The 284,685-nt window shown below is 45.5% G+C and overlaps 10 protein-coding genes across 34 annotated transcripts in view; 4 read left to right on the forward strand and 6 right to left on the reverse strand.

Annotated features, from left to right (window-relative positions):
* The window catches only part of MIB2 (MIB E3 ubiquitin protein ligase 2), a 43,173-nt gene extending 40,510 nt beyond the window's left edge, over positions 1 to 2,663 (forward strand). For both annotated transcript variants that reach the window (XM_020782323.3, XM_020782324.3), the window contains exons 17-19: positions 104 to 288; positions 770 to 835; positions 1,453 to 2,663. In XM_020782323.3, the coding sequence (XP_020637982.3) occupies positions 104 to 288; positions 770 to 835; positions 1,453 to 1,694 (493 nt within the window). In that variant the 3' untranslated portion in view covers positions 1,695 to 2,663. The remainder of the gene's footprint in view (positions 1 to 103; positions 289 to 769; positions 836 to 1,452) is intronic.
* A 6,617-nt stretch (positions 2,664 to 9,280) lies between these two features.
* MMP23B (matrix metallopeptidase 23B) lies at positions 9,281 to 25,702 on the forward strand. Its single transcript, XM_072977624.2, has 8 exons — positions 9,281 to 9,797; positions 14,543 to 14,688; positions 14,827 to 14,966; positions 17,755 to 17,922; positions 21,595 to 21,759; positions 23,384 to 23,494; positions 24,146 to 24,272; positions 24,837 to 25,702. Exons 1-8 carry the CDS (start codon positions 9,618 to 9,620, stop codon positions 25,009 to 25,011), a joined length of 1,212 nt encoding a protein of 403 aa, XP_072833725.2. The 5' UTR covers positions 9,281 to 9,617; the 3' UTR covers positions 25,012 to 25,702.
* Positions 25,703 to 29,432: 3,730 nt separating this feature from the next.
* LOC110073304 (cyclin-dependent kinase 11B) lies at positions 29,433 to 48,983 on the reverse strand. Of its 2 annotated transcripts, none has more exons than XM_020782327.3 (20): positions 48,883 to 48,983; positions 46,116 to 46,243; positions 45,250 to 45,365; positions 44,675 to 44,799; positions 43,499 to 43,637; positions 43,135 to 43,271; positions 42,332 to 42,448; positions 41,485 to 41,580; positions 39,920 to 40,081; positions 39,164 to 39,229; positions 38,162 to 38,331; positions 37,474 to 37,564; positions 36,963 to 37,084; positions 36,093 to 36,198; positions 35,865 to 35,986; positions 35,021 to 35,128; positions 33,872 to 33,988; positions 32,979 to 33,127; positions 31,515 to 31,704; positions 29,433 to 29,940 (listed from the first exon to the last, which is right to left on the reverse strand). In XM_020782327.3, the coding sequence occupies exons 2-20, from the start codon at positions 46,224 to 46,226 to the stop codon at positions 29,848 to 29,850; spliced, it is 2,337 nt and encodes a 778-aa protein (XP_020637986.2). In that variant the 5' UTR covers positions 46,227 to 46,243; positions 48,883 to 48,983; the 3' UTR covers positions 29,433 to 29,847. The 2 variants fall into 2 exon arrangements, with proteins under 2 accessions (XP_020637986.2, XP_020637985.2); XM_020782326.3 differs by having other exon boundaries at positions 38,162 to 38,337.
* Positions 48,984 to 49,642: 659 nt separating this feature from the next.
* On the reverse strand, positions 49,643 to 63,842 carry SLC35E2B (solute carrier family 35 member E2B). The gene is made up of 9 exons (XM_020782329.3): positions 63,690 to 63,842; positions 59,000 to 59,473; positions 58,215 to 58,350; positions 57,169 to 57,296; positions 56,632 to 56,752; positions 55,921 to 55,974; positions 55,279 to 55,351; positions 54,840 to 54,985; positions 49,643 to 53,264 (listed from the first exon to the last, which is right to left on the reverse strand). Exons 2-9 carry the CDS (start codon positions 59,352 to 59,354, stop codon positions 53,012 to 53,014), a joined length of 1,266 nt encoding a protein of 421 aa, XP_020637988.3. The 5' UTR covers positions 59,355 to 59,473; positions 63,690 to 63,842; the 3' UTR covers positions 49,643 to 53,011.
* A 1,218-nt stretch (positions 63,843 to 65,060) lies between these two features.
* Positions 65,061 to 75,830, forward strand: LOC110073308 (uncharacterized). The gene is made up of 9 exons (XM_020782343.3): positions 65,061 to 65,143; positions 66,480 to 66,600; positions 67,562 to 67,715; positions 71,124 to 71,269; positions 72,456 to 72,632; positions 73,153 to 73,269; positions 73,654 to 73,740; positions 74,092 to 74,239; positions 74,633 to 75,830. The coding sequence occupies exons 1-9, from the start codon at positions 65,124 to 65,126 to the stop codon at positions 74,662 to 74,664; spliced, it is 1,002 nt and encodes a 333-aa protein (XP_020638002.2). The 5' UTR covers positions 65,061 to 65,123; the 3' UTR covers positions 74,665 to 75,830.
* Positions 75,831 to 77,559: 1,729 nt separating this feature from the next.
* Positions 77,560 to 121,658, reverse strand: NADK (NAD kinase). Of its 9 annotated transcripts, none has more exons than XM_078379430.1 (12): positions 121,640 to 121,658; positions 111,599 to 111,797; positions 100,558 to 100,641; positions 91,353 to 91,482; positions 89,007 to 89,115; positions 88,484 to 88,569; positions 87,612 to 87,714; positions 86,142 to 86,302; positions 85,404 to 85,503; positions 84,935 to 85,092; positions 83,481 to 83,563; positions 77,560 to 82,842 (listed from the first exon to the last, which is right to left on the reverse strand). In XM_078379430.1, the coding sequence occupies exons 2-12, from the start codon at positions 111,778 to 111,780 to the stop codon at positions 82,692 to 82,694; spliced, it is 1,347 nt and encodes a 448-aa protein (XP_078235556.1). In that variant the 5' UTR covers positions 111,781 to 111,797; positions 121,640 to 121,658; the 3' UTR covers positions 77,560 to 82,691. The 9 variants fall into 9 exon arrangements, with proteins under 9 accessions (XP_078235556.1, XP_072833727.1, XP_072833728.1 ...); XM_072977626.2 differs by lacking the exon at positions 121,640 to 121,658 and adding an exon at positions 121,263 to 121,593; XM_072977627.2 differs by lacking the exon at positions 121,640 to 121,658 and adding an exon at positions 121,322 to 121,592 and having other exon boundaries at positions 111,599 to 111,793.
* Positions 121,659 to 138,720: 17,062 nt separating this feature from the next.
* On the reverse strand, positions 138,721 to 198,903 carry GNB1 (G protein subunit beta 1). Of its 8 annotated transcripts, none has more exons than XM_072977633.2 (11): positions 198,759 to 198,903; positions 162,301 to 162,408; positions 156,081 to 156,119; positions 152,444 to 152,550; positions 149,628 to 149,691; positions 148,726 to 148,888; positions 146,391 to 146,457; positions 144,805 to 145,006; positions 144,369 to 144,585; positions 141,604 to 141,721; positions 138,721 to 140,510 (listed from the first exon to the last, which is right to left on the reverse strand). In XM_072977633.2, the coding sequence occupies exons 2-10, from the start codon at positions 162,355 to 162,357 to the stop codon at positions 141,615 to 141,617; spliced, it is 1,023 nt and encodes a 340-aa protein (XP_072833734.1). In that variant the 5' UTR covers positions 162,358 to 162,408; positions 198,759 to 198,903; the 3' UTR covers positions 138,721 to 140,510; positions 141,604 to 141,614. The 8 variants fall into 8 exon arrangements, with proteins under 8 accessions (XP_072833734.1, XP_072833736.1, XP_072833735.1 ...); XM_072977635.2 differs by having other exon boundaries at positions 138,721 to 140,645; XM_072977634.2 differs by having other exon boundaries at positions 138,721 to 140,650.
* A 20,582-nt stretch (positions 198,904 to 219,485) lies between these two features.
* On the forward strand, positions 219,486 to 226,014 carry CALML6 (calmodulin like 6). The gene is made up of 5 exons (XM_072977637.2): positions 219,486 to 219,911; positions 221,586 to 221,760; positions 222,633 to 222,777; positions 224,363 to 224,463; positions 225,471 to 226,014. The coding sequence occupies exons 1-5, from the start codon at positions 219,633 to 219,635 to the stop codon at positions 225,515 to 225,517; spliced, it is 747 nt and encodes a 248-aa protein (XP_072833738.2). The 5' UTR covers positions 219,486 to 219,632; the 3' UTR covers positions 225,518 to 226,014.
* Positions 226,015 to 226,566: 552 nt separating this feature from the next.
* On the reverse strand, positions 226,567 to 239,106 carry TMEM52 (transmembrane protein 52). Its single transcript, XM_072977638.2, has 5 exons — positions 238,812 to 239,106; positions 232,718 to 232,761; positions 231,511 to 231,555; positions 228,955 to 229,124; positions 226,567 to 227,772 (listed from the first exon to the last, which is right to left on the reverse strand). Exons 1-5 carry the CDS (start codon positions 238,875 to 238,877, stop codon positions 227,444 to 227,446), a joined length of 654 nt encoding a protein of 217 aa, XP_072833739.2. The 5' UTR covers positions 238,878 to 239,106; the 3' UTR covers positions 226,567 to 227,443.
* Positions 239,107 to 252,411: 13,305 nt separating this feature from the next.
* CFAP74 (cilia and flagella associated protein 74) overlaps positions 252,412 to 284,685 on the reverse strand; it is a 62,523-nt gene continuing 30,249 nt past the window's right edge. For 7 of the 8 annotated variants that reach the window (XM_072977642.2, XM_072977643.2, XM_072977644.2 and 4 more), the window contains 23 exons: positions 284,635 to 284,685; positions 283,730 to 283,851; positions 282,162 to 282,284; positions 281,074 to 281,195; positions 278,195 to 278,323; positions 275,535 to 275,622; positions 273,772 to 273,945; positions 272,934 to 273,067; positions 271,471 to 271,747; positions 270,791 to 270,925; positions 270,014 to 270,150; positions 268,750 to 268,884; positions 266,806 to 266,915; positions 266,155 to 266,210; positions 265,581 to 265,700; positions 264,570 to 264,725; positions 263,544 to 263,670; positions 257,154 to 257,308; positions 255,887 to 256,022; positions 255,464 to 255,591; positions 254,577 to 254,711; positions 254,025 to 254,119; positions 252,412 to 252,692 (listed from right to left, as the gene is read on the reverse strand). The exon at positions 284,635 to 284,685 is cut by the window's right edge and continues 124 nt beyond it. In XM_072977642.2, coding sequence (XP_072833743.2) covers positions 252,677 to 252,692; positions 254,025 to 254,119; positions 254,577 to 254,711; positions 255,464 to 255,591; positions 255,887 to 256,022; positions 257,154 to 257,308; positions 263,544 to 263,670; positions 264,570 to 264,725; positions 265,581 to 265,700; positions 266,155 to 266,210; positions 266,806 to 266,915; positions 268,750 to 268,884; positions 270,014 to 270,150; positions 270,791 to 270,925; positions 271,471 to 271,747; positions 272,934 to 273,067; positions 273,772 to 273,945; positions 275,535 to 275,622; positions 278,195 to 278,323; positions 281,074 to 281,195; positions 282,162 to 282,284; positions 283,730 to 283,851; positions 284,635 to 284,685 — 2,861 coding nt within the window. In that variant the 3' untranslated portion in view covers positions 252,412 to 252,676. The remainder of the gene's footprint in view (positions 252,693 to 254,024; positions 254,120 to 254,576; positions 254,712 to 255,463; positions 255,592 to 255,886; positions 256,023 to 257,153; positions 257,309 to 263,543; positions 263,671 to 264,569; positions 264,726 to 265,580; positions 265,701 to 266,154; positions 266,211 to 266,805; positions 266,916 to 268,749; positions 268,885 to 270,013; positions 270,151 to 270,790; positions 270,926 to 271,470; positions 271,748 to 272,933; positions 273,068 to 273,771; positions 273,946 to 275,534; positions 275,623 to 278,194; positions 278,324 to 281,073; positions 281,196 to 282,161; positions 282,285 to 283,729; positions 283,852 to 284,634) is intronic. The other variant, XM_078379436.1, reaches the window with a different exon arrangement.

Genomic DNA, 284,685 nt, shown 5'->3' on the forward strand with positions numbered 1-284,685 from the left:
CCTTCCTTCCTTCCTTCCTTCCTTCCTTCCTTCCTTCCTTCCTTCCTTCCTTCCTTCTTCCTTCCTTCCTTCCTCATTCTCTCTCTTCTTCCGGTTGCAACAGAGATAATCAGGATTCGGTGGAGAGCACCACCCTGCTGTGCAGCCTCGGCCGGGTTCACACGACCCCGAACACCATGACGAATCTGAGCGTGGCCAAGCCAGCAGCTCCCTCGGAGTGCCTGGTGTGTTCAGAGCTGGCCCTGCTGGTCCATTTCTTTCCCTGCCAGCACAGCATCGTGTGTGAAGGTACGGCGGAGAGCTCTCCTCTCTTTTGACCCTAAAAGTCACCGTTTCCCCTTCCTGTTCGGATTTCTCGCCTGGGGCGCCGTTAATGGAAATGGTCAGGGAATCTTCGAATGGGGTTCATTTTTTTTTCCACCACTCCGGTGCCCAAAATCCACCCCTTGGGATGTCTGGGAGTTGTGATCCAAATTTAACTTTCCCGGGAAGCAACTCGGAAGCTGCCTTTGTGCGTTTTGTGTGAAATGGGATCACGGACAAAGCCCAGTGGTGCTTCCTGAAATGCCAGCAGCACCTCATAGGGTCTCCCAATTTATTCTATATTCAGCGTGATTCCCAGTGGGGGAATCGAACTCCCAACCTTTGGCTCCAGAGCCAGAGACCTAAACCCCTGAGCTAAATGCAGTAGCCTGAAAGAGAGGGTCGTAATAAGCCTACCGGTGTCCGTCTCAACCGTTTTAATCTCTTCGTCCCCCTTTGCCTGCAGAATGTTCGAGGAGAATGAAACGATGCATCAAGTGTCAAGTGATGATCACCAAGAAGCTGAAACAAGGTACGCTTGGTTTTACCTCGCGCTCCGAGTAGGCGCCCCGATTGTCGCCTGGAACTGAGAGAGGTAGAAGGCCCCGCGTTCAGTTCCTGGGGAAGATGGAGTCCATCGCCAAGGAAGGGTTTTCAGCTTGGACTATCCTGCCAGGCAGGCCACAATCAGCCTGTCCTTTCATTGGCCAACACAGCTAGAAAATTGAACGAGAGAACCCGGGAAGAGGCGGGGACGGTGAGGGAGAAGGGGAAGAGCCTCCCACATGGGCTCCCTTCTTAGTAAGAGAGAAGGACGTGCTGCGTTGTTCTGCTGGGCTCAATATGTCATAGAATTACAAGGAAGATGAGTCAGGATGAACGTCCCGGAAAGAACAAAGAGATGGGCTCTCCTTTATGTTCAGGTGTAGGTTCTAGCACAATGAGTCCCCACCTTGGGTCCTCCAGATGTTCTTGGACTACAAGTCCCAGATGCCTTCAGCACCAGCCAGGCCGGCCAGGATTTCTGGGAGTTGTCGTCTAAGAACATCTGGGGAATCAAGGTGGGGAGTCCCTGATCTAAGACGCTTCCAAGATCCTTGATTACCCCCCCCCCCAGGCCAACCGCATCTCGGCTTTCCCTTCCCGCAGATAGCACGGAGGTGGAGTCCAGTCCCGGTTCCGAAACCACCGACCACCAGAAGCTGATGGAAGACCTCCAGAGCCGCTACCGCCAGATGGAGGAGCGCATCACCTGCCCCATCTGTATCGACAACCAAATCAAACTGATCTTCCAGTGTGGACACGGCTCGTGCCAGGAGTGCGGCGGCTCCCTGTCCGTCTGCCCCATTTGCCGACAGACGATCCGCGAAAGGATAGAGATCTTTGTTTGAGAACGGCGCTCCAGACCTCTCCCCCCCCCCAACGCTAGTCAATGCCCTCCGGAGAAACTCGGCCCGGCGAGTCGTTTTCGCCGAGAATCTCGAACGGGCTTTGTTCGAGGATCTCGAGCAGCTTTGTTCGAGGATCTCGAGCAGCGTTGTGCGCTTGCCCAGAGTCCAGCCTTTGATGGAGGAGGAACACGTTTCGTGGCAGCCGATCCCAAGCGGCCGCTGCTTTCCTTTTCCTTTCCTTCCCTTCTTTTTTTTCTTAAAGTAGACCAAAACACAGATGTAACAGGTTTCTAGGTTTGGGGCAATACTTCTCATGGCCTTACCCAGCTTCGAAAGGGGAGGAAGACACCCATTTCTGAGAGCCCATTGCGTTCCTCGGGGTGGGGGGTCGGTGGGTGGGGAGGGAAAAACAATATCCTTGCACTTTAAAAAAAAGTGGTGGGAGAGAAAGGCATAAAATCTGGCCTTGCTCTTTCTAGCAAAGGGAGTCAGCCCAAAGAGCAGAGGAAACATACAATCCAATTTTTGGGGTTGTTTGGGGCAGGTTCCCCCCCCCCTTTGTTCTTTTCTCTGATGCCACATTCGGCCACAGATATGATCAGAGAAGACAGACGGGGGCGTGTGTGTGAGAATGAAGAAGGGAGACCCGTGCCTTCTTCGAGACGAAATAGTGAATATTTACGGACTGTATCCAGACTGGCAACGGAAGCATCCCCTTAGGTGGCGATGGCTCTTCTCTCTTCTCTCTTCTCCAGTAATTTCAATGTTTACTCTGCAAAATGGCGAAGAGCCTTTGGGTTTCCTCTCTTTTCCCTCCCACCCCCCACCCACCCCAACCGAGGTGTCTTGTTTTAAAAAGAACCGAGAGACCACAATCGAAATGAGAACCGTCAGGGGAGGAGAGGAGCCCAGGAAACTCCCCTCGGTCGTCGGCTGGCAGCCTTGAATAAAGTTTCTTTACACACCACACGCAAACTGTGGCTCCGTTCCGACGTTAACCTTTTGAGGCGTGGTGGAATGAGTGTCAAAAAATGTGTTTTTTTCTTCTCCTGGATCCGATGTAATGCGCCGTCCCGTAAGACGGGGTGGGGAACGGCCCCTCTTGGGGGGAGGGAATCTCTGCCGTCTTACTCCCCAATTTGACCCTCTGATTTATCCCAACTTGGCCGTTCGCTGTTTTTGTGACTTTTGGTGGCTCTTTTCGGCCCATTCCAGAAGCCTCAAAGGCTGCTCCTAAATCTTGGCTACCGGCAGTAGGAGCTTGCAGCTAAAATGCATTGGTAATATTGAATTTGCAGGATTTGGCACAGCATCCAGCTTTGCATAGAATTGAAAGCTACCATTCTGAGGGCCAAATGTTTACAGTAGGGGTAGGCGAGTGGAATTGGGTTCACAGCTACCAATATTTTTCTGGGTGTGAGGACATGTGTATCCAGAGAGATGGGGAAGGATATTTATACTGCCTTGAATTGGTGCATTGGAACTAATTAACAAGGTGCTGGTTGCAGGCCATGTCGTACATCAAGTTACTTGACTGGCACATGAGCAGGCATTCAACCAGCAACTCTTCTGTAAGGTGCAACTTACGGTACTTCCAGGATACATGAACTGTTATTTACTCTGGAGTCAAATCCAATCGAATTCAGCATAGCGCTATAGCGAGGTGCAAATTTACGCTGATATAGCGCTACACTGCTCCTCCTTCCCTTGCAAAGTTCATATGGATGCTGTTGTGTAAGCGTCAAACCATTATCTCTCCTTGCCATTTCCCCTCCTCTTCTTTAATCATCATAAACTTTCTCCCTCCCTGCTTCCTTCATCTCCTCTATCAAGCTAAATGGCAAAGATGTGCGGTCACACCTCACAGCTTTTGGGAAGACCTTGAACAACTAGGTTGCCTTTCTCAACCCAGCTGTGAAGGGCAAGTGAAGACAGGGTGAGCAGGCTGTGAAGAGGGGAGGCGTCTCTCTGATTTTTATAGAACAGAAAAGCCTGAGGGGTGATCAAGCGAGTCTGGCCGTCTCATTAGAAGAGCATCAGAACTCATTCTCCGGATGACAGCAGTTCTGAATCTGGAGGAAGTCTATGCCAAGGTGAGAGCGATGTAGCGCTGAAGTGCTGCATCACTGCATCGCTGCTAATTGGAGGCAGAGAAGGGCTGGTGGAGGGAAAACCCTGCCTGCTCTGTTCTTACAACTTTCCAAGCAGGCAATATTTTCGGGACGCTTGTCCCCTCTCTGGTTTTTCAGGCCTATAACTGTAGTCATTAGTTAAGGAAACAGACAAGAAAAAAAAAGTGGTTTGTTTGAAAATTTGGTGCTGGAGGAGAGCTTTGCAGATGCGACGGACAGCCAGAAAGAAACTAGATCAGATTGGAAAAGTTCCATTTTTAGAGGAGTTTTAGTCCGGAAAAATGCAACCTTTGAAGTTTGGGTGTTTAGATTTCAAGAAGATTGCCTTGCTGGGAAAAGAGAAGAAAGTCCAACTCTATGGATGTGTGTTTGAACATCAGAGGCCCTTCAGTAAGAGGGCCTCCTCCTGACTTTCCTTTGAAGGAAAGGAGAGGGAAAAGTTGATCTCATCTTGTCCATCTCTGCCCTTGTGTTTGGCGCCCCCTCCAGGAAAGTTCAAACAGTGGAAGCTCAGATTGAGCTTTTTCAGTGTCATTTCATCCTTTCCCAGAAGGAGGCGCTGCTTTTGTGAAAAACAGATTTTCAACTAACAAGGAACCCCGTCTCCGGAAAACTACCTAATCTTGTCTGAGTTGGAAGTTAAGTTAGGATTGGACCTGGTTAGGAATCAAATGGAACGCCCCGAAGCTGTGGTACCCAACCTTGGATGGTCTTGGACTACAACTCCCAAACGCCTTCAGCACCAGCCAGGATTTCTGGGAGTTGTAGTCCCAGAACATCTGGGAACCTAAGGTTGAGGACCTGAAGGAATAACCAGGGATTTCCAGGTAGCGCTAAGAAAGAATCATGACCCAGACCGCGAAGAGCTGCTGGCTAGATAGGAGAAATGGTTGTAGAAGACACTTATTTACATTCCTTGGAGATTTCACTCCAGTGGTTTGCTGACAGATGGTTTTAATCTGTATTTTATCTCCCTGCCCCCTGCCCGTTCTCTCTCAGCTCCCTTCCTTTTTTAATTCGGGGCCATCATTTCTGCCCTACTTAGCAATCTTTGTTTTTCCGGCATCTTTTAGGCTTCGCAGATGTTGGAAAGAGGAGACACTTGTTGGCCGGCAAGACGTTTGAAAAATGCTCCGGATCGTCTTGTCCAGCCAGATAAAAAAGTTTTCGTGTTTTTTTAAAAAAACATGGATACAGTTCATTTACATTCAGTGGATAACAGGGGGCGGTGGAGCTCCAGATTTGGGAAGGGGAGGAATACAAGTCTCAGCAGCAAAGGCCAGTGGAGCTCATGTAGGTGGATTATGGGATTTGTAGTCTAAAAGATAGGAAAGTTAGCAAATGGCTTTTGGAGCCGCAGTCGGTCACCCCTGGTTTATAGGGACGTTTCTTACTAAAATGTTGGCCAAGGGAGCTTCCTTAGTTCACCTCAGCATGCAAAACCAAACCAAAACAATGAAATTGAAGGTCTTCTAGTGCTTGTAAGTCTGAGATATTAATTTCAGGATAAGCTTTTGTGGCCCTATTAACTCTCACTCAAATTGTACTGGACTGTCGATTTTTGCTCTCCCCCAGGTCGTTAAGGATTCAACCTTCAAATTCGTGGTTTCCAACCCTGGGTCTCCAGATGTTCTTGGACTGCAACTCCCAGAAATCCTGGCTGGTACAGTGAGCGGCAAAGGCTTCTGGGAATTTTAGTCCAGAAACATTTGGGGACCCAAGGTTGGGGAACCACTGCTCTAAATCATTGCTTCTTTTTAAAAAAAGGCCTTTTCTCGCCCAAAATAAACCAAACCCAATCACTGAGATGCCTCTCAGAGATATGATCTACAATTTGGAATTCCCCCCCAGGGGTTCTAAATTGCTGCATGGATATAATAGGCTTGTCTCTGTTCTAACCACTGTACTCATTTTTTCTTTTCTTTTTTTCTCCTCTGCTGCAGTTCTCGATCGAGGCTTGGCTAGGCAGTCACTAAAGGCAGTTAGGAACACTTCTTGCCTCCAGAATTTAAAACTGAGCTGGTTTCAAGGATCCTTGAGGATGGGCCAAGTCAAACAGCTAGATGTGAGAACGAAAAGGGAAGGCAGGAGAGAGAGAGAACCACCTTTCTCATTAGAAAGAGGGAAGGCAAGAACTAATAATGGCTTGTTTTACAGCTTATATAATGCCATTTATCATGGCTCAGTGTCAAAGCATGAAAACCTGGCAGGTCTTTTTTAAAAACACACACACACACAAGAAGGATGGAGAAAGTTAACACACAAGTCAGTTAAGGACAAAACCATCTGTCCACTCTAGAGAGAAGATACTGTAACTTCTATGGAATCCGAGCCTTTTTGCATGCTGCACTAAAAATATCCACTTTAATTTAAACAAACAAGATTCTAGTCCTTATTATGGTTGGAAAGATAAGGCTCATGAACAGAAACAGTGCATCCTGCCTTGTCTGAGGACCTCACAATTCTGTTTATGCAGACACATGCATTCTTTTCCCCAATCCCAGGAAGAGAGAGAGAGAGAGAGAGAGAAAGAAAGAAAGAAAGAAAGAAAGAAAAAGAAAAGAGGATCATATTCTTGAGTTCGTGTAGAATTCAAACCCAGTGCCAGGTGTACACTTAAAAGGATTGAAACATGTCCAGAGTTTGGACACAATCCTTTTTTGTGGGGGGGTATAACTTCCAGAATCTTCTGTGGCTAGCTGGGGGCTTTGTGGCTTTGTAGTCTTAACAAATGGAAAGGAATAATTCTCAAGTTCTGGATGGTGGTATTCTGATTTGATATTGTTCCAGGGAGAAAAATGTTCTTGTGCAGTTAACAGCACACAATTGTTACACATGCCAACTCACATGTCACACAATAAATTACACAGTGTTTACTCCCCTGTACCGGTGGCTTAGATTGTTGCAGAGTTCTGAATTTCTGATACAATTTCCTGCTCTATGCAGTACGTAGAAGTACAGAGATTCACAGAATAACTATGGTCCACCCTTTTCTCATGAACTGGCACTTAAGATCCTAATAACTCACTCTTGAGACATTGGTAGGAGAAATAATGTTTTATTACTTACAGTTGCAAACAGATCAACAGCAAACAAACCACAGATGCGACAGACAAAACAGAAGGAAAGAGCTCACAGCAGAGAGGCGGGGCTCTCTTTGAATTCCGAGGCAGGAAAGGAATGATTGGCTAGTGTTGGATAGACTGACGAGCACCCCAAACCAGAAAAATCCCTCCCAGTAAAAAAAAAAAACCCTACAGACAGCATGCAAGGTTGCAAACAAGACTTCAACCTCGATGTGAGAAGCAGTGTAGTGTAATGGGTAGATTATTGGGTGAGGAGTTTGGGAGGACGCCTTCTTGGCCATGGAAATGGTCAGCAGGCCTTCCTTCTCTTTCTGGTCAGTGTCACGGAGAAGGTGAAATGTACCTCTTGGGAAGCTCAGAGGGCCAGAATTGGCCCCCCAGGAATGGGGGCTGAGCCATGTGACCCAATGTTACACACCCCGGTTCTCAGCAAGTTTATTTTCCTCAGGTTTCCCCATGGAAAATGCTATATTATCCCAAACACTGAGGTAAAATACATCCTTCTACTCAACTGTCTCCTCTTGGGACGTAGAAGAGACAAGCCACCATCTTGTCCCTCACCTCAGGCGGCAAAATTTCTTGAGCAGCCCCAGTATTGTCAAATAGCATCCACCCGTCTTTCCCTCCTCTGCCATTTTATTGCTAAAAAGACACCCCCTTCTGCAGAAAAAGGGACCCCTCCTTCCTCTTCAGATTTATTTTTTCTACTCCTCCAACCACCGAGTCGGCTGCTATAACGACAGAGGTTTTCTTTGGCTCTATCATCTCCAGAGCAAATAGCTTGCTTCTCTTAAAGGGAAAAATATTTCTCTCTTTTTTTTTAAAGGTGCCTCGCAGCTGCAAAAATTAGGAGCCGTTTCGGTCCGCTCGTCCACTGCCAGGCCTTGAAACACGAGGGAAACAAGTCGCAGGCTTTCCAAGAAAACTGGGGAAGCTCTCCAGATAGAAGAGAACGGATCCGCCCTCTGCTTGGGGGAAAGCTGACCCGATCCAACCCTGGAAAAAATGAAATTTTTCTTCACTGCAGGAGAAAAGCTGAGGGCTTTCTTGGCTCCCCTAAAATGGCCAAGCCATGCCCCCAGACTTTGTGCCATTTGAGGCAAAAATGCCACACCAGGGCAAGATATAATTTCATATTGCAAAGCCACCTCGTGTAGTCCAAAAATATATACAGTATTTTCCAGGTATAAGACGCCCCCACTTTTCTAATGCAAAATTAAGACATCTAAGCGGGGCTTAGCAAGTGTAGAGGGAAAGCGATCAAAGCCCTGCAGGATCGCTTTGATCCCTGCTTTCCCCTCCACTTGTTTTTGTTCTCGCCTCAGCTTTCTTCTGTGTATAAGACGACAGTCAATTTTTAGTCTAAAGATTTTAGACAAAAGTATAGTCTTATACACAGAAAAATACGGTATATAACTTCTCTAAGCACTGAGCATGTGATGTTTTCCAAAATGCATAGAATCCAAGAGTGGCAGAGCATTGGAGACCTGATGCGGGGGGAAAAATGCAAGGATATGTTGGGTATGTTGCTTTCTTTACTGCACACATACTTAGCAACCAACGGAACTGATCAACAGCAAACAAACAACTGGCAAGCACAGATGGAAGAGAGGGAAAGAGCACTCAGCAGAGAGGCGGGACTCCCTTTGAAATCAAAGGTTGGAAGGAATGATTGGTTCTAAGCTATAAAGTCAGACATGGCTTGATCCCAAGCTATCTCAAGAACCGTGTCCCCCTTTAGAAGCCTACTTGGGTGTTCAGATCATCAGGAGAGGCCTTTCTCTCAGTCCCACCCCCTTCAAAGGTGCATCTGATGGAGTCACTGGGGAGGGGCCTTCTCTGTGGCTGCTCCCAGACTCTGGAACTCCCTGCCACTGGAGGCCAGCCTGGCCCCCTCTTGGCTCTCCTTCCCCAAGCTGGCCAAGACCTTTCTCTTCAGGGAAGCCCCCCCCCCTTTTAGCAGGTGGGATTTTTAACTGGCTCCCTGTACCTTCCTGCTTTGAATGGGTCTTGGTGTTGCTTCTGCTTTCTGGAGGGTGCATGTGTGTGATCCTTTTCAGTCGGTGTATTCTTCCTGCTTCGGCCTTTAAATACTGTACAGTATTGTCTTTTCCTAGTGTGAGCTGTTTAAAAAAAGTTTTAAATAAATAAATAAATACATAATGATAAACCATTCCCAGAATCCACAGCCGGACCTGCGATTTCCCCTTTTAAGAAAGAAAGAAAGAAAGAAAGAAAGAAAGAAAAGTTTGGAAATCTTAAAACTTCTGGAGTGGATTCCCTCCCACCCCTCCTGGCTTCTTGGAGGTTGGGTAGATTGTGCATTTTGTTACATAAATTCCCAGCCTCCTTTATCCAGCTGCTGAAGCACAGCTGGCTAAGCGATCGCCCTTCCTGGAGCACAGCTGTTTCACAGCGCATGGGTGCATTTCCCCCCCCTCCTCTGGTCTTTCCCTCAGTAATATGATACAGCTTGGCAGGACCTAATGCATTTAAAAGAAGAAGAAAAAAAGAAATGTTGGAGTTGTCAAGCAGACTTTTAATGTAAAGTCTTCTCTCTCTCTCTTTTTATTTTTTTAAACTAAGGAAAGAAAGGGGAAAAAATTTTTTTTTGATTTTCCAGCGAAGTTTGCTGCTGCTTCAAACTCCGCAGCCCAGTATTTAGATGGATTTATAACTCTCGCGTAGTTGTCTTGTTTTAATTAATGTCTGCCATGGAGCATGTGAAAAAGCTATCCGAAGGGACGTCTCCTTTTCCTCTGCCTTCGGGCAGACCGATAAATCCTAAATATCAAGGCGTTCTGAGTTTCGTCTGCCTTTTCCCCCTCCTGGTTCTCTTTGCTGCTTTTGGAAATCTCCTGGCGACAGAAGCACAGAAAATCCAGGTAAGAAGCCGTCCCGATTTTCCGACCAACCACCCTATAAATGTTAGGGTTTGTTGCTGCTCTTCCTTAGGTCTCACTCCCCCCCCCACAAGGCTCGAGAGGGTATTAATGGGTTGCCCCTGTGAGGTTGTATCCCCCTAACAGCCCTGCAGAGCAGGCTGGCACAAGAATCAGGGTCTCCCGCCCAACTGGGATTTGACAATATGTCTGTTCAGTTATGCTGTTCTTTTTTTCCCTCTGTGTGTGTTTGTGTCTTTATTGGGCTGTGTTTTCAGGCCAGACTCTTACATTGCACAAATACGGAGTCACAGAAAAGCAACATAAAAGTATTGCCATCGTTTTTAAGTCTTAGACTTAAGAGGAAGACTAATGATCACTGCCTTGGCAGCTAATTTTGCCCCTCTTTGCCAGCTTCAGCCTTGTCACAACAACCCTTCAGAGTAGGAAAGACATCCACCAACGGGCTGCAGGGCATGGCAGACTTTTAAATTTCCTCACTCTTAGATCTGGGCTCCAGTCACTGCACTCAGCTGGCTCCCCAGTGCTAGCGTCCTGCTTTCTAAATTGGGGAAAAATGCTGAAGAAGTCAACCTTTTGCTTCACTATGAATGTTTGTGGTCATTCCTGACCTCACCCCTTCTTCCACCACAGCTATCTGTTTGTCTTTTTAACCCACCCGGCCTGGAGCATGGTAGCTGGGGATCCAAATAGGTTTGGGAGGCTAGCATAGAGCAGAATTCGAACTCCTATCTTACAAAGGCTCTCGTGGCTTTCTCAACATGGGAGAAGGATAGTTCTCTTTTCTTTTTGTGCACATCGTTGTAAGAAGAGATGATAATGTGGAGAAGGAGTCAAAGGAAAATGTCATGAAGACATTTAACCAGCCTGTTCAAGGAAAAACATGATCTTTTGTCAACTTCTGGAAGGTCTCTGATTCATTGTCTTTGCATTAGGTGGTCCAGATTCCATCAACACAGCTTTTAAATGTCTAGTTTCCAAGGATTTAAAGAGGGACCCCTGAAGGTCATCTATGCCAAACCCCCCAGAGGATGCAGAAACACACCTAAAAAGTTTTCATCACGTTCTCTACAGATAGATTTCAAATTCAGGGTTAGGTAACCCCCTTTCCTGGACAACTAAAATATCATTTAAAGGGCAAACTTTGAGGTGTTTCACAATAATTCCTCAGGCCTGGGCGTTACCAAACTTGGAGCGATTGGGTGAAGAAAGGAACAAGTCCAGGAAAAGGGAAATCTGGCTGGATTTGTCTAAGGCAAAAATGTCCCAAGATATTTTCTCTGCTCACTCTTATTATTCTGAGGTGTTTCTGGTCGGTGACAAAATGACAAAATCCTCAAAACAAAACAAAATTTAAAAAATATTGTGGCTTTTTGTGTTTGCAGAGACTCTCTGAGGCTGGGACTCAAAACCGATTTCTAGGCTCGGCATTCTTTCAATTCCATGGAGATGATTGATGTCATATTCTAGTTTTTTTAAAAAACATTAAGAAGCACTTGGAAGTAATTAGTTACTGTTGGGTAGCAAGCAATCTAGCTGGTAACTGCAAAGTTATTTCCTAGGCTATTTATAGATGCTATCTATATATAACAAGCCACACCGTTATTTCAAGAGCACTTTTTAAGGGCATCTTAAGGTCTTTTTAAGAGGCCTATGACAGTATTTTTTAAGGATTTTTGTCCCATTTCCTTATCCTCCAAAGGAGCAAAGGAAGTATTCTTAAGTTTTGTCCTTTGTCTTTTTATATTTCCAGCATGCAATATCAGAAGCAGCCACTAGAGGGAACCAGAGATTGTCTCTATCTATTTTTATGGTATTTAGGTGTAGGCTATTATGTGTGGATAACCAGCAACACAAGAAATAATTTGTCCGGCAGGATCGAACCCTCGGGCGACCCTATCGGGAAGTAATTAAGAACTCCATGAGTTCCTTTTATAGGGGGAACCTTCCCAGCTTGGAAAAATAAATCCATCCCTTTCCAAGGGATGCTAGCCAATTCCATGTTCATTCGTTGAAGCCAAATCAATTTGGCCCACCTTAAAGGTGGGTTTGTTCAGTGTGTATTTTCGTGGCCCGCAGCCCATTTTTTCAGATGCCAAGCGGGCTGCGATCCAGGGACGCCAAAGCCGAAGGGAAACCCAAACACCAAGCCTACAAGCTTGAAGTCTGCCCATCCGTCAACAGGCGTCATGCTTCCTTCGCTCCAGATTTGGGAATGAGATCAAACTTTTGACCTACTTATGCACTGGCAAGGGAAGAGACAGAGAGAGAGATGGCTCTTGCATCCTTATATAAGCTTCACGTCCAACCTGAGCTGTACAACAGCGACGTTTAGATATTTTATTCCACACGCACCCCTTATTCATCACATGATTAACTGACGGGAAGTTGAAGAGTGTTTCCTGGGGTCCTGAGGACTAGCAGCATGAGCGTCATAGAGTTAACATCCTTTCGATTTGCAGCTTTGCACCCCGACAAGTCAGCAGAGCTCACGGTGAGAGCCACAGACAATGGGTGGTTATTAAGAGAGCATCTTTCCCCCAGATCTTGGAGAAGAGCTGGCTGGAAAGCTCAGTGGTTTAGGTATTTGGCTGCAGAGTTTGGGAGTTTGATTCCCACTGTAGTAGTAGAGCCAGCCTGGGTAGCCTTGGGCCAGCTGCACAGTCCCCAGGGCGCCCCCTGGAGAAAGGGAAGGGGAAACCACTTCTGAGTCTTCTCTGCCTGGAAAACCCTGAAATCTCTGTAACTAAGAATGGACTTGATGGCCAGGTGATTATTATTTAAAGCTGAATTGTCGATCTGTCAAAACAAAATCCCTGGCGTGCATAAATCAGAATTTTGTAGGGGAATTTTAAAAATCCAGAACCCTTATTCCTATTTTTGCAGAAAGCTGGAAAATTTGGGGGAAACACTGAATACCTCTCCCCCCCAAAAAAAGAAAAGAGAGAGAAAGGAAAAGAAAATAACTTTTTATTTTTTTGGAATTCTAATATTTTAGGATTTTAATTTGGGGCAACATTTTGTCGGCCATTAGGAGTGCGGTTTGTTTTTTTATATGAAAGATTGTTTCTGACGAGAGAGAAAAAAGCCGTAAAAACGGCAGCAAATCTAAGCATTTCTAAGTAGCAAACTGTTCCTTTTTTGGGGGGGGGAATTCATCAGAGCTGAGTCTTATACCTGCTGCCCCTCAGAGGCCCTGAAGCTGAGGAGACCTGTCGGGCTCAGCGGGTGGGCGTCAAGCTGGAGCCTTTAATTAGCCAGCTTAGAGTCAAGTCTTTCCGAGGAAGACTCAAGAAGGCCAGGAGTTGGATGGGGTTCAAGCGGCTGCTGCGATGCGTCAGGCAGAGATGCATCAAATTAAGCCTGTTTAGACTGGAGAACAGCAGAAGGCAGCTAGCAAAAAAACACAAAGGGTCAGGCTAGCCATCAAGACTAACTGAGTTCTGGGCTTCTGTGCTAAGAGCATCTCATTTGTTATTGTGAGTCATCAAGTCACCACTGATTCGTGACGACCCTGTGAATCAACACACACCAGAATGTCCTGTTCTCATTCCTCCCGCTCGGCTCTTGCAAATGAGAGCCTGTGGCTTCCTTTCGGAGTCACTCCATCTGGTATTGGGGTCCTCCTCTTTTCCTGCTGCTTTCAATCTTTCCCAGCATTCTGGTCTGTTTTTTTTTTTTTTTTTTTTTTTGCCTCCAGACTTGATTTGATTTGGGACCTACTAATTTGTCTTTCTGGCAGTCCAGGGTAGCTGCAAAGCTCTCTCCTGCAGGACCACATTTTAAATGAAACCCATTTCAAATGCATCAATCTTCCCATGAAGGACAGGAAAATTCCACGCCTCTAGAGCATCGTACAGAATCGTGTCCCCCTTGGCAACTTTCAGATCTGTTTGCCATGTTTGTTAACAGGCAGAATTTCCATTTTTTTAGACTAAGGGTGGAGAACTTCACCCAAGGACCGGATTCTGGTTCGCAGACAAGTTCTCGAGGCTCTTGCTCCAGCAGTGTCGTCTTTTTTTAAAGCCTTCATCGAATTCATGGACCGAACGGGCGCTGAGTGGGTGAAAAAAATGGTGACTGTGAAATGGAACCTCCAGCTTCAGGAGCAGTCTATCTCTGTGAACCACACGCCAGAGATGGAAATGGACATGGCAGCCTTTTAAGCTAGCTTCCCAGAGGCCCGCCTAATTGCCTTTGGAAAAATTCTGCTCAATCAGGAATACACTTGGAGGGAAAAGGTGGCTGTTGGGGGAAAGGGAAGACACTCCGTAAAATGACTTTTCCGGGGGAGGGGGCTGCTACTAATTAATAGGAAAATAAATCCTGTCTTTCAAACACAGATGCCTCATGGTCTATCGTGAAAAAGACAGAAAATGGAAAAGAAACCTAGAAAAAAGCTTTCTTTCAAAACTTTAAAAAAACCCAAAACCGACCCACAACACTACAGATCCATCATTCCCCCCCACAGCCATCCTGATTAGGCGATTTTGGGGATTAGAGTCTTTAAAAAGGAATTTGATTCTTGGATTCATCGTTCTGAAAATCTGAGAGGAATCCAGTTCCTTGTATTTCCTTGGAGAAATCAGGCTGGCTGAGAAGCTTAAGGGTGATACCTCGAAAATACACACGTTGGCAAGCTCTAAATATTGGTGGGAGGGTGATCCTTTCTGCTTTTTCCTCCCAAATAAGACTTGGGACTCAATGTTTTTCTTTTTTTTTTTAAGGATGATGCTGCTCCGCCTGGTTCTCCTCCAGGCCCTTCCGTGGCCCTCCACCATCTCCCGCTTCCAGCTCGCCCCCATATTCGGAAGAAACGCTACACCTTAACGCCGGGGCACCTGAGGTGGGACCACTTCAATCTCACCTACAAGTAAGTTCATTAATTTTTAAAAAAGTTTTCCAGGTTCTACCTCTCACTCCGGGAGATTTCATACAATTTAATTTCCCGTTCCTGCGAATCTTCCCACCGTCGTTTCTTTATTCTCTTGTGATCCCGATTCCCCTGCAGGATTCTGTCCTTCCCTCGAAACCTGATCAACGAAAGCCAGACGAGGAAGGGGCTGGCCACGGCTTTCCGCATGTGGAGCGACGTTTCCCCGTTCAGCTTCCGGGAAGTGTCTCCATCCAAGCCCAGTGACCTCAAAATCGGTAGGGTGCCTTCTTTCCCCCTGCTTTGGACGTTTCAGGGTTTTTGTGTTTGTTCAGGAATCCCCCCCTCTCTTCTGAAGGCTTTACCCATAAAACTCCCAGTCCTTTCCGGTATCTGTAATCCATTTTATTTCAGAAATAATGCCTTCTGTCATACAGGATGAAGACAGAAGGAGTGGTTAACTTCAATGGGAACTGCAAGGCGTTAGGGGCATGGTAGTTTCCTGAGAAGCAGGGAGACTACCAGGCTGATAATACCTTGCATCTCCCAGAGACCTTAGCTCCACCTAGCCAATTCCTCTATCACCATCATGCTTAAGAGAAGCCATTATTTCTCCGCTGAAAGGGATTACAGGCCCCTGAACAGACTTGGGGAGTTATTTTTTACTCAAGCCCCACAGATTTCTGGCGGCAGGGGGGAATCCCTGCAGATGTCTGAGGTCCATTGTTCAAAAAAATATCAAAAAAGCCCATGCCCGGTACCTGCCAAGCCACACAAACAAGAAAGAGAGTGGAGCACCGCCTCCTTGACTCACAAGCCTCCTGGTTGCACACACAAAAAAGGCCCTGCTAAAAGGATACAAAGCCTAGAAGGTCAACTCCCTCTGCCTGCCCTGCCTCGGTGACATCACACCAAGCTCCGCCTCCCCATCTCAAGCTTTAGGTGCTGGAATCCCAGGGAAGAGGGTGTTGCTGGCTTCGAAACCCAATTTGTCAGCATTGTTGTTGTTGTTGTTGTTGTTGTTGTTGTTGTTGTTGTTGTTGTTGTTGTTGTTGTTGTTGTTGTTGTTGTTGTTGTTTTGCAAAGTCACCCTCTTGTCAAGTCTGCCCTTTCAGAAAGCTGCACTTTACTGGTTGAACACATTTAACCCAGAAAATTTTGCCCGGTTTCTGTTCTAATTTTTATCTTGCCCATTCAACCCCAGACTAAACGTCTAACAGCCTTCGTTAATTTTTTTAAAAAAATAACATTTTTTTCCAATCCCCATCTCCTTCCTCCTCCTCCTTTCCCTTGCCTGCTTTAAAAATTAAAATAAAATCAGTACTTCATCGGTTACATTTCTCCCCGGAGACAAGAAGACGGCCTTTCTCTGCAGTACGAGCGAAAATGGTTCGGAGGGCAGAGATTCTGAACATCTGGAAGAACAGAACGGCTCCTTGAGTCATTGTGGGTTTATTTGCAAGTTCTCCAGATCTTTACCGCTCCAAGTTTTTGTAGATCCTTTTTTTTCCTTCCTGCTTGTCCCAAGATTGAAAACAGGCCACGAGAGAGGGCTTTAAAGTCTGGAGTTCAGGAAGACTTTTGCCCGAGAGGATGCACAGAGTCAAAAACCCGGGACATCGTAGCCTCTGAGGGTCTCCAGAATCGGAATCTGCCACACCTGCTTTTTGAGATCACAGTTCCTACACCAGCCTCGCTCCCCAGTGGCCTTGCTAGTGAGGGGGGATGATGGAAAGTGTAGTCCCCACAGCAACCTTGACATGCACTCGGTTTGCTAGCAGGGTCTGACCACAGCTGGCTTCGTAGCCAACGCACAGGGCAAAAGAGGACACTTAATTTGTGTGAAATTGCACGTGCTAACTTGCCATTTTTCCATCCAGGTGTTCTGTGGGGGCCGCTCCCTCGCTAAGGGACGCTCTCAATTCCCACCCCTTTACAATTCTAGGGGTTGCCTCTTCGGTGCCAGAGGTGGAGAACCAGCTGCACTGAGGTGTTGTTGGACTACAGTGCCCATCAGCCTGTATAGCAACACGGTTTAGCAACAGTGAGGGATGTGGGAGTTGTAGTCTGCTATACGCAGTATAAATTGTGTGCGCGCACAATGGGCCATCAACCTAATTAGCAGTGACCTTAATAGGACTTTGATGGTAAGTGAGATATTTAAGGAGTGGGTTTACTCCCGCCACCCCTCAGTGAGATTCCATAGCAAAACAGGGATTCGAATCCATATCTTCTGAGGCCTAATCCATCACCTTTTTCCTTCCTTCCTTCCTTCCTTCCTTCCTTCCTTGCTTCCTTCCTTCCTTCCTTCCTTCCTTCCTTCCTTCCTTCCTTCCTTCCTTCCCCCCATTCTCTCTTTTCCTTCCTTCCTTCCTTCCTTCCTTCCTTCCTTCCTTCCTTCCTTCCTTCCTTCCTTCCTTCCTTCCTTCCTTCCTTCCTTCCTTCCTTGCTTCCTTCCTTCCTTCCTTCCTTCCTTCCTTCCTTCCTTCCTTCCTTCCTTCCTTCCCCCCATTCTCTCTTTTCCTTCCTTGCTTGCTTGCTTGCTTGCTTCCTTCCTTCCTTCCTTCCTTCCTTCCCCCCATTCTCTCTTTTCCTTGCTTCCTTGCTTCCTTGCTTCCTTGCTTCCTTGCTTCCTTGCTTCCTTCCTTCCTTCCTTCCTTCCTTCCTTCCTTCCTTCCTTCCTTCCTTCCTTCCCCCCATTCTCTCTTTTCCTTCCTTCCTTCCTTCCTTCCTTCTTCCACTCTCTTTTCCTTCCTTCCTTCCTTCCTTCCTTCCTTCCTTCCTTCCTTCCTTCCTTCCTTCCTTCCTTCCTTCCTTCCTTCCTTCCTTCCTTCCTTCCTTCCTTCCTTCTTCCACTCTCTTTTCCTTCCTTCCTTCCTTCCTTCCTTCCTTCCTTCCTTCCTTCCTTCCTTCCTTCCTTCCTTCCTTCCCCCATTCTCTCTTTTCCTTCCTTCCTTCCTTCCTTCCTTCCTTCCTTCCTTCCTTCCTTCCTTCCTTCCTTCCTTCCTTCCTTCCTTCCTTCCTTCCTTCCTTCCTTCCTTCCTTCCTTCCTTCCTTCTCTCCCAGGTTTCTATTCCATCAATCACACCGACTGCCTGGAGTCCCAAATCCATCACTGCTTTGATGGCACGACCGGAGAACTGGCTCACGCCTTTTTCCCACAGACCGGCGAGATCCATTTTGATGACCACGAATACTGGATCGTCGGGGACACCCGGTTCAGCTGGAAAAAGGGTGAGTGAGGTGGATCTGTAGACGTCTGAGGCCCACCTCGTGATAAATAAGTTTTCGGCACAGCTGATGATGTCCTTTTTTCTCACCATTTTTTCAACCAGAAGGTCTTAAGAAGAAGAAAAACAAAGCAGAATATGACGTTGAAGTGGAATCCAACTTTCATGGCTCATTGTTTTTTAAATGCAAGTTCCTAGTCCTCATGGGTGCGAAAGCTATCCTTGAAGTCAATGCACAACTGTAAGACATATCAAATTCAGTGTAAGATAGAGTATTTTGAGTGACTGAGGGAAAATTCTAGAGTCTTCACTCCTGCCCCTAACTAGCAGAAAAAATATGCAATTTAACTCATGTAGGCAAATCACCCAATGTGTTATGGATGCAGAAATTGATCCCAGGTTTCCTTTATTAAAAGTCAAGTTTCTAGCCCTCATGGACACCCAAACAGGCACGAAAATGTATAGGCAATCGCAGTTCTTGCATCAAGTATTGAATAGTCGAGGAAGGCGATTCAGTGTCTTGGCTAAGAGGTACAATTATACAAATGTAATCTATATCAATAACGTATTTGTCTTCTTTTTTTGGTGCAGAATTCTTATACATTGATTATCAGATCTGTCTATAAATTACTTTTCAGTCTCCCAGAATCCCAGAAAGCAATGTATGCTAAAATAATAACAGACAAACCAGAAACCAAACATCCTTGGACAACAAATTAAATCAGATTTTAAATAGCAGTGGCTTTTATTTCGACACAGAGTTTAAAGATTGCTTTAGACCAGAGGTTCCCAGCCTGAGGTCCTCCAGATGTTCTTGGACTGCAACTCCCAGAAGCCTTAACCTCCAGATGTTCTGGCCAGGACTTCTGGGAGTTGTAGTCTGAGAACATCTGGGGACCCCAAGTTTGGGAACCACTGCTTGAGATGAGTAGTCACAACCTGGCCTGGGATCTCCCCCCTCCCAAGACCACCGAATCTTGCTGATTTTCTCTAGGATTGAATTCAATTACGTGCAGCCACAGTGGGGGGATTCGAACTCCCAACCTCCAGCTCACAGCTGGAGGAAATTTGATCTTTACATTTGACATTACCTTATTTCTAGGAAGAATATTACTCAAACAGAGGACTGCCTACTGTAAAACTGCGGTGCTACTTCAGCGAGCCATGAGCCTGCTCCGTCCCTCCCTTTCTTTTTCTCCTTTTCATAGTCCCCCCCCCCCAAAAAAACCTTGTTTTCCTATTTGTTTCACTCCCTCACCAGTTTTTCTGCCGACGTGGCTGCTTTGTGGGAAACCAAGGATGCCTCCCTGATGAAGGACGGGGCGCTTCTTATTAAAAGGTCTGGTCGGCCGCGGGCCTGAAGCGCTCAGCAAACGGCCCTGGATCGCCAGGAAAGGCCTCGCAAAGCAGATCTGGAAGGGTGGATAGAGTCGTACTAACTCCTAAAATTATTTCTACATGCTATTTTAACTGTTGAGGTTCCCACTTCCAGGGGATTCTATGGTGCCAGCTGGCAGGGCCAAGGGTGAACGGAAACAGGAATCCTTTCCCATTTTCTCTTCTGTTTCTGCCACTTGTTCTTCATGTTTTTCTTCCTGCCTTCTTCTACAACCCACCTCTGTGACCCTCTTTCTTTCTGCGACACTTTCTCTTCCTTCCTTCCTTCCTTCCTTCCTTCCTTCCTTCCTTCCTTCCTTCCTTCCTTCCTTCCTTCCTTCCTTCCTTCCTTCCTTCCTTCCTTCCTTCCTTCCTTATCCATCCATCCATCCATCCATCCATCCATCCATCCATCCATCCATCCATCCATCCATCCATCCATCCTTCCTTCCTTCCTTCCTTCCTTCCTTCCTTCCTTCCTTCCTTCCTTCCTTCCTTCCTTTCTTCCTTCCTTCCTTCCTTCCTTCCTTCCTTCCTTATCCATCCATCCATCCATCCATCCATCCATCCATCCATCCATCCATCCATCCATCCATCCATCCTTCCTTCCTTCCTTCCTTCCTTCCTTCCTTCCTTCCTTCCTTCCTTCCTTCCTTCCTTCCTTCCTTCCTTCCTTCCTTCCTTCCTTCCTTCCTTATCCATCCATCCATCCATCCATCCATCCATCCATCCATCCTGTTGTTCACCCTCTCTATATATTCCATATGCCCCGTGTTTTCTTGAATTGTTGAGCTGAGTTGTGTTTTCTTGATCCTAAAATCCCACTGTTACCAAACCTCAAAAGAATGTAGGAAAAAAAATCTTCTGGATCTGAAATCCTTCCACTGACCAACTCTATTATTCTGACGTACAGGGCCTTTACTCAGTCGCAGAGAGAGAGAGTGTCCCTATCACCTTTTAGCTGATTCTTTCATACCAGCGGACGAGTCACCGGCTCTCTGGTGTGTCTCTGTAGGTGTCACCCTTCTGGCTCTGCATTGTGCGGTCAAGGGATCTTGTTAAAATTCAAACTTTGGTCATGAACAGACAAGTGATTGCACATAACATTAAGTAGATGTGTCCTATAAACCCATGCAAAAATAGAGAGAGTTTGAGACCTGTCAAATCTTGCAGAGAGACAGCAGGGAGACTCCCTTTTTTGCAACTGGCGACTGGAGTTCCGCAGGAACCTTTCTATCTTTTAATTTGGTTTCGTTCGGATTTAACACAAAGCAGCAAACCCCAAAATATCTGAAGGGTCACCTTTGCCATCCCATGGAACAATCTTCCAATCTTGGAAGCAAGAGTGAGAAGTTGGAACTCCAGAAATGAAATGATGATGTGTCCCCTCTCCCCCAGATAGACGTTCTCCATAAAACTCAGAGTGGAGAAGCCACTGATCAGGAACGGTCTTAGCTGTCAGTTGCTCAAGAATCTTTCCAGCTCAACACTGTGAGGATTGTGTTGTGGAATGTGAACGGCTCCTGGTTTGAATCTCTGAACATCCATCGGGCCTTGATCGCTGGAATGTTCTGGGCGTCTGGGGTCAGGCAGATTTTTCCGAGACCGACCTCCCATTCCCTTATTTAGGAAAAGAGATGAAGCCACAAAATTGTTTGTGTGTGTGTGTGTTGCATTAGGATTTAGGAGGGAAAAACCACAAATTTCACAACACTTCCATAGCCGAGGGGAGGGGGGGAAGGAATATTTTCCAGGGTGGAAAAAAAATCAGCTGATCGAAAGGTCTCACATATCACAGAATCCTTATAGGATCGCAGAATAATGGAGATGGAATTGGCCTCTATGGCCGTCACACGTCAACGGCTGCATGTCTTAAGTGCCATCTCTTTTATGCTTCAAAAAGAGATGACGCTATGGTTCCCGAGAGGCTACATGATCAACACCCAGTACTCTGGGGTTTGCAGTATCACCAACATCAGATAAGAGCTTAGGCAGTCTCTGAGTCAGAGTCAGTATAGATCTGAATACCAATTACAGAGAGACAATAGGAGGAAAAGAATGATCTGTTTGTTAACATTTCTACTCCACTTATAAAAAGAAAGGATTCCCAGAGCAGCTGTGAAAGGTCAGAAAGGAGACACCGCTCCTGCCTGGCAGATTATAATCTAGAAACCACAGCACTAGAGGAAAGGGGGAGGAGGAGGGAGGAGGAAAACACACATGATATGGCTGTTCCTTTGGCAAACGAAAGAAAACCAGAGGGGGTCCCTGAAACTGACATGCTTCCCTCTTTCTCCAGGCGTTTGGCTGACAGATCTGGTCCACGTCGCGGCCCACGAAATCGGCCACGCCCTGGGCCTCATGCACTCCCTCGATCCCAACGCCCTCATGCACCTCAACGCTACATTGACGGGGAAGAACACCATTTCGCAGGACGAGATGTGGGGCATCTACAGACTTTACGGTGAGCGAAAGCATGACAGGAGGCACTCATAAGAGATGGGGGGTTTGCAGCCGTTGTGATTTCAACAGCCCCGATGTCTCCCTCTAGTGGGAAGGAGGAGTAGAACACACCCTTTCCGTATGTCTTGAATTCAGGGCAGGGATAACCCCAGCCGCCTGTACAATGGTGCCTCGCTAGACAGTTACCCCGCATAGCGATTCGCAAAACAGTGATTCCTATGGGGGAATTTCGCTGGACAATGTTTGGTCCCTGCTTTGCAAGCCGATTTTTGCTAGACGACGATTTTGACAGCTCCCTCCGCGCTTGCAAAACAGGTGTTTTCGGGACCTAAGCTTCGAGACGGCGATTTAAACAGCTGATTGGCAGTTCGCATAACAGCTTTCCTATGGCCAGTCTTCGCTAGACAACGACAATTCTTCCCCTTTGGAATACATCAAGCAGGTTTCAATGCATTCCAATGGGGAAATGCTTTTCGCTAGACAATAATTTCGCTAAACAGCGATTTCAGTGGAATGGATTATCATCGTCTAGCGAGGCACCACTGTATTAGCTTAGCTACCTCCATGCACAAAGCCCTCTCCGTTAATTCCCCTGCTTTCTGGAAAGCAATATTATCAGTGCGGGCAAAGAAAACGTCTTATATAAGGTCCTCTGTTCAGGCAATTTTGTGTTTTGAACCTTCCCTGGATTTTTCTGATCTCTGCCTCTAAACAACAAAATAACCCAGGCAGGGAAAATTATAGGTTTTCAACCCATCACTAACATCCAGTGAAAGGGTGTATTTACAGCTCAGTGGTGAGTCAAGGAAAGAGAGGGAGAAGTGGTCATAAAGCCTGTTGGGGTGGGGGCTGGCAGAGAAATCAAATCTCCTTTTCTTTGGGAAGCCAGTAGGAACATTTGTCCCAATCTACTTACTGGTTTCTGCTGCGAAACCGGTAATCTATACCCTGCCAGGAAGAGGCCCAGAAACCATCAGTGGAGCTATGCATGGAAAATGCAGGGAAGAAGTAGCTTGATTTCCTTCCCTCTGGGAGTAGAGTATATATCTCTCTCTCTTCAAGTAAAGCTTATTTCACTTTGCACAGGTTGGAAAGCACCAAAGCTTTAATAATCGTTGTGTGCTGTCGAGTCCATTCTGACTTACGGCGATCCTTTCCAGGGATTTCCAGCTAGAGAAGACTCAGAAGTGGTTTCCCCTTCCCTTCTTCTGGGGAGGGATCCCTGGGACTGCTGTGCAGCTGGCCCAAGGCCACCCAGGCTGGCTTTACTCCTAGGAGGCACACAGTGGGGGAATCAAACTGCCCACCAGAGATACAATACAAAATAAATAAGGTATTGGCAGCTGGCTGGATCGCTTAGTGGCTTTGGTATCTGGCTGCAGAGATCGAAGTTGGGAGTAGAGATGGTACACACCACTGGTTCGGTGGTTTGTGATGGCTTGGTTACTGTTCGACACTTCCTAGCCCCACCTCCTCTGTTGGGTGCCCGGCTTCCCTTCCCTGCCTCCTCCAGCCACTGCCTCTGAGTGTGCGCCCAACAGAAAGTGCCGAACACCACTTCGAACAGTAACCGAACCAGCACAAACCATCTTTTTTTCTTTTAAACCCATCTCCTTTCATCTCAGGCTGCAAAGACAGAGTCTTTATCTGTCCCTCCTGGTCTCGAAAAGGATACTGCAAGACACGGAGAAAGTTCATGAAAAAACATTGTCCGTACAGCTGTGACTTCTGCTTAGGTAATAAATATGCCTTCTTTTAAATTTGTGTGCGCGTGTGTGCATGCGTGTAACTCAGTGGTTCCCAACCAAATCAGGGTGCCCAGATGTTTTTGGATGGCAACTCCCGGAAATCCTGGCCAGCACATTTAGGGGTGAAGGCTTCTGGGAGTTGTAGTCCAAGAACATCTGGAGATCTGGGGTTGGAAACCACTGGTGTTGTGGATAGAGTGAAGTGGTGTATAGAGCTAAGACTGTGGTTCCCAACCTTGGGTGTCCAGATGTTCTTGGGCCACAACTCCCAGAAGCCTTTGCCACCAGCTGTGCTGGCCAGGATTTCTCGGATTTATAGTCCAGGGACTTAAAGTTGGAATATCACTGGTGTACAATCCAGTTTTCAGGGTATTTGGGATTGGGTGCTTTGTCATGGATCGCCTATGTCCCAAGGCGTCCCAAGAGCTTAGCATGTCTAGAACGAGAGGCTGATATTTTGTGATCAAAGGGGCCGAAATGACCTCAGGCCCGTTTTCACTTTTCTTGACCTCCAAAGACCGTATAATGTAAAACAAAAGTGGATCTCGTTCCTAATCGTGGATAGCATTCTAGATTAATTTTTGGATCATGTCTTGGTTTTTGGGTTCTTGTTTTAAATCTGAAACCTTCAATTGACAGAATTCCCCTTCCCGGCGGTCGCACCCACCCCACCTCCCCCGAGGATGAAGACCAAGGTGGTCCCACATGGCAGAAACGTGACGTTCCGCTGTGGCCAGAAGATTATTCATAAAAAAGGCAAAGTTTAGTAAGTATCCTCTTCAGGGCAGTGGAACGGTTTCATCTTTTTGATCTTTTACTCATATTTTTCTTTCCCTTTCTGCGTGGGAAATCCAACACATACGTTGTCAGTTTCATCCTGTCTTATTTAGTGCTATAGAGAGCATTTGTATAGATGTTTATTCAGATTTAAGTCAGATTGAATCTAGTGAGTCCAGATATGCAGGGGTAGTATTTTCCCTTTTTTAAAAATTAGAAATATAGATTTTCATGATGTGTTCACCAGAACTGGCCACTAGAGAGAGCCAGAGATCATGCTATGTATTCTTGTTGATGCAGAATACATAACAGGATCTCTGTCTCCCTCTAGTGGCCTGCTCTAGTAATACATGGTAAAAATACATATTTCTGGATCCCCCCCCCTTTTACCATGCTATGTATACTGTTCACTATTATCCACAGTTTTCAGCATCCACAGAGGGGGTTAGAACCAATTTTCTGCAGATTTGGGGGTGTTCCTACTGTATTCATTCTGAGATACTGGACCTATTGATTTCTCCACTGCCCTGTTGTCTCTCCCCCCCCCCCGCAGTTGGTATAAAGAGAAGGAGCTCCTAGAGTACTCCTACCCCGGATATCTCTCGCTAAACGATGACCACATGAGCATTATCGCCAATGCCATTAACGAAGGGACTTACACTTGCATGGTGAAGAAGAAATCCAAGATCTTGACCACGTATTCCTGGAGGATTAAGCTCAAGCATTGACTGGGAACCTTTAGAAGGACTGGGATAGTTCGTTTGGCTTTAGTCCATGTTGGACTCCTTCCTCCCCCCCCCCCCGGCATTTGTATATTTACTTTCAGCAGTGCATTTCGAACTGACTCCCTTCTAAACCCCACCCGTCTGCTCTCAACTCTTTGCCGGTGTGCGAGGATGCTGGAATTTCCTCCACTGGTCTGAAAGGAGCGGACTTGAAAGTAAGTTAGATGGTCTGTGTGCTGTGTTTCTTGGAGTCTTCATGGATCTGATGCTACGTAACTCCATGGTTTCGGTCTCTGGTTGTGGAGCCAGAGGTTGGGAATTCGAATCCCCCCACCCCCGGGACTGTGCAGCTGGCCCAAGGCCACCCAGGCTGGCTCTACTCACAGACAGCAGCACCTCAAATGAAGGCTTAAAAGATCATCCAAAATCGGGTCTCACTTTTTTCTGATGTCCCTTTTGGTATTCATCTTCTGCAATAATCCTGCGATGACTATTCTTGTTTTCAATGCCTTATACGTGCTGTGGCGGTTATTTATCAGTCCATTCCGCCATCTTAAAAGCTCCCACCTCCCTTCGCCTTCTCGTCAGCAGCTTCTGGAAAGCTACAGGACACGTGATCCTCTAGGAACTATTGTTTTTAAATCCATAAATTACTGCTGTACTAAGTTGAATAAAGTGCTTCCTCACCCCTCTGTCCCCAGCGTCACTCTGGATTCGAACCCGTGACTTAGGGCCACGGTACGACACAGGCTAGAAAGCCTCCTAAAGGAAACCAGCTGGCCAGAATCGTGAGGTTCTCATGAGGCTGAAAGAGAACAGCCACATGACGGTTCTGTGTTTTTAACATCCTTCCAAGCCTACAATCATCTCCACCCTCTTGGTTTTTAAAGAATCTGGCTTCTGCATCAAATCGTGGCTGGAGGGAGGGGGAATACAGGAGCAGGGTGGATCACCCTATAACCCCCCCCCCAAAATTCAAGGGTTTGTTCCTTGATGTCCAAAAATGTCCTCCTGCCCCAGACACAGAAACCTGAGAGACAGAGGAGAGAAAGCGCTACCTTTCCCGAGGTACCCATCTGGTCTCAAAAGCCAAGTCTATGCAGGATTGGCAGCCAAAACCAACACAGGGAGATGCAGCACTATATTTGGGAGGTGCTGCGGTACAGCAAGAAAGGGGCAAAGTGTGTCCCTCCAGATGTGGTTAGATTACAACTCCCATCATCCATAAGCAGCACAAACCAGGCACGAGGACTTCTGGAAGTTACAGACCACCCGCCGAGGCTTCAGGAGAGGAGTGGGTAGGGAACGCATGTCCCTCTAGATCAGTGGTTTCCAATCTTGGGTGTGTCCCCCCCCAAGGTTCTTGGACTACAACTCCCAGAAGCCTTCACCACTAGTTGCGCCAGGCAGGATTTCTGGAATTGGTCATATGAGACCCTCGAGGGGCCCAAGGTTGGCAAACTATTGCTCCAGATGTTTTGATCGACACCTTCCACCAGTTGCGCCCCTGCTGGAAGGGGTTCTGGGAGTGACTCAGCCAAAACATCTGGCGTGGCCAGGTGTTGCTTTTCTGTAACATGGGGGGGCAGGACAGATGAATGTTGGAATCCCCCCCCCCAACTCCGAATTTTAAACAGATTCTCCCAAGAATAAAAACCAGCAGAACAAAGATAATTTATCATGGCAAGGAAAGGAGGACATTCCAGAGGCCAGCGATTGCCATACCTAACCCAATATTATCTGTACTTAGGGGCTTGGCTAGATGGATTAATAGCCCAATCGTCTAGAACAGAAAGTTCCTCCTTTCCTGAAAGGGCCACCCTCTCAAGCTTCGTATCCCTGCCTTTATTAATCCTTCTAGAAGCAAGCATTTTGTATTAAACAAAAGTTGGTTTACAGCATTAGGCTTATTGTAGACATTTATATATTTTTTTAAAAAAGGATATTGTAAACCACGCTCTCTTAGATTGCTCAACCTTACCTTAACATCTTAGTTTTGTTTGTTTTTTAAGCAAGGATACGAGATGAATAACCTCCGGCTGCTTGCAATTCAGTCTTTCCTTCCAGCTCTGATTTAGCGTGTGGTGTGCCTCTTCCCCCCCCCCTTCTAAACAAATTTCAACACAACTCACAGCTGGAAGCATTTGTCCTTTGGGGGCTAGCAGCCACTAAAGCTACTCCTCACAAATACAGCAGTAAAAATAAAAACCCAACGATCCTGATGCATAACAATTTAAGGCCAACGTTTTGCGAAAAAAAAGTTTTAATTTATTATTGTACACAACACAACCCACAGCGAGACAATCCTCTCTAAGTTTTATAACCCGAGTACCATGAAATGTTTAACATTCAAACCGGAGAGGGCGGCTCTGGGTCTGGATACATTTAATACAAGTATAAAATATCTTCCTTATATGTTTTTTTTAAAAAGGGTATATACAAATCACAGTGTATCGCTTCCAACATTCACAGCTGTACAAAGCAACAGAGAAGACACACACTTTCCTCCTGCTGGTTTCTTTGTAGCAAAAATATTTTGGACACAGCTCGGAAACACAAAAGTTAGAAACAGACTTTGGGAGGAAGGGGTGAGAGGGATTCCTGCTCATCTATTGTGATATTGTGATACAACACAACCCCCAGCATATTTTAACTTAAAGCACTTACTACTACTGATGATGACGTTTTCAATGTTTCTAGATTACAAATACCGTTAAGTCTCCATTCTGGGAGTTTTACCTATCTTGACGGCCCTTTATCGGAGTGTGGCTCGCCTGCAAGAAAGGCCTAATTAAGAAGCCTTTGAGGCCGAGCTTCCTGTTCCTGCCCCACTGCTAGCTGGGAGCTTCTTTTTTTCTGAGCTGGAAGCTGGAAAGAGAAAAGCTAAACTAAGCCCCCCAGACTTCTGACTTTAGGTCCTTCTCCCGGATGCATCACGGTCCGGCGTTTTTAAAGTGCTATAGGATAGGTCGAATGGCCAAGATTGAACAATGATAGCACTCGATGTCCAAATATATATATATATAAACCTCTTATCTGGGGAAGCATTTCAACTTTTTGGAAGGGAAGGGGAAAACGAGAAAAGCACTTTAAAAAGTGTTGCCACAGGCTATCTGGACGTCCTGAGAATGGACGCCGCCACCAGGATGGTGGGCCAAGGACGTCCATTTCCTCAAACCCGCCACTTACAGGAAGACAGCCGAAGGGAAGGTAGCGAATGGCAGGCAGAAGCACAGGTAGGTACAGCTTGGTTCACAGTCGGTGGAAAAAACTTGGGGTTCCTGAGTATGAAGGAGATGGATGTGAATCTCGAGAAACAACAGAAAAGTCTTCCGCTGAACTCAGCCGAGTCTACCAAAGGCAACCTAAGGCACGTAACATCTCAAATGCCAAGCACAGAGCAGGTTGGAGAAGGGGTGGGGGAAAGGAGAAGATTTATGGACCTTTGTTGCATTGGCGGTTCGTATCACAAAACGATCTGGAAAAGTAACTCGGGACTACAGCGTTCGGAATGCCTCCGTCAACAAAACCAGGGCGGAGGAACCTTCATGAAACCTGAATCTTTCTCACGAGTACGAAATAAAGCCATCGTCAAAAGGGGGGGGGATGAAAAAAAATCAGCACATTTCAGCGTAAAGTTCTTAGGGACAGTAACTCAGGCTTTGGAGAAGCATTTCCAAGGTTAGAGAGTGAAAACATGTAGGGGTGTCCCCCCCCCCAGCGCGACTCCTCAGTACAAAATCCCACGGAACAACAATATCAAGGAAAAGAGTGTTGGTTTCTCTGGGAATCCCAGAGAATGGATCTCAACCTTCCGCCCTGCCGGGCTCTGGACCCCCATCTTTAGGAATTTCCAGCCACCGCAGCTGCTCCCCCCCCAAAAAATGTCAGGGATTCCAGGACTATAATTCTAAATATCCAGAGCGTCAACGGTTCAAAGCCACAGCATGAAATGCTTCAGAAAAGGTTAATGCGACAGCTCCCCAGAACGATCAAACTATGCTGCGCTGCCGCTTTTGTGTATTCTGTTATATCCTGGAGTTACAGGATCATTTTCCCCATTTTTGGACTGGAAAAATCCGTCTGTCATTCCACAATGGATCACTGAATTCTACTCATTTTTTAAGGACTTTTTGATACGCCACCCAGTGTCCTATAACTTTACTTTGCACGGAATATCACTTTGTTCAGAAACATAAGCTGACTGAATATTTCTACGACGGCGAAACCTTTCAGCTTCAAAAACTGAGACTCCGGGGAAACAATCACAGGTGTGTGTGTGTGGGGGGGTGTTGTTTAAAAAGGTTAACGATGGAAATGGAGAAAAGGGAAGCCGAAAACCACCTCTTTTCTAGATGCACCCGTTGCTTTCTGTATCAAAGTTAACGGAGAGGAGACAGTCGCTTTGAACACCGGACGAACAATTAGAAAAGGATTTGTGTTTTATTCTACAAATGTACAAAGACATCCTCGCCCCCACCCCTTGATCAGAAGAACGTTTAAATACAAAAACAGGCGGGTGGGGGGGATGTAGGAACAGGAGGAAGAAAAATGAAACCAGTTCCAAAAGAGTCCTTCAAGTGTGCTGGGGTTTTGCTTTGGGCAGAAGGGGTTCGTGGCGTTTTTGAGATCATTTCTAGTCTTTGAAATGGAAAACGCACCAGCTCCTCCCAAGAGCATATCCCTCCACTTCCAGGCAATGTCCTTCGGGGGGTGGTGGAAGAAGGAGCAAAGTGTTCCTTGGGCAAAACAATGCAGGTGCCCACCGAGAAAGCAAGCCTTCCTCCCCGCTTTGCTGTCTTGCCTCTTCCCTGTCTTTTTTTCCCCCCGATGCGGCTGTCAAAATTTGAGGCTGAATCCGGGCCCTGCAGCCGACGCTCCTTGGTTGGTAGTGGTGAGGTGGAAACCCGTGTCTTTCAAATCGTCGTCGCCCTAAAAGGACCAATTAAGACAGAAAAAAAAGGAGACATGAAAATGTGGGCAACACCGCCATTGCTGGATTCTGGGATGCTAAGAGAAACAGATGGGGCTGGGGGACCATCGAAATCAGCTTTCTTCGCTCAACCGAGTGCCCGGCCTTTTAGCGCTGGGTTGTCTCTGCATTTTCACTTTACTGCCGATTTTAACTTTGTTTGACACGCTGTGCCGTTCTATTCCCCCTCGGCTGTCTTTGTCTGTTCCTGCCGCGTGATGAGCGCGGCGGCTTTTTATTTCACGTTGTTTATCTTAACAGGCTCCACGCATCACCCACAGAACCCCAGTCAGCGGGTGGCTGAAGAGCAGAACAGATAAAGAAAGGATCAATCTTCTTTGATCTGTCACCCCCTCCGGGTAAGACGATGTCGGGACTGTTTTTTTGCAACAGGCTGCGTACGTGGACGGTGCTTGAAACGGTCAAAACAGGGAGGCAGAACATCCAGGTTCAGAAGCTACAAGATGTCACTGAATATCAACTGCTTGCTACCAAAGAAGCCAGTATCTGTTGCCTCTTATCGGGATCCCTGTGGAAAAGGGGGGCGAGAGCCTGGAAGTGCAATCCCATAAGGCTCTTCTCCTAAACAGAGGCTTTCTCATTCTTAAAACCTTTTATACAAAGCTAGCGCCCCACCTGCTGGCAGCTGGGGCACATGATCAGGGATCGGATTCTGAGATTTCTCCCGTAATTCTCCATAATTCTCTGCTTGACCCACGGAATACTTTCTAGAAACCTAAACGTGGCTCGCCTGGGAAACTGGGCCTCAGCTGGAAGGCTTTGAGGCCTAGCTAGGCCTAGCTTCCTGCTGAAAGCTCCCCAGCTAGCACCAGAGCAGGAAGCTTGGAGCAAGCTAGGCCTAGCTAGGCCTCAAAGCCTTCCAGGCGAGGCCTTTCCTCCCGTGCGAGCCACATTCGGGGGTCTTATCAGGTAGAACTCCCAGCTCAGAATTTTTATGACTTCCCTTCACTGGGGTCCTTCCAAAACGTCTCTGGAGCCAGCGGTGGCAATCATGGCCCGTATGTATCCGCTGACGGTTCGTGTAGCCTCCAGATGGCCCGTCACAATCCCCCAAATGGAAATAGAAAGCATAGTTGAAGAAAAGAAGTCCAGTGATTCTCAAACTCCAGCCACGGTGCCTTGTTTTGCCTTCCATTCAAAACAAAGATTTATCAAACTGGAATCAGATTCCTCGTCAAGTCTGGTTATATTTTGAGACACCTGGTGAAAACTAGCTTCTGGAGCTTCTCACCCTTTGTCACGGGAGAAAATTCAAGCACACTTTAAGGCTTTTTCCATCTTGTTCAGAGCCCACAAATAGCCCTTTACATCTACAGAGATTTTACTAGCTGTTGGAAGCTGTCTGCACACGTTACCCTTCTGGGTTTTCCCCTCCCAAAAAGGCAGACCAAAACCAATGAACAAGGTCCAGAAAGATGCTGTCTGTTTTAACAAAAGCAATCCTCCTGTTTACAGCAATTGTTTTGCTTGGGTTGTAAACCACTCATTTTTTCTGGCATAGAAAGACACTTACCAGCTGGCTGTATCCGAGTCCCCCTTCCGGCGGCCGTGGGCTCGTCCCCCGTTTCACTCTTTGCTGTTCGCTTTTGGCCGGCCACGTGGGAAACATGGATGGGTCGATGGGAAGGGGCGTCTCTCTGAAATACTCGTGTTTTAAGCCATCCTCAGCTGTGATCCTTCTGACTGGGTAGTAGGTCAGGAATCTGGAAATCAACAATGAAAATTAAAGAGCAGCTGATTATGAAAGGGGAGGGGAGGGAACATTTGAAGAATGTTTCAATCCACAACTGTCGGATTGACCCTGAATTATCTCCAGCCTCTCCCTCCCCCCCCCTTTTTTAAAATTGGGGCCCAGATCCAGAAACTGGAAACCATTCCTTTTGGAGAGGGGATTACAATGCCCAGAATCCTAGATTCCAGTGCCTCCTGCTAATGGCAGCTTCCACGCGTAAGTAAATGTATCCCAAGATCTGGCTTTCTGTGTTCAAAAAGGCTGATGTTTGAAGATGTGTTCATTGCAGTGGAAAAAAAGCAGCCGAGCAGCCCGGGGGAAGGAAACCCAGGCGAGCAGAAAGCCAGGCGCTGCCACCGAGGGCTCTGGAAAACGTTCACTTAGCGCAATTACATACGCCGCTTCACGCCCTGGCGGAACGAATCCTCCCGCATTGGCATCGGGAGCCGATGGGTTGTGACGGCCGTTTAAACAGGGGCAAACGTCTTCCTGAGCCTCAACAATAGTGGCACATGGGTTTCCGGGGCTCTCAAGAGCAGCCCAGCTGACTCCAGCAAAGACGACTTGCGAGTAGAGGGGCGGGGGAGGGGGAGGGCAAAGACTGCAGAGGAACATCCAGGGCGGGTGTGTCTTTGGGACTACAAACCATCCTCTGGGTCGTTATTCTAACAAAGGTGGTGGGGTTAGAAGTCAAACAAACTCTCGGTCTGTACCAAGGCCATTATAATTTGCGGCCAAAGAACCTTTATGTGAGTTAAGGGTCCACAGCAAGAGTTAAGATGGATTTTGCTTCTGCTGACCGTCAGGGACAGGTGGGGCCGTCAGAGAAGTGTTCCACCCCCCACACAACCCTAGCCCCCTATAGAGAGTCAGACCCTATGTTCAGCTGGCCGAGAAGCTCTGGAGATTTGGGGGGGGGGGAATGGAAGGGGACAAATTTTGGCTTGCGGATCCACCGGGCTCCCCCCAAATCTGAAAAAACAACAACAGAGAAACAAACACTAAAAGCAAAATTAGAAGGGCTTGGAAGTCTGATGGTAAAAATTGAGGCAGTTCTGCTCAAAAGGGTGAGGGGGAGGAGAGGGAGGAGCTGCTGGAGACCCAGAGGTTGGGAGTTCGATTCCCCCTCTGGGCCGCCTTGACGGGGGCCGGACTTCAAGATCCATCGGTTCCTTTCTAGTGCTGCAGTTCTAAGATTTTGTGTCCATTTGTATGGTTGAAGCTCCAACACACAACCCTACTCACTTGTTCATGAGATCAAATCCTTGGTCTGAGAGGAGGGCCCCAAACCGCTTACGAAGGTTGTTGTACGGATACTCCGTGAAAGTCATCTTCTTCACGGCCGGCAGCTCATTGTACCCTGGCCAGATTTTCTCACTAGGGGTTCCCAAGTCCTATTGGGGAGGACGGGGGGAAACAGAACTCTATAAGGATGTTGGCCTAAAATAATCCGTGCTCCCCTTCCCAAACCCATTGGTTAGTTATTACTGATCATCCGAGAGGAAGAACTGAGGGGAAAAAATCCATAGGTCCCTTCCAGCTCCACAGTTCTAAGATGATGACGATGGTGGTGGTGATGATGGTTAGAAGACTTCTCTTTGGTGACAAACTGGTATGACACTGATATTACTTGGAGGAGCAGACTGACCAACTGGGAAGCAGCGGCAAGAGGGGAAACTGACATTGCAATTGAATTGAATTTGAATTGAATTCAATTTTATTTTATTTATACCCCGCCTTTCTCCTAAAAAGGATGCAAGGCAGCTAAATTTCCACAATTTGCACAAAATGTGATTTATACCAAACTGTGCAAAACGTGTTTATCTTTTCGCTTTCGTGAAGCTAAGCAACACAGAGATGAGGGAAGTACAATGAGACAGGCTGATTGATTCAAATGACACAAACAACCCATCCGAGGCAACCTTTGCCAGTTCATGCACGAAGGCAACGGGGATGACCTTTTCTGATTTTGCAGAAAGGGGCAAGAACTGCTTTTGAAAAGGCACAGAAGTTCTCCTTTCATGACGCAAGGAAGGGATCAAGCCAGGATTCACATCCCGAGTTGTGAGTGGGATTTCCCAAACACCACGATCGCTCTATACACAACCACTGATGAGGGAGAACGGTGAAGGATTTACCTTGAATACTTTGTTAATTTGGTCTATTTCTGATTTCCCTGGGAAAAGAGGCTTCTGGGTTAGCAGCTCGCCGAATATGCAACCCACCGACCACATATCAATGGCTGTTGAATATTCCTAAAAGGAAAAACAAGAAAAGAACTGCTCGTTTTCTAGATTTATAGGCAGAAAATTGGTAACAGCCCTGGTTAGGCCTCCTCTGGAGTCCTGAGTCCAGTTCTAGACACCACACTTGAAAAAGGATGCTGACAGACTGGAACAAGTTCAAAGGAGGGCAACGAGGAGGATCAGGGGACTGGAGAGCCAAACCCTGGGAGGAAAGATGGAAAGAAATGGGCCTGTTTATCTATGAAAGAAGACCGAGAGAAGACAGGATAGCTCTTTTCAAAGACTTGAAAGATTGCCACCATACAGAGGAGGGGCAGGATCTGTTCCCGATCTTCCCAGAGTGCAGGACGGCAGATTTCAGATGAATATCAGGAAAAACACCTTAACTGTTAGAGCAGTATGACAACGGAACCCATGACCTCAGGAGGTGGTCAAGCGCTCCAACGCGGGAGGCATGGAAGAGAAAAATGGACCACCCTCCATCAGGTCTGTTTTGGTTTGGATTCTTGGACTGAGCAGGGCGTCGGTCTCGACGGCCTTATTAGCCCCCTTCCAATTCCAATATTCTATGATTCTCAGAATTATTCTGGGAGGTGCTGCAGTCTGGAAAAAGCAACTTTCCCAAGCTTTGAATATACGCACCACAGTTTTTATCTGCCCAACCAACAGCTCTGTGCGACAGGGTGGGCACATAGGTTGACACCCATATCGCGTGGCTGAGAAACAGGCTCAAGATCATCTTACGGCTGAATTTGAACCCAAGTCCCTCTCGTCTTAATCTGCCCTCCTCAGCCATGCACCATCCCCTTCCTCCTGCATCCGGACATGAGCAATTACACACCTACGCCAAGCAAAGTTTTAAAAATATTTGCAGAGGAGCTAGGGAAAGCAATCTGCATTGGTTTAGCAGCCGACGGAGAAGAGGCAGCCAAGCGTGTGGTGGAACATTCAGCTCCTCTTCGAAGCTGTTAAAGGAAGGAATAATGAAGAAGAATAGCCTTGTAAAAAACTCGTAAGCGAAAAAGACAATGAGTCACCTACCTTAGCTCCGAGCAACAGTTCGGGGGCTCTGTACCACAACGTCACAACCACAGGAGTGTAGGGCTTCAGAGGTGAGCCGTATTCCCGAGCCAGGCCAAAGTCTCCAACCTGAAAATGGAAGAACGTAAAGATCACTTACATCAGAACAAAGAGACCCGGCTGATCTGTATTTATTTTCCTACAGTAAATAAGACGATGCTACCGGCCTCTTGCTAGAGCATGGAGATTTTATTTCTGGGGAATAATACTCCCCGAATGCCCCCCTTCCTTCGAGCCCAGCTGCACTCACTGGGGGATGGTGGTGGTGGATACAGGGGTCGTATTACACAAAGGCAGAAACTTCAACGTAGAACATTAAGTGCTGGCGGTGTTCCCCTACAGGGCTGAATGCTTATCAAAAGGTGAAGTGGACAGAATCCTAGTGGTGCTCATGTAAAATTTGCTACGGCTAATCGCCGCTAAATGATGGGGTACCAGAATGCGCCTTGTTTATACAACGAGGCACAGGACCCGACACGCACCCGACATACATTCTGGCACCTTGTTATTTCAGCTGCGGCACCTTACGCAAACATCAAGAGCATTCTGGCCAATCTCTACAAACTGGCGATTCCCAGCCTTGGGTCCCCGGATGTCCTTGAACTACAACTCCCAGAAATCCTGGCCAGCACCGCCAGAGGTGAAGGCTCCTGGGAGTTGGAGTCCAAGAACACCCAGGGGGACCCCAGGTTGGGAACCCAAATTATAAAAACACCAAAGACATTCATTCAGACTGCCCGGAAATGCCTCATCCCCCCCCCCCCCGGGCCTTCCTGTGCATGAAGAAAACCAAAGGAGGCCTTACTTTTAAAATGCCAGCGTGACTCAACAACAGATTGGACGTTTTCAAGTCTCGGTGAAGGATCCAGTTGTCGTGAAGGTGCTTGACCCCCCGCAAGAGCTGAATCATCAAGGTTTTCACTTCACCTGAAAATCAATCAATCAATCAATGAAGACGATCATGCTTCCGGGCAGGGATTCCCCCTAGGCCCGGCAGCCCAAACGCGCTGGGAATTTTGTTGAGATGACGCACCTGGTAGGAAGGGCTGCTTCATGGTCTCCATCAGGCTCTTGAGGTCATGCTCTACATAATTCATTACAATGTAGATCTTGTCCATGTTGCTGCCAACGACGATCTCCTGGAAATTAAGACAAGACCGGGTTGTCAGTCTTAATATTACTCGGAAACTTACAATTCTCCGCTGTTCTGTCACGACAGATCAGGCCAACAGGGAAAGCTGCCTTGACTGCATCATCCAGGGACAACGTCTCAACAGTATTGGGGGGGGGAGATTATTTCTGCAACAGGCATGGCCACAGGTGACAACGCGCAGCCAAAAGTAATAGCCCCCCCGAAGCTTATTTATTTATTTATTTATTTTATTTATACCCCGCCTATCTGTTCAAAATGACCACTCTAGGCGGCTTAAAGGCTCTGAATGTCGATAATGAAGCCTGCTCTCCCCTCAAGCCGCACAGCGACTCTAACAGGGTTTTCAAGGTAAATGCATTATTTAAGGAGCGTTTTTACCAGTTCCACACCCCCAGTGAGCAGAGATTCGAACCCAGGGCTCTCCTGAGTCTTCATTATCCAGTACACCACACTGCGTCTCACCTAAGTTTTAGGAGAGGCTTTTTTGTTCTTTTTCAAGGGGGCGGGATAAAGCGTCATGTTCAGAAGTTGGAAATTCTCCCCGTGATGGGGAAGGGGGCATGGCCACTTGCGAGATTCCATAGGGCGGATTTGGCCCTATGGCCTAATGCTCCCCACCCTGCTATGAGGCAGCAAGCTATTGGCTCCAGACCTTCCAGATTGCCAAATAACTGTAACTCAGTGAAGGACACTTAGAGAAGATTGCAGAGTGAAACATGAAAGCAAGATCAAGATCACTGGTGGCCTCACCCTGACCGTGACGATGTTCGGATGCTGAGCTTTCAAGATGGTGTTGATCTCCCTTAGCGACGTAATGGGGAACCCTTCTTTCTCCTTCTCCATCTTCAGCCGCTTCAGTGCCACAATCTCATCTGGAACAACAATCGCCAGAGTTATCTCTGCCGTAGACATCCATGGAGGCCGGCCCCCCTCCATGACAATTAGGGTCGGGGGAGGATCGGTTTCCCTTGCACCTCGTTTTACAGATGAATGTCAGAATGAAAGAGACGTTTCCCTTACAGGAGACCAGACAAAACAGGAATGGGAAACATACGCCTTTTCCCCGCTTTGGCTTCTTCCAAGACAATCGTTCCCAATGCTAGGGTCCCCAGTGTGGTTAGAACTACAGGGCCCATCATCCACAGTCCACTACAATGTGCAGTCATACCCAAGACCCCGGAAAGATGTGACCAAGCTGGACAACCACAGAGTCGTCCGATCTTCGGCTGTAGCAGGGGGACATCCCTCAAGGAACACCCACCTGTCTTTTTGTCTTTGGCTCTGTAGACGACCCCGTACGTTCCCTCCTCGATCCGGTTCAGGCACTGAAATTCCTCCACGCTACGACAACCCTAGGGAAGAGGAGGAAGAGCACAGGCCCATGTAAACGTGAAAGCCTCGGAGTCGTGCGGAACAGCAAGGAGTTAAACAGGACCAGGAAGCCCCGGGATTCGATCTGGTGACGCTCTTTATTTCAACACACATATCGAGCGAAGTTTCTTGCTTTTGCAGAGACAAACTTAGGTCAAGTTACAGGACGCCGGCTATTGGCTAAATATCGGGGGGGGGGGGGGAATTCCTAACTATTAGAGAAGTAAGACAATGGATCCAGTTACTTTGGGAAGTGATGAGCTCTCCAACACTGGGGGTTATTCTAGAGAAAGCTAGACAACCGTTTGTCGGACATTAGGGTTCCTGAACTGAGCAGGGGGTCGGACTCAATGGCCTTACAGGCTCTTTCCTACCCTGTTATTCTATGATTTTCAGAATTATTCTGGGAGGTGCTGCAGTCTGGAAAAAGTAACTCTTCCTGAGCCTGATCACCTGAACCACGGAGCCGCTTGCCTTTTCAGAGAATAAAAGAGGATGCTGCTAGCCTGGTCCAGCCACTACCCTTAGGGAAAAATGTAGATGGTGCATCTTCCAAACTTAGGTGTGGTCAGTCTCACCTGAAGGGCTGGCAGATACTTCGGCAGTTCTTGCTTCAGCTCCACCGGTGACGACACAGGAGAGTCGGGAAGGTAATCGCCTTCCGTCATGGCGTTAGACTGCGGCGTCCCCTCTCCGGCTTCTTCTTCCTCTCCTTCGCTGCCTGCAGAATCCCGATCAAACCTTGACTCTGTAACTTTAAATGTTAGAATCAAATGGTGGAAGCTAGCAGATGTTACAGGATCCCCTCCAAAGTTTACAACCAGGGCATTAAAAAAAAAAAAGCCGCCGCGTCAAACTTATGCTGTGGACACACTGTTTTGACAACATGCTTATCAGTGAACTTCACCCCAAATGAATTTAATGCCAGCTAATCTGGATAACTGAGTACAGTGGGGTCTCGACTTACGAACTTAATCCATATTGGAAGGCAGTTCTCAGGTCGAAAAGTTCTTAAGTCGAATCTGCATTTCCCATAGGAATGCATTGAAAACCATTTAATCCGTATCTGCTCTTTTCGTCCATAGAAACTAATGGGAAGCTGCTATTCCACCTTCTGCCACTAGAGGGGGATATTTTTTCTTTTTTCCTTTTAACCTAAGATGACCTAGCTTTTTAAAAAAGGAAAAAAAAAGAGTTCGTAACTCGAATCTAAGTTCGTAAGTCGAGTCCATATATTCCTATGAGAGCGGTTCGTAAGTCGAAACGTTTGTATGTCGAGCCATTCATAAGTCGAGACCCCACTGTAGTTTAGGTCTCTGGCTGTAGAGCCAGAAGTTGGGAGTTGGATTCCCCCCACTGGGCCTCCCCTAAGTAGAGCCAGCCTTTGTAGCCTTGGGCAAGCTGTGTAGTCTCTCAGGAGGCACCCGGAAGAAAGGAATAGGAAACCACTCCTGACTATTCTCTACCTGGGAAACCGTGGGAAGGGTTGCCTTAAGCCAGAATTGACTTGATGGCACATAATTATTGTTATTAATCTAGTAGCCAGCCTCAGGAACCCGCTTCAGGGTTCATCATCTTACCAACTGGAATGTGGTCTCCATTCTCCCGTTCCTCCTCTTCACTCATTTCATCCTCGCTCACCTCCTCTGTGAAAGAAGTCACAACAATTGGGCATCTCAGAAAGCTGTTTTCAAAGCAAAACTAAAAGCCACTCCGTGCGGGACACAAAACGGAGTTCTAGACCGCACCACTTTGGGGGTGCAGGGAGTGATGGGGGCCTTTTTGATGGCTTCCACTGAAAGCGACCTCCCCACGGGTAGCAATCCCAAGAGAAGGCAGGCATGCTAGTTTTCTCAAAGCAGGAAGGTATTACGAGTTTATTTTTCTTACTTTGCCTGACGGTTTATGAAAAAAGTGGAGGTATCTGGAAATAAGCTAGAATCTTATGTATTTTTAGCCAGATTGGGCTCTGATGAACAAAACAGGACTTCTGAATTTTCAGTTAAGTTTTAAATTTTTTCAATGTTTTTAATCATTCAGCATATTCACATTATTATTATGGTTTAATTATTTTTAATGTTTAATTTATTTTGTTCTTATTTCTCCTTTTTTTTTAACACTGTGACAGCAGCCGCAAGCAGAGATAAGAAATTTTAATTACAACTTCCGGATATCACAATCACCTGGGGAGTCCGGCCCATGCAAGAAACTTTTCCCACCTCTGATCACGAGTAGAAGTAATCAAAACGAGTCTTAAGTTGTTGGTCATTTACAAGGATGGAGTGAGCGCCTAGGAGAAAAACAAGTGATGTTGGGAGTTATTTGGTCCTGCTTACCCGCTGACTGTTCAGACACTTCTTCGGAGTTGCTTCCTGTCTCTTCCTCCTCCTCCTCCTCTTCCTCCTCCTCCTCCTCTTCTGACTCTTCACTGCTAGATTCCTCCTCTTCTTCTTCCTCTTCTTCCTCCTCCTCCTCTTCTGAACCAGAAGCCGATTCCCCTTGAAAAGGCATGGGGGGGGGACGATGGCTAGGGGGCACGGCCAACAAGCCCCTGACCACTCAAGCAAGTTGGCTTGACCTTAGGGGGACACATCTATGGGTCACCCCTAACCTCACAGGGTCCCCACGGTCTCCAAGCAGTTGGCACCGCTTGGTGAGAGAGCGTGGAAGCCCTGAAATCAATACTCCAAACATGCCAGCGGATGGAGCACCCCGGGACCTGGCGCCTCGGCTGGGGGGAGTCTCTCGCCCACCCTTCTCATTCCACACGGGGGAGGGTGCAAGCAGGCAAAGCCCAAAGACCACCCAAGGGGGCACCCCTTGTTGTTATTTCTGATCCAAACAAGGAAGGGGAAGGGGGCAAGAAGGGCTGACTCCAGATCCTCCACGGACCACACAAGGAAACCTGTCCTATGAAAACATAATCGAATGTAAGAAAAGTCCTCCTGGATCAGACCAAAGCCTGATCCGGTCCCATATTCAGTTCGAGTTTTTGCAAACTCGCATACTGCCTTTAGTAGGTCTGGCTGGGAGGGACCTTTCTGGGATGGGTGGACTGTCCATCTGTCCAGCACCGACCAGTTTCTTCTTGTCTCTGATTTCAAAGAGAGGCTCGCGTCTCTGCTTTGATCCTTTCCCCCACCTTTGTTTAGTCTGTTAGTGGTCTGTTGCTCAAAACAGTCATGTTGGCTGTTTCAGTTCAATTGTAAGTAATGAAGTTTCTTATTCTTTTTCCTACTAGTGAGTTACTGAGACTGTAAGTGCCAGTTGATGAAAGAAAGGGGTGGACTATTCTGAGGAACTACTCTGCTCTGTGAATCCCTGCACTTCTGCTGTGCAGCTAGAGGCATGTACTCTGTTCATGCCCTACAGACAATAAAATACAGTGGTGCCTCGCTTAACGAGTGCCCCGTTTAACGAAGAATCCGCACAGCGATTTGTTTTTTGCGATCGCATTGCGATCTTTTTAATGGCAAAAAATCGCTTTGCAATGATCGGTAAGCTGTTTCGCTTACCGATTTTCGCATAGCGATGTTTTAAAAACAGCTGATCAGCGGTTCCAAAATGGCCACTGGGGAAAAAAATGGCTGCAAGCAGTGTTTTAGCGCCCATTCCTCGCATACTGGGCAGCGAAAATGGCGGCCGTATGGAGGATTTTCGCATAACGGTGAGTTTTAAGCCCATAAGAATGCATTAAACAGGGTTTAATGCATTCCTATGGGCTTTTTCTTTTCGCATAGTGAGAAATCTGGATAGCGACGATTTTTCCGGAACGGATTATCGTCGCTATGCAGGGCACCACTGTACAAGGAAAGCAGCAGGAAACCATCTCCAGATAATCAAATGTTGCTTTTCCTTCTAAGTGAACTGCAAATCATCCCAATGCCTTCAGGGAAGCTACCTGATGATGTTTCTGCCGAGCTGGTTTTTTTCTCACTGTCGCTGATGTCCTGGAGGTCGGAAAGCGGGTCTTTCTCCTCCGGCTTTTCGTCTTTCACTATTTAAAATAAAAAGGAAGGGAGAGGTGGCATAACTGTTCTCGAATGCACCGAGGAATCTGTGTTTAACATTCCTGTTGCTAAAGTATTGTTGACCACAACTGCTTTGTATGAGACTAAAGATTGTAAGATTAGATGTTACCAAAAGCAGGGTCAATAAATAAACATTCATACAGTGTTTTCCCCTGCCCCCACAACAAAAGAGTTAATTTAGGCCACAGTCCATTTCTGCAATATTTATACAATGCAAATAAATATCTCTAGATACGGCATAATTCTGCTCGAGGGGTGGTGGGATCAATTTCCGTGACATTTATCTAGCCATTCTGTGAACTCAATCAAACCCAAACTGACATTCCAGCCCAGTTGTGTTTACTCAATACGAATCAAATCAACATTCCAACCCAATCTCAATAGACTTAAGTATTTGCCTACATAATAAACGAAGTATTTGCCTACACAGGAGAAATTAAGCAGCTTTTCGGGGCTGCCTCCTCACAGAATTTGCCCAGGCAGCCTTGGCAAGCGGCCACGCCAGCTAAAAGATTCAGGGGAGCTGGTGTCCCAAAAAGTAAACTTTCCAAACTATGAGCAGTCAAGAGCTCATTCGGACTGTCTGTATAACATTCCCAGCCCCCAAGAGGTCAGGTTATCAGTTGAGATTCCCACCCTCTGGAATCTGTCAGACGATGACACGAAGAAACCCCCTCTCCCCAAGATCACAGCAGGAGAAAAGGCAAGTGTCCGTACCTGTCTTTCGGATTTCTCCTTGTTCCAGCTTTTCTCTCTGTTGCCGGATGGGGCTTCGGCTCCAAATGCGGACTTTCTCACTGTACTCCTCTCTCACCGTTCGGTGATGGGCAGAAACTGGCAAAACCAAGACAATTCTGCTCTGTCAATCGCGGCCTTCAACCTCCCTCTTTCGCCCCAAGAGAAGGAGCTTCGTGCCAATGTCATAGACTTATTGAGACAAGAATCCCCCCCCACTTCCATAAAAGGGACATCTTAGGGCAGAGGTTCCCAAACTGTGCGCGGAGTGCCCGGGAACCCATCTAGGGGCACCCTGGGGAAAAGGCTAGAACCTAGAGCAGGTAAGATGAGATGGGAGAACCTGAAAGAGGTAAGAGAAGCTGTTCGTATGTCAATCAGGAAGCGGAAGTGGAGGCCGTGTGCCGGCTTCTCCTTTCCCTGTCTCTGTGGTCCCCGGTGGAGGCGCTTGTGAGTTTTCCGCATCAGAACCTGGAAGGAGGTGGGCCCTCGGGGACATTCAGGGTGGGAAGAGGAGATGGGATGGCTAGTGTATGTGTGTGTGTGTTTCAAGATCTCGCCTCTTGGGGCAGAGAGACCCTTGAGGGCCAGTGGTCAGCAAATCAATGGAGCCACGAGTCCAAAAGGTTCACGAGCCACTGTTTTAGGGTACGAATAAGCTTAAAACAAAAAATAACAATTAAAAAAGAGGGTACTTGGTTCCGAATCCAGCTCTCCCCATAGAGGAAAGGCATTGCATGGGTTCTGCCCCAACCTCTTTACTTCTGCTCTCCTGAGCGACTTACTCTCTCGTCTGGCTTCCCGTTCTTTCCGCCTCTCCTCCGCTCGCCTCTCCCTTTCCTTGATCTCCCGTTGCTCCTTCTGCTGCTCTCTCATTTTCCGCTCTCTCTCCCGCTTCCGTTCAAGTTGCTCCAGCCGGTCCCTACAGAGGTTTTGCAGTTGCCAAGGTTAGTATGATTCTCAAGTATCTGTGGCCATTTTGCATTGTTCCACCTTTGGGGGGGAAATCTGCTTTCCTTCCCCCAGAAAAAGACTCGTGGAGAGTCTAAATTTATGGATTCCTCGGAGCCTGGAAGTAGGGCTCTGTATCAAATCTGGGGAGTAGCAGGGCTTTTTCAGCTGTTTTTGGGATGGGGGTGGTGGATTTACCTCTCTCTCCGGGAATGCTCCCGGGCCATCTCCCTCCGTTTCTGCCTCTCCCATTCACGGCGGGCCTTATCCTGCTCTTCTCTGTGCCTTTTCCTGCGTTCATGCTCACGCTCCTTCTCTTTTACCCGAGCGTGTTTCCCTGGGAGCGAAGAGACAAACAAAAAGTCAAGCGGTTACCACCCCCCAACCCCTGCTTGACCCTTTTGGAGACCTCTTTTGAAAAATGTTTAAAGGAAAGGAAGAAAGGAATTAAGACCCATCTACGTAGGATTCTATACCTGACACGCAGAGGCGAGCCTCCATAGACTGGGGGAGTGTATCTTGAAACACCGACCGGTGGGAGCAAATGAGAGAGAGATGGGATCAATTAGGAGCTCAGGAGTGCACAGAGACATCAGGGTGGGCAGGGTTGGAATCAGAACGGTCGGACTAAGGGAAGCAGGGGCCTGATCCAGTAGGGCAGCTTGGAAGAGAGCAGGCAACTCACTTTAGGAGGTAAAACAGCCAGCCTGATACAGAACTCCACTGAGCACCAAAACCTGCTGGCTTCTTTACGGATTCACAACCTTGGGTCCCCAGGTGTTCTTGGACTCAAAATCCCAGAAGCCTCCACCACTAACTGTGCTGGCCAGGATTTCTGGGAGCCGCGGTCCAAGAACGTCTGGGTGAACCCAAGGTAGGGAATCACAGAGTTAGTGGCATTCACCCCGAATCGGTATTCCTTCTTGAGAAGGGAAGAAGTTCCTTCTTGGGTCGTACCACAATTCACCTACTCTGGTGTTCCTGGCACGGATCCAGTACCCAGTATGTTAACCCTCTTCGTGCAAGAGACCCGTAGACTGAACAAGCATCTTACAACCTGATGGAACTCCTCAGGCAAGCTGGGAAAGATCCCAGTTGTTACAAGATTTTTTTTTGATGACTACAACGCCCAGAATCCCCTCAATGGTCACGCTGGGGGGGACGATGGGAAAAGACGTCCCAAAAGCAGAATACCCATTCTATGTGTTTGGCATAGAACGGGTGAGCCCGAAAAGAACGGGCCAGGAGGTAGAAGGCTCAGGAAACCAGCTCGTCCCATCTGTTTTAAAAACAAAACCCGCCAATTGCCACAGAGAGGACTAGCAGCTGCAAGAGGGAACCCGTAAGAGGGAAAGGAGGCAGAGCCCTGAGCACCTTCGGCCGAGTGGCTGCGGTGTCGCCTCTTCTCTTTCCTCTTCTCATCCTTTCTGTGGTGGGCCTTCTCCTTTCGGGACATCTGCTGGGGTGGTTTGATGGCCAAGGAGTCGTCTTCTTCTCCCCTAAAAAGCGAACAAAACGGTCACAAGGTGGAAATATCATGGCAAGGAAACGCTGTATTATTCCTCGAGGGTCCCACCAAAACAGACATAGAACCAAGTGAGAATCAAAAGTCAAGGCTTTTTCCCCTTTCCCTTAAAAAAGGCATTTGTAACTAGATGCTTTGCCCCCTTCTTCCTTCCGGGTCCTGTTTCTTTGTGTGTCGTGCCTTTTACAACTCTATGCTTGAAAGCACTCAGCATCAACCCACCTTACCACCAGATAAGGTCCTTTTTCAAGAGAAAGGTGGGGTAAAAATATTTCAGATAAATAAATAGATGACCATCTGTGTTCACATCCTGTTTTGCCATCATGGGCTAGCACTCTTAGGACGCCACGTCACAGAAACCACAGCAAAAATGATAATCCTTCTCCCCCCACACACACACACCCCTAGCGAGCCGCTTTCTTACCGATCTTCCATGGAATCTTCCCTCTGGTAAGGGGAATTCCTGATTGTGATCTCCATGCGGTGATCTCTCAACTCCCCCTCTTCAAGGGAATCTCGCTTGGAATCCCGATCATCAGACTAGGACAGGTGAAAGAAGAGGGGAAAAAAAACATTGGGTTGGTTTGGCTTCCTAGGAATCACACCTGCTACTTAAACAGAGGCAGTAATAAGAATACAGTGGGATTCCCTCCATCTGCAGGATCAGCATCCACTGATTTACTTATCTTTAAATAAAAACAAACAGAAATATGTACTTCTAGTAATTTCAAGGTGGATTTACCAGAATTGGCCACTAAAAGTAGCAAGAGACTATGCACTGTATAGCATTTGATAATTTTGCATTTTTTGGCCATTGGAGGACAGGGTTTAGAACCACCAATTCCCCCATGGATACTGCGGTCTTACCGTAGTACATTACGAGTTCTCCCACAACTCTTAGGGGTGAAGCAAAAGCAAACCACTGCCCTATTCTGAGGGGGAAAACGTGCTTGGAATTTCACTCATTCATTCACTGTGCAATGAAAGGTGGTAAATCTATTACTGGGTGACTCTTGTTATCAAAGGAAAATCAACTACCATGCTATGTGGTGGTTCATGGACTTTTCAGCATCATACTCCTTTTTTTTTTTTGATTTTCAAGAAAATCCTTTTTGGATTTCCCATTCCTTCTCCTGACCAACTGATCCATAAGCTCATGAAGACCTTTCTCAGAAAAAGGCTACGATGTGTTTCCACCTTGGTGAGAACGGTTCTCTGCCAGTGATCTGCGAAACTTAAGATACAAACATCGAGACACAAGATATTTTAACGGTCAAGAGGTACACCTACATTTTTGAGTCGCTTGTTGTCTGCCTTCTCTTCTTGCTCCTTGCGTCGCTTCTTCTCTTGAAGAATTTCATCTAACGTTTTCACCTTCCAAGATTCCTTTTCATCACCCATTTGCGTTTAAAAAGGCACTACGAGAAAAGCACAGTGGAAGGTGAGGGCAACGAGAAAAATATAACATCTGCCGAGAATGGTGTCAGTTTTATGTGGGCCATCAAAAAAAAAAAATGGAAACGGCTAAAAGATTTTGTACAGCTTGGTTCAAAGATCAATACAAATGAAGACGGCAGCCAAAAAAAATAAATAAATAATGACAAGCCTTTCAGAAAGAGCTGGCAATGATCCAAAACTTTAAGGGAGTGCCACTGGAGACCAAGTCTGGATTTGAAAACCAGACAGTGAACAAAGCTAAAAAGAAAGGGGGGAAATGATTTATTTAAAATGTGGTATTGCAGAAGAGTTTTCTGGATGTTATTTTAATGTAGCTATGAGCCATGAAGTCAATTCTGACTTATGATGGCTCATTTCAGGATTTTTCAGGTAGAGAAGACCTAGAAGTGGTTTCCCATCCCCTTCTTCTGGGAGGGCCCGGGGATTGTGCAGCTTCACCAAGGCTACCCAGGCCTGCTCTTCCCTCTGGAGACACAATGGGGAATTGCCCAAGACCACACAGGCTGGTTTTCCTGGGATGCACAGAGGGGAATTAAACTCTCAGCCTCCGGCGCTGCAGCCAGAGACTTAACTCACTGAGCTATCCAGCCAGCATGGACTCCACAGAACAACTGCAATTATCTCAAACAGCAATAAGCCAAGACTATTGTCCTTTGGCCATATTACGAGAAGACAGGACTCATTGGAAAAAGACAATAATGCTAGGAAAGGTTGAAGGCAACAGGGAAAGAGGAAGACCAAATATGGATGGACTGACTCCATAAAGGATACCCCAGCCTTGAGTCTACAAGGTGTGAACAATAGGACTCTCTGGAGGTCACTAATTCATAGGCTAGCTGTAAGGTGGATGCCCAGAACAACAGCAACAAGGAAACACAGCTACCAAGTCTGGCTTAGCTATTCTATTACAGGCCGCCTCAGTTATTCCCACTTTCAGGATATTCAGAAGTTTGTGGCGAGCCTTTTTCAAACGTGCTTGAAAACTGCAGTCTTCTAAAGCAACCAAGACTTTAACTGGTCAGCACCTTACAAAGTGTAAACTCCAACTATGTTGTGAATATGTGAGTTGCAAGTAACATGGCTATTTGCAATGAAGGCAGAAACGGAGCAACATCCCAGAAATAACCTAACATGTGGGAACAAAAACTGCTCATGTGCTTTCTAAGTACTTTTAAAGCTGTTTGCGATAGATACAGAATTGCAGAATTTCTGTCGTTCTGTCATTGATCTTACTTTATTCTTTCAAAACAAAACTATAAAAAAGTAACAGGTAACACAACAAGCAATGCAAGGAGCTACTTTTTAAAAAATATTGGGGGGAAAAGGGCAAACACAGTTCTTTGCTCTTTCAAGAACGTAACAATTAGCAAAACAACCACAGTGAGCTATGTAAAAAGAACAACCAACAATAATGTGTTCAGATTTTAAGAGGCTTTAACAGGTAAAAGAAACAGATCGGTTTTAAACCTTTAAAAGCTCCAAACTCCGACATGGTTTATTTATTGTTAGGGAAACTGTCTTAGAGGAAGTCCAATGGCTTGTAAACTCCATTACTGTTTATGACAGCAGTGGCTCTCTGAGGTCTTGGGCAGAAAGGTTGTTTAATCACCATCATCATCATCATCATCTTAGAACTGGAGAGCTTGAAAAGACCCTATGGATCATCCAGTCCAGCCCTTGTCAAAGAGGCCCAGTGGGGGAATCAAACTCCCACCTCTGGCTCCGCAACCAGAGACCTAAATTATGGAGCTAACTACGCAGCAGCTCCCACGCTTTCTTCTCTAATCTGATCATCTCCCACATCATTTAATTGGAAGTGGTGGCGATTGACTGCGGAAACTTTGTCATGAAAGTCCTTGACAGCTACGTTATGGCTCCTTCCCCGTTATCTCTTTAAGCCGGAGAGTGGGAGATGTAAGCATGAAACCAGCAGAGTCCCTTTCCCTCTTTGGTTCAGCTGTAAGTCACCTTGGGTCCTTCTCAGGAGAAAGGCAGGGTTTTCAATATTTATAATAAATACGTAGCTTCTGTCTTAGAACATAAAGCAACTCATATTATATTTCTACAGAGACAGAGAGAGAGAGAGAGGACAGCTCGGTGGTTTGGGCCTCCAGCTGCAGAGCCAGAGGTTAGGGGTTCGAATCCCACCCACCCCCAGGATGCCTCCTTGACAGGGGCTGGACTCGATGACCCCACAGGGTCCCTTCCACCTCTGCAGTTCTGTTGTTATTGTTTTTGTTGTTGTTATTTGCAAACAGATGAAGAAAGAACGAGCAGAGAGGGAAAAGCCTCATAATATATACAGAGAGAGGGAATGAAAGCAGACCAGCGATCCAGGCAGCCGCCAAAATACACGTCCCTGGACAGAAGTCATAACGAAGGGACCCCCCCCTTGACACGCCCGCCCTCCAAGGTAGGCCAGTCCCCGGGCAACCTGCCTCCCTCCACCGGAAGTCCCCCTTGACTCCCCCTCCCTCTGAGGCCTCCTAAGGTTCCACGTGCTGGGGAACAGCCGCGGAGTAACGGACCCGCTTTCCGTTACAACTCCTTTAATTCCCTCCTCCTCCTCCTCCTCCTCCTCCTCCCTCACAGCCCTCACCTTCCCGCTTCTCGCCACCGTCGCTTCCACCCCCTCTACGCGCCGGAGAGACACCGACCGGAAGCTCGACGCCCCGCCAACGCGCTACTTCCGACGCTTGGCAGTGACGTCATAGGCAAGGACGCTCGGTCCGCTCTGGGCACCGAGAGGGACGCCTTCGCCTTGGAACGGACGGGAATGGACAGCCCATAGACTTACGACAAATAGACTCGCACGTTCTGATTCACTTCCGGGCTCGTTCGGAATTTAAATTCAAATCGTTGTTTTTTTATATTGAGCCGCCATCACCATCATCATCATGTTAGGGTCAATGCTTTTATAGTTTTGATTGGCTGTGTCTGGTGTTTTTAATAATAATAATAATAATAATAATAATAATAATAATAATAATAATAATAATAATAATAATAATAATTTCTAAATATAAATTATTCAAAATTTAATACATTAATAACTGTAGCTTATAATTTATTTAAAATTTATATTATTTAGAAATATTATTTATAATGAATATTATTTATAAATATATGCATATTGATTCTGTGTTTATTTTAATTTGATGCTTGTTGGTTTTATCTTGCTGTAAACCACCCTAGAATAATGCATTACACTATTGGGTTGGTATACACATTTAAGAAATGGTTTTTTTATGTATTTCGTGATGAAATAGATACTACTGCAAAATCCTTATTGATTTACTTTCAGTAAGCTGCTTTCGGGGAATGTCTTTGTAAAACAGAAAGCAAATTTAACCAGGCACTCAGACTGCTAAAACTTATTTTTATTTTCATCTTAACAAAGCAGGCTCCTGGGGGAGGGAGAAGCAATGGACAAGCACAAGATTATACAACACTGTAGATTTCTTTCCTTTAAAATGAAAACACTGCCATCAGCAGGTCCCAAAGACAATCTGTTTGAATTTCACAGAAGGAAGGGGTGGGGGGAAGGTATATCCACAGGATCGGTCAGTTTGGGGGGTTTTAAGTGGATGTCAGAGTTGCTACAAAGCGGATTATGCTCCATAGCTGGTCTGACAAGACCGAAGAACACTCTCCATTAGCCTTCGCCATAGAGCTGAACTCCTCCCAGAGGTGTGCAACTACAACCCCCACCATCCCCATCCACCAGAACTGCTGGAGACCATGGGAGTTGTATTCCCACTCATCAGTGGATGGGTGCAAGTCTAGGAAAAGGCATTTTACGTTGAGATAAACACTGGAAGAACAAATATGCAGAGGATGATGTGCAATGCTATTTTCACCCCTGCTGATAATTCAGTAAATCTACATTTTTGGCCCCTGACATGAAAGCACCATAGCTACGTTTTTTTTTCCTTCAAGTTTCCACAGGAAGTGGAGGAATAAAAGATATGTTGTTATTTTGGGGTGGGGGCCAGTTTGAGGGAGGTTTTTACCTAGCAGGATTTGTTTCAGCAGGTAAGTACAAAGTGATTTCCTGTATTTTTTATTTTTAACAGAGAATTAAGTCTACAGGTTTTGTTCAAGTACAGGATGACAGCCCCGGACGTCCTGGATCAAAGACCACCACCAGCGACCAATGTCACAGCCATAAACTGGTTTCATAGCCATGTTGGTGTCGGGAAATTCCCCAGGGGGGAAAAAACACCCAACAATTTCGCAAATGGATTGAAAATGTTATTAACCGAGAGACCCAGACTCAAGGTTTATGGGATCCGTGTCATTCTTTCGGCTATGTCTGCCCTGCCGCCGGATATCCCAATCAAAAATCTTGTGTAAAAGGCTGGAAAAAGTGATGTTTTTTGGGAGTAGAACACCCGGAATTTTCCTGCCAGCAAATCCAACGGTCAAGCCCATGTGCTACTCTGAAGGAATGTATTTATTAAGGAAAATTTGTGAATGCTGGTGGAAAGCTGTCCTAGCGGAGCTGATTAAGAGACTTCTGGATGGATTTAAAAATACCACATTTCCCTTTGTACCCCATTATTGAGGCAGGAGATTCAAAAAAAATGCAGTAACACAAGTAGTCACACATCAAAGGTAGCGCCAAAGAGGCTTTCACATGTGTAGAACGGAATGCTCTTTTCAAGAGATGCAACGCATGTCGTGATACAAAGAACCAGTGGACAGCTCCGTGGTTTTGGCCTCTCATTGGGGAGCCAGAGGTTGGGAGTTCGATTCCCCTGTTTGCCTCCCTGGAGACGGGGCCGGAGTCGATGATCCATAGGGTCCCTTCCAGATCAGCCGTTCTAAGATCATCACTGTTATATTATTATTATATTGTCACAAAACGAAAGCAGCCGCCCTTCGCCGCTTTAAGACAATTCTTTCATTCCATAATTTGAGGTGATTTTTAAAAAAACTTTTGGGGATTATGGGTGCATGATTTGACAGTTAAAACTTCCTCTTACGCCGTAGAATGAAACACGGATGATTTTATATCCACGGAGGTGGGACCTGTATTAGAACATGGATGGGTCTAGATTCTGTTTCTGCCTTCCCCTCGACCAGCGGCTGCCAACCTTGGTTCTCCACAGGTTCTCGGTCTAAAACCCTCAGAAATCCTGGCCAGAACAACAAGTGGTGAAGGCTTCCTGGTATAACAATTAACTTCTTATGTTTCTATCAAGTTTTGCCAGTAGGAATGAGGCTGATGGGGCTTCATTTAAAAAGGCTATCTTCAGGACAAGCTGGTGGTTCACCAAGGTCCGGAGCATAAAAATATTCCATGTCTGGACATTGGCTCCCAGAAACTATTAGCCAAAATGTCTACTCATCAAGCTGGCTGGGGGATGTGTAGTCCAAACCACCATGTCCTCCTCCAAGGTCATCATCCTCTTAGGACTGTAAAGGATCCTCTGGATCATTGATTCCAGATCCTGTTCCAAGAGGCCCAGTGGGGAATCGAACTCCCAACCATGACTAAACCACCGAGTGATCAGCTAGGTCCCTACAGAGTAATCCAGAGCATGTTCTGAAGCAATCTTGCGTGCTCATCTTTTACCCTCAAGAGACTCTTGAGCAGGGATGGCAAAACGTACCCTGCCCCCAAACGGTTAGCCTGCCGCTTCCCTCAGCCGGCCGCCTTTTGCCTCCTCCTGCAATATCAAAACGTCTCCACCACAACTGAGAAGCGAGAAAGAGAGTCCATGTCCGTCTCTCCGGCTGCCCCCCGCCACCCCAGAAGACCGTCTCTGTGCCCGTATTCAACAGGGAACCGAAGCTTCCGAGGGTCCATGATTTATTGCCTGCCTTCACAGTATGGAAGCGAGAGCGGGAAAGGAAATCAGCTCGTCGACCCTTTGAAACTCTGGTGGGAAGTCCTGGCCCACCTTAACCCTAAAAAAAAAAAAACAGTTTATAGACACAGTCCTATTCCGAGAGGACCAGACATTTAAACTTGAGGTACCCAAACCGCTGGATTGCTTTGAAGGTGGTTGAGGTGGCCTCATCCATGGTTGAACACCATGAGGTGATCCACCTAGAAAAAAAAAAGATAGTGGTCTCCACTCCCAGTTATGGCATGTTGGTTTGGATCGAGGTCCGGGCTGGTCGGGGTGCAAATTGGACGCACCACACACTAGTGGTTAAGAGCTAAGAACGGTCCTTTTTATTTCCTCCTGCTGGTCTGGATTTTCAGGATACTTCTTGGTGTCACTGGAACTGTGGAGACACCCGTTCAAAACACGGGTCGTCTCCAACCGCGGCTTTCGATCTTCCGGAAGGGATCTGTTCTGCCTTCTCTTTCATAGCTAAAGGTGTCCAGTTGTTTCCCCCCTCAACAGACAAGGTTTTTTTTTTTTTTTTGGCCCACTCCGTGTAAGTCAACGATGAGGAAATCCAAGTTACGTGACACTGGCAGAAGCCGAGCCATTGTCCGGACCGCTGGCCGCGGTCGTTTTACCTCAGAAACACAGCCACCTCCCTTGCCAACCTTTCTTCCTACCCATTCCCTTCTTCAAAGAGGTCTTTGCTGGTGTTTGTCTCTTCCCCCCCCCCGCCCCCGGTCCACCAACCATCTTTTGCAAGTGTGAAACAGAGCCTGCAAAATGGAGGCCCGGCGGGGTTCTGGTCATCGTGGGGATGGACGTCCAGGTTAAGGGGGGGCGGAAAGGCCAAGCTTGTGGTGATGGAAAGACAAGTGTGTGGATTCATTCATAGGGCTTCAAGTCTTTGGGAAGGAGAGGCTCCGTGTCTTCGCTGATGCTCTGGGGGGCTTTCAGGGGGGAAGAGGCTGATGCCAGGCTCTGGAGGACCGCTTGCTGATGCTGCTTTGCCTTATTGTACAGCAACACCCCCACGATCACGAGCACGGTGCCGACGGCCGAGAGGCTGGTGATCTTATTGCCGAATACGATGATGCTGAGCCAGATGGACAGGGCGTGCTTCACGGTGCTGGCAACGCTGGGGAGGGGAGAAGGAGACGGGAGTGAGGGACGCCGGGTTAGCCCTCTCGGGCTTTTGCCAGGCCGAGACACCGATTCGTGCCCCCTGCTTGAGACCGCCATGCAAAGGGCAGCACCTTCGTTCCAAAAAACCCATGATAATCATCCTGATTCACGGCCACCCTTCCCAAAGTTTTCCAGGCAGAGAGTGGGTTGCTTACCGTTTCCTTCTTCTGAGACTGTGCAGTTTGCCCAAGGCTACATAGGCTGGCTTTAGAGTTTTCTCGAACTCCCAACCTCCACAGCCAGAGGACCTCAACATACTGAGCGATCCAGCCAGCTCCAAAATCCATACTGAGATAAAATTTTTAGCTAAAAATACCACTCAGCCAATTCCAAGTTACGATAACCCTCCCCTAGTTTTCTCGTACAGCCCGTCTGCCAGATCCTCCTTCTTGTGGAACTCTGGGAATCTCCGTGCAGCTTTGCCCAACGTGGCACAGCGGGTACATCGCCCGTCTGACCGACACACTCCATGGCACCAGCAGCTACCTGTGCTACGGGGAATCACGGCTGGGCCACAGGGGATCGGAAGCGCTGCCCCCCCCCCACGCCCTGCCTCCAGGGTTCCGTCTAAGAGATATTGTTTTTAAGACCAACTGAAAAGATTCAGAAAAGTATGCCAGTTCTAACGAAGCCAATTTCATTCCCTAAAGGCAAATTGTTAGAACATTACAAAGGAATGCAAGACAGAAGGATGCAGTTAAGTTCACCTAGCTGGCGACTGGGCAGACAGAATTCAGGATCAGAAGGACAGAACGCAAGCCAAAATTTGGAGACGGTAAATGGGTTAGGGTACCCGAGACCCTTTTCTGCAAATCATCTACTATTTTAAGAAGAGACACCCGGTTTACAGTTAATTAAGGCTGAGCAACTGTGGCTTTCCACGTTTTCTGTTCTAGAGCATAACTCCTGTAATGGTCCATCATCTCTGGTCCCACCAGTTAAGACTGATGGGATCTGTAAGCCAAAAAACAAACAAGAAACCCCTGGAGGACCACAGCCATCCAGTCATAGGTGCGCTTGGTGGGGACATGGGGGAAGAGGGCCTTCTCTGTGGCTGCTCCCGGACTTTGGAACTCCCTCCCACTGGAGGCCAGCCTGGCCCCATCTTTGCTGTCCTTCCCAAAGCAGGCAAGGACCTTTCTATTCAGGCAGGTTTTCCCTCCGTGACTGGCTGCCTGGCTAGGATTTTTAAACGGATGATTGTGCCTTGTTGCTTGGAATGTGTTTTGACTGTGGCTTTTGTTTACCATCTTTTAGTGTGTTATTGGTCTGATCCTTTTTATTCTTTGTATACTGTACTTCCTGTTTTTCAGCTCTTAAATATTATCTTTTACTGATGTAACCCACCTTGGGTCCTTCTTAAGGAGAAAAGTGGGGTAAAATTATTTTAAATACATATATAAATAGCATTATTACAGGCCCATGGGGAGGTGGGTCTCCCATGAAAAAATACAAAGCCAATGGGGGAAAGGTTTCAGAGGATACCAGCGAACCTCCCTTTCTGCAGGAGACCAAATGGAGTTTTCACCTGAATGTCACAGGGGAAATCTTTCCCATCAAGGCGTAAGCAGTCACGCTTTGGAGGTGGAACAGCGCCCCGTCAATCAGGAGCAGCACCACGACATCCTGATTGTACTGGAAGCTTCTCCCACTTTTCCCAATCACTGGCATGTCCTAAAAGGAGAAGAATAGGCAAATAAAAGGAAAAAAACTTAATACACTGCCGGTCAAAGTATGGGCGATTTAGGACAGGTGGGGCACACGCACCTCGAAGAGAGGGCAAGGCCCGGGGACGTTGACCCCACAGAAAGGGGGCCCCCATGCAGTTCCCCAAAGACCTCCCTTATACCGTCCGAGGCACAATGTCAAGCATTCGTTTCAGCCACAAATTTCGCACGCTGTGCCAAACCCTGCGCCCAAGAAACCGCCTGGCTTCTTTCACCGAGCGTGTCCAGGAGACGCCTCACCATGAAAAAGATCCAAGCTGGAATCAACATGATCACCGCCGCTGCGCTCGTGTAGAACTGAAGCTCGGGGGCGCTGTAGATGTGTCCGGAGCAGAAGGGGAAGAAATCCATTGAGAGAAATCAGCAACTTGCGTGGGCTTCAATAGATAATAGAATTGCTCGCCGCATAAAGCAGGAGACAAAAGAATTCAAGCTAGGGCTGGTGTTAAAGATCGGTCCCAATGAAGGAGATCCATTCAATCAATCGCTCAAGGATAAGTCAATATTTCTATAAATCACATTGGTTCAATGGCTATAATCCTGTTACTCAGTGTAGGAAGCCACAACTGGCGCTGTTGTTCCTGCCACGTCACCTCCGACTTATGGCAACCTCATGAATGAACGCTCTCCGAAGGGCCCTGTCACCCACCGCCCTGCTCAGCTTTTGCAAACTCAAATCTATGGCTTCCTTTAGGGAGTCAGCCCCTCTCGTGTTTGGTTTTCCTCTTTTCCTGCTGCCTTCCAGACACAAAAGACCGAACGCTCGGGAGTCAGCGATGTTGAGCTGGTCCCTGGTGGAACCGCCAGCCTTTCCCCCCCCCCACCCCCCCCAAAGTCCTTTTATCAAACCACAGGCGATCCTTTTTAGTTTTGACTACTTACGAGAAACGGTACTTGTCTCCACTGAGTAACTTCTTAGAGAACACATTCTGCAAACTGGAAAAAAATAAAATAAATCACATTTATTGGTGACGTGAAAGAAAGCAAGGTGGAAAGTCACAGTAAGGCTGTAGAAATGAATGGCAGTTTCCTAAATCTTGCATTCAAATAAACCTGTCAGTCTTAACAGAAGCCTGTTTTTCTAGCCTTGTTTCAGGGGTCTTGGCCAGAATCACAAGCCAGAGACCCAGTTTGGCTGTAACACTAAACAAACCAAGTTAGATGTTCTCTGTCTGTTACAGGAAGGAGCTCAGCATCACTCTGATGCAATATTTTCCACAAGGAAGTATTCATTGATGGCTGTTGTGGGTTTTTCAGGCTTTTTGGCTGTGTTGCGAAGGTTGTTCTTCCTAATGGTTTGCCCGTCTCTGTGGCCGGCCTCTTCAGAGGACAGGAGTCGGAACTCTTGTCTGTGCTCTGGTGCAGTTTGTTGAGTATTTATAGCTGTGGGATCAGCTTTTGTCCTTTTCAGGAGATGGGGTGATTGTGGTGACCAGACAGAGTTCTGACTCCTGTCCTCTGAAGTTCTGACTCCACAGCAACCATCAGATCTGGGCCATGAAAGCCGCTGAGAATACTTTGAAGTATTCATTCTCTCTCTCACACACACATGTGCTTGCATGCACTTCCTCCCACTGCTCCTGGAGTACCCACCAGTCCATGATGTTTGTAGACAAAGCGGCCGAGAAGCCAAATATGTTGAAACTCAGCTCCGTCGCCGTACACAAGGCGAGCCCTCCCATCACAGGGACGAGCGAGAGGTTCACCAACAGTCCTAGAGACGTCGGAGAGAGAAAGAAAAAGGCCCAGATTTCACACCAACGCCTTTACAAAACAGATCCAGGCAGGTCGAGGTCAAGGAATCACAAAGCCATTCCAGCCGTTTTGCTGAGATTCTGGTCATACACCAAAAGTTGTGTTGCTTCCCACACAGCCCAGTTTAGAGCTTCTCAAAGTGCCTCCTGGGTCTGTAACTTTCTGATCCACGGAACGTGGCCAATAGGTGATTTCTAGAGCCGTAGCTATTAAAAATCATGTTATTGATCTAATTATCCTTTGTGCCCCCCCCCCCGTGGACAAGCTCCTGCTTGTTGATGGAAGATGCTCCAGAAAGAGGAGTCGGAATGTATTTCTGGAGCAGCGCCACGCACCATAAACACATCCACCCGCGTCCCCTTCAGCGACACTTACCAGTGTATTCTCCGAGAATCATGCGGGACATAATGACGGTGAAGATGGGTGAGGAGCTTTTAACCGTCTCGGCAAACGAAACCGCAACGTTCTTTAAACTGACGAGGCCCAAAACCACCGTTGCAAACCTGAACGGAAAGGGAACGAAGGAATAAGCGAAGAATAAAAGAGTTGTGCCATAAATGAATGGATGGATGGATGGATGGATGGATGGATGGATGGATGGATGGATGGATGGATGGATGGATGGATGGATGGATGGATGGATGGATGGATGGATGGATAGATGGGAAGCATATAGTGCAAAATCTATTCATAAATCTATAAGGGGTTTGCAGTAAAACATCAAGGGTTTCCAAGTAACAGTGGTGAGAAAAGGAAGGAAGGAAGGAAGGAAGGAAGGAAGGAAGGAAGGAAGGAAGGAAGGAAGGAAGGAAGGAAGGAAGGAAGGAAGGAAGGAAGGAAGGAAGGAAGGAAGGAAGGTCCACCTATTAAAAAAAACCTTTAAAAACTTTTAAAAGGCAAAATACAGCTGAGCTATCTAGAGCGCTGCACCATTCTGCCTACCGGCCGCCGATCAGCTGATTGGCAGCAGAAAGGCAGCCACCACCCCATACAGCCACCCAATACCACAGCTTACCCCCCTTCCTTTCCCCCCATAATACCTACTCCACCCCATTCCCACTGACCCCCTCTTACCTTAATAGCTGCTGCCAGATCTCCATCAGGCCTTCGCAGCCATGACGTGTAAAAAGACTGGCTGCCCTTTGCAAAGATGGAGGCTGTGGCTTCTTTTAGTGTAGGGAAGCCGCAGCCGCCATCTTTGCAAAGGGCACCCAGTCTCCCTTTTTATACGCCATGGCTGCGAAGGCCTGATGGAGACCTGGCAGCAGCTATTAAGGTAAGGGGGTGTCGGTGGGAGTGATGTGGGAGCTAAATTTGTCCCCATCTCTAATCCTGATCCCATGGATACGTGGTTCCTAATGTAATTTTCTACAGGCTTAGAACGAGATCATCTTGGCTAAGAAAGGGTCCCGGTGCCTTACCTCATCAACCCGACAAACAGCATGATCATGATGAAGTTGGGGGGGTAGGAGACGCGAGGCTTGTGCTGGTAGAGGCAGCAGGGGACAAACATCTTGACGCAGCCGATGAAGGTGGTGGAGAGCATCTGAACGGCCCCTGGAAGATGAACGATAAAGGGAAAGCCCAATCCCAATGAGACGAGGATCTGTCACAGACTCTTATTCATCTTCTTCTCTTCCACCTTTCGGAAAACCCTCACACCTCCTAGAATGGTTCAGTCAGCAGATTTTTTTTTTTTAAAAAACAACTTCCCAGGCTCTCTGAACAGCTCGTCATCCTGTAGAGACATGCCCAGGACTTGAGATCTGCTTCAGAGAGGCCAGGTGTGTTTTGGCTCCAACCCAAGCCATTAGGTGGGAGCATAGCTGGCAGTGAAGGCTTCTGGGAATTGCAGTCCAAGAATCCCTGAGGGACCCAAAGTTGGGGAACCACTGCTCTAGCGCTGAAGCGCTAAAGCGCTGTGTATATGGATACGAATGAGGAACAAAAAATTTGTGAAGAGCGTTTGCCACATCAAACAGATTGAGAGAAGGGAGCCCCACCAACCGAAATCAACATTCAGAACGAATCACTAGCTATTCTCTGTTCTGGTGGTTGGTAAGCCAGTTTTCTGTCATTTTTGGCCCAAGGAAGGTGGCAAGTGTGGACATCTGCTCCCCCAATTCTACCAAGGGGGTCTAGGGTTCCCCCGGACTCCCCACCCCCTTGCCCATTACACCAACAGGCTCCGCTCAAGAAACATTACCCAGCATGCTCGGCTCCCCTTCCAGCAAGGAAAGGATGTATTTATTCAGGAAAAGCGTGCAAAAGCTGAAGAAGAACCACAACGTGAGGTAGGTGAGCGCGTGCGAGTTCCAGATGCCGAGGTCCGACTCGATGACTGTGGTCTCCGTGATGGTGATCTTCAACACCTTCTCCTCCGGCACGCTGTCGCTCCTCGCAATGACGAACTTTTCGCTCCGGGGGTGGAACAGCAATCCCAGGGGAAAGAAGGCTTTGCTCTTGGGCTTTTCCTCCGGGGGGAGAGGAGAGGCCGTGGGACTGGGGTCGGAAACAGCGGCAGCATCCTCCAGACTTTGGCTCCTTCCCAGGGCAGCCATCTTGAGGGAGAAGAACAGGGGGTGGCCTTGAGCTTGATGAGCATCGACCAGAACGTCTTAAAAGCTTCACTTGCTAACAAATAACTTCAGGAGCTCTCGTTGGTCCATAGTTCCATTCCCTGTATTTGCAAAGAACAAAACAAACAAACAAACAAAAACTTTACTGTTCGATTTTTCAATTTGGAAGGCTAGACTACCGTAATCCACACAACAGGGGGCTCCCTTTGAAGACTGTTCAAAAGGTTGCCAAATTTGGAATCTTGTAAAAGCTAGGAATTCAGAGCATGCAGCTTACATAATAAATTTGAACTGTGCCGGCTATCTATTTGCTTTGAGCTTAATGAAAATCCGAGGGTTGGCTTTTTTTAACCCTTTGAAAGCCCGAAACGATTAATTTAGGGTTGCTTGCAGCCATTCTCCCTGGATTTCAAGACCGACTGGGCTTTTTGGGGAGAACATCTCCCCATTTCTAAATTTATGTATTTCTTTAGGAGTCCCAGAGAGCCACATTAAAATGACTTCAATAAAGCCAGACCTGACCGCCCCCCCCAGCATGGTGTCATCTTCTGGATCTTATGCAAACAACATGTGATACTGAGTTCCTGCACGAAAATATAAGAGCAGCTGAGGTTTTGTACTTGTTGATCATCTTAGCGTAATCATATTAGAATGGCAGATCTGGAAGGGACCCTGTAGATCATCCAGTCCATCCCCTGGCAAGGAGGCCCAGGAGGGATTTGAACTCCCAACCTCTAGCTCCACATCCAGATGAAAATCACTGAGCTATCCAGCATCTGTCTTTTGATCAGAACGAGCCATTTCTGCCTGGATCTCTTGCCACATTTAAAAAAGGCATGAAGGCGTTAGGTAAAGGCCCCAAATACAGAAAAAGGGGCACCTTTCGACTTTCTTTGGCTGGCCATCATAAGATTCATCCTCGCTTTAGGTTCTATTCATTTATTTGCAATTATTCATTTACACTTTATTTGCTTCTTACAGGCACTGGCAACATGATCTTCTAATAAGCTTCCCAGGAGAGATTAAGGTTCTTTATAACATTTCCCATGATTGATTAAAGCTCCACAGAATCAACAATTCTCTAGTTTAAAGCAGCCTCAAACCATCACAAAATGCATCCATGCACATGGGGTTTTCTTTTTTTAAAAAAGCACAGCTCCAGCTTAAAAAGTTTGGGTATGGGGCGGGGGGAGGAACGACGGCCACCTCGGGTCACTATCCTCCTACCCATGAGCGGGAAGTCCTTCTTAGCAGAGATATACAGAACTGCACACTTATGGCTTTTGTTCCCTGTATTTTCTTAGCTGCTTTTCAGAAGGGACAAATATTTTGCTGCAAATACTGTAACAAAGGACTACGGAAGGAAGGTGGGGAAGATCTGGGACTTCCCAGTTTGAGACACATCCACAGCACCTGATCAGGATTCTTGTCTGGAAGCTCGGCACAAGAAAACCACAGGGGACCCATTCCTGCCTTCCTGATGAATCAATTACCGCCATGAAATATTTACCGTCCAAATCCCTGGCGACGGCATGGGGCCCGTGAAACAGAACAGGGAAAACCGGCTGCCTTAAGAAGCTTAAATCTGCGCTCCCTGGGCTATGAAATTGGTCTTTGAAAAGAGGATCCAGTCAGCCGATGCCACGTCTTCGTCTCTCTGCCAGAAGGCGCACACTTGTGTGTATGTGTGTGTGTGTGTGGGTATGTTGAAGGAAAACAATAACAAAAAGCAAGCCACCCACAACAGGGCAGAATCCATAGGAGATTTGCATCTGGAGTGGCCGTGTCCCTTCTTTTACGGAGGGCAGTCCTTGATCTAAAGAGCTGCCAGAATCCCACCAAAATAATATAATTGTGTGCCGTCACATCAATTCTGACTTTCCAAGGTTTTCCTCAGAAAATGGTTTCCCCCCTTCCCTTCCTCCAGGGGGCGCCCTGGGATTGTGCAGGTGGCCCAAGGCTACCCAGGCTGGCTTTCCTCCCAGGAAAAAAACAGTGGGGGAATCAAACTCCCAACCGTTGGCTTCACAGCTAGAGATCTCAACTACTGAACCTATATAGAGGGACATTTCTGGGCTCAGAGAGCAGGGCAGCAAAAGGAAGCTACGGAAATAAAGAGACTCAAGCGGAGCGCAATGAAACAAACCTATCTCAAGAGTTTTATCAAAATGGGGCCCGGGAAGCTGAAGTCCACAGGGCAGGAGAAGGGAGTGGTGGAAACGAAAGCGGCGAGCCTCGGGTGATTTCCTAGGCAACACACAATGAAATAAAGGAAGAGTCTAACTCTTATCCTTAAGCAAAAGTACGTAGGGTCCCAGCCCCGTCACGGTGGGTGCCCGAAATGTAAGACCGACTAGCCACTGTAGTAAAGATACACAACCAGATGGCCCTTTGATAGGGTCCATCAGGGGGAAAAATATGCAATTATAAATATTTGACAATATCTACCAGCATCTCTCATAAAATTAGGTAAAGCAGAGCAATCTGCAGCTAGCTGTGATGGAACTTCCACAGCCAGTGATAGTTTACCTTTGCCTATCAGATGCTAAGCCATCGCAATTGTCGTCCAAGACCATCATTGACCATAGCTTATCAATGATGATGATGATGACGACGGAATCCCTCATTCAACAAGATCAGCAGCCGAGATATCTGGGGATGATGGGAGCTGTAGTCTACACAAGCAACTTCTCTGAGCTTTGCACAGGCCCTTAGAATCAAGAGATTTCATCTGGAAACATTTCACTCCAAGCCAAAATGTATACAAAAGTAAAACAGTATCTATTGACAATAACCTATTATGGAGTTTGCAAGGTTAATTAGCAGCTGCATTATATTCCAGCATGCATCAACTACATTGTAGCCGGGGACATCTCACTTCCACATAGCATAAGCAGGCTTCTCTCTCTCTCTCTCTCTCTCTCTCTCTCTCTCTCTCCACACACACACACTCAAAAATAAACAGACACAAATCTTCCCCTCCAAAATGGCGACATTCAGAAATGAATGGGAATGAAGCATTGATCAAGAAATTTGATTCGGCTCACTTTGGCATCAATAGAGACGTTGGTTTCTTGCCCCCCACTATAAGGGTTAATTTACACAGCAAAGCTAAGGTTAAATGAAGCGTTACCCATTGTGGCTTGCAGTGTCTATGGTGTGTATTTTGCCTCTTTCTGACTTAACAAAGTTACGGCAGACTTTACACGGACATTTCGTTACCAGCTGACCGGCTGTACATATGATTTCACACACACCCCTCCGTATCTGTGGGCCTATGTGCCTACATGAAATTTAGTCCCTAAAATCGTAAACCCTAAATTCACCAGTCTTTAAGGTGCAGCAAAATCTTCTGATGTTTGTTTCGCAAAAGGGTGGGGACTCCTAATCAATCAAGATATTTCGTCCTGTCTATTACGGCCTCAATCAAGACCCTGGGGTTGTTTGAGGGTTTAACAAGGCAGGCAAATGATGGTGTTGCATCATGTAAATGTTACAGCCTGCATGTCTTATATTTCTTAAAAATCGGACTGCTAATCCCATTCAGAGTAGATCCAAGTGCTGGCTTGGGAATCAACACTTGTGTAAATCTCATTGATTCAGTGGGTCTCCCCAATGGGATTCAAGCCTGTGTATCACCCTGAATTTATTAAAACTCAAGTCTCTCTCTCCAGCTGCTTATAATTCTTATTCTTTACCACACTTCTATTAGCCTCAAGGAGCAGGGTTAAAAATAGGGGGATGATGGGCAACAGAGTTCACAGCTGGTTGGGTGAAAGGTTTTGAATCCACACTCCCCTAAACTGGAGCAGAGGACGAGAAAGCAGAGTTACAGCCCACACCATCTGGAAAGCATGGGGCTGGATAAATGTTCTGGATTCCAACTCCCATTAGCCCCAGGCAGGAGGGCTGAGGGTCAAGGACGATGGGGAAGGTTGCATTCCTGAACAGACCTAAAACCTAAACAAACACAGGGCTAACAAAAAAAAAAAATACAAACAAACGCCAGATCTAGATATGATAGGAATCGCTCCTAATTTCTCCCGCAACACAACGAAGTCAAATAATCCGAATTAAAAGCTGTCTTCCCCGCCCCCACAAGGAGACAAAGCGCTTTTTTTTTGTTTTTTTGTGCGCAATCGGGGCTGGAAAGAAGAGGAGCTTCTGCCGCTTCCCAAAGACATAAATACTTTCCAAGTACATTTCTAGCCACCCGCGGGGAATATTTTCTTTTTTTGCAATAGGAACTTTCCCTCCTCAAACGCCACGCCGGGCATGATGCAACGCAGGATCCGGACCCTTGGACGGCACACCCACCTGCCTCGCTCGCTCGCTTCTTCTCCCCTCCTGGCAGGTCTCATCCTGCTCTTCCGCAGCCATCATCCTTCTCTCCCCCCCCCTCCCCACACACACACACCGAACAAGGAGACCCGCCTGCCCGGCTCAGCTCCTCCTCTGCCCGGGCGGAGCGAAAGCAAGCCCCGGAAAAGAGTTGAAGGATCGGTCCCCCCCCCGCTTCCCTCCAGGGCTCTACTAGCCTCTGAACATGTGCCGAGGGCGCTGCCTTTTTTAAAAAAGCCTCCCACGGGCGTGATTTCCTTCTTCCGATTGTAAATGCAGTAAAAACAATAATAACAACACGAGTTTTGTTCCATTCGTCTGAACGCCATCGTGAAAGTAGGATCCACCGCCTGGAGCACCATCTGTGACTGGAAAGATGATGGGGGTAGTAACGTGATCATCCCACATCCTGGACACCAAAGGAGTTAGGGTCGTGTGTGTGTGTGTGTGTATGGGGGGGGGGGTAACTCAGCAGGATTTGCACCCAGGACACAAGGAGGGCCAGATCTTGGCCGAGGCAAACTTCGAAAGCTATCCTGTTCGCCCCGGATCATTGGCCAGTAACTCTGGAGGAGGTGCAACGGATCCGTCCCTCAGGTTTGGGTCTGTGGCAAAAGGACGCCACGGGTCCAAAGGGGTGTCATTTATGGGAGGAGGCACCCCGAGCAGCCAGGATTTCCATTAAGACCCAAACTCGAACTCGAGATCATAAAAGATCAATGTACTCAGAAATTGATAGGAGAATACATATTTTTTCATCTCTTTGAGAGACCTCATCTGGGACCTCCGGGTGGAAATGAGACAGAGCCATGCAAAAGCAGGCCACACGAAACGTGTTCGTCTTTCTTGACTCTGTTTGTGACAGAGACCAAAAAAAAAAAAAGATATATTTTTTTAAAAAAGAGGGGGAGTTTGGAATGATCTCAGGACGTTTGTGTGTCACTCTCTAATTTAATATCTCTATGGGTTTCCTCCTCTCTACGTGGAACGTGTTAGCAGGCGAAGCGGTTCCACCCTAGAGATATGAACTATAGAGAACATAGCGTCATTCGGACTTGATGACACTTATTTCCTTGGCTAACTTTGAAAATTTCTTTTTCAAAAGTACTTTACGTACGTCTTTATTATGCAGCCTCCAGCCCTCATCTCCCCCCCCAAAAAAGCCTTCAAGCTCTTTATTCGTTTACCCGACATTTCGTGATTCTAATATTTTCTATCTCTAGGGTTCTTCAGCGCCGAAGGGAAGCCCGTGGCTGAAATCTCCTCCCAAAATGGCGGCCTTCCCTGTCACCGGAAGTGGCGTCGCTCCGTCCTTTGCCCGCCGCGTCTATGGTGTCTCCCCCCCCCCCCCCCGCTTGCAGGCGCGGCTCCGGCTCTTAACCGCGACGCCATGTAATTGCCGCCGTCGCCATGGAGCCGCCCGACACCAGGTAGCCACGCGGGGGGGGGGGTCTTGTAGCCACTGCGGGGTGGGCTGGAGGCTGCTTGGCAGGGCTGGCAAGGGAGAGGGAAGTGGCCAAAGCCACGGACTCTCCCCCCCTTCGCCCGGATAAACAACGCCCTCCAGGCGTGACGTTGCTTGGCGCCGTTAACCACACACCGTGACGTCACCGCAGCCCACGACGTCACTTTCCAACAACTTAGAAGGCGCTTCTAATCAAAAGTATTTGAACAGAGGCTAGAGAGAAATGTGCATTTGCAAATAGACCTCTTTTTTTAAAAAAAAAAAAAGTGGATTTACTAGTAAATCTGAAGCCTCAAGAGGACTAGAAAATCTCAAGCCTCAAGAGGACTAGAAACTTGATTTTCGATTTAAATTGAGGGGTCGGGGAGTTCAGCATTCGTTTTCCTTATTGCCATGGTAGGGGAAGGGTTTTTTTAAATGGCGTGTTGCGCCTTGTTACTTTTAATGTTTTCGATGCTGATTTTGTTTACCACGGCATTGGTTTGGATACTTTTTAATATTTGTATCCTTGCTGCTTTTAGCTTTTAAGGGTTTTCTTCGTAATGAGGCACAGGCCACCTTGGGTCCTTTCTAAGGGGGAAAGGCGGGGTAAAAATAAAATAAAAAGGGAGTCCTCCCTGAGCCAAACTCTTTGTCTTCTTCTTCCTCGATAATAAGTTCAGGAAAGTGTAGCTGCATTAGGGAAGGGGATATATTTTTGTATCTCAGGAGGATGCCTGGATCGGGAAAAATCGTATTGCAACATCCTTCCTGGTCTGTATCGCTTTCGAGAAGGGACCGAGGAGACAGGAAGAAGCTGCTTCTGTTGACCAGAAGAGGTTCCAGTTCTTCTTTTAAACGGCCATTTAGGTTGTAACCCCCCAAAACCCGACACAATCATGTCAGATGGCACCCACAAAGCAGAACCAAGAGCCTCCATCCTTCTGTCTTGCCTATAAGAAGTCACAAGAGTGGTGTCACAGCTCTTATATAGCCTCCCCCCCTGGTCTGACTAATCCCGCCTCCTCTAGGCCCCGCCCCTTAAAGGGGAGACCCTTAAAGGGACAGATCACTAATGAGCAGTGCCACCCTCTTGTGAAACTGTGGTGATGATGGAGACACAAAGGATGCTGAAAAAGTCCTAAGGTAGGGCTGGCATACTCTCAGGATTTTTTGCACAGGAGATGCTGGCTTCAGAGAGCGGTCCTTTGGGCTGGGTGTCAACTTCTCTCCCAAGTTAGACCAGGAATGGCTGAACAGGGAGTTCTGATTTTTGCTGGCCGGGCTCAGCTCATCTGGGTGTCTTGGCTGTTTCTTCCCAGGGTTCTCCTTCCCTCACCGGCAGAAACTCCGGATCCCCCGTTATTGAATGAGGCTGTAAGCGCTCCACTGCCAAATCTAACGCCGAGACATCAAGAACTCATCCCGACTCCTTGCGGTCCTGTAAGTACCAGAGTTTCCAAAAGGTCTCTTAACACAAGCATGCGCAAAGGGGTGCGGGAACGCTTATGCCAGTGCGGGTGGACAGACAGGCACACGCTCCCTCACTGCTTCGCGCATGCACCAGAGGCTCAGTCGGTCCGCGGTGCCAAAAACGTTGGGGACCGCAGCATTAAACCACAGAGAGCGACATGGGTGGAGCTTTCTGAGTCCCATGGGAACTGCAAGGCATTCGGGAACTGGTAGTCTCTCCATTCGTTAGGCTGTGTGCCTCTTAGGAAGCTACTGGCCCCAAATGCTTTGCAGTTCCCAGGGAATTTAGAAAACACTACCCACATCCTTTTCCATGGTTTAATAATTGTCATGGTAGAAAGAGAGACTGGGTAAAGAGCAGGCATGTATTTGAAACCTCTCAGAATTTTTCTTTTTTTGCTCAAGTTATTTATTAATTTCATTTTATTTCCTTCCTTTCCATCCTGCTTCCCCCCCACCCCCAGTTGTTGGTAATAAGGTGGACTGGTATGCAGACATGGCCTAAACCAGCCATATAGAACATATGATCCTCAGATGATTGATTCCAAACCTTGGGCTCCAAGACATTCTTGGACTGCAGCTCCCAGAAGCCCTTGCCAGCCCAGCTAGTGGTCAAGGCTTCTGGGAGTTTTAGTCCAAGAAAATCTGGAGGACCCAAGGTTGAGAACTACTGCTCTAAGGTACTGTTAGTTCCCATAATCCCATTGGATTTATTGGGTGCTTAAATCTAGCAACATTTGGAAAGCCTTAGATTGCTCACCCCAGTATTTATTTATTTTATTTATTACATTTATAGTCCTCTCTCTCTGCTCGTTACCTCCTCTCAAACGTCCCGATGAATTAGGCGCTGTAGTCGCCGTCCACCCCTCTTTTCCTACTTACTGGCAAAGCTGCTCAGAAACCGTGTGCATGCGTGTGCTCCCAATTACAGATCAAACCATGGGCAGAACTATCCGCTCCGGTCAAGATCTACTTCTGCATCACCCTTATCTCCCTGTTGAGCATCATTGGGCTCACGGTAGAGAACCTCGTCCAGCAGAAAGACGAAGACTTCCCCGTTTCTCTCATTCAGCTAATTGGAGTCGGTAAGGAAGAACCAAGACAGGTGGGAAAGAAAAAAATAAAATAAAATTGATGGTTGGGCAAAAGGTGTTCCTGGAAGAAAACCACACCCCCGTTGACATTTGGGAAAAGCTGTTCTGTTTGCGCCCTCCGTCAGTCTTGCGAGGGGGAAACCCCTTGTTTAGACTTAACAAAAAATAACTTTCTTTTTTTTATGGAGGAGGAGTGACTTGGACGTATTCCTAGCGATGAGACAAATGAGCATTTTATGCATCTGCTCTCCCCACCCCCACCCCCACCTCTATTCTGGAGTTTTTCTGTTTCTCTTGATATCACAATGTCACTTTAGCAAAGGAATCCTCGCATGGTGCAACTCTGGGTGGTTGGGCAACACTCAGCCCTTCGTCTTTTCTAATGTCAACAACCCATCAACCTTTAAAAAAATGAAAATGAAAACAGTGAGTTATTTCGCTGCCTGCCTGTTATATTTCACAAACTGCTTGTGGGCGGCCTTGGTCTGTTCATATTTCACAAGGGCTGCCCTTTAAATTGTTTGACTGTTGGACTCTTGGGCGGAGAAGCCGATGAGGTCAAACCATCAAAGGCTATCTGGACTTGGCAGAGATTTTCGGAGGGGCGAGACCGATGAGCTACCCAGGGTCCTTTAATCAAAGTCCCAACTCACTGGCAGAGGCTCCCGCCTTGCAGGGAGAAGATCCTCAGCAGTTTAAAAGGACCAGGGAGGAGATGATGGGAAGTACTCCTTAAGGTTGTGCTCTTTGGGGGTTCTTTTGGCACGGAGGGGGCTCCAGCTCCAGAATTCTCCAGTTCGAAATTCTGGGGGTTTCGGCCTGCAAAGACACAACTACAGAACTGGCCTTTCACTCACCTGAAACCAGGCCTACCTCCCAGGTCACATGACCCACTCAGGCTTTCACTTCCTGTTAAACCCAGGCCATGAGGTCCTTCTATCCATGCCTCCTTTAGCGATCTTGTAAGATAGATAGCAGCCTGTGCCAGCTAGCAGAAATGTGACTGGACGAAAGAGGAGTGGTCCGTGATCCCAGTTATTAACGGTTTAAGATATTGGCCCCTCAGATCTGCATACAGAGGGCATCCGGCTAGCTTGAATGTTGTGTCCTCCATCTTAGACCATCCTGCTAGACAATATTTACCTGCACCGTTTTGGTCCATATAGCCTCCCTAAATCTCTTCAGGATGTGAGGGTAATTTGGCTGTGACATCTGCCACCTGTCCCAGATAGGAGTGTACCATTCTTCGGTCAAGGGTGGTGTTAATGTTTAAAAAGAAAGAAAGAAAAAAGCAATCTTTTGCACTGTTCCTGGGCATTCTAGTTCTTCTGGAGGTGCCCTCCGTGGTGCCTACTGAGTCGTGGGACTGTGATTCCCAGGTCTTTCTTAAAGCAACACGCCATACTTTGAGGGCATGTGTGGTGGAATAATAATTCTTCCCCCCCCAAAAAACCAAAATCGTGCCAGCAAAAAACTGAATTCTGCCACCATGGTTTAGTGACTGAGCAAACAAGCAGTGATGGGCTCTGAACGGTAACGGTGCATTATCCATATTTAGTGAAATACAAAATGTATATAAATCATATAAAGAGGAGTGTAAAAAAGCAACAGCAATAGCATCCTTCTGGTTTTGGATGCCAGGCCTCACAGAATGACAGTTGGGACATGCTTCAGACCTACCTGTCTTGAGGGCTAGAACCTTAGTCTTTTTTAAAAGGCAGCAAACACATAGCTTCATTCTGCTCTTACCATCCTGATCGTGGCAACAGATCGTACCAATGAAACAGAAAAACGTCAGCCTCTCCGGGGGAGAACAGATCGCTCTTAAAAGTCGTGCCTGTTCCAGATTGCATAATGTTTTAAATAACCATCTGTCACCTTTTAGCACGATTATTAACATGATTGGACAGGGCATAAATTTGGGAGCGATTTTGTTTGGGCTCCAGCCATAAAAGATAAACATTCCTTATTCTTATTGCTAAATAAAGATGCTGGGCTTTGCGGGGAGGGGGTGGGTGGGTAAGGAGCTCGGCTGCTTCCAGAAAACAGAAGATAAAGGGGTTGCTTTGAAGTGTAAAATCTAGATTGCTTGGACAGACAAGCAGGATGGAGTCCATAAGCGATATGGTGGCCGGGCCCAAAGATTGGTACAACGTCTGGCCTTCCCGCTTGTCAAGTCTCCGGGCATATTCTGGCAGCCATCAAAGGCAGGCTTGTCACCCAAAACAGCCTTGTGCTTCCATCTTCTTACTACCATCTAACCGAAGGGGAGTTGAACCATTGAGTGCCTCCAAAGTTTGGCCAGACAGTCATTCTCACCAGTGAGAAAGGTTTTAAAGAGAGCCCTTTACATGTTTCTCCACTTATTGCCAGTGGTGAGACGGAGCAAACATCGGCCTTTCAGCCTCAGTTCAACTTGTAAGAAGGAGAGATCCTTATTCGGTTGGGTCTTGCTCCTTGCAATGTTGACTTATGGATGTTCCCTCACTGAGTGACCAAAGCTGTATCATGGATCACTCTGGGAAAAGTTACTTCTTTGGCCTGTGGTTTTCAAAATCCCCCTTAACCAATCCGGCATATTTTCCAATTCAAAAAAAGCAACATAGTTTGCATAATTATGTTGTAAACCACCCAGAGAGCTTTAAGCGCTATGGGGCAGTAAATAAGCCGTGTGTTTTGCTTTTTTGCTTTGAATTTTCGGTGGCCACGCTCCTGTTACTTTGGAGTAGGCCCATTGAATCAGTAGGGATGTGGTGGTCTGCTCCACCGTAAGTTCCACTGAGTCCAATGGTCCTACTCTGTTCAAGGCGTACTTCAGCTTCAAAATAGAGTAGGCCCATTTGACTCAGTAGAACCGACCGATGAGTTGACTCACCACGGCCCCACTGATTCAATGGGCCTGCGCTAGTGTGATTTATTATAAAACGCCACAGGATCTTGGCCAGGGTGCTTTGGCTCTGTTGAAGTGATCCTGGCTCAGTGTGTCTTCAGAGGCTGGAAAAGTTCCTTTTTTAAAAAATCAGCTTCTAGAATCTCCCAGCCAGTGTGAGCACTGTCCCCCCCCCCCAAAAAAAACCCACAAAAAAACCACACACACACACCAGGGACCTTCCGCTGGCTACTTCCTCTCAGCCTTTTCTTCCTGCCCTTAAATCAAAGAAAACTCCCAACTTTCCAGACATGTCCTAAGGAGGAGGAATGAGGGATGCTCCTTCTAGCCGGTGCCCAGGAGATAAACGAACGCCATCCGTCTAAGCAAATTTCAAATATAATACGTAACAGGGGAATAAATATCTGGGCTGACGTCAGAAAGGTCCAGCTTCCCATGCAAAGCTGGCAGTTTTTCATGCTCTGTGCTGGTCAGAGAAGAGTAAAGGGTTTCTTTCTCCTACCCGGCAGTTTTCTGCATTTACTACGTGAGCCGAGGGATCCTCCAGGAGAACCGCCAGGAGCTCAGCGTCTTTATCCTCTCCATCGTGCTGGTCGTACTGCGCTCCGTCGTCAACTTCACTGTGCTCCCTGCCAGGCAGAAGCCGAAGTTGCTTGTGAGTCCGTGAGCAGACATCTCCAGAGACCCCCACCTTGGATCCGCTCCATAATAATACTTTAAAAAAAAAGAATTGTATGTCAATTCAAGTCAATTCTGATTGATGGTGACCCTTTTTAGGGTTTTCCAGGTAGAGAAAACTCAGAAGGGGTTTCCCATTCCGTTCCTCCAGGGGGAGCCCTGGGACTGTGCAGCTGGCCCAAGGCCACCCAGGCTGGCTTTTCTCCCTGGAGGAGAATCGAACTCCCAATCTCTGGCTCCACAGGCCAGAGGCCTAACCCACTGAGCTATCCATGCCATGATATATTATCCTGGCAACCATGGACATTATAGTCTCAGACAGGAGAGGCGTCTGAATATATATGTCAGTTATTGTGATTTTTGTTCAATACTGAAACATTAACAAAGCATGTGAGACCAGAGAGGCCCGTTTGTGTAAATGGGAATAATTTCCAGATGCACCTAGTGAGAATAAGCTGTTCATTTTTTCTTGGTAGTCCCTGAAAAAGGAAACTTTTCCCAGCGTTGGCCCAGTTCTCGAATACTTCCCAGAAAATGTCATATAAAAAAATAAACCTCTTATTCCTATGTAGCAAGAAAACTGTGCCTTTATGTGAGACTCTGCTCTGAAACAAAATGGCCTTACTTGTTTTAGCAAAAAAAAAGAGAAGAAATGCTAATGATCAGCTTCCCCCCCCCAAAAAAAAACACGAAGTGCCTAGCAGCCCTTCGAGTCACTTGGAGGAGCTGGTACTGGCCAATACGTCCTGCCTCCCCAAGGCCCCCAGAGCTTGGCCAACTCTGCCCTCACAAAATGCCAAATTTTGGTGAGGCCACCAAGGAGAGACCCTTCTTGTTGTCCTTCTCAGACCCGTGTGTCCCATAGCTAAGACCCAGAGAAGGATCTCTTTCCCAGATTTTAGGGTGCAGAGAGCACCGGTCTCAGAGGTGATCCCCACGCCCTTCCACTCACACCGCTAGATCCCGACCCTTTGAGTGAGTTTCACCCACGTCCTTCTGTCCCGCTGTTCTCCCCCAGTGGATATGCCACGCCTGCCCTTGACCCCATCCCTTTCTCACCCAGCGGATGGAGTGTGACGGAGACCGCTCCGATGGAGGCGAGGGTGGGCCGCGGGGAGGGACGGCCCCTCCTGACTTAACGGGCTCCGTTTTTCTCCCTCCAGGCCCGCTTTGTCCTGATCCTGATCGTCGGGGCCTTTGACGTGATCTGCGCCGTCATCCTGATGCAGAGCGACAGCATGATGGCCTTCCGGGTGGGCGGGGCGTTGGAGAGCCTCCAGGCCCAGTACTTCATGCTGAACCTCTGCTTCTCCATGCTGACCTTCGACCTCCAGGCTCAGGTAGGGCTCGGGACAGAACCACACCGCCCCCTCAGCTCCCCCCTCTTTGCTGAACACTGTTGGGCTCGCCTCGATCAACTAACGAGGAATGCTGGCGTTTGTAATGACCAGAGATTTACTGGCCTGCCTTTCTGCAGAGACTTGGCCAATATAGGAAGCTGGCACAATAGAAGCAGATCAAGTGGCTGAATCCCCAGCAAGGGGGAAGAGTCCAGAAAAATAACTCCCTGGCTTTGCTCTTGTGTCACAAACTCTCCCGTCCTTTGGCATGGGATCCTTTTGGCAACCTTTGGTTGCTTTTACGAGATGTGGGTCCAAAGAGATCATCTGTGCAATGAGTCTTTTCAAACATGTGATCCATGAACCATCCAGCTAAAGATGCAGGGAGCAGGATATAGCCTCTCCTTGCTTCCTTCTCTCCTCCCCTCCCCTCTTTTGTAGAGTAGATCTTTGCTCTAGATGGGTGGGGTATAAATCTAATAAAATAAAAATAAATAAGATATAAATTCTGCTTCGCCAGCTCTGCTTGTGTGTTCTGCTTCTTATCTCGACCCGGGAGATCTCCTTTCTGCACAGCGTCCTCTTGACCGTTGGGATTCTTTGGGCTGGCTTGAAAGTCACATGCGGCATCATTGCGGTGAGTGTTTCCTGAAGCCGGGGGGGGGGTCCCGTTTCCTAAGGCCAGGGTCACCCATCTGGTAAGGAGCTGGTATGGGGAAGAAGCTGCCTTAGCTCTGTCCTTGATCCACTCACACAGGCTTGGATGCTCACCCTCTCCTCCTCTAAAAGAGGAGGAGCAAGTCTGCCCTCGATCCGGCGCACAGCGAAGGAGCTGCCCTGCCTCTGCCCTGTTAAATAGGATCACGTCAATGGGTCACACCAGAAACTTAGGAAGATCATAGGCTCCTTTCAATGGGAAGCCGAGACGGTCAGAGCTAACGGAGATGCAGAAGGTCCCCTCCCTGAAACCAATCATGTCGCCTGAAGTTATTCAATGCAATTCATGCTCTCTTTTCCCCAGATCTTAAAAGAATTAAAACCTCTCGCCTGGATTTTTCTGGTTCAAAATTTACCTGAAGTGGCTTATCTCGCCTACCTGCTCTACACGGTAAGTCCTACCAAGAAGAAACACGGATAATTCTTCCATCATGAAGTCGCTTACCCTCGGGACACCAGCAAAGCATCTCCCACCTTCGCTTGGGCTCCGGAGCAGAAGTTCCAACGGGAGAGGTTCCTTCTCAAACCTGCCCAGAACTGACCGACTCTCCCCTGAAGGCATCCGGACACCACCTTAACTATGTTTTTGCAAACTTTGAACTAAGGTGGGAGACCTCTTTCTGACTCCATGATTCTGGGATTCTGGGGGAATTCTAGAATGCTGGTTTCTCCCTCTCCGTTCTGTTGCCCATTACAATTGTACATTATGGGTGTGACAGGCGATTTTTCTCTTCCCCCCAAGGTGGTAACCGACTGGGGCCGAGGGAATTCGTACGCCCTGGAAGCTGCCGTGATCACCTGCTCCTGCATCTCTGTGGGCATCAAAGGCGTCCTTCTCTGGGCGCTGTTTCACGTCTACCGCAGCTTTGGGCAAGGACTGAGAGAAAGGAGTGAGTATTTTGGGCAGATCTGCTAGTGGGATACAAGGGGACTGGAGAAGAAGTCATTTTCGTGTTTTGCTCGTGGCTGGCACCCGAGTAGCTGGTCGGCTAGTGGCCAGTGGCCACTGTGTCCCGGCCAGAAAGTTCCAGTTAAACCACATCTTTATCCTGCCGTCAAGGGCTTGTGAGAGCTGTTGAAAATGGCAAGAGGTTGGCCATGGCTCTCTGATGGGTGGGAAAGTTGGCAGTCGGCAGTCAGGGCAAAACCCGCTGCGGCCGTTAAAGTCTCCCTGATAGGATGGGATGCGGGGCTCCCGACCATTCCTTCAGCCTGTTTCTGTCTTCCTTTTCAAAGAGAAATGAGCAAGATTCTGAACCCTCTCTTCCTCCCTCTCTGCGCAGTGTTTTCTTCCTATGGAAGGATCGATTCCTGAAAGGAACACGTCTCGCCACGATGCTCTTATAGAGCGAAAAGGGACTCCAGGAGGATCTGCTCCCTGACCTTCCCCAAATCCGGGCTTTGGGAAAGCCAGGCTGAGGTGGGTCTCACCCGCCCGGTTCCGTCAAAGAAGCAACATCTGGTGTCCATCACTGAGCCTCCGCTCATTGGGTTGTTCTCGTTGACCTGTGGGACTCCCAGCCTCATGGGTAATCAGTATTACTTCACTGTGTCCCATTTTTCAGAAACATGGAGTCGGAGGTATCACATAACGAGCTGTGGCGGCTCATGATCAATGGGGCAGCATTTCCCTTCGCTCCGATTCCCCATCTGAATTAATACAGGCTTGATTTTGCCTGAAAAGTTACGTTTCTGGACTACAGCCTCCAGCCATGTTGGCCAGGGGAGAGGGGGAAGCGGCTTCCATAGTTCAGAAAAGTAACTTACCAAAACTCTGATCTTCCTGGCTGCCACAGGCTAGGTAGATCCTTTACCCAGGCTAAAGTACCACACTTTTCTCCAGACCGGCCTCCCTCTGGACGTGTGGTCTTAACTCCCTCCCTGCTTCCCTGGGGAAAGGCAATTAGTTGCTTTGGGGCTGCCGAATGCCTTAGAGTCACTCTGGATTCGTCCGCAAACCCCAGACGCTCATCTAATCACAATCTGCTCAGCAAGGAGACGCAGGCTGTACGTTCCGAGCTGTACACACCTCCACAAAAATTGCAGATCCGGCCATTTAATGGATTGCCCTGTTTTGAAATCCCAAACGCGCCGTCACTTCTGGAAGTTCCCCCGCTAGCCTTTCGGCCAAAACTTCCAAGTCCTCCCGGCAAGCGCTTTGGCAGTTTGCTCGCGCCCGTTGTAGCTGTGTGGCTCGTTTCTTGCTAAACTGGTTTCACGATGGGGGGACAATGACACCGGAGCTGACCTGCCCTCAAATCTTTAATTTCGCTGCCTCCTTTCGGAATAATCGAGCACCTGCCATGAGGGCGCACCCTTGAATGTGCTATTTCACAGCAGAGTGGTGTTTGTTTTTTAAAAAAATGTTTATTACTGTCATTTCAAAGCTTTGTTATTTTGCTAAAAAGCATCAGGAACAGTAATTTATTAAAAGGTTTGTTACTAGCCTTGTATTTTCCAGTAAAGTGTGAATCTCACCTACTGGAGTTGTTGATTTTTTTTAAAACCACACTTATCCAGACAGAAAGCAATTTATTTTTTTAAAAAAATCCCTGAAATGTTCAAGTAACATATTTATAGTTAGTTAGTTAGGCATCCTTCAGTCTCGAAAGACTATGGTAGCGTGCTCTGTATGGAGGGCTTGGAACAGCGCCTAGTGTGGCTGAGAAGGCCAATTCGAGAGTGACAGTCCCTTCCACACTGAAGACAAACCCAGTCTGTCCCCTGTCCGGCTCCCTGGTTTTGCTGCTTATGTGACTTCCTCTTTGCCTCGGCCTGCTGGGCAAGAGTCTCTTCAAATTGGGAGAGGCCGTGATGCACTGCCTGCCTCCAGGCTGAACGGTCAGATGTCAGGGTTTCCCATCTGTTGAGGTCTATTCCTAAGGCCTTCAGATCTCGCTTGCAGATGTCCTTGTATCGCAGTTGTGGTCTCCCTCTGTGGCGCTTTCCCTGCACTAATTCTCCATAGAGGAGATCCTTTGGAATCCGACCATCAGCCATTCTCACGATGTGCCCAAGCCAACGTAGGCGTCGCTGTTTCAGTAATGTATTCATGCTGAAAATTCCAGCTTGTTCTAGGACTGCTCTGTTTGGAACTTTGTCCTGCCAGGTGATGCCAAAAATCCGTCGGAGGCAACGCATATGGAAGGTGTTCAGCTTCCTCTCCTGCCTTGCACAAAGGGTCCAGGACTCACTGCAGTACAAGAGTGTGCTTAGAACACAGGCTCTATAAACCTGAATCTTCGTATGTGTCGTCAGCTTCTTATTGAGCCATACTCTCTTTGTGAGTCTAGAGAACATGGTGGCTGCTTTGCCAATGCGTTTATCCAGCTCGACATCTAGAGAGAGGGTGTCAGAGATGGTTGAGCCGAGGTACACAAAGTCATGAACAACCTCCAATTCTTGTGTGGAGATGGTAATAGAGGGAGGTGAGTCCACGCCCTGGCCCATGACTTGTGTTTTCTTCAGGCTGATTGTTAGTCCAAAGTCTTGGCAGGCCTTGCTGAAATGATTCATGAGTTGTTGGAGGTCTTCAGCAGAGTGGGCAACAATGGCTGCATCATCTGCGAAGAGGAAGTCCCGCATGCATTTCAGTTGGACATATTTATAAATCTCACACCAAAGAGACAGCAGCCTCTGTATCTCCTAGCTTATGTCGGCAGTTCCTAATGGTTTACGAGGGCAAGCTGGCTGTTTCACCGTTTGCAGACGAAAGACTTATCTTTGCTTTCATAATGGCCTGCCCGGAATTACTTAATACCTGTTTGCTGCGCCTATTACTGCTGCTCGGGAGCTGGGTAGAGAAATTTCCACCCTGGAGGTCAGCAGGAAAGATTACACAACGTATTTACTCTTGAGGTACACTGCCAGATCATTTATTTTCTCTGCCATAACAGTTTCCCTTTTATGCACCCTCCCGCCTGGTGTTATATCAGCGATATGTCAAAACAGGTGCACATCACGATAGGCTTGTGATAAATGAATATCCAGAATGCTCTTTTAAGTGGACAGATGAGAAATATGGTGCATCTTTACAAGGACAGCCTCCCTGGTTAACGGTTTGCTTCCCATTTAATTTCTTAAAAAGGGTGAAGGTAGGAACCAAGGATCGAGAAATGGGAGCCACACACAGCTATGCACCTTCCCTCCGGCCACCGGGTAATCTAATCCCTGGGCACACACGGACACCCAACCACTGCGCCACGCAAACTTTGCAAAAAAAAAAAAAAGTTTATTGAAAAGATCTGGAAAATAGTTACGCTCTCAGCAATATTTAACAAGTTTTCAAAGCACTTAATAATATGAAACAATCAGCTTCCCCCCCCCCCATTTTAAAAAAATTCCAAATTCTGGGCAGGCAGGGTCTTTAATGTCCGTTTCACCTCTTTTGCGAAAAGTTGACTAGCAAAAACCGGTGATGCACCACCACCAGGCCTACAAAAATCTCTTATTCCTCCTGTCACCAGCTTTCCACCCGGCCCCTTTCCTCCAGCATCCGTCCCACGGGCTCTGTTTGAGGATGCTGGGAACAAGCCCTGAAGAGCTTGAGACCAGATTCATAGGAGAGAACTTCCCCTGCAAGACGGGGCAGCTGCCTTTTAGGAACCAGCTGGTTACGGGTCCTCTCTAGACGTTGACTTGACGTGTCATGCTCAAGATCATCCTTACACATCATGGCGTCATCGGACAGCCCCCCCCCCAAAAAAAAGCCTTCCAGACAGACTCTCAAACCAGTGTCTCTGGGAGCTGATCAGTAAACGATGGTTCCCTTTTTCCTTATTCCTTTACTGAAACATGGAGAAGTTCACATATCTTAACACCCAACGAAGCAAACGGGCCAATCTCCTTGGTGACCTCCAGGCTTTTAGACTCTTTGGTCGAAATAACAGGTCAGAGAGAGAGATTTTTCTGCTTAACTTGACGGCACAGTTAAGGAGGCAGAGAAAAAGTGGCTTCCCCATTTACGCCGTCCACTTTAAAAGTCTTCTGCTCTGTCTTATTTGTTTGTCTGAAATTATTTTGGTATAAAATACCCCAAGCAGAGCTTAAGTAGCATTCACAAATGACAGAAGGGGATGATGACCTTAGAAACAGATTAGGGACAAGGGTTAGGGTCAAGGCAACTCAAGAAAGGGTTTCTCTGGGCCGCCCTCTTGACACCCGAGATCTTCAGTCAGAGCCCAGGAATAAGGTTCCTTCCGCGAGGGCTGCTCAACTAACTGAAAACCACGCCAGGAATCTCAAAGCACCAGAGCCAAGGAGGTGGATGGGGTTCGGATCTCAGCGCCTCGCCCCGTGTGGGTTGCCATGATCTTCGACTCCGTTGTGCCAACCCTCTCTCCTCCCAAAATTGAAAAGCAAAGTCCAGCATCTGTTCCTGGTGCCTGATCCTGGAAACGGGTCTGGATGGATTGCAGGAAAACAATGAGATAATGTGGGGTTTTTTTGTATGAAAACAATGAGATTTGTGTAATTTTTTTGGGGGGGGGGGAGCAAAAGAAAACGGTTCTGTGTCAATATCATACTTTGAATGCCACCATAACTGTACTCGTACTGTCTGAAGAAGAGGTGAATGGAGGTGCCCAGGAAGGTTGTTTTTCCTGCCAGCTTCCCCAGACCCTTCACTGTCCTGAAAAAGCATGGCTGGAAAAAAAAAGGTATTTTCAAAACCAGAAATCACCTTCTGGTCATTTCCTGATTTGATTTTTTTCCCCCTCTATGCCCCTTTTTTGGGGAATCAATGTAGACCTCGGTGGTTCCTGGGGTAGGATATTAGCCGCTAGATGCCCAAAGTCTGTCTGTCTTCCCAGGTTAAAAGCTGTGCCTTCGAATGATCAGACAAGCCACTTCGATAGACCTGGCCCTCACGCCATACTGGCCACCTCTAAAGCTGAGAAAAGCCACTGAATCAGGAACATTGGCAACTGAAAAACTCTGGGTAATAAAGATTTTATCATCTGATGGAATTGGTCTGGAGACAGGATGTACACATAAATCAAGGGCATATTATATAAAATATTTAGGTTTTTTTTTTTAAAAAAAAAGCCATTTCTTCCATACACTAAAAAACATTGATAGATTCCCCCCCCCCACTTAAGTACTGAATTGTTTTACTTTCATTTTTGATCATTGTCTAAAAAGAAACTCCCAAGTCTCCTAAATAAGGCGCACTGCATTTTGGTAAAAATTCTCTGTACTTGAGGTGCTCTGGCTATGCTACTGATCTTTCTACAAACATTGCAGTAACTCATGCGGAATGCTATGAAGCACATTTACCCTGTTTCTGAATTATTGCATCAAAAGTAAAACAAGGAACCATTTAAAAAAAAAACTAGCCTGGTCACCACTGGTGATCAGAAACTGCATGCAGGTGAGTCAATAGGCTATTGGAGGAAAGAGGGTGTCTAATGTACTTTTTCTGTGCATTTGGAACAGAAACGAAGCAGGTCCCCTCCATGCTCAGCACAGAAACACAATTCAGACTTTACTCCGACAGTCTACAGTAAGATATTTTTGCACGCTAATAGTAACATTTGTGCAAATATATATACTCTCATTCAGACCAACTTTTAAAACTTATCTCAAGCAGATCTGGATCCCGATGTTCTATTAAGACAAAAACATTGCAAGAAAAGGTTGCTTTTTACACAAGTGCACGAACAGAGACACACTTGACGATGATGTCAAGCAGCTGACACTACTGTCAAGACAGAGATGTGCAAAAATAAGGGGTGAGGAACAGAGCAGAATGAAGAGCGATGTTCAAGTGACAAAGGAAGAGGGCAGCGGAAAGATATTTTAAATGCCCCCTTCCCTAAAGTTAAGAGAGCTACAAGCCCTGGACCGAAATCCGTTTTGATTATTTAAGGTACGCCAAAGACCTTCTCACAGGTCAGCTGGAGATGCTTCAGGATCATTGCTGAGGGGGGGAACAGGATGGGACAGGTAGCATCCAAATGTAAAACCTGAATATCAAAGGCCTGGTCTACTTTTGTGCGGCTGAACTGTATATTCAAGAACAGACAGAACTGTTCTACTTAAGAACAAAAGAGGAAATACCATACAGTATTTGAGCCTTCCCCCTTAGAAAAGAAACCCAAATCCACACCTTCATCCCAAACCTAGCCAACTTTTAATAGTAAAGATGGGCTACCCAGTTTTTTTCTGGTCCATCTCCAACTCGCAGGCTGTCTTCTAGCATCTCAAGCTGGGCAAATGTGATCTCCTAACCGTCTCCTTTAAGGTATTTCGCCCCCTCATTTCTCCGAGGACGGAGATCCAGCCGGAGTCTCAATGAAAACAAAAATAATGAAGTGCTTTGGGGTTTAATAAATACATTTTTTAAAAAAATCTGTGGAATCCATTCCTAGAGCAACATTCTGGGTAAAGCTATACGTATACAAAAGCTAGCCTTGTTTGTAACTTTTTCAGTCCTCCAGTAATTGCCTAACCTTGAACAGGCTCTGCTTTTTTGACAGCTTTCTCTTACCTTAATCAAAACCATGTGCAATTTAAAAAAAAATACATTTGCAACCAAGAAATAGAATGTTTCTCAAAAACAAATGCAGGAGGTATTTTAAAGGAACAAAAACCACCGTGTCCTGAAGGCACCAGAGGAAAATACGCCCGGAATGTCTTCTGATTAGACACTCATTATCGAAAGGACTCATTAAAAGCACCATCAACTTCACGGTAACCTGAATTCAGGAGGCATTTGAAGGATCCTTCCCCTCAAAAACGCTCGCCAGCCAGAGTTTGCCGGTGCCAACCCAAACGGGAGTCACCGATATGTGCCTGCTTGTGTGGACTTTTAACGGTACAGGAAAACATCCTTGCTTTTAAAAGCACACACGAACCAAGCGAGCCTATCGGGAGGATCTTCATGCCACGGATTCTCGGGGGGAGCCCCGTAGGATCGCTCAAACGACGGGAGCAAAGGGGGCAGCCGCACCTCGAGCTGGCAAGGAGGGGGTCCTCCAGGACAGAAAAATGGGAGGGGCAAACGTCTGTGATGCAGACGTCCTGCCTGGAAGTGGTCAGCAAAGCAGGCGCACGTGGGCAGCTGTGGAGGGGGGACACGGCCAAGGCTAGGAAGAGGGCAGCTTCTGCCTCCTCGTCACTGAACTTACCTCTGCCACTTAAAAAAAAAGATGCTCCCCCAAAGCTGGAGGAGTAACTCTTGTGGGAAAAACGGCTACAGCAGGAAACAGAAACCAGAACGCGAGATGTGTGTGTGAATTTGCTGCCCCATGCTTAAGAGTTTGGATGGAATTTCAGCATCCCGCCATCGTCCGATGGACCACCTCCGGGGCCCATGGTCGGCACAAGAGCTCTGCCGTGCCATTGCTTCATAATCACAACCCAGCTTCATGCAAATGAACTTTCCAGAGTCCACCAACAGAACCATTAGGACCAGCTCCAGCCCGTTTTTGCCTCCAAAGCACCGCTGCATCTTTCAGTTATCTGCTTGGGATGCTCTCCTTATCTCAGCGCTGCCGTCCGAGCCTCCAAACACATGTCCTACGAAGTCCCACCAGCACACACTTCCAGATGCAACTGGAAGGGAGGGAGGGAGGAAGGGAGGAAGGAAGGAAAGGAGGAAGGGAGGGAGGAACCTGCTAGTTCTGATCAACGTCAAGAAGGCATCATGAACTTAGTACAGACGTCTGTCAGCAATGATGGCCTGAAGTTACTTCAAGACTTGTCTGTACAAAAATAACAATAAAAGGGGAAGGAGACAAAAGGTGATCAAAACACATTTCTTGGAAGGCTGAAGACAGGGGAAAATGAGGGGTCAGCAGGAAGCCCAGCCCGGCTGTCCATTCTCCCTTTTCTAACAGCCAGGTCTGCTGTGAACGCACAGACCTGCCGAGGGCGCCAGCGTGAGTGGATCAAAGGTCTGCCTAATCCACACACACACAAAACATTAGAGCTGGTAGAAGAATCTGAAACTCGCCAAGCGTGGAAATTGTCCTTGGTTTCAATAAGGTGTCTGCAAAACTTTTTTTTTTGGTAGAAAACACATTGCTCGGAAAACATGTGACACATTTTACAGACAAAACATTTCGCCCGACAAACGCAACGTGACTCTCATCTCCAGCCCTTTCAACAGACAGAAACAACATGATATCTGGCCGTCAGCAGAACAGACTGATATGAGGTACATTGCTGTCTTTTAAAAAAATTGTAATATACATTATATATATCTATATATATATATAGATATATGTATATTAACTTTATATTGGTCTACTCCCCGAAGCTACAGGCTTAAAAATACATTTTTGTACAGAGGGGGAAAGTGCCGCTTGTTCTCGCCTCCCGCCAAGTCTCTGCCGGCACTCAAAACTCTTCCTCTTCGTCCACCACAAAGTTATTTTGCTTCTTCCGGACGTTCCAGTGCAGACATTCGGCCAGGCTCTCAAACCAGTCACTCACAGGGTCTTGGAAACAGATGGAAGGGAGGGGGTAGCAAGAGGTAGTGATGCTGATACTGCAAGAAAGAGAAGCATCGCCCTGAATTAGTATGGATCCCAGGGAGGGAGAAAGCTAAGGATGGCGAGAACCTGGGCTGGGATCTCATGACTGCTAACGGCAGCTGCAAACGCCTGCAAAGAAAGCATCCCTGATTTCAAGCAGGATCTAATTAGGCAGGGGTCGGCCACGGCAGTCCTCTCAGCCAGTTCCACCCAATCAATCTTAAGGAAGAGCATCACTGGAGCAGAGGTTCAACTGCAGTCCTGCAGCTGAGACTCCACTCACAGTCTTCGATCCCAGTAGATTCAGGTCACCGCCCAGGCTGGATATTGACTCAACCTTCCAACCCTTTTCTGGGGTCAGTAAACTGAGCCCCCCAGCTTGCCGAGGGGGTGGACGGCGGGGCAATGTGCAGCCTGCAGAATAAACTGCAAAGCACCCAGAGACAGCTCGAAGCATTACGGGATGGGAAGTGTGATGATGGATTGCTGCGGACGTTAGAAGCTAGTCTTTCTTTAGGTGCTTTAACGAAGTAAAAGTTTGCTCCGGACCGGGTCATTGTTAATTTATGTCTAACATCTGCGGACGGAGCTGCTCTCTCTTCTGAAGCCCAAAATGGTCCCAGGGGAGGGGAGGGGAGATCAGGGGCCTCACCTGTCCCCGTGGCAGATTTCCTGTCTCTTTCGCCCATCGAACGAAACCCAGGCAGTGTTCCTGGCATCCGGAGACAGCATAATCTGAGGAGAGGAAAAGAGAAGACCGGTGTGGTTCCCGAGACCTCAAATGGGAGCTGGTTACAGGAAAACAGAGAAAAGGCAACTCGTCTTGGTGCTGCTGGATCGTTTCCCACTACAAGTGTGCGGATTTGTGACTTTGGATAACAACTCTCAAAATCCCCCAGGCCACACATGCTTTCTGTTAAGAGAGGGACTTATGAACACCAATTGCTGGGGGAAAAGAAAGAATGGGAAGGAGCTTTGCGGTGCAGTGGTTAAACTGCAATACTGCAGTGAAGACTCTGCTCAGGAGCTGAGTTCGATCCCATTGGGCTCGGTTAGCCAGCTCAAGGTTGACTCAGCCTTCCATCCTTCCAAGGTTAGTAAACTGAGTACCCAGCTGGCTGAGGGACGGGGAAGGCAATGTATAACCTGAGTAGTTAAACTGTAAATTGCCCAGAGAGTGCTTTACAACACCGGAGAAGGAAAGGTCTTTCTTCAAGATTATGTTCTTAAACATATGAAAAGGTCCTCTGGATGCCGCTGGACTACAACTCCCGTCAGCCTTAGGCCACATGAAAACATGAACTCCCAGCAGAAATGGCCGTACTTCCCCACCTCCATACTAAGGTGTTTCATTTCTTCCCAGGTTTCCAGTTCTAACGGAAATGCAGATCTAGCGAAATTGCCCAAGCACAGTTGTGATGATGGAATTCCACATCTCACAAGCTGGCTTGCTAGTGGCTTTTAATCTGGGAGTTGCCCAAATCTGGGCATGTAAGATTTCCCGCCCTTTAAAGCAGCCCATTTGTCTTAAGCCTGAGGAGGGGAGGGGAAACAGAAGCTTTTTAACCCATGACCCAACGGGTCGGCTTCTTTTCAAGAGCAGGATTGGGGTGTGAAACATACGGATCAGAAGGGAGCCCTCCCCCATCCCTTTGAACAGGTGGAGAAAAAGAGAGGGAGCAGAAGTCTCTAAAGAAACTGGCGGGTCCCTGCAGGAGGTGTGGAGGAAGCGGTTCCTGTGAGAACCGAGTCTGCTGGCCGACACCTTCTAGAGAAGACCGTGTGTAGGAGGCCCTTTCCATAAAACCAGTCTCCCAGGAAAACAAAAAGGCCATCACTTTTCAAAACAAATAACACTGCTAAACACTTTCCTAGAAACCTCTCCCAGGGATTTAAGCATGTTTTGGCACATCACTTTAAAAAAAGCGGTAATCCTTCTGTCTATTTGAACAGGAGGGGAGGGCGAGACGACAGAGAAGCAATCTGTACTTCTAATGCTTTGTTTGGCTGGACGTTACAGAAAATAGGCAGAGCAAGCGCCCTGCGGTGCGCCCGCCGGGGTGGGATTTTTAATTCTCATTGTCAGGAAGCCGAAGGAGAACGTACCTTCAGCTCTACTCCAGCAGGAACGACGATGGGCCGGAAAGACAGCGAGTGGGGGCAGATGGGGGTGATCATGATCGCTGGGACGTTTGGGTGGATCATGGAAGCCCCCGCCGCAGCTGCGTAGGCTGTGCTGCCCGTCGGGGTGGAGACGATGACACCTGAAAGGGAGAACAAGGAACAGGTGACCTCTGCAGCCTCTCCCGACCCTCGCATGCTCAGGACCCAAAACATTTATGATTTCTTCATCACTTCTATATCTCACTTTCCAGCTGATGGGCTCAAGACAGCAGGGGTGGTTTTCTGACTCCCTACTTTATCCCCCCCAAACCAATCCTGCAAGGTAGACCAGGTTGAAAGAGCATGGCCACTGAATGAGTTCCAGGGCTCAGATGAGACTTGAGCCCCCTTCTTCAAGTCTGTCTGGCGCTCCAGACCGCTACACCCCTGAGAAAATGGAGACCAGCCTCACCGTCCCCCTGCACTGTGGTTATTAGATGCCCATCTAAGAAGACATCCACGTTGGAAAGATAGGACGAAGGGCCTCGATCCACAACAACTTCATTCAGGACCTGCCAGATAGAATAAACTCAACATTATATTCAACGTTTTCACTAAAAAAAAAATGTGTAGATTTATTAAGTAATGATGATGATGTGCTGTCAAGTCAATTCTGACTTGTGGCTAACTTTTACAGGGTTTTCTGGGTAGAAAAGACTCAGAAGTGGTTCAGCATTCCCTCCTTCTGGGGAGGGATCCCTGGGACGGTGCAGCCGGCCCAAGGCCACCCAGGCTGGCTCACGGCCATGGCAGGGAATCAAACTCACAAACTCTGGCTCTGCAGCCAGAGACCTAAACTATTCAGGCATCATCTTAGGTCTTGGAAGTTTTTTTTTTTAATGGGGGGGGAGCTGTTTACACCCCCAAGCTGGATTTTAATATCTACAGGTCCATACAGTCATTTGTGAGACAATTCCACCCACCAGCCCAGGAGCAGAACTGGGGAGGATGCCAACGTGTTTTCAAGAGGCATATTCCGAAAGCTTCGTCCAGATCCATGCAAGAGAAAGAAGCCAAACACTTGGGAAGAAATGTAACTTGGGGAAGAAAGCAGAGAGCTCTCTCTTTGCTCCCCTTTACCCATCTGCAGTGAGAACACATCATCAAGCACGTTTGGGTTGGGGAGAGCAGCGACGTGCAGCCCAGTTACCTGATACTGAATCGCCTGCTTGAACCCTTCCTTGTTCATTTCTAGAGTCGGAGACATGACTCCGTTCTCTTCGATGCCATTCTGGATCCTTGTTTTCTTCTCCCGGTGCTCCTTGACGACTTTCACTTTAAGCCTGCTTCGGAGGACCAGCGCTGCGTTGCCTGCAAAAGGGGGATATTTTTCTTATTAGGAATATAGACATTTACAGAAAGTTTCTTTAAAAAAATGTAGGAGCGGCCTATGCCAGAACCACGTTTCATAAAATCACAGAATCATGGAGTTGGAAGGGGCCTAGAAGGTTGAACTCCCTGCTCAAGGCAGGAATCTAAATCAAAGCAGATTGGGCAGAGGGTGGCCCCATTTTCTCTAGAAGGCCTCCAGGGTTGGAGCGCTCACCCCCTCCCGAGGTCATGGGTTCTGTTGTCGTACTGCTCTAACAGTTAGGAAGTTTTTCCTGATATTCACCCAAAATCTGGCTTCCTGTCGCTCGAGCGCATTCTTAGGTGTCCTGAACTCCAGGAGGATCAAAAACAGATCCCGCCACCTCCTCTGTATCTCCTATCTCCCCTCCGTCTTCTTTTCTTAAGGCTAAACCTGCCCAGCTGTTTCCGTCTTTCTTCCTAGGGCTCGTTTTACAGCCTCCCCCGATCATCCTGACTTATGTTTTACTGAATCATTTGTAAAAGAAGTCATGAGTGTCCTGCATTCACCAAGATAGGATAAGAAATATAACAGAGGTAAGACAGTCGCTAACAAATAAATAAGACACAGAGGCAGGGCCGTGTAGTGGTTAACAATACTTGACTAAGGAACTACAGTGGTGCCTCGCTAGACGGTTACCCCGCATGACAGTTTTTCCGCTAGATATTGACTTTTTGCGATCACTATAGCGATTCGCAAAACAATGATTCCTATGGGGGAATTTCACTGGACAATGTTTGATCCCTGCTTCGCAAACCGATTTTCGCTAGACGACGGTTTTGACAGCTCCCTAGGCGCTCGCAAAATGGGTGTTTTCGGGATCTAAGCTTCGCAAGACAGCTATTTAAACAGCTGATCGGCAGTTCGCAAAGTGGCTTTCCTATGGCCGATCTTCGCTAGACAATGACGATTCTTCCCCATTGGAACACATTAAACAGGTTTCAATGCATTCCAATGGGGAAATGCTTTTTGCTAGACGATGATTTCGCTAAACAGCGATTTCAGTGGAACGGATTATTATTGTCTAACGATGCACCACTGTAAGTTTAAAAATGCAGGATCGGGGGGGAATTTGTTAAAATCTGCTCTGCTTCCTCCAGGGAAGTGCTAGCATTACCCATGAAACTCAACTTTTGCGGGCGCTAGATCAGACCAGATAGGCGGGGTATAAATCAAATCAATCAATCAATCAATCAATCAATCAATCAATCAATCAATCAATCAATCAATCAATCAATCAATCAATCAATCAATCAATCAATCTTTTACCTTCTATAACCTGAGTGACTTTGGACTGAAAGTTCTCGAAATTGAAGGGGGTGAGGAATCCCAGTGATCCTAAATGGAAAGCCATAACTGGAGGCACGCTTCCCTGTTGGGGAGAAAAGGGCAATGTTCATAGAACACTCGTACAGTACAGCGGGGAGGGGGGACTTCCAGGAGGGCTCAAGGCATGATCCCTTTAAAAGCTGTTCACGAAATATATAAGTTGTATAAAGTGGGATCATGCAGATAAACATAAAAATAATTTTTTTAAAAAATCATACACCACCTGCTTACACATACCTATATTTGCAACTGTGCCCTAAAAAGAAATTGGCGTGGCTTCCCTGCATAACTGAATACTTCTATTTTGTCAAAGGGGTGTAAGCTATTGCGAAGCGTGAGTTAGATGTAGCTGCTCGTATTTAATTCTAAGCAGGTCTTTCTCCCCTTTGATAAAAGGTTAATCTTTACATTTGTAATAATAATTTTAGAACCACTGGATGGGACCCAACGGACGATGGGAGTCCGGCCCCTGCCAAGGAGGCCCAGTGGGGGAATCGAAGTCCCAACCACTGGCTCCACAGCCAGAGCTTTAAACCACTGAGCTAATTTAACTGAGCTTTCTTTTTAAAAAAAAAAAAAAAATCATGTACTTAAAAAAAAACCAACTTTATATTCAAACTCATCCATCCGCTTCTAGTGTTTGGAAAGCAGAAGCAAATAAATAAATCCTGTGTGGATGTGTGCGGAAAAGGATAAAGAATAAAGGCAGTACAGAAATACATACTAAGAACATCCCAAGCTGAAATCAAATTAAAAAGGAGGATCGGATCACAAGGTGCCGGGCAAAGAGACCATGCAGACTATAAGCTCACCGGGAAAAGCGAAGAAGCATAAAGTAAGGTCCCATCTCCTCCCAGGCAGATGATGAAGTCTATCTGGTTGGAGATATCATCATAATCTAAGGAAGGGAAGAAAAAAAGACAAAGAATCTGCTTTTAATTCCAGTGCTAGCCATTTAATAAGTACAAACACAGAAACATAATCAGAATAATAAAAAAAGATTGACCGCCAAAACATTTTCTCAATCCTGTCTTCCACCCATGCCCGCATAGCATCATCCTTTCCCTATCTGTCCAAACCAGCTCTCTTCAAGGCAGTAAGACCATATAATATGATTGTTCTGAGATGAGGATCTCTTCTGTATACATGTACAGGGGTTTCTTTGCACCACGGCTCAGCACAATAAACCAAGAGCCAACAGCGCAAATCGATTTGAAATCAGCAAGAAACAGGATTTCTCCATGGGCCACAGCCGGACTCTCGGTGGAGTCTAATCTACGGACACCTCCCACAAAAAAAAAGCAGCAAGATTTTAGACACAAGCACGTGGAGTACCTTCTCTGAACGTGCAAAATTTTTTCTTCACTGGTCCAAAACTATCATCGTTCACGATGGTCGGGTCTTCCAGCACTTTCTTCTCAACGTATACAATCATGTTGTTCACCTGAAGAAGAAAAGGCACCAAGGTATGCTTAAAGATGTCTTTCCACCATGAGTGGACAGGGACGGTTGCCACGTTCAGCGATCCTGCCGACAACGTCCTCGCCCATCCCTCCTATGTTCATCAACACAAAAGCAAAAGCAAGGGCTCGCTTTATCCCTTGTTAAGGGGAAGCCCTATGCCAAATTCTCCCGAAAAAAAAATGGTGGGGAAGGAAGCACAGCCGGGGTCCGTGCACACTTTCGTGGGGGGGGGTGGTTGGTTCCCAAGGCTCTCCCAGGCCCCTATCCAAAAATCTAGAATGCCAGATCATCCACGCGCCAAGCCTTCCGCACAACGGGGGCGGCTGTCAGGAATCAACCCTCTGAAGGGACCCTTCTAAAAAAATATGAAAAGGGTACGAACCTTACAGGTGGGTGTGGCAGAGAGAGAGAGGACAGAAAGCCCAGCCCCACAACAGTCCGACCACAGAGTGGGGAGAAGGTGGTGTCCCTCCTCTGGCCTCCCACGCTCCTAGTCCCTATCCGGAGGTCCCTGATGGCCACCCATCCGAGCAGGAATGAGGCTTAACTCCATTTCATTTCTGGAACTAGAGGAAGCCTTAGAAGGAATCGGGCCAACGCAGGCCCACCCACGCCAGATTTCGGCAATTCTTTGTCCTCCTGATGGTCTGGATTCCAGTTCTCGCTTCCCTAGCCTCTCGCTGCTTTGGCCGAGGCTGATGGGAACTGGTGGCAGCAATTCTGAAAAGCACGATCCTTTTTCTAGCCCTATCCTGGAGAAGCTTCAGGCTTCACGGAAAACAGAGGCTCTAACACTAAGCTAGAGTTCCTTGCCAGATTGGAAGCCAAAATGGGAACACTTATGGAGAAGGGACTAGAACTGGTGGATAGCTCAGTGGTTGAGATCTGCGGCTGCAGAGCCAGAGGTTGGGAGTTTGATTCTCCCCCAGGGCCTCCCTGACTGACAGGGGCTGGACTAGATGACCCACAGGGTCCCTTTCCAACTCTGCCGTTCGAAGATGCCCGAGAGAGCTCGGAAGAAACATACCAGGGAACCTGCACCTGCTTGGGCTCTCTTGCAATATTCGGAACAGCAGAAAGGAAGGGGGTGTTTTGGGGACAGGAACCAGTTGAACAAGCTGGCATTTCATTCAAGGAATGAAAGCCATTCCGAGTCTTATCCGTGATCCCTAACAAAGGCCATCGCAGGCCAACAAAGCAGAAAAAGGCTGTGTTTTGATAGCACGGTGCCCTCCGAAGCAGGAATTCCGCTCAGACGTCCCTGCCGTGCCAACACTAACATCCTCTTGCAGAGAAAGAAGTTATTTAGCATTTGCAGCTGCTCCTTACTTTGTTAAACACACATTTATTACCAAAAAATAATAATAATTCCAACCACCCCAGGACACAACAGTCATTTCTGCTGCACCACTGTTTTGATTCCAACAGCCGAGAGCACCCAATGGCCATTTCTAACATGAGTTCCATTTTTTAAATTTTGCATATTCTTGGAAAGGTGAAGAAGGGACTCGATGACACATGACAGCACAGCAAACCCTAATCCACATGGATCTGAGGTTTCAAGACTCTTGAAATGTCACTGACATTTTTTTCCTATGTTTTCCTCACAGGGTGGAGGAAACTTTCTTTCTCTACAATGTAGTTTTACGATATCCTGTTTTATGACTGCATTTGATAACTTTATGCTTGTGAGACACCAACAGAACCTGGGAGATAAATACCCTCGAGAGAGGCCTCCCATCTAGGTTTCAATAGGACTGCAAAGGGGGGGGGGGTGGAATGGAAGACTGGGCGTACGTGATGCAAGCAATAAGGGGACTTTGTAACTCATCTGGAACCCAATTTCTGCTGCAATGTGAGTCATGCGCCCAGTATAAGGCATGCAAATCAAATAAATATGTACAGTTCCTTGAATTTGCATTGTTTATTTGACTTCGGTACGTGACTGGAAGAGGCAAGGATCCAGGAAGGTTGCAGAAGCAATACTGTGTGTATTTCTAGGACTATCCCTACCATTGTAAGACCCTTGGTTAAAAAACAGAAACAAGAAGGTAATGCCTGAATCTAGCTGGCAGCCCCCAGCTAGGGGGAAACCTACTGAATCTATGGGACTCTTGTAAGTGTTAATTAACCGTTCAGCAATCAATCCTCCGGATTTGAGCCAAAGATCCTTAGGAAAATCTGGGCTTTAGCTTCTTAAGAAACATCTCAACTTACCTCCGTAAGATAGATGCAGAGGTCTTTAAAGGGCTGCAGGAGGCTGGCGTCCCGAATTTTTTTAATCACAAGCACACTCTTGGGTGGTTTGTTCCATGTCAACCGCTGGCTTGCTGGGTCCTGAATGTGCCTGCAATATTTCCCCACCACCCACCGCCCCAAAAAGAGGTTACAAGTTTGGAAACGACCAATTTAATATTCAGCTGTTAAGAACTGCAGGCCAATTTTGACGGAGAATCGAGAGCTCATGGTTTGTTTGATTGCTTTCCTGGAGGGAATCCATTCAGCTACTGATGGCAGGTTGCATGGGTTTTAAAATACAGGAAGACCGCGGTATCCATGGGGGATTGGTTCTAAGCCCTCTCTATGCAGATACCAGAGAGCGCGGATATAGAAATGCTGCATAAAGCATAGCTTCTGGTTCCCCCTAGTGACCAGTTCTGGTAATACACCTTGGAACCATGTATTTCTGGGATTTTTTAATTTAATATTTTCAGACTGCGGATAAGTGAAACCATGGGGACTGATCTGCAGACATGGCGGACCTACCGGATCACCATGACACACCTCTTAAAAAAATGACGCCCAAAACACCTGGAATGATGGAAGACACACCCATTTCCGTCTACTTTCTCTCTACAAGGAAATGATTTCCCAGGGGAATCTGAGCAAGACGCAAGTCCCTGCCCTCCAGCCCACAGTGATTCATGCCAGGATAACCTTTTATAAACTCGAGGCTGCTCTAGAGCCAAAAGCAGAACTAATAAAACAAATTCTTTGGATCAATGAGCTTAACAGTGGTGTTAAAAAAATTCCAATAGGACTGCAAGATGTTTGCTTTCCTCTTTCTCTCTCTCCCCCCACCGGTCCCTTCTGTTGTAACTGGGGAAGTTCCCAGCGTCATAAACCTGTTCTTGATTCCTGGTTTCCTGAAAACAGAAGTATTCAGTGAGCACCAGTGTGACCGTAACTCTAGCAATGAGATGCGGTCTGTGTTTCAAGAGCTTCTTTGCCTGGGAGCAATGGCTTTTTTAAAATTTGGGGTCCTCGAGAAACTGTCTGCACTGTCCAGATCAGAGGAGCTGAAGCTGACTTCTCAGTGTTCCTGCAGGGCGGGCCAGCATGGCTTAAGAAGCCACACACACACCCAATTTCTTCTCCAAAATTTAAGATTAACAGCAGTGGACAAACCCTGTTCCAGGGAAGGAGGTCACTCCGTAGAAGCCTTGCCATCAGAGAAACCTGGATGGTTCAAAACTGTGGCTGCAGCGGGGCCCAGGAGATCTGAGTTCAAATCCCAGCTCGGCTGCAGAAACTCCTTGGCGGGTGGCGACAACAACCCACATCTTGAACATCTCACAGCCCATCGAAAACCCTAAGCTTAGGATCGCTGTTAAGTAACCACAGCAATTCCAAGCAACAGCAAGAGCAGGAAAAAGATAGTGGGAGAGGAATCCACTGTACCCTTCCAGTGCTCCACCTTCCCACAATATAAAATTTTTCTCAATGTTTTTCTTTCTGGTGACGTTTTCACTATCAGGATTAACCAGGAGAGAATACTTTCTAGAAAGCCATGTCGAGATGGGAAATGCAAGAAGGGGGCGAATGTTCTAAACAGATGAATTGAAAGCCAGGTACAAAATAACAAAAGACACTCAACAAAGGCCAGGAGCCCCAAAATAAAAACAGCAGTATTTATGCCGTCCCTGAAACTTGAGGACAATCCAGGCTAGGGTTTGCACAAGCAAATGTATTTGTAACAGCCGTCTAAACATGGCCGGTCTAATTTCCGAGGCAAAAGGTATCTCGCAGAGCGTCCGCCTCCATGCCCTGCGCAGAGCCTCCGGCCGAAATCTCGGGAATGGCCGGAGCCACAGAAGGGCTGCTCCTGGTGACTGAGTGGAAACCACACGGGAGGAGACCGACTCTAGGAAAACCAGGTCATCGGTTGTTAAGGACTTCATCAACCAACAAGAAAACCTTGAGCATGGCCCGGCATCATCAGTCCTGGACTGCTAGATCAATGGTTCCCCACCGTGGGTCCTCCAGATGTTCTTGGACTGCAACTCCCAGAAGCCTTCACTCACGAGATGTGCTGGACAGGATTTCTGGGGGGGTTGCAGTCTAGGAATATCTGGGGACCCAAAGTTGGGAGGCCCTGGTCAAGATCACCCGCCACCTCCGTTCCACCCAGAGATGGCAGGACGGGCGGTTCAGCCTTGCCACAGTCTGAGCTTGGTACGATCGTGCAGACACACGCAATACCACCTGCCAGTTCACCGCGGCCTGCCCACTCGGCGGGCACACCTGTGCGCCGCTGCAGACTGCAAGCCGAAACAGACCGATTCCTCGCCCTTGGGCAGCGCTTACCTGTTTGGCTGGCTTGCTGGGCCTGAACAGGTGCTTTTTCCCCCCACAAATGCACCTTGGATGTAGCCCTTAGAAATCCAGCTGAACTATTTGGAAATGTCCTAGGGTTATTCTCCACTTGGGGATCTCATCCTTAATCAGTCACCACATATTCCCGTTTAATCTTAAACTGGGAAAGTTACTTATCTGGATGAGAATTCCCAGCCTGACAGCTGCTGGCAAGTGGAGGAGCCAGAATCCCAAAATATAATTTTTCTGCAGGTTGTTATTCAAAAAAATAATGCACTTGAGCTTCTACTACAGCAATGGGGTCTCCCCTTCTGGGTACTGCAGAGGAGTTGTATATAACATGTGTAAACATAATGCCATTTGCAACAAGGCCAAACTAAGGAGGCCTGTTTTCATTTTGCTTCCTCTCTCACCCCACCCTTGTTTGCTATCTTTTGAGTTCATGCAAGCTTTTGATGGCACTTATTCCAGCAAAAGAATCCCACTCATTCATTCCACCCAAAGAACGGCTGAAGAGCGGAACAGTCTGGGTGGATGGTATTGAAAGAGAGGCTGAGTGGGAGACCCTGGCAGTGGTTCCCAACCTCGGCTCCCCAGAGGTTCTTGGACTACAACTCCCAGAAATCCCGGCCAGTACAGCTCGTGGTGAAGGATTCTGGGAGTTGTAGTCCAAGAACATCTGGAGGACCCAAGGTTCAAAAGCACTGGGCCAGATGACTTCCATGATACCTTCTAAATGGAAAAAGGTGTGATTTGCCTGTACACACACACACACACACACACACACACACACACACACACAGAGACAGACAGACAGACAGACAGACAGACAGACAGACAGGAAGGAAGGAAGGAAGGAAGGAAGGAAGGAAGGAAGGAAGGAAGGAAGGAAGGAAGGAAGGAAGGAAGGAAGAAAGAAAGAAAGAAAGAAAGAAAGAAAGAAAGAAAGAAAGAAAGAAAGAAAGAAAGAAAGAAAGAAAGAAAGCTATTCTTATGATGGAGTCGCTGGAATAGAGAAATCATGCAGTGTAGTTTTATGGCATACGGTCTGGAAAAATTAATACGGGATTCAATTTATTCCTACTTCCTGAGAAAACAACTGTGATGGAGATCTAAGCTTGGGACCCCAATTCAATCACTGGATTAAATACTATGGTAGATTTGCAGGAATGTAATCACAACGATGTAAATGCTAGCAGTGAATTGCCACCAACTGAAGTGTTACAGTTTGCGCTCCCCGAGAACTGCCACCAATTAATGAGTTGCCGCCTGCAATCCTAGTCATGTGCCAAGTCACACAATGAGGAATGCAAGTGTGACTCCTTAATTAGTGGCAATTCACCATCATGTTTTATGCCATTATACTTACGCCAGCAGAAATCTACAATACAGTTTAATGTACCTCATTGGGTTGTTGTGAAAATTTTAAAAAGGAAGCATCAATATAATCATCGTCTTAGAATGACAGAGCTGGAAGGGACCCTATGGATCATTAAGTCCAGCCCTGTCAGGGAGGCCCAGTGGGGAATCGAACTCCCATGGGCGGTATAAAAATCAAATACAAATAAATAAATAAAATAGTATTGCTATCATTAAAATATTCTCCAGAGTTCAGCTGGGCTTTCTTCAATCTAATATCCTCACTGGGGATGATGCTGTTATTCTTCAATACAAAGCTTGAAAAATTTACAGTCATTTTAGCCCACGAATTCTAGTAATTGTAGTTCCACAACTTTTCTGAGATCCGGTACAGCCCCTCCATAGGGCATGAACTTGGGGTGATATCTGATATAAAGAAAATGATGATGGGTGAGACAAAAGAGGTAAGTAGTTCACCCTCCTGTTTCTCCCAGTGGCCAACCAGAAGCGTCTGGGAAGCTGATCAGACTTCGAGACTATCATCATAGAGCTGAAAATCAAAGTCCATAGTTCAACTATGTATGGGGTTTGATGTGCTGGAAAACTAACCACTCAAATGCTACCGGATGACCACCGACTCGTCGTCAGGGACCAAATCCTGCAAATGAGCCATGAATCCAATATTTCATCAGGTGCATCCGATGAAAGAAGCTACAGCCTAGAAAAGCTTATGCTAATTAAAACTTGTTAATCTTTAAACTCACCACTTTTAACACACTTGTTATTTTGCTTGATTTATGCTCTCACTTCCTTCTCTTAAAATAACAGACGCAACTAGGGAAGAATCTGAGTTTCCCAAACAGAGAACAGAAAGCACATGGTTTACGAAATCATTCATACTTCTAGAAACCTTACTGCCCATTTTTAAACATTATATGCATTGCAATTAAAAAAAAAAACCAACCCACAATCACCCAACAGTAAATTAATCTGATATGGTAAGTAAGCATAAGCATAAAAACTTGAGGGTGATAAAATGCATGCCTGGCTGTTCTGATAAGAGTTAAGGCTTTACAAACAACGGAATTTTATTTCACCAATATTTGATTAGCAAAGAGTTCAACTCTGGGTTCACCTCAATCCCTGAAAACAAAAATCGTGGGCTGAATGTGGACAGCTCTCCACTTTTACGAGAACCTTTTAAGTGTTCGTTTCTGATGTGTGAAGACACAAGGTAGATCTACAACCAGCGTCAGCTGAATTTGACAGGATGGCCTTAAGGGTTAGACAAAAACGCCTTAACAATATTTCTGTAGAGGAAAGGTGGGATGTGATATGGCAGGGGTGATAATGACAGCACTTTTCAAATATCTGAAAGGCTGTCCTACAGAGGAGGGGCAGGATCCGTTCTCGATCATCCCAGAGTGCAGGACGCTCAGCGATGGGGCTCAAGTTAAAGGAAGCCAGATTTTGGCTGAATATCAGGAAAAACTTCCTAACTGTTAGAGCAGTACGACCTCGGGAGTTGGGGAGAGCTCCAACCCTGGAGGCATTCAAGAAAAACACAGATAATCACCTGGCAGATATGCTTTGATTTGTATTCCTGCATCGAGCAGGGGGTTGGACTGGATGGCCTTGCAAGGCCCCTTCTAACTTCACTTTTCTATGATTTCTATGATGTGAAAGTAAGAGAATACAAAAAGATGCGGAAAAATGAATATTAAAGGGTATATAATTCTTCCTTGAATCCAGAACATGTATTTTCCTAGGCTGTGTCGAATCCCTGACAGCTCACAACACAGGTGAAGGGTTACGCGCATATTAAGAAATCTTGAAAGGAAGATTTAACTCTTAAAATATACAGATCAGCAGCAAGAAACTGAAGAGTGTCACACCAGCAGTGATATTCTTTTGGAGAATAATTGTTGCTCACTAAAAGAAAGGAAGATAATACTTAAAAGAAAGGTAGGTAAGATACTTACACGTGACCACAAAACAGATTCCAAAATACTGTAGATATAATTTCCTCCCTCCTATATATGATTTCAACACACTCAGCCCAGCTTTGGGGGTGAGTTTTCAGAACTTCAGCTTATTCAACGCATCCCCTTCACGAGATCCAAAACCATCATCTAAGCGAACACAAAGTTCACTTTTAACCCAAAAAAGCATCCAGGTGAGCTTCCTTTAAGTTTACTCACCACTTCCAAACAGCAGTGCTGAACGAACGGTCGTTAATATGCTGGATCTTCATGGCTTCGTTTGCTGGTCAGAAAGCAATCACAAAATTGGAAGGGGATTTTTTAAAAAAAAAAAAAAACCTTGTTCAAGCAAAAGGCTACCTCAGGCAACACATTGCACCTGCAAGTTTAAAAGTGTCTCTCTCGATTTGCTCAGATGAACTGACCAAGCCATGACAAGGAGACACAGATCATGGAAGAAAAAAGCAGTCCAAAAGTTTCTTACTCAATAATCCCGAAATGATCTACTCAGTAAAATAGGAGGAGCAGTGCAGGAGCCCGTTGGTTAAATATTACTATTGTTTCTGCGGGCCCTTCGTTCGAGGAGCGGCTGACAAGGACCTTTTATCGACTCCAGATTTCTTGGTGTGCCTTCATGTAACAAGCCGTTGCCGTTTCCAAGTTTAATCGTGGAGTTTCTTATAAACTCCTCTTATCAAAAGGCGAGAGGAAGAGAGAGCCAGCAGCCTTCGACTATTTATTTGAACTTGCAGCTTTTGGTTTACGGGAAAGAGAGAAAAGAAAAGAATCTGGAGATGCCTGTAGCCTTTTAAGAAAAAATAAGGGGTGGGGGAAGTCGTCAAACAAGGTGGTAGCTCTCTTGGGAAATCTGAACCCTCAGGTGTCTTCGCTCGCGGAGAGATGAAAAGGTCGCCTCTCTCTGCGCTGGTGATTCTAGACACTGGGTTACGTCGTCGGCAGCCTATCTGAGCAATTGGGGAGTTCTTAAGTGCCTCCCGGAACGCCTCTGGCCAGGACTGAGCTCCACGCGGCTGTCATTATATTTGTACACGATCCCAGCTCGGCCCAGAGGGAGGAGCCACGGACCGCAGAAGCTCAGCTGCCAGGATCCCGATGGTAAAAAAGGCATGATGTAAGCTCGGAGTTGAATAAGCAGTCATCATCCGCCTTTAACCCATGGGTTCCCAGGCTGCAGGAACAGCCATCCTTCATTCGGAGCAGCAGCAGCAGCAACTCTGGAGGGGTTCCTCGGGAGCAGCAGGGTGGAAAAAGCTGTCTAATTCCACCTTAGTCCTCGTCTTCCTTTCTTGCCATGACAGTGCAGTGAAACTCTTTAATCACTCCCTAAACCAATAATCATCAATGTGCTGTCAAGTCAATTTTGACGGATGGCGACCCTTTTTAGGTTTTTCCATCTAGAGAGGACTCAGAAGGGGCTTACCATTCTTTGTCCTGGAGACCTTCAGGGACGACGGTTCAGCTTGCCCAGGGCTACCCAGGCTGGCTTTTCTCCCAGGAGGTCCAATGGGGACTTGAGTTCCCAACCTCTGGCTCAGCAGCCGGAGACCTCAACCGAATGGTCTACGTGCCATGTCCATTCCGCGCTACATGTCCACACGGCTGTATACCTGATTCTCCGCTCGGAATAAACATGTGGCTTTCCAGGCCCTTTCAAACCAAGACGGGGAGCAGATGATGTCTAATCCGCCACTTAGCAAGGGCATTTTCTCTTGGACAGAAGAACACGACCAAAAGAAAAAAAGAGCTGGAAAAAGAAAGAAAGCCACTTCTCGCCTTTCTGAGTCATGGCTTTCAAAGCAAGACAGCTCAGAAGCCTTGCTACCCCTCGCTCTCTCAATCCTCATTTAGCCAGATGGGGCAATTTCACTGCCTAGCCACCTGCTATGACGCTCCACGTAAACTACCGTGCTCCCAATTTCACGGCCTCGTGCCAGCCAGCCTCGCTCGCTTCTTGGCAGCATCCTCCAAGCTGGGCTCCCTCTTTGCTGCAACCCACCCGTCCGCTCTACGCAGCTCCGACAAGCGCGCAGGAACCAGAATAGCTCCCTGTGGTTTACCCACTGAACCTGGCAGCTAGCTTGTGCCGGGTGAGGAGGTGGTGGAAGGAAAAGGGAAGGCAAACCACGCGGAGGGAGGAAGGGCTGATTTCTGTGGAACGATGGCCTCCCACCACGCAAGAGAAGCAATGGGCAAGAGAGGGGGGGGGCGACCTGACATTCCATCCCAGTTTCTTTTGGAAAGTTTCCGCACCCCGAACACGGAGGAGCAGAAAGAGGGCATCAATGCGCTGAGAAGGAACTCAAGAAGGAAATTTGCTTTATCCAGAAGGCATCTTCTTACACAAAAATTATCACAATGCATTGATGGCATGGCTCAAGGTGCTTCTTATTCATTACGATTATATTCTGCACTTCTCTTCACTTTGGTTACATGGGAGGGAGGGGGCCTTTGCCTTCTGGGAGTCAGTGCAGGCAAATAACATTTCCCAAAACGATCTCAGACAAGACTGGGCTCAAATCGGTCCAGCGTGGAGGCTGGTAGACCCGGAGGAACCGTTTCAAGGTTCCAGCAAAGAGAGAAGAGGGACCTAGCATCAGTGTTGCAGGGACCAGCGTCTAGGAAGACCACAGACGCTCAGTCCAGGTACGTGTGTCGGGTACCAGAATCGAAACCTGCACAGTTTCCTTTTCCATATAAGCTACTTCTGTTTCCCATCAAGGTGTCTTAAACTTCAGCAGCTTGATCTGCCAGGGAGCGGAAAAACTTTTATTTAATTCTTCTTTTTAGCCCCTGGAAGGGGTAGCGTCATTTTCCAGTACAGTTTGGGAGGGGCACAGTCTGTTTTTCAGATGGATATATCCACATCCTCCTACCTTTCCAAGACTGCATAAATTCACAACTGGATCAACATCTTGACCCACGATCGCAACCTGTGAGGGATTTTTCAAGCCAAGCGAACCAAGCTCAACACCTCGGAAGCCATAGGCTCAGCAAAGAGCATCCTTCGAAACCCCTGCGTTATCGCACAGCCACACCTGTTTCCTTTTGACAGAGGGACACCCTCCACCGGTTCAGAACCTGATGTTCCTAAAAAGCTTGCAAACCTGACTGTGTCCATACTGGGAAATGCGCTGTGCTGATCCCAAGACAGGCAAGCTTTGCTAACCCTGCACCGTTGACAGGGCTGCTAAGATTCTATGCAACAGATGAATGTAAATTTCAGCCATACGGCATTTTAGGGCAAAAAATGACAAAAGCCATTAAACAACAAATCGTGCAAACGAGCACACAGGCTTAACCCATTTTTAATGAAACACAGAGTATCATTATCAGTGCACTGCTGAAGTTACTTATGAATGCATTCAACTGAATGGGTTGAAAAGTGATATATACGTTTTTTTGGAATGGATGGCTTTTGTGCTTCAAGAGCAGACCAGCAGAACAGGAGGATTTCCCCCACTTACATGATAGTTTTGGGATTCTGCAGCATGCAGGCTTTTGGTCCGAAGGTGGTCACCGGGCATGGTCCGTGCAAGGAGCGCGTCCTCCTGAAACAGAAAGCGTACAACTAAGTTCCTGTTTCATCTTATGCTTTTCCTGTAAATGCTTTTTGAAAAGTGCATTATTTTTAAAAGGGTAGAAATTTAGCACATTGCTCAACATACAAGTATTATTATCAACAACACCACACAAAAGAGGGGCATGATTTGGTTCTAAATCGAGCAGTTTTACGCGGATTTGAGTACCACGAGAATCAAACCTACGTACAGTAGCTGCATTATAGTGGCCCGGAAATGTATATCCCGGTCATGAGCGAATCTGGGGTTTATCAGAGATACACCTTTGCTTTCATCAGATCTGCAAAACCCATCAACCAGAGCCCAGCACAGAAACATACACCGAGAAGAACAGGGTGTCTCTGAGCATATTTCGAATCTAAGACTTTGTTTTCAGTGCCAACTCATAGATTTTTCACAGAGGCCTCCCACATCTGGTTATTGCAAACCATCCCAGCAGCGTAACTTAGGTGGAAAGCAGCAGGAAAAGAGAAAAACCAAACACAAGAGGGACTGACTTCCTAAAGGAAGCCACAGGCTTGAGTTTGTAAGAACTGATCAGGGCAATTGAAGAAAGGACAATTTTGGAGGTCACTCAATTCATAGGATCGCTGCAAATCAGAAGAGACTTGATGGTACGTAACGACTCAAGTGACAAAAATCATCTTATCATTATTGTTAAGAAAATGGGAATCAGGTCATATGGAAGATGAGATGCAAATTATCCAGAGATCAATGAGTACGGTACATCTCACACTACCTTCCAACTATCTGTAGTCTATTTATTCCCCATAGATCCTCGAGGCCAGCCCCTGTCAAGGAGGCCCGGGGGGGGATCGAACTCCCAACCTCTGGCTCCATGGCCAGAGGCCTCAACCACAGAGCTAGCCAACATCTGGCTCTGTGCAAAAATTCTGGCTGTGCAAGTAAGCCTTCTCTCTAGCTACTGACAATAAATGATAAATGCAGCACAATAAGAAAGGAAGGAATTAGGAGACAAAATGAAATTAGGATGCAAGTCGCTGTCATAGAAGAGGGGCAAATCACATCACATATCAGGTTCAATCGTTAAAAGTTTCTTGATTGGAGAATTTCTCCATTTAACAGATACAGTATGCAGTTGCCCTACAGTTACAACCCAACTGATGCCCTTTGCTGGTGCGGGATCACGGCTAAAGCTCCTGCCGTGGCTTTAGGGAGAGTATTCCTATTGCACCACTAAGCAGTCTTTACAAACCATCACAAGTGATTCACACAAGAATATTAAAGCTACATAACGCAGACTATAATTTGGATGACTAACTGGCACACTTCTTATTAACTATTCTGGATTCTCCTACCATAAATTAATCATCTCTCTCTCTCTCTCTCTCTCTCTCTCTCTCTCTCACACACACACACACACACACACACACGAGTTCACCTGTACAGCTAGTTATGTCATTAGTTTGGTAGACACCATGAATATGAAGCAGGCGGTGTGTTCTCTGAAGTTAGTTTGTTTAAGCATTCAGACAATCGAAATTCTGAGCCATGCCTGCATAAAAATCATTATGGCTTGCACCCTATACCAAATCTACCTGCTTATTTTGAGTAACGGATCCTGTATCATTTATTTGCGGGCAGAGGCAATGAATAATATAACTGAAAATATGTGGTAGGAGGGCCAGAAAAACAAGGGAAGTAGCAGGACTGTATCAGATTCACGGACGTTGTACGTACGCCAGAGAACGCAGGGTCTGGCAAGTGGTGTAGTAGATTGAAGTGGTGGTGGTGGTACCTCTTGTCCCCTCAACCCCACCCCATGATTATCGAGGGCAGGGATTCCCAACCTTGGATCCCCACATGTTCTTGGACCATCTCCTAGACATCATGGCCAGCACAGCTCATGGTGAAACCTTCTGGGAGTTTTAGTCCAAGAACATCTGGAGGACCCAGGGTTGGGAACCACTGAGCTAGGGCATCAAGGGCAGAAGACCCATCTGGTTCTAAACCCTGAATTCTGACTCAAGAACAATTTGAAAATGGAGGGAGGGATGTATGGATGGGTGGATGTATGGATGGGTGGGTGGATGGATGGATGAAGGAAGAGAGAGAGATGGATGGGTGGGTGGGTGGGTGGAGGGGGGGGTGGACGGACGGATGGATGGGTGGATGGATGGATGGAGGAAGAGAGAGATAGGTGGGTGGATGGATGGATAGATGGAGGGAGGAAGGGAGGAAGAGAGATGGATGGATGAATGGTCTGTCATATTTCTTAAAAGAGCACATTCCACAGAGAAAACAAAGCAAACGGTATTTCATACAATTAAAAGCTCTTCCTGCAGGTGGTATTAGATATCCTTCCAGACCCCACAGCTGGTAGCCCAGGTCTACCCCACCCGACACTTCCAGAGGAATGACAGGTTTCATCCCTGGCCAAGAGGGAAAGCGAAGACAGCAGACCTTTTGTCTTGCCATGTGTTTGAAGTAGATAAGGGCGCCCTGTGTTACCAAGGAAGAAGAGGAATGTCTTCACGTGCAAGCGTGTGCCCACGCTTGTGCAGGGAGAGAAAGACCAATATGTTAAAGTTTATTGCTTACAAAGGCTGAAGAGGCAAAAGCAAGCTTGGCTTATATTTACAGAGCTGATGCTACTCTTCTCTTTCCTGCTCCCTCCTTGCCCAGACGTCTGGCATGCTTAGGTACTAAGGGCTGCCGTATGTCAGAATAGACCTCACGGCGCATGACGATGATCTGAACCAAAAAAGTCTGGAAAGAATGGGTGACAAAATAAAAGGCAGAGTTGATCAACACCTACTTCGTCTTCTCCCAAAAGGACAAAGATCCTAAAACAGAATTAAAGATGAATTGAATAGATTACTGCCCAAGACAGGTAAAGAAATAATAACAGAAACACTTTACTACTCTAAATAATTTCAATAATTCCCAGGGCCAGATGAACTGCATTCAAGGAAACTGAATCTGTAAACTCAGAGCCTCTGTATATCATTCTCAAGAATTTTTGGAAAGCAGGCTAGGTTCCCGATGACTGGAAGTAGGCAAATCTTCAATAAAGGGCGAAGAAAGAAGATCCAGGCAACGACCCAATGGTCAGCTTAACAGCAACAGAAATCACAGTGTTTAGAACAAGAGCATTAAACAATCAGTTTGAGAACATTTAAAAATGCACACTGTGATTTCTAAGAGCTGGTGTGGATTTCTCAGAAACAACTTGTATCAGAATCTAATCTTATCTCATTTTTTTAAAAAAACATACAGTTACAAGCTTGCTAGATTGGGAGAATTCTAGGAATAGAAGGTATCTTGGCTCCAGCAAGGCTTCTGACAAGGTTTCTCATGATGTTCTCACAGACATGAGGGCAAAATGTGGGCCAACCTTAGTTAGGCATCCTTCAGTCTCGAAAGACTATGGTAACATGCTCTGTATGGAGGACTTGGAACAGTGTCTAGTGTGGCTGAGGAGGCCGATTCGAGAGTGACAGTCTCTTCCACACTGAAGACAAATCCAATCTGCCTCCTGTCCAGCTCCCTGACTTTGCTGCATTTGTAACTCCCTCTTGGCCTCGGCCTGCTGGACAAGGGTCTCCTCAAATTGGGAGAGGCCGTGATGCAACGCCTGCCTCCAGGCTGAACGCTCAGAGGTCAAGGTTTCCCATCTGTTGAGGTCTATTTCTAAGGCCTTCAGATCCTGCTTGCAGATGTCCTTGTATCGAAGCTGGGGTCTCCCTCTGGGGCAATTTCCCTGCACTAATTCTCCATACAGGAGATCCTTTGGAATCCGACCATCAGCCATTCTCACGACATGCCCAAGCCAACGTAGACGTTGCTGTTTCAGTAATGTATACATGCTAAAAATTCCAGCTCATTCTAGGACTACTCTATTTGGAACTTTGTCCTGCCAGGTGATACCAAAAATCTGTCGAAGGCAACACATATGGAAGGTGTTCAGCTTCCTCTCCTGCCGTGCACAAAGGGTCCAGAACTCACTGCAGTACAGGAGTGTGCTCAGGACACAGGGTCTATAGACCTGTATCTTGGTATGTGTCGTCAGCTTCTTATTGAGCCATACTCTCTTTGTGAGTCTAGAGAACGTGGTAGCTGCTTTGCCAATTTGTTTGGATGTGAATTTTTACTTGACTGATGGATCCTCTCCAGAGTGCTCACCAGTGAGGCTTTGTCATACTACAGAGAACTGAGATGATACTGGCTTATAAATGACTAAGTGGCGGGATTAGAGGAAATAGTCATCAAATTTTGGAGTCACATCTAACTAGGAGGGGTGGCTAAGACTTCGGAAGTCAGAATCAGGATTTAAGACAGCAAAAAACCAAACAGATTTCATCAGGGGCAAATGCAGAGTCTTACAGTTCGGAAGTAAAAGAATTAAATGAGCAAATGTAGAGCAGGTGAGATCTAAGCAACATAACATTTGAAAAGGGTCTGAAGGTGTTATGACAAACTAAACGTGAGCCTGATGCAGAGATGAAAGAGAAAGCTAATGTAACATTAGGCTGCATCAATAGAAGTACAGGATCCTGACCAACGGACATACACTAGTGGTATCATTCCATCCCACTTTGGTCAGATCTCATCTGGAGTGTTGCGTCCCATTCATCATTTAAGAAGGATAGGAACAAGGTAGACCATGTCTAGAGCAGGGCTACAAAGATGGCACAAGGTCTGGAAGCCAAGCCCAATGAGGAAAAGTTGAGAGATCAACGCATGCTTAGCCTGAAGAAGGGGAAACAGAGAGGGGATAATGACAGCCCTTCAAATATCTGAAGACTTGTTGTATGGAAGGGGAAGCGAGGTTGTGTTCTTGGTGCCGAAGGGGGTCGGTTCTCATTCTCTGGATTTGTTTAAGCAGAGGATGATTGGCCATCTTGCTGGGAATGTGAATTCCTGTACTGGCAGATGACCCTTGGGGCTCCTTCCAACTCTATCGTTCTACGAATCTGTGGCTCTGATCCTGTGATTCAAATCCTGGACTAATTTTCCCTGGGCCACCTGGAGCCTAAACCTTGATGACCCATCAGGTCCTTTCCAACTCCTCCAGCAGTTCTACGAGGACGGTGATGCACTTGTACACCTTCTTTCCACAAATGGGATGCGGACCAACATTAAACAGTCAGACTTTTCCCCACCGTTTCAGTGGATGGGTTGTTGTTGTTGTTTGAGGGGCAGGAGAGAACAACTTCAAAGTGGATATGAGAAAGGTGCTGGATCTCAAGGTCCAACAACATGTATCCAAGAACGTCAACACAGAAGGCTATTCGGGATCAATCAAGAGTGGTTATGTAAGTAACATCTCTTGTGGACGACTGAATGACATGGGGATTAAAATTCTTTCCACATGAATCTATGAACACCAGAAGGGCTACGCACTGGATCACCTCTATATTGCCAATGGCCAACAGATAATCTTCTGTACTGTAGATAAGACTAAGAGCACTTGCCTGTAATCAAACATGTGAGGAAGCTCCCTTATATCAAGGATCCAATTCTTGGTCTACCGGGCCATACTGACCAACAGCAGTCTTTGAGGGTCTCAGGCAGATAAGTTGCTCATTGCCCATGACCTGATGCTTTTAAATGGTTAAATAATGAAGAATGAACTTGGAATTAAACCAAGCATAGACTCTACCCCAAACTATCTTGATGGTTTCTCAACCATTGATCTTGATATCAGATCAACCACAAAAGTAACAAGGTTCATTTACCAATAAGCGTCTTTCCACCTTCCGCAATTAGAATGGTCCATGTTAAGGTTTCCTATCTTTTTATTTCCTATCAAGGACTCTTTAATCTCCTACCAAGGAATAAAGAAGAGCTGCTCAAGGACTGAAGGACACCGCTGTTGCAATCTCACTAAAGTGGATGCATTTCCTACAGAAAAATGAAAAAAAAAACTAGCCAACCAATGTCTCTATTGTAGTTGCATCAATAATGGCCTGAAGCTGAGAGAGAGAAGAAGGTCATGATTAAATGCAGCAATGATCACCATAGGTGACAAAGAATTCCAGGAAGGGAAGAGGATGGATTAACATCATATCCTCTTCATACTGGGCGAGCAACTTTTTCTCTACTGAAAGCAGCGTTCTCCTGGGGTGTAACCTCTCAGGGGCTGCACACGAGCAGGAGAAGTCATAAAAGTATTGAAACCCATCTCCCTGGCATGCTCTTGCTCCAGTCTCTCCCTTCCCACCTAAGAGAGGGTTGGAAGAACTGCTGTGATTTGGCCCATTCTCTTGCAGTGGATGGCACTGGCCGTTGGCAGAAGGCGGCGCTTCCAGTTCGGCCAAAGGGCTGCCCATCTTCAGCCGGAGGGGCCAGGGCTTGCCCACCTTCTGGCTTAGCAGGTTGTATTTCCACCTAGCTGCCCATGACGGCGCTTCACAGCAGCTGCAGACAAACAGGCGTCCTCTGTTTTTATGGGCCACGCAGTAATGCAGGTTCCTAGCCACCTAAGGGGCTAGTCAAACAGGTGTATGCTAGTCACTTTGGTAGGCTTATTGGCAAGGATGTCTTAGAGCCAATTTTTAAATTTCTAAAATCCTAAAGCCTTCTCTCCCTCCCCTCCCCTTCTCTTTTTGGCTGGCTGGCTGCCACTTCCAAGCTTTTTTCCAAACAAAAGCTTTGATTCTTCAGATTCCTCCCTCCACACTACTTCTGGACCGTCCATAGTTTCACCAAACAGGCACAGTTTCATGAGATGGCAAGAGGAGCAGTAATCCTTCCCTCGTGGATGAGAGCGGTATCAGAACTGCTCCTGTCATCCCCTGATGCAGATCATCAGAGAAGGATCCCTTAAGCAACAGGATGACACAATTATGCCTATAAATATTCGTAATTGCCATCCGCTTCAGTACCGTGACAGTGACTAAATCACCCGAGGAATTTCAGCAACTCCCTCCCTCATCCCCGAGGCTTATCAAGGAACAGAATCACAAGCAAGGTGGGAAGAAACAGAGGATATTTTTTTTTTTGTGAATTTGAAAGGCTGCATGCTTTGGCGGATGGGAAGACAATGGTGGAGGGAAGGAAGAGAATTCTGATCTGCCCTTGCTAAAAATAAAAAAGGCTCCCAATCTCACTTTCTTGGCTACAAATCCTTTCATCTGTCTGCTTGCCCCAGTGACACCTCTTGACTGTTTACCTTCTGGGTTGGCAATCTGTCATTCTCAGTCTAGAAGCAAGCCTCCCCAGGGCAGTTGGGTAACCTGCCAACTTGTGGTACCCCATGACATATCGGAGGAGACCATTTCATGGCCAAAAAGAAAAAAAAAGACCCCCCCCCCAAAAAAAGGAATAAAACTGTTTTGGTTGCAAAAGGACAGCTGGGAGAATTAATCTGTACTTAATATGCCTTGGGAGGCTGCTAGGTTGGATGAAATGAATAATTGCAGCGTAAGAATGATTTTAGAACTGCAAAGCTGGAAGGGATCCTATGGATCAGCGAGTCCAGCCCCTGTCGAGGACACCCAGTGGGGAATCAAATTCCCAACCTCTGGCTCCACAGCCAGAGACCGAAATCACGGAGCGATCCAGCAGATCTGGTTTGAGGGAGAAAAATCGGATCCATCTTACTTGCCTGGGGAAATGTTCTGAGGCCCCTGTGGCATGCAGGCACGCACGCCCTGGCCAGACAACCACGGAACCACCTGCCATGCTTTTAGGAGCCGGTTCAGAGAAAAAGCAGCATTTTGTAAGTTGCAGATAAAAACAGATACCGGTCTTGATACCCACCCACCCTGTCCTGTAGTCTCAAGGCTGCAACGCTAAATAAACTTACCAAAGAGAACATGCCATTGAGAGCGCTCCTTGTGAGCAAACCTGTTCCAGGTTGTCCGGCAAGGCGCTTTCTTGTCTCCTCATCAGCTGCCCTCCTACAGCATCTGCCGCGCCCATGGATTAAATGGTTCCCTTTCACCTGCCTCGACCCACGTGCTCCGCTCTCCCTTCGCTGTTTCAGCTTCTCTCTTCCTTTCCAAAAGGGCAGGACGGAGGGGTCAGGGAAGGCTGACCCTTGGAAACTGAGGAAGAAGGGGGGGTGCGACACGCAGATGGCTGGAACTGAACAGCAACGGCTGCTTTAAAAAGTCGAACAACCTTCACTGGTTGATCCAGATCACAGGGAGGTGGCACAGACATGCCAGCCTCCTCACGAACACCGGACTTTGAGCGGGTAACTAGAGTGTACTCGGGCGATGTTTGGGCATGCATGCGTGTAGGTGTGGGCAAGGTTCTTGCAGAACGCACCGCCTCCTCTTTCTTTTCTTTTCCACTGGGGTTGGGCCATTTATTTATTTATTTAAAATATTGATTCTCCCCCCTCTTTTTTTAAAAAAGGACCCAAGGTGGTTTACCTTATGAAAAAAATGCAACATTAAAAGCAAAAAAGCATTCAATTGGATGAATATTTAAAAAAAAAAAAAAAAGAATGAACAACACCGATCAGGTAAAAAGTGTGGCTCAAAGCAGAGTGAGAAGCAACAAAATACACAAACCATCCCAGTTTAAAACCTCTCCTGGGCAGAGTCCGTCACAACAGTCAGCCGTCTTTTGTACGACGGACTGCCATCTCATTTGGAAAGACCACCGAGAGCAACCAACTTGGATTACTGGCAAGCGGGAGGCTGCCCAGCTGGCAGGGATGAAAATGGACCGGGGGGGGGGGGCGCTGAGAGAATCAGAGAAGCAGACAGGAGAGGGAGAAGGAAGGGGGGGGGCTGAGATGGGATGGCATGAAGGGAGAGGAGAGGTGAGAAGCAAAAGAGCCAAGGATTAGGGGAAGAAGGCTGAAGGCGGAGGGGATATTGAGTGAGACAAGACACAGCCCCATGGACCTCTGGCTCTAACCACCAACTCTACCGACTCACCATGGAATGCCACTCTGGAGGGAAGAAAAAAGGTTCTCCCAGCTTTGGATCAAAGGGGCATCAAGACTTGTTTGGGAAAGAAGAAATTTGGAGGGAAAAAAAGAAGAAAAGGAGAAGAGAGGGAAGAGAAAAGCGGGTTTGCTCAAAATAAGGTTAAAGTCTGCAAGATGGAACACGGCTTCCAGGGTTGAGAAAGCGGAAGGTTTCTGCCCCGGGAAGATCCACATTTCAACTTGCTCTCAGTCACACTCTGCGTCCCACGGTTCAGCCACCAGTCTACCGGTCTACATGAGATCTTACCGAAACCTGTCAGGCAGCTCCATAATCTCCTCGGGGGCGGCATGGAGTTTGCCAATCAGGCATGCCTTCTTTCCAAAAGGGCACTTAGGCATGGAACGCAATGATATCTCTCTCTCTCTCTCTCTCTCTCCTCGTTTGCCCTCTGTCCGCTCTGGAGACCCAGATGACCAACTTTCACCACCATTAAGCTTCGGATTCAAATGCAAAAATGAGCAGCCCCTTCCCTGTTGTGGAGCAACTCAATCTCTTAGACCTTTGTACCTCCATTAGTCAGCGGAAATCAAAACAGGTTTGATCTCAAAACACTGGCGGATCTCATTTACTTAGGGCAAACTCAAACACTGGCATTAAAAGCTGAAGGAAGGCAAAAGTAAAGTGACTCAAACTCAGCCCTGTTAACCCTGTGCTTCTCCCTAGAATATGTATGTCTCCTCTCTGTGCAAATTCAGACTGTAAAATCCTAGGGAGAGGGGCTTAACTTTGGTTTTCTCATTCGGTAAGGGCTCGTATGAGCTGAGGATGCCCACGATAACAATACGGCCAACTTCCGGCTAAAAAGAGGAAAATTCTGAAGGTGAATAAGTGATGATGCTCAAGGTATGTAGCATAAATGAGCCTGTTTGGGGATTTTAACTGCTGTCCTGAATTAATTTTGCTCCCATAGGTCAAAGAAAAAAAAAACTACCATGTATACACAGATCACTGACATGTCTCTCTGGAAACCTTCAGCAGCGCTTGCCTTTTGCCAGCATGCTTGAAAGTCGTTATTTAAAAATAAAATAATACAAAACTTATGAACGCCAAGCTGACATTTTTTCAGAACGCTGAAGTCCGTCCTTGCAACAGGCCTGATGCGTGCACTGAAGTGTGCAAACAGAAAAGGACAAAGCGAGTGTACACAGTAAGAAAGAGCTTCTTTCAACACAAGTATACGCCTTCAAACTTTCAAAAGATTATTACCAGGAATTGTTTCGTATTGTCACCCAGTTCAAAAAACTGATAAGGTGGAAAAGGCCGGGTCTAAATGCTAGCAGAGGTCAACAGGAAACTCTGGACAATTACATCTTGGTTTAATAAGACAAGGTATGGCCAGGCCTTTTGATTACACATGTATGCTCTGCTCTGGTAGGATCAAACACAGCAAAAAAGGGCTGGAACTAATCAGGATAGTGAAGCGGCTTCAAACCATGATGAAGTATCTTGGTTTGTTCTAACCAGAATTTCCCAGCTTGGCTGTAACAGCTAACCATGATTTGCTGAACACTTCCCTCTTTGATATTTGCTTGTTTACTTGTGGGGAATCTCAGACCCTGGGGCCAAATCCAGCCCTTCTGAGTCCTGCCCTCTAAAGTTCCTCTGATGTCCCCATCTCTTTCCCCATAATACTGTTAGCTTGGTGGCTTCTCAGTTTGGGGGGGCGGGGGCTTTTTTCTCTATTCTAAATGGTTGAAACAACTCTCCTGAGGCATGCTGACTAGCAGCAAGGCCTTGTTCCAGAAGATATGGATATTTTTGACCACACCCTTTTACTCGTGTGTCTACCGACCACTGAAATGTACACACTTATGAACACAGAAATCTTGTGAACTTGGGCTCCACCCTCAGCCTGAAAGAGGCTTCGTCCGTCTATCCCTACGCAAAGAGTTGAACGGATCGGAGTGTAGGGTCTCGGGTCTCAGCATCACGGATTGTTCAGGCAAGGTACGATCATCATAACAGAGTTATCCAGCGACACAATCTCACGCCACGCCTTTTATAGTCCACACCTGAATTCTCTGGCGCTGCCCAAGGCTGGAGACGCCGACAAGCTGCGTGACTTCGACCGGCCCCGCATGGAGTTGGCGCAACTGCGATCCTCGTCCGCCCGGCAGGTAGGGCACTGGTAGCAGGTAGTCTCCGGATTCGTTTCTTCTCCAGCAGGGCTAAAAGCATCTGGCTCCAGCTCCATTTTGACAAATTAACTTCCTTGGGAGAAGAAGAAAAAAGGGGGAGGAAGGTAAATTCTAAAATTACATAAAGACTCTGAATTCTGTGAAAGACAAGTGTTCCACTTGCTCCAGTATTTCTCCCCCCTGCTCCGCTGATAGCTCCACCACAACACTGCAAGTCAAAACACAGCAAGTTAAAACAATAACGCGGCAAGCTGAAACGAGGATCGATTTTTCAAAATAATTTAGCCACAGGAATCAGCCCAACAGGGCAGCCACAGGAGACCAAAACCCCCAGAGAGGGGAAAGTAAAAAGAAAGCACACCCCTAAGAGCCATTAAAGGGATGCAGTGGCGCTGCAGGTTAAACCGCAGAAGCCTCTGTGCTGCAAGGTCGGAAGACCAGCTGTCGTAAGATCGAATCCACACGATGGAAGGAGCTCCCATTGCTTGTCCCAGCTCTTGCCAACCGAGCCATTCGAGAGCATGTAAAAATGTGAGTAGATAAATAGGGACCACCTCGGTGGGAAGGTCACGGCGTTCCGTGTCTAGTCGCGCTGGCCTTGTGACCACGGAAACGGTCTTCGGACAAACGCTGGCTCTACAGCTTGGAGATGGGGATGAGCACCTCTCCCTAGGGTCGGATACGACTGGAATAAATGTCAAGGGGAACCTTTACCTTTGCCAAGAGCCATTACTTAAACAATTAAAACTTTAGAAAGTGAACCATGATTTCTAGTCCAGAAACACTTCCTCCAGAAGAAGGTTCTACGTATGCACTGAAAAGTCTTTAGAGTCAAAGACGCCTGCCTCAGGAAGAAATGCCAGCACACTGCATCATCATCACCACTACCATCATCTGCTGTCAAGTCAATTCTGATTTATGGTGACCTCTTTCAGGGTTTCCAGGGTAGAGAGTACTCAGAAGTTGTTTCTGATTCCCTTCTTCCGGGGGAAGCCCTGGGACGGTGCAGCCGGCCCAAGGCTACCCAGGCTGGCTCCTCTCCCTTGGAGGCACAGCAGGGAACTGAACTCCCAACCTCTGGCTCCACAGCCAGGTATCTAAACCACTGAGCTATCCAGCCAGCTAGTACATAGCATAGCTACCAGAAAAGGCTCTTCCCTTTTCCTAGGCATATTTCTATGGTTGACAAGACATATAGTTTTCTAATGAAACTCTCCGAATTTTGGCAGATTTGTGTGGAACACAGCTACGCTGGCCCACCTGTCCCCAAACACAACAAGAAAAACAGCTATAGTTGCACGATAAAATGAATCCTTTTATAAAAGGAATGCAAAATATAAAATAGTCTCACATGCTTTCTGGATGTATGCTATGCCAAAGAAAGCACATAATGGCATAAAACTGTGAAACGTTCAGAGGACCATGTAATATTTCAAATAAATGCATTTTCTTTTCTTTTTTTCTGGTGGCATATGGACAGCCTCAATGTTTGCAGACACAGAGAATTAACCACTGCTAACTTTTTAGAAACTCACGAAATGTTTTTCTAGTGGTTCACCTGGGAGGTGATTTCTACTCGCCATAGGCAACCAATCAAGATGGAATCTGCAGGTGCTGAGAGTGGGAAGAGGAAGTAGCCTCTCCTTGCTTGGGATTTACCTTTTTTAATAGCAGCTGCTTCTTTTCAGGGAAAGGCTGGATCCAATGGGCGCAGGCAGGGTAAACTACCTAACTTTCAGATATACTGTATATACTCGGGACCGAACCTTGGAAGCCAGTCATTGTCTATGTCGGCTGCAGCCTTATCTATCAGCTGGGGGGGGGAGAGAGTGCTTCCCGGTTGGTAACTATTTTACAGACCAGTAGTTGTCTTGCCAGCTTAAGGTTTCTGATTTATGAGCCATTCCGTGACAGTTTGAGGGTTGAACAGGGAGATAGAACTGCATGCGACAAACAAGAAAACCCTCATCTTTAAAATGGCATTGCTGTCAGTCACGGATTTGGGCTTCAGCTGAGTGTGTAACTGAACAAACACACATGTGTGCTGCACTCCATGGAGACTGTCAGCCCTGGAGTGTCTAAAGCAGGTAGGGGTGGTTTATGGTCCTTCCGTGTTTGCCAGATCACAAGCCCCATCACCCCCACAGTATTGTTGCAACACAAATTCTTGGGGCGGCGGCATTTCCTCACCATCCCAGTTTCCAAGCATGTCTGGAGTGTTAGATCTAACCAATTATTTTGTTCTAATCCAGTCGTTTCCAACCTCAGGTTTCCAGATGTTCATGGACTGCAACTCCCAGAAGCCTTCGCCACACTAGCGGTCCTGGCCAGGATTTTTTTTGTAGTCCACGAACATCTGGAGACCCTTGTTCTAACCGAGCCACCTCCAGGTAACTACATCATGAATTTTGAAGAAGGGGCTCAAAAGAAGGGGTGAGAGACCTCACTGAACTGCTGATGAAACAAAGTCTCTAACGGAGCCTCGTGGCACAGGGGTTAAACTGCAGTGCTGCAGTGAAGACTCTGCTCATGGCCTGAATTCGATTCCATTGGGCTCGGTTAGCCAGCTCAAGGTTGAGTTAGCCTCCCATCCTTCCGAGGTTGGTAAACGGAGTACCCAGCTCACTGGGGAGGGGGGGGGCAATGTATAGATGTCTATAATTAAATGGTAAACCATCCACAGAGAGCTTTAAGCGCTATGGGGTGGGATATAAGCAGCCCACTTGGCTTTTGCTGGGCTTTAGTTCAGATATTTACTCACTTCTCCTCACCCCTGAAAGGATGGTGCTTCCTTCCCGCTCACACTAATGTTTCTGCAAGAGGCTACTGTATCTCTTCCTCTTAATTTCATGCATGAAATGTTTCACTATTACTGTATGTGCCTGCTGAAAACAAGGAAGAGACCTTCTGCTTTATCTTTTGCAAGATCTATGATATAAAGCTGACTCTTTTTGAAGCGACAACCGAGTGGTAGGACGAGCGAGACACGACTTACATTACGACTGTCTTTGGCAGGACCTTGTATTGGGACCAGGTACTGGGAGAAAAAAGGTACAGCAATTATAAAAATGAATAAATTCAGTTCAGCTCACTTTGTTTGGATCCAGTAAAACCCAAACAAAAGGGATAAGTAAAAATAGATCCAGGTCTCCTTCCTCAGTCAATTTCTTCGATTAACAATGATGCTGAGCACCCTCCACGGGGCAATGTGATTGTGGTGTCTAAATGCTGGGCTGAGACGGCTAAGTTTCTGCAGAGCGGACTGCCACTCCCCCCCCCCCGTCATGCAACCTGTGGATTACTTGAATGTTTTCTACCATCTGCTCATGTCATCATGAATTGGCTAGAAGAGCTAGATTTACGCACCAAGACACCAGCCTATGAATTACACAATTAAGAACTGGCTACAATCCTCAGAAGAGGACAGTGGAATATTCAGAAAGGGAGAAGAAGCCGGCTCTTCATCTCCCTTGTAATCTCAGTTTACAAAATGAAATGCTTTATTCAACATCTCGTACAAGTAGGAATAAAGGCAGCAGCATTTTCTATGACACCATTCAGCCCAAGCATTTGGCTATCCAGTATACAGAACACAATGCAAGTGCTAGTCAAAACACAGGGTGCCGGTGATTGTTTTAGATTCATCTACCCAGTTCTCTGTCGAATTTAAAGCACTTTAAAGACATCACTGTACTTCTGCTGGCAGCGATTCAGCCACAATCATCCCCATTCTACTAAGATGAGACACAGTTGCTATCCAGTAGGACTCCCTTATCTGCGGGATCGGGATCCTGCTGACTGACCTATCCACAGAAAATGTTTAAAATATTAAAATCCTAGAAAATTATATTCCCGAAGTTACCAGAACTGGCCACTACTACGAGCCGGGGACTGTGCTATGTTTGCTATAATCCACATTTTTTTCCAACATCCATGGGGCCTTGGAATTGATCCCCTGTGGATACAGAGGTCCTGTTGGATTCATACACAACAATAAACGAATCTCTCGGTCTGCATGTAGCCCATTCACTCCCAATTCCCCTCCTCTTTACAGGGTGGAATAGGGAAGGAAGCAGGCCCTTTCTGATGCCTAACCCTACAAAGCAGAATCCTGGATTTGTTTGTCAACAAAACAATCTCTGTCCTACTTAGTTTAGCCCATGCAAAGATCTGTGTTCCCCGGCACACAAACCGTCTATTCTGGAAGATCAAGGCATAAATTCACAGCTTCCGTGATACACGGACAAGACAATGTCAGAGATTTAACCAAGACCAAGGACTTACACTACAGCAAAGGCAGGATTGAAATTTAAATCCTGGACACAAACATGTTCACTAGTCCTAGAATAACTGCGCAGCCAAAGTTCTGGAGGCTCAGAATTTCCTCTCCTAATTGCTAGTTACATCATTTTTAGTTTAGTTCATTGTTTTGACATATAGGGAAGCAAAAAAACAAAACAGGAAACGCTGCTGTCGAAAGTCCCAACCACGAAAGACCGGAGTTTCACTCGTCTCCTTCTCCAAATTACACAAGTTCCCAGCACCCTCATTTCACACTTTTCTTATCCCCTTTTTCCTTTTGCTGTTTTGAAAAACAAACTGACTGCCGGAATGGAGAGCGCTCGGACTTCCAAACAGACTTGATTAGGGCAGTTTTACAAACCTCAGGGGTCTGTGGATGGCAAAAAGGATACAAAGCTAGGCTTGAATCTCAACGAAGAGAACCAGGATGATAGAGACACTTCGGAACATTTTCAGTGACTGTAGTGCAACGGTTCCCAACCGGGGGGTCCTCCCTGATGTTGTTGGACTCCCAGAAGCCTTCACCACAAGCTGTGCTGGCCAGGATTTCTGGGAGTTGTAGTCCAAGAACATCTGGGGACCCTAAGGTTGGGAACGGCTGATTGAGTGGCTACAGTTAATGGGGCATATAAACCACATCAGGTGGGGTATGGTCACTCTTCCCTGCTTCACTGCAAGGGTGGGAACCTCTGTTTCCTCCTGCTGAGTGCTCTATATTCTGGGGGGGAGGGTTAATCTGTAAGAGTGGGACCCCTTCCCCCCTCTCTTTCGGCAAACTGCCAGAAGGGGAAAACGTATTCGCCCTAGACATCTGCACTGACTGCACACACAGATGTTTGAAATTCAGCCAGGAGCTGCGAGTCGTCATCCTTGAGGGTTAAGGGTTAACTTGCATTAAGGGGTACCAAAGGATCTGCTGGCTCTAAATCCAAACAAAGTCTGGAGTAATCAAGTAATAAAAACAGGAAGGGCCACAGTGCCATTTCGGTAGGTAGGCAGGCGGCTGTTAGCATAGGAGGCCCGCTAGCCTGATGGAAGTCAAAAGCAGAGAAGTTGCTACTGTACAAACCATGGTTTGAATTAACAAGCATAGCAACAGCAAATCATGGTTCAGATCCCTCCACTTTCTATGCTATTGCAACACCCAGGGATGGAATGATGGCTGTGGATGTGGCTTGATGAATTCAGTCATCATACCAAAGCATAGCCCAAACCATATAGACGGATCAAAACTATCACTTATCACTACGAGAGGTCTCACACTAAGCTGTCAATTACCTTTCTTAACCACAGCTTAGTTTCGTGTCCAAACAGTGCCACTGTATCTCATTCTGTTTAGTTTTTAAAAACTTATATCGAAGGTTATTTTAAGACTTTCTATTTATATCAGCTTCACAGAGTTCACTCCCTAAAGATGGCGATGAGTTGTCAATATTACAAAACTCTCCATGTGTGATTAAAAACCAGAGTTTAGAAATATAAGCTCCCGCCTCTCTTCCTACATAACTAAGAATAAATATAATGTTCCCCAATTCCAGGCCTGTCATTTCTTATGAAGCAGAAATCACAGTTTAAAACAAAACCTGGTGTGTGGTGTTTTTTTTTTAACAACTGTGCAAAACATGAAGAAGCTGAGGGTAGCGTATGTGTGTCGTCCCCTGCCTCTTCATGACAACCCGGTAAGCTGAGATACAATGGTGGTTGTTGGTTTGTTCAGCAATTGAAAAACTTTGTTTTTAAACTATCATTCCCATTTCAAGTGCAGGAACTAATGAAATGGAGTAAGAGTTTAGTCTTGGCCCTAGAAATGCAGCCGGAGCAAGTAGAGGGAAAGATAACCCGGCTTGCAGAACATGTTCCTGCAATGATAACTGTAAAATGGAAACATAGCCAAAGTGTCTAGACTGGTCCCATTTTAGTACAGTATTTGGAAAATGATGTTCTTAAATGATATGCATTCAAAAAATATTTTCCCTGTGTTGAATCAGATAGGCGTGGACCCTCTGTAATGTACATAGTTAATCATTAAAATGTTAGCTTGCTTTTCTGTGAAATGCGGGCAATAAAAAGAAAAAAAGAAAATTCTTACACCAAGTGACTTCCTTAATATTTTAGGCAATCGTGGCTTCAAGAAAAAAGCAACTGCTGTTCTCAAATTAGCAGAACGAGATGTACATCATGAGAACTGAAGCTGGCAGGTCTTGCTCTCTCTACCATTCTTATGCATTTTTTTCCAGATTAGGAAACTGTCAGACTCTCATCCTTGAAGACAAGATGAACTACAGTCTGTGTTAACCATCAATGTTTAATATGTGGATTACACAGCAGATGGCGAAAAAAAAGTGGGTTATCTTCCAATTTTTTTTTTATTTCACTTCTCTTATTTCTTTGATCAGCTGTTTTCAGTCTGGGGAGAGACATCACGGGCAAAGTACAGCTGCCAGTTCAAACATCCCAACAAACCATGGTTTGAACAAGCCCAAGTTTCTGAACCAACCACAAACCATGGTTCCGATTGCAGCTGCTTAAGAAACCACTGCCTATTAGCAGAGAGGAACTTGGCACATTACAGCGATATGGATACTGGCAGTAAACCCTATTATGGCGTATTATGATGATGAAATACGGTCATTAATTATTTGGAAGGACAGGAAAGTTTGTGCTTGGTCATTTTAAAATACTGCCTTCTTATTTGCTAATGGCTCAATTCAACAAGATTCCGGATTAAAGAACCACTTCGTCCCTGTGGAATCCAACTGACTAGCAATATTCCTTTATACTGGAGAGAGGCTGATTCTTCTTTTATTAAGAACTACACTCAGCAGGAACCACAAAACTGCAATATCTTGCTGTGTTATGATTTCATCTACATGAAAGGGTCACTAAATCCTTCTTATCTTCAATACAGATTAAGAGTAACTCTCCCTGGGGGGCCCTCTGTAAAATTATTTCTCTTTGTACTGCATAATTTACTCTGTTTGCATTGAATGTTATTGTCCTGTGACCCTAATAAATTATCATCCTCTTCACTCCTTCTCTAACCCTTCCACCGTACAAAAAAAAGGAGAACGTAATTGTTTGGCCCTCTAGAGACAAACTCTGTTTTCAGCCATGAAAACTGACTTTCTTTGTTGGTTTTGCTAGGGAATTAGGACAGCAGCAGTTCCATGATCAAACCCAGCATATGGTAGGGAAAAAAAGGGATTAGAACCAACTCTGTCAGACTTCCTGTGGCACAAACATTAAGGAACAGAAAACCCTAGATAAGTGCCGCTAGCACGGCTCCTTTCCATTTTTTATAGAGTTGTGTATAACTCTGAAAAATCCAGTTGGTTATAACAAAAGTTAAAAATAGACAAAACTCAAGTAGATTCAACCTCCAAGCATGTCCACAGATGGTTTCTCAAACTTTCTGTAACACCCAATTTACACCCACCTCACAGCCCAAGATCTCATCTCATCTGCCTTCCATCATGCACTTTATTGTACTTTTCCAGCCTCCCCGCTCCCCCATTTCACTCCTTTTTGCCTAAATTTGGACCCTGGACTTCCCTTGTCAACTACGTTTTTGTTCCTTTAAACCTACTAGGTTTCTCTCCAAGGAGGAAGCCTTGGCAACCTACAATCACAAAAGAGAAGAACCCTTTCACACTTTTGACATGAAATTCCATGAACATCGGCTTACTTCTACAGATGGGCAAGCTGCATTTGTCCCAGGGGTGCCCCCCCCCCCAGAAGAAGGGAATGGGAGACCACTTCTGAGTATTCTTGACCTAGAAAGCCCTCACAGAAATGATGCCATCACTCAGAATTGACTTGATGGCACACACATGCCTGGAACATAATCCAATCCAATAAAAAATAAATAAACAAACGTAACATTCAGGCTACAGACTTACATACATATTGATCTGGTTCTTGAGGGTGGGTCAGAAAATGAGATGATAGAAAACAACAATGTGATGATGTACGCAAGTCACAAACTTTCAAACCACCGGTTATTCTAAGCATCCCGGCAGAAGTGAGATTAATTATCTTCCAAGGTGTCAAAGCAATGGGTTTTACCTACCGGAGAGTGTCTGCTTTATTTGAAGAAGGCAAAATGATTTATGACACTTCCCTCTGCTTCTCTGGGTGGGAGATCAGCCCAACCTAAACAGATTACTCAACGGCAACCAACAGACTTTGCGACACAGAAACTGACATAGCAACCAGACCCTGTAGCAAACAAAACTTCCCCAACATCCGCACAAGAAAACATCCAGAAAGGACCAAACGGTATAATCCACAATATGAGGGGTCTGAATTCCTGATGGTCTTCTCTTGCAACAGATGCCCTCAGTTTGCCAGCAGTGCCCTTACACAGCACGGTAGGAGAAACAGGCCAATGCAAAAGGATAAAATCCATATAAAGCCAATAGAGGAAAACAGCAGCACCCTGAAAGCGGTCTCTGGGCTGGCCAAAAGATATCCAAAGAGAGGTCCCAAAGGGAAACAACTGAATAAGTATAAATATAAATATTTAAACAAATAAGAATACAGCAAGAAGTTCACATCTACTGTTGCTGGCTTAAACAAAGATAAGGGCTTTTTATCTGACTGTATATATACTGATCAGCCCAGCTACACAGGTTTGTAGGTGTTGTCACCTTACTATATACATACCATGTTGTTTCTCCTTTCATCAGAAAGACACTCTACAGCAGTGGTCCCCAACCTTGGGCCTCCAGAGGTTCTTGAACTACAACTCCCAGAAGCCTTTGCCACCACCTCTGCTGCCCAGGATTTCTGGGAGTTGAAGTCCAAGAACATCTGGAGGCCCAAGGTTGGGGACCACTGCTCTACAGTAAACAGCTGCGCCCACCATGTTCCCTCTGCCCCCATCTATCCGCAATCCTCCCTCTTATTTATTGGCCACCCCTTACCCCTCTGTGCCTCTTACCCCTTCCCCTTCCTCTTACCAAGCGCCAGGGTGATGCAGCCACAGAAAGCGTTGGGACTGCAATTTGGGGGGAGCTGGGTTCGAATCTCTACTTGGCCATGAAACTCATGTCTCTCTCTCCCTACCTCGCAGGGTTGTTCTGAGGAGAAGGGATAGGCTGGGCAGAAGAGCCATGGGCAATATAAATATAAATTCTGCCCCAAAACCTATAAACCAGCCCCCCCACTTTGTGCCTCTTAAACCCCCCCCAACAACTATTAAACCTTTCACCCCTTTCCTTCCTTTCTCTCTCACCCTGCCAAGCTACTCCTTTCCCCGCCGGGGCCACGCCCCCGTCGCCTGACGTCACTCACCGGCCAGCTCTCCCTGCGCATGCGCCTTGGCCGCCGCCTCTTCTTTTCTTCTCCTCTCCCTTCCCCCCGCCCGCTCCCTCGCCGGGGGTGTGAGGAGGTGTCGCCGCCGCCTTTCTCTCCTCCCTTTCCCGGCTTCAAAGGCCTCCCACCAGCCGGCGACTCCTCCAGACCGGCAGGCGAAGCCGAGAAGGGCGCCCGGGCCGGCCACACGCCTCCTCCTCCATTTTCTCCGCCTCTGAGGGAAAAGACCGGCTAGGACGGGGGGAGGGGAGAGGGAGGAAAGGATCCCGCGGCTCCTCCTGCGCATGCGCGCCTTACCTCATTGGCTGGCCGCCGGGGAGGAGGAGGAGAGGAGGCAAAAAAAATAAAGTGAGGTGTTTGGAAGAGTCCCCGAAGGCTGAGGCGCGCGCATGCGCAGTTGGGGCGCTTAACTCTGGACTCGGAAGGGGCGAGGAGTTCGTAGAGTTAGACAAGGTTAGACTAGCACATTAAGGGGAGTTTCCGGGCTTTGTATGCCAAGACAACGTGCATGAAGAAAAAAGTAATATATTAGCACTTTAGCTAAAATCGTTTGGCCTTCAGGTGCTACCATATTTTAGGGTTTTTCCCCCCTCTCACCCCCCTTTCGCCAGCAGTAAAGACAGATACACCCTGAGGGTGGGGTGGCGGGAGAGGAAAAAAATAGAAATTCTTGATTTTAGCTGCTCCTTTATTTGTCTATCCTATGAAATTCATTCATTCATTCAGCCTTTCTCCTTAAAACCTGAGCTAGCTTTCCTTAGATGTTTTCAGAATAAATATATACAGTATATAATTGTAAACACTTTTGTTGTTGTTGTGAAACCCATTAGCCCCAGCAACAAAGGGGGGCGCGCGCGATGGTCACTGTTATTGTTCAACGAAATAAATAAAATAATACAGCAACTGAGAAATCCAGGATCTTTCTTTCTCTAGAACGTTACTTTTCTCTTTTTAAAAAAAGTCTAGTTCTTATTTAGCAGCCATATGCCTTTCCAATTGTATAAGCTGGGGGGGAGGGGCAGGAAGGTTTTCCTTGGAATTTATTTACTTAATTATTTATTAGATTTTCATGCCACTCACCTAGCAAACCAGCTACCCAAGGCAGTTTACAACACTATAACTAGATAAATATACAGTATTATAAAATCAACCCATTATAAACAAATGCTGTAAGTACACTGTAACTATAGTAGGACCATGGTATCCGCAGGGGATTGGTTTCAAACAACCACGACCCCACGGATGCAAAAAAACGTGGAAATATCCAACACTATTTTGACCAAACTCCGCGAGGCAGTGGAAGACAGGAGGGCCTGGCGTACTCTGGTCCATGGGGTCACGAAGAGTCGGACATGACTAAATGACTAAACAACAATCCAACACTATATATTGCATGGTCTTTGGCTCCTAATGGGCAGTTTTAGTAAATACGCCTTTTTTATTTAGTATGTTCAGGCAGTGGATAAATGAATCAGCGGATACTGATCCTGCGGATAGGGGGTCCTACTGTCCTATGCAACAGAACAGGCAGCAGTAAATCGACTATAATGCTGCACATTGCATGGTCTCTGGCTCCTTCTAGTGGCCTGGTCTGGTAAATACACCCAGGAAATACATACAAATACTGTATGTTTTTATATTTCTGGGGTGTTTTTTAATTTAGGACTTTTTTATTTAGTAATTCCAAGCAGTAGATAAGTGAATCAATGGATGCCGATCCTGCGGATAGGGCGCCATATGGTACTGCATAGCAGAACAAGCAGCAGTACATTGACAATAAGACATTCTAAATTTTTATTCTTTCTTCAGCCCTCCCCTCTCCCATTAACTGAGGAGGGGCCTCCCCCAACGCTACTCTAAAACGTTCTGATTTACAGGAGCTTCTTCAAGATCAGGCGGGCGTGTGAGAAGACAACGTTGGAAGATGTGTGGATGTTTTTCAAACTCATTTGTTCATTTTATCATCATTGATTTTGTTCATCATTGATTTTGTTCATTTCATTCTGGATGGATCTGATTTTTATTTCCACTTGGAAACAGAAGTGCATCCGGAGGGCGAATCAAGGGAATGCAGGCTTTCTGCTGGACTTGACTGTAGCCGTTTTACGGACGGGTGCGTTTTTCTCCCTAAAAGACCCAGAGGATCCAGCCGAGAGCATTTTATGTCTTAGAAGTCACCCTGTCCTGCTGGCATAATACGCGAGGAAAAAAATGCAGGAGGGATGAGAACAAGAGACATTGTTTTGGTCCCAACCACAGATTAGAAACATTCTTTTGGAAATAGATTAAAGGTTTCCAGGCAAAGCTTAAAACAACACACCACAACTATTTTAAAAACGTTCCCAGTGCAAGAACCGATGCCAGAAGGGCTGCAACATTTACTCTGTGTTGTTATCCATCTATTTATTTATTTTCATTTCCTACACCATTCTTCTATCCAAAGACACAGTGAATGGTCCATATCGCTATAGTATTGCATATAGAACAAATGCAACAATCGAATAACAGAATGCTTAATGTAAATGATCATTTTTCATTATGTGCTGTCATGCTGCTTCCGGCCTTATGGAGATCCCCCAAGTTTTAAGAAAACACGGGGAGGAGAATCTGTTCCCTTTGTCTTTTTCAGGATTCCCAGACGTCCTGTAGAGTCGACGCTCTTTCTGGAATATTGCTTGGATGTTACAACCCAACCCAACCTGAGTCATTTGGGAGAATGATCACAACCTTTGTCTCTCTCTCTCTCTCTCCTACCCGAGGATGGGATCAACGTGGCCACAAAGGAAGAGAGAGTGGGTTCCAGTAGCCAGCTTCTGTCTGCTCTTTATTGATTTTTAAGGCAAGGACATGGTCCTCACTCAGTTTCCAGGAGAACACGTCATTTTGATTGTTTATTACCCGTGTGTGGACCACCATATGTCTTTGAGTTGGAGAAGTCCTTGATTTGACGAACACTTATCCTGATTGAGGGCGATTAGGCGGACAAGCTCAACAAACAGCGATCTCCTATTTTTAGACAGCTCAGGGGGGCTCTGGATTCTTGTCTCAGAGGGAGGAGACGACCTTGGCAATGAACTGCTGGGGGACTCACCTTTTGGGATCAGCCGAGGATCACCCACAACCTGTGGCGGTAATAAATAATACTGATTCAACCTCCCACCGGGTTGCACCCAGAAGCCGCCTTGTAGGGGTGTCGTCAGAAATCTGAGTGGGACCCTCACGCTAGGGGAGCATCTGTGCTCAGGTTCTTCTAAGCGGAATCGAAGGAGGGTTGGTTTCCTCCTTCAGAGATTGTGAAAACATCAGGTGTAGATAGTGGGAATGCTTATCTATTCTCCCTGCAAGGAAGAACAATCAAGGTAAATTATTGTCCTTGTGTTTTCTCGATGAACTTTCCTGGAGGGAAGCATCTTCTTTAAGGAAGTATCAAAAGTGTCCTTCAAAGTCATTAGGTGGGTTTGAGAGAGGAAGGGTGGTATAGTGATTAGTGGCTTGGAAGGTTCTAGTTCAAGTCTTTACTGAGTTATGAAACTCACCGGGTGACTTTGGGCCAGTCATGTTGCAGAGTTTAGAATTTATGGTAAAATTCTCCTTTTCGATACACAGCAGAAATACAGAGATCCACAGAGGAAGACAGCTTCAAGTTCCACAAAGTGTCCATTCCTTTCTCCTTAACTGGCACTTACAGTCTCAGCAACTCACTCTGAGACATTAGTAGTAGAAAGAGTAAAAATGTTTCATTATTTATGTTGCAAACAGATCAACAGCAAACAAATAACAACGGGCTTCAACAGATTAAAGAGAGGGAAAAGGAACACATAGCAAAGAGGTATGTGTGTGGGGTCTCCTTGAATTCAGAGGCTGGAAGGAACGATTGGTTAGTGCAGGATAGATTGACAGTCACCCCAGTCCCTCCCAGCCACACCTTCTACAAGCAGCATGCGAGGTTGTAGAAACTCCAAAAAGCCGCCCTCTCTTCCTTGAGATCTACCTTGCAGGGTTATTATGAGGAGAAAAGGCAAGGACCACGTATACCACCTGAGGCAGGGGGTTAAATGTAATAAAAGAGAAAAAAGGAACAGAAGTACTTCCAAATATTAAGTACGACAGAGAGATTTATAACCCCTTCTTCCTGAGCCAGGAAACAATGAATAATTTCTTCTACACCAAAGATGTTTGATAAGAAAACTGGCAATGAACTTTTCAGCCATGGTAAGTAGGGATTTAATTCTGAAGGGCACCTTCTAAAAAGGCAGTTTAAGCCGAGATTTGGCAGCTGGGCAAAGGTGGTGTAAAGCTGTTACATAGGGTGGGAAGGTGGGTGATGAAAAAGAAAGCTTGGAAGATATTTTCTCTAGGTTGCTCCTCCCTCAGGCTGAATGATGGGCCTGGGAGTCCTTTAAAAAAAAATCCACACCTACCAATTTCCTCGAGCGTGTCGTGTATTTCTGCCAATGACTGGCTCATGCCCCTGAAAGCATCTTCCAGCATGCTGCTAGTCCTCATGAGGTTCTAATTCCTCCTCCAAAAATCCTAGTGATAAGTGTCTCCCCGTTTTGAGGCAGCATCAGCCCAGCGATCTTGACTTTCCAGAAGTTTCTGGGCTTGAGCCCACTTCCCTCGCCCTCAAATCACTCTCAACTAATAGTAGCTTAATGCTGAAATCCTGCTACCCACTTTATGCAAAGAGGTACAAGTCCCATTTTTCAAGTCCTGTTTCACTGGGCTTTACTTCCACTGTTTCACTGTTCCCTGGCTGGACAAGCTCAGCGGGTTGAGGTCTCTGGTTGTGGAGGCAGAGGTTGGGAGTTCGATTCCCCCACTGTGCCTCCAGCGAGTAGGGCCAGCCTGGGTGGCCTTGGGCCAGCTGCACTGTCCCAGGGTGCCCCCTGGAGGAAGGTGATGGGAAAGCCCTTTTTGGTCCAGCTGTAGCTCTGCTACTTTGGGGGACCAGACTGTAGTGATTCTTGATGGATGGAAAAGATACTTGGAAGTATCTTTTCCATCCATCTTTCCCAGAATAATCAAAGATGACCCCTTTTCCACTGCCTAACCACCCCCTCTGGATCCAGCTCCATATTTAAAGACCTTCCCATAACAGAACAAACAAACAAAATCTAGCAATTAACAAGCAAACTGAACTGTAAGATATACTTTATATTACCGTGGCATCCTTATTGTCAAATACGACAAAGTGCTAAGCACCTGTGTGTGTCAGCCCTCAAATCCAGACACCTCTTCACGTCACCTCTCCCGTAACATCAAGTATCTCTCAAGACGAAAAGGGACAATAGGTGCCCATCATCAGTCTCCTCACAAAGCTTTAGAAAACACTCTGGATTGTCCAACGCACCCTTCCAGCAGCGTAAAAATAAAAAAATCCAATCAGCCTGCGGAACCTTCAGCCCCTAGAAATAAGTTTTCAAACACTGAAGTGGATCGGGAACGCTATAAATATTCCTTTGGGAGCTTAGAAATGAGAAACTTAACTTCTGTTTATGCAAAGCAGGGCTATTTTTCATCCCCCAGCTGTCAGAAAACACAGAACCGAGAGTGCGCCAATGGGAACCGGCCTTCATTGTTTCCCCTTCGATCCCCTTTCTCTTTTTCTCATGAATATTCTCTCCTGTTTGCACCTCTCTCTATACTGGTCAGCTTCCGATGGCGGAGAACACAGATGGGTCTGAAGTCCTGCCCCGCTTGACGTCCCCAAACTCAGAGGATCCCCTCTCTCCAGCCCAGAAAAAAAGCACCCCAAAGAATAAAAATGTACATTCAAAGACACTCTGGAAAGTCCTTACCTTTTACTGCCTCCAGGTTTCTAAAACGAGCAAAGCAGCTTGTGTCTGGCGGCTTAAAATCTGCTCCTTATGTAGGACCAACAGCAAAGGATTAGACGGTCCTGCTAAGTCCTGCCGGGGCATTCAAAAGACTCCGGGCGAAATGGTCGGCTGGAGGGACTCATCGTCAACCATCTCGGTGGGAGATCTGCCTGCTTTCTAATAACCACGGGCCATCATATCGATTCTGACTTACGGCAACCCTTTTTTCCCCTACCATCACCCACATTATTTCGAAATCCAAAAGAGGGAATTAAGACCCGTGAGCTTTACAAAAGACCCGACTCCTGATGAAAATGAAAACTAGAACCGATCTACTGGCATAGGTCGTTTCTGGACTCTTTTCTGAGGACCTGTTAAATCGTTTCTAAATTTGCGGATGGTGTCTTTGTTTAAAACAACAATTCCACGCACACGTCATTAACAGCCAGGAAACACTGTGGCTAGATCGTTTGACAAGTTGGATAGTACTAGCCTTGTAGGAGAAAAGCCAGCCTGGGTAGCCTTGGGCAAGCTGCACAGTCCCCCCAAAAAATAAAGGAATAGGACTTGACAGCTGGTAATTAGTGAATTAAAATTAAGCATAGCTGGGAATGCATTGTAAAAAGAATATATTACTGTACTTAAGTAATGTATAAGGAGGGGGAGACACTGGGAGAAAAAATTGCAGGACCAAGCTGTCAATGACAGCCGGGAGCCTGGATAAATCAGAGGAAAAGCGTTCAAGGGTCGCCCCCTAGTGGCTGAAGTTTATCTTAGCCACAGATGTCTTAAGAAAATGTTACCGTCTTCACTACAACTCCCATAATCCCTTCACTAGCAGGCTGGGGGATGCTGGGAACAGTAGTTCTCCCCCCAAATAACTCTTCCAAGAGGTGAGCATGAAGTATCCCTGAGTGACAGCTGCCCACAGATCTTGGGTCCGAATATCTGACCTGCTTCACTATGCCCCGGACTCTCTGCACGTGCTCTCTGTATAGAAGCCCCTTTCTCCTAACCTGCCGATTCTATTTATAAATAAATTGCAAGTTCATTTGATTTGAAACTTGGATGGGACAACGCTGGTCAATGGACATAGTTCCATCTGTTCAGTGCCACGAAGTCACTTCCAACTATTGGAACATTCTAGAAGAGGGAATTAAGACCCGTGAGCTTTCCCAAAAGACCTCCTGATGAAAATAAAAGTTATAATGTTTTATCAACAGCCACCCCTGTTCAGTTCCTGAAAAACCAGGACTGCAGTTGCTTTATTGAGTTGATCCATCTCATTGTTTGGTCTTCCTCTCTTCCTGCTGCTTTAATCTTTTCCTGGCATGACGGTCTTCTCCACGGATGCGCTGAAAGTACGGCATCCCTTCCCAGCCCCAGTCCAAGTCTTCTTCTGATTCCAAAACAGAACCCTTGAAAGGTGTCGAATCTCAGACAAATGAATCCCATTCACTGTGATGGGCCTCCTTTAACAATAATAATTGTGTGCCATCGTGTCAATTTGGCTGCCTTTGAAGACGGTCCGGTGACTGCAACTAGTCCAGAATCGAGCTGCGCGGCTGGTGAGTGGTGGGGCTGCTAGGGGACATATCTGTTTAAATTCTATCGGCTACCTATCGCTGCCCGGGCCCAATTCAAAGTGCTTGTTTTGACTTATACACAGCCCTAAACGGCTTGGGCCCTGGATCCCTGAAGGACCGCCTCCTTCCATAGGAACCTTCCCGGCCGTTAAGATCTAGCCCGGGGGGGGGGGGGCTTTTCAAAGAGCCGTTGATTTAGCCTAGCCGTTATATGATAATAAATAGGCAGGGGTTGGGAATGGGTGGTTTTTTCAAAACAACAGTTCCCACAATCCCCTAGCCTAGTGTGCTCCTTGGCTCCATGGCTGGGCCTTCTGGGAGATGTGGCCCTCTGTCTGTGCCGGAGACGTGCCAAGGTTCGCTGCGGGTTTTGCTCCCACCGAGAGGGGCCGGGTTCATGCCAGCTGCCTCGTTTTGAACCCCCCCCCTTGTCGTGATTCTGCCCCACCGAGTCGCTTCGGATTTACAGCCACCCTAGTAGGGTTGTTCGAGGACGGGTGATGTTCAAGGAGTGTTTTGTGTGTTTTTTTTTTAACCCAGCGGCTGTGTCCAAGTGACTACTGCTGGATGCCATCTGAGCAGCAGGTGGCGGCAGCGGCCGGCCGCTCCGGTTTGATCTCCGCCCCCACAGAGCAGTGCAGCCCGACGTGAACGCCACACCTTCTGCATTTGTAGCTGATGCGAGCAGCCCCCTCCCCGCCACCGCCTAGTTTTCTGTGCTGCTCAAGCAAGATCCTCTGCCGCGTGGATGACCTGAAATCAGGCCACCGACCGGCCGTGGGGTTCCCGACCTCTCTCTTGGCCCACGCAAGGTTTAGAACCACACCGAGACTGTCTCTTAAGGCAGGGATCAAAGCCCTGAAACCCCCCAACAAGAACATCAAGGGATTTATCGGCTGTAACAATGCATGGTAACAATGACACCAGCAACACACACACAAAACCAGGAGGGGAATGCTGTTTGGTCGCAAATCGTATCGAAGAGATCAGATTAAGTTTGCAGGATGGGGCGAAAAAAAAAGTCTATCTGGGGTGGAAGTCACGTACTTTGCCTGGAGCCCTCAAGGCCCTCTCGGAGACTCTCAAACTCTGAAAAAAATGTTTTTGATTTTGAAAAAAAAGAGAACAACTGAATAGCTATTAAAAGTTGCTGTAAATTTCACTCCAGCCACGCAAGGTTTCTGACGCACGGACTTTTCTCTTGTTGCTTTTGACTCCGTAAAACACCTCGATCGTAATTGGTTTCCCCAAAGATAACTTGGAGAAGTTATTTCCAGATACCACCGCGCTCAGAATCCTCTGCGCAATCACAAAGAAAGGCCACTTTTTGTGACCACAACTCCCAGAATCCACCAACCAGCCTGGCCACCAGGAATAGTTCCTTTCAGGGACTTCCAGAGCCCTCTATAGAGCCAGCCAAGGCTCAGGGCCATACAAAAAGGAACAAGGCTCACGGCCTACACAGGAACCTTTCTGAGGTACTGTGTTCGAAACCCGGGTGGGAAAGAGGTGCTAAATCCGCGTCTTATTTTTACAAAAACAACCTCCTCCTTCTTCTCCTGTCTGAGAGTTTGGTGCTGCCTGGCCATTCAAGCACACACACACACACACACACACACACACACACACACACACACACACACACACACACACACACACACACACACACACACACACACACACACACACACACACACACACACACACACACACAGAAAAAGCAACGCTCACCCACCGAGCCACACACACACACACACACACACACACACACACACACAGAAAAAGCAACGCTCACCCACCGAGCCACACACACACACACACACACACACACACACACACACACAGAAAAAGCAACGCTCACCCACCGAGCCACACACACACACACACACACAGTGAAAAAGCAACGCTCACCCACCGAGCCACGGCTGGTTGCTGCTCCCACAAAGCGGAGACTGGTCAGCCCACGGCGCTACCGTTCCCTCTTCTTGGTGTGGCAGGCCGGTGGCTTGTCTTTTTTGTATCCGAGGGCCACCTCCTGACCCTGGTTCGTCTGTTGGCCCATCCGGGGCCGTCTTCCGGACACCACAGAGTTTTGGCGCTTGTCTCTCCTCAACCTGGAGACGACAGGACACGAACCTGGAAACTGAGGCATACAAAACCGGGAGCTCTATCCGCGAGGGACTCGGTAATATTATTACCTTTTCTCAGATATTAGAAGCCTTTCTGGAGGCCTTTCTCTGAAGCCTCCATTGCCACAAGAGGGTTTCAATAATCATCAGAGCAATTCTTACTTAGGGTCACCCTTTTCCCAGGTTTTCTAGGCTAAAAAGACTCACAAGTGCTTTATCCTTCCCTTCTTCTGGGGCCGCCCTGGGATGGTGCAGGTTGCCCAAGGCTACCCAGGCTGGCTGTACTCGCAGGAGGCCCAGTGAGGAATTGAACTCCCCACCAGATACCGAAACCACTAAGTTATCCAGCCTACACCAGTCAACGCTTCATAGTACGTATGGGCCATCAAGCCAGTTCTGAGTGATGGCAAGCCTTCCCAGGGTTTTCCAGGTATAAAGTTGTTTCGAAGTGTCTCCCTCTGGTGGCCCTCTGGGAGCACTGCGTAGGCCACCCAAGGCCACACAAGTGGAAGGGCACCGGAAACCCCCCCCATCTGGTGGATGGACTCGCTCGGGGTGGTCTTGGGTGGCTCCTTTTCTGAGAGGCACCCCAGAGGTTCACCGCCCCAGCCAGGCAATCCAACCCACTGAGCTCCACCAGCCCTAATCCTGCTGTTTCTTTGGGGATTTTTATATGATGATGTTCATCTCCATGTTAAAGGGTGTGGACCCACGACAAAAGGTTATTCTGAGAACCTAAGCTTCGCAGCTCTGCCGTGGTTTGGCAGGTTCGGCAACCAGCTCATCCATCTCTAGAAGAAGGCCTCGGAAGGCCAATCACCTAGACTTGGACTACAACTCCCAGAATGCCATGCTGGCTAGGGGCATTGGGGGAGGAAGAGCGATCCAGACACCTAATATACCCAGAACACCACCTTCCAGTGCCTTCTTGTCAGTCCAATGAAGCTCGGAGCCGATCTGGAGCGTGGAAATGCTGCTTGTTGCACTAGGAATCTCACCGGACTGGGGGATTTTGGGAAGTGTAGTCCAACAAAAGTAACATTTGCAAGCTCTGGGTTTGCCATATTTGCAGAACAAATGCCCCTAACCCCCCCCCACCCGGCCACCTAACCAGCATAGGCGCAATGCTTGCAAAACACACACTGTGATTTAAATAATGCAGCCAAAGCCGCTTTCCATAGGCAAATGGGCAACTCGTTGGCATTCAAATGAAGGATCCTGGACTCCGGATCTCATCATGACCTCAGTGTTGTCTTCTGTTGCTTTTTTTCCAGTTGGCTTATTTTGCTATTCCTTCCCCCCCCCACCCTCCCCACCCCCGTCATAAAGAAATCAATCTTTCTGGAAACCAATTAAGGAACTGCAGTCGAACTCGGAGACAAGTTTGAATAAGAAAAACACATAATTCCATATTAAAGAAGGATGACTCACATCCATTAAAAAACAACACAATACCCGGACAGCCGCCCCTGCTGCTCTCTCTCTCTCTCTCTCAACCCCTCTTCTCTTCTGCTCAACTGTGATGCCTTTTGCCTTTTCCTGCTGGATTTCCCAAGAGGGGCAAACAGATGCCAACATCCAACCCTCAGGCAACCCCCCCCCCTTCAACAGACCCTCAGAACTAGCAAGGTTGCATTAAGCAGATGCCTGTTTACTAATAGCAGATCTGGCGGTAAACAAGCTCCTCAAAGCTTAGGTAAAAGCGGCTTTTACGCTCTTGGATCCGTGCAGAGCATAAGTCAGTGGCAGCTTTTGTACGACCTCAGATAACGGCCAGGATCTAAAATAGTTGTGATTGTTATGTTCTGGGGCGTCTTAAACTCAGCATTGCTTAGATCCCTCCATAATCCAGACCTGCTCTGTGATGTATGACTTTTAATAACAAGAATAACTGATGTGCTGGATAGCTCAGGGGTTTAGGCCTCTGGGTGCGGAACCAGAGGTTGCGAGTTTGATCCCCCACTGGGTCTCCTTGACAGGGGATGGAGTGGATGATCTATAAAGGTCCCTTCCAGCCCTGAGGTTCTAAGACAATTATAGCTTTCTCCTCTCCCAAACCAGAAAATTATAGGCATTAGCTTAACCAGGATGTTAAGCCAGCATTAAACAGTCAGGACGCTAAACCAACTTCAAACCTGGTTTATTTCAAGCCTGTTAATGAAGCATTTCCTAGATGGATGAAACAGCATCCATTCGGAGACCTCAACCAAAGGCTGCCACTGGCCCACTGAAGCTACTCATCAGGCCTCAGGTGATCACACCTGCTCCAGAATATGGTCTTCAAGAATTTCTGTGATAATGATTTCAGCTAAATTAAGAACAATCCAAATCAAGTTTAAAGATGGCATACTCTGTGAAAGGAGAGCAGGGGATAGCCTAGAAATTGCCCACAACTAACTTAGCAACATCAGGCGGTCATGTGGGTTTGCTTGGTTGCAGTCTTTCCAACTCAGATGAGCTGTTTATTTGCTATTTAAATTGTGTAATTTCAGTGTATAGAAATAGATTTGCATTATGTTTGCATCTGCCATGCCCCCCTTTTTTTAAAAAAGAGATGCATTTCCTCATTTTTTTTTTCAACCAAGCCTTAAACGGTCCTCAGAAGACCAACGCGGTAGTCCTAGCTAGAGTAGACCCATTCAATCAAGGATGAGTCAATAAGTTTTGGAAACCCCAGTGTTTTTAGTGGAGCGACTCTGCTTGCAAACCATCAACAGGAAATCATTTATGCACACGCCACCGGCCAGTGATTCCCTCCACCCTTGAGCAGGTTGTGGGGAAAGGGGAAATGGCTGGAAGAGGTTCTGCACCATATGGATCTCCAAAGGTTCGGGTCATGACAGAATCCATCCCCATTGTCGGTGAAGGCCAGCATCAGCTAGAGCAGTGGTCCCCAACCTTGGGCCTCCAGATGTTCTTGGACTACATCTCCCAGAAGCCTTCGCCACCACCTCTGCTGGCCAGGATTTCTGGGAGTTGAAGTCCAAGAACATCTGGAGGTCCAAGGTTGGGGACCGCTGAGCTAGAGAACCTAGGGTCGAGAACCACACTGCTCTAGAACAGTGCTTCCCAATCATGGGTCCCCAGATGTTCTTGGTAACTAGAACTTCCAGAAATCCTGGTCAGCACAGCTCAAGGTGAAGGTTTCTGGGAGTTTTAGCCCAAGCACCTCTGGGGACCTAAGACACTTCTCTAGATGTCCATTCATGACAAGCCTTGGCCCCATTTCTTTAAATAAAGTCTATAACCTTTGGATTCAACCCTCCACTTTGGCAGCGGTTGTCCAGTTTTCAAGGTGGAACAGGGAGGCATCACCTACCTGTCGTTGTGGCTCTTCAGATATTCCTCCGACCTTCTAAATGGAAATGCCAGAGGCTCAATGGAGCACCTTCCTCGGGAAACTCAGCCACTGACCTACAGCCATCACCATATGGAACCAGGAGGAGCAATCTAATACTAGGCCAGTGGTTCCCTCCCTTCAACCCCAGATGTTCTTGGACTGCAACTCCCAGACATCCTGGCCAGCACCACTCATGGCGAAGTTGTAGTCCAAGAATATCTTGGGAACCATTGCACTGGGTCAAACTATTTACCCACCCAGTCTAGGTTCTGTGTGGCAGAGACAACAGTTCCCAAAATTCCTGGGGGAAGATGATGTCAATTGTCATCCAATAGTGATTTTTTTCCCCAAAGACTGCTCACTCAAATGGGTGCTGGCTTCCTACAGCTGGGAAAAGTATCCCCCACCACTCATTCACTATAGACAGGTGTGTGCATCTTGAGTTTTCTGCTATGCTGTATTCATATGACCTATTTGCTTTTATTATATTCTGTAACTGTATTGTTGGCCTGTGGCTAGTCACCCAGACGGGTGTAAAAACCCTGTTGTATGTTTACAGATGGACATACGCAAGGTTTTAACGTGAATAGCCTGGTGAGAGAGACAAACATACAGTGGGGTCTCTACTTAAGGACTTAATCCATATTGGAAGGTGGTTCTCAAGTTGAAAAGTTCTTATGTTGAATCTGCATATCCCATAGGAATACATTGAAAACCATTTAATCCGTATCTGCTCTTTTCCGTCCATAGAAACTACAGTGGAACCTCTACTTAAGAACTTAATCTGTTTTGGAATGGTGTTCTTAAGTTGAAACGTTCTTAAGTTGAAGCAAAATGTCCCATAGGAATGGACTGAAAACCAATTAATCCGTTCTGGCTGTTTTTTTTGTTATGTAGAGGTGCGTTCGTACATTGAAGCATTAGTTCCCATAGGAACTAATGCAAAGCTGGTTAATACGTACTCTACCACTAGGGGGAGAATTTTTTTTTAACCTAAGATGACCTAAGGTTAAAAAAAGAGCAGGAAACGTTTTTTTTCCTGTTCTTATGTTAAATTTCTGTTCTCAAGTAGAAGCAAAATTTGGCAAATGGAGCTGTTCTTAAGTTGGATTGTTCTTAAGTAGAGACATTCTTAAGTAGAGACCCCACTGTACTCGATCTTACCCATCTTCAGGGGAGAAGCAAGGTCCGGCCCGGTTAGGACTTAGGTGGGGGATAAACAGCAAATCCCAGGAATCATCAGAAAGGATCCTGGTTCAAGCCAAGGAGCTGCCAGTCGGGTGTTGAGCAAGATGGAGCAAGGATACAACCGCGCATAAAGGTAGCTTTTCCACACCTGTGTCAATCCAATTGGTTTAACTGGTCTGGTCTGAGTGGGATTGGTTTTAGCCCCATTGCTTTTCCAAGGAGAAAAGTCAACATCGACCTTCATGGCTAGGAGTGGAGCAGAAAGCAGAGGAAAAGAGACAAGGGGAGCCTTGAGTCCATCATCCTAAAGAGGCAGCCCGTGGCCTCTCAGGTGGATGTTGCTATTTCGGGAGCCATACATCAGAACAGGCTTTCTTCGCCTGCTTTCCACTCCGGTTCTCCCACGGGGATCCCCCGTCTCAGGTCAGTGATGTCAAACGGCACTAATCTAAAGCAAACGCCGGATGAATAATTGAGCAAAGCAGAAAGCTGGGCTTTTGTAGTGACGTCTTCCTTTCCGCCCGTCCCAAAGCTCCTGGAGGGTGGTTTCATTTTGGCGTTTGATGGCATTAAAAAGCGAATATGCGGACACCTGCGCATGTATGCACCCCACCCCGCCATACTGTACCTTTGGTGGTCGGCAATGTTAGAAGAGGCCATTTCCGGCATTCTGAATGTTAAAAATCAGAGGAGTACAGTGAAATTTAGGGATGCAGTCAATCTGCTAATCAGCAAACAGATCCCAGCCTTTTGAGAGACCTCTAAGCACAAGCTTCTTTGAACACCACACACACATTTTGAATGCCAGTGACAATATTGTGTGGCCCTACTGCATTTTCTACAGGAAGTCTTCTCTCCTTGAGCTCTTATCAGGCCAGACCTCAAATTCTACAACATGGAATTGAGAATAATCATCTCCCCCCCACTTCTTTTCTGGACTACCCATAAATTGTCACGCAGGAGAAAGGGTGCAGACGGCTTGCAAAGTCCCCTAGGAAGGAAGGAAGAAAAGCCAGCGAAGAAAAACAGACAGGAAGTCTAGCCCTTCTTGGCAAAGGATTCCTGGAAAGCAGACTGAGAAAGCTTGGTTAAAAAAAACCACCACCACCTCTGAAACCCGCCCCCCCAAAGCTAAGAATGACGGGAATTATAACATTTGAATTCTATTCTTGCACTTAGTAGCATTTTGAGCTGACTCGGTTCCCATTTGGGGAGAGAAAAAGTGGACAGAAATCCAACCAAGGAACAACAAAAACCAAGTATTTTTGGTTTTGACAGCGAAACCATGCAGGAGCCTACGGGAAGCTGATCACTGTGCTATCAAATCTCTGGTGAGGCAGTCTAACCTTTGCTTTAAGGAAGGGAAGAAGTGCAGGAATGAGCACCAAGCGGTGGGTCACGCCAGTCCAGTGTGGTAGATGTCAGGGCCTTCTTTCCCATCTGTCATGCACGCTTAACGAAAAGCCCTAGTCTTCTATCACTAACTACCAAGGAACAGAGAAACCCACCACTCTTTGTCCACCGAGGACAAGTGTAGGAAACTGAGACCCTGGAGCTTAATCCATCCTTCTTAGACTCTCAATCTGGTCCTCTGGTGGAAACGGCTCCTCTTCGCTTCAGATCCTCAATATCAGTGGTTTGGAACGATCAGAGGAATAGGGTTCCTGGGTACGATTCAGAAACGGACGGTTGTCCTCCGAATGGATGGGTTCTCTGGCACTCATCAAAGCCAATGGTTTCTCACCCTTTCGGGGGGGATTTCATCAATCCCTTTGATGAAAGCCCCATGCCTCACCCTCTCCAGGAAAAAAAATGCAAATAGATGCACATTTTAAAAACGCAAGTTCCCAATTATAACCATTCCCCCCCCCACTGGACTCACAGAACCTGAGGCTCTTCCACAGACTTTCTCGGGGTTCCCAGTTGCTGGATAAGAACCCAAGATCCTGGATTGTCTACTTCAGTGGTCTTCAATCTTGGGTTCTCCAAAAGATTCTTGGGCAAAAACTCTCAGAGGTCTTTCAACATTAGATGTGCTGGCCAGAATTACACAATTAATACCTCGGGTTGTTAACAAGTAGGCAATAATAATTGTAGATCTCGAGATGAAAAAGTCCCCCACAAATCATGGTAGTAGAAGGTGGGCTGCCCACCTCTCTATAACTCCAGTTGTCTATGGATGTTCACAAAAGACCATTGAGCATGTTTTAGCTATTCTTCAACACCCCCAATTAGCTCGTACTCAGTAGCGACTGCGCTTAAATTCACACAACTATACTCAACCTAATCGTCTGCTGAGGTATAACGTACAATTTTGGAACTTGTACCTTTGGGTTAACAAGACCTGCAAACCTACTTTGAATTGAGTAATTGGATTGTAACCTCTGAATTGAGTCTCTCAATTTAGATATACTCTCCTAGAGAAAGGAAGTCATGAAAGATCTAAGAGCATATATTGAAGTCAACCACTTTGGGGTGGGGCAACAAGGCTAAAACGTGTCCTCGTCCTCAAAACGGGGCCCAAGCTCTCCAATAACCATGAATTAAGCCTTAACACAAAGCTGGTTTCAACAAGCTTCTCAATGACTGCCCCCCATAGGTGGATGCAGAATATGGAAATCTGCTTTTGAAAGGTAACAGGGCTCTCTGGAAAAGACAAGAAGGGCAGGAGGAAAAAGAAAAAGACCATGTACGAGATGGACCGACTCCCCAAAGGAAGCCACTGGCTTGAGTTTGCAAGAACTGATCAGGGCGGTTGAGGCAAGGACATTGTAGACATCACTTATTCATGGGGTCACCAAAAGTGACTTGACGGCACACGGCAACCACAACACTGATGTGATGTTCTTTTTGTGGGACGAATGGGCTGACCTAATAGGGAATGCAAGAACAAGGGGAGGTGATGTTCAGCATGGGGTCGGCTGCAAGGAGAGGGGTCTTAGTAGCCAGGCCTGTGGACGGCAGGCTCCCAAGACCCTAACGGCCCATCCCAGCCAACCCCTGAGGGCCAACGCACAGCCTTTGGCTTTAAAATCATCCCCACAGCTCCAGAGTCAATCTGCCCCCCACCCCTCCCAGCGTCAACTTCAAAGAACACCCAGGGGCCAGAGCTGATTCATGTCAAACTGCTTTATTACATCTTAAATAACAGTACATTTTAATATAGTATCTATCTTGCATCCAGCTTTCTTGAAGTACACTGACTTTAAAATTAAATACAAAAGTGAAGGATACAAGGATGCGGAGAAAGCTCTACGGAGAAGAATCCCATGAGGGGGAGGGAGGGTGGGTGGGTTTTTTTTTGGGGGGGGGGGGGAGTTTTTCTTTTAAATTTTCCAAAATGCCAATTCCAGGCCTAAAAACGCACAATTACAGCACATTTTTGTACAGGATCTTGCAAAGAGAGAGAGAGAGAGAGAATATATATATATCCCCAAATCCATTAAAAGCCATTGCCCGCAGCAAAGAAGACATTCTGATACGGCGGATAAAGGGGACCAAAGTTTTGACCCAATATGATTTGCCATCTTGAACGGTCTTAAGGGTTCATCTCCCCACCCCACCTGCCTTTTCAATTTCCAAAAGACAAAGCCAGGGAAGGCCTGTTGGGTTATGAAAAAAACAACAACTAATCTGTTTAGCATGGCTCATTGGATAACAAGCCAGCCGCCTACTGGGAATTTTCAAAGTGTTATTCCCCACCCCTTTCCCACTCCCATGGATCAAACCATCAATGTTTATTTGAACAGGCGGTTCCTTTTTTTTTGTCTTTCTCGAAAATTAAGGATAGCTTCTTTACAGCACTACTCCGAAATGTGCATAGCTTGGCAACTTTTCATTCCTCCTTGTTTTTTTTTTTTTCCTGGTTATGCACAGGGTAGCAACAATAAATGAGATTAGCAATGGTTACAGCTTTCTTTCGTTCTTTTTTTTTAAATGAAGAGGTTATTTCTTGAAAGAAAACACAGAGAAGGACGCATAAGTCTTATATGCACCTTAGCATTTCTACAGCATGCGATTCTAAAGAGTAATCCAACCCAGTATGGCAAACCAAAACAATTTTTCTCTTTCCATTGTTCATGTTTTTTTTTAACTTAGAAAGTTTGAAGATCATTATTTTCAAAAAAACATTGATTTTATACATTGTTTTTCATACACAAAGAATCGATGGAATAGCCAAGCGCTGGACAAGGGTCTCTTTTCCGACCTACCTCCACCCCCCACCCTCCCAAACCCCGAGAGAATCTTGCTTGTTGGTTGAGATTATGGGGTAGTGTTAGGCTATGAATGGCCCTCCATTGGGGCCATCAAAAATTCCAAACTATGCAAATAAATGGATCACAATTATTGTGAGGTGGGGTGGAGGGGGAGAAAAAAAACCTAAAGTTTGCATTTTGTTACCCATAAAAGGTGAAAGATTTTTTTTCTTAAACAAACATTCAATATCATGTACAGCGTGTGCTTGGTTATCTTACTTCCTAACATTATCCTATATATGCAATATTTGTGCAACCATTTGTGACACTAAGACTGAAATAATAATAATAATAATAATAATAATAATAATAAAAAGAATCTAGGGACTAAATTTACAGCATTAACAATCCCAGAGGTGACTGGGCTTGGACTCCCTTGTCTTGGCTCAACAATTGACTGAAAAAGCAAATTGCGTTTTTTAAAAAAAAAAGAATAGAAAAGAAAGAAAATAGAAATGGAAATATGGACAAAACGTAGCTATCAATCCTGCTACAAACACGACTTCGAAGTTTGAAAGTGAGATTAAAACAAGGCCCTCCCACCCCCAACTCATAAAGTCAGTAAAACCAGATCAATGGTTTGCAATTTTTAAACTACAGTGAAAGTTAAATGTTGTATGCTTCATAATGTTTTTTTTTTCTCTTTTGTTATTATTATTTTTTTGTCTGGACATGCTTACAACAAGTGTGGTTTTTTTCTTTAGTTTTCTAGACGAAAAGTGGTCCCAAAAGGATCGCACAATTTTAACTTCTTTTGCTATTTTTTTTGTATATAATGGCGGAATTTCTTCTTCTAGAGAAAATTGTGCTCTTCAGTTCGGCAACAGGAGACGTGAATGATCTCGCCCTTTGGTGGGTGGGTAGGAAGCGGGGTGGGGGGGAAGGAGAGGCGGGGATGTCCGAGTTAGTACAGTTGGATTCAATACATTATTTCAAACTTTCAATTGTTGGGAAAGTCTTCCAGTCAGTGTGGACTCCACTGCTATTCTAACACAGAAAACACACAGGAGGGTTTTGTTAAGCCTTAAGACCATTGTGATGCGCTGCCAACTTTTAATGCTCATTTCCCTCCTCCTTAGTTATGGCTAACCTGGGTAACAGTGGTCCTACTATGCCCTCCGCCCCCAATTCTCGAGATAGCAAATCCATCAGTCACTCCATTGCCTGTCAAAGATCAGTCTCAAGACAGGATGAGACTTGGTACTGCGACCTGAAATGCTCTCAAAGATCAATACAGGAGAAGCCTTGAGAAGCTCTCTGCAAGGAGATAGCGATGTGGAATGGCTGATGTGGATTAATTTTTTTAGGGTGGACACCGAGCTGGTGCTGCATCAAACACAAGAACCAAAGTATGTTAAAGGTGGGGGAGCAAGACAGGGCAAGGCCATCAGTGTGGCATGAATATTGAATGGTGTAAATTGTCCCACCCACTGAATCAACACAATGTGTGTTAATTGATCAGGCTCCACGGATGCGATCTATTCCGTTTGGGGCTACAACTGGGCTTAAGCCGAGGAACATGAATTGCAACCCTTCTGGATGAGATCTAAAACCTGATGGATCCATTTTGTCGACATCCTATTTTCTTGCATTGCCCCCCCAGAGGTGCCAAAAAGGTATACGGCCTCTGATGCTGGAGGATCTATATAACCAAGAGAACTAACATCCCTCAAGAGCCTTTAACCCTACATCCAAATCATGCAAGTTTACGGAGAGGCACTGGCTGTGGATGAGAGACCTCTGAACACCCAACCCCCACTATACAGGGATGCGGTTAAAAACAGTGTCCCCTTCACTGGCCCTCACTATTCCTGGCTAGGTGTCAATTTCCCTGTCCCGCTCCATGCCGTTGCTAACTAGGGTTTTTCTTTAATCAAGGGACACAGAAATACATGCACATCTTTCCACCCCACCCGCCTTTTTTATTTAAAAAAAAATACCTAGAGAGACTTTAGTTCCAGATCTTGAGGAAGCTATCCCAGGATCCTGTTGCCACTGCCATGCCATCATCAGTTACGCCTAAGCAACTGACGCGGTTATCATGGCCAGCGAGGACACCTAGAAATTGAAGAGGGAGAGAGGGAGAGAGAGATGGGAGAAACACAAACTTCAGATGTGACAGGTATCCAAGTATCATGATTGTGTGGCGTAAGAACCACAGTGTAAACCCAACTCTCGGCTTCGTGGGTTGTTGACTGGGCTTCTATAGTTTAGGTTCTTCTTTGGAAGTGATGCCATGGGATGCATATTTTAAGCAGGCTCCCTCCGTTGCTCTAAGGCTAGAAGTCCTTAAGCATTAAAGCGGCTCAATGAGTTTGCAACAAGCCTCCCCACGTGTACATGTTGGCGAGGGAAAGAGGCGTCCTTGCGGGAACAACTCTCGTTACTTATCAGACCTGTCCTGGATTATTTATTTATTCGATTTATAATGCAAGAGTTCTCCGACTGTGAAGCTCCAGAGATACATCCACGAGAGCCCTGGGCTGAACAAGCTCTGTGGTTTCAATCTCCAGCTGTGGAGCCAGAGGTTGGGAGTCTGATGTCCCACAAGGCCTCTTTGACAGGGACTGGATTTGATGATCCATTGGGTCCCTCTTCCAGATCTACAGGTCTAAGGTGATGATGATGAAACGGTGGCAGTCAGTCAACTATTAGGCACTGGACACATTGAATATCCAGCCAATTCAGCCATCCACATATGTTGTAGGAGGGTTGCATTGAGTAGGTTTAAAAATCTCAGCATGACTAGCAATCCTGTCTGGGCCAAACCTTTCAACAACATCACCTGAGACTTTCCATATGAAAATGCCTGTTGTGACTGAAATACTGCTTTGGTGAACAAGCTGCCAGAGCTATGCAAAGGTGAAGGAAGGTTCCAGGTTGAGTCCGCAGCACCTGGGCTGCAAGGAGAGATATTCCTGTACCACCTGAGGAGCTATCGAAGCCCAGAAGCCCAAGGAGCTGTTTAGTACCTCAGGACATTTCTGCTGGTGCCACAAAATCAAGTCCAATGATGTGGCAGGGTTTCTCTCCCCCCCCCCCGTACACATGAAGAGTCAATGGCTGATGTGTTTACAATGAATGAGAGGAAGAATACAGTGTTACCTTTGAACACGGTACGCTAACGCCTACTCAGGAAATCCTGGAGCTAGGAAATTATTAGTGACCAAAAGAGGTCTGGTTCTGGCGATATAGTGGGCAAGCCGTCAATTTTCTTTTCAACTCAGGACGACTCAAACTTAATCCACCTTCTGCAGCCGTCCTTGAATGGAATGCATGCGGCTGATTTTGTACAAGGAATGGCTTTTGCGTTCTGATTTAACAAAACAAGACTGCAATTGTGCACTTACTATCCCCTCCCCATGAAATGAGTTAAGAGGTTCATGAAGATGCCACCTCTGCTTTACCTGTTCGCAAGGATTTGGGGGGGGGGGGGAGAACTTGAATTGAAGGACTTGCGGTCAAGTCGGACTTAAGTCAAACCAGTGACTCCAACTTGGGTTTGTTTTTTTGCAATGACTCAGACCCCACCCGTCCCAGCTGTATTTTAATGTGAGCTTTTGCGGACACATCCACGAAAGCTCACATCAAAATATGGCAGTCAGTCTTTCGCGAATACATTGTCAAAACACTGTCGTTGTCTTTACTTTAGGCCATAAAATGAACAGCGACAAATTGTTGCTTAACATTTCCATAACAGCCCCTGGTGTAATGCCCAAAGAAATATAGACCAGGTTTAAGAATGTAGGTGCAGACTTTACGATGAGCTCCTTGCCTGAATCATCCTGAGGATATTTCACCTAATTAAGATTAAACAGGCAACCCAACTACATCTAAGTGGCCTGCCGTGGGTTGAAAACAGAACAGGCGAGCACAGGTAAATCGCTTCTCCAATAAAAAGATGGCAAACAAGTCTATCTAAGACTGGTCGCCAGGAAGAAGAAATAATGGAGCACTATACTATGCAAACACGGCTATGTACTGTAAGATATTGGTTCCTTATGCCCACCCTCTTAAAGAGTTAAAAGCACGCCCTTTTCCTTAACAGGAGTACGGCTGCTTTTCCATGCCCTCTCCCAAGATACGTAAGATATATTTAATCAAGGCCTGAAGTGCAACACCTCCACTCCCACGCTCAGTAACTGAAGCGCAGGCTAGAGAAATGAAAAATAACTTGAAAGCCAAGCTCAACCACTGGCCGAAATCACACAGTTGCAACTCTTCGGAGACTGTAACTCTTCATATGTCAGCTGGGGCTATCATGTTAAAAAAAAAACCTATCTAGCATCTAGATTTGTCTTTATGGGGCAAGTAACGTTTCAGAGAACAATATTAAAAAAAAACCAAGGAAGCAAAGAAAATGCAGCAGTAGTTTAAATTATGCAAAACTAACACCTGAAGTCCGTGTTTATTGCTGGTTGCTGCTCCCATGTGTAAGAGGTATACGTCCTTTTGAGACACAGCACATAGTACTATGGGTGCTGTGTATGTAGAAGGTGATGGGGGCAAGGTCTGATGAAAGCTGGAGAGAGCTGGGGATGCTGTTCCTGGACTTAAGGCCTCCGCCTTCCAAAATTCACACGCACACGCATAACAAGCTCTGCTTGTTGTGCTCCATCCTCCCTTTGAGCTCTTATTGTTTGCTTGCTTGGTGTGCACACACACGCACGTACTATTTTTAGCCCAAACGCTGCTAAAAGCGTACCTGCTCTGTCCGCTTTGAGTGTGTCCCACACATTGCAGTTGAAGTCGTCGTAGCCGGCGAGGAGGAGGCGCCCGCTCTTGGAGAAAGCTACAGAGGTGATGCCACAGATGATGTTGTCATGGGAATAAACCATCAGCTCCTGGTCGGCACGGAGATCAAAAAGCCGGCAGGTGGCATCATCGGAGCCGGTGGCAAAGGCATTGCCGTTGGGGAAGAACTGGAGGGAAACAACAAGCACACATACATGGGTGCTATCGCACAGAGAAAGACGGGACCCAGCCCACCACAGACCTCAAGGGCAACTGGGAAGCTATTTCCTTCTCTGGTGAGAAAATCATCTCTAGAACGGCCAGGCATCCTCCATGGTGGAGGAACACAGATTCATTCTTTTTTTAAAAAAAAACACCCCCGTCTCCCCACAAGAAGAGTTACGTACACAGATGGCATTGATGTCTGACTCGTGGCCGGTGAAGGTCTGCCGGCACATCCCTTCTCGAACGTCCCACAGCTTCGCAGAGGCATCACAGGCACCAGAAACAAAACACTTGGAATCGGGAGCAAGGGACAAGCTCATGACATCCCCGGTGTGGCCGGTAAAGGTGGTTGTTTGTTGGCCTGTTTCTATGTCCCAAAGGGCGCTGGCAGGAAAAGGGTGCAATTTAATTTTTTTAAACGAAAAATGACCAAAAACATTTGAGAAAGAAATCATGAGAAAAGAGAAGAGCGTTTATAAAACACCTGATGCCAGCGGTGGACAACCTGTAGACCCGCCCTAAGATGAGATCTAAACCTAATAAATTCACGGCAAAGGCAAAATTCAGAAAAATATTCCCATTTAACTTCTTGCTCACCAACTGTGGTACCCACTTCAGCCCTCCAGATAAACCCAAGGCAGACTGATATTCAAAACTGATCTTTATGCAAATTTCCAGTTTGTATTATTATAGCAAATCCGACTGATCTGGGATGGACACAGACAGATCTAGATTTGATGCTCTGTTTTAAGTTCTATTAGCATCACCTCCCTGGTTCAAACACCAGGAAGTTTTTTTAAAAAAATCTATGCCAAATCTCTCCTGTCTCCCTAGTTAAAGCTTATCCATTAACAGCCCAGAAATAATATGCTTATTTGCCGGAGTTGCATTTTACAAGAGAACAGCAGCAACTTCACGTACAATTGGCGATAAATGCACCTGTCATTATTATAATTAAGGTTGCAAGAATGTTCTGCCATCTCTTGGCTTCCGAGCCAATGCGCGGTCTTACGGCCAACTGGTGCATTACCTCAGTGAAAACGTCAACGGCAGACAGGAAAGCTAATACTTTGCTGCATACGATGAAGCGGACTCCAGATTGAGTCATAACAAACACCTTAATATTTATGAGGTCAGAAGACACTGTTGTTTTTCTTCCTTACACAAAACAGCAGCAGTCTTTTGAGGAGCAACACAATTTCCTTGTCATTAATCCTCTGTTTCACATTCAGACATGCAGATGAAAACAGTGTGGGTGGAAAGGAAAGGTTTGTGGGATTAAGGTCTCCAGTACGGTCCATTGCATCTTAAAGTTGATTCTGGATTTTCCTAAAGGGAAATACTGCAAAACCTGAGGACGCATCTAGACTAGAACCTCTCATTCCCCACTTGAAGGAAGCCCTACAGTATGATCGGTAAGCAGTCATATGTGGAAGAGTCTACGACTTCTGGAAGTACAGACCAAGCTTAGGTGCTCCTTAACCTTAGAAGTGCAGAGCTGGAAGGGACCTTGTGGATCATCAAGTTCAGCCCCTGACAAGGAGGCCTAGTGGGGAATCGAACTCCCAACCCCTGGTTCCACGACCAGATGCCTAAGCCACTGAGCTATCCAGCTGTTGAGACGGGAAATGCTGCAACCTCATTTAGCCACCAAGGAATACTCTTATGCACAGGATCTCACCCAACACAGATTTAGACAGTCACAACATTAGCAAAAAGATTTCCTTAATTCTATTTAAGAACAAGGTGCTGTCGCTCTGCTCCTTACCAAGTTGTATCTCCAGAGCTGGTCACGATTTGATTATCGTCCACAAAACGGCAACATGACAAATAGCCTATTGAAAGGAAGAGGAAGAAGAGAGAGACATAGGTCACACAATAGACTTTGTGAATACCTACAGTTCCATATTTACTTTCCATGCTTACAGTCTTCATTATCAACTGCTGTCTTCAACAGCTAGATGGGGTGGGGATGGGGGTAACTGGTGGCTTTCTCAATGCTTTCTGGACTTCCACTTCCAGCATTCCTCAGTGCTGATTCTGCTGGCAAGGGCTGATGGGACCTGCACAGGTGGGTCACCCCTAAGCTAGACGGAGGTGTAGACCAGACCAAAGGGATGTCCTCTGTCTCTGTACATTTCAGGAAATGTGCATTTGCAGACTATAATACCATAATCCTGCTTCAAAGTCATTTCACAATTTACGATACAGAATGAAGGCCACACGGCTTGGCTAAGGCAAACCAGCCCGTTCTTCCTCATTCCCAGCATTCTCAACCAGCTCCGTAGTCTATGGATATTGTAACAGACCGATTCACCAGCACCAGAGATTATGAGTTTAGCAGATGATGGTTCTGTTTGCTTTATAAAAGGTGTCCCCGGTGGGCCACACAGCTAACTTGTTCACCAGAAGCACAGATCTAGTTGCATCGCCCTCTATTTGCATCCATAAAGGCCAACCCCAAGATTTGCCTACCTAAGCAAGAATATTTTCCAAGAATCTTCTGAGTCACACCCCTCACAGTCTTTGTGGCAATGTCTTGCTAACTATCTCTTTCCAGCCTCTGTGCTATGCAAAGATGCAATGACCCTAGCAGGAAATTTACCTCGAATTGCTTCAAAAGAAACACCATCCCTCTACTAAAAAAAGAAAACAAAAAGACACACACAGCTCCACTTTTCTGCCTCATAAGGCAGAAAAGAACACTTTCCTTGTGGAACATCTCCCACCATTATGGCCACAAGAAAAGGTCAGTTTTAATGGAGCTTCAATACCTACAGGAGCATGCACTTCTTACGGGCTTGCTCAAAAGCCAGATTAGGTGTGGGTGCACACCCCCCCCCAAATGCACAACTCTGAAGGTGGCTTAACACATCTGCTCTTCATTACCTGGGAGTTATGAACATTTTCGACTTACTGGGCTATAAATAACTCTTCACTGCTGAGTAACCTCAGTTCCCCTCTGCGCGCCGTTCATAGAAGGCTCCCTTTAGTCTGTATCAGGGAGGCCTGGCAGCCGCGAGAGCCAGCACGACACAGGGCCCCCCTAAGGTCTCCTCTTAAGAATTGTTGAAAGGTTTTTCCGGAGCCAAGCTGGTCCCCTCTGGAGGAAGAGGTTTTCTGCACTTGGGCACACCTAGAAATCTGATCCTTTTACAGAAGCATAAAGACCCTGCCGAGGATGCAGCCTGGTTCTAGGGAGAAATGGGGCAACCTGGTGTAGCTCACTGGATATATTGCAACCCATCTCAGGAGCAAATGGGAGCTTTCAGAAGCTCTGAAGCCCACACGATGGTGCTCCCCTGTTGACAACGAGGGCGCCCTGAGGAACACAACGCCCCCCCCCGGCTACTTGCTCTCCAATCCGAGGGCTGTGCTAAGTCTTACATCAAGGCCAGTGGGCCCAACGAATCTGCAAGACCGGCTCATTTCCTTCATTCTTTGGTCTTTCAAGGTGATTCAACAACTGCTCCATTTTCTAGACACTTCTGGAAATCACAGGCCAGCTGTAGGACACAAATTTCTAGCAGATCCCTTTTTAGGCCCTCTCAACAAATTATGATTCTCACGACTCCTGGTGGGAAAGCCATGATTAAGCAAAGTAACTCTAGAGTGTGGATGCCGTAGAATTGGACCAGATTGTTCTATATGCACAACTCCTTAAAATCTATAGCAGCCTTAACCTTTGATGAGTGCTTCAGCAACTCTGATCAGATGAATCACATACTATTGATTTAAAAACTGGTAGAAGAAACACTCAGGTTTTCTGGCCAATTTTTTAAAAAAAGAACCACAATTTGATCATGTTATTGGCCTAAAAAGAAAAACCCCATGTTCACGCTTATGTTGATCTCATAACATTTACCTTTGATACAGCGAAGAATAGCCTAAGTTTTCTTCCACGCCCACTATGACACGCATACCAACAGAAAAACTGATGGACCACTTGTGTTCCTATGCAAATCATCTAGCATCAAAGGCTATTTGTATGCGTGCGATGGAACACCTGTGTTCCTGGACCAAACATCCCGAAACTTCCCCCCTCCCCAAGAAATCACAGAATGGGAGACGCCCTGTGCTTAATGGCACGAAACTGCACTCACCTGTGTGGCCGGCCAATTCGCGGCTAACACGCACGTTGCCTTCGCGTGTTTTCAGGTTGTAAATGGAGCAAATGTTATCCAGGCCACCACAGGCCACGTAGTTTCCAGAGGGAGCATATGCACAGGTCATGACCCAAGAGGAGCGCAGAGGAATGGCGTGGACCTAGAATCAGAAGGGAGGCTGGTCAGTGAGCCATTGTGTCCAGCTTCTGGCCTGAAACGGCCCTACTGTGGGGCCAACAGGGAGAGAAGAGGAATCGCGCAAACCCCTGATCTGCAGGGCCGCAAGCCATCATGGAGCGTCCATGTGTTTCTCCACACTGATGCATCAGACACTGCGTAGGGACTGAGACATCGGCAGCAATGAAAAGCTTTTCTACTTTCTTCTGCTTTCACTTGGGCAGCTCTCCGTAATATTTACCGACCAAAAACCACCTCCCCATTCGTGCCTGTATTCCATTTCTCCGTCTCTCACCCATTTACACAACTTCCAATTCTGAAACCGTGACTTTTAATTCCAAGAGGTGTTTTACACAGGTGGACGCTAAGCCCTTCTGCATGTTACACCCACCTCTTTAGAATCTGGATCTCTGTCATGTGCAAATACAGCCAAGATGCAAAGTCTTGTCTCAAGCTATGTATCTGGGCTAGTTTCTCACTACAGAAGTTCAAACCAGAAGCAAGACTTAGCCTCGCTCGGCTTTATGAGGGAAAAGAAAAAAAAACACCCAGCCAAATTTCAACCCCACCCTGTTCCTCCAAATGACACCCCTTGTAACAAAGCGAAAGAATACTGCATCCAAACAACTCTTTTATAAAGTTTCCCTTTTGCTGGTTTCCCCTCCCCAGCTCCTTCCAGCCAAGTTAGAATTAAGCAGCTGAACCCTCCTTATTGCCTTTACCTTGTTTGTGGTATAGCTGTCCCAGATGATCAACTTGCCGTCCTGTGATGCACTAACGAGAAGCCTGGAGGGAAGTGGCACAAAGGTGAACAACACGTCCATCAGAAATGCAGGAAGACAAATCCCAACCTTCAGCAAAGAGCTTCTGTTCTTCATCAGGAGCGGTTTGCACACTATAGCTTTGTTTGCGGAGCACACTAGGCGTGCAAAATGCTTCATTGCCTTTATCAGAATCTTGTCCACACAACCTTTTTAGCCTGCTCAGGTGTTAAGAGGTTATCAGGGAAGGCCATCTCTTGGTCCCACCACCTTCCCAGGTGCATTTGGTGGGGACACAAGAAAGAGCCTTCTGTATTGCTGCTCCTAGACTCTGGAACTCCCTCCCACTGGATGCCAGGCTGGTCCCCTTTGCTGTCCTTCCACAAGCAGGCAAAGACCTTTCTCTTCAAGCAGGCTTTCCCTGAGTGAATGGCTGCCTGAATAGGGTTTATAAATGGATTGTTATGCATTACCACTTGGACTGTGTTTTTAGTATTGCTTGTGTTTACTATTGCTCAGAGTGGTATTTGTTTGTTCCTTTTTAATATGTGTATATTAATCATGATTCGCTTTAATGTCTTTTAATGATGTAAGCTGTCTTTTTATACCCATTGTTTTTAGCTTCAAATATTGTTTTCCAACAATGTAAGCCGCCTTGGGTTGTTTTTAGGAAAAAGGCAGGAGTAAAAATATTTTCAACAAACTAACAAACAAATCCTGAGGGGAAACTGGGACAGTGATCTGCTCAAATCTGCCTATTTATCGAATGGTGTCAAGACCTCCATCCTCACAGACTGGATTTGGACAATCCTCTCATACGGAACTCCTTTCCTGTTCCAGCATCATGCAAATGATTTATTAAAAAAAAAAAACACAAGGAAACCAGTTATCCTAGCTTCCCACTCATTACATATGAAGTGGGAGCTACAGTAAACAGCTACCAAAAACACATGTATTTGCAAGGGAATTGTAAACCATGGGGCTGAGTGAGGAAATATAAAAACTGTGCAAAGACTAGCTTATTATATCAGGCAGGGATTGCCTGAACTGAGCTACTCAACTCTTCCAGAACAAGGAATACTGAAGGACTGTGCTCACCATAAACAAAATCCAACTGAAAATTAACTAACTTCCACTTTCAAACCGGACAGGGTCATCGAAGCTACCAACATGAATTTGACCAAATTCTGGGAGGCAGTGGAAGACAAAAGGGCCTGGTGGCCTCTGGTCCATGAGGTCACAAAGAGTTGGACATGACTTAACGACTAAGCAACAACAACTTTCACACCCTACCCTCCCAGATCTTTTCTATTCTGAATGATACAAATACTGTATTGAGGGTTCAGTAAAATGCTTAAGAGTACTGCAGATTATTTTACTTGCATAACCAAGCTCAACTGAATTAGTAAGATTGCCTTCATTAAAAGCATTCCCAACAGAGTTTGACTGATTCTATCACTATTTGCTCTGAGCAGGCAAATCAATAAAATTTAAATAAAAGGACGGGGGGGGGGGGGCCCAATATTTATATGAACTATTATGAGAAGACAAATTGTGGCAGCAAATGATAAATCTATATTCTCCCTGTTCACTAGAAAGTCTGCATCTTTGAGCAGCTAGAAGTGTTAGGGACTCAGAAAGGACATTTGAAAACAATTTCAGAAGAGTCACTAAATCTTTATTCTATCTTTAGTTCTCCTGAATTCCTGTAGGGCCACAACTGTATTTTTCCCCTCACAGAAGAATGGAACAATAATATTTTGAAGAACGCCTCCCAGTTCTGCTGCCAACAGAGGAGAACAAGGACTAACATTAGTTCTCAGTCTTGCACAATACTCTTGATGCTAGCTAGCGCAGGGTTCTGGAATTAGGAAACTTCCTATGAAGTAACTGAAAACTTGTTCTTCCCTTCACTCAGTAGAAGAAGAAAATAAATCTTTCCTCCATCAAAGAAAGTTAAGAGTACTTCCAAACCTTGTCTCTGGTCACACAAAGAAGTTAACCAGATACCAGGTATTGTCACATTTCTGCTACCTAGATCAGTGGTTCCCAACCTTGGGTCCCCAGATGTTCTTGGGCTGCAACTCACCGAAATATGGGCCAGCACAGCTGGTGGTAAAGGCTTCTAGGAGTTGCAGTCCAAGAACATCTGGGGACCCAAGGTTGGGAACCACTGACTTAGATTAAAAAACACTGATGTACACACACATGCACATTCACAAATGTGCGACATTTTCAATGAGGCTCCAGATAAATGTTGAGGATGTATCTCTGCTGGAAAGTAAAAGACAGCAGCCACTTGCATGCACTCCCCCAACTTGTGAATTGCAGCTACAACATCATAATTGATCATCATACTTTGTTACTGCTGCCTTACCCATTATTCTTTCCTTAGGTTCTTTTAACTCTCCCACCCTTCCATCTTTCAAGTTTATAAATTCCTTCAGACAAGCCTCTTCGTTTCTGCTCTTCTGTGATGTGCCACGTATATATCAAGGCAAACAGTAAACAGGTGGGCTGAAGGAAGAGCCAGAAGTAACGATTTGGCCACTAGCTGCATGAACCCAAAGTAGCAATCAAAATACAGGGGTTTTCTAGGTAGGCCCCTGTGTGTTCTTCTCTTTTCTTGGTCCCTCTTTCCAGCTTTGCTGGACTTTTTGGAAAAAGGAAAGATTCAAGATGTGGTCATCTAAAATGTCACACTTATTTACAGTAGAGGAAGATCTAATGAAACAGAATTAGAAGCTAAATGGTCTTGGTGTTGCAAGAAGACTCACCTGGAATCAGTTCCCCAGTGCATTGCGTAAATTTTAGCCAAGTGTCCCCGCAGTGTTCTTCTGGTGCGCATCTGAATACGGCCCACTGGATCAATGTTGGCTGTGATCTAAATGGGAGCACATTCTTTGTAAAGAGCAGCCACACGTGCCTTTGTTAAGAGGTTAAGTTCTTAAAAGAACTTGTCTGATGGCCAAAGGACAAAAGGAACACCCATCCCTACTGGGGCATTTCAGATCTGCTGCTCTATTGCACTGGCTTCATCAAGATGCCTTGCATAACTGCTCAGTCTGCAGATGCTCACTAGAGGGGTTTTTCCGCAGGAGCAATTTATTTATTTATTTATTAAATTTATACCCCACCCATCTAGACCGAAGTTGTCTACTCTGGCTGGCTAACAATAATAGGTAAAATGAAACAATATAATAAAATGAAAAACAACAGTAGTAATATAGCTCAAGAAGGGAAAAAATGATGACAGGAGGGAAACAGGAACAACCTCCCACCCTTCAAAGTTCTCATAATGAGAATCCACCACAAGACCAAGACCCATCTTGCAGAAACAGAACAAAATAAAATAATTGCAATAACAGAAAGGCCTGCATGTGGTGCGTCTAGTACTAAACTTTCATGGGAGGAGTGCTTCCTAGCTGTACCATTCAAAAGAGGGAAGAAAAGTTCACAGTTAGAAGAAGAAACTTGAAAACCATGCTTTTCTTCTGCAGCGAAGACTCTTTAGGGGTACTTTTTACCCAAGAAATTGCATCTCATGCAATACGCTTGCCCCTGAAAGCGACATAGGCTATGGAACAACGGAACGTCCAGGGGAAGGCAAGGGAACCCTATTCATATCAGCCGAGGGAGGCTGGGACTCATCAGCTACACCAACGACACCAGGGAGGAACGCAACAACAATAGGGTTGCGTTGTGACCCTTAAAGAGGTAGCAATATTAGTCTCTTGCAGCAAAACTAACCAAGTCTTGTGGCCCCTTTTCTTTCAAACTTAACCCACTAAACTAACTGCTTTGCGCTCGCTTGTGTATATTTTTAACTTAACTTTGATACCAAGGTCTCTTTATCAGTTGAGAATTAGCAATGGCCTATTTTAGTCTTTAGTTTTCTTTTTTCCTCACCACCTTTTAGTTTTCAGAACAAGATCTTTTGCTTTTATTTTAAATGCATTCCAATTTCCATTTTGTAACTTTCTGTATCGCTTGGCCTTCTGACTTCACTGTAGAAAACCACTTCCCGATTTCCCTTCTACGGACCCATGTAGTTCCGATATATGTTACGATTATCATTTCAGGTATTTCATGTATCTATTTAATGAAAGTGGCCTTTACCCTTGAAACTCCTGTGCTCTGAAACCCTTAAAAACATCCTTAAGGTGTTTCTGACCAAGGTTTTGACTAAACTAAGGATGCTTTCTAAGAAACTATTTTTGTGAGAGGTTTCAACATATTTTTCCAGATGTGGCCAAATATAAAGTCTGTTTTTATAGCAAAACGCAATAACATTCATGGAAGTTTATAGCACCCCTCTTTTAAAAAAAGAAGAATCTGCATATCTCCTGTCTCTATAAAACACAGTTAATTAAACAGCACAAATCATTCCTGCTTCCTAATGAAACCTGTCAAGGCAGCTAGGGGGGTACAGGCTGCTTTTCAGATTTAGAATTACCATCCCTCAATTACACATCAGATTCTTGAAATTCCTTTTCCACTCTCAGGGTCCAGACTCCTGGATACAGCACTGGTAGAAGACAGAAATTGTTCACTCACTGATTTTTTTTTTCTTTTTTTCGGCATTCAGTCAGTGTTTCTCAGAGGCTATGCTAAAAGGTGGTCTTGGAGACTGGCCAGGGGAGACAAAATATCTGAGACTACCTCATCAGCAACCAGTGTTTCTGAGACAATACACCGAACTCCAACTTGCTCTAGTACTACTTCACTTTAGCCTCTGGCAGAAGAGGATTCCATGGACAAGCAATGAACAACCAAAGTCAAAATGGAACAATAGGTCTTGGACTGCTGTAGTAAGAAGCGGAAAGACACTCTTTACGTCTTGCTCCCCAAAGTCTTGGGCTTATGTTCAAAAAAGTCAGAATATAAATACAAGAACTCAGACCTTTTCCAGATACTGCAAGACTCTTTCTTGTTTCTGCTGCAACAGAGTAACACTGCCATTCCCTAGATCAGTTTTGCTAAATGTGTCTCACAATGCCAGGGTGCGGAAGCATAAAACTTCAGATGCTCCCTCCAAGGTACAAAAGTTCGGACAGACCATTTCTATTCACCAAGCAAGCAAGTACAGTGGTGCCCCGCATAGCGACAATAATCCGTGCAGCAAAAATCATCGCTATATGGATTCGGCGCTATGCAAAAAAAAAAAAAAAAAGCCCATAGGAATGCACTAAAACCCGTTTAATGTGTTCCTATGGGCAAAAAACCTTAATGCGAAAATCCTCCATACGGCCGCCATTTTCGCTGCCCGATAAGTGAGGAATCCGGGCAAAAACACCGCGGGCAGCCATTTTATTTACCTGGTGGCCATTTTGGAACCGCCGATCAACTGTTCTAAAAACATTGCTATGCGAAAATCGGTAAGCAAAACAGCTTACCAGTCATCGCAAAGCGATATTTTACTATTTAAAACATTGCAATGCGATCGCAAAACAACCGCAAAAAATCGTTGCTATGCGGATTCGTTGTTAACCAAAGCGCTCGTTAAGCGAGGCACCACTGTACTGTATTATGGGACAGCACCAAGATTTATTTAAGTTCTTTAAGGAAATGGTGATAGCCTGCCCTACAGCCAAAAATCTCAGGGCAGGGTATAGGCAAGAAAAGAACAGCAAAGAATTTCTAATAGTTTAAAGCCACTGAAAATGAACTGAAATCATTAAATTGTTCAAGTAGCCCTTTCCACATGTGCCAAGACTCCCCCCCCCCAAGACCCACCTGGGCTCTGGCCCAGGTGGAGAGGCTCCTCCAGACAGAGCAACTTCCCACCCTTCATGCAGCTCAGTGTAATAGAGAAGGTGGGGCTCACTCAAATCCCTCAATGCTTCCTTAATGACTGAAGAAAGCTTGAGTGTGGGGCTTGATTGTGTTTAAGACCTGCACAGGAAGTAGTGATCCCATGCATCTCATCCCCATTTCCTTCCCCGTGGTTAAGATACTGCAAATATATGTGCATCAGCAAGCTGCATTTCAGAGTAACATGATACCCCTTTCTACTCAGGGGCAACGAAAGATGATTTAAGGAGGCTTTACTCCTGGGCAATTAGAGTAACAATAATAAGATTCTGGACTGAAGCTTTTCATTTACGCTAAAAATAATAATCTGTAGCTCTGCAATTCATAATAATAATAATCTTAGAATGGCAGATGTGGAAGGGACCCTATGGATCGTTAAGTCCAGCTCCTGTCAAGGAGGCATGGAGGGGAATTCAAACTCTGATGCCTAAACCACTGAGCTATCTAGCAGTTCGCCACAAAAATAACCCCAAAAGGCGACCCTACAAAGCTATCAGATGAATGAAACACTCCTACTAAAGAAGCTTAAACACTAACAACTGTATCTTTATGTAAGCGATTTTTCAAAAAGAAAATATTATTTGACAAGACGAAACCTACCTGGGCCAACGTAGCATCGGCACATGCTTTCCTAGCATCCTGGAAAAAGAAAGAACAAAGAGACAACACGTCAGAGAGAAGGAAGGTGGAGGGGGCAAGGCAGTTTTCGACAAAGGCTCCCGAACATAAAGAAGGTAGACTTCGTATCCTTAGATACGGGCTGCCAATGCTCAAAAGCAACGCTGAAGGGAAAGCATGTCCCCCGGACTGTTAAAACAAGTGGCATGCACCCTAAGGAGACAAATGATCAGCAACTACCATGCACCTGCAATACGGAACCCACGGCAAATTTTGGTTCATTCATCTGGGGATATGCCATTCAGATTTTTTGGGACTTCTGCATCCCAGAATTCCTCCACCTGATGGTGCCAATGAGGTGTGGCTCACCAGGAGAAAGGACTCCCTGGGAAGCTGCGCGGCCTTGGCTTCCTGTTCAAAAAAGCTTGCTGAGAAACTCCAAACGGCAAAACCTTGAAGCGCAACTCTTATTTCAGTTTCATCAAGTTGCTTGTGCTCTCTCAAAAGGAGAAATACAGATGACAAAACAGATCTAAGAGGCTCCCCTCATTCCCACGCACACTGAGTTTTCATGGGCAAACCGGTCCTAGGTCTCCTGACTTCTGGTCCAAGCTTTCTATCCACGGTCTCTTGTGGACTGTCATGAAGCTGTATTGCTCATATTAATACAACCATTATATAAATAACTGGCCTTCCAAAACTACACCTTGTTATTGTAAGTAGCTGGTCTGCCACTGGGGGACCTCTGTAGCTGAGTTCAGTGGTGCAAAGAAGATTTTAATCCAGTAATCTCCCTTAACCCACTAAGGGTCAGCCGGAATGCAAATGCATGCATTACGAGCAGTGGACAAGAGACCGAACCTCTGCATGAACAAGGACACATTAAGGCAATATGGAAGGGAATATAGAAAAAAAAACTATTTTAAGTAACCCAGCAGCACCAGAATACAAAATGACTGATAACACTCACTACATTCCCCTATAGAAAAATTCTGTATATTTTTTTAGATCTAGATGTCACAACTAGAGTGGGCCCATTTCAATCAATGACATGTATGGAGGAGTTGATTCGCCAAATGCCCGCTAAATCAGTAAGCCTAACCCAGTGGCATCTTACAACTGGTTTCAGCCATCATGCCCTTTTCTCCAGGCCAAGCTTTGAACCTAACTTATTTCCACATTCTTACAATGACGATGTCTGTCCGTATCTCCCCACCAGACATATTTAAAGCAAATGATTATCATCATCACCACCACCATCTACTACTTAGAAGGCATCTACAAAGTGTTACAAACGAGTCAGTCCTTGTCCCCAAGCATGTGGTTTTTGTATGAAAAAGCAAAACGGGTGTGGATGGGGTGGATGAAGAGAGAAGTGGGAAATGCCTAGTTTTAAAGTTAGAAAGAATAGAAACAGGTACTCATTTACAAAGTCAGAAAGAGGAGAAAGAGTTTGAAACACGGCCAAATGGCAGTCGGCTTCCCAGCGTACACTAATGAAGTGAGTCCCACTTTTTCCATGTCTCTATTGCAGCCAAAGAGAGGCACGCGGAACAGGCAGCTGGTCACAAAGACAGGCATCATGTGCCTGTTGTGAAAGGCACCTTTCTAAAGCCCAGCCGTGCATAGCCAGCGGGCGTGGGAGGAGCTACCTACACCAGGATATCTTCTCCCACTGCATGGGGAAAAAGGGGGGACAGTAATAGGAAGCTAATAGGAGAGGAATACAGGAGAAGGAGAAAGGATGAAAGAAGCTATATCTGGGATCATCATCTCAGAACTGCAGAGCTGGAAGACAGCATGGGAGTGAAGCACACTGGGGAACCGAACTCCCAACCTCTAACTCCACAACCAGTTGCCTAAGCCACTGAGATAGAAGGGGAACACAGGGAGAAGAAAAGGAAAAATATGACAGAAAATGAGCAAGAATACATTGAGAGGCATACTGGTCAGAGGAAAAGAAAATAAACCAAGCAACCTTCTCCACTTTGTCCAATCAGACCTGCAAATTCTGCAGGAAATGAACAGGCTTAAATACTACCAGAGGGAAAAGCTGAACTATGGAACTCCCTGTCACGAGGTAATCCCTGTGGCAAAGGAGGTAGTCATTTCCAAACAGGGATTAAGTGTGCATACAAAGTGGTATCAATAACTGGCAGCTAGTTGCGTCAAATTCTGCTTCCACCTGCTGCCATGTCATGATCGGCTCTCCCCTCCCCTGGCATTCGGTGCTGGCAAGGCCCAGCAACTCTCAGTTTTTCAAGACTCAGGAGGATGGAGAACCCTGGAGTGTGACAAGACTTCAATATGCCAGTAGTCCTAAACGTAACCTTCATGAAGCATGTGGGGCCATGTGGCGTAAATGGGAGGCAGACCAGGAGAACTGAGCAGTAGAAATGAAGAATAAATTCTTAATCAGGAAGGAGGCAAACTAAGCAAGACCACAAAGGCCCAAGACTCCTTACAGGCATTCAATGTCATGAACTACCCTTGCATCTATTCTACATTCAGCGTGGTGAGTACAGAAAAGGTTTATTCTGAATTACTGCAATGATCCAATGGCATATTTTCTGCCTGATCCCACTGCCTCCACCTAAACGGGCAGGCCTCTCTCCCTCTGGCGCCTGCCACACACCTTGAAAACAAGCTGTGGGGGACTAAGAAACCTTCTGGAATAGGCTCTTGCTACTGTAGTAGGCGGGGAAAGGGAGAAAGTCTCCATTTCACTGTTTCTGGAATAAACGGGAATAAACAACTGATGTCCTACGCCAACAGCAGTCCTTCCCAACCTTGAACCCTCAAATGTAGGTCTGTTACCACCATAATCTCTATGACAGCTGGCTATGGATAATGGGGTTTGTGGCCCAACTCCATCTGGGGACCTAAAGTTGAGAAAAGCTGGTCCACAGCTACATGAAATGCCTCTTCTCGGTTAAAACTGTGGGACGGGCAGAAACCTCTGGTCTGCTCTTTCTTCCTGAACACGTTTTAAACAGTGTGACGTTATTTGTTCTTACTTTAAACAGAGAGCCTCACAGGAAAGCGCATTACAGAAAGTATCCAGTCTCCAGAGCCAAAAACCTCCATTATGTTTAGAGAGAAATTTGGAATTAATGAAAGAGGGAGAAACGGTATTCATTTCTTCAACCAGCTATATATACAACAGCTAGATAAGTGTGTGAGATATCCTACAACAGTCATTTATATGAAGGGATTTCACATTACTGTACATTGTTTCTTCAGCTTGGCAAAGGGATGATATACGTAATAATTATGTAGGCTTCTTTTTGAGAAGGTCTAACTCGCATTTTGTAAAAACAAAGCATTATTCAGCACCTTCATTAAGAATGTGCAGGGTCATTAAAAACACACCACAACCTATAAATTTAAATTAAAACCAACATGAAAGAAGCTGTAATTGTCAAAAGCTCTTGGATTAGCGCTTTTGTATCCAGCGTTATGCATCTGACATTGTGTTGTGTTCTGAACTGTAACTTCCCACATGGCAAAATGTATGTACAAATTTGTGTGATTTAGCCAAGTTTTTTGAACACAAAACCTAGAATAACAAGTGCAGGATTCTAGATTCTTGCCCATGTTCTGGCAAGAACTCATTTTAGTTCTCTGTTAATGCAGACACTGAGGCTGTCCTACTTGGTTTGGGCACATCATGAGAAGGCAGAATTCGCTGGAGAAGACAATAATGTTGGGAAAGGTGGAAGGCAGCAGGAAAAAAGGAAGACCCAATACAAGATGGATTGACTCCCTAAAGGAAGCCACAGGCTTGAGTTTGCAAGAGCTGAGTAGGGCTCTTGAGAAGAGGACATTCTCGGAGATCACTCATTCATAGGGTCACCATGAGTAGGAGGTGGCACATAACAACAACCACCTCTGGGGGCAGGGGGTTACTTCAAAAGCACTAATAAATGAAGCATTCACCAAAACAGGTTTTAATAAAGAGGGACATTTTGTTCTGTCTTTAATAATTTGACAGAAAATTCAGCTGTACATAACCGGCATGTGGAACAAATTAGGGTGTAAACATGAACCCCGTGAAACAGAGTGGTCATAATGGCTTGAGAACTTAAAACACATAAGCACACACAAGGCTTTAAGTGGCCTTATGAAGCCACCTCCCTCTTTCCTGTTGTCCTCTTCCCATGTAATAGCAATACATGGAGTTCTAGCTAAGCTTCTTTTGCTACTTTCATTTTTCCTATTCCAAGGAAGATGATCTTCTCAGTGGCAGCTCAAGGCTCTGGGACTCCTTGTCTACTGTCCTGCTAGGAGCAGGTAATGTTTGAATTCCAGCAGGCTACTGGCCAAAAATGGGGTGCTTAAGGTAAGGGCTTCAACAGAATACTGCTGTGCTATTTGAATAGGCAATTTTAAAAACAGATTTTCATTCTATTGTGCTTTAATGCTACAATCTGACTGTAGCTTAATATAACCTTTGTGGGTTTTTACTTCTAACTGTTTTAGTCTTGTTGAAAGCTGTCTTGAATTTCAGTATAGGAAAAAAGCAGGATATAAAATACAATTACCAATCTAGAGTGTTGAAACATAATGCTTCAAGGCCTCTGAGTATTTTTGTTTACAGTTTCTTTGGGCTGATGTTCTATTTTATTTATGTGGCTACAATTGCCAACTGCCTTGTTTTGTTTAAAACCTTTACAAAATGAAACTACCTGGTCCTGAAATAAAGTTACCCCTTGAAATACAGATTTGTAAAATGGGTGATGCATTCAGAAGAAGAAAAAAGCAACACCACACAAAATGACATGCACAACTCAGCCAACATGAGCTTCAGTTTACTTTTTTCTGTGACCTATAATTTTAATGCCAGTTCAACAAGATGGCCTAGTTTCAGAGGCTGTGTAAACTTCTGACTAGAATGAAAGACATCAAACTTATTTACACTGCGCAAATTGCTATGATGTGCCGTGACAGCAGATAATGGGTTGAACTTAAGACTTAGAGAGGCTTATTAATATAACACTGAAACTGTGGTGGTAAACTATTTGACACTGATTGTCTGAATTGGATGCGATGTTTCAGAACATTCAATTGCTCAAGAGAAGCCATTCTCCAGTTCATCGCCTGCAGCATAATGTCAATTTGGCTGGAATAAAAACTATCTAGGGGTGGGTTTCTCAAGAAGTCCCAGAAGGCAGAGAAACTAAGGGGCAAGGATGCCAGAGAAAAGACAAGGCACAGCAGGTAAAAGACTAAGGAGCAAGTAAGAGACGGTGGCAAGGAAAAGAAGACATGGAATCTAAGTGTGCATGTGTGTATTTACCCATACTGAAAGAATATTTGAGCAAATACACATACTTGAAATACAGAAAGTGAACAAAACAGAGTTGAAGAAATGGGAAGTTAAAAGAAGGACACAGCAGGTTCTAGATGGCTGGGGTGGGGTGAGGATTAACTAACACACCATTCGCACTGTTAGATGAAATGAAAATGTTCACAAGAAAACGAACCATCAAAGGATAAAATGAAGAAGGCATGGCAGTGCTAGTTATAAATCTTAGAGCTGGAAGTGACCCTATTGGGTCAAGTCCCGTCCCTGTCAATAAGTCACAGAGGAAGAATCGAGACCAAAAAAAAAAAAAAAACCCCATTGAGCTACACAAAAAACTCAATCCTGACAGGGACTTTTTGCCAGCTGTGACTTCTGTCTCCATTGAATTCTTACCTGGCAATTGTAAGGGGGGAGAGTATTGTGGGCCAAGCAGCAGTGGTTGATGACTAACCTGAATGTCATTTCCCTGTCAATCCCAACCTCTCTGATGGACTTTGGTATTTTTAGAAAGCAGTAGCTGTTATCTGGAGGACTTTTGAACCAAACTCGTGGTGCACACCTTTCTCTTTTACACACAGTGAAGTCAGATTATAGCAGCCTTTTTAATAAATGCATTAGGCTATATACATCTTAAAGACTGTAAGTCACTGTTAACATCACCTGCAATTTCTCTTTCACAAAAAGCCAGCCATAGTTTACTTCCCAAAGTAAATTAGGACGGTAGATAGTAATTATTATGAAATAGCAACAGGGCAAATGCTGAATATGAGCTGCTGTTCAACAGTTGTTTTTCAACAAGTTTTCTTCCATTTTATTGTTATATGATACATCTAGATTCCTGTTTTATTAAATACAGATTTATTGGCTAGTTTGGAATTATTTTTTAATACATACTCTGATTTGATTTTTCAGTTGCTCCGCCTCCTGGCGTAACTGGTCAAGTTCACTCATCTTCCTGTACTAAAGGTGTGCCTCTCTGACACCTCTCAGTTGCTCAAAAATCTGGAAAAAAACAAATACATAAAACAGAGTCAAGACTTACACATGTCTATCCAGGCTTACTTAACAGTAAGCCCAAATATGTAATATAGTACTGCAGACATGATCTGTGATACTTCCAAGTTGCTTACGTAGTGTTTTGGTCAATACTTATATCTTTATGTATTTATTTAGAGTTATAATACATGCATCTACTCATACACTGTCTCACACACAAAGAGAGAGATTCCATTACAAGGCACTATAACAACTGAGCCAAGGAAAGCTTAGTTTTAAGTTCTATGTAAATAAAGAAAATTTGCCCACTTTCTCTACTGTGTCCAATTTATTGTGCTCCAGCTAATATTGGTGAAAAGTTTAAAAATTGGCAAATCTTCCAGCTTGAGATTTTAGATTTATACTTTGGTAAGTACATATGCATCAATACTATCCCATCCACACTGCTAAGGTACAAGGTGTGAAAAATATTTCAAACTCAGAGGAAATCTCAGTCCTACAATTTTCTTAATGTAAGACCTCAGTGCCTTTTTACATTTTGGGTAAGCAATTGCAGTCTCAGCAGCTTACATCTCTTTTGCAAAGATGATTGATTTAGTTAATTGATATTCTTCCTTTATCCCAAAATAGGGACACAAGGCAGCACACAAAATTAACTAAAAAGATCCAAGTAGAAACACCAGAACTGATTATATTAAAGCATGACCAAGTTAAAAACAATTTAAAGGAAGCATGAGAAAAGTATTTGACCCTGTATTCAGAAATTACATAGAAGTATCATGTTACAGGCGAAATCATTTGGCATCTTAAAAACTTAAAACACAACAGCGTTAATGGAAACATTTTAGGGTTCTTTAAATAGCTATCATCAAAGCAAAACAGCACTTAGTTCTTAATCCAACATTTGCAAAACAAATTCCTAATTCTTTGGAAGTCCAACTGCAGAACGCACACCGAGATACAAACACTTAGACATGATTTTTCAGCCCATTTCCTGATTCAAGAAAGCAGAGTGATAGTGTCACTTAAGACATCCAGTGCCACATGGGCACTTTTACATATTTATGGAACTGTCTCTCTACCAGCTCCTCGGTAATGAGGATGAGACATACTTCTCCCAGATAAAATTTGATCCATGACAAGGTCCAAGAGCAGACTTTTAAAATCCCCTAATGAACAAGGAAGAGCTTTCCTACGCATCCAAACCACATATGGCTCAGTCATGGTTTTACACCCGATACTCCTGCTGCTTCTTTGTTCTAAGGCATCTCAAGTTGTTTCTGCATTGCTTATTTGCAAAACAGCACCACAGATTCTTCATTGCAACTCAATGTTGTTTCTCTTCCTGCTTTTCCCCAAGCCAGGCTTCATAAAGACATGGTACCTCCTCTTGAGCTGCAACTATGCTGTCTGTGTGGGACTATGTTGGGTTAACTTTGCTTTCAACTTCTGCCATAGGTATAAGTCAACATCTAAGAACATCCACATCAAGCAACTGTCTGGTCTCACAGTATAAGGAACACTCCATAGTCAAATGCTGTCACTAGTACAGTATTACTAAAACGAACATCCAAGTGACTGGGCTTAGAAACAAATTACACTGATATAAGCCATTCATTCACGAAACTAGCCAAGATGAGCCATGTAATCCAGAGAATATCATGTTTGAACAACTTCATATTTTTAGTAACATCATGATTAGGTCACAAACATTACAAACTCCTAGATACCGCTCAAGTACTTCACATATTTACCGTATTTTTCGCTCCATAAGACGCACCTTTCCATAAGACGCACCAATTTTTTAGAAGAAAACAGGAAAGTATAATCTGTTTTCTTCGCTCCATAAGATGCACAGACTTTCCACACACACCCGTTTTGTGGGGGGAAAAGTGTGTCTTATGGTGTGAAAAATACGGTAACTGCCCATTCTCCTCTAGTGCCCAAAAGATACTCACCGCACCAAATCCTATGATTTCAGAAACTCCTGGTGAGATTTTCATGTGGAAATAAGTGGATCTGAACCGTCTGTGCTCTGAGTTGGAGTGTCACTGTTAAGTCTGTATAATCTCTCGTCTGAGCTTATCTACTCATTCAAATCCAGTTAAGGTGAAACCTGCATGGTGTCCTTTCAAAGACCCATTCTGGTCCCCTTGGACAACAGACTGTTTCACAACACCTTGCAATGAGGGTTGGGGAGAGAGGAAGCCATTGGCTGACCATCTGCGTACCATGTTTAACAGGTACACCATCCCAACAGGACATAGCATGCTACCAGAGCAAATACAAGCATCAGTTCTTTTTAATTTGCCATAGGCAGCTCTTCAGTGTTTAAAATTGAAAAAGGCAGCAGTAACCACTCACGTCCTAGTACAAGACCACCAAGGAGATATGACAGGAGCTGTCTCACCCAACCTCGAGGTAAGATGGCTGTGACAGCATATTTGTTACACTTTCAAGCTTAGAAAGTATTTCAATGCCAGTCTTTGCTTTGACAGTATCTCCTGGTATAGAAATGTCCACCAGTTTATTGAAGACAGTTATTCCAAAGGACAAGGAGATGTCAAATACAGGGAACAAGGAGAGTAGGCGAAGTACCCTGAACTAGCAGAGAAACCCATCAATGGCTGAGGAAAGACAAAAAGGAAGCAACTTAAAAGGAACGGATCATGATTTCCAATGTCTACTCGAAAGCAGAGAGCATGGGAACCAAAGAAGATGAGTATGCAGTCTTAACACAGGAAGACAAATATGATTTAATAGGCAGTGCCTAAATCTGAGGGACTGAAACTCATGACTGGAACCTACTGCACCAAGAGTTAAACTATGTCAGAACAGCCTTAAACAAGAGGTGGGAAGTAACTCTGCACTATAAAGGATGTGTGTACCTGGAGAGAGATCCACGACCTGGAGCATGGAATGCTAGTGGAAAATATTCAGGTTAAAAAAAAGTGGGGGAAGTAGGAAACAATTCTGCCAAGAAGATAAGGTTTAACAAATCCTTCTCACTAACAAGGTTAAGAATCTGGAAAAAAACAGGAACTTTTGATGGAAAGCCCTCACTGTCTGTTCAACAACGGAATGAACTCTCTCAGAAAGAGGTACACACTCTGTCAATGGACATTTTTAAATACAGGTTGCATAGCCATCTGTCCATGATACTTGAGCTTTAGGCCACCTGTTTTGGCCAGGAACTGGAGATCTTTGGACTCCCTCTGCAACTCTATTAAACTACAACTCTAAAAAGAAAAGGATCCTTACTCTACCATCCCTGCTAGAGATTCACCTTTACCACAAGTTCTTTAACAACGGCATATAAAACCACACTTATATTTCTTTCAAGAATGTTTGTAGCAAATCATATTACAACTAAAAGTCACTATTTGGCTAGATGAAGTTCACATGTTGAAAAAAAAAAAAGCAAAATTAAGATACCGTATTTCTCGCTCCATAAGGCGCACCTTTCCATAACACGCACCAATTTTTTAGGAGAAGAAAACAGGATAATATAATCTGTTTTCTTCGCTCCATAAGATGCACAGACTTTCCACCCCCCTGTTTTGTGGGGAAAAAGTGCGTCTTATAGTGTGAAAAATACGGTAATTGCAAATTAAAATGACCAATGTTTTAGTCTCTGAATTTTTCTGCCATCGTAACAGCAAAATTGGATAGTGAATGCCAACAGGATTAAAGCCCAAACAGAGTCCCTGACAAGAGATATCAAATGGACTACCAAGAAATGACAAAGGATGAGAGAATGCAGCAGAGCCTTGCATTTAGCAACATATTGAGTAGCCAAAAATAAGTGCAGAGAATCCCATGCAGGTGAGCTAGCAGAGATGGATTTTCCATCCTTATTTGCCGACACACAATGCCTGTGAGAGCAGCAGAACAATGAAAATCTTTTCCTCCAAAGTCAGCTCAGAAACACGGCTGGCCAACCATCCGTGTCACCCCATTGCTCCTCTACTACATCATCTGGAAGGAGACGACAACTTCATCTGGTAGAAACTCCCTCTTCTGCATCACGGACATCCTGAAGGTTAGCCTCCTGTCAGACTAGGATAAATATTGCTTAAAATCATCCGCAGACTAGTAACTACAGCTCGCTTATCTGGTTTGGCTTACTAGTATTTATTCATGTCCCACCTGCCTAAAAACTAATAATGCTAACACAATTTGATTTATTTGCAGGCTTTGATCTTTTCTACAAATCAAATCACAAAAAAAAGAAAATAAAGTGAGGGCAAAAGTTATGATGCTGACAACATGTTCATCTTACAACACCACAGAACTTTCCTGCTAGCAAAAAAGGCACCAGAATGGAATCCATCTTAGTCTTCAATGGCAGAGATTTCTAAAACCTGAGAGGAGCTGTCAAGAAAGCCCTCTGCCATTCCCAATGAAATATGTCTCTGATGCTGACAGGGTTGACAGAAAGGCTGTCCCCCGCAGACCTTAAGACTAGGCAGACTCCTATGGGGAAATATGGCCTTTTAGGGAGCCTAGGATCAAAGTATCCAGAGCTTCCTAGGTCAAAACCTACCCCAAGTTCCAAGGCTCTCTTGGTATTCCTTCTGTCTTGGGGAAGACGTCTGAGCTCCCAGAATGGGTGTGGGGTCTTTAATGTCTGAGAATGGCTGCTACCACTACCGATCAGCTGGGGGAGGGGGAGGAGAAGGGTACCAGAAACATTTTAATGCCCGCCCCCCAAAAAAACAGCTATACTTGATGACATCATCAGCCTGGCATGGTGTAAAGCTGTGCAAGGAGATTTAAACCTGTGTTGCAGAAGGCAAAAAAGGAAATGAAAAATAAGTATCAACCATCTACTCTTACAAAGTAGAAGGCGAACCTCCACTGTTTGTTATAAGAATGGGAATTTTGTTTGCAACTTCATTCAGTCGTGTGCCTGAAAACGTTATTCAACAGAATAATAATTTAGAGAATGGAAGACTCTGTAGTATCTATAACTTCATGCTTTTGCTTTATGTATTGACGGTTCTCATAATAATTTTTAAAATGACCAGTATGCTGGCGAACATACTAAGGGCTCTTCACTACAAGGTCACCTGATTAGAAGCCCATCTAATCTGCTGTCTGCTTTAAATCCTCTTAGTGAAACTAGTAAGTAGCCTATACCATTCGCAGTGGCACACAAAGAACAACCTGCTGTACAAACAAGGCAGTCTACTTTAGGTTTAGACGCACACACCCCTAAAGCAAGATCATGGGATAGGCAACCAAGGGACCAGTCTTTCCCGCTTCAGTATCATGAGACTGAGAAGCCGCAATTGTGAAAGGTGCGGACTTACACAAATCTGTTTTGTTTTAAAAAATTGGTGGTTGTTACGGGCCATCAAGCGGCTTCTCTCTATGAATGAGAGAGCTCCAAACAGCTCTATTGCTAACAGCACTGTTTGGTTCACCCCAACTGAAGGCTGTGGCTTCCTTTATCAAGTCAATCCATCTCTTACTGGGTCTTCTTTTCTCGTTGCCTTCAACTTCTCCCATCTCCCGACTTCTAAAATTTTTTCCAATGAGCCTTGTCTTCTCCTCTTAGGATGCCTCCAAAATACAACAGCCTGTTCATTCTCTTCATCTCGGTCTTCAGGGACGCATCCTTGAACAGCACGGTATTGTTCAGTTCCTTCACAGCTGCCCTTCTGTGTCTCAGTCTTCTTCTGGTGCTTGGCTGCAGTCTCTACTTGGACTGATGACTGAACCGTTGTACAGAAAATCTTTAACACAGTGCCTCATGGTCATGCAATTCTTCTCTAGCTGTGATTTTTATCTTCTCAATGTTCTACTCCAGTCTTGCTTTTGCACTTTCTTCTTTCACCATCACTTGTGTCAAGTAACTGCTGCTTTCTGTAGAAAATGATGTCATCTGCACACCTCAGAGAACTGGTATTTCTTCCACCAATTTCTACTCCTCCATCTGAATGTATTCCAGTTTTCCATAACATACATTTTGAATATAAATTGAACAGACAGGGATGCCAAATACACTCCCCACCCCCATCTCAACCGTTCTGTTTCTTCATATTCTGTTCTAACAAGTAGCTACCTCTCCAGAGTACAGGTGAGGCATTAGGATAATCAAAAGTTGAGGGAAAGCTATTTCTTTTGGAGCAATCCATGGCTTTCTCAGTCAAAGGCTTTGCTGTAATGTAGAAAAAAATTATCTTCTGAAATTCTTTGGTTTGCTCCAGTAGTCAAAGATATTTGCAACATCATCTCCAGTACTTTTAAATAATAATGTCTTTAGAAGATGTTTAGAGAGGCCTTGATTTTTCTATACCTTATCTTCACATCTTTTAATGTAATCATTGTGTATAGTGCCATAGTTCCCTTATGTTGTAAGTCGCCCCGAGTAGACATGGTCTAGAGGGGCGGGGTATAAATCTAATTAATTAATTAATTAATTGTGTTTTTCATTGGTTTTTATCTGCTTTTTCTTTCAAATCTTAATATTGATTTGTATAGCTTTATTCGTATTACTGCCACCTTGGGAATAGGAAACCTAGTGAAACAGTAAATAATAGATTATTATTATTATTATTATTATTATTATTGTTGTTGTTGTTGTTGTTGTTGTTGTTGTTGTTGTTGTTGTGTGTGTAGCACAATCCTAATTTTATTTTACCATAACAACATGTGGTCCAAAGTGGGTGTACAATGTATTCTCACTTCTGTCTCCCCCTCATGTTGTTTCATCCATACCCCCACCCCCATAGTAACTTTAACACACTTCCCTGTTGTGGGAAGATGATGGCGCTCCAGAAGCATATGGAGCCCTATGCAACTGCAATAAAAGTGGAAAGCATGAGTCACTTTGTGCATTCCACTCCTCCACCACATTGTAATATTTGAACAAGGCCCAGGATTTTGGTTTCTCATGGTACAAATACTGAAAAGCAAAAGTTTAACAAGAATGTGTTCTTCAGCAGGGTGAGATTTCAGGCAAACCCTTCATTACCGACAGCAGCCGCATTACTCAGTAAATCAATTCCTGGCACTGAGAAAGAGAGAGACTAAGAGTTTTCACGTGAGATGCAACAAAGAGACTCTTTTTAGAAGCAAAGCCCATGTCCAATTCTATTGCCAGTAACTTTAAAGCTTCTGCCATGTTGCAGTACGATTCAGTGCTCAAGGTTTTCCAAGTTACTTCCCCCCCCCCCCCCCGTTCTTGTAATGGAAAGCCAACTTCTGCACTCAAACATGTGACTACTGACAGAAAATCAAACCTGAATCAGTATTTAAAGGATTACTTGCAAAAGACTGAGCACAGGTTAATGTCTTCCTGGCTGTCAGATGGCATATTCTCTCCAAGTACACCACAATGTGCCTGTGCAGATTCAATAATAAGAACAGATACAGATAGACCTTCTACCTCTTCTCAGAAATAGAACACGGATATGGAATGCCAATTGGATTTAATAAAGCATACATATTTAAACTGATAGGTCACATAATGATTAAACATACAATGAACAGAATTAGTTGAGAGAAACCCATGCCAATTACCAAAATCCAAGTTATTTGTTAACAAAAATGAAATTAAGCCCTAATTATTTATCGCTAACAATCTTATGCAAATAAAAATGTAACCCATATTTGTGAAGCTAAGTAATGCTTCTTGGCTTTGATCCTAGAAATCCAAACAGTTATAAATTTTGTTTAAATGAAATTAAACAGACACCACAAACATTGCAATGAGAGGACAAAGGTTTTCAAGGCAGTTACGGCTTTAGTGCAAAGCATTGGGTGTCTGCTCCTGCCAAGAACAGGAATAAAGGAACTCTCATTCAAAAAACACAATGAAACTACCACATCTACAAGAACACTGATGACATCACAGAATACCTGATCAATAATTTCTAATACAAATGAACAATAAAAGATTTTCTACTATGGTTTTACTGTCCAGCCATCTTGTCTTCTGTCATCCCCTTCTCTTGCCTTCACACTTTCCCAATATCAGGGTCTTTTCCATGTAGTCTTCTCTTCTCATGAGATGGCCAAAGTATTGGAGCCTCAGCTGCAGGATCTGTCCTTCCAGTGAGCACTCAGGGTTTAGTTCCTTCAGAACGGATAGGTTTCATCTCCTTGCAGTCCAGGGGACTCTCAAGTCTCCTCCAGCACCACAATACTCAAAAGCATCAATTCTTTGGCAGTCACCCTTCTTTATGGTCCAGCTCTCACTTCCATACATTGCTACTGGAGAAACCATAGCTTTGACTATGCGGATTTTTGTCGGCAAGGTGAGGTCTCTGCTTTTTAAGATGCTGTCTAGGTTTGTCATCAGTTTCCTCCCAAGAAGCAGGAGTTGTGGCTGCTGTCCTCATCTGCAGTGATCATGGAGCCCAAGAAAGTAAAATCTGTCACTGCCTCCTTATCTTCCCCTTCTATTTGCCAGGAGGTGATAGGACCAGTGGCCATGATCTTAGTTTTTTTGATGTTGAGCTTCAGACCGTTTTTTGCACTCTCCTCTTTTACCCTCATTACAAGGTTCCTTAATTCCTCCTCACTTTCTGCCATCAGAGTGGTATCATCTGCATATCAGAGGTTCTTGATATTTCTTCCGGCAATCTTAATTCTGGCTTGGGATTCATCTAGTCCAGACTTTCGCATTCTGCATATAAGTTAAATAAGCAGGGAGACAGTATACAGCCTTGACGTACTCCTTTCCCAATTTTGAACCATATCCAGTTCTAACTGTTGCTTCCTGTCTCACATATAGATTTATTAGGAGATAGATAAGGTGGTCAGGCACTCCCATTTCTTTGAGGACTTGCCATAGTTTGCTGTAGTCTACACTGTCAAAGTCTTTTGTGTAGTCAATGAAGCGGAAGTAGATGTTTTTCTGGAACTCTCAGGCTTTCTCCATAATCCAGCACATGTTAGCAATTTGGTCTCTAGTTCCTCTGCCCCTTTGAAATCCAGCTTCTACTTCTGGGAGTTTTTGGTCCACATACTGCTGAAGCCAACTTTGGAGGATTCTGAGCATAATCTTGCTAGCGTGCGAAATGAATGCAATTGTACGGTGGTTGGAGCATTCTTTGGCACTGCCCTTCTTTAGGAATGGGATGTAGATTGATCTTTTCCAGTCCTCTGGCCACTGCTGAGTTTTCCAAACTTGCTGGCATATTGAGTGTAGCACCTTAACAGCATCATCTTTTAAGATCTTAAATAGTTCAACTGTAATGCCATCACCTCCACTGGCCTTGTTGTTAGCCATGCTTTCTAAGGCCCACTAGACTTCAACTCTCCAGGATGTCTGGCTCAAGGTCAGCAACCACACTGTCTAGGTTGTTCAGGACATCCAGATCTTTCTGGTATAATTCTTCTGTGTAGTCTTGCCACCTCTTCTATAACACAGGCTTTAAAAAACAGTTGCCCCCCCCAGGGCCAAATATTTCTCTTGAAAAAATATATCCCCCAAGAGAAGGAAGAAATGTTAAACACCCCTTTGAAACACTATCGCCGGAAGGAATAATTATCTAAGACTGCAGGACCATTTAGTTCTCCTAACAAAGAACCAGAAAGTCACAAAAGGCTCTAGTAATTATGTCTAGATGGATAATTACGCCTTCCCAAATATTCAGCTCTCAATAAGCTGCCTTGGGTGAAATTTAATACTGCTGTTCTACCATTTCTTCATCACCTTCGTTAGATACTAAGACAATAAGGTCCAACTTATTCCCCTTCTCTTCTAGCCACTTATTTCTGTCTGACCAAGAGGAAGTATTCTCAAAAGCTTGGACATTTTTTTGACATCTCCTTGATTGTCCTAAATAAAGGTGCCACCTCAACGTGCCTTTTGAAAAGTAGCATGCCTGAGCATGACGTGACCCCACTCCAAGAACAAAAAGTGAAAACTTCACTGTTTTCTTTAACATGTTTTAAGGAGAACACACACTTCCCTGTATTTACTAGGTTAATAAGTGGACTGCCTATATTAATCTAACTGAAACTATCCAACGGATTATTGAAAGATATTACAATCTTTACCTATGTGTTTGGCTCTAAACTTAGATCTGGAGACAACCAAGAAAAGAATACAGGAATGAAAAACCTCATGACGTCTCAACATTTTTTTCTTCATTCATTATCAACTATGAAACAAAAAATGGAGGAATTATCTAAGATATAACCAATATAATACTATTTTTCTGTGATACTGGAGAACGTTAGATCTGAAGTGTCACGTTTTCAGTATGAGAGGAGTGGAGCATCATCATTATTAGAAACTACTGTGGAGAGATGAGAACAAGGCTCAAATATTTATGTCCAAAAATATCACTCTGGATTTGCTTTTTTTTTTTTTAAGGGAAAGAGGAAAGGAGAGAAAGCTCTTAAAGAGACGCTTCTACTGGCAATGCATCAGCATGCTCTGTTCGGCTTTGGCTTTGTCATCTCACTTTCAGGAGGCGGAAGATTGAAGGATTTGAGGACTTTACTTACACCAATAGCCATCTGTACAACTGGCTGTCATCCAGGTATCTCCATAGCTTGGTTCAACGGATCAAATGGTGGATACTGCACAACCTCGATCTGCTTTGTTTTCCTCAATTTTTGGAGACTTTTCTGATCCTGTATTTAATCTTAAAACTGCAGAGTTTAAAGGGACCCTATGGATCATTGAGTCCAGTCCCTATCAGGGAGGCACAGTGGGGAATTGAACTCCCAACCTCTCGCTCCGCAGCCAGATGATGAAATCACTGAGCTAGCCAGCACTTTCGTGTGTGTGTGTCCTCCACTGGTTGCCTTTATTATTGCTGCTTGATTTAAACTTTGCTATCTACCTCAGGCTCCCTAAAGAAGATAATGTGGATTTTTATGAACACAAAGAAAACTCAGCTTTTAAACTGATTCTGGAAGCATTTGGTGCCGTCTGCTTAAGGGCGGGACTGATCCAATGAGCTGTATTTATTCTGAGGACTGAAGAAGTGGAAGTGGCTCCACGAAAACGCATGTTAAAAGAAATCTGCGAGGCTAGACTCCCATTGCTCTGTTTACATACCCCATTGTACTATCAGTAGCGCTTTCTGTCAGCACGGCCTCCTTGTGCAAGTTTAACCCCCCACCGAAAAGAGCAGGGTCAATCTCCTGTTTGTGCAGTGAGAGGTGGGGCATTTATGGTTTCCCGCTCTCAACAGGATATCGTTCTGAAGGTGCCACAAGAATTTCTATAGCGCTTTGTAGTAGTTAATGTGCCTCCAATAATGCTGCCTTACTAAGACTCTGAACAACTAATAAAGACAGTCAGCACATCGCTATACTGAAAAAATGAGAGACAGAGAGAGGAGGAGGAGGAGGAGAGACGTCCTAAGTACCCCTGAACACTCATGTGATGGAAGATCTGAAACAGGGCTTTTTTATTGTGGCACTTCTTTTTCTTACACCAGAACTGTTTCTCCTTTGGGAGGAGGCACCTTGAAAAATTCCATTCATTTTCACCCATATTTTCAAATATATGGCATGGCATATGTTCCCTGCACAAGTTTACTCCATTTAGTGATTTGTCTCCAACATGGCAGGAAGGTAGCTGGCTGCTCTGCTACACCACCAATCATGAGATTGAGGGCAAGGAGAATCAAGGCCCTCAATTGTGTTAGGTCACTGCCAAAACCAGGCAAAGACACAGCAGTGAAGAAATACTGTACAAATATTTCTGAAGAAACCAATCTTTTGTGAAATTTGACAGCATCGTTGCCAAAGCCAAATGCAAATGTTAGTACGACAACTGAGGAAGCCCCCAGGTTAAGCAACAAGACAACCACCGTGTGCTGTCGCTGAAGAAAAGCCAGAAAGCATAAATAATATACTTCTTCAAGGACTGATGCAAACAATGCCCCGGGCATTTTGAAGCTGTTCTGGTTGCCTGCAGCTAGACCTACCCTTACAGTCAGCTTGTAATTTTCACATTCCTTTCAAAAATATATTTTCTCTGTATATGAAAGTTGGAGCAGCAATAGAGGTCCTCAGATATTTGCATGTTTCCAGAGCAATTGAAGACACGATGTATTTATTGCAAAGAATCTCTAAAAATCAGTATAACACTGTGCCAGACGGTAGTTTTACCCTGTCTATGGCATATACTAAGACTCCTGGACTTTTTAGTTATAATACTTTACTCCTGATCTTCCTCTTACTTATTTCTTAGTTCTGACCCAACTATCATTGTAACAGTGACCACCATATGTTTTATTTACTTCTCATTATTCTAGGTGCTTTATATCACAGGAAAACAGCAACCCAAGGTGAAAGACATCAAGCCTCTTTTAGGTAGCTAGACCTGGAAACAAAAAGTGGTACCAATGAGAAAAAAAGGGGCTGAAAAACTACAGCACTGCTGCATGTCCCACTTCCTTGAATCAGATTTTTTCAGGAAGTTCACTGAGAAACGTGACAACTGCCCTTTCCTGAGCCTGCTGCACCTGGAGCCTATGATCCTGGACATCCCACGAAGCCACAAGGATCACCAATGGCCTTATCCTCCAGGAACTCATCGAATCCATGAACCCATCTAATAATGGTGGTTAGTGAACCCAACAGTTGAATTTGTACTCTATGGAGTGTTGTTGTTTTTCTTTTCTCTCTTGCACCCCTAGCGTTCAAGTACTTTTAGACTACCTGGAAGCCCCTACCCCCAATCATAGCTTATCATTAAGATGGAACTGCTGGATAGCTCTGTGGTTTTAGCATCTGGTTAGGGAGCCAGAGGATGGGAGTTCGACACCCCACTGGGCCTCCTTGATAGGGGCTGGACTGAATAATCTACACTAGGTTCCAGCTTTGCAGTTCTAAAATGACGACGAGAATTAGACATGAGATATTCATACAGTGGTGCCTCGCTTAGCGATTGCCTCGTTTAACGATGTATTCGCTTAACGATGAGGTTTTTGGAGCGATCTTGCGCTCCGTTTAGCGATGTTTCCTATGGGGAAATTTCTCATAGCGATGTTCGGGACCTTGCTTCGCTTAGCGATGACAGTTTAGGTCCCCCTTTTCGCTTAGCGATGTCCGTTTTCGCTATTTTAAGTGTATCTTAAAATGTTCAAAAACTGTTTTAAATGCTTGGAATCGTTAGTGCACCTTGTAAAACCTTTGCAAACTTAATTTGGCTTTGTTCTGAGTCTTCATTAATTTTTGGTGAATTCCCCCCTCCTTTGGAATGCATTGAACTGTAGGTTTGACAGCTTAACGATGTTAATTGGTTCCCAAAAAAACATCGCTATGGGAAAACATCGCTAAGCGAAACACCATTTCCCATAGGAATGCATTGAAAACTGGATAAGCTGTCAATTTGGCTTTGTTCTGAGTCTTCGTTAATTTTTGGTGAATTCCCCCCCCATTGGAATGCATTGAACTGTAGGTTTGACAGCTTATCTGGTTTTCAATGCATTCCTATGGGAAATGGTGTTTCGCTTAGCGATGTTTTCCCATAGCGATTTTTTTGGGGAACCAATTGACATTGTTAAGATGTCAAACCTACAGTTCAATGCATTCCAATGGGGGGGGGAATTCACCAAAAATTAACGAAGACTCAGAACAAAGCCAAATTAAGTTTGCAAAGGTTTTACAGGGTGCACTAACGATTCCAAGCATTTTAAATAGTTTCTGAACATTTTAAGACACTTTAAAAATAGCGAAAATGAACCTGTCAAAACCATTGAAATGCATTGAAACCTATTCCATGCATTTCAATGGGGGAACCGCGTTTCGCTTAGCGATGTTTCCTATGGCAATTTTCGCTTAAGGACGGTAATCCGTCCCCATTGGAACGGATTATCTGGTTTTCAATGCATTTCTATGGGAAATGGTGTTTCGCTTAGCGATGTTTTCCCATAGCGATGTTTTTTTTTAACCAATTAACATTGCTAAGCGAGGCACCACTGTATTCCTATCCCTTGGGATAGGAATTATGAAAACTGGCACCAAGGGCATCATTGTCCTCATCATCATGCTAATTGCGGAAGCAGCCCGGCTGGCTCTTTCCTGCCTTTCAGAACAGCCAACCACTCTGGCAAGAAGGTGGGATGGAGAGTCTCCTTGTTCAGCTGTTGAACAGTCAGCTGCATGAAGAGGCAAGGAAGAGCTGGTGGGACTGCTTCTGTGATTAGCGCAACGGTCAGGCGAGCCTGACCATGATTTTTTAAAAATAACTCATAATGTTTCTTCAGCACCATGCCCAGCTCTGTCACACCCAACCTGGTGAAGACTCATATCCCGTATCTCCCACCTTTGGCCTTTAAACTGTGTAAAAGGACCCGACAGCTTTTTGCCCTTTTTTGACTATAAATATTACATTCAGATTCATTTTGTATTTCTTCACAGATGTCCCTTGTCAACCATCTAGAAAATAATAATAAAAATTATATCCCTACTAGTGTCTCAAAAACATCAGCTTCATTTTTTAACCACGAGACTCCTCCTCTTCTAGCTTTTCCTCCACTCCTCTGGGAAAATACATGGCTGACTGCAAAAGCATTTACTTTCACTTTGAAATTGAAGGGTAATAACCTCCAAGTTATTTTTGTAAGAGTTACAGAGCTGGAGAGATTTTCTTCCCCCTGAGCTACAGAAGGGCTGTCTTTGAACAAAGAAGTACTTTTTAATTTCTTTGCTTTCTCAGATCATTTTGAAAGGCCCTGCTGCGTACATTCCAGTTCTCCAAATTACTAGTTTCTGCCAAGTGTTCCAACACAAGCCATTTGATAAAGCAGCTGCAAGTTAGAAGGGCACCACGGGTATTGGCATGTAGGCGAGAATTCTCAATGCCCGATTTCAATACAAATTTCACTCACTGACATGTATTTCTGTTCATGAAAGGCTCTGTCAATTGATCCCACTGAAACTATCTCATCTACGTAAGTTCAAAATGAACACAGCCCAGTTAAGTTAAAGGCTTCTGAGCTTAAGGTACTCCAGTTACAGATGGTTAAGACACACAATGTTAAGCATCTTAGACTTAAGTTCACAGAATGGGCTACAATTTATACTGTAATGGGGGGGGGGGGTTTAAGTCACAAAGAAAGCTTTGGTAGTGGCACTCTAATAAAGGCAAGGCATGTGTTCCTAGCTGCCATTAGAGGTCAAAGGTCACAGGAAAAAATGGAAGTAGTTAGACCCACAACAGCAAGCTTAGAGAAGTGAAGAATAACATGTAAAGAGCAATGGTAAAGAGGAATTACCGTAAATGAAGAATAGAAATAGCAGGGAAGATGGAGTAGAAAATAAAGACAACAGAAATAGAGAAAGAGAAATCGCACTATGATTTGAAGTCTCAATCACATTTTTGGCTGTAGGCTTCTCATCACTGTCAAGCACATGTTTTAAACACCACAGGATGCTCAGACATTTGTCAAAGCTGTAAAAGCTCCTCAGTTCTAGGCTAGTGGGATACTTCCAAATGATAGACTGGACAGATACATGGAGCAGGCATATAGTTCCAGCCTTTCAATAATTAAGTGAATTTCCCTTTGGGAAGGCTGTTCAATTAAATACAGCTTGCTGCAGATGACCTCATAAGAAAAATCTGAAAGATTAAGTATCATTTTGGAGAACAGTTAAATTTGTAATAACTCTGTTCCTATTAAGAAAGCACCTATGAATCCTACAGCAACAGCTACTGCTGGATTCAAATTGAGCAAGCTTAGCTTGGCCGCTCCATCTACTGCCTCAAATACTTCCCTTCAAAAGGAGAGGCTATTTATCATGTTAGAAATGGACAGCAATGGGTTTAAGAACGTCAAAATTAAGATTCTGCATCTAGGCCACTAATGCTTTCGTTTTAAAATATTACACAGAACTCAAATGCTATTCAGTACTTTAAAATATAGTATTAGTATTAAGTGATAATCTATGCTGACCCCATGCTGATCCATATACTGAAGTGCTCTGCACAGTATATTTCTTTCTCCACCTGCAGTTAGACACAAACATGTCTCTAGTATTGCTAACCCAACAAATATACAACACTAGAGATGGGCACGAATCGCCAGACTGGTGGTTCATGCCAATTCGTCCTTCAGATGAACAGGTGTTTGGTGGTTCCCGGTGTCACCTGATCCAGTGGGCAACCACTCAAAGGCAGCGCACCAGCTTTCCTGCCCCACCTCCTCCTGGCACTGCTTCTCAATGAGCGGTTGCCAGAGGAGGCAGTACTGGGAACTGCCAAACACCTGTTAGTCCAAAGGATAAACCGGCACAAACCACTTGGTTTGGTGGTTGACGCCCATCTGTATATGACACTATAGAAGAGTCAGGTACAAACTGTTCTGCATCTTCCAGAATGCTGGAAAGCACTGCTCTTAGTCTGTACAGTAAGTCAGAGACATCAGCAAAACCACTTTATTGAACAGCATATGCTGCACTGGAATGTACAACTTCTAATGTGTCACATAAGCATACCACCATCACAAGTGTGCAACTAGCACCAGTCTGCCTAAGGTGAGACCTCTTAGCATTGTAAAATTTAAGAATAAAACTGTAAAATCTTACTATTCAAGATGGGTGCAGACTACTTGATAGTGCTGGGGAATGGGTGAAAGAAGAGATGAACAAGTTACTTTCTACAGATAAAATATTACAGGGGTGTTTATCTTATCAATCCAGTTTCTACAGTATGGCAGGAAGCTAGAAAGAGATTTAAACTGGAGCTCTGTGGTTTTAGCCTTCGGACAGTCTTAGGCAAGAGGTGTGGTTCTGTGAGTCATGCCTCAATGTTGCCCTTCTCCAAAGAGACCGGTTTTAAAATACAGATAGCTAGCATAGTTAATACGGAAAAGAACAACTTTCACAATTAAGCTTAAAAGCTGGAAGTGGGGAGAAATGTTTTTTTAGAAATGGGTGGGGTCCACAACAGAATAATCTACACATGCAGTCAACCAGATTTGTGGTGCACCAAGAGATACTGAGGAAATATCATATTCCATATAATGAACAGAAAATTAAACCATCTCCCCTGATTCTTGCTTTTTCACCTATACATGACCAAAAAGAAGCAAAATAATAAAAATTTCCTTAATATGCCTTACTGACTCATAGGCATAACTGAAAGTTCTTAAACTCAATAGTTATATCCACAATGGGGAGTCCAGCTGAGAGGTAACTAAATATGAATATCTCATTATTCACTATTAATTTCTTTAGCAATGAGGCACAGCTGAGTTCCATTACAACTGTAACATAGCAAAGGTAACTAACTTCTCAGTCCTTTCATTTTCACACGGCAGTGACTCATGCATGCTAAGCTTTGTTGGGGGGCTGAGGTTGACAATGAGTTGAACAGGAGAACAGGTTTTGTGCCACAGTCCAGCTCCTTGTACTGTTCACATATTACTTTAGTTAGTTCTGAGAAACAGGAAAGTGGAGTTACCTGTTAAAAATTGTAACTAAAATGGCAAGTAACTAATTCCAAGGCCTCAAAATTGTAGTTCTGCGTTTGGCAACACAATTGGTGCTAATGTACAGCTTATTTAAAGTGATGATCCTTACCTATCAGGTAGATAAAAGACAATGATTTTTTTAAAAAATCAAATTGATTCAAACCATGATTTAATTTTTTTAAAATCTTTTTTTATTTAAATAATGATTTAAAATCATTTTGATTTAAATCAAACCCATCCTGGTACCTACCCAGTGCAAACTGTCAAAGGATCCTCTGGGCAGGGAGAACTAAGAAAGCAGCTGAGGAAAGGAACAAGCTTTGCTTACCGCCCTTCACTAAGGCTTGTCCAGCTGCAGGCTGTAAGAAAGCCCCACCAGCTGCACAAAGTACAAGTGGTATTTGTTTCTCTTATATGCTCGCTTTGGCCCAATACCTCTCCTTTCCAAAAAGGTCTGTGTCACATAAAACTGATGGAGTTTAAGGCACTATAATAAAACTCAAATGTTTAATTTACATTAAAAACATGTCTTGGGTACCAAGTTCTCTCTTAATAGCCCCCAGTCTCAGGAGCTTTCGTTGTCAACAACAGTCAACCCCCCCATGGGGCAAAACTGACAATTAAACTGGAACGCCTGACTCCTGTTTACTCTGGCAATTAGAAATATAAGCTGAAAAACAAGTTATAAAATGCAATCTATATACTGCATAATCTATAGGCTACACTTCCATCCAGATAGGATACTCAAAATGGACTCTACTCTACAAGTCCATACATGTTCGTACTGTAAGCCAAACAGGTAACTACTATAATCTCCATTTCATTCTAAACCTAGCCAGCAATAATGCTCCAGACTTCAAAAGCCTTCCTAGAAAACTGTCTTCAGTTCAGAGGACACACAAGGTTAACCTGTAAGGTGCCACAAAGACCATTTTAATGGGTTATTTAATGGCACAGCAAAGACAGTAGGAAGGCAGGCGTGGCATATTTTAGAAAGATTAAAAAGATAAGGGAGAAGACCTAGTTCTAGACTGAATAACAAAGGAAGTCCTTGTAGAGATAAAAATATCAACCTAAATTATCTATACAAAAGATTAACCTAAATAATCTTGGGTATCTGGAAATATTGACCTAAATTATTTATAAAGAAAGCTATGAACTGGCATAAAACTGAGACGTAATCCAAAACCAAGTGAGATTTATCTACAAACCTTGTAAAAACCCAAACTATATGAATACACTGTATCTTAATATATAATTAAATTAAAAACAATCTCTGAGTCGTTACACAAAGCTATACTATCACACATTTTCTTTACAACAAGCAGACAAAAGTTTTAAATAAAACCTTTTGATAAATCCCATTTAATTTTTTAAAAAATATGATACAAGTTTTAAAAATCTGGTTTTAATTGATTTTTATCCACCTTGCCTGGAAGCTAGCATATAATCAGTTTACAACTGGGTGAGTTTTAACTAGGTCTTTCCAGCTGATAGTCCAAAATAAATACCACATAATTTGGGGGGTACTGTTCAAACAAGGAGTCCTGTTGTTCTAATTACCCTACTATTTTCTATTATTGATTTCTGTCTTCATCTACACACACATATATTTTAAATACTGTTTTAATATTAATGTTGGTTTGTCTATTATTGTAACTGCCTGGTATTTGCCTTCTTTATGAAACACAGATCTTGATCTATCGAGCAGAGATGATTTCATATGCTAGGATATTACTTAACAGCATTACACCTAGAGATGGGCAACACGCAGGGGGTGGGAAAGAGAAGACAGCAGGGAAGAAGAGAAGGATAAAACAACATTATTTCCAGCGCAAGAAGATGACTAAGCATATGATTAACACCAACTTCAAGCCTTCACTAACCCATTTATTGTTGCAAAAATAAAACACTTTTCCCCTGCTCACATTGTTGCAGGATAATTTCTTTCTTTTCCAAGGGCCATCTATCTTTTTTCTAACAGGCCAGAGGAAGGAAATCTGCATGCAGTAAAGAAAAGAAATGCTCACGATTACTAATAAAAACTGGAAAAGAATCAGACTGAAAAGGAAGCCTCACCCTAAAACTGCACATAAATTCAGAACACATCCAAGTGGTTTTGGCATCTCAAAGAAACAAGCACATAATATGGTTCAGATTTCTTTGCCCTTGGAAATTCACTTTTAGAGGTACCCATAACACTGACTTTGTGGCCACTATCTCAGTGATTAGGGGGTATCAGGTGATCATCTTTGAACTGCTTGCGGTGTACTGAGAGGGCAGAGTTTAAGTCCTTCAGGCCTGACATAAATGTGTAACTCTTGTATACAAAATAAAAGTTCGCCATTACATGGGCGGAGTATAAATCCCATACATAAATAACAACTTAAGCCAGAAAGGTAACAGCCTTACTCTGAAACAAAATCAAAGTAACAATAGCCAGGGCCGCTACTCTAAAGGAATCAGTATCGCTTAAGGAAACAAAAAGAAATAATCCTGGAGATTTTAATAGGGAGCTCCAAGATTCTTTTGCCAACATTATATGAAGGGGGGGAAAGCAGGAATAACTTTAGCCAGAGTTGGAAAATGGGACTGAGAAGGCCTGCCCCCCCTCTTCTGTACAGAAGGAAATGGTATAAAACAGAGGCCCTAATCCAAGAACTGCTGGACCCTATTTACAAAATGTTTTTTTTTTAAAAATGATAGTATAAATTGCTGCACAATATAGAATTATAATTTATAATCTCTATACCACAATGATATCTTCAGAGCTATAATGGTTTAAATTAAAATTGCTGTTTATTTTTTAAAAAAAAACAAGTTATCCATTTAAAAATCTGACTTAAATTTAAAAATATTTTAAAATATTTTTCTGTGAAATAGCTGGTTTTTACCTACTCTGGAACACTTATTTCCAATATATTCTTAGATAAGCTCAAGATGGCCAACTGTCTCATCAGCTTTTTTTCATGCCCTTCTCCTCTTACCAGGCACGGCATGTAAGAAAGCAATGCAAGCAAAAACGAAAAGCACAGACCCAAAATTTAAGCTTCCCCTTAACTCTGAGAAGAGGGAGCACCAACAGCCAATTGAGATGGAGTTCACTTGGCAATCTCACCTACAGGAGACTCATCAAATCAATGGGATTTACTTAAGTGTTCATTCACCATTCAACAACCAATTGAATAGTTCTACTCTACTCGGGTTGGAACTAGAACTGGATTCAAGCCAGAGATAAAATTTGAGAGGGAAGACATGTTAGGTTTGTTGCAACAGAAACCAGTACAGAGTCTTGTAGCAACCTAAGGACTAAGACGTTTTACTGGGCATAATATTCCAATGATTGTAGGCTTATTTCTTGTATATGAAGAAGAGCCCCCCCCCTTAAATATAGTAAGTCTTTTTTCAGCTTCTTCTAAGGCTAGAACCTACAGAAGCACTTCATCACTTCATTTATTTAAATTCCATTCATATGGCGTAGGAGGACAAAAATGGTTGCCTGGGTATGCACAACTACAGAATGGAGCCCTAGTGTGTGTAAACCACACAGCCTGAATGAGCCGCATGTTCTCCTGGATGGCTCACTAGGATGCTCAGTTATACATGAACGCTATCAAGGCACACTTGGATTTTTAAGAAGAGTTTACACAGAGGTACTGATCAACTGAACCACTGAGCTGATGGTTTGGCACAGCTTAGGAAACAAATTCCAATAGCAGTGCACTTCTCTCTACTAAAAAAAAAAGATCATGCATTAAAAAATGAAGGAAGCAGAAGCAATCTGTTCTAAATTGCTTAGGTCAACTATGGGGTGCCAGCTGTGGCACAGGCAAACAGTGCAAACCTACAGTTATGTATGCATTTTGTACTCAACATGCAAGAAGCAGGAGGAAAACTTGCTTCCACTCGTTCAAAACTATTATGTGAACCAATCTGTTGTCATATTTGTAACTAAATGAAGAATTTGCTAAACAACTGGCAATTTTTTGAACTTTTCTTTCCTAGCAAACCAGTTCTTCCCAATATCATTATATGATTAGCCTGAGACAGGCTAACTCACTGCATCAGAACTGAAAAGTACTTCAAAGGTCAGGTAGTGCTCTACTTCATCCAAGAATCCTTAAACTGCAACATCCTTGATATGGATGGTTATCTAGCTTGAACTTACACCCCTCTAGCGAAGAAGACGACACACTGCAAAGAACGTCCTAACAGTGAGACCCATCTCACAATGAAATACAGTGGTGCCTCACTTAACAAGCGCACCGTTTAACGACGAATCCGCATAGCAATGTCGCAATTGCGATCGCAAAAGCGATTGCATTGTGATGTTTAGATAGGGAAAAACTCGCATTGCAATGTTTACAGAACAGCTGATCGGCAGTTCCAAAATGGCCGCCGCAAGTGTTTTTGCACCCTGCCCTCGCTTACCGAGGGTGCGAAAATGGCGGCGCTATGGAGGAACATCGCTGAACGCTGAGTTTAGGGCCCCATAGGAATGCATTAAACTAAGTTTAATGCTTTCCTATGGGGTTTTTCGATCCGTTTAGCAATGTTTCTGCATAGCGACGATTAATCCAGAACGGTAAGCTCTCCTTCCTTGAAGATTTTTAAGCAGAGGTTGGGTGGCAATCTATTTGGAATTCTTTAGTTATGGAATCTTGTAACTGGGCATTTGGTATCATTTTCTGAGGTACAGTACTTTGTACTTACCCCTCTTGAATTTCATTCTGTTGTTTTCAGCCTAGTGTTCCAGCCTATCAAGATCACTTTGAATTTTGTTTCTGTCTTCCAGGATATTAGCTATTCCACCCAACTGTGTCATCTGCAAATCTGACAACCATCCTTGGGGTTCCTTTCAGCTCTGCAATTTTGTGATCTCCCAAATCAGTTTGTTTCAAATAGACAATATCTTCAGAAGGCTTCTTCTAACATTTCACCGAAATCTGTTTCTTTAATATACACTCACTAGTTCTAATCCTGGCCTCCGGGAAAGCATAACGTGTGGTCCAAATTCTGTGTGACAGCTCCTCTGATACATGAAAACAGTTGAGTTAATGTTGTTTCTCATCCTAAACATGAAGAAGGTTCTGTGCACCTCATCCTGAATACAAACCTTCACATTCTGCTTTTAGACTGTTGTCCATCTACAGTGAGTTGTAAATAGCCACTTCCCCCATTTCTGCAAAAGACCAATAAATAAATAAATAAATAGGGCTACATCCTGAAAACTGCACGCCGTGTTTCATTCTTACTTCCATCCTGAAAAACTGCTGCTCTAAGGTTGTTTAAGGAAGAGCTGCTTTTGTGCACACAAAAAGCTACTATATACCTTTCAGTGCTTCTAGAATTAGGAAATATTGCAGAGCACCGGGACTTCTGCTTTCTCTCCTTCTCTGTTAAGTGGCATAAAGGGAAGGGACAGAGAGAAGGTGAATTTTCTAGCAACAGCCAGGCCTATATCACTCCCCACACCCCTTAAGACAATTGAAAACATTTCATAGATCGATGCAGAAATCTCAAGTGTTTGAAAAACTATGCTAGAATAAATCTGTTGTTTCTTATTCTCCAGGCCATTGTTCAAACTATGGATCTGCTCTACATGCTACCTCTGGATAGACTCAACACAGAGAACCTGCTGTACTACTTAAGAAGCATCTGCTACATGGATGTTGTCACTACTGATGCTGGATAGGACTCCATCCAAAAGTCGACCGATTTTGTTTGAAGAAATTTCAACTCATGTTCTAAACTTGGCCTTCATTCTGTTTTATTTCATGGGGGTTGTTATCATTATTACCTCTGACCAACTGGGATGGTATGTATCAAACAAAACATGCAATGAATGACAGGAATAAAGTAAGCTTTCAAAAAGCTACATTCTTGGTCCATTTGTCTCACTATAGTTTACACTGACTAGTAGTTATCTGGCAATGAATGGGAGTAATTTCTGTACTGGATAGCAATGACAATTTGGATTTATCAGCAATATTTGGAAGACAAAACTGAGCCCATATTATGACCAACTGGAATAACCTTTTTTAGGAGAACCTCCATCTGCACCATATCAAAATGCAGTATTATGAAACCTACATGTTTTCCCCCTTTCTACAAAAACATGAACTGGAAAAGGAACAAAGGCTTTATAGCTTGTCTCACATCTGGCAAACTGTGCAAGCCACTTCCTGTTAGAGCAGGCGTTTCCAACTGCTTGGCTTCCTGTGATGCAGACAACCTCGCTGGGTATGTGCGTATAGGAAAACAGAACTAAGATGGCTTACAGCATGCTTGAAGTTATTACAGATTTATAACGAACACAAGCAGAGAAAGCCACCAATTTGTTATGTTCTGAAAGATTGAATACCATGTTGGTTCCCTCATTGTCTACTTGGACATTTCTTAACATTGTGATAACGTACTGATTGTTGTTGTGATGTGCTGTCAAGTTGGAACAGGCTTATAGTAACCTTAATAAGGCTTTCAAGGTAAGTGAGCTATTTAAGGAGCACATTTACCTTAAGGGGTTCCACACACCCAGTGAATTTCCAAAGCTGAGCACTGATTCAAACCCACTCTTCCTGAGTCCTAATCCATCATTCTATCTACACCACAATGGGTATCCAAGTGAGTAACTGGTTGTCTACTGTGAAATATCACTTTTTTGTAACATTTAAAACTGAATGTTACCTATTTAAAGAGGAAATTTGTTTGTAATAATTTAATTGAAAAACAGGAAATGAGCAGCAGTAGGGTGAAGATGGTCTATATACTTTATCAGAATGGTACAGCAATCATGCACTGGGAGAAATGTTAAACTTATCTGGTATCTTCAAATGTGGGATTAGCAATGATAAAACCAACTATCTTATAGAAGAGATTAAAATTTTCTTAAATTTGAGAATCTTCTTGTTTCTCTTCTATCAGAGACTGGAGATCATCAAGGCTGTTTTGACTTTAACATGCACCACCTCTAAATTATTTTGTCTTGCATCCATACCAGTCTCCCAAGATCACCAGCCAATAAGTTCTTCTCTCTCCTATACTTCATTTTACATTTTGTGAACATGCATAACATGTTTCATTTCTCCTGTGACCATAGTATTCCAGCTTTCTGGGCTTGTTGTTTTGCATTTTCTGATTTCTATTCCTTTGATTCATTTGCTTGAGTACCTCTTTGTTGGTCACCATTCTCAATTCAGGAAGTTCTTAACATCCCACAATAATTCTTCATTTTAAAAGCATCAGTCTTTGGTTTTATAATTGCCTGAGTTAAGTCCACAAATTTGTAACCATACACTGTACAATGTCCATTCTCAAGGCCCTTAAGTTTTTGTTTTGTTTTTTTGTGAATATTACTTTCTTCATCTTAAAGAAGCTGCTCCAGGCCATTTCTATTCAGAGAGATGCACGGCTCTCTATTCTTTCATTGTCTGGCTAAGATTCCACTAGTCATCCAACAAATTCCAGGGCACTTACATTTATCAACACAATTTTTAACTGCATTTATTGGGCTGCTTGCTTTACTTGGGAACACTACTTCTGCTTTTTATACATATCTTTCAGAGATGCTATTTCTCAAACATAAAATATAAAACAAATCTAAAAGTATAACATACCAGAGAGAATATAGTAAATAATTATTTGTTCATGTTAATACCAAGCAGCAATGAAAGCTCAGTACGTATATATGCCTGTACAGAAGACATAAGCAACTCAATGCCTTTCAGATTTTCTGGTCTACAAGATGCTTTGTGCCTGACCACTAGTCATCATGAGGAGAGTTGTAGCCCCAAATATCTAGAGACGACCAGGGTACCTAAGCCTGCTTTACAGATTACTCAAAATGTTAGCATCACTGAATAAGCACGTTCAAGCTAGCTTCCATTCATTTATGATGCTTGTTTCAGTTCACAAAAATTGACAATACTGCCCCAGTTCTAGACACCTTCATCAAAATTTAAGATACAATTACAACCCAGGCATCACTTGCCTTTCCTGTAGTAACAATAACTGTGTGCTGCCAAGTCAATTCCAACTTATGACAACACTTTCCAGGGTTTTCAAGGTGGAGAGTACTCAGAAGTACGGGATATAAATCGAACAATTAAATAAAATAAATAAAGAAGTGGTTCGCCATTCCCTTCCACGGGGCGGGGTGAGGGAGGAAATCCCTTGGACTGTGCAGCTTGCCCAAGGCTACAAAGGCTGGCTCCTCTTCTGGGAGGCGCAGGAGCGAATGGAACTCCTTACCCCTGGTGCTGGAGTGAGATAACCTAAACCACTGCTGGGAACAACTGCTATTGAGCTTCTGCTCTTCCTGAGAAGCCATTCTACTTCTTTGAATCAAAGGAAGAGATGCACTATTCCATGTCTTTGTTCACAGGGGCCCAAGTACTCTTTAGCCTTTCTCCTCCTAATTTCATCTCCCTTCATGGTCACTCCACATGGTCATTATAACATCTCTGTGTTCTGTATATTCCCCTCTCTTCCCTAACCCCTTTTCTTTTTTTATACCTGGTCTAGTACCCTGTTTCTTGTGGTTATAGATCATAAGACATCTTGGGTGCATTGGCACTCAGTAGTATATAAATTAAGGTAGCAGACAAATGAAAATGTTATCAAAGGAAACTAAGACTGATAGATTGCAGGGGAACTTAGAAAGCAGTTTTATCTATCCCAAACAGAAACAATGACTACAATTCTCACCAAGGCTTAAAACAGTTTTGGTTATTGTAGGGACCACCACTGCCCATTTCTGCTCCCCCATATGAAAAGTCCAGGCATTATGCTTCCAGCAGTGTATTTTTTTACTCTGGTCAAAACAAAAAAAGCAACTTTCAGTGAATGCACAAGAACACAAAAGAAGACAGGCTATGAATATTTTAAATATTTTATGACCTCTACTAAGTTCACTAAGCAAACCTAGCCTGTCAGAAATTAACTAGTACTTATCATTCCACCCAACATGTCATAACATTTTAAAGCAGTATCATTTCCCATCTCCATGCCTTTGAGGTACCCAACAGCATCACCTTTTGCTAAAATGTTTATGATGATTCTATGAGACCTCAACCATGTGTCCACCATTGTCTGCTACAGATGCAGTTTGTACTTTGGCTGGCCATCACATGCAAGATAATATTAATTCTTCTCTGATGTCCTAAATACTTGAGGCAGAAGGTAACCTTCTACTGTCTAAGTGCAATATTAAAGGCTTCTATAGCAGAAACTTCACTGTCCTTCCAAGATATTCATTAGGATTGATCCCAAGCAATTCTGTAGAGAGGCACAAACCACCACAAACCACCATTGCACGGTGATCATTTATTCAGGAGTATTTCTGTAAACCTGAGGAAAAACTGCTGATTACAAAGAGATCTGGAAAGTATCTAGGTGTATTGCTTAGTACAGCAATTTTTGCCTGGCATCAGTTACTTGTCGCTGAGCGACTATCTGCCTTTTACTTAGGACTGAAAAAGGGTTGTATATTCTAAAAAACTGACTGCTCCTAAGAACCACACAACTTTGAGGCTGCACAAATTCTAAGTGAAGGTCAAGGAATGTTCCCAGTTGTTTCCCGCCTTTTCTGAAAACACCAGGTGACATGCATTTCAGACACTTCTTCAGACACCAAGTTGGAAAAGAGGAGATCAGTTACTAATATTAAATGACTTGGACATAAACAACCTACGACCTGTGTACCCTAATAAAAGTGACTTTCTAATTTTAACACATCTGCACAAGCATAAAACTGTCTCCTGCAATGATAGTACTCTACCATTCCTCCATAAGCGAGGTAAAAATCGTACACTAATTAGTTTAGTTGTCAAGAAGTATACACAAGACTGTACATCAGACTATACCCACTGTTTCTGACATGAAAGGGTTACAATGCTATTGCATTTGCCAAACTTCAAGGAGATGTTTAGTAGTGATCTACATGACTCGTACTACAAAGCAAACTTAGTTTTGTTGGGTTCTCACTACTACTGGCATGTTATATTTTATTAATTCAAACAAGTAAAAAATAAATAAAGTAGGAGCAAAACAAAATATTTTAAGCACATTTTAATCACACCAATTTCTCAAGAGCTCTGTTTGTGACAGCAAGCACCTGAAAAGGTTTGCCAAACTATGCAAGGATAATAGCAATTGTAAACATACAAGATCATCCTAGTGAGGTTCTTTAGTGCTCTTGAGATGGCACACAGCACAATTCACATGAAATACAGGACTTTCCCCTTTAAAATTGCAGAACTGAACTTAAAAGGAGGACAGCTGCATCTAGATTCGAACTGCTAAGTATGGAAAACAATTTCAATCCCTTCTTCATGCATATACTGTACTGTATTAAATTATTTAATGAATTATGTGCAGTCAAGCTAATTCCAGTTTATGACCGCCCTTGCCAGGGCCACCTAGGCATAAAGTACTGAGAAGTGGTTCAACATTTTCCTTCTTCTAGTGGCTCTTCAGAAATCTGTAATTTGCCCAAAGCCACGCAGGCTTACTCTTCTACAAGAAGGCACAGAGAAGAATCAAACTCTTGTCCCCCGATTCACTGAACTATCCAGCTAGTCATTAAGCTAGTATAGACATAATGTCCTTGCCCAAAGGCGTGCGCGCACACACACACACACACAACTTGCCAGGTTCTCAAAAGCAACACGAACCAATCAGAAAGGATAAGACATATACATGCATGGATTGGTCAAGTCTGAACTCAGGATTGCACGTAATTTCCTGTAAACATTAAACAAATAGTTGATTTTTGATCAAGCACCTCCCACTAGCAGTTAGCAATTCTTATCTCATCAGATAATCGTCCCAGCAATGAGTGATTACAGTCTATGTAAATTATTAACAACTGTCACTGTGCACTTATTAACACTTTATAATCATAGCCTTTTACCTGTGCAGACCAAGGTGTCACCTTTAAGCCCTACTGACAAGGAGCCCAGGTTATGCCAGATGACGTACTTAAAAGACTGGGGAGAGGGAAGTGAAGAGCCACAGCAGTACGATAGTGGCATTAATTTTACTGGCACTTCAGCTATCAGCAATGTCTTTTCTGGCCTATCATATTACTGGCAAAAGTATGGGCGCTGCATGTGTTCATTCTTAGCTATCAAGGTGTTAGTCGTCTTCTTCAATTAACATATTTGATAATGCCTTGCAGACATCAAGTTAGTAAGACAAGACGATCACAGGATCCAGCAGGACACTGCTTCTGCAGCAGCACTTACAAAGCTCTGAGCATGCCCATAGATCTATATTTGTAATTAAAATTCAACATATGGCTTTTTGACAACCAAGTTGATACTGTTTTTCAATTGCGGTGAAAAAGCTAGTGTTGGATTCTATACATGTCAGATAACTCAAAAGATGGGGCTAGTTCCACAGAAACCTAGTAAAATAAAAAGACTCAAGTGTTTTTAAGATAAAACATCAGACTATCATCATTTAAAGCATGTGATGGAAATTATCAAGTGCTCCTTTTACCCTCCATCTTTTTCATATGTAGCAACTCTTATTAGTCTGTTTCAAAAGACTAGAGAACAAACCTTTGAACCTAAAGAACATGCCTACAATATTAAGGGGAAAGGCCACAGTTCACTGTTAGTTAAAGTACCAGCTTTGCTTGAAGGCTCCCCCTCTTTGCCCCCGTGCAATTTCCAGCCTCTCTGGGTAGGCCTTACAAAGATATTCGCCTCAATATCAGTTTCTGGGTCACTGACGATGATACAGCTAGACTAATAAAATATATAAATAATAAAACAATTTCCTAGATTCCTAAATTTTAAAATGTCCATTAACTTCTTCCCTCTCCCTTGTAACACCAAACCATAAGAACGGTATGTGAAAGTGTGAATATATGCATATATGTACACACACAAAATACTTCTGCCATTCATAGAAGTATTTAAGAGCAGTCATCCCAGGAACCTAACTGAAGATTACATGTAGTCAGTCAAACTGAGTCTTAAAGTAGTTAACATATTTGGAAAGCAAAATAAAATTATGTCTGATTTCTCTAGAAAGTTCCCATTCCTTTGTAAACCTGTGTCCACACTCTACACAATCTTTCCGTGTATCTTTGCAACTGCAAAAGATGGGAGGGTGTTATGGTAAACACCTGGCACAGTTTCATAAACCTAGCAACAGTTTTACTCCTATTACCAAAACAGGAATCTATTAGGCGAACACATTTCATACTTTTGGGTTAGGTCTACTTGTCTGAGGACAGAAGGCAAGCGCTGTATCTATATATATATCACAATTTTCTCATTAAGAGAAAGGTAGGAATCTATTTCACATGTAAGGTATCAATGCTATCATGGCGAATGTGGCGTGAACAAGCATCTTTTATGCTTAATATATCAGCCAACAGATTGCAACCCCAAACTCGTCCAACCTCAAACAAGTAAACCCATCTGTATTTGCTGCTACTTCTCTGTCCCCTGATACTCTCCTTCCATTAACTGCTAGTCACATGTTCTCATGTGATATCGGCCTCTTTGTTCTTTTGTCCCATTCGTGACATCATGCTGTACACCTCTAAACAGCTTACTGCTTTTTTTTTAATTATCAAGGTGTTTAAATTCCATCTTAGGAGTCACAACTTCCAACAAGGCTTTTCCTGAACCTACTAGCTTTATGTATTTAGCACAACTGCCTACTTTTCACTTTCCTTATTTCTTATCATTTTCATCCTGACTGACATTGGCTGAAATCCTTCTGTGCAGCTCTGTATACATAATGGCAATGACATACTGGGATGCAATGTTGATGCATCACCTGTGAGTTGCATGCACCTCAAAATAATGTTTAATCAGGATCTGCCAGTGATAATGACATCATCCATGCTGTGCACGCAGAGCTGTGTAACAGGATTCTAGCTTTCTATTTCAGTCTTAACATTTAGGGAATTATTTTGTTAAATAAAACAAATCTCAAAGTATTTCAAATTTATTTATGCTCTCAAGGTGACCGGAAAGTGATGCTGAAATACACAACCCTTTTCCCATGATGCCTTGGCAGTAGGTGGCTAGATGGCCAACATTAAAGACTGCTCCCTAGCATTAATTCTGCCATCTACTCAACATTATTCACTTTTCCCTTTCAGTGTCAAGCCAGCACTAATGGCAATCTCAAAACAATACGGAATGCCATATGGCTACATCTGGATATTAAAATTGAGAATATCAATTACCAATCCACTAATGCAAAGCCAAAAGCCACAGACAGTAAGAATTTAATCCAATTCAGGGACTGAAACTTGAGCCAACAGCAACATATACGAAGCAAAATCTACAGTGATTTCTAGCATTAAGTTGGATGATAACAATCAAAATTAATGGAAGAATGCCTTTTATTTTTTTGCTAAAATCTATGAAAAAGAGCAACAAAGAACAAAAATAGGGACACATATTAATCAAACCAGGGGAGTTGTATCAGTGTTAAATAATGTGGTGGGATTGCTTGCCTCCCTAAATGCAATTTTACTGAGTGTAATGCTTCTTTTAAAAATTACTCCAAGATCACAAATCAGAGGTCTCCACCCAAACTTAACAAGGACTTCATGTGATTCCACACTGTGGTTGAGAAATCACAATAATGCCTCCTTGAACAGTGGTTGCTCTCTTAATGACTTAACTTTACTTCCTGGTGGTTCAACTTTATTGCGTACAAACAATCAGCAATGGGCTGGGCTGGTATGTAAGGGGGATGGCCTATAAGCAAAAGGCAATAGTGTGTTACTATAAATCTACTCCACAAATGCAGTTATTTTTCTCTTGGCTGGGCAGACATTACTCTTACTCAAAAAAGAAAAAAATATAAACAGAAAACCCACATCTCTTACACTAGTCTCCCCCAACCTGGCACCCTCCTGATGGAATTTACAGCTCAAATTGTTCCCACCAGAACAATCTGTGGCTATGCCAGCTGGGATGATGGGAGGTGTAGTCCAAAACCAGGTACCCAAGCCTGCCTTACACCAAAGGCAGGTTTCAACCGGCATAACTTTTAATTTCTTAAAAATGTTTTGCTTATAAGCATGCATTAAATTATGCTGAACATTTACATTAGCTCATATTTCTGATTCACCATCCCTTGGATGTATAAGAAAATACCGTACAGCATTTTCCACAAGGCATAACATTGTAACGGAGGACCCAGGTTGAATCAGAACTCAAATCAGTTGAGGCCCATTTGCTGGCTGACACCCAGCATTCACTATCTCCCTGCCTCAATCATCCCCAAGCTCTGCTGTGAGTATTAAAGTAGGAAACAAGACCATGAACTCTGCAGGCTCTTGGAGGGAAGAAAAAACATACATGTCACAAATAATCAACATGGTTATCTTTTGAAGTTCAAACTTTTCTAACTGGATTAGAAACAGAGTTTTTTATGCCAAACACAAAGCATGCCTATCACACACTGATCTAACAGCTGCTAAGGAACAAATGTGAATAAACTCTACCTTGTACAGCCTGTGACTATAGACCTTTACGTTATTTTACCAACTGCTGTTATGGAGAAAGACAAAATGAACAAGCAGATGGAACAAGGCCATTTCAAAAGGTGCACTCGTGGAAATATAAACAGTGGGAAACAAACTGAATGACAATCATCAACTGCATTTAGTCAAACACCTACTTTTCAGTGTAGGCTAGGTACCACCTGAAAAGAAAAAACAAAAATAGCTCCTGAAAACAAACATGATGCCAAGTGAAAAATGTATTTTAAAATCACTGCTAGCTTTAGCAGAACTACTAAAAATCTGACACATAATTAAAAGGTTGGAGTGAAGCCCAATGCTTCAGACACAACATTCAATTAAGTTAAATTTGAGAAATGCATAAGTTTTAAGATATGTTGTTCTATTTCTATTGTTTGAAGCCTCCTCTTTATATGGAGAAGCAGGATATAACAGTTACAAAGCAATTTTAAAATAATTTTAGAAATGACATTCTTTTAAGCTAAATTAAGCTTTTAGTTCTTGTCTGCAATTTGACTGTACTCCTGTGCTTTGTTTTTGCTGTTGTTTATAAGCCATCTTGGTAGCATTTTCACTGAAAGTATAATTTCACTATAAGTTCATTAGATGTCATTTATTCTGCCCTGCCAAGCTTTCAGGAGTAAGCCAAAACTCCAGCAACAAATTATCTAGAGCTAAATCCAATTGCCAGTACTACAGTACTTAGAGCAGATCCACAGAACCAACAGGAGCTTGATAAATCAATACTTATATAAGTTTCGCTGACTCAGTGAGCTGACTCTAGATGGGACTAACAACTGGATTTAAGCCTTAATAATATAACTTTTAAAGCATTACCAAAACAACATGCCACTTCCAAAGAGGAATATTTAAGACAACTGTATGAACCTAAATGCCACTGGGTACAATTCCAAATGTAATCCCATTCCACCAAAACCCTTTCACTTCCAAAGAAATCTGTTCTGGATCTATTTAAAGTCTCAATGCTTCAGCTGACCTCTGATGTTAATTAACAGCACCAATTAGGTTAACATAATAAATTACTGAATTTTTAAAGTTCATCACAGTGTAAACTACTTTAATAACCTAGAATAGGCCACATTCTCCCACCCACTCCCAATGTATGGGTGTAGGTTACACGCAACTCAACCATGCTTCTTTCTTGGCAAAGATTTTTAAAAATTGCATTGTTAATTTATTTTTTAAACATGGGTTTCATTAAACACACAGCACATATAAATTATTAGGAATAATGTTTAAGTCAACAATTAAGCTTTTGCTTCACGTCCTTTTTTAATCTGTATTTATTTCTATAACAATTTCAGCTCAAATGCTGTGGCAGAAGCTGCCATATATTGGAAAAGGGTTCAAGAGAATTTCCTTTCCATCACAAAGAGGTTGCATGAGATCAGACCAATACATTACACAGCTTTACAAACAATGGGTGTTCAAAAGGCATGTAAACTGCTTTGGAAGAAAAATAATTAAATCAACACATTTATTAAGTAAAACAGTTCAAAACCATTTTTATAGAAGGTTTGAGATGTTACAATCATGCTTTCCTCTTTTATCAAGAATATTTCTCCTGCCATGTTAAAAAAAATCAATAAAATATTAAACCTGCCCACCCAAATTTGAGGACTAAAAAAAATAGGGAAAAATTCTGGACATCTGCCACATCCCAGCCCTGAAAGAACAGATTAAAAGGGAGAAAAAGATTAATGAAGTCAGAAAAGGAATCTAAACTGCACAGTTTAGTTTGAGAAGGCTGTTAATATTGAGCAGAAAATGAAGAGTTGCCTTCTTGCAAACGCCATCTTGTTGCAGTTACCCGGCCCAAGCACAAAAAGATCCATTCATTCCCAGAACAAAAAAAAAGGGGGGGGGAGTTTTGCAAGCATACACACCCCCAGTCTTCAGCCACTAAAATACATACTGAAGCATTCCCCTTTCCACAAACCATACAAGAGGAATAAACGCTTAACACGTTAAAATGCCTTCTTCATCTCTGTTACCCTAATATGAATTTCATACAGTCAGGAACAGCATTGTGTCTTTATTTCACTAGTGTCTCCCTAGCAGGAAACCTCAAAATATGCAACAAACATTTTCCTCGGGCTGTGCCCCACCAACAGCCAACCCAGCAGGACGCCCTCCTTCCCATTTCTGAGGTTATGATTTCCCCACATCTCAATCCGTAGAGATGGGGTGGCGTTAAAAAGCAGCCATCCTCGTCTGAGCTTTTCCTTTTCAGTAAGATGACATTTTCCTTGCTTAGCGCGGATAGAAAAAGCCCGCCCTAGGAATCCAGGCTTACATAAAATGTGCCCCAAGAAATGGGTTTTGCTAAGGCAATCATGACCAAGAATCACATTTGTTAAAATTTCACTTTATCTTCACAAGTGATAAATTGATAGCCTGAGATAACCTCTATACCACTCTAATTTTCTTCCTGACATGATGCCCCTTTTAAAAAAACACACACAAAAAACCTCCCCTATCCTGAGTTCATTCTTTCTTTAATATCACAGAATTGTCTCCACACCCCTTTCCCACATTATAGATAACTTTAGAGATCCAAGATATATATATTCCTTTTAAAAAGGCTTTTCTCTTGATTCTACAGGGGACCTTTCTTTTTTCCATGCAAGCTTTTCCTGGCATGCTCCCTTACTGTCCTGCAGCCAACGTGTCCACCCGGAGCAGAGACATTAAATGGCAAAATTACACAACCTCTATTAAAAAGGAGTAGTTAAACAACAGATTGATGAGTGCCTCAGGTATGACAACAAAAGTATGAACCCTTTCTTACTCCCCTCACCTGCATAGCACGAAGAAAGCCATCCAGGTCCCCCTTTTTTCTCGGCTCTGCCCCCACCCTTGCTCCCCGGAACCGTCTAAAAGGAAACTCACCCTGTTTCTCCTCCACCCAATCAATTTTCCACCATTATGGTCTCAGCCGTACACAGACAGCAATTTCTCCCAAGCATCCTCGCCGTGGACTTAGCTGCCCCCCACTTCTGGTTTCAAAGCAGAAAAGGATCCCAGTCTCTCTCTCTCTCTTCCCCCCCCCCTTTCCTATCTCACTCCATCAGCTAAAGAGAAACAGTAGCCCCTCCCTGATATTGTGGTGATGGGTGGGACTGGTCTGGAGACAATAAAAAGGGAGGGGGTAATGGTTACTGTATTTCTTGATTTCCCTATGTCAGCGGCCTGGGGGGGAAGGGCTGGGCTGGGCACTGGAGTAGGAGAAAGAGAAGGCATTGTTGGGTGTGGGGGGGCACAGAGGGTCTAGGGCTGAAAAGCAGCAGGGTTGCAGGGTAGGGGGTGTCAAAGGAAAAGGAAAGCAAAATGGAAGAAGAGGAAGAAGGGGGGGTCAGGGATTTGAAGCAGCTGTGGAAGGAAAAGATGGGGTTGACAAAGGGAGGGGAAAGCAGAAGTCACAGGAATAGGAAAGAAAGAGCCAAAGCCAGGAAGGAGGGGGTGGGAAAGCGTGGAGGCACCAGCCTCAAAATGGAGGGGGGGGAGATATAAAAATGGGGGAGGGAGGAGAGGAAGGAAAAAAAGGGGCAGAGGAGATGGAACAGGATTTAAGTCACCAAGTGGGAGGGTTTGGGGAATATAGGAAGAGAAGTGTGGGAAAATGAGAAAAAAAATATAGGATGAAAGCACCCCTCCTTTTTTTTTACTTTAACAGGCTGTGTGGGCATGATTTGGCTAAAACGGTGGAGGAGAATGTCAGCCATGGGGCTTCTGGGTTTCCTGGAGGTTTCTCCCCCAAATCACTCTGACCCATAGTTTTACAGAATACTATACATCTCCGTGTATTATTTGTTTTTTAACAGTAGAAGAGGTTTATATGGGTCACCTATAGAAGACATGGGGGGGCAGGCAGCGGGGGGGGGGGTGTTGGCAGAGAGAAGAAAAGCCTCCCGAAGGGAGATGATGATGGGGTGGTGATGACAAGGCGGAGGCTGTGCGGGGGCAGGAGGGAGGCTTTGCGGGGGAGGCCGAGTCCAGAAAAGCAAAGGGGGGGGGGAAGCCAGCCGAAAAAAACTAGGATTGGGGGGAGAGGCATAGTTAGCTGAGGGGAGGGCCCGTTTTTTGGGGGGAGAGGATACTCCCCCCTCAAAGGTTGGGGTGGATTGAGTTTCTGGAGGAGGATTTTGTAAAAGGGGGGGAAGAGACAAAGCACAGAGGCTGCAAAGTGGGGGGGGGGGACGAGAGAGAAAGGCCGGAGAGGGGCTGTGGCCAAAGGGGCAGGGAAGGGGGGGAACCAACCATTCCTTAGAGAGAGGGGGGGACACCCTTCCCTGGAAGAGGGGGAGCAACCATTCTCTGAAGGGGGGGCTTCCAACAACCCTGTCAAGACCAGACCTTGTGTAAAAGGCGGCACCCCCCCACCAGCCCTTTCCTCCCCCCCTTTTGTGTGGGCCCCCCTTTTTTTTCCTCACCTTCCTCGACGGCCGCTGCTCATTCACCGCCGACGTCGGCAAAGCCCCCCCTCCAAAAAAAAAAAAAGAAGACGAAAGAAACCAGCCACCACCCCCTCTTCTCGGCCCTTCTTTTTCGGCCTCTCTCCCTCCACTCTTCTTTTGCAGGCCCGTCGGGGGGGGCAGGCAGGCAGGCGAGGAACACCCCCAACCCCGCCAAGCTCTGCTTTTCTCCCTCCGAGGCGTCGTCGCTGAGGCGTCCTTGCTTCGCCTTTTTTTTTTCCTCGTCGGGGGAGGAAGGCGACGTGTTTTTTTTTCCTTTCCCCTTCTTTCGGGCCGCGCGAGACCCCTTCCGACACCGCCTCAGGCCCGCCCGCCTTGCCTTTCCTTTCCTTCCCTCAGCCCGTCCGTCCCGCGCGGCGCGTGGCAGCCGCTTTCCCTCACGAGCCCTAACCGCCACACACTGGGGGGGAGGGGGGGAAGAAACCAAAAAGGAGGGCGGCGGCTGCAGCAACCACACAAATAAAGGCGACCCCCTGAGGCGGCAGAAAGACAGACCCAGATGGACAGACAGGCGGGCGGGCGGAAAAAAAATATGTTTTTTCAATCTATATAAATCCCTTCCTCTCTCTCTCTCTCTTTGGTTTTGAGAGGAGGGGGGAACGGAAAAAAAAACTCCCCGGGGAAAAAAGGGGGGTAGGTTAAAAAAAAAAAAGCAGCAACAACAACAGCGGCGGCTTGGGCCTGGGCGCGGCCGGCGAGGAAGGAGAGAAGCCTGAGCCGTTCCTCCCGTCAAGCCCGCCCGCTTCCTTCCTTCGCTCTTCCTGCGCCCGCCCGCCCCGTTTTGTTCGTCCGCTCGCTGGCTGGCTAGCTGGCTCGCGTGCCCTACGGGGGCTGGCTCGGACGAGGGTCCCCCCCCTCCCCCTGCCCCTGCGGGCCGGGCTGGGAAACCCCGCTCGCGGCTCCGCCCCTGGTGTTGGGCCTGGCGAGGTCCTGCTTTCCTTCCCCTCAGATTTTTTTTTTTTGGTTTTAATTTTAAATTTTGTTTTTTAAAAAAATGGTTTTCTGGGGTGTTAGGCGAGGAGGAGGAGGAGGAGGCTGAGCTCTTCCTTGGGCAAGGGTAGAACGGCAAACAAACATAAATAAATAAAGCCATACAAAGGCAAAGAAATACATACACATAAAGACAAAGAAATAAATAAACATAAAGACAGGACAGGCAAAATCCAAAGAAACAAAACTAAATAATGAAAAAAAAAAAGGGTTCGTCTTTAAGGGGCCATATGTTTTCGTTTTCTTTCTTTTTTTGCGTTTTTCTTTCGTTTCATTGGATTTTTTTGCCTACAAGCTAACACTGACTAATAAGTAATTAGGGTGGTTTTTTTAAAAGGTGTTTCCCACCCTTTTTATTCTTTAGCCGCCTAGTCTTAATTGACTAGATAGGCGGGATATAAATACAATAAATAAATAAATAAATAAATTTGTTTTTAAAGCACACTTTAAGATAATTCCAGTTTCTGATTTGCTTCCTTTCCTTTCAAAAAAAGAAAAAAAAAGCAACATGCAAAAGCTGGGGAAAGACAAGGCGAGCCAATGTGTGTGCAATATATGTAAAATTCTTTTAAAATCTACCTAAAGCCACTTTTAAAATGTGTATTGTGTAATATATATCTCAGCAAAAAAAGGAGGGGGGAGGAAGAGAGAAAAACCTGCGAAAATAGACATAGCTTTGTAAGTAACTAAGGAAGAAGGCTTGGTTATTTTACAGATGGGGAAGAAAGAAAATCAGGGATCAAGGATAAAAGTTAAATCAACTCCACCCTTGCTTATAGTTTTAAATAGGCTGTTTTTTTTTAAAAAAGCATGCCTCAGCAGCTTCAACATATTTAGCATGAAACTGATATTTCATTCAATATTTCCATATACATTATGTCTGATGAAGTGGATGTTTCCATGAAAGCTCACATTAAAATATATCTTTAAGATGCCATATGTTTTTTTTAACTGTATTACTGTATTTCTTTGGATTTTTGCTTGATATATCTGGTGGATGTAAAGGATAGGGACAAAATTACACACTACACATTTTAAAAGTGGCTTTAGTTGGATTTTAAAAGGATTTTGCATTTTTTACCACTGTTTTTTTTTCCAAACTAGTTTATGCCCTTTTTACAGATTACTCTTTGGAAGAGCAGGCCTTCATTTTCAACTCATCTCTTTACAAGAAATGCCATTTTTGCTATGTGCTGTCAAGTTTCTGATGACTTTAACAGCAACCCAATGAAATGGCAACCTCCAAAATGTCCTCAAGAGCCATGCTCTTGCAAATGGAAGCCCATGGCTTCCTTTAGGGAGTCGATCCATCTCACCTTTGGCCTTCCTCTTTTCCTGCTGTCTTCCACCTTTCCTAGCATTTCTGTCTTTTCCTAAGAACCCTCCCTGCTCATGATGGGCCCAAAGTAGAACAACCTCAGTTTTAACAATGTGTGCCTCCAGAGAGAGCTTGGGCTTGATTTGATCTAGGACCTACTTGTTCATCTTTCTGGCAGTCCAGGGTATCCTCAAAGCTCTCCTCCAGCACCATATTTCAAACAAATCACTCTCCCAATCCCAAATCAGCTTGACTGGGAATACAAGAGTATGGATGATCTTGGTCTTGATCTCCAGAGACACATCCTTACGCTTCATAATCTTTTCTAATTCCTTCATTTCTAATCCTCAGAATCTCCATCTTCTTCTGATTTCTTGACTTCACTCTCCATTTGGATTTGTGATTGAGACAAGATATGCAAAATCGTTCACTATTTCAGTCTCTTCATTGTCAATGGGCATGTAAATCCCACTGTGTTTGATAGACCGTGCAACCTACTAAGTAGGTTTAAGTTTGTAGCCTAAAAGATCTGCCATGATAAACATTTACAAGATCACCAAAACTGGAGTATTTAAATTATTTGCAACTCTTGTTGCAGATAAACTATAAAAACTCCAAAACACCAATTAATTCAATAGACTACATCAGCCATACCAAAGAGTCCAGCAAAGAAAAATAATTTAAATATCTATCATCAAGATATAATTTTTAAGAAGCTTATATAATGGATGAGCAACTTTTGTGGGCCATAACATTTCCTTCCCTCATCACAGACAATGGGGCATATCTTGACTTCCCTCTGTCCAAGAAATATAGGAATTATTTTATAATGAGGTGCCTGTAGGCTAGAAGTTTCTGACAGAACCCTTGGCATGTTTAACTGAGGTCCACTTTATTAAAAATATTTGTTATTTATATTGACAGAATTCAGGGGCCCAGTGCAAAGCATGTGACTCAAAAATAAACACCCTGTAGACTGATAGTTTTAAAAAAAATAGATATGTACTGCTAATTAACTACTGTACTAAATTTGTTTGTGGTTACTGTGGGAAGATTAGGAACCTAAACCTAGGTAAAGAGATTCCCAGAACTGGTTTCCATGCTAAGTAGCTGGATCAGGCAGCCACTGCTCTTGACTAAACTAAAGAATATGTGACCTTAGAAAAAGGAAGGAAGGAAGCCTAAGAATACCACTCTACACGTAGATATAGAAAAGACACAAGGGGGAAACACAGGATACCTAAAGAGATTCAGTCAGTCTGTGCTGACACAGGATGTGATGCCTGCTTGTCTCACGGTTGGCTCTGCACCAACACTTCACTCACCAAGCTATCTAGCCAACAACATTTTAATTACCCACAATTAATTACCCCAGAGGTAATGCTATGAACCTATCCAGCTACCTGGCATAGAAGAACCTCTGACCAACATCAGTGGTGGCTCCTGCTGGTATCCTGAGACAGCCGATTAAAGGTGCTGGGGAGTACTGACTGGGGGTATGTGTCTGAGAATTGCCATGGGGGAAAAATAACATTTCTCAGATGTATAGGTGTTGAATTTGGTCTCTGCTGCACTTTCATTAACCATTGTCTGGAGAAAGGCCGGGTTTCGCTTGTTTTCAACTGTGCCCTACATTGCAGCTCCTCGTTTACATTGCTCTATTGAGTGAACAGGAAGCACTTTTGAATAAGATCTGGGCCTATCTGTATATCCCCACCTTGATTGCTGTTTCCTGTCTGCAGCAAACGAATATCCACTCGGAGGGTGGGTCTTTCTGTAATCAGCATCAGTAATATCAAATACCCAGCAACGAAAGCTAAGAATCATACAAGCTTTAATTAGAGTGTCTTATTCATATCAGATCATTGCAAGCCTAAACATCTATTTATCAAGGTCATTCGTCAAAACATAAAGCTTGGCATGAGATAATTTATCTAGTAATCTACCCATTTTTTTTAAAAAAAGGAGGAGATGGCTGAGATGTAGCCGAGTTTTAAATGTTTGCTTTGCGTTCCAGCCTCCATACAATTTGCCATAGCTTCAGCGCCTCTCTTAAAACATGTATCTAAATTATACTTATGCACGTTTTGCTGGTATCATGAAACTCAACCATGTTTGTGTAACTCTGTTGTGTAAACAGCACCTAAACAATGGATTTAAGCACACGTACACACACCTCGCTATGATGTGGTGTCAAATGAGAAAGCTAATGCAATACAAGACTAGATCAAAAGTTGTACAAGAAACAAAGGAAGTTGTTGTTATGCGCTGTCAAATCATCTCCGACTCATGGCAACCTTATGAATGAGCAAAAGGTCTTGTCTACAGCTGTCCTGCTCAGCTCTTGAAAAACTTCAAGCCTATGGCTTCCTTTAAGGAGTCAGTCTCTCTCGCATTTGGTCTTCCTCTTTTCCTGCGGCCTCAAACTGCCAGCCTGGAACCCCTGGGCTATCCAGGCAGCTCAGATCACTTAAGAGAACGCAATAAACAAAGACAGCTGTGAAAGCTGCCAATGAGCACCTCGTTGGCACCTTAAGGCAGTTGGAATTCCTTACAAATTGAGCCGCCTGCTGATCCTTGCAAATTGTCACCTGGACAGCTACGGCAATCCACCTTGGGATACTCCGTTTGATAAACTATGAACATACAATGGGACAAACTTTAGTCACACCCATAGTTGTTTGGCCATAGTAGAGTACCTGTAGGCAAATTTCTGGTGACTGTCAGGGACAGACTTCCTGCTTCAGCAGGAGGCTGGACCGGATAATTTCAGGCGGTCCTCCCAGCTGTACTATGTTTTGATTCTATGGAGGATCGTGTAGCAGGAATCAACGCTTGTTTTGGGAAAAGTGGCTCTCGCAGGAAAGCTGCCATCTATACTCACAACCTTAGCCCATCATGCTAAGTATTGTTCACACCAGCCTTCTCCAACCTGATACCCTCTCTTTACATTTGTTTGTTTAATAATAATTTCATAATCCTAGAACTTCAGAGCTGGAAGGGACCCTGTGGGATCATCAAGTCCATCCCCTGTCAAGAAGGCCCAGAGGGGGGAATCAAACTCCCAACGTCTGGCTCCACAGCCAGAGACTAAACCACAGAGCCCACCAGCCGTTTTCATCCTTTCCAGGAAATATGGACGAACAAATTACCATCTGATCTCCAAGGTTTTGCATTAAAAGTCTCCCCAGCTTCGACCAGGAGATGCCAGGATTAAACCCAGCCTCTTATCCTGTGCTCTGCCACCAACCCACAGCCATTCCTCTTCCGGCAACACAGAGAAGGGAGAACATGATTTTTTGCCCTCCTCACACCCAGCCATTTAACTTTTCTAAACAATCCTTTCTGGATTACAATATCCGGCAGAGGCTCTCTTGAATTAAAAAAAAAAACTGTGATGCTTTTGGAATGATTCAGAAAGCAGCTTATGCAGCTCACATGCTTAGCTCTTGAAGATTCCTTTAAAAAAAGAGAAAAGTTTAATTCTCAGAGATTAAAAATATTCAGTAATCACAGGAGGAAGGCAAAGGGTGGGTGTAACCAAGTCAGTCTCCTTAGTTACACACTTCAATTCCAATTCCACATGTTCCTCCCTTCAGCTTGACTGTTTCTCATGGAACAAAAAGGTTATTTTAAACTTTCTAGAAATAGAGAATTTAAGAGATTAGCAACTGGAGGCTTTCTTTGCAGCCAATTTGAACCGAGAAAGCTTCTTGTTTGTAATGGCCGCAAATTCTGAAGGAGAGGCAGATTTCTCTCCCTTCTTCCCTGCCCAGTCCTGTTTCCAACTTGCCCGTCTGCAAACAATGAATAAGACGGAAGGTTGGAAAGGCCAAGTGCCGGATATAAGTTCTGACTTATTTATTTTGTGTAAAATATTTATACCCTGCCTTTCTCCACAAAAGCAGCTTACAATATTAAAACAAAGAATATTTTTAGGGTGTGTGTGTGGAAACAAATTTAAAAACATACACACACATACAAACCAGGTCCATTTTGAAGAACCGCCTCCCAGGTGGCCAGTTGCTGAGAAAAAAACACTTGTCTGAAAAGTTTTTTACCTGCTGCTAGAAGGATGGCAAAGAGGGGGCCAGCCTGGCCTCCAGTGGGAGGGAGTTCCACAGGTTCAGAGCACCGACAGAGAAGGCCATCTCATCAAGAACGCCTGGGTACACTAGGGTATTCTAATTAAAAGAAAGTAGCTTTCCGCCATCGCCGCTTCTGAAAATTATTTTTGGGATGGTGTGTTCTTGAATCCTCAAGGTAGGGGATTCTGGGGGTGGTAGTCCCCCTTCTCCCCCCCCCCCCAGAGTGTAATTCTCATCCTGGCCCATCCCTGTGGTCACGCTTGCCAACAAGGGCAAAATGCGCTCGGCACATCATCCCCCTCCAGGATCTGATTACGCGACTGCCCAGTCAACGAGCGAGCGGGATCCTTCCCTAGTGAGCACCTGTTAATTTCCATGCAACACAATATACAACCCAGCAAGACGAAGCCTCCTAAGACTTATGGGACTTGACAACGGACACTTGCATCGCGAAGCAATTTCGTTAGCTAGAAGCTTGAAGGAGACATCAGCGGGAACGATTAAAATGGGAGCCTTTTTTTTTTTTGGTGGTGGGGGGATGGATTTTAAATTTTTTGACACACATAGGAAGTAAAAGGCCGGCTGGATAGCTTAGTAATTTTGGTCTCTGGTTGTGGAACCAGAGGTTGGGAGTTCGATTTCCCCACTACAAGTAGAACCAGCCTGGGTAGCCTTGGGCAAGCTGCACAGTAGTCCCAGGGCGCCCCCTGGAGGAAGGGAAAGGGAAACCTACTTCTAAGACTTCTTCAGCTGGAAAACCCAGGAAAAGGATCGCCATCGGTCAGAATTGACTTGTCGGCACATGCTGATAATAGTTATTAGAGATCGCAAATAAAAGAAATGTAAAGCTATACATTCTGGAGGTTGGAGAGCTCTGCCGCCCATCACAAAACAGAAGGTTAAAACCTTACAGTTTTGACTACAAGTCCCAGAATCCTCCAGCTAGCTTAGCCAGGCAGGTTTATGTTTTGATCAGAACTCACCCAAATCCACACAGTTCTTCAAATTGAAATTTTTAAAAATGAAAATAGGGAAGTAGGGGGAGCTGACAGGTTCATCCATCCAGGCCCAAGTACTTCTCTCTTAAAAGCACGAGTTCAGATCTATGTTTATTCAAACCATGCAAGGGGTGGAATACTGGTTGCCACCTTTTTTTCCCCTCCCTTCTTATCCTTCACAGCTGCCTGGCAAACCGGCACAACATTTCCCTTGCAAAAAAAAGGTTCATACCTCCCGGGTTTGGCTGGTGCTGATAGTTTAGGATTTCATCCCGGTTATTTTTTGTTTTGTTTTTTAAATAAGGATTTACTAAAACTTGTAAATGGCTTCCTCTTTGGGACCATTAAGAATCTGGAGTCTTAAAAAAGAAATCAGGAAGGGGATAGAGAGCAAAATTGATGGAAATTATCATACTGATGAGCCCCATGTCCATTTCTCAAGGTAGGGCAGAGATTGGAAAAGTTACTTTCTAAAGAAACTGTGGGCTCAAGAAATAACTTTTCCACGCTGTGCTCGCCACTATCTTAGAATGAAGGCAGTATATGTTAGAGTTTTTCCAACTTCACCGTCTAAAACTGGTTTGGCTAGGAGGGATCTTTCTGGGCCGGAATGACTGTCAATCTCGCCAACCCTAACCAATCATTCCTTCTGTACCTCTGGTTTGAAAGGGAGTCCCGCCTCTCCGCTGAGCTCTCTTTTCCTCTCTAGAATCTGTCGGAGTCTGTTGTTGAAAGCAGCCACGTTTGTCAGTTTGCTGTTGGATCTACTAAGCAAATGAAACATCTTTATTCTTTCTCCTACTAATATCTCAGAGTGAATTATGGAGACTCTGAAGTGCCAGTGGATTAGAAAAAGGGTGGATGGCTCCGGGGATCTTGAAGCGATCCTGCGCGGTGAGTCCCTGTACAGTACTTCTGTTGCCCAGCTAGATGGGTTTAACTTCAAAACTCTGCAAAAGTAGGCACATAGAGGAAACAAAACAAAATATTTTCCGAGAAAAACTGCTAAACATTTTTATCTGTCTTCCTGAATTCTTCACGGTGCGCTTCTTTGCAGTTTGTTGCCAAGCTAAAAATGTCAGCTCGGAAACCAACTATCTGTTACCAAGTTTTCAGCTTGGTACCCGATGCGCTCGCCTTACTTACTCTTCTCCATCCGAGTCCTCTCCTTCCTCTTTATCTTCTTGGGGCTTTGCTTCTCTTCCAAGAAATACATCAGGACAGTTCACTGTCTTATTTTGTAATCTTGTTTGCAGATAAGCCTATTTGCTCTCAAGCTCTCCTTGTCTATGAAGCCGGTTAAAATGCCCCATCCTGGCTCTCGTGGCCTCACTCCCTTTAAAACACAGCTCGCAAAGTTAATTACAATCTTTTTTCCAAAAAAAGTGATTTAATTCACAATTCAATGTTCAAAAATCATTTTCCAAAAAATGGTGTAACCAATTACCAAACTCTCCAAATAATTTGTCACTATGAATATTACAATTTCTCCCCCCTGCCCAAAAAAACACAAAACACCTGGGTGCAATTCCTTGTGAACTGTTTTTCTCATTTCCCAAAAAACACACACCAAAGCTCCGGAGCGATAAGGGAACAGCAAAAAATGCAATCTAATGTAAAGGTCTGTAAAAACACCAAAAGGCCCTTTCAGAGTGACTTAAAAAGTAACACCTAGAAATATTACCATTCCCACTTCTTGTATGATATTTGAAATGTAATGTTGTTATCCCTTGATCATCAGGAACAAATAAGGTTTGAAGCAATGACATTCTCTTAAAAGATGGGATTGAAGGACATTGCCAGGATGAGGCTGGATTAAAAAAGCAGTGGTTTGTAAACATCAAAACAATTTAAATGACCTTTAAATCTTTAAAAAAAAATTCATTTTTTCCAATTTAAATTTGAAAAAAAAAATCCAGTTAGAAACAGTTCATTGAGATTTAAATCAAATTCACCCTGGGAAAGGTTGATCTAGATTCCCAGCTGGTTGGGTTGATTAATATCAGTTTGTTTTCGATGATCAGTCCCAGGGCTTTTCTACTTAGGAACAGTGTGCTAGCAAAGGTCTGTAAACTTATTGATAGAAGCTCCAGTTTGTAGGATGGGCCGCCTGTGTTGGAAGCAGGCATTCTGCCATGTACTGAGATCCGAAACCTTTTTAGGGATTTATAGGTCAAAATCAGCACCTTGAAGCTGATACGGAAAGGGAATGTGGCTTTTATGTGTGAGAAACGGCAAGAAGGATCAACAAGAAAAAAAAAATTACGACAAAGGATTGGCAACCCTAAGGATTAGTGAGCTGTCCGAAAGGGGAATATGTGAGTCGGCCCTTTGCTCTTGGAGTTCAGAAACACGACAGGCTGGTCTCATGCAAAGCAAAAGGAACATAAAGGCCATTGTGTGATGCATGGCTCTCTCGCTGCGCCGGTGCCAGGTGGGATTTGCATCCTGTTAATATAGCATCAGCCCAACAAATCCAGGAACGGTCGGCCCCGGTAACGTTTGTGCATGCACAGCTTAGACGAAACACTGCGGCCAAGCGGGGCTTGGTATTTGCACAAACAGAATACTGTACACTTATCCTCTGATTGTGGTGGTCCCGTGGGATTTACGACAGCAAGCAATGAGATTAAGCTCTAAAAGCCACCGAGATGGCAGGTTTCTGGACGGGGGGCCGGCTCTGTCAGTTGGCGGACGGAAGCAACAGCCTCAGGCCATGGATGGAGAGGCAGCCCCACAGCTTTTCCTCTGCATCCCCTTGGCTCTTTTGTGCTTTTAGACCAAAAAAAAGGTAACACAACGTGTCACACCGCTGCTCCTCCACACCTAGACAACTTTGCTATCCTCAGATAGAACTCATCATGGCAGAAGCACTCGCCAGCCTCCCATGTTAAGGAGAGTCCCCCCCAAAAAAGGCACCTGGCCAGATTGGTTCACATCGATAAATAAGGGACAGGTCTTTGGTGAAGTTAATGGCTTTGAACTGCCCATTCAAGACCAAAATTAAAAGCAAAGTATGCTGCTTATATACCACTCCATAGGACTTAAAGCTCTCTCTGGGTAGTTTACAATTTAATTATGCAAGCGACAGCTTGCCCCTGTGAGATGGGCACTCAGTTTACTGACCTCGGAAGGATGGAAGGCTGAATCAACCTCGAGCCAGCTACCTTAGCCTACTGGGATCAAACTCAGGTTTTGAGCAGAGTCTTCACTGCAGTGTTGCAGTTAAACCACTGTGCCACGAGGCTCCTTCTCATGCATGTTTTTCTTGCAACTGGTGTTTGTAGTCACCAGCAAGCTGAGCCCAGCTCGCTACCAACCCCTCACAAATGCTTTGCCTTCCTGCAGTAATTACCAAGTGTATTTTGTTGCATATTGTCAGGACGTGATGGCGCTGTGGGTTAAACCACAGAAGCCTCTGTGCTGCAAGGTCAGAAGACCCGCCATCGTAAGATTGAATCCAGGCGACGGAGGGAGCTCCCATCGCTTGTCCCAGCTCCGGCCAACCTAGCCGTTCGAAAGCATGTTAAAAGGCGAGTCGATAAATAGGGACCACCACGGTGGGAAGGTCACGGTGTTCCATGTCTAGTCGCGCTGGCCACTTGACCATGGAAACGGTCTACAGACAAAACGCTGGGGATGAGCACTGCACCCTAGAGTCAGACGCGACTGGACTAAAAATGTCAAGGGGAACCTTTACCTTTTACATATACTGTTGCTGGGAAAATTTATGTCTACTCCAGCTACTGTAAAGATTGCAGAACTGAAAGAGCTTATGACACCAATACAATAACAACGTACTGTATTCACTCCTTACATTGCTTTTAAAATGCAAATCCCATACAAATGTATTACCAAGAAACATTGCAATTAACTGTTTCACTTTCACTGTTCAATGGAAGCTTTGAAACTAAGTGTGACCGCTTTTTTCGGGGACGCTTTGGTTGCAGTCCTGTATTTCGGGCTGAGCTAGATGGCCCCTGGGTGCCCCTTCCAGCTCTCCACTTCCTACCACATCCCTTTCCGACCGCCTATAGGCTGTCCCTGGCAAATCCAGAGGTATGCCCTGCGGAGCTCTCTGACATTTGCTACCTCTGGCACGGCGTTATTTATTATTTATTACACCCTGCCAGCCGGAGCATGCTCAGTGATGCCAGGAGTGTGTCCTTGTCTGTGCGATTCTTCCCCCCCCCCACCTCCCGCTTTTGTGAGTGGGTGGAATAGACAATCGACATGCAAGTGGGAAGGAGAACGGAGGCTCTCCCCCACTCCTTCATCTTTTGTTTGAATATCAGGTGTCTGATATTACATAAATCTGTCACACTCCGATCCATAGTTTGAGGTGCGTTCGCTATTTTCCCAATTTAGCGAATCCCAGAAATGGAAGCCGAGCAGTTCTCCGTTGAGTCACATCTGTGATGTCTTTCCAGTCTTGGTTGTTTTGTTAAGGTTGTTGCTGCTGTTTTTGGTGGCATTAATTTACAAGCTTTTCCCGGATCTCACTCCCCCCCTCCCCGCCTTTTGAAACTAGCTGGCCAACTTAATTCTTTTTATGAACCCAGAGGATTGGATGCTCATCATTTTGCTTCTTGTGTGGCAATGATCCAGGGGAAATGGGGGGGGGGTTAACTCATCCCCTCCAGGATGGTACCTCATTGATAAAAACGTGTGTGGCTTACTTGCAAGAAAATCTCAGGTTTTACACATTTCCGGGCGTGATGAGAAAGGATGCCGGGCCTGAGATGTGGAACAAGCCGTGGTGCAAACCCCCAGAGATAATGACCAAAGGGCAACGTCAGGATCACAGGACAAGCCAAGAAGCAAGGCAGATGTTAGGACCGATGGTCAACTCAGAAAACCGGTTGTGCAAGGTGCACGCCGATCAGAGTCAAAGAAGAATCAGGAGCACCTTCAGGCCAAGGAAATCATGTTGCTCTAACAAAGCTCAACACAAGGGGGAGCCCTTTCATACTCCGTGCGATCCAGGAGGCTCCAATCGGCATCCAGGAGGTGGAGCCACTATTAGGGTCAGAGGACATCCGGCAATTCCACGCTCTGCCACATGAGGCAGTGTCTGCAAGTCTTGTAGCGTCTGGCACCATCGTTTGTGAATATGCCTAGTAGATTATTCTTATATACTGCCATTCATTTTGGTACCTCCCTACGCCTGCTGTCTTTTCTCATGATGTGATATCAACACGCCCCCACTTATGGCAACCCCACATACACGCTCTCTTTGAAATGCCCTCTTCTCAACAGCCCTACTTAGCTCTTGCGAACTCAAGCCCGTGGCTTCCTTCAGGGAGTCCATCCATCTTGGGTCTTCCTCTTTCCCTGCTGCCTTCCACCTTTCCCAACACAGTTGCCTTTTCCAGAAAAAAAAAACCTGCCTTCTCAGCTTCAACCTTGTTGCCTCCAGAGATAATTCAGGCTTGATTTGCTCTAGAACTTGTTCGTTCCTCTCTCTGGCAGTCCAGGCTAGCCACAAATCTCCAGCACCACATTTCAAATGAATCCATTTCCCCCCCTGTTGTCTTTCTTTTCTGTCCAACTGCCACACCTGATTGGGAATACACGAGTGTGGATGATCTTGGTCTTCAAGGACAGATCCTTACACTTGATGATCTTTTCGAATTCCTTCATGACTCATGCTGTCGAGTCCAACTTAAGTTGCCCCGGCGATTTGACTCAGACTCAACTTGGGTATTTTTTTTGGGGGGGGGGAAGACTCGAACTCGTGACTCCGACCTATTTTTCCGAGTCCTGTTTTCGAGTCCCTGTGAGAGGCGGGCCTCCCTTCCTGCTCAGCCCAGCTGATAGGCCTGTTCAGAGGGAGGGGCCAGTTCCGGGAAGGGAAGTCAGCCCACAGGTGTCCACGTGGATCTCTGGGCGTGCACATGTGTTCACCTGACTTCTGTTCCAGATTCAGACCTGAAAACCTCCTGGTGTCCCTGCAGCCTGGGGATGCACCATCCAGTTGAGCTGCTCACAGACCCAACAGCTTCTTGCGTCAGGCTTGGAATAAATAATATCCCCAAAAATGACTTTGGAGAAGAACACCCCCCCCTCTAGTCTACCTCATGGGACATGGGAAACCCACATCTGAATAGACGCTCCGACATGGGCCAGCCGCTGGACAAGACCACGACCGAATCCGGAATCGATCTGTGCGGTCAGAATTCCTTGGCAGATGTTAGAAGTCAATAACTTCACTCGGGTCCTTATCAGCTGTTAAGGCCCAAGGCTGGTTCACATGATCCATCTCGCGCTGGCTTTTCGCTGCTGAAATATTTCTTGCCACGGCAGCTTTATGAGTCTCTTTGGAATGAGTAAAGAGCTTCTCTCAAGCCTCTTACTCTGCCGTTGGGCTTTCTTTTAAACCCAAACCACCACAGCTCCTGCTAGGTTTCCCCCACCGGAGGGACCTCAGCCGGGCGACGCACACCTTGCCAGCATCATAACATGCAATAATTCCCCCTGTGACAAAGGAATCGCTGTTGCAAGATGATGCAAGGATGGTGTGAAAGATTGCAACAGTGGAGGTGGGGAGATTCTGTGTCAGTCTCCCAGGTGGATTTCCCATGGCGAGCAGCACGATTTACTACCCCGGCTTTTCCCGACACGTTCCCAAGGAAGGGAGGGATTTGCAGGTTGTATGTGGCATTTGCCGTCTGCCCACAGGTGGCGCCTCGTCTTCTCCAGCATCAAAGCTCTGGATAAGCTTGAAACAATTCCCAGGGTTGAAAAACGAGTTTTCCCTTTCACACTACTCATCTCGCTGGGGATGCTGGCTGATCTTTCCGAGTGGGTGGTTGTGGCCGGATTCAGAAGTCCCTCTGGTACCCACACATGCTTCAGGTCAAGCCGCAGTGCAGTAGCAGGATGTGGAAAACAGACAATTTCAGGACCTAGGAGAGCTCCTGGAGAAGGAAGAGGTTGCTCCAATCAAGGCAGAGTGGGGAAAATCTGCATCTCCTGCTCGATCCCAGCATTACAGATGGGATTTTCCGGACTACAGATACCATCATTTCTCCATTCTGGAAGTCACGCCTGTACTGCAGACTCTTTACAAAGACCGGAATGTGATGGAGCTGAGAGAAAAGCCTAATTCTGAAGGCTCTGCGGATTAATTTAGGCCTAGCACGGCTTAGAAAGAAAACTCCCAGCTAGCACTGGGGCAGGAACATGAAGCTTCAGCAGAGCTAGGCCTAGCCAAGACTCAGAGCCTTTCGATTTAGGCCGTTCTAAGAAATTCAAGTGTTTTGTAAGCTGTCTGCAAGGTACAGCGAACTCCCGGAATGGAGAATTACAGCGTTCATAAACTCTGAAAATCTCATTCCAGCTCTGCATAATTTACTGGAAACAGGCAAGTATTTCTTACTCATCATTATTTAACAATAGTCAAAAATTACAACCCACTTCCAGAGAAAACATGTCATCAGAAAAGTATTTTTTTTGTGTGTGTGCGTGTGTAGAAGAACTTGTGATCCCCATTCAGTTCTCAGAATTTGGCTATTTCAGATTCTAGAGTCCATGAAAGCAGCCTTCTCAGCTCTGACACAGATCTCAAATTCCATTCTGGATTATATCTTCCAGCCCTCCTGGTCATTTGGAAAGGTCTGCTGGCAATATTTGCATTTCATCCACTCCATATCCTACTAAGGGTGCTAACCTGTGGGTGCCACCTTGTGGAAAAGGGAACACACAGCAAGGGCGACTCGTCACAAAATGTTGCCATCATGGTCATATTGACTTCTTAGTTTTTTAAATCACCTCTGTAGCCTACCTTGCTGTGTTAAAAAAAAAAAAAACCAACAACACTGTGTGTCCAGCACTGAAAATAAATCATAAAATGTGTGGCGGAAAAGAACCACACCAATAAATAAAGGAAAGACAGAATAAAAGCAAGGAGTGAAAGAATTCCACCACAGAATCACACAGGCAAAATTATGATTTAGATGTGTATGAGTAGGGCTGACGTTACTGAATGTCACCACGTTTCCCTACAGCGGAGTTGTGAGTTTCCCCCAATATCCATCCATCATGCTCTCAAGTTTTTGAGTCTTAAGTCCCAAGTCTGAGTCTTTGGTCCCAAGTCTGAGTCTCTATTAAAAACAAGCTTTTCCCCCCAGGAGAAAAGGGAGGGGTGGGTGGGTTTCTGAGTCATGATTTGAGACCAAGTCACTGGGGGGGGGGGGACAGTCCAGTTGGTGCTGAGTCCCCGTTTTGATTTAAGTTTCACTTGACAGCAAGCCTGCCCTCCATCCATATGTCTGTCCCAAATGAGTTTTTTCCAGGGCTGAAACTTTATAGAAGTGATTCTTTTTAAAAGCATCAGAGTCTCTGCCATGTCTCATTCTGTTCAACTCTTTCACCAAAATCCACCTCTCCGTACATCTGTTCTGTTGACGGTAACAGACAACACTTTGCTTTGTTGTTTGCTCATTGTAAATGTAACTTCCAAATGCTCTAACGGCTTTAAAAAAATCTTTTTTAAGTAACTACAGGTAAAATTATAGGTAACTTCCAAACTCTATTCCACCAGACCCTTTTTCTTGGTGGTACCTTATTTTGTTGTTGTTTAGTCTTGTCCGGCTCTTCGTGACCCCATGGACCAGACTACGCCAGGCCCTGTTTTCCACTGCCTCCTGGAGTTGGGTCAAATTCATGTCCTTATTTACTGGATATTGTTCCATTGGAAATCTAGTCACCCCTCAAACCTTTACCTTTCACATACTAGTTTTTTAAATATATGTATGTACGTCTTTTCTGGAAAGAAGCAAGTGTTTTATTGGTCTTTCAGCTGCTCATCTGCCATGCTTGCTTTCATTTTTAGCAGACGCTCCTCAATCTGTGATTTTAGACCTTTGTTAATTTTACATGCGTGTGATCTGTGATTTTAAATTTTAGAGCTCTTAGTTGTGGCATCTTTGATATACCGTGGGTAGATTTTTTTTATCAGTTAGGTCTTAAATATTCATCAGTTGTGGTTTTATCTCTCTCTCTCTAATTTGAATCTTTACCCACGGTGGGTCTCATCCAGGAGAGCTGTCGCTGGGTTGAACGAATGTGTGAACGAATGAAATAAATAAATCGTCGTCGTCAACCCTTCAGGCTGCATCGGGCTGCTGTAGCCGCTTTATTCCAGAGATATAAATGTGGCTTTAAAATTTCAAACACTCACGCTGCTCTGCATGGGGGCAGCCCATTTCAGAAGGAAACATCCAGAAGGTTGATGTTTACATCCTGGCTTGTTTTAAAACTCTAGCGGAGTGTGTCTCTCTAGCCAGCTGAACTCAAAGCACACGGAGGAGACTTGACTGTGTAGAAACAGCAAAAGGGAGCTATTTTTAGCCTGCAAGCTTGTAGGGAGTCTGCTTGTGTGTGTGTGTGTCTGTTTGTGTGTTCCTGCACCAACCATTTCTACCCACACTGCAATTTTATGCAGGTACCTCTCTCGGCCGAAAAATGGAACAGCCAGAGGATGGTTTTGGGGTGGGTTTGCCAGACAGATCAGACTTTGCCAGCAGGGAGATGCTAAAGACTTAATTCCAAAGGTTGGCATCTCAGAAGGAATTAAAAGGAAGAGCAGAGGTTGAATACCAGCATCTAAAAGCAAAATAGTAATACAAACCAAACAGCATACATACATGCACACATTCTCTTTCTCTCCACCCCTGGCGCTGGATGCAAGAACAGCATCCGTGGTTTGAAGCAAACGAGAAGGTGTTGTATGTTGGTGGCTTGCATGAGAAGCAGAACACGGCCAAATATAGCCATGTGTCGGGAATAAAGTAGAGCAGAATTGGGTGGGCGGGTGGGAACATATTGGTTTGGGTCTCAGCCGCGGAGTTCAATTCCCCACTGTGCCTCATGAAAGTAGAGCCAACCTGAATCAAAGGCAAGGTATCTTTCTGGTTTCTCATGTCTCCAAATTTTGGGATCTGGTCCTTCAACTGAAAACAACAACACTGCAGTGTGTGTGTGTGTGTGTGTGTGTACACTTGAATTTATAAGATCAAATTTGTCCAAAACACATATTTAACTGGTGGATAGCTCAATGGTTTAGGTCTATGGTTGGGGAACCTGAGGTTGGGAGTTCATCCTGTCCCATTTCACATGCATGGCTGCTAAGCTGGCTTACACCCCTCTCATCTTTGTGCATCCGTCCCTAGAACTTTACACACATCTCTGTTTTGCTATTCAAATTCATGTGATTGTTCTTTTTTTGGGGGGACCATTTTGGTCCTGGAGGAGAGATTTGGGAATAACCTGGACTGGCAGAAAGACAAACCTAGAACAAATCAAGCCTGAACTCTCTCTCTCTGGAGGCAAAACTGTTGAAGCGAGGCTGTCCTACATCATGAGAAGGCAGGATTCTCCAGAAAAAGACCCTCATGCTGGGAAAGGTGGAAGGCAGCAGGAAAAGAGGAAGATCAAATATGAGATGGACGGACTGCCTAAAGGAAACCACAGCCTTGACTTTGCAAGAGCTGAGCAGATCAAAACATTTTAGAGATCGCTCATGCCTAGAGTCACTATACGTTGGTGGTGACTTAATGGCCTATTAACAATAACAAGATCATCTCAAAACCTAGCTTCAGTTTCCAAAATATTAGCCACCTTCCCCACCCATTTTCCGGTCTGTTCCCAAATTTGGGGGCATTTCCTTAGACCCTCATTCTTGTCCTTTATAAAGACAGCAAACAGCTTGCATTCCAGGAGAGAGTTCAGTGGCACAAACACGCACACATGTGGTCAGCCATGTCATTTATCTTCAGCATGTTGAGTAAACCACTGGCGAGCATTCTTTGAGTAAAGACCCTTCATTTAGCTCACACCTTGCCGAAGAGTAGAATGGCTCAGCTCGTAGTTGACCACCCAGGCCACAAGAACGTCATGGGACACCTTTTTTCAAAGCTTTGCTACGATATTCTACATCCAGAGCATTCCCCCCGTCTACAAGATGGAAACTTAACTCTATCAGGAAGTAAGGATTCATTTATTCATTTTGAAGGCCCGTATTCTTGCTGGCTGTGTGTGTTTTTTTTGGGGGGGGGGTTACCATTTAAAAAACAAACCAACCCCCAAACGGTTTCTCTGCCTGGATCTATTCAGAAATCCAGCGGCCGAGTGTCTTTCTCTCATGACTAAAAAGAGGAAATTAAAACGACACGGTGGCAGTAAAGCACCTGTCCGGGTTGGCCCGCAAGGATTTCTGGGGCAACTCCCCAGAGCCGAGGCTTTTCGAGTCGCGCACCAAATAAGGGGGCGACCTCAGGGGGGAGAAATGCATTTAGAACACCATCAAGGGTATCCAAAGTGCTCGGCTATGAATAGCTACTGAGTTTACTCCCATGTTGTCTTGGAGGGAATTTTTTTTGGAAGGGTGGGTGGGTCTCGTTCTCAGCACCTTCTCCCCAGCCTGGCCCCAATGAGGCTGTCTGGGGATTTTGGGAACGGGCGTTCCTCAAGGAAATATTTCCAAACTCTGAACACCCCTCATTTCTCTTTCTTAGAGAGGAGTAAACAGCTTGGAAGCGGCATTTTTTAAACTCCATTTGATTTGTTTTCCTCAAACTGACAGCGTTTCTAACACCTGTTTTTTCAGCATCAGTTTTGGTGTTCCCTGCATCTTTCTCTCCTTGCATTAGAGATTTTATGGCATATTTTACAATTGCTCTATCATCTATTCTAGCAATCATACTCTACCGCACTCTGCCGCAGCTCTTCCCCGATTCCTTCCTCTCGAGTTCTCAAAATGAAGAAGACCAGGAAAGATTGGACGGCTTGGAAGAGGGAGGAAAAATTGCAGAGTGTTCAGTTTCTGGTTAAATTCCTCTACCTGTGCAGCAAAAAATGGAGGAATACCCAGAGCAGAACAGCTTCTAGTTCCCCCATTTAGTCCACCCCCTTTTCTCCTTAACTGGCACTTGCAGTCTCAGCCGCACACTCAGGGACATTAGTAGGACAAAGAATAAAATGTTTCAGTTACTTACAGTTGAACAGATCAGACAGGAAGCTAACATGACTGCTTTTAGCAACAGACTTCGACAGATTCTAGTAAAAATTGTGCTTCCACGAAGCGTTGCACCGCATCAGCATAGTAATAAGGGAGTATTTTACTTGCACAAGAATTGCCATTTTTTGGGGGGGGGAATGTCTTCCTGGAGATCACCGTTCACACAATGCTGACGCTTGCACCACCAGCGTGGTCTCGTTTCACTCCATTAGCAGGGCTTTGTGCTCACTGGAAGCTGAAGAGAACGCTTCCCAAAGACGCTTAGATTTTTAGGCTAATCTCCCCTTCTCTGCGTGGAACGCTGTGCCCCTGCTGTTGCTTCCACACTCTTTCCTTTCCTCTAAAACCTCTTTACAGCTGGAGTCCTCCGTGTCTAAATAATGCAACAACAGAGGAAACCAATGGATATGATGCTTTTTGTTGCATAAACAGCCGCGGGCTGGGGATGACGAGAGCTGTGCAGTGGGTTAAGACCAAATCCCACATTCTGAGCGGAAGCGCCTCCATTCAGACAAATCCGTATTAGGCCAGGATGGAAACTTCAGCAATTTTGCAACCTCGCATGCTGCCTTTTAGTAGGTGTGGCCGGGAGGGATCCCTCTGGGCTGGGGTGACTGTCAATCACTAACAGCATTAACCAATCATTCCTTCCCTGCCTCTGATTTCAGAGAAAGTTCCTCCTCTCTATTTCAGAGCTTTTGCCCTCTCCCTCAGGTGGTCTGTGGAAGCAGCAAGTCTGTTGGGGGTCCCGTTACTGCAAGTAAACGATGCAGGGGATGGGTCAAGTGGAGAGAGGGAAGCTCTTTTCCCTCTCATGCAATACCAGAATGAGGGGACATCCACTCCAATGGAGTGTTGGGAGGGTGAGAACAGACCCAAGAAAAGATTTCTTGACCCAGCGTGCTGTTAGTATGTGGAACTCCTTGCCACAGGATGGGGTGATTGGCATCTGGCTGAGATGCCTTCAAAAGGAGATTGAACAGATTCCTGGAGGAAAAGCCCATTGCTGGTTTCCAGCCATGAGGGGGATGTACTATAATTTCCAGGCTTAAAAAGGAAGGTACCTCCAAAGGTCAGATGCAGGGGAGGGAGATCATGTGCTCCCCGAGGCATCTGGTGGGGCCACAGTGAGAGACAGGAAGCTGGACTAGATGGGCCTCAGCCTTACCCAGCATGGCCAACATTCAAAGATGGTGGGGTTTTTTGTAGTCCAAAGTATTCCGACAAAACCAGGTCATTGGTGACTGAGGTAGGGGCTGTTTGTTGGGCTGGGCTAGCATTAGCCCAACAGCTGTCCGTGCCACCATCAAGCCCCCGGGCTCCCTAGCACTTGACGTCTTCTAGAGGGCTTGTGGGTGCCCTCTGTGGTGCAAGAGGAAAACCCAACTGCCAACCCTGTCGGCTTTCGGGCATGGAATGCGAAAGGGTGCCATGTTAGTTTGGGTGCTTAGGGCGTTTTTGGACCAGCCCAGGGGTGAAGAAGCGAAGAGGCCTCCAAAAATAGGACTCTCTACCTTCACGGCCATAAAAGGTGGCCAAGAATCTCCCTCCCTTGGGCCTTGGAGGCTAAGTTTTCTCTTCCTAGCTGTAAAAGGAGGCGCGTCGTTTTCTTCGCCTACCCACTCGGCCAGCTCCATCCTTTGCAAGCTCAAAGGGGTCTTCTCCAAGCAGACCAGCGCGCACACCAAGAAAATGGTGAGTCTTGAAAAGCAACCCTTTCTTATGCTTTAAGAATGAAAGGATCTCAATATTTGCCTTTTTCCTTGTGTTATCCCTGTTGTGTACACATTGGTCTGTCTCTAGTGTGTATCCAGTTTTTGTTCTTCAGTCGTTAAGTCGTGTCCGACTCTTTGTGACCCCATGGACCAGAGCACGCCAGGCCCTCCTGTCTTCCACTGCCTCCCGGAGTTGGGTCAAATTCATGTTGGTCGCTTCGATAACACTGTCCATCCATCTCATCCTTTATCATCCCCTTCTCCTCTTGCCTTCACACTTTCCCAACATCAGTGTCTTTTCCAGGGAGTCTTCTCTTCTCATGATATGGCCAAAGAACTGGAGCCTCAGCTTCAGGATCTGTCCTTTCAGTGAGCACTCAGGGTTGATTTCCTTCAGATGGATAGGCTCAATCTCCTTGCAGTCCAGGGGTATCCCATTTAGACACATCCTGTTCCATTTCTGCATCAAACTGCAATTTTCACATCAATAGGTGAACATTTGCCTTTAGATCTGTGTGTTCAACTGTATTGCCCACAAAACATGCTCCTGCATCCCTCAAAGAATAACCTTAGAGCTGTGGAGCTAGAAGGGACCCCATGGGTCATCAATTCCATCCCCCATCAAGGAGGCACAGTGAAGACTCGAACTCCTGACCACTGAGATATCCAGCAATTAAATATGTCTTTTGTAAACATTTGATCCTATAAATTCAACTGTATACACAATTAGCAGCGGGTTGTTTTTTTTTTTTCCAGTTAGAGAACCATATTGCAAAATTTGGAAAAAGTAGTAAACTGAAAGATACCTTGAATCTGATCCACGTTTTAGGAAGTGTCAATTTGGCTTAAAACACAGACTAAATAACATTTCTGAGTATTGCTTGTGTTGACTAACTAAAAGCATAGATAGAGGAGAGAATGCCAAGAAAACCAGCAGGGAAATTGATGCAAGATCTTAAAGAGGCTCAGAACAACAACTTTGGAAATTCTGGAGAAGTTTAGAACTAGTAATAGAAAAAAACGTGTAGGCTGAGACAAGTTTTTCTTTAGAAATATTCACCATTTGAAACTTCAGATATTGCAAAATCTACAGCAAAGTTCACAAAAGTTTAAAAAAATTCATCCAGAATGGGAAGATATTTTATAATTTGGTGATAAATTCCTATTAAAAATGCAAGAGCCCTCAGCTGAGCAATACTGCCCTCTAGTGACAGGTAGAGATTTGCTCAAAATCGACCCACAAGCTGACAGCAGGTTATGCATGTATGCTTTGGACTACAGTTACCATCTTCCCCAATCTTGGGCTGAGTCCGATACAGAGGTCACCATGTTGACCACTTTTGCATGCCTTTATCTTCTCTAATGGCAAAGTGAAACACCTTGAAATGTTCACGTATGGCCAAGTCAAAAGATTTATTTACACAGGGAATTTCTAAAACCTGGGAAAAGTTACTTCTTTTTGACATCAACAGACAGAATCTCCCAGCTAGCTTGGGGTCTCCGGCTGGCTTAATGGGGTTTTCTAGAAGCCCCATCTCCTATTCCCCATGACACCATCCATCCGCAATTTCTCAGTTTTCAGTGGTTTTCCCCATCCATTCCAAAAAATAAAATAAAATAAAAATGGAATCAACCCCTTCTTCAACCCTTGCAGAGTAAGGCCTTGATGCCCGAGCAGATCACAGAGTACAAAGGGATCTTTGAGATGTTTGACGAAGAAGGGAACGGCTTGGTGAAAACCGACGAGCTGGAACGGCTCATGAGTTTGATCGGCATCAACCCAACCAAGAGAGAACTGACCTCCATGGCGAAGGATGTTGATAAAAACAGTAAGAGTTTGGGACTGGGTTTTCCGAGAGTGCCGGGACCCGGAGCAGGGTTGAGGGTTAGGGTTCTGCTCACGAGCATGGTTATCTTGGAGGGTTTGTGTGCTTCGATAACGTCTGGATCTGGGCAGTGGAGGTGGTGGCCCGATTCTGCGGGGAATGGGGCATCCACTCCGGTTTTTAGCTTGAACTTTAAAACAGCTGCTCCCAAGCTATTGAGCTTCTGCTGAGCAATCAGGTCCTGCTGGCTGCCAAGCCAGAACTAAATCCTGGAGTGGATTCCGTCCTCCTGCAAAACCGGAGCCATGAGATTCTTCTGGGTCTGAGTTCCATCATTATCTCTTACCCCTCTCCGTTCCTTACCAGTTCAAGGAGGGATGGCCAGCCTTAAGCCCCAGGGTTGAATCTGCCCATCCGGATGTCCTTAAAATGCCCCCGGCCCTTCCTTATGACATCATCATTTCAATTTCTATGTTGTGATTTTCCTAATTCTACCATGTTGGACATAACCTTTCCGAAGGCTGGAGGTATAACTTGGTGAGGTCTTTATGCTTCCGACACAACCCCATGGCCCATCTTCCACTGTGAGAATGTGTCTCTAACGTCTCGCAAAGGAAAGCTGGCCCTCTGGCTGAAAAAAGGTGGATCCTTCCCAAAGGGCCTAGACTACAACTCCCATCATCTCTGGGCAGGCTAGCCAAGGTAGATGGGAGTTGCAAACCCAAATATGTGGAGGGCTGCCCACCCTGTATATTTTGCTGCCAGAAGGGAAGAAAATCGGGCTACCTGCCATTCATATCTAGATGCAAACTGGAACCGATAGCTAGATGAAGGCGCTCTTCTCTCTCCATCATCCTCTCTTACTTACCGTTTAGATAAGGGCACCTTCAACTGTGATGCATTCCTGGAGTTGATGGGCATCTACCACGAGAAGGCAAAAAACCAGGATGAAGAATTACGGGCAGCCTTCAAAGTCTTTGATAAGGAGCACAAGGGCTACATTGAGTGGAACACGTTGAAGTAAGAAGGAAACTTGAATCTATCTACCTAGCGGTTCGAAAGCATGCAAATGCGAGTAGATAAATAGGTACCATCTCGGTGGGAAGGTAAACAGTGTTCCGTGTCTAAATCACACTGGCCATGTGACCACGGAAAGATTGTCTTCGGACAAACGCTGGCTCTATGGCTTGAAGAGCGGGATGAGCACTGGCCCCTAGAGTCGAACACGACTGGACAAAAATTGTCAAGGGGAACCTTTACCTTTACCTTGGGGGGGGGGCAGACGTCCCTGGACTCTGGGCTACGACTCGGCCTCCGTTGTGTAGTTAAGCCTGGGCAATCTCTTCTAGACCAAGAGTTGGATTTGATTCCCCAAAAAGGGAGGTTCCCAATTCTTGCACAGCACCAAAGGCAAGAGAGTGTAATCAAAAATACGAGCACCTTTAGCTGAAAGCTCCTACGGCAGGTGACTTACCGTATTTTTCCATGTATAAGACTATACTTTTGTCTAAAATCTTAAGACTAAAAATTGAGGTTCATCGTATACATGGAAGTAAGCTAAGGAGAGAACAAAAACAAGTGGAGGGGGAAAGCAGGGATCAAAGCAATCCTGCAGGGCTTTGATCCCTTTCCCCCTACACTTGCTAAGCCCCACTTAGATTCCTTAATTTTGGATTAGAAAAGTGGGGGGCATCTTATACATGGGGTGTCTTATACATGGAAAAATACGGCAGCTTCAGCCCTCTAAAACTCAAGAGGGAGGAACTCCAAACCTAATTTGGGAGGCCAGAAAGCAGGTTATATCATGGAAAAGAGGCACAGCCTTCCAGAGATGCCTAGCCTTGGGTCCCCAGGTGGACTTGGACTACAAGTCCCAGAAGTCCTGGGTAGCACAGCTCATGGTGAAGGCATCTGGGAGCTTTAACCCAAGAACATCCAGGGACCCCAAGGTTGGGAACCATGGGGAGAGGCTGGCTGGTTCCCAAGACCTTGGAATCAACAAGCAAGAGTCCTACCAGAGAGTCAGGTCAACCAGGCGCAGATGTGGAGTCCAGACATCTTGGTAACCCAACAGGGAGAGGTCCGAAGCAGTCCCAAAACAACCCCGCTGGAGTCAGCCAGAAAGGACAGGCGGCACCAAAACCAAGATGAGGAACAGGGAGAGAAAGGCCACCGTCAGAACCACCCACTCCTGCTCCCCCAGCTGAGGCTTATATAGCTTTGCTCATCCAGCGCTCAGGTGCAGGCATTTGGCCTGCTGGTCTTCCTGGGAGGAAGAGCTTTCCCTCAAGGGGACCCCTGCTCTCGAGGAGGATTTTACTTCCAAGGAGACTTCTCTTGCAGTGGAGCACTTTTCTAGCCTAGCTGGAGCATCCGTGACCACTGATGGGACCCCAGCCTTCTTCTCCCGCCCAAGCAGGGAGCTGCCTTTACTGGGTGGATGGGTGGGAGTCAAACAGAGCCCTGCTCTGGGTCGGCTGTAGGACATAGAAAAGGGCAACGCGTACGGCTGTTGCTAGGAGACCTAAGTGGAACCTCCATGTTCCAAGGCAGTATACCAGACCGCACAGACAGACACCAGCAGGGGATCGTTTCTGCCTTCTAGGTACGTGCTGATGAATGCCGGAGAGCCGCTGAACGAACAGGAAGCCGAGCTCATGATGAAAGAAGCCGACAAGGATGGAGATGGGACCATAGATTACGAAGGTATTGGGAATGCAAATCCTTTGAGGGACACACATACACCCACTTTGCAAACCAATTGTGCATCTCGCCATCGGTGCCACGAAACCTGGACGCATCGCCTTGAGAGAGATCTCGCCCATCGTTGGGGGTGGTGGTTGGTGGTGTCCTTCTTGAACTGTGCTCTAGAAATCTCCAGATTTCAAGAGGATCAGGATTTCTAAGACACACGCCAGCCAGGTCATGCTGAAGAGGGGATTCTGGGATATGTAGTCTGAGATACTGAATAGTTCAAACTCAGCTGCTCCATTGAATTGGAGAGCAAAGACTAGGGTCATTCAAGACAGCATTTTGTTCCAGCAGTCCTGGTTTAAAGCAAAGCGTGCTGCTTATATACCGCCCCATAGCCCTTCAAGCACTCTCTGGGCGGTTTACAAGTTAATTATGCAGGCTACACATTTAGGGGTTCTGTCCCCCCCCCAGTGAGTAAAAGCAGGAGAAAATAAACATATTGATGGGATAGTCTGGGAACTGCTGGAAGCAGCGGGAGAAGAGGAAGGTCAGGTGTGAGATGGACTGATTCAATAAAAGAAGCCACAACCTTGGGTTTACAAGACCTGAACCGAGTAGGACCCTTTGGCGGTTGCTAATTCACAGGCTGCCATAACTCAGAAGCTATTTAGTTGCTAATTCACAGGCTGCCATAACTCAGAAGGTATTTGCCAGCATAGAACAGGTTTTCAGCTTCACAGCATAATTCATCTTTTTAAATTGTACACACTTCATACCATCTTTTTAAAAAGGACACGTAGCCTGTTCTTTTAAACCTGGCTTTGCCCAAACCCGGATAGTCGTAAGACTACAACTCCCATCAGGCAGTGACCAAACTGGTGTGGCTCATGGGGAACAGTAGGGCAGCCTGTTTAGGACCCACCAGGTTTGATAAAGACATGTGAAATGGTGAAGGGAGGGGACGTGACCGTCTTGGCCCTTTTTGGGGGGAAATGTGATCTTTGCTTCTCTTTCCTCAGAGTTCGTGGCCATGATGACGGGCGAATCTTTCAAACTGACTCAGTAAAGGTTCGTGGAAAAAAAGGATTCTGGATACAGGCCCCCCCTTCTTCCACCGCCTTCCTCCACCCACCCCTCCGCCTGCTTTTTCTCCATGAAACGTAAATAGCCAAAAATAGCCCACGCCTTCTGGTGTACGGAGCTGAAATTAAATATTGATCTCGCGTCTCGGCCTCCCGAAGGCGTGACGGTGGAAGCACAGAGAACGGAAAGGGGAGACCCACTTCTTCCTGCCTCCAAACAGTACAGATTTCAGCGGCTTTAAGAGAATCCTCCAGTCTTGCAGGGGAGCGGCGACTCAGCCAAGGAAAAACTGGGCCGAAAGAAAGCACAACAGATCCCATCATCCTCCGTTCTTTGGGACAGGCTCGCTCGCTCTTTTTTCCCACCCGCAGCCAACCAAGAGCAGTGGCGTGGTGGGGTCCACTGGGGAGGGAAGCTGACCTGGAAACTGGACAATTCACCCTTGCTTAAGAGTCACAACATTAAACGGCATGGAAGTCATTTTCTATTTCCTGCGTGTCATCCTTTTCTGAGCGTGTGCAAGAGAAAAGGGAGGGCAGAGAGAAAGGGGAATTGGGAGACGGTGAAGAATGTTAGCTGGATAGCTCAGCAGTTTAGGTCTCTGACTGTGGAGCCAGAGGTTGGGAGTTCGAATCCACACTCCACATCTCCAGGGAGAAAAGCCAGCCTGGGTGGCCTTGGGCAAGCCGCACAGTCCCACAGCGCCCCCTAGAGGAAGGGACTGGTAATATACTTCTGAATACTCTGGAAAACTCTAAGAAGGAAGGTCATAAGTCAGAATCAACTCAACAGCACAGGGTTACTATCTAGGGAAATATAGGAAAAGGAATTTTTTTTAAAAAAATAGAGTTCTCCTGACCCGACCAGATAGGCGAGATATAAATAAAATAAATAATAATAATAATAAAATTCTTTTTAAAATAGTCCCAAGTGGTACAGAATTGTAGATGAAGGCATTTCTTTTTTCTACCACCTCCTTCCCTCTGAGCTGTATTATGAGTGTTACTCCCCCCAAATTCACAGCAGACACGCTAGTATTCAGACATGTATATTTACATTCAAAGTTTGTGGCAACAGTTTTCTCTCTGAGGGCAACAAGCCAATCTCGGAACCCTCTCCCGATGTCGATAGCAACGGTTCTCCACCAAAGCTTGAAAAAAGTTACTTTCACTCCCTAGAATCCCACACCCGTGGCTACGTGGACTGGAGAAAAGTTAACCGCCTCTGGGTTGGTTCCCAAAATTGATTCCTGAAATCAATTAAAAAAATGCATTTTGACCTTCCGACAACCCCAAGGGGATCAGGATGACACCCAACCACCCTCGGCCCAACCTGTCTGTAAGGCATGACGTAGACGATTACAATGACCTTCCAAGCCCAAAGGTCGTTGGCCGTTACATAGCAACGAATCTAACCCTTCAGCAATTTGCTGGATAATTCAGTCCTCGCAGAAGGAGGCACAAATTTGCAATTCGTTGGTATTGCTGTTCGTCTTGATAACGGGGCGACAGTTCCCTTTGGTGCCTGGGCTCAAGGGTCCAGAAGTGGGCCATTCCCCGTTTTTTTATCAGCCATCCTCAGTCTTCACAGTCACCTCCTCTTTGTTGCCTCCAAGTCCAGAGAATCCCCCTTCCACACGGCGAGATGAGCGAATTTGCACCCAGCATCTCTCACTCAGTCTTATTTTTAACTCGGTGCTTCATCGGCACACTCGAAACGTCAATGGGATGTTCTTGCCTGCCCCTGGAGGCCTTATTTCCATACATGACGGTGGTCCTGGTGACTGGTTTCTGTCTCATGGTTAAACCTACAGTTCACCAGTATCCACTGATTCACTTATCCACGGTCTGAAAATATCAAAAGGCTGGCATCCGTGTTATTTTGCCACTAAGAAAACGGAGAGGGGACGCTAATGGGGCTCTGGCTGCCCTTCTGTGGAAGCTTCCGGACTCCTCGGATCTTCTTGTTCAACCGCAGAGTTGCCACTGGATGTTTCAGGCAACGTCTGAAGCTCCTGGTTTGGGGGCGGAGCTGCCGGTTCCGCAGTGGGGGCCTCCAGTTTCTGGCTCGCAAACGGCGTCTCCAGGTAAGGTTTCGTCATCCGGATGGCCTCGTCGTATGACGGCGGCAGCTCTATGGCGTACAGGCTGTAAGCCGGGGGGCTCGCCGCGCTCCGATCTACTTCCCTAAAAGGGAAGGGGATGGGGAAACTCGGAGGATATTGTACCGAGCTGTACGCTAAAAAGAGGTGAGACCAGAAAAAGTTGTTACTACATCAATATCTATCTATTTATTTATTTATTGCATTTATATGCCGCCTATCTCGTCGAACGACCACTCTAGGTGGCTTCCAACGCATAAAACAACAATCTAACAAAATTACAATATAACAAAAATGTTTAAACATCAGTATAAACAAATTATCCAAGAAGAAGAAGAAAAAAAAGGGGGAAAAGAAAAATGGAAAAAAATCAGGTATTAACTGGAGGGAAGGTGGTTCCCAACCTCGGGTAAATCAGGTGATCTTGGACTGCAACTCCCAGAAACCCCAGCCAGCACAGCTGGTGCTCAAGGCTTTTGGGAACTGTAGTCTCAAAACACCTGGATTCGCCAAAGTTGGGAACCACGGCTCTAGAACAACCACATCTAACAGCAAAATTTGGATTGTTTTGGACCACAACTCCCATAATCCCCTAGCTTGCATTGCTACCAGGATTCTGGGCACTGTAGTAAAAAAAAACTTCCCCAACATCTGCATAATTAAGTCACTTGTCCAAAGGAATTTCTTACCTAGTTCCCATAGCTCGCCAAATGTAATTAGTTACCTAACTTGCTGGAAAACCCTCCCAACTACTCATTACTGTTCTAACTTCAAAAATGTAACGAGTTACTGAAATTAGACCCACCCAATACACTAACTACCTGCATTTTTTTGTAATTGGAACAATAATTATTCATTATCATTTGTATTGCAAGGAAATATTAGAAACATGTTATCTTATTCATTGTTTGCTACTTTTCTGTGACTTGAAAAAGCGAGATAGGTTAGGATTGATAAAGGAATGAGGTCGAACTTGAAAAATGCCTGTATAACTAGGAGGGGTCTAATCCTTGTAACTTACTTCACCAGAAACATTAGCACCATTCCCATTCCTTATCTTGGTTCTTCAAGAACCAAGTATTCATATAACTAATGAAGTTACATATTGGAAATGTAACTTCATTACACTCTAGTTACAAAAGAAGTAATTCATCGCAGATAACTACAGGACTGGTTGCTCATTACCAGAGACAGGGAAAGATTACTGTGGACTACACCGTCCAGAATGTCTCAGCTAGTGTGGCCAAGTCTGTAAACTTCTGGGAAGTCCATTTTTCTAAGCTCTGCTTCGGAGCGAGCGTAGGGAAGCATGTACTTACATGTGACGGTGCTGTGAGCAGTGCTGTCGTGGTCCATGGGGATGATAGTGAGGTCATGGGCAGTGGGTGGAAATGTCTGGACCGGGGGCCTTTTCTTGCGACAGCAAAACTTGACACAGCTGGCCCCGATCCCACATATCAGGAGGAGAAACACAGTGAGGAGGATAAGCCTAAGAGATAAGAAAGGGGAAAAAAAAGAGAGAGAAAATTCACATTCGGAAACATGGTCTACATTGCAGGGCTGTTGTCCAGCTATCTTGCATAGCCATGCCATCCCGAGAACGTTAGAACCACTGGGTTGGTTCATAGGCAGCTTTCTCAAGCGTTTCCCAGCAGTGGGCCCACAGAACTCCCGTCATCTTTGGCCATCAACCATATTGGCTGGGGATGATGAGAGGGGTCACCCAACCATGTTGGGCCACCCCAAGGTTGAGATCCAGGGCACAAGGTTGGCCAGCGTCTTCTGACTCCAATACCAAATCTGGCCCTCCTGGACATTCCCAGACAGCCCATCTCTCTCTCTCTCTGTCTCTATAACACCCTCATTTCCTAGTTTCTCTCCTTTAATTCAGGGTTATTCCCCCCATTCTACTGCAATGCCTCTCCTAAGAAGTGGACACTGACATTAAGAAGGTAAAATATTTCTTCCCCCCCCCCACCCGTGCCTTCTGCAAGAAGAGCCAGCCTGGGTAGCCTTGGGCAAGCTGCACCATCCCAGGGCGCCCCCTGGAGGAAGGGAAGGGGAAATCACTTCTGTGTCTTCTCTAGAAAACCCTAAAAAAGGGTCACTCTACGTCAGAACTGACTTGACGGCACATGCTTATTATTTATCCTTTTACGTTGGTGGCCTGCATCTCTATCCATCACGACTAGGTGGCCCCAAAAGCTTATCCGAAATTTAATTTCTCCTCCGTGACGAAAGCGTTTCCCCCACTTTCAGTCGAAACTGACGGACATCTTTCTACAATGACATTCATCCCCGTTTTAATTAAGCCACCGTTTTCTGGCTTGGTCCAACCCCAGGCAGATGGTGCATGTCCTTGGAGGAAACCAGCCAGCACCCGACCAATACTCTTAAGATGTTTCTCTAACTTGGATCCCGATTCTGCAAGAGCCATTGAATTTCGGAGGATCCACTTCTCTGAGTTCTGGAATGCCCAGCCTGTCGAAGAACCCTGTTGGACTCGAAAGTTTGTGTGTCTTTTAAAAAAAAAAAAAAATATTTTAGCCGCCAGAAATACCCTTGCTTCTAGATTCTGTACAAAGGACACGGCAGATGAGATCAAGATGAGCTACCCTAGACTGCATTCTTGGCTGTTAAGAGGGAATTTTTTAAGGAAACCCTCCAGCAGAGGGATGAGAAGGGGGTAAGAGGAAGTATCTCATCCGCCCAAACAATGTGAAACAGCCCCAAGCTTCTCGGCAAAAAAATAGAATTGCTGTTTATCCTGTTAATTTTAAAATAGAGACCTCCCCGTCGGCGTCATCACAAAGGAAACCAAATCATCTCTCCTGGGCAAACCAGTTTACCGGGCTGTGGGACAGAAAAGGAGACTTCCAAAGCCTGCAGCTGACCTCGCTGGGCCACCGGCAAGGAGGATGATATCCTGATCAACGGAAATCATCCATCATTCTCCTGTCCCCAAAACAGGCTGGATGCGAACAAGCCATTCCGAGACACAGCGGCCAATTACCAGAGGTGAGAAGGCTTCGCACTCTGGCCCACTTTAGAGATGCGGTTTATTTGTTTACTTAAGTATTTTTAATATTTTAAAATATTAGGAGCCGCCGTTTCTCTTTGGAAAGGACCTAAGGCGGCTTACGTGATTGAACTGGGTCGTGGACGGCGGCTGAGATCGATTGCGGGGGCCACGATCTCCGTTTGTTCTGGCGTTTTGCTTTCATCCAAAAGACAGAACCGCCGCGAATGACAGAAGGGGTGAATCTCGGGCGGAAAAACGTCAAAACAGAGAAACAGGTAAAAAGAGCCCCATGCCTTGACTTCGAATGGAAACTTTTCAGGCCCCTTTGGTTTGTTTTCTGAAAAACAAAACGACCAGCCGGTTTTTGTGTGTGTCTCTAGGAGGGGTGTTGTTTTGTTCTGTTCTTCCGCGGAGTCATGAATGCCACCAGCCGTGGCTGCAAAGTAAACCAAAACTACAAACTCTCTCTCTCCAGTGTAGAAAAGAAAGCAAGAACTGACAAGACATGGAGAGGAACCAATTGTCTTTAATACCTCCTTATTTTTATTATAAGACATCCTCTGAAGACTTCTGGCAATCGTAATAGGTTTTCTAAGATATGCGAACTGTTCTGCGTTCCCACTCTCCAGGAAAGTGGAGGGATTTGAACTCAGACCTCCCGCATCCCAGCCCAAAAAACCCCAACTCATGTGACCATACTAGTACTCTCCTCAACTACCGTTATCTTTCATTTTACCTGCTGGGGCAAAGCGAAGCTTCTTTTTGCCACTATGGAGGGACTGCAGATTTATCCAAATGTTATTAAGGACGGGCGTTTATAAAACGACACAGAAGAAACCAGTTTTAAACTCACCAGACATACCACAAGCTTGTCCAGCTAGTTCCTTGATCGGGACATCTAAAGGTATGGAAAAAGAGGAAAGGGCAGGTGTCAAAAGTTTTGACTTCCTAAATCTGTTATCATAGTGCGTCTCAGAAATTCTTACAACGGAAAGATCAGATGGGCCGATTTTACATTTCCCAGATCAGGAACTGAAGATTTAAGGTCCCTCCCCCCCCCCTCCACCAGGAGAAAGGTGGCCTACAGATGCTACCCAATAAAATAAACACTTAAAATTAGGAGCAGCAAGTTCAGAAAAGTTCCAATTATGGGAGTATCTGGCTTAGATTTTTATTCTTTTCTCCATCAATCACGCAGAAATTCTCAAAATAATGAGATCAGGTTTGTTTGTTTGTTTGTTTGTTTGTTTGTTTATTTATTTCCGGCCTATCTAGTCAACTCAGGACCACTCTAGGTTGACTGCATTTACCGTATTTTTCCGAGTATAAGACTACACCTTTGTCTAAAATCTTTAGACTAAAAATTGAGGGTCGTCTTATACACAGAAGTAAGCTGAGGAGAGAACAAAAACAAGTGTGGGGGGGGGAAGCAGGGATCAAAGCAATCCAGCAGATCCCTTTCCCCCTACACTTGCTAAGCCCCACTTAGATTTCTTAATTTTCGATTAGAAAAGTGGGGGGTGTCTTATACATGGTGGCGTCTTATACACAGAAAAATACGGTGTATATTCTCCGTATTGCCGATGAGGAGCTGAAGGTTAGAACCAGTTTTCTTTTTGGGAGAGGCAGTAAAGATTAAAAGAGTGTTTCATTTTTGGACTGTAATTCCCAGGGGAAAGGATATTTCCTAGCTGTAGAGAATCCCACAACTTTTTTATTTATTTGCTTTATATTTAAATATTTTTATCTCGCCCACCTATGGGTTAGGCTACTGCTCAGGTCGGCTTACAATAACATAAAGTAAGAAAACTACTGTAATAAACTAATAAAACATCACACAAAACCAAATTTCTAAGAATAAAATAAGTAATGCAAAAAAAAATCTGTCCATCCATCCAATAATCTTAGAACTGCAGATCCGTCCATCCATCCTGTTTGTGGCCGCAGTGAGATTTGAAGGAAACCTTCCCTGTTAGCGAAAACTGCCTACTTTCTTTTAAAGAGAAATTTCAAAAGAAGCAGATCGTAGCGAAACAAAAGTCTTTAAATGCAAGCCTTACTCTTTGGGCCCAGTACAGGGATCCTCAGCAAACGAAGGCACTGCCTGGAGAAAAGAAGAGAAATAATTTAGTAACAATTTCAGAGGAGGTGGAGCACACTGTAAATATAATAATTATTGTGTACCATCAAGTCAATTCTGACACAAGGGGACCCTTTTCAGGATTTTCCAGGTAGAGAATACACAGAAATGGTTTTTTCCCTTCCCTTCCTCCAGGGGGCACCATGGGACTCTGCAGCTGGCCCAAGGCCACCCAGGCTGGCTCTCCTCCCGGGAGGCACAACGGGGGAATTGAACTCCCAACTCAGAAACCTATTCCACTCAGCTATCCAGCTAGCACTGTAAATATAACCTTAAATACTTATGAATTGATTACATCAGCAATAAGCAACCGGCTGCCTCCCCACTGTTTTAGACTATACACCCCATCAATCCTAACTGACATGGTCAAGACACATGGGTGTTGTAGTCCAATAAATCTGGAGAGACCCAGATCTCCTTTTATAAAGACTGCTTTCTCTGCTGACATGAAGGGTTATCTTAAAGGGGTACAAACAGGGTGTGTTTGTGTACACACACACACGTAATATAACAGCACATGCCCGATGAACCGTTTGAAACTGCAAAAATACTAAACATTATTCCTATTGACCTTGGAAACTCAAACTAACTCTAACCGACAGCTTCTCAGGCCTTTTTTTTCTGAGAAACCCATAGAGCTTCTGTTTAAATATCTGACTGGCCCTTAAAATCCGAACCAGCCGACCACAAAGAGGGTCATTTCCTCCCCCCCCCCCCGCTCTTTGCGATTTCCATTCCTTCCATGTAATGGAAAATCGTGCGCATGTCCTTCAGCCACTTACTCAGGAAAAAAAAATCCCCACTAAACCTAACGGAGCTTAACTTGCTTCTTGGAATTCTTATTCCTGCTGATCCCAGAAAAGTTATTTTTCCAGTCTGCAATGCCCAGTTTACTTTCTTTTTTTTTCTTCTTTTGGCCAGCTGACGGATCGTTAGTTTAAAAAGTAAACCTTCCAAGCTTTAAAAAAGAAAAAAAAGAAAAAAAATATAATTGCACAAGGATGGCATTGTAAAATCATTCCTCTCTTCCGTTTCTTTTTTTTATGGGTGTTTTATGGCTTTGGCTAAAGGACATATCTGACAGCAGCGTACAGCCTTTTAAAACCTGGACAAATACTACGCCTCCGGACATCTTATATAAAGAACAGGAAGGACAATAGGCCGACTTGAGCAGCGCTTGGCCAGTCGCTAGAAGACAGGGCTGTATGAAGATGCACGGAAGTGTCACAGTATCCTAAAAGCAAGTACATATTGTTCCAACAAGGTTCTGCATTTTAAAATGTGGAGATGTCCCTTATCATCCAAGACCCTAAACTGCAACGTTCCCACCACCTTCACAGGTGCACTTGGTGGGGACCCAGGAAAGGGCCTTCTCTGTTGCTACTCCTAGACTCTGGAACTCCCTGCCACTGGAGGCCAGCCGGGCCCGATCTTGGCTATCCTTCTACAAAACCTTTCTCTTCAGGGCGGTTTTCCCTTCGTGACTGGCTGTCTGGAACAGCTTTTTAAAGTGGATTGTTCTGCCTTGTTACTTTGAATCTCTTTTCTGGTGTTGCTTTGGTTTTACCATTTTTACTGTGGCCATTTGTTTGATTCTTTTCAGTGTGTATACACTTACTATTTTAAACTTTAAATATTGACTTTTAGCTAGGTAGGCTGCCTTGGGTCCTTTTTAAAGGAGAAAGACAGGATAAAAAATATTTCCAATATTTCCAAATAAACTGTAATTTACCCTGTTTCCCCTAAAATAAGCCCTGGTAGGATTTTTTTCAGGATACTTGTCATATAAGCCCTACCCCAAAAATAAGCCCCAGTTAAGAGAAACCCCACCCTCCACCCTTGTGCAACATTGTGCAGCAACCGGAAGAAGATGACATGACTGTATTTAAATAAATGTAGATGGTTGTATATGAACAAAATAAAACATCCCCTGAAAATAAGCCCTAATGTGTTTTTTGGAGCAAAAATTAATATAAGACCCAGTCTTATTTTCGGGAAAACACAGTACTTAACGTGGATTTAAATCTGGCCACGCTGGAACCTCAGATGTTACATTCCAAAGCCTGCTACTTGGTATATTCTTTGCAAATCTGTTTGATTCATGGTCTGTTCCAGCAAAATATTTCCCTAGATGCTTGAACAGAAATGTAAAGATGTGTGTTTCTTGATATTTTGCCTGGAGAATTCTGCCTAGTCCCGTAAAAATCCTGCTCTTAAGGGACAGCAGAGCTTCAGAACCTATAAATAGGTTGTGGATGAGCACTGTATAGCCCTCCAGATGTGGCTGGATTACAACTCCCATCATTCCTGGCCAGGGCTGATGGGAACTGCACTCCTGTGCAATGTGGCATCCCACATCTTTTATTTACAAAGATTTAGGACTTTTCATCCTCACAAAATCACCTTCATTGCACTCTATAACTCCGTGCACGGAATATCTTAAGCCCAAAGATTCTCATGTTTAGGAAGTTGGGTGTGCACAACTCAAGAGAAATGTGCTCCATTGTGAGTCACTTCGCAAGTTAACAGAAGTGCTTGCTTATCCAAGCACAAAGCATGTTGAAGTTTCTGCCTTGGGCATCAAAATCTCTCGGGCTGGCCTTGCTTTAGATCAGTGGTTCCCCACGTTGGGTTCCCAGATGTTCTTGGACTTAAAAAATCCCAGAAGCCTTTGCCACCAGCTGTGCTGGCTAGGATTTCTGGAAGCTGTGGTCCTAGAACATCTGGATCACCCAAGGTGGGGAACCATGGGTCTACAAAAAATTCAAGTAGTACCAAACTGTGTCTCTGTTCAACTGGTCGGCAACTTTAGAAACAGACGTTTCCAGTCTACCTCTCAACCTTTCTCTTATTAAAAACAAAATAAAAAATCGAGAGAAATCCACAAATTTGGTTCTCCGGCTCAGTTGATTTGAACGTAACAGATCAATTTAGTTATAGGCAACCAGACTAATGCAATTGGCTCCCACATGCTTTCTCTCTCTCATATGGACGCACATGATTCCACTTCATACGTATGTGCTTTTAACTGACTGTATTATTTGAGGGAACTGTTTTAGTCTGCAACTATGAAAACAAGAGTCTGGTGGGATTCTAAAGATCACCCAGTTTTTGTGAAGCGTAAGCTTTCATGGACTCCCGACGGGTTTTGTCCTTAAAGCAACACCAGACGCTGGGTGGCATGTTTTCGCAGGCTCTAATTAAACATGGCAGGCCTTTATAGATCTGAGTTTATTGTCATTGTTATGGGCTGTCAAGTCACTTCCAAGTTATTGCAAACCAGAGGTAAGTAGATAAATAACAGTTTTATTTGTGTATAGTTTCCTGATCTTTTGTTGTTGTTTAGTTGTTAAGTCATGTCTGACTGTTCGTGACCCCACGGACCAGAACACGCCAGGCCCTCCTGTCTTCCACTGCCTCCCATAGTTGTGTCAATTTCATGTTGGTTGCTTCAGTGACCCTGTCCAACCATCTCGTCCTCTGTCGTCCCCTTTTCCTCTTGCCTTCACGCTTTCCCAACATCAGGGTCTTTTCCACAGAATCTTCTCTTCTCATGAGATGGTTAAAGTACTGGAGCCTCAGCTGCAGGATCTGTCCTTCCAGGGAGCACTCAGGTTTGATTTCCTTCAAAATGGATAGGTTTGATCTCCTTGCATCCAGGGGACTCTCAAGAGTCTCCTCCAGCACCACAATTCAAAAGAATCAATTCTTCGGCAGTCAGCCTTCTTTATGCTCCAACTCTCACTTCCATACATCACTATTGGAAAAACCATAGCTTTGACTATGCGGTCTTTTGTTGGCAAGATGATGTCTCTGCTTTTTAAGATGCTGCTTAGGTTTGTCACTGCTTTCCTCCCAAGAAGGTGTCTTTTAATTTCATGGCTGCTGTCACCATCTGCAGTGATCATGGAGCCCAAGAAAGTAAAATCTGTCACTGCCTCCATATCTTCCCCTTCAATTTCCCAGGAGGTGATGGGACCAGGGGCCATGATATTAGTTTTTTTTTTAATGTTGAGCTTCCGACCATTTTTGGCACTCTCCCCTTTCACCCTCATTAGGAGGTTCTTTAATTCCTCCTCACTTTCTGCCATCAGAGTGGCATCATCTGCATATCGGAGGTTGTTGATATTTCTTCCGGCAATCTTAATTCCAGTTTGGGATTCCTCCAGTCCAGCATTTCCCATGATGTATTCTGCATATAAGTTATGCAGAGTGGTCTTAAGAGTGGTCTTAAGAGACTAGATAGGCGGGATATAAATAAAATAAAATAAAAATAAATTAATTAAATAAGTAGGGAGACAGTATACAGCCTTGTCGTACTCCTTTCTCAATTTTGAACCATATCCAGTTCTAACTGTTGCTTCCTGTCCCACATATAGATTTATCAGGAGATAGATAAGGTGGTCAGGCACTCCCATTTCTTTAAGGACTTGCCATAGTTTGCTGTAGTCTACACTATCAAAGTCTTTTGTGTAGTCAATGAAGCGGAAGTAGATGTGTTTCTGGAACTCTCTGGCTTTCTCCATAATCCAGCACATGTTAGCAATTTGGTCTCTAGTTCCTCTGCCCCTTTGAAATCCAGCTTGTACTTCTGGGAGTTCTCGGTCCACATACTGCTGAAACCTACCTTGGAGGATTTTGAGCATAATCTTGCTAGCGTGCAAAATGAATGCAATTGTACGGTGGTTGGAGCATTCTTTGGCACTGCCCTTCTTTAGGATTGGGATGTAGATTGATCTTTTCCAGTCCTCTGGCCACTGCTGAGTTTTCCAAACTTGCTGGCATATTGAGTGTAGCACCTTAACAGCGTCATCTTTTAAGATCTTAAATAGTTCAGCTGTAATGCCATCACCTCCACTGGCCTTGTTGTTAGCCAGGCTTTCTAAGGCCTGATCTTTACAGACAAAAATACACACACTATTAGGGTGTATGTAAGATATTTAGTATGTAATTTCAACATTGATAACTTCTCAGAGAGTTTCCGTGGCCAAGCAGGGATTTGAACTCAGGCCTCGTGAGTGAGATCTAACCCACTACACCACACCAGCTTTAAGGCAAACATAAGAACCAATCCTTCAATATATTCCTAGTTCTCTTGCTCTCGCAGAAACCCATAAGAAGTAGTTGGCCCAGCACAGCCGGAGTGGTGACTACATTTAGAAGTGAAGCAATGAGTATATTTAAAAATACGTATTACATAAGACGTAGAGCATATATAAGACACATTCCAACAGTTGAAGCAATACGTTATTTTTAAAAACGGGAGGGAGGGAAACCATTGAGTCCAGAGTCTAAAATTACTTAATTACCTTTTCCTCCCTCTTATACACACGCTCCTGAGAACCAGATTTGCTACAGCAATTGTGAAAAAAAGGAGAATTCAAGGAGAAAAAATAGCAAGCTGGATAGCTCAAGGGTTTAGGCCTGGTTGGGAGTTCGATTCCCCCACTGGGTCTCCGGGGAGAAGAGCCAGCCTGGGGGGCCTTGGGCCAGCTGCACCGTCCCAGGGAACCCCCCGAAGAAGGGAATGAGAAACCACTTCTGTCTGGAAAATCCTGAGAAGGAAGATCATACGTCAGAATCGACTCGACAGCACATGGTTACTATTGCAGGAGGTGCAGCGTTTGGGAGTTGCAGAGTTGCCTGGACTACCTCTCCCAAAATCCTCCACCTGGGGGATACTCGGAGTTGGAATCCAACATTAACTAACGTCTCCGAGCTCCGATAGAGAGATCCGTGGATATTGCCAAACGAGAAATGTGAAGGGGAGTGTAGGTAGGAGGGAGAAGCCCAGAGTTGCAGGAAAGGATCCCGATCCGATCTCTCCCCCCCCCCCAAAAAAAAGCAGGTAACAACCAGGGAGGTCGATGGCCAGAACTGGGGCTGAAGATGGGGGACGGGAGCACACCCACGGATCCCCGCTCTCCTTCCCCCGGCCGCTCCTCCTTTGTTTGGAAAAGGGATCCCTAGATCCAGCTGGGCGGGGATCATCCCGGATACGCGCGATCGCTCACCTGCAGGGCGGCTAAGAAGAGGACCAGATCCCGGCAGGCGTTGCTGGCTCGCGGTTCAGCAGCCATGGAAAGAAAGCAGAGGGATGCGGGGGGTGGGTAGGTGGGGAAATCTCGCCCCGGTTCCCCGGATCCAGGAACCCCGAGAATTCCTTTTGTCTTCTCCGCCCCGAAACACAAAAGACTCCCCGAGCGCGTTCTGGACGCCCGCCCCACTCGCGCGCAAACCGCGCGGCCGCTCCGGACACAAAAGCGAAGCCGCCACCGCGAAGCAGAGTCTATTACTCTCTTCGGAGCCCCGCCCCTTGGCCCACATGGCCACGCCCATTCCCTCCTTTCTCTCCCCCCCAAAGCAAGCCACGCCCCCTCCTTGGAATAAACCACGCCTCCTTGCCTCTTCCCCAAATCCGCACGGTTGCCGCGTTGGAAGGTGGCTAGAGAGAGACATCTACACTTCACCTCCCATGATCCCCAGCCAGCAGGGCCACGCAGGATGGGAGTGGTAGTCTCCCGCTTCCAGAGGGCGGGGATTTTTTTGCCCGGGGGAATTTTCTTCTTCTTCTTCGGTTCTCGTCTTACTGGTTTCGCCACCTCTTTCTTTTCAGCCGAGGTGGAAAGGCGCCGGGGGTTAAACAATAAAAGCGATGCGCCTCGGCCGCTTGTGTGGAAACGGCAGATCTGCCCCGTCTACACGCGCCAGCCTTTCAGCTGGAAAAAAAATAATAATTCTGGGCTCCTCCTTTTGGCAGCTTTCTCTGCCTTGGGACGTGTGCTTTGTTAACAAAGCCCAAAATGGCTATCTCTGATTTTTGCTTTTCGGGTATGCAAACCTAGAAAAACATCCAAAACAACAGAGAGAGTAATTATCATCATCATCTTAGAACGGCAGAGCTGGGACGGGACCCTGTGGGTCTTCTAGTCCAGCCCCTGTCAGGGACAACACCCCAGTGGGGAATCGAACCCCCAACCTCTGCTCTCTGAGGCCAGATAGTTCTGCTGGTCCTAGTGATTAGAAAACCCAGGGGCAACAGGAAGGCGGCCTCTTGACTCAGATCTGATCATTAAAAGGCCGCTCTATAACCATTGGAGGGGTTGGGGGATCTTCCGGAAGCGTCCGAATGGGGAGAGGGTACTGTGTCGGGGTTTGTCTGGATGGATCCTTGCTTCAGAACTATTGGGTCCAGGCCCAATGGATTTGCACTTTTCTCACTATCCAGATGATGCAAGTCTGATCCCGTGATATCGTGTGCTTTTTCTCTTCCTTTCCATGTGAGTTTTCCCCCCCTCCCGTTTTGTTCCTCTAGGAAGGGTGGTTTATTTTATTTGGGGGTTTGTTCCCAGGGTAGAGCTTAGCTTTGTGCCTCTTCCTATGTCTAGTTAATTCCTCCATCAGGAAGTTTTGAATCAGCACATCGTTTCCCAAGGACCAAAACAAGGAAACAGATTCCCCCCCAGGATTTCCACGGTCTCTGGAACCGAAGTGGTGTCCAGTTGGGTACTGATGCGAATCCTGGTAAACTGGGGGGGGGGCGGGCAAGAGAGGTGAAATCTTTTAGGGGTGCAGGGAGAAGAACTCTCTTAGCACAGCGATTCCCCATTGTGGATCCCCGGAAGTTGTTGGACTACACCTCCCAGAAGCCTTTCCCCACAAGGCCAGGATTTCTGGGAGCTGTAGTCCAGTGGTCCTCAACCTTGGGCCTCCAGATGTTATTAAACTACAACTCCCAGAAGCCTTCACCATCACCTCTGCTAGGCCAGGATTTCTGGGAACTGAAGTCCAAGAACATCTGGAGGCCCAAGGTTGGGGACTGCTGCTGTAGTCCAAGAACATCTAGAGGACTCAAAGTTGGGAACCTTTTGCCTTAACGTGTCGGGCAGGAAATCAAGGAGGCCTGCGGCCCTCGAAAGGCTCCAGCCCGTGAAACATTCTGCCAGGCAAAACCGGTCAGTCTTGAAGAGTCTTCGTTGTGTTTATTCCAAGTGTCGTGATCTTCTGAGTGGGACATGGTTTGGAGCATCGGACCAGGAAAAAAAGAGTGGCTTTGGGTGACTTGATCTGGAGTGTGTCAGTTTCCCCATGAGATCATTTCTTCCGGGTGGCTAAAGGAAACAGTTCACACACACACATTCCTTCTGTCACCCTCATCAAGTTATCCAAGTGACACATCGCAACCCGGCGGGCCGGGGCGGAGGGAAGATCCTGCCCGACAGCTGCAGCTGACAGAGAAGCCGGAGTTGACGGGCCGTCGTTATCCGGAACCGGATAAGAGGAGCTGCCCACGTTGTTGACCCCCCACCCCCACCCCCGTCTCTCCCAAGATTTCTGAATCCCATTCTCAAAATAGGGAACCCTGACTAGGGCTCCGTGACCCAAGTTCGAATCCCTCCATGGCCGTGCAAGCTCACTGGGGGGGGGGGGAATGATGGAACGGGTTAAGCCACCCCTTAAGTATCTCGGCTGTCTTGAAAGTCCTGTGGTTAGCGTTGCTAAGTGGTTTCCAGCCTGACGGCAGGTAACGCCACCACAGAATTCTGTGGTGGGCCGGTATTGCATTCTGCAAATGTCCTTCAATGCCAGAATGTTATGGTTTTCCGTACACACAGCCCTGCCCCACATGATCCGGACACAAAGCTCCATTTAATCTGGGAGGGACGTTGCAAAGCAAACACACCTTGGCAGGTGAGTTCCACCCTTCTTCGCCCTTTCCGCTGAGCCTTTTCAAAAGCACCCAGCCAAAGCGATGCAATTACACGGATCGGTTTCCTTGGCCTCTATTACCCCATTTTCAGGGAGGTGTGTCTCGAGGCCCTTGTGCAATGTCTGGGGCTCCTTCCCTCTCGAGGTACTCCATTCACATGCAATGCAGCCACTGATACCTCTTGAGTTTTCATTGCTGGAGCTGGCCAATCAGCTGGCTCAGCATTGGAGAGGCTATGGAATGCTTATGAACAGTCAAACTTGTCAAGCATATTAATCCAAAACACATCTGACAAGGTACAAGGGCTCAGTGGTTTAGAATCATAGAATAACTGAGTTCCTGCAAAGTTTGGATTAAAATCTGGTCCGATTCACACAGTCAGATTCTCCCCCTCACAACATCAGAATCTTTCATTTCTGTGGAGAAGACTGAATTCCACAATGGCTAGTAACAGATGGTCTGTAAATTATCCTGATGGTCTGTAAATTATCTTTGACAATGTACGACATATGGTGTTTTCTGTTCCTGGTTCTTCTACGTGTCGTGGAACAGCCGGCTCTAACCCAAGCTGCTATTAAAAAGATCAAAGCATTTGAAAGGTGGATTGATCCCATTCCTTGGATCGAGAGGATGGTAAAGAAAGAAGTACTATAAGAAATGAATAAAGACCAAGAAAACACATATAACGCAGGAAAGTTTAACACTTTGGTTAAGTAAAGAGAAAAATGCACTGGCTGGAAAAGAAATGCAAGGAGGGGAGTTCTTTGGATGCAAGATAAAAGGGATGGGATTTTTGACTATCTGGGCTGCAAATCACAATAATTCTCCATTCTGAGAATTCTACCGGAGAAGATAAACACCTAAATGAGGCCCAGCTCCACCTAGCTTCCTGTTCGGAAAGCTTGCAGCTAGGCCTAGCTAGGCCTTAAAGTCTAGGCGAGCCACACTTAGGTGTCGGTCAGGAAGAACTCTAAGAATTGAGAGTTATGGAATTTGTAGTCACAGAAATTTGAAAAAACCCATCCTACAACACAGTATTGTTTTGATCTGCTTCCTCCAGAGTCGTCACAACTGTGATGATGTTGAGCCGTTACTAGGGGAGGAAGACGGCAAGCAGAAGAAGATAAGAAATTATGTTAAGAGGTGTCCTCTTTTTAAAATCCAACACAAACCATTTATCATCTTGGGTCCGTGTTCACAGCCTCCATCTGTTATCCCACTGACCGGTATGTGACAACCTATTATTTCGGCTTTTCTGCAATATATAGTTAGACACAGCTGGAAACATGCTCATGTCCTTGGTTACATCATTGGCATTTTTTTTAAAAAAAAGATCAGTAGCAGGAAAGACACAAAAATTAAGGGCTGTACTAGGTAGAACCTGAAGGGTTTTTCCAGGTTGCCTTTGGCAAGTGTAACTCGGAGTTGTGAAAAGGATGGGAACGTCCGGAGTCCAATTGTGAGAAACAAGGTAAAATAAATAAGTAAATAAATAAAGACCCAGTGCATAAAATATTCCCAAATCCAGCACCAGAGGTGTTCTAGAAGCCACGTATTCCGCCTAACAGGTGGAAAAGCAAAGCGGTGTCGGTATCGATACAGGTCAAATTTGTGTTTGCACCTGAGGCTTGGAATCCTAAGAGCAGGCATCTCTAGGTGGAGAGACAAAGAAATAATCATCCTAAAATAAAAAGGAATAAGGTCTGCCCTTTGGAGGGGGCACTCAAAACCTAGCTGCCTCGGGAAGGAAGGGAAAGTAAATCACCTATGAGCTTTACAAAGAAAAGAAAAGAAAGAAAGAAAGAAAGGAAGGAAAGGAAGGAAGGAAGGAAGGAAGGAAGGAAGGAAGGAAGGAAGGAAGGAAGGAAGGAAGGAAGGAAGGAAGGAAGGAAGGAAGGAAGGAAGGAAGGAAGGAAGGAAGGAAGGAAGAAAGAAAGAAAGAAAGAAAGAAAGAAAGAAAGAAAGAAAGAAAGAAAGAAAGAAAGAAAGAAAGAAAGAAAGAAAGAAAGAAAGAAAGAAAGAAAGAAAGAAAGAAAGAAAGAAAGAGAAAACACAGAGAGACCATTCTGGGAATTTGGAAAACAAAACCTTGGACTACACTGCCCAGTAATCCCCAAAGTGGGGGGATCTTGGGTTATGTAACTGTTGGACAGCTCAGTGGTTTAGGTCTCCGGCTGTGGAGCCAGAGGTTGGGAGTTCGATTCCCCCCACTGGGGGGGGGAATCCAGCTCTGCAGTTCTAAGATGATCTAAAAGGATTTTGGGGGGCTTTTTAAAGCTTTGCTGGCCGTTTCTTTTTCCAAAGCCCCGGGGAAGGGGTTATGGTGGGCGGGGGGGGGGGTCTGGGAGTGGTTGAGCAAATGGAAAATAACCTAGCAATAAAACCCATTCCTTACTTGTTATCCCTTGAACCTGTTTGGTTACTCCAGATTCTTGCCTCCCCTTTGGATTTCCTAAGGGGCTATTTTGAAAACCTGGAAGGAGCCCAAAAGAAAGAGAGAGGGAGAGAGAGAGAGGACCACGGCTGGACTAAGAGATGCTGAGGCTATAAACTAAGTCATGTCTAACAGGCGTCTTAGCATTACCGAAAAGAAGAAGAGAAACCCAACGGTTAAAAAGAAGTCGAAAATCCTATTGAGATTGTGTGCCAACCAGCCACCAACCTGGAAGGATGCAATAAGCTCTTTGGCTCCTCCCCTTTCCGGCGGCCATCTTGCCAGGCCGTGACTGAAGAAAGGTGGATCAACATGAAAGAAGTCATGGCCCTTGGAGGGGGAATTTGAAGCGGGGTCGAGCCCTTCGGATAGAACTATATAACCAACCTACCGCCATGGTTTATTTATTCAATATATTCTTGCCCTGCTTTTCTCCTTGAAAAGGTCTCACGGTGGCTTACATCATTAAAAAGACGACATACGAAAAAAGCTAAAACAATATGCATACAAATGTGAAAATGAATCAAACGAATACCCCGATAAAAAGGGTAAACAGATGCATTTTTAAAAACCCACTCAGGCAGTTAAGGGATAGCTTGCCTGAAGAGAAAGGTCTTGGCTTGCTTGCAGAAGGAGAGCAAAGACGGGGCCAGGCTGGCCTCCGGTGGGAGGGAGTTCCACCGTCTCTGGGAGCAGCCACCGAGGAGGCCCTTCTCTCTCTCGCGTCCCTCACCAAAGGCACTAATTGCTCTGGTCAAGCTGGTCTGGTGACATGACTTTTCGCCCATCTGGTAACAAGACAGGGCAACTACCAAACTAATAATAATAATAATACAGCAATGTTTTCCAATGGGGATGCAGAGACAAAATTAGAATATTAAAAAAATTAAATAGAATTTGTGTGCTTCTTTTCACAGAGGAAGACTATGGCCAGATGTCCTCTGTGGCTGCCCAATCTGCTTTCTAAATGCTCATAGTGGTGGCCTCCTGATCTCGCTTCATATTGTTTATTTAGTTATATTAAAAAAAACATATTTCTACCAATGAACTGAAGGCAGAAGACACGACTCTTTCTCTCCCTTTTTTATTCTCTGTGAGGTCCAAGGTATTGAGTTCACTTCATAGCTAAATCAAAATTTGAACCCAAGTCTCCTAAGACTTAGCATGACGCTCTAACCACGACACCCCTCTGCCTCTTTATCTTTAAGACCAACCTGGACCAGAGAGGCCTTAAAAGAGAGGACAGCTTCTAGGAAACGGAGTGTCCTCTGTTAAAAAAAAAAAAAAAAAGGACACCGGGCCACCTATTTGGGAGACGGTCACAACCAGCCTCTTCTAGAAAGTTCCTTCCACAGAAACAAGTCACTATGAGATCGTGAGATACAACAGGAGACGTTTATGGACGGATGCCAGAGTTAATGGCTTATGACAAGGTACAAGCAAGAAAAAAAAATATTAACAAAGTGCATCCGGGTGCCGTGAGGAGAGCAGGTTCCATCTAAGGCAAACAAAACATGCAAGTCATGGCTCTGGATTGGCAGCGGTCCAGATGTAAACTTGGGCTGGCGTCGTCTTTGCTCTTCTTCTGGGAGGCACAGCGGGGGAATTGAACTCCCGGCCTGGGAGTTTGTTTCCCCCCCACTGTGTGACCCATGGGAGGAGAGCCAGCCTGGGTGGCCTTGGGCAAAACTGCACAGCCCCACAGCACCCCTAGAGGAAAGGAAAGGTAAAACACTTCCGAATATTCTCTACCTGGAAAACCCAGGAAAGGCTAATCGTAAAACAGAATCAACTTGATCCAACGTGAGGATGAGGACGGTTATATAAATCTGTCCTTTAATATGTGTTAACAGCAGTAAAATGAGTAATCTTGTATACTTCCAAAAAGCTGAACTAGAAGGGTCTCTTTGATGTCCTGGGAGGAAAAACACTGAATAAAAGTGATTGGAAACTCTTTTCCTGAATGAGGGAACTGACCGGCAAACAGAAACTCCACTTAAGATAACACAAGCCGTGTTCGTGAGTAAATATGCTCCACAGGGACAAGGAAGAGTTGACCTCTTCTGAATATTTGGTACTCGGGGTGTAGCCAGATAACCCCAGGCAGCCACAAAACCACGGCTTGCTCAGATCAACGTACTGCCAATGATCTTCTGGTGCTTGGTTCATTTTCCATCTCGCCACTAGCCGCACAATGATGGATGGATGGATGGATGGATGGATGGATGGATGGATGAAAGGAAGAAATGAAAGAGAAAGAGAAAGAAAAGGAAGGAAGGCAGGAAGGAAGGAAGGAAAGAAAGAAAGAAGGAAGGAAGGAAAGAAAAAGGAAAGAAGGAAAGAAAGAAGGAAGGAAAGAAAGAAAGAAAGAAGGAAAGAAGGAAGGAAAGAAAGAAAGAAAGAAAGAAAGAAAGAAAGAAAGAAAGAAGGAAAGAAGGAAAGAAGGAAAGAAGGAAGGAAAGAAAAAGAAGGAAGGAAAGAAAAAAGAAGGAAGGAAGGAAAGAAAAAGAAGGAAGGAAAGAAGGAAAGAAAGAAAGAAGGAAAGAAAGAAAGAAAGAAAGAAAGAAAGAAAGAAGGAAAGAAAGAAAGAAAGAAAGAAAGAAAGAAAGAAAGAAAGAAAGAAAAAAGAAGGAAGGAAGGAAAGAAAGAAAAAAGAAGGAAGGAAGGAAGGAAGGAAGGAAGGAAGGAAGGAAGGAAGGAAGGAAGGAAGGAAGGAAGGAAGGAAGGAAGGAAGGAAGGAAGGAAGGAAGGAAGAAAGAAAGAAAGAAAGAAAGAAAGAAAGAAAGAAAGAAAGAAAGAAAGAAAGAAAGAAAGAAGGAAGGAAGGAAGGAAGGAAGGAAGGAAGGAAGGAAGGAAGGAAGGAAGGAAGGAAGGAAGGAAGGAAGGAAAGAAAAAAGGAAAGAAAGAAAGAAAGAAAGAAAGAAAGAAAAAAGAAGGAAGGAAGGAAAGAAAGAAAGAAAAAAGAAGGAAGGAAGGAAAGAAAGAAAGAAAGAAAAAGAAGGAAGGAAAGAAGGAAAGAAGGAAAGAAGGAAGGAAGGAAGGAAGGAAGGAAGGAAGGAAGGAAGGAAGGAAGGAAGGAAGGAAGGAAGGAAGGAAGGAAGGAAGGAAGGAAGGAAGGAAGGAAGGAAGGAAAGAAAGAAAGAAAGAAAGAAAGAAAGAAAGAAAGAAAGAAAGAAATATCAGACCAGCATTATATCAGATAAGCTTACAGGGTTGGGAAGGTGGGAAAATGACCATGAAGGTACAGGCTGTGACTTTTCTGTGCAAATCTCCGAGATAAGAACGGCCACCCCAGAAACTGGCAAAGGGCTGCAGCTCTTACCTTGGAATGGTTGTCTCTCATTTGTTGGTTGTAATGACCGTGGATGGTCATGGTAGTTTCGTGTGTGTGTGTGTGTGTGTGTGTGTGTGTGTGTGTGTTTGAGCTTTTGCCTCAAAATGCCACAGGCTGTTCCCTCTTCCATCTCTCGCTCCCTTTGGGCCCCTTAGTTAACCATCACTCTCGCCTTGTCTCTCCTGGTTTCTGCCTATAAATGGGTAGCAACGGGAGATCAGGGCATTTTCGGAGCTGCGGTTGACATCGTGGCACGCGGGCAAAGGGCATCGTCTCGCGGCTACCTAACCCTGAGACTTGGCGGGGGCCCCCCAGCGAGAAAAAGAGAGCAGAAGGTGACAGACGCAACCTGAAGAAAGAGAAAGTTCCTGCTTTTGAAAATGGGGAGAGTGATCGAGAAAGGATGTGTTATTTTCCTAACACTCTGTTGGAGCTTTTGCAACCTTGTATGCTGCCTGTACTTCATTTGACTGAAAGGAACCTTTCTGGGCTGGGTTGACTGTCAATCTATCCAGCAGGAACCAATTGTTCCTCCCCGCCTCTGAATTCAAAGAGAGCCCCGCCTCCCTGTTGAGTGTTCTTTTTCCCTCTCTTTCATATGTTGAATTCAGTTATTGTTGACCTGTTTGCAACTGCAAGTAATGAAATGTTTGTATTCTTTTTTCCTACCAGTTGCTCCGAGTGAGTTACTGAGGCCTTAAGTGCTAGTTAATGAGAAAGGGGTGGACTGTCTGGGGAACTAGAAGCTAATCTACACTGTGATTCTCTGTGTAGCAAAATAATTTTATCAGAAATTCAAAACATTGCAATGCAGTGTGCGCAAGATTCGCCTCTCTAGGTTTCAGCGCCCTCTCAGTTATGGATCTCCAGGAGCAAATACACCCAGTTGACCTGCCTTTGGCCATTTTTCACACAGAATCGACCTCCTAAACAAACAAACAAAAAAACCTTAACTTCGTAACCGGGAGGATTGTGTAGAGTTGATGGTTTCTCCTACAAGAATAGGTGGGGAGAATTATCTGTCCTGGGCCCTCCTGGAAGGTGTGGTTCTCCCGTTTTTTTAAAAAGCCAATTAAAAACAGGCAACGAGGCTGGAAAAAGGATGGCTTGCGGTTTTGGAAAGAGCAACATCTTATCACTTGGAAGGGAACCTATGATCTTCTACCCGAAAAACACGTACTTCACCACTGATTTTTTTTTTCAAATGTGTGTGCGAAGACATAATGGTTGGAAACAATGGCCCTAGGTTGTTGATCTTGTTGGTGGAAAGCATTAAGTAAGACGCAGTCCAAGACATCCTTGCCACACAGGTCTACGTGGCTTCCAGGGGGCAGTTTCCTGATAATCACTTGTTACTTCAAAGCTTTATGGTTGCCTTGAGAGCTACAGACGGATTTTTCACACCTCTTATCAGTCACTTCCCCATAAAGAATCCCTCCGTTATCTTCGCCGGTACAATCCGGCTTTGTATGGCCCGTGACCGATGGAATAACACACATTAATCTAACGCAAACATCTTGTGCACTAGAAAACACAGGGATGGGGAAAGTTTCTCTTTAGACCAGCGGTTCCCCACCTTGGGTCCTCCAGATGTTCTTGGACTACAACTCCCAGGTGCCTGCATCACCAGCTGTACTGGCCAGGATTTCCGGGAGTTGTAGTCTAAGAACATCTGGAGGATCCGAGGTTGGGAACCACCGGTCTAGATGTATAACTCGTGAGGTCCTCAAGTTATTCTGAGAATTATAGTTTCCAAAAAAAAATAACTCTTCCTGTTTATAAGAAAGATCCTCTACTAGCTCTTTAAAATTAATTTCCCTGTGCAGACTTGATACAGTATTGAATCTTTAATTAGCAGCAGTCTGAGTTTGCAGGTGATGTCATTCCCACTACCCATGCAACGGGGGGAAAAAAATGAAAAGTGGTGATAAAATGTACTTGAATAAATAAATAAATTTTAAGATCCAAGGTGGTAATCGTGCTAATCCTACCTATTCATCTGGCCACTGACTGCCTTGTCCAGCTGTTCAGAAGCATACCTGAGGTATGATGTAGGACACATCGTGCAATCACAAAAATGGTTTTGGACTACAACTCCCAGAATCCCCGACCAGCACCGCTATGGGGATTCTGGGACCCGGCGTCCCCTCACTGTACGGTTCCCAAGGGCTGAGCTAGTGTGCAACCTGCAGGAAGCTGCAACCAAAATTATCTGCCGTGAAAGTCCTTGCATGTTGCTGATGCAACTGTTGCATGTTTCCGAGAAGATTGTTTTAAAATGATGATCAGAAAAAGGGCCTTGTAGTACCTTAAAGACCAAGACATGGCCTAAATGTTTGTGGGTCACAGCCCATTTAAAGACACCTGCAGAGGTCGGAAAGCTTGCTTTTCCATACTACAACACCTAGAATTCCAGAGAGTCCAGAGAAAAAACTTTCCGGTCTCTGATAGGATTTCTCTGCAGCCCTGGAATGCAATAATCATTTGCTACCAGATGTGATCAGAGATCTAGAACAAATGGGTTCTAGACCAAAATCCAGGCCAGGACTCTCCCCGGGAATTAAAAGTGCTCAACTGAAAGCTACTGCATTTCTAGACATTCAGGAGAAAATGACCTGGAAAAAGATAAGAATGCTAGGAAAAGTGGAAGCCAGCAGGGAAAGAGGAAGACAAAAACATTGGAAGGATGGACTCAATAAAGGAAGCCACAGCTTTGAGTTTGCAATGCAGTGTTCCTTGTGGAGACCAAAAACATTCTATTTTTTAAATACAGAATTTCCTGAATCAGAGTCAAAGAAAGGAAAATTTTCCTGTCTCTGACCACTAGGATTTTCCCCGTGACCTTGGAATGCAACCCTGCTCGGTTCCGGTTATTAGAAATGGAGAAGAGATTGGACGTTGACAAGCAGTGGGTTCTAGATCACATGAAAATTAGCAACATGCTAACATGACTAAACTGGACTTTGGTTATGTGTGTTGGGGACACAGACTCCCTGGAAAAGATCCTACTGTCAGGAAAAGAGGAAAATTGAAAGTGGGATGGACAGACTCAAAAACAGAGTAGCCACTGCCTTTGGTTTGCAAAAGCCGAAAAAGGGGGCTATTATGGAAGGGACTTCTTGGAGGTCAACAATTAAGTGAGGTTTGAATGATCTTAAGAAGCCAGGTGAATTAAAAACCATTGGGGCTTGCTAATGGGGGTAGCTGCGTCTCTCCTTTCCGGCTTCAGCTCATCCATGCCGGCTAAGCAGCCGGCATTCCTTAGGAGTCCTGGACTCTCTTGTCTTGAGATCACAATGGAAAAAACCCTGCAGGGCTCGGCCAGTTCAGGATGAGCGGTCACGTTTATTCCCGCCGGCCTCTTTTGCTGCCTCCCGATTCTGATGCTATCTCGTCTTGTTGAACCCAGATATACAAAACGGCGCGATAAGGCCGGTTATGGATAGTCGGGAACCAGGAAATGAAATAAACCCAGGTGCTCAATACTGTAGCTGCCAACAAGCCTGCCGGAGACCCACTTCCCTGGTTTAACATGTTTGCATCGTTGTCCCTTATACATTTCTCCAAGAAAGATTAACCCCCCCCCCCCCCCCGTTTAAAAACAAACTCTGATTCCTCCCTCTAGAAAACAAAGCTCAAAACCGACTGAGGGGCAATGATTTTATAAGCTTATAGCTGCCTTAATTGTGTTTTTGAGATAAGTCGGGTGGATTGAAGGAGTGGATTTCCCAGTTCCATACACCCAGTGAGTTTCCATGGTTGAGCAAAGATTCGGATCTTGGGTCTCCAGCAACCAACTTTTATTAAGACCACCTTATTTAGACTTTTCATTCAGGCTAACTCTGGCTCCAGAACCGTTTTTGAAAGCTGTGGGATGTTTGTGTGCTGCTGTGTGTTTCCTAATAAAGGCATGGCTCGCTGGCAGGTGCTCGGTTGTGTTTCGTTCATATGAGTGAACTCTGCATCCCCCAGAGAACAATGTCCAGTCTGCCTTTTTATGGATTTGAGTCCTTGTTTTGTTAATTCAAAAGCTAAGAATAGCTCCCATATCTACCTGTCTCCCTCCATAAAAGGTCATAGCCACCACCATTATCTTAAGAACTAGAAGGGACCACATAGATCATCAAGTCCAGCCACTGTCAGGGAGACACATTGGAGATTCAAACTCCCAACCTCTTGCTCCGCAGCCAAATGCTTAAAAACCGCCGAGCTATCCACCAGTTAGGTAGATGGCCATGTCTTTTCTATGCTCTTATGACTAGTAGATTTCCTTTCTGCTCTTTGTCTTAAGATGGAGCCATGAGCTTCCAGTAAGATTCGGCTGCTTCCAGTCACAGTGCGCCTAGCCATCCCGCTGAAAATATATTATGTGGTATGCAGGTATTCAACCTTTTTCTCTTTCATCTTTTTTTTTTTTTTTTTTTTTGCTCTAATAGGACAAAAGACAGAAGTACTGGCACGGAAACCCAGAAGAGTTAAACATGAACATTTGCAAAAGAATTTCAAGGGGTCTATTTGTTCTGCAGTGACATCAAGTTGTTTCTTGACTTAAAGCCGACTTTGTGAATGACTGACCTCCCAAATGTCCTATCATTAACAGCCCTGCTCATGTCTTGCAATCTGAAAGTTGTGGTTTCCTTTACGAGTCCATCCATCTCATGTCTGGCCCTCCTCTTTTCCTGCTGCCTTCAACTTTTTCTAACATTATTGCCTTCTCATCAACAATACTGTTGCATTAAAACTCCTGATTGAGCCTTGTTATCCATGAAACCTTAATTGTTTTGTTGTTAATTTTTTGAGCCACATGACATTCAGGCCTAATGTACTCCTGCCACCCTGCAGGGACATTCTGTGGCTAAGCATGGATTCAAATCCTGCACCCCAGTTCAACATTCGACACCATGCTGACTCTCTCTCTCTCTTTCTTGGCTTGCTGAAACCCCTGAAAGACATCCTCAAGGTTCATGTAATGGGACTTGGGGGCCAAAACGAGTAACTTCTCCATGTTCTTCCTACACACACACACTCGGGCCCACACACTTACTTGAGCAAAGAAGCGGATCCATCTTAGGCCAGCTTCCACAACACAGATGTCAGAAGCCCCATCCTTTTGGCGATCCATTCCTTTGCAAAATATTCCGCGGAACACGCCTTTATTGTAATAATAACTGGCTGATCACACACATTTGCATGCAGTGACCACATACTGGGCTAAGCAAACTCCTACAATGTAATTATTGGTCTTTTATAGCTCCACCCAGGGTGTGCAATTATCACCCGGGAACAGACCTTGTTGGGTCCCCGACAACGAAGACGGAATGTTCCTCCAGCTGATCTGCTTGAAGAGTATAAACAGTCATTAACCGCCGTGACATCTGTTTCCAGAAGGCCCAGAATAACATCAGTCAGCTGGGTTTCTGCAAAAGAAGCATTACGGGAGTGTTACCAAGGTGGTGGGCTGGGCACGTGGGCGCAGCCACAAACTTCATCATCTCTATGTGTTGTGCCCATGGGTTGCACCAAACACAGAGGTCGGCCAAATCCGACATGTCAGCCTGGCCCTCTGTACCCTCAAAATGCCTCCAGCAAAGTTTATGGGTTTCCCAGTATTTGTATGTTGTTGTTTTTTTTCCATTCCCAAAAGTTGAAACGCCCTTCTCGACGACAGTTCTGCATTTTTAAGCTGAAACAGGCAGTCTTGGGTGGGTCCGGTCTTTTTACCCTTGGCTACCTCTTGCTGCCACGCCATCCCTGAGAACCTCTCTAGAATTGATTCCAACCCCCTGTCCTTCTGTTAACTATGCCTCCTGAGCTCATATGCCAGTGCCTTGTCCAGAAAGAATGGGGAAATAAATGCTTGCAGTGTCAACCCCTGCCACTAGTGGGCGATACACATTCAGTGTGTCGGCCAATGTTAAGCTCGCTCAAGGCCACATGAGCTGGCTGTTTTCCTACAAAGCACGTTTGCAGGACGTTAAACTCTGGACCCTTGGTGTTTCTCCAACCCCCTGAGCTATCCAGCCAGCTTTGGCCAATATGACAGTACATTAAATACCAATAATGTCCTTTAGTTTCGACAGAGGCAGAAACTAAACACCGTATTATTCTTCTGTTTCCTGTTGCAAAGAGGTAGAGAAGAGGTCTAAGGAGAGCCGTTATTATGGGAAATGTCGGTTGCTGGGTCCAGATCACCTTCCCTAGGATCCTGCCGTTGGGTGGCCTCCCCACTTTACATAGGGGTTGCCCCCTCCCTTCAAAATCTCCCTCCTAAGTTTCATTTAGCAGGCAGGCGAATGGAAATATGCAGGCGGTTTTGATTGCCAAGTCTTGTGTCCTCAGCTCATCCTGGACCATAACTTCCTTTCTGAGATCCGTTCAGAATTCATCCTTCCGGCTAAAAAGAAAAGCTCCCCGTATTGGATTTATAAGAATTGAACGGCATTTCATCTGCCTTTGAAAACCAAGATGGGCTCACGGTTTCCTTTTGGAGGGGGGCTCCTTCATCCTAAATAGTCTATTTTGTTTCATTTGGGCTTGTTTTGAAAAAAAAAATCCCAAGGATGTTTGTACTAAGTTCCTTTGGGAAATGGCACTGCGCCCTCCTCATGGAGTAGATCTTGCCCTCAAAATTTCGCAAACTGTCCCAAACGTCTTGCTTCCAAGCTAAAACGTCTGGAGAGATTTACAGGATCAATCTGATGCTTCCCCCTTTTTTTAACCAAGAAGAGACACCTTAGCAAGACACTCACCTGGTTACGATCCTGCCCATGAAGTAGACACTATAAATTTCTTTAACGTCACCTTTCACAGTCAAGATGGCTGACCCGGTCACAGGCTGAATGGGCTGAAGAGAGAAGAAGGGGGAAATTTTTTTCCCCAGACCTTTCCAGGGGGTGCCCAAGTCAAAAACCGCCGTTTTGATCTGTTTTTGACCACAGTGTTAAAAAAAGGGAAAACGTAACCCTCTTTGTCACCCATTTTTCCCCTCTACCATTTTAAAATGGTATCTCCTATGAGGCAGAACCACTTTTCCTCATTAAAACCAACCAGGAATTTTCATACCACTTGCCTTTGAGACGGCGTTGCTTGCACTGATTTATTCCAGGGTGTAAATCTGGAATCTTTCCAAGCAAAGCGTGCCCTCTGTCCATGAGATAGATTCTACCTTTGTTCTTACAGGAGAAACTAGCCCTGTTAGACCACAAGTACTGTACTAACTTCTCCTGTTTGAATCATCCTCCACCGAAATGAACGCAATACAGTTTCGAAAACCGGAGGATGCTTCGAAAGCGGCAACTCACATCGGAGCCAGCAGGGGGCACCCAAGAAATATTGATCGGCTTGGTCTGTCCACGTTCCACCGTGCCTTTCACGGGGTCAACGGTGAAGCCTTTGAGCTGCAGAACTTGCAGGCTTTCCCAGCTGAACTCCACGTTCTGCAGAAGAAGAAAAAAGATGGGCAAGTGGGTCAGTCAGATTCTTTGCCGCCGGCGGGGAAACCTTCGGCCACGAGGAAGAAACAGATCAACCAGCTACGGGCCCCAGTTTTCAGCAATCAGTTTTGGCTTTGTTCACACTGTTTTGGAGGGGATGGGGGAAGCGACGATGGCTGTGTGTCCTTCCTGGCGGATAACAGCTAGGAGAGGAGTGCCGGTCAAAAGTGGAGATCAACATTTTGTTTTTTAAGCCGGTGATTGTTAATTTATTTTTGAGTAAGGGCTGTATTTCTAATCCTGTACGCTGGGGATTAGCGCAAGCTCTGTGGAGCCATCAGCAGCCATAGGATTCCACTACGGATTGCATCCTGCTCCCAAATACCCCTGTAAGTGGTCACATTTACGCCCCTCTGTTTCTTCTCCTCCGTCTTGAAGCCCATTCTTCCCAACCAGTATGGAGGCGCCTTGACATAGGATGAGTCGATTTTGACTTATGGTGACCCTTTTTTATGGTTTTCCAGGGAGAGGATACCCAGAAGGATACCCTTCCCTTCCTCCAGGGGGTGCCCTGGGACTGTGCAGCTGGCCCAAGGCTACCCAGGCTGGCTCTTCTCTCTGGAGGGACCGTGGGGGGAACTGAACCCCCAACCTCTAGCTCTGCAGCCAGATGCTGCACGACTGGGCTATGCAGCCAGCAGAAAACGACAAAGGTCCCTACGCTTTCCGATTCCTGCTCTTTCCATTCACCATACCTTCTTTGAGGCAAACTGGGTGGTCCGTATGGCCCCGACTCTCAATTCCCTCACGGCAGGGATGACAAAAGTCTCCGACTGAACACACTCCAGGCTGATGAGCAGGGAATTCGTGGTCTTCTCATTTTCTGTAGGAGACACAAACGGGTCAGTTTTCGGAGGGAAGTTGGCCAGCTCCCTCTGCATTTAGCTGGGGTTCCTGTGGACATTCTGGCAACTGAGCAGGGCTGTTGACGACCGGACCTTTTGGAGAGGGCTCATTCATAGGGTTGCCAATCGCCAGAGGTGACTTGATGGCACATCATCTCCACCACCACGACCAGCAGCTCCATGAACAAACAAAGTGTTATGAGCAGAGGCCACCTTCTGAGACCTCCGGGAAGGACTCCGCTGCAGAAACTATAGGCTCAGGCCCACTTTTACCAGATCGGCCGGCTTCTTCGGCCAGAGACGTCGTCACCGCCAGCGATTCTACAGGGACGTCCAGGGGATCACCTCCTTCCACAAACATCATGTGGTTTCTGGCTGCCCCTTTGAGTCGGATCTCACAAATCACTTCCTAAAAGAGAGTCGAAGGCAGATGATGGTTTCCTTCGGGTGTCCAGAGGCACTGATGAAGCCGTAACCTAAAGCAACCAGGCAAAGCGTTTCCCCTTCTGGCTACTAGAATTCAACGTATGGGCTTCTATACACAAGGGGTTTCGCTGCTCCCTGCAGGGCTGACGCTAGATGGCGATCTTCTTTCATGTCAAGGAAGATGACAGAGGAGAGAAAACGGCCTCCAGATCTCAACCACTGTGCCGGTCTCCTAGATGGCAGTGTTTATTGGGCCAGCTACAACTGCACGGTTGCAAAGTTTGGAAACTGTGGACCAGAATCCGATGGTCTCCTTGTCATCTCAGTGCTCAGCTGTCTACCAGACTTTTCCTAGGTACTTCTACTTGTGCAGATGCATATTTTTGGGACAACGTTCCCCCCCCTCCCAGAATTCTGGGAGTCATAGTTCCAACACTCCCATTTCCATCCCTCTCCTGGGCATTATTCAAAATGCCAGTTACAATCTCTAAATTTCGCCACAGACCAGGGTTATCGAAGAGTAAACTCTCCTATACAAAGCATGCCTGCATTATGAGATCTTTTGGATAAACTTAAGGATAACACCCTTAAAAGAATCATGCGGATTCAAGAGAGATGAACAAGGACTTCTTAGTGGTTGCTCCCCACCCTTCTATGGGAACCTTCTGTGAATTGTAGTCCAAATAATTAACCTTTTCCACATTGTTTTGGGCTGGGAAATTCTAGGAGATATAATGGAAAGTAGAAGAAAAATCCCCAAAACCTGAATCTTTGATAACGTACTTCCCACCAACTTCCAGTTCATAAGGACTAGGAACTTGGATGTTTGAATAGAAATTAGAATTTGGGGCTGTTCTTTTCTGTTCCCCTGTTACATTGATTAAGTGTTGTGGAGGGTCGTTCCCCCCCCCCACTTTTATCCAAATGCTGGTCCAAGCTTAAGGCTGCCCATAAAAGCTGGTGGGTATGTTGGGGGGGGGTTTCAGACACAGATTTTACAGACATGAAGACAAACAAACAGGAAGTGCCATGTGTATCAAAGAGCCACTATCTCCTTCGGATCTCCAGATGGGAGCTCGGATCCACTCCTACAAGTCCCAGCGTCCACCCTCACCTTGTCAAACAGCAAGACCTGGATGTTATCGGAGTAATACAGGCTTTCATGATCAGGGCTGAAGGTGACGGTGAATTCCTGAAATTTGCCCAGACCGATGACGCCTTCGACGGGGGTGATGGTGAACACGCTCAAGCCGCTGTAGTTCTGAGTACCTGAGCAAAGGAACAGGTGAGCAGCTAAGGGAAAAAGCAGCAAACAAACAAACAATACAACACATCTCGGATTATTTTTAATCCCTCTGAAAGCATAGTTGGGAAATCAGAGCTATTTAACCCAGACAGCTTGGCCAGCTTGCAAGTGTTATGGCCGATTTCTTATTGCAGAAACATGGAGTGGAAAAGGCAGTAAAGGAAGCGCCCCCCCCCCCGTCAAAGCCTCAACAAAATTCTGGTATTCGATGCGTACTCGTGAGAAGGTCTCGATGGAAAGCCGGCGCTATGAAAGTTCAGTGCCTTATTTATAACAAATGCAGCGAACCTCTGAATTATCAAGACATCTGTAGTCCTATAATAAGTTGCAAATTACAGTGGGTAAAAATATGCCGCTTGGGTTGGGATTTTGAGATTTCTCGGAGTACGAAACCCGTAATTCTCCTTGTGACAAACCCAGACCTACTGGGATATACCACAGTTTCACTAAGCTGCCACCAACCATTCCCTATAAGAAGTCACACAGACCAGGGATGGATTTTCAACAAATAAAAGAATAAGGTTTATTTAAAACAACACACAGGGAAAATAAAATGATCAGGTGAATAAGATACAGTAACGTGGCTTAGTCTCACTCATGCATACACACAGTTTGGTTCACACAGAACACTTAACTTGAAGCACAGACCCTGAACCTATCAGTTCTGGCTAACCATACAGACACCTGAACCTATCAGGTTGGTACTGACTGACACACAGTAGTACCCTGTCTGACACACAGACTCCCACTCAAGCTTCTTCTTCCCAGCTTCTCCAGCTTCTCCTAACTTCTCCACACACGCTTCACATATATATACAGTACAGCCCCTCCTCCTGATGTCCCGCCTTCCACTCCCCATAGGATGGAACTTTCCCTCCAAACCCATGACAGACAGGTAACATCAGTGCTGTATGTAACACCTCCCCTCTTTATAAGTTGTTTTGTAGGGGGAAAGCTAAGGTGCTTTTCACCAAAAAACAACCTGGACCCAAAACAAACAAAACCAGTCATATAATAACATACAATACCATACTTACTTATACTTACACTCTATTAGGCATTTAAACATTTACCATTAACAATACATCAAGTTACCTTTATTCATACAAACCAACATGCTTAATAAACAGACACATTTGACTTTTTGTCATCAAAATATATACATAGTCCATGTTCCTTCGCCGTCTTCAATCTTCAGGTCTTCTTGACAAGGCGTCAGCAACACAGTTCACTGACCCTCTGACCACCTTCACTTCAAAGTCATAGTCTTGCAGGTTTAAAGCCCACCTCATAAGTTTGCTATTGTGGGTTTTCATTGTCTTTAACCATTGCAGTGGTGAATGGTCAGTGCACAGAGTAAAATGTCTTCCCCAGATGTAAGGCTTGGCCTTCTGGATCGCGTAGACTATGGCCAGGCACTCCTTCTCCACGGTTGCCAAATGTCTCTCACCTTTCTGGAGTTTCCTACTCAGGTAGGACACTGGATGCTGGTCACCATTCTCATCCTCCTGGCAAAGAACTGCTCCTACCCCGCTGTTAGACGCATCGGTGTAGATGATGAACTCCCGGTCGAAGTCTGGAGCACGCAGCACTGGATAGTTGATGAGCGCCTCCTTCAACCTCCGGAACGCCTCCTCACAGTCGCTGGTCCACGGGATGCGGTCATCAGCCTTCTTCCTCGTCAGATCGGTCAGCGGAGCCGCAATCTCGCTAAACCTCGGGATGAACTTTCTGTAGTAGCCCACCAACCCAAGAAATGATTTGACTTTTTTCTTGGTGTTGGGTCTGGGCCAATCACGAACTGCTTCTATCTTGGCCTCGAGGGGTTTTATCACTCCTCCCCCTACTATGTGACCCAAGTATTTTATTTCTGGGCTACCCAGCTGCAGTTTGTTCTCTTTGCAGAGCCTAGGCCAAAGCACTTCCTCCCCTGGGTTAAAGTGCCTCTCCCTGCCTTCCTGGTCATCCCAAGCTTTCTTTCTGACCTTTTGAGCTTGCAGGGTCTCTGCTGCTAGCTCTAGGTTTCTCTTTAGGTCATTCCTCAAGGTGTCTATGTATGTCACAACGTCTTGTGGGTCATCCTGGCCCTTTCACCCTTCTCCCAAATAAAAGTTCAAACGGACTGAACCCGGTACTGGCTTGTGGCACTGATCGATAAGCAAACAAAAGGGATTGCAGCTTCTGGTCCCAATTGTTTGGATTCTCTGCCAAGTAAGCCCTAATCATGCGCATTAGAGTCCCATTGAACTTCTCAGTTAACCCATTACTTTCAGGATGATAGGCAGTGGTTTCCTTGTGCTTAATTCCACAGATTTGCCATAAGCGTTTCATGAGCTTCGATGTGAACGATGCGCCCAAATCTGTGATTATTTCTGAGGCAAATCCCATCCTGGACATATACCCCACCAAGGCATCTGCCCCTGTATTAGTTTCAATGTTAGTCAAGGGTATGGCTTCAGGGTACCTCGTGGCATGGTCCACAATGGTGAGAATGAACCGGTTCCCCCTTTTTGTGGCCTTGGGCAAAGGTCCCACAATATCCACCCCTATGCATTTGAACGGAGTGTCAATCTCAGGCAAAGGGCACAGCTTTGCTTTGGTCCTGTCGCAGCTATTCCCCTGCCTTTGACACACATCACATTGTTTACAGAACTCCCTAATCTGCTTCCCTATGTCAGGCCAGTAAAAATTCTGTGTGATTCTCTGCTGTGTTTTGTTCACCCCTAAGTGCGCAGCAAACATGTCAGAGTGCCCCCTTTGTAAGATCATGGGGTGATACTTTTCAGGTACCACTAGCTGACTTCGGATCCCATCTCCCCCTTTTGAGATATTCCTCAGGGTCTCTCTATACAAAATCCCCTTTTCCTCTAGAAATCTCACTGGGGTTTCAGGTGTTAGCTGGGCGTCAGTCACCTGTTCAAAACACTTTTGGAGAGTGGCGTCTGCCTTTTGCTCTTGGCCAAATCGGCTGTCTGTGGTTAAGGTTTCCACCACAGCTTCTGAACTCCCCTCTGCTTCCGTCTCTGGCTCATCAGTACCCCCCTAAACTGTCCCCGTGGTGGCTTGTGAACGTGTAATCACTAGCACCCGTTTCACATGTTCAGCCAGGTCATTTCCCACGAGCACGGCTGCTGGCAGAGTCGATGAAATCGCTAGCCGCCAAACTCCCCTCCAGCCTTGAAAGTTCACAGGTACCTCCGCTACTGGCAGTGAGATCACCTGCCCCTCAATCCCTGCCACCTTCATGCTCTCATTTGGGATTATATATTCCCTAGGAATAATATCTGGATGGCACAGGGTCACCTGGGAACAAGTGTCCCTCAACCCCCGATACTGATGGTCAAGTATTCCTACGTCCACCCCTGCTGTTTCAAACAACTGAGAATCTGTTCTCACGAGCAAGCAGCGCTTGACCTCCCCAAGAGGACCATTTTCCTCAGCCTGATCAGCAGATGTACTTGTTCCAGATTGAGTAGCCATGGCAACAGGCTCCCTCAGTGACAAGGAGCTTTGCTCTTTCTGGACACAGAACACAGCTTTTGGCTTGGTTCCACTCGAATCCTGAGGCACAATTCCTTTTAGCTGCTTTAATTTCTCACACTCTGAGATTAGATGGCCCTTTCCCTGACAGAAATAACATTTCCTGCTGTATTTTGAGTCTTTCTCATCTTGTTTTGGTTTTCCCTCCAAAATCTGAGGTCTTGGTTTCATGTCTGAGGGCTTCCCTTCACCATGGGCCCCTCCCCCTTGCTGGCTTTTCCCTGGTCCCTGAGAGTACTTGCTGTAGGTTTCTTTAGGTTTCCCCATCGATTTCCCCTCACCCAAGGGCTTTCTTATCTGGTAAATAAAATCTGCGATCTCTGCCGCTTCGGCCACAGATCTAGGTTTCCTTTCCCTCACCTGGAATTTCAGTTCCCCATGCAGGACTGAATAGAACTGTTCCAGCGCTATCAAGTCTTTGAGCTGCTGAAAGGTCTCTGTCCCCTCCTGAGATAGCCATTTCTCTAGCAGCCTCACCAATTGGGCCCCCACTTGGGTAAAAGTCTGCTCTGGTTTCTTGGTGATTGACCTGAATCTTTGCCTCAGCTGTTCCGCATTTATCCCATGTCTGGCAAACACCAGTTTTTTAAACTCTGCAAAATCTTTCATCAGTTCCTCTGGCATCTCTGAATAGACTTTGGCCAGGCTGCCACTGATTAAAGATCGCATAATGGTCATCTTCTCAGTTTCCCTCACTGAGAAGTCCACAAACGCTCTTTCCACTAGGGAAAAGAACACTTCAGGACAATCTCCCTTGTGGTACACAGGGAATTTCTTCAGGTCAGCTTTAGACAATTGGCCTCCCTCAGAATCCCTATTGTTATTATTGTTCTGATTCATCAGTTCCAGTTTTCTTAACTCAAACGCCATTTTCTCTCTCTCCAACGCCAATTCAAATTGTCTTTGTTTCTCTCTTTCCCTTTCCTCCATTTCAAATTGCCTCATCCTCAGTTCATGCTGTTGGGCTATGAGCATTTTCCTGAGTTCTGGGTTCTGTTCTCCCGTGCTGTCACCCTGCACTGAGCCAAATTCATCCTCAGAACCTTGGTCTACCTGGGGGTCTTTCACTTCACCCATTTCTGCCATTTGGCTTCGAGTCAAGGGCATAATCCCCCCCCCCCAGCACAGGCTGCTTTCAAAAGTCAAGCCTCAAAATAAAGCGACCACTTTTTTTTTTCTTTTGCCTCAGAACCAGCCTTCTCTAGTTTGCTGCTGTTCTTCAGTACTAACTTGCAACAGTTGCGAGCCAGAGTCTACCCCCCTCTGCTAGGCCTCGCAGCAGGCAGGCTAAATCACTTCTACTACACAGTTTTGCCTCAGCTTTTTTCCCGCCAAAACAGGCTGCCTCAGAGCTCCCTAATCTAGTCCCCAATCTGAGGTTACACGTTCTTCTACTAGCGCACCTCCCCGTGAGGTACACCTAGAAGATTACCTACGTGCTCTCAGATTGTCCCTGACTAGACCCCCCTTGCTCTGGGCACACTTGCCAAGGCTTTGCTGGACCACTGGACAACTGGACCAGTCGTATCCCACACGCTGGACACCAATCAATGTGACAAACCCAGACCTACTGGGATATACCACAGTTTCACTAAGCTGCCACCAACCATTCCCTATAAGAAGTCACACAGACCAGGGATGGATTTTCAACAAATAAAAGAATAAGGTTTATTTAAAACAACACACAGGGAAAATAAAATGATCAGGTGAATAAGATACAGTAACGTGGCTTAGTCTCACTCATGCATACACACAGTTTGGTTCACACAGAACACTTAACTTGAAGCACAGACCCTGAACCTATCAATTCTGGCTAACCATACAGACACCTGAACCTATCAGGTTGGTACTGACTGACACACAGTAGTACCCTGTCTGACACACAGACTCCCACTCAAGCTTCTTCTTCCCAGCTTCTCCAGCTTCTCCTAACTTCTCCACACATGCTTCACATATATATACAGTACAGCCCCTCCTCCTGATGTCCCGCCTTCCACTCCCCATAGGATGGAACTTTCCCTCCAAACCCATGACAGACAGGTAACATCAGTGCTGTATGTAACACTCCTTTCTGGGGGTTTTTACTTGTAATTATACAAATAATCGTATAGACACCGAAAAGTGGCTCTCCTAGGAGGGAGGCCTCAGCTGGAAGGCTCTGAGGCTCAGTTAAGGCCTAGCTCCCGCTAACTTCCTGTTCAGAAAGAAAGCTCCCAGCCAGCACTGGGGTGGGAACAGGAAGCCTGGGCAGAGCTAGGCCTAGCTCAGCCTCAAAACCTCCCAGGTGAGCTACGCTGATACATCCATAAGCCGCCTGTCTGTGAGGCAGAAAGCTGAGAGTGGAGAATTATGGGATTTATAGTCTAAAAGAAATCCCATCCCAACCTGCAGTTTTTTGGGCTGAGAAATCACACTGTACATTCAGAGAACCACCTACTCGTAACATGCACACTTTTGTCAACACAGGAATAGAACTTGCCATGGTAACTTTTGGGAAACTACAAACCCCACAATCCTCCAGCCAGACAGGGGGTTATGGGTTCTGTAGTACAAAAAAACAACTTTCCCCAGGTTTTGCCAAGGAGTGCCATGGGAAAGTTCTCAACACGTCCCTCATTGCCACCAATGCATTAATATCCCATCTGAGCCTTTATTTACCCACTAAATCCGTTGTCCCTCGGGACGAAAGGAAAGGGGGGAGCTTCTGCAGATCTTGGTCTCTGTTTGGAGAGAGAGATTCCAGGACGATGGTGTATTTCAAGGGAAGAGTTGAAGTGTTCTCTATCTGTAAGAGATTCGCCCACAGCAAAATGAAATGTCCATCAACTAGCCGTGTTTAGCTGCCTTGCTCTGCAGCTGCATTTTCTAAAACTCAACGCATCAACAGACTGTGACCTCTTGAGAAGTTAATGATGGACTGCTTAACTTGTCTTTAAGTTGCTTCATATGCATCATCTAATTGTGACCCTCAGGGGAAAAAAAAAACCTCTATTAAGACAGGGGAGCAGGGACCCCTTTTCTGCACTTGAGACTTGGTGGCAGGGGCGGGATCGACCCGCTCCAAAAATAACATGGAATTACTGTAGATAAAAGTTGATTTCTAGTTTTGGAAGATTAAAAAATAATAAAGATAATAATAAAGATTATAACTTTATAGAAGATATGGGGGGATTTGGAAGGGGGGGATCCAGGAGGGGCCACTTTGGGGCTGCATATGGCCTACAGACTGGTGCAATTCCTACCCCTGTGAACGATAAAGTCAGTGTTTTTATTCCATATATTACAACGGGAAAGGGGTAGAATCTGAGCTATTTAAGATCAGATCCCTTGTGAGTCCCTGGGGGAGGCAAGGTTTCGAAGAGCAATTTCTCATCCACAGCTTTATTTCTTAGAAATGAATAAGAGTGATTTCTTCCCTTGTGGCAGAGGTGGCGAACGACTCCAGCTTCAGAAGTGCTGGGAATCCACGCCGGGTTTTACTGTGCACTTTAATGGAGCTAAGATGCTGAACCACATATCCGGAATAAATCCAGGACTTTGAATAACTGTAAAGGGCAGAGTAAAGCCCGGAGAGGATTCACAGCACTTCAGGAATTGGAGTGTAGCTCCTCCTGGAAATGCGAATTGTTGGCAAACGTTAGAAACATGACCCTCACCCTTCTTCATACCATACTTACGACTTACCTTGAAGGTCGCCGTGGCTGTTTCTTTGGCGATGACATATCCCATGTTGAACACATCGCCTTCCACCGAGCAAGCAATAGAGGTGATCACACCCCGGCCAGTCAAGGTAAGGGTTAGGGTGGCCTTCTCGCTACGGAGTTCCAGTGTTTCGAAGAACTATGGAGAAAACTTCCGTGGTCAGTCAATAATCATGGAAAGAAATGGACAAACATAATCCCAGGTTGTGTGAGTACTGGATGTGGCTCAATCAAGATGGAGGGGGGGGAGGCTTGAACCCAGAATCTCCAAGTTAGGAGAGCCAAACAAGCAGTCATACCAGACAAGGGGAAGAAATTTAGCTGAGTGATAGAGCGCACACTTGAACACTATGGTAGAGTGCACGCTGTGATACCCAAGCAAAAGATGAGGCAACAGGAAAAATCTCAGCTCAAGATTATGGAAAGATTCTGCCAGCCAGAAAAGACAAAACTTGTTAGATGGACAAGACCTGCTGGATAGCTCAGTGGTTTAGGTCTCTGGAGCTGGAGGTTGGGAGTTCGATTCCCCCACTGGCCCTCCTTGACAGGGGGTGGACTGATGATCCATAGAGTTCCTATCCAAGTTCTTTAAGTGCTGTGCCAAGACAGAGCAGATGAAGGTGGGCTTGGACGGCCAAACAATCTGACCCAACACGAGATCGGCTCCCATTTCTGGTTCGCAGAGACTCTAACATCCACCTCCTCCCTCTTGGCTTCCCTGTTGTTTCAGAGCTTCCCTGCAATCCTCACAGTAACAGAGAGAAAAGTATATTGTTGTGATGCAAGCATCTGAATGTGGTTTGGGCTTGAATGGGCAATTAAGAGCCATTAACTTGACAAAAGACCCGCTCCCCTCTTGTTTATAGTATGTTCCATTTCATTGGCCTGAGCTCTTTCGATTCTCTTCCGGGGGGGCTGTCTCTGGGGGCTGTCACGATGAGGGCCAATCCTTCGAACATTCACCACCACCCCTGCCTTGTTGCCTTCGACTCACCGACTTGTTTTCCTCCGGGCAGAACGAGAGGACGAGGGCGCGGGACTCCCCTTCCCCGAGCGTGAGGATGGGGTTTGCCAAGAGGAAAGGGCCAAAGGGGTTCAGGAGGGAATATTCCAGCTGAAGGTGCCAGTTTAAGAAAATGCAAGTTGAGTGGTAACCAAAGCAACCATTCCGCCGCCCCTCCCGAAAAAAAGAAAGAAAAAGATGTTACCTAGAGACAATTAGAGAAATGCATAAGGGTTATCAGTCATAGAGGCTCCATCTCAAGCATTACAACCCATAATCTGATCATCATCATCTCCTTCAGCTTCTGTTGTATTGCAGCTGATCTGAGACGGGGCGGGGGTGAATTTATTTCACCTTCGTTTTTCTAAACCCAGATTTTCAAAAACGTAAGTGTGAAATGTAAGTATTTGAAACTGGGCGAGTGCGGGTCGGGAGAGGCGCAGGCTTGATTGGATCAAGGACCCACTTGCATCTAGAATGCACTTAATTAAACAGGTGCGTCTTCGTAAACAATGCCGGATTTCGAGAGGAAAATCAGAGCAGGACTTATTCAGTCAAAGGATACAGATAGTAGTTCTTGAGATATGTTCTGTATTGTGACTTCTTTCTTAATCCTGTGTCCTGGTGGATGACAGAATGCTGTGTTTGTCGAAGAACCAGGCATATCAACAATTTCAGAATGGCTAGAACTTAAGGTTCTACAGTCACCCACGACCCCCTAAGTCAATCCGGAGACCTCATGCTGGTTTCCAATTAAAAAAACATCAACAATGTCGGTATATTCGGCTGCGCCACTTAGCCACAACGCTTTCCCACGCTCATTTAGCAATTTCCTAGTTCATATAAAGTGTCTTCCCTGCCCTAGTTGGACTCAAAACGCTGTTCCTAATGCTTAGTGAGCGGCAGCGGCGAATAAAATAAAGTGAGGCGCTTTCCTTTGGAACTGCCCGACACTTGAATGCAGCCCTTGAGAACAAATCTGGAACTGAGCTTGGCCTTTTGGCCTGAAAGAACTTCCACCCCAATGCTCCTGGTGCCCCTCATTCAAATCCTGCCTCCTTCCCACAAGTTCCATGTTTTAAGCTGCACCCTCGTAGTTGGATCGGAGGCCGGTTGGTTTGTTCCTTCGGCCCGCAACTCCCAGCACCTTCTGGGCGGCTCTAAAGCCTGCGAGAGAAGACAGAGGGATGCGCAGAGGTTCTCAGGTGCGTCGTACCTACGGCAACGTCCCCAAAGTTGAAGAACGTCCGGCCATTATTGGACGTCACGACCACAACTGGAGCTCTGGAAGGACAATGCAGTTCCAGGTACAAGGTATTATAAGGGCTGGAGACAGAAATGAATGAAAAACGGTTACGTGGGGTGTGTCCTTACGCTGGAAAAAGCTGCTGCTTATTTCAGTATCATCATCATCATCTGTCGTCAAGTCAATTCTGACTCATGGTGACCCTTTCCCAGGGTTTTCCAGGTAGAGAATGCTCAGAAGTGCATTACCCTTCCCTTCCTCCAGGGGCCGCCCTGGGGCGGTGCAGCTTGCCCAAGGCTACCCAGGCTGGCTCTTCTCCCAGGAGACCCAGTGGGGGAATCGAACTCTTTCTGGCTCTGCAGCCAGACAGTAAACCTCTGAGCTATCCAACCAGCCTTCTCGTAGATACCTGAGAAGAAAACGTTTCTGAGATTGTGCCGCTTGCCCAAGGCCACCCAGGCTGGCTCTTCTCCCAGAAGGCGCAGTGGGGGAATCGAACTCCCAACCTCTGGCTCCTGAGACTTAAACCACCAAGCTCTCTAGCCATTCCGACACATGGGCTGAAAAATGTATGCAGCAGACACACACACCCCCACAATGGGCCATGAAGACATTTGAAAAGAGAAATATGAAAGTCTGGACTGGAATTAGCTGGAAGCATGATGGGCAGGGAGGGTGGAAATAAGGGGACCAGGAACGACACACAATTTATGAACTGGAGTGGGGAGAGAGGAGAGCACTGTTTTCCGAGAGCAGCTAAGATGGTATTAGGGAGAAGATGGTGCTTGAGCGCGACAGAGCCTTGTGTTCCTCTTAACCATTTTCCTTAATCATGTGCTGAATCAGTTCTAAATGATGGCCACCCTTTTCAGGTTTTTCCAGGTAGGAGAGGTTGATCATTTCCCTTCTTCTGGGTGTGCCCCGGGACCGTGAAGCTCGCCCAAGGCTACACAGGCTGGATCTCCAGCCACTGAGCTACCCAGCCAGCTTCAGCAGAAGGAAAAGGCAGCAACCCAAGGACCGCTATCCTGTTCAATCACACCACGCGGCATAACTCTGTCGCAGCACACGTTTCAATGCTGAACCGGGCTGCCCTAAGATGTCGGGGAAGGCATTTACGATCCCACACCCGTTGTGTGATTTGGCGTGTAAGCTCAACATCCCGCGGTGCCTTCTGGCGATGGTTTCCCACTGAAATGTATGCAGTTGGCATGACATCGCGATAGATCTAGTCTCAGAATTCTGACCACTTTAACTCCGGGGAACCTAAAACGCCCCATTCTGGGCCATGGCCGTGAATTGTTGCACAAGCTCACAAGTAGGTGCTTCAAGAATAAATTATTGCATTATAAATTATAGATCATCTTCAGCAATCTCGCAGAGTAAGAGAGTGCGATTTCCCCATCTAATTATTTATGTGAGCTGAGACGGAGCAAGGAAACCTGGGCTAAAGCCCCCAAATTAGCGCATGGGAGAGAGAACATTTAAAGCCGAAGCTGCCTGTCCCGTAGTTTTAACTGCTGTACAACATTAGCTAATTACCATGTATAAACAAGCCGATTATTGTACACGTCCAGCACGCTCGCTCTTTTCCCCTCCTGGGAGGTTAAGGCTCTCGTTCGGCTGTTCTGTGCAGAGCGGGAAATTATACACCCAGGGTTCAAGTTTGACGAAACTCACTCACAAAGTCAGAGGCGTCCACCCTCTAATTACGCTACGATGCAAAGCAGCCGGTGTCTAGTGCCGCAGACGAGCTGCTAATTTTAGTGGCGACATGTGTCGCCAAAGCAACGCACGACACACGATGCGGCCGCCCACCTGCTGTGCATAGCAACGGCGCTAAGCCCCCGGAACGCGCAGCGAAAAGTCACCGAGTTAGTTCTCCCCACCCCGCTCGGCCCCCACGTGGCACACCTGAAGTGCAGGTTTTCGGCGCCTCGCTTCTCGTCGATCTGGCCACTGGCGACAAGACACGGGATGACGTAGCGGTCGAATCGGGCGCTGAAGCTCCGCACCAAGGACAGGTGAGCCGCGATATACTCTTCGGAGCTGGAGCGAGGGGCAAAGAGAAGACGGGTCACCGGAAGGGACGCCTGCCTCGGACATCCAGGGCCAAAAACGGGGGGGGGGGGGAGCCGCTTTGGTGAACAAAGAAATTTTGGGAGTTGGAGAAGTAGTCTTTTTTAAAAAAAGACATTTCCCAGCTGGTCCAGTGCAGTGGGTGTTGAGATATAGAATTAGAGTAATCAGTGGTGCAATTAATAATAATTATGTGTTCTCAAGTCCATTTTGACTGACAGTGACCCTTTCTGGAGTTTTGTAGGTAGAGAGTACTCAGAAGGTGGTCTCCCATTCCTTTCCTCTGAGACGGTGCAGCTGGCCCAAGGCTACCCAGGCTGGCTCTTCTCCTGGGATGGCATCAGTGGGGAATGGAACTCCCAACCTCCATCGCTACAGCCAGAGACCTACATCACTAAGCTATTAGGAGAAGACCGTTCACCCAGTATGGAGCAAGGGATACATTAATGGGCCGGGACTCAGGGAACTTGGGTTCAAATTGCAGCTCAGTCATGGAAACTCACTCGGAGAGGAGAATGGGTAAAATCAGGCCTTAAATATCACACCGAGAAAGCCTGATCAGGGCCACGGTAAGCCAGTTCCGACTTGAAGGCACATAACCACAAGTTGGTCATTCCTATCCAAGAGGGCTACGTGGACCCCCCAGGTGGAGAGCTAGTCGACATTACTTAACCGGGGTGGGGTGGGGCAAAGATGGTTCTTCAAACCATCCGGCTGGCCACCTTTTGAAAGCTAGATGTGGATTTAGATGGACGACTCAAAGGTAATAGTGGGTGATTTTAGGTGAATGGTGGTCTCTCCAAGAGAGGTAAAAAGAGAGAGGTCTGGAACTCTCCAAGGTGCTGAAAACGTCTTCCATTACAGGTTAAGGACCTTGGTGACATCCTCCTTCAAAGTTCAACACACACACCCAAGCAGGTTCTCCACCCAAGAGCAAAGCCACCGCCCTCCACAGCTTGGCATGCTGACTGAGGATGATGGGTGATGGAGTTCAACCCCAGCTAGAAGACTGCAGACCCCTCAAAACCCCACCCTGGGGCTTCGACACATCAAGAAATACCATCTCCCTGATACTGCCCCCCCTTCCTCCCAAACTCACTTTGGGCAGATGTCCTCTGGGCAAGGCGCCTCAAACGGCTTGGAGGCGTGCTTATCCTTGGAGGGTTGAGCGAGGAAGGAGATGCTGGCCATCTTCTTCCCATCCTTACGTCCCACCATGGCCTCCTCTTTCTTCTTCTGCCATGAAAAGGGCAGGGATTAAAATCTTCTCTCCGGGGAAAGTTTATTAGCAGAAATGGGATTTTTTTGGCAGGGAGACGGGGACTCAATGCCCAGTGACCTAGCCCGCATGCAATACCCCCCAAACTTGTTGGAAAAGTTCCTTTTTCAAGCTAAAAGCTTGCAACCAAGGTCTGATAATTTGATAACGAATGTTCTTAGCAATATACAGGGTTGCACTAAAATTTCTTGCACTACTTATTACACATTTTTCCATTCTGAGAACTCTATTTTGTGAGAAATTCATCAGACAGATACTGTACCTAAATGTGGTTCACTGGAGGGGGAGGCCTGAATGGGAAGGCTTAGAAGTTTAACTAGGCTTAGCTCCCCCCCCCAAGCTCGGCCTGTTCCTGCCCCAGTGCTAGCTGGGAGCTTTCTTTCTGAGCAGGAAGCTTGGGTGGAGCTAGGCCTAGCTAGGTCTCAAAAGGTTAAGGCCTTTCTCCAAGGTGAGCCACATTGAGGTGTCAGTAAGGTGTTTAGCTCTCAGGTAGGACTCCTGGAATGGAGAATTATGGGATTTGTAGACGAAGACATCCCCAAACTCCATCCCTAGCAATAAGCAACATGTGAGGAAGGCACCAATCCTGAGAGTCACCTGCAGTTCCAATTCCCGGGCCTTCTTTTCCATCTGGGCCTTGGCTTCGGCCTCCTGGCATATCAGGTGAACGGCCTCCTGCCGGATCAGCTGGTCGCACAACACAGGGTGGAAGGACACTTCCAGGACGCACTTCTGCATTGGAGGCGGCCAGTGAGTGAGAAGGAAAAAAAATAAGAGCTTTACATTGAAATAGTCTCCTCTCTTTTTTTTGGTTACACACTGCATTTTTTGTTACAGTCCCCTGGTATCTGACCCACCTCCGAAAAGAGAAGGGACGAGTCCGTCAAGCTGATGGGCACCCCCCCATCCGTCTTTAAACAAAGATGAAAATGGGACCTAGGATGTGAGGATGTGGTATTTTTCTTTCTGTTACAGGAGAATTCTATTTTAATTTAAAAAAAAAAAACAGTCTGGGCTGCGCCTTCCCTAGGAAATGCTAAACAAGCAAACAGGAAATGGCCTGAGGGACACTTCCTGTTTTGCCCCGCGCCCTGGGGTGGGTTGAGCCAAGTCAGGTGCAGATCTGAGATTTGTCTCTATGAAGGTCTCCTCGAGTGAAAAAAAAAATCCCAAATTTGGCCCAAAGATGCCCCAGGATGGGACGGCACTGAAGGTCCTTTTTTTTAAAGGTCACGATGGTCATTTTTTCCATCCAGAGGACTTGGAGAAAAAGTTACCTTCCCCGGCAGAACGGTTCCGACGCACGGCATGATGGTGATAGGAGAGTCCTCGGGCACCAGGAAATGGAAGGAAGTGGGCCCAACGGGGGCCACCTCCCCGTCCCCGATCCGCGGGACAAAATCGTCAAACCGGCTGTAGCCCACGTGGGAGTTGACGATGTGGATCCTCGTCGCCGACGTGTCGTTCAGAGCGGTGGGGGGAAACTGAATCAAGGCATGAGTCAGCTCCAAAGGAGGGTGCACCCCGACAGCTTTACATGACACCTTGAATTGCCTAGAGATGGAGAGAGACATACGGTCGCAGCACCAAACACGTCCTCCGGCCAAGAATAAAAATAAATAAAACCCGGGAGGAGCTTGGCATTCCACCAAGACGCATCTCTCCCAAACGACAGGATCTTCCTGCCGTCCCTTCCTCAGCAGGTTGACAATGTTGGCTAGGATTAGAAAGACATTTGAGTTTTGTAGGATGAAGGATGGGGTGCAAACGTCTGTTTAGAAAGCAAAGAGGGCATCCTTTCCTGCGGCTTTGGGTCTTTAGACAGCAGCTGTTCAACCAGGAAATCCATTCTCCTCTAGACCAACCCCAGGATCTATATACAGTGGTGCCTCGCTAGACGATGATAATCCGTTCCACTGAAATCGCTGTTTAGTGAAATCATCGTCTAGCAAAAAAACACATTTCCCGATTGGAATGCATTGAAACCTGTTTAATGCGTTCCAATGGGGAAGAATCATCGTTGTCTAGCGAAGATCGGCCATAGGAAAGAAGCTTTGCGAACCGCCAATCAGCTGTTTAAATAGCTGTCTTGTGAAGCTTAGATCCCAAAAACACCCGTTTTGCGAGCGCAGAGGGAGCTGTCAAAATCGTTGTCTAGCGAAAATTGGTTTGTGAAGCAGCGAACAAACATTGTCCAGGGAAATTCCCCCATAGGAATCACTGTTTTGCAAATCGCTATAGCGATCGCAAAAATCTAATGTCTAGCGAAAAAACTGTCATGCGGGGTAACTGTCTAATGAGGCACCACTGTACACTCAGAGTGAAACCGCATCAAATGGAGGATTCCCGATCCGTGCTGTGAATAGGGAGAGAGGTTTTCCTGGGAGGAATAATGGTAAATATAGAGAGTTTCGCCCACTGTCCCCCAGCGGCCTTCTGCCTTGTCTAAATTCTGCACAAAACATATCCCAACACTGGATTATTCTGCTCAGGTAGGGGGGAAATGGCTGCTGTGCATGGAGAGGAAACAGGAGGCGAGAATCACTCATCATCATCCTCCTTGCCCACGCCGCTGCTCCCCCCCTCCCACCTCTGTAACTGCTGCCCTTTTCAATGGTTCTAGGGATTCCCTCCATCTGAAACAGATCAGGGACCTTGGAAGCAAATCTGATCTTTTATTTATTTATTTTTTTTTGTCTCATCCTCACAACCCTGAAAAGCTGAACTCAGGGGGCCCGACCTGTTGATCTCGGTCTTGCATGTCAGCTCAAAACAGTATTGCTTCGCTTTATGGGCTTTGAAGATGACATCCAAACTCAAGCTTTCAAGGGGCAGGAGAACGCCGAACCCATCATTGGGCTGAATTTCTACAAACTTTCCAAAGGAGAACAAACGTGTTACAGATAACGTATGTGAACAGCAAAGGAACATTACACTGGAAGTCAAATGGAGAACAAGTAACTGAAATGACAGACCTAGAGGTTATATTGACATCATCAAAATGCCCAGCCTTCACGGGTATTAAAAAGTATGCTTGAAAGTATAGGAGCAGTACCTTAATAACTGCAATCGGCTGCCATCAAGTCAATTCTGACTCATGGCAAACCTATTCAGGGTTTCCCAGGTAGAGAAAACCTCAGAAATGGTTTCTCCTTCCTTTCTTCTGGGGAGGGATCCCTGGGACGGTGCAGCTGGCCCAAGGCTACCCGGGCTGGCTCTACTCCCTGGAGGCCCAGTGGGGGAATCAAACTCCCAACCTCTAGCTCTGCAGCCAGAGACTTCAACCCCTGAGCAACCTCAAAGTTCCTTACAATCCCCCCCCACCGATGTATAAAAACAGAATAAAGTAAGAGTAAACCTTTTGTGCGATAGTATGGAAGAGGACAGAAAAAAAGTCTACACCTTCTGATAAATTTCTCGGTGGCTGCAGAATTCAGTATTTGGATGGATCAAGCCGAAGACTGGCTTGAGTAAAATAAGAAATGGAGTTAAGAAGAAACTGGGCACCATTTGCCCCCTTGCAAGGTAAACTCTTAAGGAATACTTGCTGTGCTAGAAAACGGGACTGCGGTGTTTACCTCCTGGACCCGTACAAAGCCAAAGCCCTGGGGAAGGATGGATTTGTTCGTCAGCGTGATTGTCGACCGGACGGCTTCGTAGATCGAACAGTATCCAAAATCCAGCTCTGTGGGGCTTATCTCCAAGTCAGAGGTAGTGACCACGGCATGGACAGTAAATTCGACGGGCTTGCTCTGAAAAAAAGGAACAGGTCCCCTAATGGTTAGAGCAGGATGGAGAAGACGCTGGCCGAGATCCCGACTCTTCTAGGAAGCACACGGCGTAAACTTGAGACGGTTATGGTCCTCTAAGCCTGCATTTCTGGGGTGTCATGAGATCAAATGGGAGACCCCGGAGTTTGTTGCTTTGAGTTCCTTCAAAGACATAAGGGGGATACAAGGGCAGAATGTGAAAAGGTTATTTTGGGGACTCCTCGAATCGTCAGCAGAGTGGTCACGTTGGCTGGGAGAGACCTGGAACTCTAGACCAAGTAAATAACTTTTCTGCGCTCAATGAACGAGCAAGGAAGAAACATCAAGGTGAATGAATGTCCCGTGTTTCCTGTGTAAAATCCACCGTTTGCTTCAAAACCAAAGTTAGAGTTGACAGGAAAACTACTTTTCCTAGGAGAAATCAGAAAGGGCAACGAAGCCATAATCGAGAGAGAGAGGCAGGGGATTTCAAGCCATGTCTGGAATCGCAACCTGGAACTTCTCGGCCCCTGGAGAAGGCTGTTTAGTCTGGCCTGCAAACCACTACGATGGCTTCCAGGTTGGGAGAACCAATCAGGTTTGGAGCCCTCACACAGACCAATAGGAATGTGGAACCGCTTGGGATCTACAAACCCATCGTCCTGATGACTCAGGGCATAGGGCAGTAGGGCTAGAGAGATGGGCCTTCCCTGTTCAAGCTCTGACCGCTCCTGAAAGAAAACGCCCTGCACCATCATCACTTAAAATCACTTGAGCTCACACGGAGGGGCAACCAATCCCTTTGGCAATGTCGTCGCCTCAGTCCAAAGCAGGGGCAGGGAAGCTCTGGCCCTTCAACCCATGAGGAGCTGGTAAATCTGCTCTGGATCTTACCCTGCACTCCCCAGGAGCTATCCATGGTGCCTGCTGAACCACTTGGAGGAGAAGGAGCCAGCACCGGGGAGAGCTCCTTTAAAAAAAAAACAGAAGCGGATTCAAAGCACATCCCAAACTGGTGTCATCAGCCTCCACATCCTTTGGACTACAACTCCCAGGAGCCCTGGCTAGTAAGGCCAAGGATAATGGAAATCGTAGTCCGAAACATCAGGAGAGTTTAAGCATTCCTACAGCTGTGTGGTTTGCAACCTCGGTTCCCTAGATGTTCTTAGGCAAAAATTCCCAGAAGCCTTCACTACTAGCTGGGCTAGCCAGGATTTCTGGGAGTTGTAGTCCAAGAACATCTTGGGATCCAACGTTGGGTCAAACAGAGCTCTAGGGGGGTCAAACAGCAGTTCTTATCCTTAGGAGCTCTCCGGGGTCCTGAACAACCAAATAAGGGTCGACCTCCCTTGATCAACTTCCTACTGCTCTCCCTCTGCTTGATGATGATGATGATGATGATGATGATGATGATGATGATGATGATGATGATGATGATGATGATGATGATGATGATGATAATAATAATAATAATAATAATAATAATAATAATAATAATAATAATAATAATAATAATAATAATAATAATAATAATAATAATAATAATAATAATAATAATAATAATAATAATAATAAAAAATGCCATCACTGACCTGGTCTGAAACAATAATTGTCATGGGCACTTGTAACACTCTGGTTTTTTCATCAAAGTATTTTCCAGCATCTTCCCGAAGGGAGTGCCTGAAAGTAGAAGGCATCACACAACTGTTAAAAAACCGAAAGTGCTTGGGGTTGAAGAAACAGGAGGATCGTAACACGCTCAAGCTTTTTACTGCTGGGAGAGCCACCTAGCATCCTTGCCTAAGCATGGAAGAGTATGAACCAAATTGAATAAAACGGAAAGAGGATTGGGGCAGAACAACAGACTAACACACGTTCCCCCAAAAAGGTATTATAGATTTTGGAGTGTCTTGTACCCTCTTTCTTTCAATTTCTGGAAACCCCTGCGTGATTATCCTTACTGTGTGTTTTTTCACAACACAAGTGTCTGAATTTTTATCCGAGTCACGCCATCCAGAAGCACATGCATTTTCTCCTTGATCTTGGCAACGCATGGTCCAAACGGAATTCGCCCAGCATGTCGTGTCAAGCACTTAAAACTCATGAACTAGTTCAGTATCCTGGCTCACGTAGCGCTATGGCACTTCTGTTCTCAAGGATCAATTCTGCACGAGAGCTACAAAACAGAAAATTAAAGGCTCTCGGCCGCTTTTCCCCCCCTTGCCTGTAATTCCCATTAATGCTCCTGTAAGTGTTTTCGGCTGGCATTAATAAAGGGAGCTGATTACGGGGGCCGTGTTGTATTTACCAGCGTTTTAAGACAGTATTAACCGAGATAACGGCTCTTTTGCCAGCCAAATATTGACGGCTATAAATAGACCTCTGGAGAAAACTTGCTTGGTAATCAGTATGTAAGCTTCCTCGGCCCCAGCTGTAGTTAGAAGCACAGATGAGACGCCCATTTTCAGCAATCTGTTCCTTTTGACATTGACATTAATTAATTACCAGCTTCTCTGAGTCAGTATCAATGGGATGGCAATGCTGCCACACAGATACAGAAATAAGATCAGATGGTGAGAAGTGTCTTCAAAACCAGCCCCATCTGTCTCATTCAAGGGAGAGAAGATGTATAGATGCGAGTTGCCAGAACCTCTCGTTAGCACAAGGCCAGCGTGGAAGAGCGTTGCCTAAATTAGTACGAACGGGGGTATCATTTTCAGAGCGGCCGTCCTATTTTTAAACCCTGGGTCCTAAAAACGAGAGGTAATTTTCTCATCAGGGAGATGATGTTCAATCTGGGAAAGTTGTAACAGGCTTTGAGCGAATGGGACCCTAGGCTGGACGGAACCAGTTACAAATGACAACAGTTCGGGGTAACAAATTATTTTCGGAGGTAATGTGAGTTCTGCAAAGTTACATTTCAAAAGCAATGGAACAAAATGGAATGACAGCACTGTGTAACATTTCCTAATTACTTTTGAAAGTGGAAGGCATGTTGATGCCCATTTTTCAGGTTTTCTGCCCTTTGCTTCTCCATTCCAAAGGATTAAAAAAAATACGTAGTAGAAAGTAACAAAAAAAGGAACAAGCGACATAAGAAGTCATGTAATGAGTTATCTCAACTTAGTTTTCATTGTTTTCATATTCATCTTGTCCTAGTTTTACGTTGATTGATTTGTTTCGTTTGATCAGATTTGGCACCTATCTTTCATACTCCTAGCTGGTCATCCTGCTCCTATCTTCTAACCCCGCTTTTCAACTCATCTCCATTGGGCGAGATATTCTGGGGCTTATTTCACAACCCACAACCCTCCTAATCTCATCAAATCTCCTTTTGAAGCTTTCTCCCACTGTTTTTTTCCCCCTGTCCTCCTTGTTTTTAAAATATGCAGATTAACATATTTAATCCAAGCTGCGGATTTTTACATTCCACTCTGACAAAAAAAAAACCTGCTGCTGTGTTTCACAACATTGGAAGTTTCGGCACTGGGGACTGTCACAATAATGGGAATGCCAGCCATTTGCTGTGTAAGGAGACACACAGCATTTGTGTTATCCTCAAAGCACGACTGCCAGAGAGCTCTGGAAATTTATTCTGGTCAGGATCCAGTGAACATATATGAGAGACAAGCAGATAAAGTTGCCTTTATCTTTATCCGTGTTGTCCAGTGTTTTTCTCTTCAGACTGTCATCAGATCTCTAAAGGTTGAAAGAATGAATCCTGCCCAGAACGGGGTCTTTCCTCTTACTCATTTGTTAGGAGGGCTAGAGATGAGATTTTTGGATTTTCTGGACACTACACCCCATAATTCTCCATTCTAGGAGTTCTGCCTGACTTACACATACTTTACAGCCACCTAAAGTGGCTCACCTTGGAGAAAGGCCTTAACTGGAAGGCTTTGAGGCCTAGCTGGGCCTAACTCTGCCCAAGCTTCCTGCTCAGAAAGTTCCCAGCTAGCACTGGGGTGGGAACAGGAAGTTAGGCCCTTCATCAAAACCTTTCACCAGATGAGGAAGATGGGTTGAACTCCCAAAAAGGAGAATGATGGTCTCTATAGTCCAAAAAAATAAAAGCAGTAACCAAAATGGGGACAGGAAACTAAATCCTTTTTTTCGCCACAAGGAAGTGAGGTATTTGTCTGGTACTCTTGCTAGAGGGACGAGCACAAGAACCAATTTTGTGCATGACCAAATAAATAAATAAATTTATAAAAAAAACAAGGTAGAAAAACAGAGCCGCCCCGAAAGTCACCTTGGCAGGAATTTCAGCTGCACGCTGAAGGACGACTGGGCTTGGATGTAGCCTGTCTTTGGAAGCAGCTCCATGTGGTTGGCCAGTTCTTTGCAAACTTCAAACCTCAAGCGCAGGGCGCTGGTCGCTCTGCAAGAAGCAAATTAAAGAGAGATCTGAGCGGTATATTGACTACCTTTTCTCCTTCATTGTGTGCTGTCAAATCAATTCTGACTGACGGCAACTCTTTCCAGGGTTGTCAAGGCAGAGAGCACTCAAAAGGGGTTGACCTTTCCTTTCTTCTGGGGAGGGATCCCTGGGATGGTGCAGCTGGCCCAAGGCCACCCAGGCTGGCTCTCCTCCCAGATGCCCAGAGGAGGAATCGAACTCTCAACATTTAGCTCTGCAGCTAGAGACCAAAACCACCAAGCTATCCAGCGAATACATACCTTTTTCTTCTTGCCCAGCCTGGCCCGGCCCCATTTTGCTGATGGGATACAAAGTCGGGGACAATCTTGTTGGCTTCAGGGCCCAGGGGTGGGGGGAAGAAATCTCAGAACCTGGAGGCACGCCTGGCTCTCCCAGGATACACCCCCCCAGAAAAAAACCTTCCCTTCTTAATGGATTTGCTTGATCATTTCCCAGCAGTTGTTAGGTGCTCTATAGCTGCCCTCTGTGCCTCTGCCGTGCAGAACCACCAGATGTTCATATGACCTCATCCTGGTTTTTCTCTCTCTCTCACCCACTCACACCTGCACCCCTTCAGCCAGAGAGATGCCTCCTCCTCCTCCTTTTCCTCCAAGCTCCACTTCCTCCCACTGATTAAACACCCATTGACGACCTGGGATTCATAAGCACCATTTCCCTAAAGAAGGGAACAGCTCATCATCCGCCTCTTTAATGTGACCCTCTCGTTGTGAGGTTGATAACGCTTTGCTCCCCCAACCACGTGAACCGTTCACTTCTATTTGCTTGATGATCTCATGGCATTGGATGGGTTGATTCGTTCGGCATCTCCGGAGGAGAAGCTTTACAGATGTCCTGGACAGCCGCAAGAACCCACCAAGGAATGGGTTCTAGATCAGATTGAGACTAGACCCTGGCTACAAGCTCAAATGAATAATAGTACTTGGGACACATCATGAGAAGATAAGACTTGCAAGAAAACATAACAATATATTGTTGTTATGTGCCGTTAAGCGGCCTCCAGCTTATGCTGATGCCATGAATGAAGGATTTCCAAAACGTCCTCAACCGCCCTGCTATATTCCAGCCTGTGGCTTCCTTTAGGAAGGCAGTCCATCTCACATTTGACCTTCCTCTTTTCCTTCTACCTTCCACTTTTCCCAGCATTAGTGTCTTTTCCAGAGAACCCTGTCTTCTCATGAAGTGCCCAAAAGTAGGACAACCTCAGTTTCAGCATTTTTTGCCTCCAGAGATCTCTCAAGCTTGATTTGATCTAGAACCCACTTGATCTTCTTTTCCAGACATACTAGGGTACGTCTGCGAATCTCTCCTCCAGCACCACATTTCCAGGGAATGAAAGGCAGTAGGAAAAGAAGACAATTCAATGTGAGATGGAGTAGCTCAATAAAGGAAGCCATGACAGTGAGCTTGCAATAACTGAGCCGGGGTTCTTAGTGACAGGGCTTTCTGAAAGTCACTAATTTATAGGATTGCTATAAATAGGAACAGATATGATGACTCACAGCACTTGTCGTAATTGTGTAATTTAATTGTGAGCCGCCTTGATCCGTGAGAAAAAAAAAGTGGAGTGTGAAATGGATATATAAATACATTCCTCTAAGGCTGAATTAGCATTTCTGCTATACCGTGAAGCGTGTTTCGGAAGGACCACAGCCAGTTGTTAAGACAGGAAAAGGGATCCAAGGTTTTATTTAGAGGTCGGCAAGAGAGGTTCCATCCTGCACAGCATGCTTAATGCAGTCAGCAGTATATATGAAGAAGTTTAAAAAAACAAAACAAAACAGAAAAGGATTGCTTCTATCTTGCACACAGCGGCTCGACAGCTTTCTTATAAGTACCTCTCACCCTCGCCTCGGAAGGATGAATCAAATTTGATTTAATAGAAAAAGTTACTCTGGTTTTGAAATCCCGTCTCTGGGAGTGGGGTTTGTCTGAGACCCAGGAAAAATCGCTTACATAACTTGACACGTGTCACATTTGTAAGCTGAATGTGTGCGATAACAGCTTTATCCTTTCCCTCCCACTGGGAGAAAAATCTCCGTAGTGTCTAATTCTAGTGAGGGGTTTAGAAGGCATGCTTCCGGCGCCCCCCCTGCTGCCGCCCCCACTCTGCAACAGAAATAATAGGGGAGAAAAGTAAAATAAAAATAAAAAACCAATCCCGTTTGCATGGACAACACACAACGGGAAAGAAAAGGAAGTTAAAAATAGCGAGACTCAACGGAGCAGAACTGGTGGACGGAACGAAAGGTGGGAGCCGGCGATCGCTGGTCAGAGATTCCGAAGAGGAAGGTGGAATATGAACGGAATTAATTAATTAATACCTCAAGAGTGGCATTAACTTGGCTGCTGGACCCTAAGACCATGGTTCTAGAAATTACAAACCCAGGGATTGAGAAAGGTATCTGAGAAGATTATCTCACAACTAGAAAGATCTGAGTGAAGGGTACTAGCCTATGCATTATGGTTTATGTTCTGTCATCGTCTCCTCCACAACCAGAGCGGAGCACAAGGTTATCTCCCAGGGACCAATCAGAAAACAAAGCAAATAGACAGCAAGCTAAGGGGGGTGAGAAAAGCTCAATGCCCATCGGACTTCTTTGAGCCCTTATTACCTTGTTCCCTCCAAGGCAGTAGAGAAAACAAATCAAAGGCCAGTAAAACAGAAGCAGGCCCGCTCCGGGGTCGCTCACCTGCTCTGAACGATGATGCAGTCCTGATAAAGCCTGTCGTACATGCAGATTTTCAGATCGACGTCAGGATTGCGCACCCAAACAGGCACGGCCACGGAGACGGCCGTGACAGTGAAACGCAGCTGAACGGGAGGAAACACAGACCAAAGAAGCCACTCTGATGTTGCATTAATTGGAATTAAAGGGGAACACTCCTTTAGTTAACGTCCCAGTAAATAATGAAAATGAGAATAAATATAAATATAACAATAGATATGGGAAATTCTTGCCAAATTTCACTTTTTTTTAAAAAAAAAAATCAAGCTATCTCCTGGGGTTATTGACCCTACTCCCTCCTCTTCCACCCCCTTCCCTTCCTGAGCATTCCATCATCTTTCGGGTTGATGCGAACCGATTCGAGAGATCACATTTGTCAAAAAAGCAGGTTAGGCAACACCAGAACTCGGAAAAGTTATTTTTTGTACAGTATCCCATCCGCCAACAAAGGTGGAAATAAATGGAAATAAATGGGTGGTGGTGGTGGGGAAAGTCACTTTTACAACTTCTATAACAACAGAACAAGAAAGGAAATAAGCTGTGGCACTGCAACTTCTTGAACTTTCAGAAGTTCGGAAACATCTGGGGATGTTGAGGACAAATTAAACCCAGGGAACGAAGTCTGGGAATCGGGGTTCCCGCTCAAGAGCAATAGGGCAGCAGAGAAGAGGCAGGCCGGCGCTTTCCCCGCCCACCTATGTTCCCCCAAAACTCCCTTCTCAGGCAGCCACACACAATTTACGCTGCCACATTATGGAAGAAAGTGACGGGAGGAAGAAGAAGAGCAGCTACCAGCTGGGGTTAATCACCCTCCTCCAATTTGCTACTTCTCCATTTCGAATTTGGTGTCGCCATGATCTTTTGCTGCCGTTTACACAGAGCAAGTGTCTCAGGCCTGGCTCGGCGGTGCGTCTCGGTCAAATGGGGTGCTTCTGAGCTTGCCTGAGAGGCTTCCGGGTCCATTTTTTGGTCACCCCCCTTCCCCCCCCCCCGAGTGCTTTCTAGCAGCAATTAAAAAGAAAAAAGAAAAAGACAAGCCAACCGCCACTCACCGGTCTGCAGTCCGGGTTGTCAAACGTAATCTCAAAATCCGCTCGCACGTCCCCCGGGACTGTTGGGGTGAAAATAATCTGAAGTTTGACGGAGGTAAAAGGCCCAATGTCACCTTCGGTCACCTGCACGACAACAGAAAGGAAGAGCAACGACAGCGGATCGTCGTTCTGGTTTCTGTTCGCTTCCTCCATCTTGACAGTACGGCCTTTCTGCCACTCTTTGAGAATATTTTAGCCTTTCAGCAGGAAAGGAGCAGGAAATCTCACTTTCCACAACTTCAATTGCTCTCTCTCTCTGGTTGTGCATTTTTCTGTTCCACAGAAGAGAGAGAGAGATGGACCTTCCGTGGCTAGGGCCCAAGTTGTCGGTAGAGACAACTTTGAGCTCTGCTCCTAGCATTTCCAATTAGATCAGGAGGACTGGGATGATGGAGTACCAAGCCACTTTTGGAGACCTGGAAGCATGATTCTCAACCAACATAAGGCATGCCTTCCTGACATCTCGTTTACCTCAAACCATTTGCAGTGGTGCCTCGCTTAACGAGGATAATCCGTTCCAGCGAAATCGCTGTAGAGCGAAATCCTCGTTAAGCAAAATAAAAAATCCCATTGAAACGCATTGAAAACCCATTCAATGTGTTCCAATGGGCTGAATAACTCACCGTCCAGTGAAGATCCTCCATGGGGCGGCCATTTTCGGTGCCTGTAAAGCGAGGAATCCATCCAAAAACACAGTGGGGAGCCATTTTACACAGCGGGCGGCCATTTTGAAGCCGCCGATCAGCTATTTTAACGTCATCTAGCAAAGAATCGGTTCCCGAAACAGGGAACCAATCATCGGGAAACGAATTTTGCCTATTAAAACATTGTTTTGCGATCGCGAAACAGTCATCGTATAGCGGTTTCGTCGTTTAATGAGGTAATCATTAAGCGAGGCACCACTGTATTCTGAAACAAGATGTAGACTTGCAGTCACTCCTGATTTCCAAGCAGGGTGAGAAATGGAGGTGTGGGGCCATTGACTCCAAACCCCGCTCTGGAAACCCACCACTGTGTTAGAAATATCGGAGAGCTAAAGATGGGGAAAGCTTGGCTAGTTTTAGACTCCAGAGCAGTGGCTCCCAACCTTGAGTCTTCCAGGTGTTCTTGGACTACAACTCCCAGAAATCCTGGCCAGCACAGCTCATGGCGAAGGCTTCTGGGAGTTTTAGTCCAAGAACATCTGGAGGACCCAAGGTTGGGAGCCACTGCTCTGGAGGGACCATGGCTCAAATCCTGTTGATGGTTCTCCCATCAAGTAAAGACCATCCATGACTATCAACAATCTTTGACTTGAAGCTAGGAATGAACCCTGGCCTGGCATATAAGGCAGCTTCCCATTGTTCTACAGAACTTTCACGCGGTCTTCTTCCAAAGAGCTGAGCAAAACATTGCTAAATTAGCTTTCATGGATGATCGCTTCCAGAATTCTGGAAACGTTCCTTCAGAAAAAAAATAACTTGTCCAAGTTGCTCTTGCCCGGGCGCTCGCACGGATGTGCCCGTCCTGTCCCTCTGCCAGTCGGTTACCTCGCCCAACGTAATTTCGGGTAGTTCTTCCTCAGATGGGGGTCCGAGACGGCTCACATCCAGAGAGCTGAGTGGCTTTTCTCCGCCGATGCTCGTCTGAGAAACCATTCCACTGAATTGTTCTAAAAGGCAAGCAAACACGGTTGTAAATAGTTGTTAGCATTACGGGTGGCTGTAGAGGTGAGATCCATGCGCATTTCGAGCTCCTACCTCAGCACAGAGCGATGGATTCTTTTCCTCGAACGACCAGCAGCAATTCGAGGTCTAACTAGACCTTGCAAGTCATTCATACCCCAAACATCCCATGATTACTATTCAGAGCTGGCCATATAGGTGTAGAGAAACCCCCCAAAAAGCCTCTTTAGAAGCCAGCTGGTGGTGGCCAATGTCTGGTCCCATATTTATCCATGCAGAACTGCTACAGCAAACGCTGCTGGAACTATGAGACAAGGTGCCGATCACGTGAGGTCATGCATTTGATCATGTGACTCAGCTGCATGGCCGTGGCCGGTTCAGCGGTTGCTACAACGACCGAAGAGGATGGCAGCCTATTTTCCTGCGAAAAATTATTGATCGCCCCATCCGAGATTCCCCGAGGAGTTGCGATACCTCTTTCCTCAAGGCAAAGCCAGAGTTATAGATAATCCATGTATGGACAGAGGAAAATGCTTAACTAACGAAAGCATCTGAGTGTCCATGCAGGAGCTTCTCACCCCTACACGGGGCAGGCAGATGAGCCTGATTGGCCAAAAGACTGGGACAGCTTCAAAAATTTGTTTTCGCAAACCCGGAAGTCTCCCTCAGTCACTTCTCTCCAACACAGAGACACTCTCCTTATCAGCTCTTTCTAATGGCCCTGTCTGCTCCCAAACCCCTCCAGCTGTTTCTTTTTCTCTAGTCCGTACCGAATGCGCTGTTTGTCGAAGTCATGTTGGGCCTTAGCTTGTCGAGCAGCG

Source organism: Pogona vitticeps, chromosome 7 (genome assembly GCF_051106095.1).
Source record: "Pogona vitticeps strain Pit_001003342236 chromosome 7, PviZW2.1, whole genome shotgun sequence".
Classification (NCBI taxonomy): domain Eukaryota; kingdom Metazoa; phylum Chordata; class Lepidosauria; order Squamata; family Agamidae; genus Pogona; species Pogona vitticeps.

Bases quoted from the DNA above. Each gene is read 5' to 3' on its own strand.
- MMP23B (XM_072977624.2), top strand. From the start codon at position 9,618: ATGTCTGCCATGGAGCATGTGAAAAAGCTATCCGAAGGGACGTCTCCT. The intron at 9,798-14,542 runs GTAAGAAGCCGT...TTTTTTTTTAAG, and splicing joins CAGAAGCACAGAAAATCCAG to GATGATGCTGCTCCGCCTGG. The intron at 24,273-24,836 runs GTAAGTATCCTC...CCCCCCCCGCAG, and splicing joins CATAAAAAAGGCAAAGTTTA to TTGGTATAAAGAGAAGGAGC.
- LOC110073304 (XM_020782326.3), bottom strand. From the start codon at position 46,226: ATGGGTGATGAAAAGGAATCTTGGAAGGTGAAAACGTTAGATGAAATT. The intron at 37,565-38,161 runs GTGAGACTGACC...CCTCTTCCCTAG, and splicing joins AGTATCTGCCAGCCCTTCAG to GGTTGTCGTAGCGTGGAGGA. The intron at 29,941-31,514 runs GTAAGTGTCTTT...TGGTCCTTTTAG, and splicing joins GACTCGGATACAGCCAGCTG to GGCGACGACGATTTGAAAGA.
- SLC35E2B (XM_020782329.3), bottom strand. From the start codon at position 59,354: ATGGCTGCCCTGGGAAGGAGCCAAAGTCTGGAGGATGCTGCCGCTGTT. The intron at 55,975-56,631 runs GTGGGTACTCCA...ATTTTTTTCCAG, and splicing joins TCTACAAACATCATGGACTG to TTTGCAGAATGTGTTCTCTA. The intron at 55,352-55,920 runs GTAAGTAGTCAA...ACACATCTACAG, and splicing joins GGAGACAAGTACCGTTTCTC to CGCCCCCGAGCTTCAGTTCT.
- LOC110073308 (XM_020782343.3), top strand. From the start codon at position 65,124: ATGGAGCCGCCCGACACCAG. The intron at 67,716-71,123 runs GTAAGGAAGAAC...CCTACCCGGCAG, and splicing joins CATTCAGCTAATTGGAGTCG to TTTTCTGCATTTACTACGTG. The intron at 73,741-74,091 runs GTAAGTCCTACC...CTTCCCCCCAAG, and splicing joins TCGCCTACCTGCTCTACACG to GTGGTAACCGACTGGGGCCG.
- NADK (XM_078379430.1), bottom strand. From the start codon at position 111,780: ATGGAGCTGGAGCCAGATGCTTTTAGCCCTGCTGGAGAAGAAACGAAT. The intron at 100,642-111,598 runs GTGTGGACTATA...TTTCTGTTTCAG, and splicing joins GGCAGCGCCAGAGAATTCAG to GAGGACGCGCTCCTTGCACG. The intron at 88,570-89,006 runs GTACTCCACGTG...TCCCTTCCTTAG, and splicing joins ATTTTGCACGTTCAGAGAAG to ATTATGATGATATCTCCAAC.
- GNB1 (XM_072977633.2), bottom strand. From the start codon at position 162,357: ATGAGTGAACTTGACCAGTTACGCCAGGAGGCGGAGCAACTGAAAAAT. The intron at 156,120-162,300 runs GTATGTATTAAA...TTCTTTTTCCAG, and splicing joins AACTGAAAAATCAAATCAGA to GATGCTAGGAAAGCATGTGC. The intron at 144,586-144,804 runs GTACGTAACTCT...GTTTCCCTCCAG, and splicing joins CAGACATCAATGCCATCTGT to TTCTTCCCCAACGGCAATGC.
- CALML6 (XM_072977637.2), top strand. From the start codon at position 219,633: ATGCGAAAGGGTGCCATGTTAGTTTGGGTGCTTAGGGCGTTTTTGGAC. The intron at 221,761-222,632 runs GTAAGAGTTTGG...CTTACCGTTTAG, and splicing joins GAAGGATGTTGATAAAAACA to ATAAGGGCACCTTCAACTGT. The intron at 224,464-225,470 runs GTATTGGGAATG...CTCTTTCCTCAG, and splicing joins TGGGACCATAGATTACGAAG to AGTTCGTGGCCATGATGACG.
- TMEM52 (XM_072977638.2), bottom strand. From the start codon at position 238,877: ATGGCTGCTGAACCGCGAGCCAGCAACGCCTGCCGGGATCTGGTCCTC. The intron at 229,125-231,510 runs GTGAGTTTAAAA...CTTATCTCTTAG, and splicing joins ACAAGCTTGTGGTATGTCTG to GCTTATCCTCCTCACTGTGT. The intron at 227,773-228,954 runs GTAAGTACATGC...ACCTCTTTTTAG, and splicing joins TGCTCACAGCACCGTCACAT to CGTACAGCTCGGTACAATAT.